General features: G+C 41.2%; 1 protein-coding gene across 1 annotated transcript; it reads left to right on the top strand.

Moving 5' to 3' along the window:
• Positions 1–71,724: 71,724 nt before the first annotated feature.
• Positions 71,725–276,755, top strand: LOC126335512 (serine protease snake-like). Its single transcript, XM_049998867.1, has 8 exons — positions 71,725–71,899; positions 153,704–153,896; positions 157,621–157,763; positions 195,663–195,823; positions 229,265–229,371; positions 231,184–231,443; positions 248,226–248,392; positions 275,375–276,755. The coding sequence occupies exons 1-8, from the start codon at positions 71,749–71,751 to the stop codon at positions 275,546–275,548; spliced, it is 1,356 nt and encodes a 451-aa protein (XP_049854824.1). The 5' UTR covers positions 71,725–71,748; the 3' UTR covers positions 275,549–276,755.
• Positions 276,756–288,358: the final 11,603 nt, after the last annotated feature.

The raw sequence follows: 288,358 nt of genomic DNA, 5'->3' as shown, positions 1-288,358 counted from the left end.
ATGTTTGTAGGCGCTCCTGAGGCCACTGGATTCTTACCAGATCTCTTTTAGTGCCTGGTGTTAGAGTATGTATCTGGAAGGGTGTCACATGGTAGTATTTTTAGTAGTACTCCGTATCTTAAGGTCACTATGGTGTGCTGCAGGGACGTGTCATTGAGATTTCTCTAAGAGGATCATTGGTGACGAAGTTCGGGTGGAAGAGGGTCGTTCAGCCTAAGGCTGTTGGCCAAGCTGGTCCCGCTAGCGTGACGTCATGGCGTTACTTCTCGACGTAAACGCCCTGCAGACATACACATTTTTCACAACGCTGACGCCATGATTCCATGGCAGCGGCGACGGCTTCTTTAGGAGTCTGTTTTGACCACTGGAAAATCGCTGAGGCAATAGCAGCACGGCTGGTGAATGTGCGGCCACGGAGAGTGTCTTTCATTGTTGTAAAAAGCCAAAAGTCACTAGGAGCCAGGTCAGGTGAGTAGGGAGCATGAGGAATCACTTCAAAGTTGTTAGCACGAAGAAACTGTTGCGTAACGTTAGCTCGATGTGCGGGTGCGTTGGCTTGGTGAAACAACACACGCACAGCCCTTCCCGGACGTTTTTGTTGCAGTGCAGTGTCAGACCAGCTTGTGCGAGCCCGAGGTTGTTTCGGTTTGTTGTCACATGATGTTCTGCCTTCATTAAACTGTCGGACCCACGAACGCACTTTCGACACATCCATAACTCCATCACCACATGTCTGCTTCAACTGTCGATGAATTTCAATTGGTTTCACACCACATAAATTCAGAAAACGAATGATTGCACGCTGTAAGGAAAACGTCGCCATTTTAAGTATTTATATATGGTTCAGTATTGCCACACGTGTTCCAACGTTTCTACGGAATCCAAATTTGATCTTCCCCGAGGTCGGCTTCGAGCAGTTTTTCCATTCGTCTGTAAAGAATTCGTGTTAATATTTTGCAGCAGTGGCTTATTAAACTGATAGTTCGGTAATTTCCACATCTGTCAACACCGCTCACCTATACTGTGTATAAGTTAAGTATCTGTACATATCGGTTTTCTAGGCACTCCATGAGTGTCAGCTTTCAGGGCTTCCTGAGGTCTCTGACAATTAACCTGGTTAAATGGGTCCTTAGCCATTCTTATTGCCGTTCCCTTTGCAACTAAGTTCATATTTAGTAAATTAATTTTTCTTGAAAGTATATCAGGACATTTTCTTTAAAGTAGGGGAATTTAACTCAATTCCTTACTGATTTAAAACTGCAGGGTTAGTTATCTTTTATTAAATTCAAACCGAAAATTCCTGTTTTAAATACTTTGTTAATGGACGGCTCATGTCCGTTGCTATTTGAAAGTAAGTTTTGAAATGTGTACTGTACATTATTGGGTTCTGTGTGCTCATGTTATCCAGGAGTATTTGTATGTTGGTAATCCGCCAGTCCTAAGTTATTGCTCCTGTTAAAATTGTTAATCGTTTATATTTCAAATGCTCATTCTGCAGCGCGTTACCCCTCGTCGTTAGATTCATCAACTATTTTTGCTAAACCAAAGATTTGTCAGACGTTGTTTTCTTGCTGTGCTGACAGGGAGAGGAATTTCAAAAAAAGAAAAGAAAACGTATGAACTTTATTACTCTGTCCTGCATGAACTTTATGATGGAGTAGGGGCCTCTCATTTGGGGATCCACGATGATCGTCGTATTTAATCCAAGATGTTGACCCCTAAGCGACAACAAATGGATGGTTTATGAGTTAAGTTCTACCTACACTCTCTTGTTGAAGGTGAACTGACCTCCTTGTTCCACCTGCTACGACATAAAACTCTTCGTCGTCGCTCCTTTATTTCTTCTCTTACGGTGGATGACGGACGCCAAGTCAGTATAAAAAATGAAATCGTTCGTGCTCTCTATCACTATTATGGGACCCCGTATTCTGCAGATTAGTCTGCAAGGACATTTCTGGATGATGTACTTGGTGCCCTTGATGCGAATATTACGTCCGCCCGGAATGGCGACTTTCTCGAAGAAACTCAGGTGGATGATATTTTTCATCATAATCTCCGTCCTGTATATCGCCAGGTCTGGACAGTCTACCCAAAAGAATTTTATCTTCTTTCTTTATCTCATTTGTGTGGTTCTTTCATGCACATTATGAAAGATATTGTGAAGGGGTGGCAGCTCCTGCATATTTTAAGATGGGGACAATTCCAGAACGAAATTTTCACTCTCCATCAGAGTGTGCGCTGATATGAAACTTGCTGGCAGATTAAAACTGTGCCGGATCGAGACTCGAACTCGGGACCTTTGCCTTTCGTGAGGAAGTGCTCTATAGAACGAGCTACCCAAGCACGAGTCTGCAGTACTCGTCTCCTACCTTCCAAACTTCACAGAAGGTTCCTGCGAACCTGGCAAGATAGCACTTCAGGAAGAAAGGATATTGAAACATCCCTTTAGAAAAATTAATGAATTACTGTGCTGATAAACCTCTTACGTTATTTGATTTTCAAACAGCTGAGCAGAGGTGAACGTACTCAGATATTTCTCTCCTTCTTTATTCTGATCAACACTAAATTGATACACAATATATGTGTGTTGTGTCCATCAGAAAGAGTAAATTTGTAATACTGGATATCATTATATATATAAGATGACTTTTGAACATTACTAAGGTAAATACATTGTTTGTTCTGTAGCTAGAATCTTTTATTTCGCTGGCAGTATTGCCGCTCGCTCTATTGCAGTAGTTCGAGTAACGAAGATTTTTGTGAGGTAAGTGATTCATGAAAGGTATAGGTTATTGTAAGTCACGACCATTCTTTTGTAGAGATTATTGAAAGTCAGATTGCGTTGCGCTAAAACTACACTCCTGGAAATTGAAATAAGAACACTGTGAATTCATTGTCCCAGGAAGGGGAAACTTTATTGACACATTCCTGGGGTCAGATACATCACACGATCACACTGACAGAACCACAGGCACATAGACACAGGCAACAGAGCATGCACAATGTCGGCACTAGTACAGTGTATATCCACCTTTCGCAGCAATGCACGCTGCTATTCTCCCATCGAGACGATCGTAGAGATCCTGGATGTAGTCCTGTGGAACGGCTTGCCATGCCATTTCCACCTGGTGCCTCAGTTGGACCAGCGTTCGTGCTGGACGTGCAGACCGCGTGAGACGACGCTTCATCCAGTCCAAAAGATGCTCAATGGGGGACAGATCCGGAGATCTTGCTGGCCAGGGTAGTTGACTTACACCTTCTAGAGCACGTTGGGTGGCACGGGATACATGCGGATGTGCATGTGCTGTTGGAACAGCAAGTTCCCTTGCCGGTCTAAGAATGGTAGAACGATGGGTTAGATGACGGTTTGGATGTACCGTGCACTATTCAGTGTCCTCTCGACGATCACTAGAGGTGTACGGCCAGTGTAGGAGATCGCTCCCCACACCATGATGCCGGGTGTTGGCCCTGTGTGCCTCCGTCGTATGCAGTCCTGATTGTGGCGCACACCTGCACGGCGCCAAACACGCATACGACCATCATTGGCACCAAGGCAGAAGCGGCTCTCATCGCTGAAGACGACACGTCTCCATTCGTCCCTCCATTCACGCCTGTCGCGACACCACTGGACTCGGGCTGCACGATGTTGGGGCGTGAGCGGAAGACGGCGTAACGGTGTGCGGGACCGTAGCCCAGCTTCATGGAGACGGTTGCGAATGGTCCTCGCCGATACCCCAGGAGCAACAGTGTCACTAATTTGCTGGGAAGTGGCGGTGCGGTCCCCTACGGCACTTCGTAGGATCCTACGGTCTTGGCGTGCATCCGTGCGTCGCTGCGGTCCGGTCCCAGGTCGACGGGCACGTGCACCTTCCGCCGACCACTGGCGACAACATCGATGTACTGTGGAGACCTCACGCCCCACGTGTTGAGCAATTTGGCGGTACGTCCACCCGGCCTCCCGCATGCCCACTATACGCCCTCGCTCAAAGTCCGTCAACTGCACATACGGTTCACGTCCACGCTGTCGCGGCGTGCTACCAGTGTTAAAGACTGCGATGGAGCTGCGTATGCCACGGCAAACTGGCTGACACTGACGGTGGCGGTGCACAAATGCTGCGCAGCTAGCGCCATTCGACGGCCAACACCGCGGTTCCTGGTGTGTCCGCTGTACCGTGCGTGTGATCATTGCTTGTACAGCCCTCTCGCATTGTCCGGAGCAAGTATGGTGGGTCTGACACACCGGTGTCAATGTGTTCTTTTTTCCATTTCCAGGAGTGTATTGTGATAATGTGTGTCAGTTTAGCGATGATCAGTATAAGTAAAGGGAGAAATGTCTGAGTACGTTCAGTTTTGCTCAGCTGTTTGAAAATCAAATAACGTAAGGGGTTCACCAGCACAGTAATTCATATGATGTCGAGGATGAGCCACATTGCCCGGAGGATGGCGAGGGCAGAGATGCTCCCTGACCTGGCTGACCAAACATACCGTCTAGCAACGATTAACATCAATAACATATGTGCTTGACATAACCTAGCCATGCTACAAGATCTGCTCAATGCAGGAGACATCGACATTGCGCTGCTTCAAGAGGTGTTATGTCAATGACCTCAAGGAACCCTATGGCTACAAGACTTGGGTCTCGCATGCATCGGCCAATGGCAGTGGTGTGGCGATCCTCCTCCGCGTAGATACACCCGCAGAAGCCGTCGAGAATGTCCCTGACGCCAGACACATGGCTTTTACTATCAAAGGAGTCAAACTTATTAACATCTATGCACCGTTGGGTTCTAGTCGGCACATCCATAACTCCATCACCACATGTCTCCTTCAACTGTTGATGAATTTCAATTGGTTTCACACCACGCTCAGAAAACGAATAATTGCACGCTGTTCAAGTAAGGAAGACGTCGCCATTTTAAGTATTTAAAACAGTTCTCATTCTCGCCGCTGGCGGTAAAATTCCATATGCCCTATGGTGTTGCCATCTCTGGGACGTATTGACAATGAACGCGGCCTCATTTTAAAACAATGCGCATGCTCCTATCTCTTTCCAGTCCGGAGAAAAAAAATCGGATGACTTAGAACTTGAATGCACCATGTACTTTGTCTCAGGCAGGCCGCCAGCCACAGTTCCGCTCACCTGTTGTTGTTGTTGTTGTTGTGGTCTTGAGTCCAGAGACTGGTTTGATGCAGCTCTACATGCTACTCTATCCTGTGCAAGCTTCTTCATCTCCCAGTATCTACTGCAGCCTAAATCCTTCTGAATCTGCTTAGTGTATCCATCTCTTGGTCTCCCTCTACGATTTTTACCCTACACGCTGCCCTCCAGTACTAAACTGGTTATCCCTTGATGCCTCAGAACATATCCTACCAACCGATCCCTTCTGCTCGTTAAGTTGTGCCACAAACTCTTCTTCCCTCAGTTCTATTCAATACCTCCTCATTAGTTATGTGATCTACCCATCTAATCTTCAGCATTTTTTTGTAACTTTTCTTCTACATTAGCTAATTCTTCCTTGAATTAAGCTACATCCACACCGCACTACTACCCACACACTTGATGACGAGGATGGTGATATTGCTGCCATGCAACTGAACAGGACGCCGAATGTGATTGAAAGCAAGCACCCCACTACAAAGTGGCGTGCTGTGTGGCAGGCAGTGGATGCCACGACCCTTGATACTGGCGTGCAATTTGCATGGTACGTAACTGTTTATAGGAAACAGTTGTGCGAATCCCGCCTACATCACATCCACCTCGCCGACTCACCCTTGTGTGCCACATGCCAAGAGATTGACACAGATGAACATCATTTCGAATACGGGCCGGCAAAGGACGTTTGGTATTCGCTGCGTCAGAGATTGGCTTTTCTCACGCACACGTCTCCCGACAGGATAACTACACGATCACTTCTTTTCCCAGATGGGGTGTATTTTCCAAGAGCAAAAATTAAGTCTGTGACGTGGATTAGCGGCCACGCTGTTCACTGCCTATTGCGGCAATGGCGAAAAGACAGTACCCGATTTTTGGTATTACCTTAACGAACGACATTGTGAGATCGTCAGAAACCCTGAATACAGGCAACATTTCTTTAATTTTCTTTGGAGCACATTCCACAACCTGCCTCGCAGCTGGATTATCCATGACATGAGAAGATAACCTTCGAACCTCTTTCCAGTTCCTTTCATTAATGAGACTGAACAAACAACACAGTGATGAGACGACAGTCATCTGAAAATCCGCAGTGGGCTATAGCATGGAGCATCCTCATGTCGTAACGGGATGACTTCTGTGGCGATACCTGTAAGACACCGCTAGCCCACGCCTCTCGCGGTGTGCGTTTAACCCCATTTAAATGACGCGCCAAGCGCGCGCCCAGCGGCTGAACGATTAATTAAATAATCGGCGTGCTAATCACAGTTGAAATCTCTGGTCCAGAGGGACGTGAAGAGGCTGTGGTCCAGAGAGAGAGTAGAGTCAGTCGAGTCTTATTCAGTCTTAAGAGTCAGTCGAGCTAGAAAGTGTCTTGTGAAACGATCATTCTGTGGATAATATTAGTGTGATGATTTCTTTTATATGTGTTGTGTCGTCTTCTTCGATATATATATATATATATATATATATATATATATATATATATATATATATATATATAGGTAAAATAAATTTTTGTGATGTCCACCAATAAGTTCATTCCAGTAAAAATAGAACCACTTCCCTTCACCTTTATTCACCCTTTTTTCTTTCTTTCCTTTCAACAAAACAAAAACAAAAAAATACCAACCTCCCTTTTTTTTTAATTCCGGACATCACACTGACGACCGTTTACAGGACGCCAATCTTCGGGTTTTACTGGAATGAACTTAACAAGGGCAAATTAAAGTAAAATCATACGTGTAGTAATATTTATTGTCTTGTACAATGGCTAAAAAACTGTAATTTTCTCTTTCATGCCCAATATGAAAACGAGAGCTAACGTTGTTTCAAGATTAACAAGATTTCTGCAAGCTTCAACGCAGCGCGGTGAGTAGTGCAAAAGCATTTGTTCTGCTATGCCACTGTCCAGCGTGCGCCTCCCGCCTATGCTAACTTTTATTCCCATTTCCCATACCTTTCCCTAAACAAGAATCATACCCTTTGTCAATGGAATTTCTATTATTGTAACATTGAAATTCAACAGTAAGATATGCAGAAGTCATTGTTATGAGTCAATCCTGTTTGTTACGTCATGTCACCACTTTCAGATTAGCTACGCGAATACGGTTACAACCACAATAATAATTCAGACATTTTTGGAAATTCTATCAAGTAATAGTTATTACCGTCTAACTATTTAAATTTTATTTATCTTTTGTACTTTGCAAGCCATCGCCATTCTGGGTGTACTATTTGTATATTTCACGTTTGTTAATTATTGGCAAAAATGGAACAACAGCAACAGCAAACTGATAACGGTGATGCTACTGTATCATCAGCATCCCCTTTCCTAGGCTTTTCCAGCCCAGAATCTATGGAATTTACTGCAGGTGTATCACATCAAATAATACTAAGTAACGAAAGTAATTCATCAGGTGACACACCCAATAATCCTGACCCTATGGAAAACGATAGTAGACGTGTCCAACTAGGGATTTCCCACTCCGATCCTAATTTGCACAACTCTAGTGAAAGGAACAATGATCCAAACATTGATCCGAATCAGTACGGAATTTTAATACAACTTCTTACGCGAAGTATGGATAGCATCCTTAATGAAAGGTTTGATAAACTAGACACTAGATTTGATAAACAGGAGCAGAGTACAAAAGAATTAAACAGTAAAATCGATCAATTGTCTTCTGAGGTAACATCTACTCTGGAAAAACCGGCTAACCAAATCTCAGAACTTAATTCAAAAACGACACAATTGACCGAAAGTTTCAACGAATTGTCATGTCGTGTAAACACTCACGAAAATTCCTTTGTTAAATATCAAACAGTGACAAATTCCGAAATGCAGTCATGTAAAACCAAGTTGGATCAGGTCACGAATGCTCAGGCTCAGGTCAATGATCTAGTTCAGAATTTCGTGCAAAATCAAACCACCTCACAAAATAAAATTTCGATGGATATCGAAGGTATTACTCAACAAGTTAGCGTAGTATGCTTACAACAATTAGAAATGAAAGAAAAATTTCCCATTTGGAGGAAAAAACAGAATCGCTTTCTTTAGAGTGTAACGCAAACATTGCAGAAAAATTAGTGCACGAATGTGGTATTTGCAACAAGCTCATTGAGCAAAGGGTAGAAACCGCTACAAAAGAGATTTTACACCAGGCCATGTCGCAGGTGCACACCGAGACCAACACTTTAAAAAACCAAATTTCTCAGTTATTAACTCCCGATTCTAACGTAGTTACTGTTCCGCCTACAACCCCACTCACAACGAGTTCACCGCCTAATTTCACTGTGCAGTTTGTTCCAGTCTAACAGCGAATCACTTGCGAGCGAAAAACATCAAACAGAGCCGCTCTCAGTGATTGCACAAAACAGTAATTCTCAACCACCCTTGTGCCATGAAGTTTCACCAGGGAACAATAGTTCAGGCCCTACAGTGCCTGCCGGTATTGTTGACGGTAACATGATTAAACATGCCTATTTTCCAACGTTCAGTTCCGATGATACCCAAGCGGTGCACCCGATTGTTTTTATTAGGTCTTTTGACGGAATGTTTCCGCACAACTGGTCAGATGCGGAAAAGATTTTTTTTGTAAGTAATCTGTTGAGGGGGCGAGCATCCAGATGGGGAGCTGAAATAAAAAGGCAAAATTTAACTTTCAAGCAATTTGAAGAGGCTTTTCTGCAGGAATTCTGGTCAGAACATGAGCAAAAACAACTTCGACGTGAAGTTCACAATCCCGAACCATACAACCCTCGTAAAGAAACTTTGCGTCAATATTTTGAAAGATACCTGGACAAAACACTTTATTGGTCAAAACCGGCCGATCTTGCCGATGTGATTAACACCTTAAAAAGTCATTTACCCCTGCATTACCGGACACAATTAATTGGTGTTCCGGAAACTAACATCAAGAAATTTCTAGATTATTTGAATGAAGTAGACCTTGTGTTTAGAGGAGATTCAGGGAACACTCCACATATTTATAATGCTAATTCCAACTCTCGCCAAAACAATTGCCATAATTTCAATCAAAATAACAACAGCGGTAACATGTGGAATGCAAACCCGCTTCCTCAAAATCAGGGGCAAAAATCACAACAGCCCAACTTCACACAATATTCGCAGCAATCTTGCGATCCCCGATTCCAAAATTCCAACAATTACAACAGTTTTGGTAATGGTCAATTTTACCGAAAAAGTAATAGTAATGGCAACAGACGCAATGGTAGTTTCAACAACAATCAGTACTCCAGAGGCAACAACAACCGTAACCGAAACAACAACAAATAAAACAGACGTCAGGATGCAAGATACAACCCTGGTTATTTTGAGAGAAATTCGCCATATCAGCAGAATAATTCAAATTGTCAAAATTCTAGTCAGTTATCCACCCCCGCAGTGGGGAAACCCGAACTATACACCACACAACTACAATTATATGTTTCCGAATGCACGACACTTTGTACCAACAAACAGTGCTAATAATCAGGACTGCGGTAATCAAACTCCACCGAATACCAAACATGTCCATGAACAAAGGATAAATATTATTGAGGAAAGTGATGACCAAAATGCGTCGCCTAATAACGCGGCGGAAAACATGAGCAGACCGGCGTAAGCGCCCAACCCCCGGTCGAGAACGTGAGCACGGGCGCAAATAATCTTGCAAATTGTTTTTTGAGATTCCAAGACGGACACACTATGGAACATGACCTTCTTGCCGAGAATAATAAGTCTAGTAATAACGACAAAGTAAAGGTAACGGTTCAGGCAACTGCTGTTTTATCGTTAGAGAAATCCATTGTAGAAGTGTTATTCGACACTGGAGCGTCAGCAAGCGTGATTTCTAGTTCCCTGTACTTGGATCTAGATAAAGGTTCTAAACTTCCGACGTTTCCAGTGCAGAACTGCCGAATCATCGGTGCCACTGGAAACAAATCAAAAAATGTCAAATTACAAGCTCTTCTAACTTTTGTTGTTTCCAACGTGCATGTTCGTTATCATTTCCTTGTTGTGGATAATTTAACAGTTCCATGTCTTTTCGGCATCGATTTCTTAAATCAGTATCGAGCAGTGATTGACTTAGGGAATGGTATCTGTCAATTGACGGTTGAAAAGCAAAGAATTTTGATACCTTTATCTAAAACAATTAATAACAACAATTCTTATCGGGACGTACGTCACTTGAAAGTACAATCTGTGCCCATCACTAATTTTTCTATGACAAACAATTGCAATTCTTCTTACAATGCTGATAGTAAAACTCTGTGGGAAAAGTGTGCCGAAGCCTACCATCTAACTGATTTGCAAAAACAGAATCTGTTTCACCTTCTTCAACAATTTTCAGTAGTCTTTCAAGATAAACCTGGTATCATACGTGGGTATGTGTACAAGATGGATGTCAAACCCCACCTAACATTTTGTCGTACACACTACAATATACCGTGGTCTAAAAAACCAGCGGTTATGCAGGAAATTAACAGAATGCTACGTTGGAAAATCATAGAAAATTCGCACTCGCCGTATTGCAACCCTTTGTTGTCAGTTTCGAAACCCGATGGAAGCGTGCGTCTTGTTCTCGATGCACGCGAAATCAACAAAATTATTATACCGGTAAATACTTGCCCTGTAAATCTGGACGAACAACTCCTGAAATTTCACAACGCCAAATTTCTGACTAATATCGACCTACGATCGTCCTACTACCAGGTTCTTCTACATCCTGAATCACGTAAATATACCGCATTTTTGTGCGAAGGACGATCATACCAATTCCGTGTTTTGCCATTCGGGTTACGAATAAGTGCAGGAATCTTTATCGAGGCGCTTGACGACGTCCTCGGGCCAGATTTACTTTCACAAATCACTCCCTATGTGGATGATTTAGTTGTGGCGACTGCCACCTGGGAAGAACATGTCGATCTTCTAAGACAAATTTTGATTAAATTCGCCGATGCAGGCGTGACAATCAATTTGGAAAAATCAAGGTTCGCCCGACAACAGATTAAGTTCCTTGGCCACATCATCACGCCGGAAGTCATCAGGCCGGACTCTAAAAAGACTGAAGCAATTCGCAACTTTCCTGCACCCCGAACCAAAAAACAACTTAAAGCATTTTTGGGTCTTTCGTCATTTTTCAGAAAGTTCGTGACACAGCAAGCTCTTAACAGCCCACATCTTCTAAATCTTCTAAAGAAAAATTCCCTTTGGCGATGGACTACAGAATGTCAAGCCGATTTTGAAAAAATTAAACAATCATTAATCCACGCACCACTCCTCTGTCATCCGGACATGTCAAAAGACTTCTGCCTATCGACCGATGCGTCATCTTATGGACTTGGGGCCTTTTAGTTTCAACTGTCTGTTGAACATGATCGAACAATAGTAAAACCTATCAGTTTTGCCAGTCGCACCTTAACTGAATGCGAGAGATCGTATTCAGTTACGGAACGCGAGACCCTTGCAATTATTTGGTCTATGCGAAAATTTCAATATTTTCTCTGGGGAAAACATACACGCATCTATACAGACCACCAAGCTTTATCATTTTTACTGTCTTGCAAATTACTTCATTCCCGGCTCACTCGTTGGTGTTTGTCGTTACAAGAATACGATTTCGAAATTATTTACATCTCCGGCGAAACCAATATTGTTGCGGACGCTCTTTCTCGTCTTCCGCACGATGCGAAAAATCTTTCAGATTAGCATGAGCAAACTTCCGACTTTCAGGTCATGTTAATGTATGACGAATCCTACAACCGCTACTATCACCGAATCTGCAGGGATTTTGCACAGTTACAAGATGCCGATGCTAGGTGGTCTACAGTAAAAACAAAATTATGTCAGAATTCAAATTCTAATCTTCAAAATTACTACAAGATCAACAATGGTGTACTGTTTCATCGTTCCCATCTCGTGTCAGAGCGTTGGTTGGTATGTTTACCGGAAGCTTATGTTGACGACTTCATTTTGTTCACCCACAAAACCTGGGGACATTATGGCATTAATAAATGTGCCGCCAAGATCCTACGCTTCTGCTATTTTCCTAACATGCGACGTAGAGTCCTGCAGGTCATTCACAAATGTATCATTTGCCAGAAGGCAAAATATTTGAACAAACATGCATCAATTGAATTGCATCCCATTCTTCCAAAGCAACCGCTTGATTTGATTTCCGTAGACATTGGCGGACCCTATCCACAAACCCGCGGTGGTGCTAAATACATTTTGGCTATATTGGACGTTTTTACTAAGTATGTGAAATTGTACGCCTTGCGCACAGCCACTGTTGCGGTTATCATTCGACGCTTTTCGGCCGACTACCTAGCCCGCGTCGGAAAACCTGTCGCTGTCCTAACGGACAATGCATCGTACTTTACGAGTGCAAAGTGGAAATCATTTCTGCAAGATTCCGATATTAAACATGTTCTTACTTCCCGATTTCACCCACAGGGTAACACCGTTGAGCGAATTTTTAAAGAATTTAATCAATTTATGCGCATCCATTCCTCTACAAAACATTCCAAATGGATAGAATACCTCGCTCCGTTCGAGTACATTGTGAACAATTTGCCACATAGTTCAACCGGATTCTCACCTGCCGAGTTATTATCAGACGAACCAGAAAAAAACTCATGGTCAAGTCCCCTGCCTAAGTTGTCTTCGAACGATATTTCTTTGCAGGAAAAGGTAAGGCAAGCTACCATTACCCTGGCACACACTGCGGAGCTCCGGAAGAAAAAATTTGATAAACGGGTCAGACCGACACGTGTGTTCGAAATTGATGATTTGGTATTGCTCACAACCCATCCCAAATCTACGAGGCTAAAACGTTTGCTTAAGAAATGGCAATTACTTTACTCAGGTCCATACCGGATCGTCGATATTCCTCACCCTGGATGTTATTTATTAGCATACCCTACAACACAGAAAGTTAAAGGACTTTACGCCCACCACCACTTAAAGCAGTATGTAAAGTAAGAGAAAGAGAAAGGATGTGCTAGTTACAGCTAAAATGTTAGTGTTAATTGTTAGTCAATGCAAAGAATCATAACGCATTAAACTATAGCAAGTCTACGTTAAACATTACATGCAATCCAAGAACTATTTAATCTACGTTATATTTACTATGCTACGAATAATTTGACTACTAGCCAAGGACAACGAAGTTAGCGACCAAACTTACTCCTTAAACAGGCATTTTCTAGAACAGGAAACTATGTACAAGAAAAAAGATTTTATTATGTTAATAACTGTGATGAATTTGAGAGCCACCAGAATGCTATACTATACGCCAGCATGAGTGAATGATTGTGCTGAAATGAGTGTGAAAGAATGAATGTGAATTTTAGTTTATAAGGTAGTTTTTATGATGATGATGAGGATTTCGTTGTGTGTGAGCCAATGATGCCACCACGTAGTATTATTTGATGATTTGCGATTTATATTGAAGCTGTTCTATGAGAAGAAAGGTGAATATTAATTATATGAAGCTGTATGAATGAAAACGATACGTGTGTATGAATACTGATAGATGTTAATGAGAAATGATTCGCCGTGTAGGCAATAAAAAAGGAGAAAGAAAAACTTATTTGGTATGTGCCCTATTTAAAAAACCCATTATCTCACGCTTGGCATAAAGAGTTTGTGTGCTCTCCATCGTAACAAACGTAAATTTTGTACATAGGTCATTGTGGAGGAAAAATGTTTATCAGCCACAGCGAAATAAATAATCTGCTTACGTAGCGAATAAAAATTGCTGTCGTTATAGAATCTCATTCTTTACACAGGCTAATTGTGTAGTACCATGCATGCAGGCTGCCTTCGTAAGATTCGTATTCTACATTTACGAAGGTCGTGTTTAATGGTTACGAACTTATGAACTCACTAACATTAACACTATTTAAAAAAAATGTTTTTATCCTGTGAAGTAATTTAGGTGAAATCTAGCACTCATTACTTGATACTGTGAGGACATGGACATATGTATTTGTGTAAGTGGGATAGTATATAAGTTATGCAATTTTATGTCGTTCTGTCTGGACCAGAGTTAAGAAAATGCGACTCTCATAAAACAATTGCTAGGATACGAAGTCTCCCGCTCTCTGCTCATGTTCTCGACCAGGAAACAAAAACTACACGACTACCGGTACGACGTACAATTCACGATTACAAGAAAACATACTTTAGTGTATGAGATTTTTCTTTCTCTTTCAGCAAAGTGGATAAGTTTTTGAAGATTTGTGTGTGAAGCAGTACGACGCAGCTGTCTTCGTAGACACAGCGATTTTCTTGTCGTTATGGAAACTAAAGCGCATTCATTTTCCTTTACCTACAGCAAATTCATATATTTATTTTACTACGTGATACTCACTAAAGTACACCTCTTATGGAAGGATCCTATAGTCATTTATTAGTACGTTTACTGACCGAATTTTTTTCAGAAATATAAACTACCGTGTCATTAAGCGCGTATTTACCTAAACATGACTGATTCAACGAGTGAATTAAACCATATACGGTACTCACATTGATTCTTGCAAAAATCTTTGACTGATTTACAGGAAGTGATTGACAATGATCATTGAATTTCTTTTTGCTTAAACAGCAATTCGGATCAACTTTAAAGGATGAAACTGAATACAACATGAATTGGCTTAAAGTCAGTGACACTTGCGCAATGGCAAAGTTTATGATGCATACGTTACGCAAACAGATACACTATTCGTCGCACACATGTGTGAAAACACTACTGTATTGATGAAGATATTGTAAATATGAATATAACCCAATCCTTCTATCTTGATCCTACTCCCACCTCCTTGCCCACTGCTGGACGATGGATAGTGGGGTAGTGAGGTTTTTGCACTATTCTTTTGTATATTTTGTTCATTCATAATTTGCAGCACTTAGGGTCTCTCGTCGAGTTTTGCAGAATTCTTGATGGCAGATGCCACAGATTTCAATATTCTGTAAAAAAAGGAGATAGTACTCCGTTAGTGCACATGCACAGCAAGAAATAGATGGCACAACCTGAATTTCGTCTACATAAATATGTCATGTCATGTCTAATTGTAAAGTTTTGTAAATGTAAACAACTAGCAATCTCAATATAAATCTGAATTTTGTAAAGTTTCACAGGACACGACTAGCAAAACATGCCTAATTGTAAGTTTTTGAAGATGTAAACAACTAGTATTCTCTATATAAATATGAATTTTGGGAGAGTTTCACAGGTCACGACTAGCAAAGTATTTCAATGGCTATGTAGCAACTTAGCTACGAAGAAGTTCATTTGTATTATGTATATTGAATTTCATGTCTATAGTAGGTAATCATTTTATGTATATGTACATGTCCATTTTTTCTATGTAATTTTGAACTTGCCTATTCAAAACTTAAATGTCATCTTGTGAAGGCTGCACACAAAACAGTCTTACTATGTGCACCTAATATAAAAGGAGAAAAGATGCAAAGTGTAATTTTGCTCAAAAGTGAAGTGTCTGTGAAAATGTGTTCTCAGAAGGAACAGGACGTCGAACCTCCCTTCTGAACAGTGTAAAAAAAAATCAAATAGTGTTGATAAAGAGAAATCAACCAGTCAAGAGTAAAAATATGATAGAAAAGTGTTTTCCGTACAAAGTGATAAGTTTAATCTCAAATTCTACGATAAAGTGCAATGATGCGTATCACAGTGATCCCTACCTTGGAAAGTGCTTGGAAGTCTGCGTTGTACGGTCTTCGGATGCGGCTACCAGTACTGTCGCGTCCGTCGTAAGGGGTGGCGCCGCCAGACGTGTCACCGCCTATTATACCTCAACAGCGGACCCGAGCGCGAGGCTGTACGCAGTGCCGCGGTGCGTGGTGGATGGACCACTTTATCAAAATTACTGCACTCGTGCACGCACAGCCACTCTTAAACACCAAGAATACTGACATGAACTTTGTTGTCAACGACAACTTAAAACCAAATTGTATGACCTTTTGTGTTCTTTTGTCGTAAGCAGATTCATTACCTATTGTCCTGATGTGCAAACTGTAAAGTAAACAAAGTTGTGGTGCTGTGACTTTTACTGTGCTTCGCACGACGCACCACACTGAACTGAGGCAAAGCATAGTGCTCACTGGTCGACACAATAAGAACTGTGAATACAGGGTAGCAGCTATTGTTTTAATTGTTTTAATAACAGGACTGCCAACGGTGCAGGCATCTCTCTAAAAAAAAAATGAATCATCCATTGATCAATTTCAAAGTGGCTATTTTGTAATGTGCAACAATTTATGTATATTTACTTAAACTTTGTACTTTAGGCTATAATTCTTTATATATGTATGTACTTGTCATATGTTTGAAAATGTTGTATAATGCTGGTGCAAACACTGCACAACCTTGTTCGTCAACTCAAATCTGGTACTGCCGCGAAGTTTGAAAAACTTACGCACCAGTAGAGCGGGCCGTGTGGCGATACCTGTAAGACACCGCTAGCCCACGCCTCTCGCGGTGTGCGTTTAACCCCATTTAAATGACGCGCCAAGCGCGCGCCCAGCGGCTGAACGATTAATTAAATAATCGGCGTGCTAATCACAGTTGAAATCTCTGGTCCAGAAGGACGTGAAGAGGCTGTGGTCCAGAGAGAGAGTAGAGTCAGTCGAGTCTTGTTCAGTCTTAAGAGTCAGTCGAGCTAGAAAGTGTCTTGTGAAACGATCATTCTGTGGATAATATTAGTGTGATGATTTCTTTTATATGTGTTGTGTCGTCTTCTTCGATAAAAAAAAATTTAGGTAAAATAAATTTTTGTGATGTCCATCAATAAGTTCATTCCAGTAAAAATAGAACCACTTCCCTTCACCTTTATTCACCCTTTTTTCTTTCTTTCCTTTCAACAAAACAAAAACAAAAAATTACCACCCCCCTTTTTTTTTAATTCCGGACATCACACTTCCTATTATTGTTTATGTAGCCGAAGAGGAATGGCCTTCCTTTTATCCATTTGTGCAAAAATAAAAAAATAAGAAAATTTAAAAAGCGGTAAAAAAGCGCTTGTAGGCAAAAAAAAGATGGTAGAACACTTGCCCGTATTTTTTTTTTTAAGTTGGTATAGCACTTGCCCTCGAAAAGCAAAGGCCCAGAGTTCGAGTCTCGGTCCGGTACACAGTCTTCTGTATGTGTTGTTATTTTGTATTTGGAAAGCTGTAATTGCATGGGCATTATTGTCTTTGGAAAAAAAGGAAAAGGGTATGATTCCTGCTCCATGTGCTGGAGGTCCCGGTTTTAAATCCCGGACGAGACCTTGCGTTTTGTGCAGACTGCTTGCAGGTCGGTGGATACCTCCTGCATTTAATTCTCTCCAAGTCATCGTGAGAAATGCACGTTCAATATTGAATAAATCTCATATTTGATATGTGTAATCTAGCTTCTAGTAGGGCGTATGAAGATGATTTCAAAGGTTTCGGGAAGATACCATAGTAAACATATGCAGGTATGTCTTGTTTAGCGTGGTGAAAAAGTGAAGCTTTTGACTGCCTGAATCCCAGCATAACTAAGTGCTCAAAAAGACTTCGGGGTGCTTTAGCGCATGTCTTCCGTAGCATCCCGAATCAGATAGTGCTGTTACAAGCAGTCATTACTGCAAAACATATCAGCAAAAAGAATCAATTCGTTGGCAGTAGACAGTGCGGGCACCGTGATAACAGCACTTCATGGAGGTAGGAATAGCTCCTGAAGGCCACCGATCGCGAGCCACGCCGCTTCCTGACATGGGGGTTGCTTGCAATATTTCCTGTCGCCACAGGATAGTACCACGCGCAGAAGGCGCTTCTCTTATCTTGCCAATTTACGTCACATTCATGGTGCGCCCCTAGAGAATTCCTAGGGAAAGACTGCAGTGGAAAATTTCGTGTTCGTGCTGTCAGAGGACTTGCCGGTCATGGGGAAGTCGGCATTTGGCGGCAGTGATGAGCTGACTTCCAGCGTGTGCTATGCGCAGCGACCTACCACGCTTCAATCGGCAAGTCAAAGCTCCAGTTCCAGTAGTTAGCTGCTTTATTTGAGACTCTTGATGGATTCATATTAGGAGGAGAGATGAATCAGCCTAATAGAAGAGAGGCATGGTAATTTATGTTTAACTAGAACGTTCAGAGACCGAATTTGTTCGAAACTGAGACACGACTAGAAGAAGTTGCGAAAATTTCTTTTGAGAAACAGCATAGTGTATTGTAAGATGGCAAAAACTATGCCCCTTACATGAAGTCATTAAAGATCACCTAACTCACGTTGAGCGAACAGTAGGCCTGAACCAAAATGACTGACAAGGCACAATGCATCTTATGAACGTATTGGAATAATAAATGTCGGATGATGGTTTTAAAGTAACTCACACGACATGGAAAACTTTGTGGAAACAAGTCGATTTACTGGAGGCTAGTTTAACCAAGGGAAATATACAGAGTGACCATGGCAGGCCGGCGGGGGAGCGGCGAAGGGAAGCGACAATAGGCAGTTTAGGGCGGCTCAAGCTCTGAGAAAGTGGTAACGGGGCGTGGCCTCCGGCTGCCTTAAGAAGAGTGACAGTGAGCCGGTGGTTGACCCCATGCTGGTGTACTGGGAAGCAGATGGAGAACTTGTATGCCTGTTGATAAATGTCCGTCACCCTGTTTTCAGTGAAATATGCGAGAAAGCCGCGCAAAGCTACAGTGGAGCGGTCGACAGAGGTCAAAATATGCGTGATCGTGACTATTGCAACTTCACGCTGAATTCACGGTCTGCAGAGCCTGAAGTAAATCAGGTGAAGAGTGACAGAATGAAATACGCCGGCCTCCGATGGGAATATAGGACCAAGGGATTTGAAGTACCCTCCTGGGAGCCAGAATTCAGAAAAAGTGGTGTTTGTGCAGATGCTAACCTTGATGGGTGGCCTGGGAGGAGCCAAATAGAAGTTGAGAGGAAGGGAAATTTTGTGGGAATTTGTTCACTTCCCAGAGCAGGCACTGCTCGGCGCTGGGAAGCGACACATAATTAACGTGACTTGCGCTGCTATTGGCGTAAGTGATTTTGCTGGAGGGGAAACCGAGGTGAAGAGTGGACTGGGAGGAGTGTCCATAGAGGTCTTCCGTTCCCAGCTTGTGTAGAGTGCAGACGTGGCGTTCTTTACTCAGCTTTCCTGAGAAAGAGTTAGCATCTCTGCAGTTTACGACTTAGCAAATGGAACGATTGAGCTTGGAGATAGGAAGTTTTGGTTCAGCCATGTACTGAGGAAGATAGCTAGGAGTGAACAGACAAGTGCAGCCTTGCAGCACCACGAGGTCGGCTGACGTCCGGACAACGACTCCACTCCACCACGCTGAATTCGGTGACATTGCACCCGCTCTGGCCACTGATTAATTTGCTGGATCGCGTCGGCAAAATTTCCATGAGGGTTTCATGGGCAGTGTATTGTAGAATTCTTCTCCCACTTTGCATTACACCTGTGTCAGTCGATAGGAATTACTTTTGATTTATCATGCTGTACTCCATGCAAACACAATTTATTACCACTGCCTCTTAGGAGAGTCATGCAATGTGACGATTGAAAGTTGTGAGTTAAAATAAATCTGTGCTAATCGACTGCATCTGTTTTCAATCAAGTAGTTGAAATCCCAAGTCACTTTCTTAATCAATTTTATGTTCAACATTTGCATCTGGTGTTCAATAGCTGAATATAACATCAATGTGCACCCCTTTTTAATTAAAAGGGATCAATTCTGAACCAATTAATGTCAACACTGCCACCTCAGTTCAATCAGGAGTCACAGGGCTTATTACTTTCTTTACATTATCCGACATTGCGGCAGTTTTGCACTCTCTGTTGATCTGTTAGTCAATTACCTGGGGTGAACACACACCGAAGCCAGATAAGTGACGGGTGGGGTGTTACAGTATGTACAACTTAGAAACAAGGAAATGTGTGACAAAATTGTAGAACCTAGTGTCGGAACATTTAAGTACGAGGGTCGGTCAAAAAGTAATGCCTCCCATTTTTTTTCTACTTAAAAAATTAAGTTAAGTGAAAAATTTGAATTTGGCGCCATTCCTCAAACCTTCTTCTGCAATCCACTGCAGTAGTAACTTTCTGTGTCAACAGGTGGCAGCACAGCAGAAGTTTGTAAGATGGCCGACATCGATGTTCATTTGAGACAGCGTTGTGTGATTGAATTCTTGAATGCAGAAGGTGAAACGCCCATACGCATTCATGAAAGACTGAAGAAGGTGTATGGTGTTGTGACAGTGGATGTCAGCACTGTTAGACGATGGGTTCGTCGTTGTAAGGAAGCTGAAGGGCAAACACCGTTGACTGACGAAAAGCGGAGCGGCAGGCCGGTGAGTGCAGTGACTCCACACAACATTCAGCAAGTTGATGACATCATTCGTGGTGACCGTCGGGTGACTGCAGATGAAGTGTGTCGCATTATTTCTCTTAGTAAAGGCAGTGTGATCACGATTATTAAACAATTGGGGTACTCAAAAGTTTGTGCACGGTGGGTTCCAAGAATGTTAACCGATCAGAATAAAGAGGCAAGGAAAACAATAGCCTCCCAACACTTGCAGCGCTTCCGTTTGGAGGGAGATGAGTTTCTGAAAAAAATTGTGACCGGGGACAAAACATGGGTGCATTTTTTTGAACCCGAATCAAAGAGGCAGACAATGGAGTGGCGTCACACAAGCTCGCCGAGGAAGAAAAAATTCAAAACTGTGCGATCGGCAGGGAAAGTTATGGCAACAGTTTTCTGGGATACAGAGGGTGTGATTCTGGTTGATTTTTTGGAGCAGGGATGCACAATAAATTCTGTTCAATACGTCACAACCCTCAAAAAACTTAAAGCACGTCTTCAGCGAGTTCGCCCAACAAAATCAATGGCAGATGTTCTTCTTTTGCATGACAATGCAAGACCACACACCATTCGTCATACCTCTGACGAGATTGTCAAAATTGGATGGGAAGTTTTGCCTCATCCCCCATACAGCCCTGACCTGGCACCATCAGACTTCCATCTGTTCGGGCCACTAAAAGAAGCTCATCGTGGGACTCATTTTGAAGATGAGGAGGCCGTCAAAACATCCGTGCGTCAATGGCTTAGGAAGCAGAGCTGTGATTTTTACCGTGCTGGGATACATGCCCTTGTTCAAAGATGGACCAAAACTGTAGAGATGGGCGGAGATTACATTGAAAAATGACAAAATGATCCTCAATGTTGTGGTTTTCAACCTATGTAATTGCATTTAAATTTCCTGACAATTAAACGTAGAAAAAAAAAAGGAGGCATTACTTTTTGACTGACCCTCGTACAAACATCACGAAGACAATATTAGTGAAGTTTGTGTTACGCATGCTGGATTTGGAATTAGCACTGGTCATATCTTTGAGCTACTTCTTGAAATCACTGCTGATCAGACCAGTTCAGTGATAAGCTACTTACAGAAGAATAATCTGCAATTTTGTAGAAAATCGGTCTTCTGCTCACAACTTCACCGTCATGAGTGGAATTAGGCAACTGCAAGTAGGTTTACACAAGCACGTACTCTCGTACAAGCACATACCCTCATACTTAAATGTCTACAGTTATCGTGCTATCGTAATACATTATGCGCAGCGAGCAACCTGAGCGTCTTTCGGTGGTACAGGCCATGTCTGCTCGCAATGTATAGAGAACCAAGTAGCCCAGCTGCCGGCAGGTGAAGCTGTGAGACGAGAGATGGGCAAACTCGTTCATCCTTGGGAACTGCTGATCGTTCTTTTTTGAGAACCGTTCATTTTTGCACGTTCACCATTCATTTGTGCTTGGTATATGGTTCTTATGAAAAACTGAAAACTAGTAGTGTAGGTGACTGAAGGATGGAGGGCATCAAGAGGGGGCACTTGCCTCCCCCTGGAGTATAGAGTTTTTATTCAGTACAGAATTCATTACAGAATTACTTTTAGAAGTAATTTCTGTGATTCTACAGAACCTCTCGTTTATCCAACTGTAGCGTTGTGTGACTGATCGCAGGGAAATAATATAGGGTGGCGCACGGAAAACTGGCCACGAGTACAGTCTGCTCGACAATTACGGGCGATGTGTTGCCCGTTACGAGCAGATACAACAAACAAACATGTAATAATTAGGCAGCGAAGAAATAACAAGATAATGCAAGCAACAATGGCAAAACAATCGATGACAATGTGTAGAGAGCTGGAGAAGAGAACATGAAAATCTCACACGACATGCACGGGCTATAGCCCATGTAGTATTGTAAACCTGTTGGTGACTGTTTCCCAACGTAATAGACCACAAGTGTCTTGTATAAAATTCTTTGTTTCTACTTCCACTACATAGCTATGCTACGTTGTAAAAAATAATCGTTTACACCCTATGTATACTTCACGTTGTCTCTCAGTTTCTAGGCGAAGTAGATTTTATGGAAGCATAAAATATAATGTGGTTTTTTTCGTCATACTTGCGTCGCACGCTTATTAAAGTTAATGCAGCAATAATAATAATAATAATAAAGTTCGCAGTAATAAAGTTTTTGGTTTGAAAGCTTCTTCTGAACAAATGTTTTTGAGATAATAAGTAAATACGATTTTATGGCAATCTATATCTTTTCAAATGGAGAGGCACCGCTTTTCCTACTGAGCGAAAGTGACCCACAACCCACTTTTTTTTCATAGTAACCAAACTAGCAGGTAATGCAAATTGGAAACAAGCAAACTTAAAAATGATTAGAGCCTTCCTAAATATAATGTTTTGTATATGAAAGATACACGAAAATCGTTTATATGAATTTTCGTACACTAAAAATAAAGCAAATTATTGAAAGTTAGTTGCTAAATTAAGTCGATGAAACCAAAAAAATATGAATAACAAAAAAAATTCCCTTGTTATAAGTATGTCTTCTGCTGTTCATCGATATAATGAAGTGAGCTCACATGCCCTTTTGTTTCCTGAAAAGACGTACCTATTACATACAACGTAATTTTTATGTAATTTACGTGACTATAAAATACTTTTTGATTACCGGTCATGGACACTGAATAATCAGACTGAAGTGCAGAACAGTTTGGAACACATGTAAAATGGGCGAGCGCAGTGAACGAAATGAACAACTGGATACTGAGCTAACTAGGAGCAGTCGGCAGTGGAACTGAGACAGATGGTCATGCGAAGAACGACGAGTGTGGCCGAGGGAGGCCGAGACTGTGAGGAGCTCGCGACCGTGGCTGGAACGAGAAATGCCGAAGTGACCGCCGCGACCGAAATGAACTAGTGAACTATGGACCGATCGTTCCTCGTTCCCGGGAACTATAAGTAGACCACCGCGACCGAAGTGAACTAGTAAACTGTGGACTGATCGTTCCTCGTTCCCGGGAGCTATAAGTAGACCGCCACAACCGAAGTGAACTATGAACCGATCGTTCCTTGGAATTCGTTCCTCGGACCTCTCGTTCATCTTGGTGAACCATTCCTTTGCATCTGTTCGTTCGCGAACTACCCATCTCTAGTGAGACCCTCGACCATGTCAGCGCTAACTTTATTTCACTTATTCACCAGAAGCCACCAGACAAATCCATATATCTCATACTCCTGAATTTACCCAGCACGACACTGAACTGACAGGAAATTGGTAATGGACGTCAGAGACTCGACAGTGACAGCACAACCGAAGCGCCAAGAACAAGCACCTAATACAACTGCTCAGACAAAAAACAACAACCTAGAACCGACTACAGCACTTCAGAAGAAGCACACTCCAGAAAAACAAAACAAAAAAAAAAAAACAAGGAAACCGGGTCTCCACTTGCCAGCGAACAGGACCGTGTGCAAGAAAAAACTGTGGCAAGGGGAAACGCTGAAACCTCCACAAGAGGCAGTCCTTCGGAAAAGCACAAAAACAGGAGACTCTCAACGGCTTTGTGAGAAAAAGCAGAGCAAATCAGCAACAAATCACATGAAGAACCATCTGTTTTGAGTATGCATGCTTCTGATCCATTGCAAGCGAAATATTGTACACTATGCCACATTCCACTGGACCTTTTGTCACCCGAAAGATTGCAGGTAAACGCCAATTACGATAGAGGGAAGGTTCTCCCCGAGATTAAAAATAAAAATAAATAACGCGTTGAGTATGACGAAATGAAATAAGATGAAGAAATGACTGAAATTGCAGGAGTGGGACAGGTTCCTGCCCAACAAGAAGATCAATCGAACACGATGAATACAACTTCGCCGGACTAAATTACGACGAATGTTGACATAGATAATGACAAAGATAATATGAACGCAGCACAAGCATACAACATCGCCAAGTTGAACGTCAATGGGGTACGATTCTCTCTGCATTTACAACATCTGCAAGACTTCTTATAAGCAGCTGATGTTGATATATTACTGTTACAGGAAGTAACACATTTTAAATTAGTGAAGATACGTGGGCACAACTCCAAATCAACCCTGGCGCCTATGAAGAACTGGGAGCCGCTATTCTCACGGAAGAAGACGTCCATGTCACCCAAACAGAACAGCTTCCAAAACGTAAAGGCACTGCGGCGACCGTTAATAACGACCGCATCAAAACGTTTGCGCACCGCGTGTTAACAATAACAGGCGCGCAATAGCAGAATTTTTTTAAAGTGAAATCATTCCTCTATTCGGTAATCATCAAGATTACGTAATTCTAGCCGGCGACTTTAATTCTGCCCTCAGCCCGAAAGACGAGACACCGAATTTCAACAAATCTATAGAACTGCAACGAATAGTCCACCAATTGCAGTAAACCGACACGTAGGAAAATAACCATGGCGCAGAGCCCGCCTTCACATATTTTACCAGCCACTCAGCAAGCAGGCTGGAAAGTATCGTCCAACTTAAGAAGCATGAACTCCAGTCAGAGGTCAGGCCCGCTATCTTTTCTGACTGCGCTGCGTACATGATCACAAGAAATTTGGAAGAAACAAGAGACTTACCGAGAGAGGGGCATATGGAAACTTAACATTACACACCTGCAAGATGAGAGTGTCACGTGACATTTACTAATATATGGAAAGAATGCGAAGAACGATTCCCGCTATACAATTCCGCTGTAGTTTGGTGGCTGCAGTGTGCTAAGCCTAAAATAAGAAGAATACCGATCGACTACTCACGACAGAAAAGCTTCTAGATTAAAAAGACGACTGAGTTTTATTTTAGCTGCCTTAGAGACTGAACACGCTGAACATGCGAGCAGTAGAGACCTATAAATTGATTCAGAAAATCAAAACAAAACTTTTGGCTCTGAAATAGCGACCATCAGAAAGTTTTAAAATCAGAACAAGGATACGAAACATCGTACACGGGGAAGAAACAGATATGTACCATGTGATACGTGAGAATAAGAGAGGAAACAGAAGCATTTTGACAGAAGTTAACTGATGGAACAAGTCTCGCAAAACAGAATGAAATTAAAGACGCAGTTTACAAACATATCTCAGATATAATGTCCAACAAACCTAGCGACGACGAGGCGTGGCATTATCGTGTTAGGATCGTATCAGGCAGAATCAGCGCACAGAAAGTAGAAAATCTCTCAGCTGAGACAGAGGAGCACGAAGTGAAAGATGCAATGGCACGGAGTTCTAAAAATAAATCTGCGGGAGCTGATAATATCCCCGTGGATTCTAGCTAGTGTTCTGGCCACAAATGAAAAGCGATTTGCTGTACGTGTTCAACGAACTGATGAATGGAAATGTGGACGTTCTTAGAGAATTTCCTAAAGGGATTATAACTTTAATTCCTAAAAATTCAGTTAGCAAAGGAATTGAAAGCTTGCGCCCAATCAAGTCAGTCAACAGTGATTGCAAGATCGTGGCCCACGTATTAGCAAGAAAAATGAAAATGGTAACGCACTCTATAACCTGCTCCCTACCAAAGACGTGTAGGCAAAGACAGAAACATCCATAAGAATATATGCGAATAAGGGTAATACCAACTGCAGATGTCTGCCGAATAAAACGTGCATTTAGTGTCATTATACTTCCAGAAGGCCCTTAGTAGAAGTAAATCATAGCTATCTTCTCGGATTCATGGAAGTAATTTGGTTCCTACCATGATTCGTGATGATTGCTTAACAAATATTAAAAAACAGCACAGCACGAATAATGGTAAACAGTCAATTCAGTAAAGAGACTGAGATGACTGGATCCGTATGACAAGACTGCCCAATATCAATGGCCTTTTTCGCATTAGCAATAGAATCTCTCGTCACGACACTGACGCATCACCTACAAGGATTGTACACAAATGGCAAGAAAATAGTGTACAACGCCTACGCAAATGATGTGTAGGTCCTGCTCACGAATGAATATGAAGTGGTGGGGGTGGTGCGACCTGACCCATCTCGTTGTGTTTTACGGCCTTCCGTGAACCATTCTGCATCCATCCGTTTCACTGTCGAAACATCCCACACGAGCAGCAATTTCCCGGATGGATGCATCACATTCTCTCATGTCAATAAAGTGCCCTCTTTCAGACTCACTGATTTGACGGTACGGTTCGCGCATACGTCTACGAGGCGTACTGCTCTCCTGCTCAAGGCAGACTTATCAGTTACCTCCAGTCTGTATGGACAACGAGGCCACAGGCATAGCTTACCGGTAGGTGGTGTTGTGCAGCGATATCGATGTTGACTTTGAACCTGCTAGCCGACACGGTTCAATAATCATTCTGCAAAACATACTAATGTATATGACCAGAGAATTTGAACGTCATATCTCTAGTCGTTGAAGGGGTTCGGTTTTGTTTCCTGAAGATGAGTGTATGTACAACAGCCAAGCTTAACTACTTTGCACAAGATTTGCCGATACTCTTAGAAACAGCCGAAAGACTTATGTCGGTGATAGGAAGCTTTATGAGCCAAGGCAAAATTTTAAAAGTCAAGTTCGATACACCATCGCTCTCCACAAGGAAAGGAGGACTGAAATTCAATGATGTCAATTATAAGTTACGAGCGTTATACCTGTGTCGAATGTACAAGCAGCAGGAACAGTTAGCAGACGGCTTGACGGCCCACTCGCTAAACACATTGCTTCTGCCAGCCTCCAGCCGCTAATTAATGTGCGCAGTATACCAACTGGTCTTTGTCATCTAAAAAATTTCTCGTTAAATACAGTTACATCTCATCGAATTTCGCAGAACAGCAGGTGACGAAAGTAAAGGAAATTTATTCACATTTTATGGAAACCAAGGAAACTAGTATCATTAGAAAAATATCCTAACAACGATTAGTCTGCAGTTAGGAAAAACATTCAAGACCGGAACTTACCATCCAAAGTGAAAGTAACTTGGTATAATGCACTCAACAGGAAAAACCAACTAATTCAAAACTGCATGCTTAGCATCTCACAAACTCGCCCACGTGCGGGTCATGCAATCTTCTTGATACTCAAGAACACAGATGTATGTCTGACAGGGTAAAAGACATTTGGCTTATAGTCAAGCGAAGTTAGCAATAGTCAACAGAACATCTATCAACATCTACACCGCCGCAAATTTTCTGACTCCAGATGCAGTACCATATCCTAATACGAAACAAAATGTCATTAAGTGGGTAAAAGGACACACGCTGCATTATATTTTGAAGATAGAAAATAAAAGGAAAGGAGATTACTGGATGCACCTACCGACTCAGCAGAAGTTTACTGGATGTACCTAAAGACTGAGCATTATCACTAAAAACTACAAAAAATTATGCATGCTTCCTAAATGGAAAATAGTACAAAATGCTTCGGTGCACTGTAACAGAAAAAGACTGACACGAACTTCATTGTTGTTAGCTTTGTACGATTACATATAAGGGGGCTCAAGAATTTCTTAGTTCCTTTCCCGAGACATTCAAGAAGAGAAAGCAAGTTCCTGGCAAGAAGCGCGAGACTAAATCTTCATGAAGAACTACGAGAAACAAATATATTTTATTTTTACTTTTTGATCACATTCTTTCGTAAGCAGAAGTCTATTCTCTAAAAAAAATTAACCTCAATTCGTAGAAAGAATTTACATTTTTCTTATCAAGCTGAGAGATGACGCGCAGTTCACTTTAACAATTTTCTTCCATTGTTAAGAGAGACCAATTTTCTATGAAAATTGGTTAGTTAAAAGATAAAAAAAACTTAACCAAAAAGTAGATCCGCCCTAAATGAATACCAAACACTATTGAACAAAAATTCTACTTGGCGGAGAATCCAGGTAATGAGAGGAACTTTGACTGCGTGTGGACGGGATAGAAAGGGTATATCATTCCTGCTTAGGGTGCAGGAGGTCCCGAGTTCAAATCCCCGTCGAGCCCTATTGTTTTCTGCAAACTAATCGCACGTCGGTGGTTATCTCCGCATTTGCAGATCCCCAAGTCAGCGCAAAAAGCTGCCCGTTGGTATCGATGAATTTCATATTTGATATGAGGAATTCGAATTATTCTCGTAGGATCTATGAAGATGATTAAGAAGACTTAAGGTAGAGATCGTAGTAAATGAATGTCAGTATGTCTTGTATGGCGTGGAGAAAAAGTGTTTCCACGCTCAATCGAACCATAGATCTTCTAAGTACAAGGCAGACGTGATAATCGCTACACCAAGGAAACTGCTGCTGTGCATGTTACTTCACAGAGAACTTGTAGCGCGGTTGCCATTTTAGGTTAAAACCGAGTAAATGAGATTCTTCACAACGAAGGTAGATGCCGCACATCGTCACATGATGTGGCTCGCTGGAGTAGAATCTGACATAGGCAAAAACATAATGTTCCCGCCCGGGATCAAACCGGGGACCTCCAGCATGTGAAGCAGACGGGATAACCGCTACAGTACGGAAACGACATACCGATAACTCCAACCTTGTGCTCTAGAAGAAGCCTCAGCTTCTCTCCCGTTCGCGCACGCAGCCTTGATAAACAGTACTTCTGGCTGCCTGAAACCCATCACAGGTGAGGGCTCAAAAAGTCTTCGGGGTGTTGGAGCGCGTATCTGCCGTGGCATCCCGAACGAGATAGCGCAGTTTCGCGCAGTCGTTATTGCAAGTTATACTAAAAAAAGCAATCACTTTGTTACCGCAACTGACGAATTTAGAAGGAACCGCAGTGGGAACTGAAGCAGCACATGGAAGAATCACATTCGTTGCTGCATATCTCAGCTCCAATTAACTAGTCAAAGAGGAGGGGATTGGAGCAGCACATGGAAAAATAACCTCTGTTGCTGCATATCTCAGCTCCAATTAGCAACCAGTGGAAGAGGACATGTTTCACATTTTTTATGCATATGACAAAATTCTGTTAGGGGAGAGGGGATCTAAATCCTAAACAATATGCGTGGAGCTCGCGGAGAACCAACCCCAGGGGAACAAAATTACATGAAATGGAAGAATAACGCCAGTGCATCACTGTTAGCCCGGAAGAACCGACTCACTTCACGACAGCACACAACCATAGACTAGATGTCGTTGACATAATTTTGATAAAGAACCTAAGAATAAACCCAAGACTAACCACAATCAACGATTTAATTTCAGAACACGATCCAGTTAAAGGTGTACTGACGAAAGCAGTTGATCCAAAATTCCCGCACCCAGAAACACATAGAGACTGGGACCAACATAACGCGTGCCTCAATAATAACACACAGTCAACACTGGCATTAAATAATGAACAAGAGATAGAAGAAACGATAGCAACACTCACAAATAAAATTCAAACAGTGTACAGACGAGCCATGATAACATGGCCAAGCGAAAACTAGCTCAATGAAAATTTTTCTCCTGTCCTGCAAGACTTGAAGACCTGTAGTGAAGTAGAAGTGGATAGTTCCTGTGAATTCTTATGGGTGGAGGTTACACTCAACAACCGAGCTAGGTTAATAATTGGCTCCTTTTACCGACCTCCTGACTCAGCAGCATTAGTGGCAGAACAACTGAGAGAAAATTTGGAATACATTTCACATAAATTTTCTCAGCATGTTATAGTCTTAGGTAGAGATTTCAGTTTACCAGATATAGACTGGGACACTCAGATGTTTAGGACGGGTGGTAGGGACAGAGCATCGAGTGACATTATACTGAGTGCACATCCGAAAATTACCTCGAGCAATTAAACAGAGAACCGACTCGTGGTGATAACATCTTGGACCTACTGATAACAAACAGACCCGAACTTTTCGCCTCTGTATTTGCAGAACAAAGAATCAGTGATCATAAGGCCGTTGCAGCATCCCTGAATATGGAAGTTAATAGGAATATAAAAAAAAGGAGGAAGGTTTATCTGTTTAGCAAGAGTAATAGAAGGCAGATTTCAGACTACCTAACAGATCAAAACGAAAATTTCTGTTCCGACACTGACAATGTTGAGTATTTATGGGAAAAGTTCAAGGCAATCGTAAAATGCGTTTTAGACACGTACGTGCCGGGTAAAACTGTGAGGGACGGGAAAAACCCACCGTGATACAAAAACAAAGTTAGGAAACTACTGCGAAAGCAAAGAGAGCTTCACTCCAAGTTTAAACGCAGCCAAAACCTCTCAGACAAACAGAAGCTAAACGATGTCAAAGTTAGCGTAAGGAGGGCTATGCGTGAGGCGTTCAGTGAATTGGAAAGTAAAATTCTATGTACCGACTTGACAGAAAATCCTAGGAAGTTCTGGTCTTACGTTAAATCAGTAAGTGACTCGAAACAGCATATCCAGACACTCCGGGATGATGATGGCATTGAAACAGAGGGTGACACGCGTAAAGCTAAATACTAAACACCTTTTTCCAAAGCTGTTTCACAGAGGAAGACCGCACTGCAGTTGCTTCTCTAAATGCTCACACAAACGAAAAAATGGCTGACATCGAAATAAGTGTCCAAGGAATAGAACTGTAATCACTCAGCAGAGGAAAGTCCACTGGACCTGACGGGATACCAATTCGATTCTACACAGAGTACGCCAAAGAACTTACCCCTCTTCTAACAGCCGTGTATCGCAAGACTCTAGAGGAACGGAAGGTTCAAATGATTGGAAAAGAGCACAGGTACTCCCAGTCTTCAAGAAAGGTCATCGAGCAGATGCGCAAAACTATAGACCTATATCTCTGACGTAGATCAGTTGTAGAATTTTAGAACATGTTTTTGCTCGCGTATCATGTCGTTTTTGGAAACCCAGAATCTACTCTGTAGGAATCAACATGGATTCCGGAAACAGCGATCGTGTGAGACCCAACTCGCGTTATTTGTTCATGAGACCCAGAAAATATTAGATACAGGCTCCCAGGTAGATGCTATTTTTCTTGACTTCCGGAAGGCGTTCGATACAGTTCCGCACTGTCACCTGATAAACAAAGTAAGAGCCAGCTGTGTGGCTGGATTGAAGACTTTTTAGCAAACAGAACACAGCATGTTGTTATCAATGGAGAGACGTCTACAGATGTTAAAGTAACCTCTGACGTGCCTCAGGGGAGTGATATGGGACCATTGCTTTTCACAATACACACTCCTGGAAATGGAAAAAAGAACACATTGACACCGGTGTGTCAGACCCACCATACTTGCTCCGGACACTGCGAGAGGGCTGTACAAGCAATGATCACACGCACGGCACAGCGGACACACCAGGAACCGCGGTGTTGGCCGTCGAATGGCGCTAGCTGCGCAGCATTTGTGCACCGCCGCCGTCAGTGTCAGCCAGTTTGCCGTGGCATACGGAGCTCCATCGCAGTCTTTAACACTGGTAGCATGCCGCGACAGCGTGGACATGAACCGTATGTGCAGTTGACGGACTTTGAGCGAGGGCGTATAGTGGGCATGCGGGAGGCCGGGTGGACGTACCGCCGAATTGCTCAACACGTGGGGCGTGAGGTCTCCACAGTACATCGATGTTGTCGCCAGTGGTCGGCGGAAGGTGCACGTGCCCGTCGACCTGGGACCGGACCACAGCGACGCACGGATGCACGCCAAGACCGTAGGATCCTACGCAGTGCCGTAGGGGACCGCACCGCCACTTCCCAGCAAATTAGGGACACTGTTGCTCCTGGGGTATCGGCGAGGACCATTCGCAACCGTCTCCATGAAGCTGGGCTACGGTCCCGCACACCGTTAGGCCGTCTTCCGCTCACGCCCCAACATCGTGCAGCCCGCCTCCAGTGGTGTCGCGACAGGCGTGAATGGAGGGACGAATGGAGATGTGTCGTCTTTAGCGATGAGAGTCGCTTGTGCCTTGGTGCCAATGATGGTCGTATGCGTGTTTGGCGCCGTGCAGGTGAGCGCCACAATCAGGACTGCATACGACCGAGGCACACAGGGCCAACACCCGGCATCATGGTGTGGGGAGCGATCTCCTACACTGGCAGCACACCTCTGGTGATCGTCGAGGGGACACTGAATAGTGCACAGTACATCCAAACTGTCATCGAACCCATCGTTCTACCATTCCTGGACCGGCAAGGGAACTTGCTGTTCCAACAGGACAATGCACATCCGCATGTATCCCGTGCCACCCAACGTGCTCTAGAAGGTGTAAGTCAACTACCCTGGCCAGCAAGATCTCCGGATCTGTCCCCCACTGAGCATGTTTGGGACTGGATGAAGCGTCGTCTCACGCGGTCTGCACGTCCAGCACGAACGCTGGTTAAACTGAGGCGCCAGGTGGAAATGGCATGGCAAGCCGTTCCACAGGACTACATTCAGGATCTCTACGATCGTCTCCATGGGAGAATAGCACCCTGCATTGCTGCGAAAGGTGGATATACACTGTACTAGTGCCGACATTGTGCATGCTCTGTTGTCTGTGTCTATGTGCCTGTGGTTCTGTCAGTGTGATCGTGTGATGTATCTGACCCCAGGAATGTATCAATAAAGTTTCCCCTTCCTGGGACAATGAATTTACGGTGTTCTTATTTCAATTTCCAGGAATGTATATAAATGACCTAGTAGATAGTGTCGGAAGTTCCATGCGGCTTTTCGCGGATGATGCTGTAATATACAGAGAAGTTGCAGCAATAGATAACTGTAGCGAAATGCAGGGAGATCTGCAGCGGATAGGCACTTGGTGCAGGGAGTGGCAACTGACCCTTAACTCTGACAAATGTAATGTATTGCGAATACATAGAAAGAAGGATCCTTTATTGTATGATTATATGATAGCGGAACAAACACTGGTAGCAATTACTTCTGTAAAATATCTGGATAGTATGCGTGCGGAGCGATTTGAAGTGGAATGATCATATAAAATTAATTGTTGGTAAGGTGGGTACAAAGTTGAGAGGTGGCTTACAAAACACTCGTTTCACCTATACTTGAGTATTGCTCATCAGTGTGGGATCCGTACCGGATCGGGTTGACGGAGGAGATAGAGAAGATCCAAAGAAGAGCGGCGCGTTTCGTCACAGGGTTTTTTGGTAACCGTGATAGCGTTACGGAGATGTTTAACAAACTCATGTGGCAGACTCGGCAAAAGAGGCGCTCTGCATCGCGGTGTAGCTTGCTCGCCAGGTTTCGAGAGGGTGCGTTTCTGGATGAGGTATCGAATATATTGCTTCCCCCTACTGCTACCTCCCGAGGAGATCACGAATGTAAAATTAGAGAGATTCGAGCGCGCACGGAGGCTTTCAGACAGTCGTTCTTCCCGCGAACCATACGCGACTGGAACAGGAAAGGGAGGTAATGACAGTGGCACGTAAAGTGCCCTCTACCACACACCGTTGGGTGGCTTGCGGAGTATAAATGTAGATGTAGGAAGAACAGAGATCTATAAAGATGGCACAAATTTCGAAACCTTGACTTCTACAGAGAATTACGACAATTATCCCGAGAACTACATGCCGTGCACTTAAGTGGAGAATCGAAAAGCGGGAAGACAGAATTGACCATTTCCTCCTACAAAGCAGAGAGAACTGGAACACTGTTATATGTTTTCGCTGACAAAAACCACCAAAGACTGTCATCTAGGAAACAGCAGGCTTAGTATTCGATCCGTTATGTAAAGCGTATATATTTGCAGAGACTTACGAAGCGCAAAACGCTATTGATATTCCCGACAACGAAAACCCACAAGCCGAAGATATTAGAACACTAGTCGAACAAGGGCCACTACTGACGACCCCGCTCAGTTCTGAGAAATAACTAGGAATTTGGGCAAAAAATCAACCCGAGGTCCAGAGGGCGTAACAAATGAACAATTTAAACAGCTACCAAGAAAATCGATAGTGCTGCTAAGACGAACTTTCAATGGACGTCTCAGACACGAAGATTTCCCGACGCAACGGAAAACATCTAGAATCTTACCAATACCAAAACATGGTAAAGATTTAAAACTGACTCAGAACCTCCTTCCAGCTAAGGTTGGAACCAAAGTTTTCGAACGAGTAACCCAAAAGGCTAAAACAACCACTGCTTGTGAGTGATTCACTCGTCGAGAGCAGTTTGCATTTCAGACCACAATATCGGCAAAGATGCAACGCTCACGCATATCCGAAAACATTACATATAACATGAATAGGAGCTATTACATGGCAGCAGCTTTCCTAGATGTAGAGAAAGCTTATGACAACCTAGATGTAGAGAACGTTTATAATAAAGTCTGGAAAGATCGCCTTATCGTAGAACTACAAAATCTAAATTGCACCCCAGACCCCTACATAAAAATCATGGATGACTTTCTATAGCACAGGAAATTCTTCGTAAAAAACAGAAATCAGGAATAAATTCATTGTAACAAGGAATCCCTCAAGGGTCGGTATTATCGCCGATACTGTTCATGATTTATGTTAACAACATACCTCTGTCACCCAATGTGGTATTGGCTCAATTTGCAGACATGCAAGTAGTAGTAGAACGACCGCTGCGATCACGAAGATGCAAAGACAGCTAAACACCATAGAAGAATGGGCACGGGGAAACTATGTCAAATTAAACCTAGAAAAGACACAAGCAATAACGTTTACGAGGAAGAGGCAAGAACTACGAGACAAATTACTAATTAATGGAACAAGCATAAATTGGAAAAATGGCTCAAATGGCTCTGAGCACTATGGGACTTAACATCTGAGGTCATCAGTCCCCTAGAACTTAGAACTACTTAAACCTAACTAACCTAAGGGCATCAGACACATTCATGCCCGAGGCAGGATTCGAACCTCCGACCGTAGCGGTCACGCGGTCTCAGACTGAAGCACCTAGAACCGTTCGGCCACATCAGGGCTGGAGAAATCAGGTCAAATATCTTGGAGTACTGTTGGGTAATAAGCTGACCTATAAAACACAGGTTGTATATAAAAAAGAGAAAAGGATCAAACTAGTACATACATTATTCCCACTTTTGGCCAGCACAGAAATGGGAATCCGAACAAAATTAAAACTGTGTAACACAACAGTACTACCAGCTCTATTATACAGTTGTCCAACTTAGGGGACAACTTGCAACACAAACCATCAAATGCTGCAAGTGTCCAAAAGCGATGTTTCAGGATAATGCTCAAAGGCCTTCGGTGGACTGAAATAAACGACTTACATGTTGAACGCAATATGCCAAAAGTCACACAACAAACACAGGAAAACTGGAAAACCGTTGGAAAAAATGGACCGATTAAGAAATACAACCAGATACCTATAATATGCTGGAAGCGTTCGAACTTCGAGAATGGCACAGAGTGAGAGTTCCCAGACCCATCATAAGGAGTTAATAGACTAAATAAAAACTGTAGCAAACACCATATTAGGCTTAAGGGGCGACAACAGCTTCTAACAACCCTACCACAACAAAGGTCAAAATTTTAATAACGATTGTGGTGTTGCTCACGCTGCTAAATACTGCATTTTCGGGCAACAACAGTCATTTTATGTGGCAGGTGTCATTAGAGCACAGTTAATAAAGCCATTTCGTGTAATAATAAAAAAAACTAGGCACTCATCTTTTTGTGTTTCCCACGCTTATCTCGAATTATCATGGGTCAATCGTTGAAAATCTAGGTGATTATGATTCCAAGCTCGGATGCAAAGAGGCCTAGATTTTATTCTGTTATATTCAAAAGTTTTGTAGATGCACTTCCCAAACCATTCTTGGTGATTAAACCTTTCAAAGTTGGCACAATAGTGATGTAAAAAAAATAATCAGCACTCCGAATTTAAGTTACACTTCCTTTTAATTGCTTTTATTGCAAATATCACGTACCACACAAAACATCACTTCACAATACAAAACATACTTGAAAAAATCTTCATCACAGTCACTATTAAAGTTCACATTTTATAAGCTGACTACGTTATGCGTCTTTCCAACATGACGTCCAAGACTTGACTTTTTCAAGGTCCGACTCTCTAACAACTTACTAACAACTAACTAACGACCACTTACGGGCCCAAAAATCAAAGTTACAAGTACGTCAAAGATCATAGTGACAAAAGAAAGATTACACATAAGAATAACATCATTGCAATATAAACATATCGATGTTGTTGTTGTTGTGGTCTTTAGTCCTGAGACTGGTCTGATGCAGCTCTCCATGCTACTCTATTCTGTGCAAGCTTCTTCATCTCCCAGTACTTACTGCAACCTACATCCTTCTGAATCTGCTGGGTGTATTCATCTCTTGGTCTCCCTCTACGATTTTTACCCTCCACGTTGCCTTCCAATGCTAAATTGGTGATCCCTTGATGCCTCAGAACATGTCCTACCAATCGATCCCTTCTTCTAGTCAAGTTGTGCCACAAACTTCTCTTCTCCCCAATTCTATTCAATACCTCCTCATTAGTTACATGATCTACCCACCTAATCTTCAACATTCTTCTGTAGCACCACATTTCGAAAGCTTCTATTCTCTTCTTGTCTAAACTGTTTATCGTCCATGATTCACTTCCATACATGGCTACACTCCATACCAATACTTTCAGAAACGACTTCCTGACACTTAAATCTATACTCGATGTTAATAAGTTCCTCTTCTTCATAAACGCTTTCCGAGCCAGTCTACATTTTATATCCTCTCTACTTCGACCGTCATCAGTTATTTTGCTCCCCAAATAGCAAAACTCCTTTACTACTTTATGTGTCTCATTTCCTAATCTGATACCCTCAGCATCTCCCGACTTAATTCGACTACATTCCATTATCCTCGTTTTGCTTTTGTTGATGTTCATCTTATATCCTCCTTTCAAGACGCTATCCATTCCGTTCAACTGCTCTTCCAAGTCCTTTGCAGTCTCTGATAGAATTACGATGTCATCGGCGAACCTCAAAGTTTTTATTTCCTCTCCATGGATTTTAATACCTACTCCGAATTTTTCTTTTGTTTCCTTCACTTTTTGCTCAATATACATATTGAATAACATTGGGGAGAGGCTACAACCCTGTCTCACTCCCTTCCCAACCACTGCTTCCCTTTCATGCCCCTCAAATCTTATAACTGCCATCTGGTTCCTGTACAAATTGTAAATAGCCTTTCGTTCCCTGTATTTTACCCCTGCCACCTTCAGAATCTGAAAGAGAGTATTCCAGTCAACATTGTCAAAAGCTTTCTCTAAGTCTACAAATGCTAGAAACGTAGGTTTGCCTTTCCGTAGTCTAGCTTCCGAGATAAGTCTTAGGGTCAGTATTGCCTCACGTCTTCCAATATTTCTACGGAATCCCAACTGATCTTCCCCGAGGTCGGCTTTTACTAGTTTTTCCATTCGTCTGTAGAGAATTCGCGATAGTATTTTGCAGCTGTGACTTATTAAACTGATATTTCGGTAGTTTTCATATCTGTCAACACCTGCTTTCTTTGGGATTGGAATTATTATATCCTTCTTGAAGTCTGAGGGTATTTCTCATGTCTCATACATCTTGCTCACCAGATGGTAGGGTTTGCCAGGACTGGCTCTCCCGAGGCCATCAGTAGTTCTGATGGAATGTTGTCTACTCCCGGGGCCTTGTTTCGACTCAGACATTTCAGTGCTCTGTTAAACTCTTCACGTAGTATCGTATCTCCCATTTCATCTTCATCTACATCCTCTTCCATTTCCATAATATTGTCCTCAAATACATCGCCCTTGTATAGACCCTCTATATACTCCTTCCACCTTTCTGCTTTTCATTCTTTGCTTAGAACTGGGTTTCCATCTGAGCTCTTGATATTCATACAAGTGGCTCTCTTTTCTCCAAAGGTCTCTTTAATTTTCCTGTAGGCAGTATCTATCTTACCCCTAGTGAGATGAGCCTCTACATCCTTACATTTGTCCTCTAGCCACCCCTGCTTAGCCATTTTGCACTTCCTGTCGATCTCATTTTTGAGACTTTTGTATTCCTTTTTGCCAGCTTCATTTACTGCATTTTTATATTTTCTCCTTTCATCAATTAAATTCAATATTTCTTCTGTTACCCAAGGATTTCTACTAGCCCTCGTCTTTTTACCTACTTGATCCTCTGCTGCCTTCACTACTACATCCCTCAAAGCTACCCAATCTTCTTCTACTGTATTTTTTTCCCCCATTCGTGTCAATTGTTCCCTTATGCTCTCCCTGAAACTCTGTACAACCTCTGGTTTAGTCAGTTTATCCAGGTCCCATCTCCTTAAATTCCCACCTTTTTGCAATTTCTTCAGTTTTAATCTACAATTCATAACCAATAGATTGTGATCAGAGTCCACATCTGCCCCTGGAAATGTCTTACAATTTAAAACCTGGTTACTAAATCTCTGTCTTACAATTATATAATCTATCTGAAACCTGTCAGTATCTCCCGGCTTCTTCCATGTATACAACTTTCTTTTATGATTCTTGAACCAAGTGTTAGCTATGATTAAGTTGTGCTCTGTGCAAAATTCTACCAGGCGGCATCCTCTTTCATTTCTTACCCCCAATCCATATTCACCTACTACGTTTCCTTCTCTCCCTTTTCCTACTACCGAATTCCAGTCACCCATGACTATTAAATTTTCGTCTTCCTTCACTATCTGAATAATTTCTTTTATTTCATCATACATTTCATCAATTTCTTCATCATCTGCAGAGCTAGTTGGCAAATAAACTTGTACTACTGTAGTAGGCAAGGGCTTCGTGTCTATCTTGGCCACAATAATGTGTTCACTATGCTGTTTGTAGTAGCTTACCTGCATTCTTATTTTTTAATTCATTATTAAACCGACTCCTGCATTACCCATATTTGACTTTGTATTTATAAACCTGTATTGGCCTGACCAAAAGTCTTGTTCCTCCTGCCACCAAACTTCACTAATTCCCACTATGTCTAACTTTAACCTATCCATTTCCCTTTTTAAATTTTCTAGCCTACCTGCCCGATTAAGGGATCTGACATTCCACACTCCGATCCATAGAACGCCAGTTTTTTTTCTCCTGATAACGACGTCCTCTTGAGTAGTCCCCGCTCGGAGATCCGAATGGAGGACTATTTTGCCTCCGGAATATTTTACCCAAGAGGACGCCATCATCATTAACCATACAGTGGAGGTGCATGCCCTCGGGAAAAATTACGGCTGTAGTTTCCCCTTGCTTTCTATCGTTCGCAGTACCAGCACAGCATGGCCATTTTAGTTAGTGTTACAAGGCCAGATCAGTGAATCATCCAGACTGAAAAGGCTGCTGCCCCTTTTCACGAACCACATGTTTGTCTGGTCTCTCAACAGATACCCCTTCATTGTGGTCGCACCTACGGTACGGCTATCTGTATCGCTGAGGCACACAAGCTTCCCCACCAACGTCAAGGTCCATCAGAAATATGTTAAGTAGTTAACAGAAACACAGTAAAATATTACTGGTATCGATAGGTTCTGGTGAGGTACCATAATAGTTACGTAATTCAAGTACCATTACATGCTCAAATGCCCTACTAAAGTGAAATGAAATAAAATTATGTTGAAAACTATAAATGTAGCCCAGCTGCCACAGGTGGAAGCACTTCTAAACAAATGAAAAAAAAAAGAAAAAGATAGCTGTGGGCAGTGCGAGCCTAGAAGCAGTGATGTCAACAATTCAAACACTGGTCAGATGTATGAAGATGATTTCGTAGGTTTCAGTTTGAGATCATGGCAAATGAATGCCACTATGCCTTGCTTAACGCCTTGAAAAAGTGCTTCCACCCACAATCTAATCATGGACCCCCATGTGCTAGGCAGATGCGATAACTGCTACCACCATGGAAATTGCTCTCTGCACTCTGCTCGATGTTGAACTTGTAGCGAGGATGCCATTTTAGCTCAAAAATCCGATAAAGGCGGTACTTGTGCAACGAAGATATTCGCAGCACAACCACAAATGACATTTCTCACTGCAGTAGAATCCCACATAGGCAGGAAAATAGTGCTCCCACGCGGGATTGAACCGGAGACCTTTTCTGCATGTGAAGCAGACATGGTAACAGCTACAATTCGGAAACGACAGACACGATCCCTCCAACCTTGTGCACACGAAGAAGCTTCAGATTCCCTCCTGTTTACGCAAGCAACCCTGATAAACAGTACTTCTGACAGCTTGGAACCCATCACAGGTGAGGGCCCAAGTAGTATTCGGGGCGCTCGAGAGTGTGTCTGCTGTATCATCCCGAATGAGGTAGCTGAGTTTCGCGCAGTCGTTATCGCAAGTCACATCACAAAAAAAATAAAAAATAAAAAAATAAAAAGAAATCACTTTGTTAGCAGCAGGTTGGGCAAGCCCAGTGGCAGTGATGCAAGGAATTCAAACTCTGATCTCGAAGGCGTCGGGTGGAGATCATAGCAAATGAATCTCAAGTCATCTTGTTTAGTGACGGGAAAAAGTGTTTCAGATGCAGTGATGTGAGCTATTCAAATGTTGGTCGGATGCATGATGGTGATCTCGAAGGTTTTGCGAAGAGATCGTAACATACGAATGTCAGCATGTCTTCAGTGTGGGTAAAGTGTTAAAGCCCGGAATCGAACCAGGGACCTTCTGGAAATTAGGCAAATGTCATAAACCGCTACGCCACGATAACTGCTATTCTGCAGTCTGCTTCACAGTCAACTTGTAGTGAGGGTGCCATTTTAGCTTAAAAATCCAATACATGCAGTACCTGCACAACTAAGGTTGTAAGATGGCAAGAACTATGCCCCTTATATGAAGTCATTAAAGATCACTGAATTCACGTTGAGCAAACAGTAGGGCTGAACAAAAATGATTGACAAGGCACAATGCATCTTGTAGAGGGTATAGTATGGACGTACTGGAATAATTAATGTTGGGTGATGGTTTTAAAGTAATTCATGCAACGTGAAAACTTTGTGGAAATGCGTCAATTTACTGGAGGCTAGTTTGTCCCAGGGAAGTATTCAGAGTTGACAGCAGCCGGGTGGTGGCGCACAGCTGGGGAGAGGTGAAGGGAAACGACAATATGCAGCTTAGGGCGACTCAGACTCTGAGAAAGCGGTAACGGGGCGCAGCCCCCAGCTGCCTTACGATAAGTGACAGGAGGGGGTGGTTGACCCCATGCTGGTGTACCGAGAAGCAGACAGAGAACTTGTACGCCTGTTGATAAATGTCCTTCGTCCTGTTTTCAGTTAAACATGCGAGAAAGCCGCGCAAAGCTACGGTGGAGCAGTCAACAGAGGCCGAAATATGTGTGTTCATGACCACAGCAACTTCATGCTGAATTCACAGTCTACAGAGTCTGAAGTAAATCAGGTGAAGAGTGACAGAATTAAAAAATACGCCAGCCTCCGAAGGGAACATATGACCAAGGCATTTGAAGTACTCTTCTGGGAGTCAGAATTTCGGAAAAATTGGTGTTTTATGCAGATGCTAACCTTGATGGGTGGCCTGGGAGGAGCCAAATAGCAGACGTTGAGAGGAAGGGAAATTTTGTGGGAATTTGTTCACTGACCAGAGCAGGCATTGGTCGGCACTGGGAAGCGACGCATAATTAACGTGACTTGCGCTGTAATTGGTGTAAGTTATTTTGCTGGAGGGCAAAACAAGGTGAAGAGTGGACTGGCAGAAGTCTCTGTAGAGGTCTTCTGTTCCCAGCTTGCCTAGAGTGCGGATGTGGCGTTCTTTACTCGGCTTACCTGATAGAGAGTGAGCATCTCTGCAGTTTATGACTTAGCAAATGGAACTATTGATCTAGGAGACAGAAAGTTTTGGTTCAGCTATTTACTGAGCAAGATAGCTAGTAGTGAATAGATGAGCGCAGCCTAGCAGCACCACAAGGCCGGCCAACATCCGCTCAACATCGCCACCACGCCATACTGAATTTGTTGATACTGCGCCCGCCCCAGCTTGAGTTAGGCCACTGATTAATTTGTTGGATCACGCCAGCAAAGTTTCCATGAATGTTTCATGGGCCATGTATTGTAGAAATCTTCTCACACTTCACATTACGTCTGGACCAGTCGATAAGAATTAATTTTGATTTATCACGTTTTACTCCACATAAACGCAATTTTTTCACACTGCCAGTTAGGTGAGTCATGTAATGTGATGATTGAAGGTCGTGAGTTAAAATAAATTTGTGCTAATCGACTGCATGTGTTTTCAATCAAGTGTTACAAGGTATATGCAGCGCATCCACATTTGACGTAGCTTACTGCAATAGAATCAGACAGAAGCAGGAAAGTGGAGTTACCGCCTGGGATCGAAAGGGGATCTTTCGGCGTCAGCAGCAGATGTGGTGACACTACTACACTATGAAACGAACGGATATGATAACTCCAACCTTGTCCAAATTTGCTTCAGTGCACTCCAGCACATGTCTGTCATAGCATCCCGAAAGAGATAGCGCCATTTTGCGAAGTAGTTATTGTAAGTCATATCATCAAAAACAATCACTTTGTTAGCAGCAGGTAGTGCGAACGAAGCGGTAGTGATGTTATGGTACTTGTGCAACGAATCCATATGGAGCAGATCCATACATGATGTGGCTCACTGGAGCAGAAAAAGACATAGGCAGGAAAATCGTGTTCATGTACAGTATCGAAACTGAGACCTTCTGCGCGTGAAGCAGCCTTGATAACCACTACACAGTGGAAATGACGGGCACAATAACTCCAAACTAGTGCACTGGCACAAGCCTCAGCATCTCCCCGTTTGTGCACGCAACCCTTGTAGATAGTACTTTTGACTGCCTGAAACCTGTCCTAGCTGAGAGCTCAAAAGGTCTTTGGGTGGTCGGGCACTTTGTCTGTCATAGCATCCAGAACGAGACAGCGCCATTTCGCGCAGTCGTTATTGAAACTTTTTTTTTTTTTTTAGAACGCATTGCGAGCCCAGCGGCAGTGATGCAAGCAATTCAGATACTGGTCAGATGTATGAGGGTCATTTCGAAGGCTTTGGGCAGAGGGCATAGATCGTGGCAAATGAATGTCACTATACCTTGCTAAGTCTTGAGGAAGTGCTTCCACCCGCAGTCGAACCAGGGAACCCCCGCGTGCCAAAATTCCAAGGACCCCCTACGTGCTAAAAATCCAATAAACGCAGTATTTGCACAATGAAGGTGTACGCAGCAAATCCACAAATGATGTGGTTCACTGCAATATAAGGCACCTATAAACCAAGCTGAACTGTCTGCCATCCTTGCCCCAAAGTATTGTCTACTGCTGAGTGTTTATATATGATTCTCGATACCCAGGGAGTATTTACATTGAATCTAGAGAAGAATACATATTGAAAATGGGTGGCTGCTAAGCTGTGAACTACAGTAACATTGCAAAAATGGTTTTCCCATGTTCAGGTTTCCGAGGGACCCTGACCGAAGAGAAAGATGGGCCACAATTGCTGCTGAGAGAATTGGGAACCAGGACCTGGCGCTCAGTTGTGTATGGGAAGTTTTCGTTAATGAAAGTTGTTATAAACCTGAAAACTATTCTATAAAATTACGTTTTTCCCTCCAGTCGAATACTATGCTGTAGCTGTTGGTCTCAAAATTTTTCGAGGCCTGAGAATTTTCGGAAGTAGCAAAATGGAGAGGAATTCATTATGGTGACTTTTTGTATTTTTCGGCAACACTTGGAAATGGCTATACAGCCTAAACTGCAATGTGTAAAATAAAATACAGTCATTGGAGAAAATGATGTCCTTCAAAAATATTTATTGTTTTGTATTTGTATGTTGTTATCATAAATATGCATACATACACAAACTGAATAATAATACTTAAGCTCATGCCTCATATAGGTACAGAACGACGAGTGACAATTAAGGTATTTTTATAGTGGATTGCTTGTTATGCAAACGTAACATACGGTAATCTTCAATAAAAAGTTTTGACCATAACTCAACAAGTAACAATTATTGCGTGTTTATAACAAAGCTACTTAATAACAGTATGAATTCTATATCATGGCTTTAATCAAAAAATATTGATCATTTATGCCCAAGATTGTCCCACATTTTGATAGCTCGTATCAAATGTTTTTCTATATCCACAAACTCAAAGACAAAAATGCAGTCGGCCCTCTGTAAAGTTTTGCCACAATATTAATATTGCACCTTGATACTCAAAAACGACCTTACTTGCTTTCTGCATGAACATGTGTGAATACTTATTCTTCTGTATGTAATGTGGTGTTAACAGAACCTTTGATAAGAAAATTATCTAAAATACTTGCGAAACTTGTGAAAAAAGGACACCTGAAAAATTATTGAAAAATAATTCTAAGGAAAGCATGAAAAGTCTCTTTAAAAGTAATTATCTTTTAGAATGGTTTTCGTTCAGCATAATTGTCATTTTGGTATCACTAAGGACAGAACAATTTGAGCTATGATGATAGGTGTGATAAACGAAAGATGTATTTATGATATTTTAGCATCTCATCTTCTGTGGTTATTTGCAGTCTGTCAACAATTCTCTCAAGGGAGAAAGGAGGGAGAATCCAAAATGAGTTTAGTATATTGTGTCAAATGGAATAGGAGTGTTTATAATAAACACAAAATCTGCACATGAATTTGAATATGGGAAAAATGCTGAAAACATCTTCACCATCTGGAACATTGCTGTTCCCACCCCACTTTAGTAAGAGGCTGTGTGAACCTATATCTAGACCATATGGTGCATGAAATTGACAAACCCAAAGCAGTAGATTAACCAGACTGCAAAATAAATGTCACTTACAGTATATTTATATAATAATATTAAAATTTCCAAAGGACATAAGTTGTTTCAGAAAATAATTCTTCAGGAACACACCAATACAAAAAATCACACTCAGTCTCTTGGGAAGCTGTAGTGACACTAGAGCTATTAATGAAAACCACTTTTTTGAAAATACAGTCTATTATGTTGCTGAATTATAGGTAAAGACTACTGTTAAGGGTACTTGGAACCACAACCACCTCAATGCAATTTTAACCTTTGTGACTATTTTGGCTAAAATTTTCATCTTTGGTGCTCCTAAAATTATAATTTTTGTTACTTGATTGGTGTGACACTACTAAACATATGTGCTGTTTGGATTAACAAAAAGTGACTATTTGTAATGGATGACACACACACGCGCAATTTAGAATGCCGGTAATCACTTTATTTACACAATAAAAGTAGGCTGTATGTTTCTCCAAATAATATCTTCTCTATCATTTAGTAATACAGTACATGTTTTACACTAATAATACATATTTGTTTCAGGCTCATTTTGAAGAGTCACAGTTTGAGAACAACAGACTTGATAATCTGAAAAAGGTTAAGCCAACAGCTGTGCCAACTATATTTGATGTACCCAATCCTCCAAAGTTACTAACCAGTAAGCGGAAGAAGGGCCAGGGACTCCTTAAGAAAGAAACACTTTTTCACATCTATGCAAAATCAACCCTAGAGGTAATTTTTAACTTTGGTTTTATTTTGAGTCCGTTAAGATACTGGACAATGGCCCTGCCTTACGTGCACAACATGCTGAAATTGTTCCAAAAAATATAGACACTGGTGTAAATTTTGAACAGTTTTATCTTATATTATTTCATTGCATTCTGTAGCTATCCCTTTACAACCTGAAGATTTTTTAAAAAGTGATTTCATTTCCCAATGCTTTTCCATATTTGTTTAGCTTTAAATGTTACAAGAAAACTAAGAAAAAATTCTGTAGTTCAAAATTTTTTGGGGGGGAGGGGGGCGGTACTGTCATGAGGGTCAGGTAAATACTAATACAAAATACTTTAGAGAATGCAACATGTATTGTGCTTGTAAATCTTTACAAAAATGTACAAAACTCTTGTTGTAGCTGTTTTAAATGAATGTTTGTCTTCTTTGTTTCTATTTGGGAGGAACTTGAAAGTCCTTAAAACATGTCTTGTGTTTCGACAGGCACAAGTATACGTTACACTTTTTGCACTGCATTTTGCATGGCTAGTATCTGCAAGTGCATGGTGCTAGCATATCATCAGAAATTGGAAAATGTTCATATCCATCATAGCGCTTGTCACTGCATGGAAGATTTGCAGGTTGATTAAAGACTTTAGACCTTTCGGCTGCAGGAAGTGCATTTCCCTCTTGTTCAGTCTCACTGTCACTTAATACCCTTCTATCCTCAGGTGCAACTGCAAGCAGTCCTTCTGCTACCTAGAAATATATAATAATATCAAATAACATAACTTCAAATATCTATATCAAATAACACAATATCAAATAACATTAATGTAAACATAAAATAATGTGGCATTGAAAATTATCCATTACCTCTAATTTTAAGTGTAGCAAATCTTTCTGTCCTGTTCTTGGAATATTGTTCCCTTTGATGCTTCTCATGCATTGGTTCCATGCGATTTAGCACAGCAAGGTCCACAAACTACAAAATTACTTTCCATGTCCATTTCATACTTCTGAACCAGGCTCTGTAGCATTCCACCTGCTGGTCACAAACGTCAACTCCACCCATGTTTTGATTATATTTGCACACCACAGAAGGACTATCGACTTCAATGTGTTTGTTATCAATTTTGGACCAATGTTGCACAGGCTCAGTCGGTGTGGAGCCACAGCAGTTTGAAGCCATGATTACTTTGTTGCTGTCTTTCCATTCTACAACTACTAAATCACAGTTTTTAGCAATGTGTTCTATAATCTGTCCACGAACCATCTTGCTTCTGTCAGTGAGAGGCAAGCCCTTTAGTCTGTTGGCCATTATTGTTCCACTTCCACAGAGCTTCATTTCAGTCAATTTCTCCAGTAAAGGCAATGATGTAAAATATCTATCAAAGTAGATGAAGCTTTCTTGAGCTAAATTTTGTGTCAATCATAATATCACAGAAGGGCCTAATCCAAGCTCGTTAGTCTGTAGAGTAGTTGAATCATCTTGATATATTTGAAAGTCTAATACAAGACCTGCAGATGTAGTAAGTACAAAGTTCTTTAATCCAATTGGTCGAGGTCTGTTTTCTACAAACTGCCTCAGTGGGCAGCGACCTGTAAATGGTATCATTTGTTCATCAACTGAATAAGTTACATGATCCTGTGGAAGACTCAGGCACACATTTCTTACTGCGTCAAGAACTGGCTGTACTTTCCACAGTTTATTATTATTATCTGGGGCAGAGGAAGCATCAACCACGTGAAAAGCATTTCTGAGTGCCAGCAACCTGTCTCTTGACATGATTCTCGAAACTGGAGTATAGCCATACTCAGTGCTCCAGTATAATCTCAGCCGAGGAAGTTTTATGCAACCTATAATCAGGTTGACAGCTTCTTTTGCATCTGTTTTAATGCTTTTTCCATGCTTCCACACAGTATACAATTCGTATGTTCTTCAGCAATCTTAAAAACTTCATCTGCTAAATATTTGCTAAAATACTGGAGAGGAGTACACGATGGATCTGTAAACTGAAAAGAAAATTTATTTGAAAACAGAAGAAACAGCTTACAGTGGACCAAATTCTCATTTACAGAACAAAATATATTACAGTAACCCAGAGAGAAGGCGTATATTTTACCTGCATTCTAGAAAAGTTCAATGGTCCTGAGTGATGCTTAGCTTTAAATAATTTCTTCTTCCACAGATATTTTCCGCCTGAAAGGTTTATCTTCTTTATAACTTGTGGAGAACTGAGAGTGTCTACTTTCAGCTGATTATTATTCCTTGACGATTCTGATGTAGTTTGAACTGGTATTTCATCTGTATCAAAATTAGAACTCGATGCACCAATATTTTCTGGCACAAACAAATCTTCAGAATCGTGTTCATCACTTACTTCTAAGTCTGATGCATCAAGCAACCTCAAAATATCTTCCTCAGTAAGAAAAATGATCCAATACATTACACCACATACATTGCATTAATCAGCATGCAAGAATGCGAAAAAAAGTAGTAGAGTAAAACTAACGTCAATAAGTGAAAACTGCGGCAACGCCTAACCCTCACGAATGTGATGCTGGAGACACTTTCGAGCAGTACAGCCACAGTAATCACGCAAAATGGATATTTCGATAATACACAAATTATTTGAGATTTCTAGAAACAGATTGAATCCAAACAATTCCTCAAAATCACACGCAAACACAACTGCTATAGACAAGAAAAAGCTGCTACACGTCACACAACGACACCGGAAGACAAAGAAGCCCGCTAAAAGAGCAGAGTGGACGGAGCTGCGATCTAGTGGCGTTCGGCGGTACTGCATGAACCCAAAGTAGCCCTCACGATAGTCCGTTCTCGGCTGCAATTGCATTCTAGCTCCAGGGAACAAAAAGTATGAAGTCGTACCAGACCCTCACGATCGTGGGGGTAGGGGCGTAAAGGGCTATAATAACTCTTCAGTACGCTGGTTAGGATTTTCATATCGCAATACTTCGCAATTTTAATATTTGATTTTTTCAATTTTTATTTATTATGGCTCCCCCATTATTTGAACTCGCTCTTATATTTCACAATAGTTGCACATAACATAATTATTACCTGTTAAAATGACATGAATTAAACAGTTAATGCATGGAATGAATGAATTCCATCCCAGATTTACACTTATTCATTACATTTTAGTATGTGACTTTCAATCTCATACAATATAATAATAAATGCTCCTTTGTTTTCAGGGTCATGTTGATGACACTAGTGTGGCTGCATTAAATGAGGAAATTACAGCTTTAAAAAGAGAGAATGCTTTCTCAAAAACTGAGTTATAAGTACAAAATAAAAGCCTGAAGCTACGTTTAGCTTTAGGTAAGTATGGGTATAACTTCCTAAAATCGAGTGGATATACCATGCCACACTACAGCACATTCAATAGGAGATTGAGGGGCATAGATTTAAATTATTGGATTATTTAGTCCATAATAGCACTACTCAAAACAAAAGTAGAGGTCATGGACTTAAATGACAGGGAATGCTGCATGTCTGTGGATGCAATGGAACTGTGTGCAGGTACGGCATACGATACTGTAAGTACTTCAGTTACTGGACATGTTACCCTGGGATCCAAAGAAAGGATTGGTGGACTTAAAAATTGATGGAAACAAGTTAATGCCCATGAAATTACAGACCCATCTACTACTGGCATAGAGATGAAACATCTCATTACAAATGCAGTTACTGCTGTTCGAGCTGGTCTCAGTCGGGATTGGGTTGTTTGGGGGAAGAGACCAAACAGCGAGGTCATCGTTCTCATTGGATTAGGGAAGGATGGGGAAGGCAATTGGCTGTGCCCTTTCAAAGGAACCATCCCAGCATTTGCCTGGAGCAATTTAGGGAAAACGCGGGATTGAACCGTCGTCCTCCCGAATGCGAGTCCAGTGTGCTACCACTGCGCCCCCTTGCTTGGTGTTGTTGGTCTCAGTGTTAGAGCTTTATTGCCAGATATCGAGAGCAATAACAAGGCATTGTGGAGTTCTCTGGGAGTTCGTCTTAACAGGACCACTAGAAATACTACAATTCAAATATATGGTTCTCAAAATATGTACACTTATGCAGATGTGTCTCATTTATTAAAAAACATATGGTCTGATTTTCTTTCTCGTATTGTCATTTTACCTTGGGAAATATGTGAAGCAGAACGTCTACCAACTAAAGTTGTATCTTCAGGACACATTAAAGAGCTTTGGGCAATGCAAACAGTGTCTGAAGAACGTTTGAGATTACTCTGTCATTTAAGCAGGATGCATTTGTTTCCAACTCATTTTAACACCATGAATGTTGCACCACCTGTTAAACTATTTTCCATTAAAACTGCTGCAGCTTTAGAGAAGGCTGTTAGTTTACAACAAACAAGTGAAGATGCTCTCTCCACTGCTTGGTGGATTAGGTTAGTGCATGAGTGATTTACTATCATGTCTGCTAGATACTTGAAGAAGTCTATTACAGGGAAGAACAGTGAAAAGAAATTTCAATTCTTCACTTCTGTTCTTGAAATTTTCCAAGACACAGAATTTGGGAAAGGATTGAAATCTCTTCAGACAGGAGTTATAATGTCTATTATTAGTGTAATGACGTTGCAAGAGATATTTTTGAACAGGAATTCAGATTTCTGATGTCAGGAAGGTTGATGCAGAATGGTTTGGAAAATGTATTTTCTCAAGCACGAAGAAATGCAGGTGCTAAACCTACTGCATTAGAAGCTAGGAGAGCCATGAAGCTTGTGGTTGTTTCACAGTTTATATCAGATGTATCGAATGCTAATTATACTGCCGATACTGACACACATTTGTTGGATTTCACTAGTGTAAATGAGACTTCCGATGTTACAACACCAGGTCTGTCAGGTGACAATGATTTTGAAAATATGAGCATGCCCATAAATATGACAAATTCCGAAGAAAATGACCTATATTATATTACAGGTGCAACTGTAAATGCCATGGAAAAGAGAAAGATGTGCAGTAAATGTTTAGTTGCCTTAAAGACTGTAAAAGATCTCACTCAGCCCATTATTCTAGAGCATCATACGCACTTGATAGAATATTGTGACATGGGGGGAGGGGTTAAAAAAGCTATTGTCAGGAATCTGCAATGAATCTGAGAAAATGCTACAAATTTTCATATGCCCTCTCCTAGCATGTGAAATAACAGTGGATGATTTTTTAATTGAGAGAATCAGGAAAAAGTGTAATGACATAATGCTGCCAACGTGCTGCAACCTGAAGGATCAAATAATATCACACTATGTAACAGCTCAGTGCAGAGATATCACAAAGCATTTAAGTGATAAAAAGTCTCAGTTAAATTCATTTGGCTCTGATTTATTCCACAAGACACAAAGGAAAGAGTAAATTATGTACTGTCTTCTATGACTCTGTCACACATGTTTGACCTAATTTTTGCAGATCTTTCATTTTTGTGATATTTTTGCTCCAGTCATTATTGTAGATTTTTTAGTGTTTTGGTTATTCCTTTCTTGAGTTGTTATATGTACTCTGTGTATAAATTTTTGTTTCATGTGGAGGATTAAAAAAAACTTTTCTCATTCTGACATCCATAATTTCCCTGGAGACTGGTGTGTTGTTGGATGATTTCCAGGTTCATAGTTTCTTTTGCAGTTTCAGGAAATGAGTGGATGATTTTGAGGTCGAAAATCATATTGGACATCTTAATGTCCTAGTAACACTGCTATGTGCCTTGTGAGGATTTTGTTAATGGTTTCTTCCAGATCTTCTCAAAATGTTTCTGTCATGGGGGGGTTTTCTTGTTGTAATTATTTGCAGATGCTATGTAAATTGATTAATGTATAGGCTTTCTTTCCAGACTGTATTGTAATGAGTTGTTGTTTTTCTGATTTTAAGGTGAAATCGGTTACAGAGTTCAGTATTGGTTTGTGTACTACAAATACTCTTCCAAAGAGAGTGAGATTTTTTCCCAGAATGGTTATGGGTAGTTCGCCCTTGTACATCCCGTACTTTTCAGAGAGACAGTGGTCTGACCTGAAGATCTTGTTTCCTGTATTGCCATAACTTTAATAATTGAATTAATCTATGGTGTTTGCCAGTTGTTTCAATTTACCTAGTTTTGGCAGTGTGTTCAAATTCAGTGTTCCTGTGTAATATATATTTAGGGTTTTGACAAGCACCAGTTCTTCTCTTCATGACATGCCTGATCCCCTGGAATCCAATGATCAGTTCCATTACACAACTGACTGGCGCTCCGGGTAGTGGATTCTTTCCTGCTGTCCTGTCATGATTATTGGTATGTGTTGAGCTTTTACCAGTGGTTATCACACAGGCGTGTCTGGATTTTGGGACTTTCCCTTTAACACCAGACAGGGACCCTCAGCAGGTGTTGCCATTTGGAGCCAGAACCACCCAGGATTTTTTAAAGTTGTTCATTCTCCTCCCTCATTATTTGTGAGATGAGGCCTTAGAGAACAATGGTGGAGTTAAAATAAAGTAATAAAAATAAATAAATCCTTGTGATGTTCCTCATTTGTAAGTCTGTTAAGTAGAAAGTTTTTACATCTGAATGTGTTCCTACAATTACTTTTTAAATGTTGGGAAATTGTATAAATTTCAGTGGATAATTCAATTCAGAATTTTACATTTTTCATAATATAAATGTTTGCAAACCACTTTCAAAGTGTAAATTAAAGATTCTATTTTAAACTTTACAATAAATAAAGAACAATATGTATATGTTCTCTTACTAAATTCATACATTTATTTGGTATTTTTATTTGTGGGCTTAAGTTTGTATATTTGGTGTATTGTTCTCCTTTCTAGGATTTCATGTGTGTAGTTTACAAATGTAAAACTTTGTACTACAACCTACTGTATGTAAATTCTTTGTGCTAATTGTTAATAAAATTGTTTTTAGTATGATTGTGTTTATTACTGAATAAAACAGCTAAACTCATTAATTTCTGTTTTCTAAATACGTAGTCAAAAGCAAACCTCTTCCACACTCCTGAAAAATGACACTGTCCACCATCTTGCCAAAGTGTAACAATAAAACCACCAATTTTACTTGCATATTTCAGTGTTGTGGATCTGGATAAACTATGGCATTTACTGATTAGAAATGTACACAGAAAATGTGTATGTTAAGTAGTGAAATATATGCATGAAAACTTTGGAATACAAATGGAATAGAAATTGTAAATATTGTTCCCAATCTATGCTTGCATTCACATTACATCTGCTACAGTCTTGACAATTTTGTTGGTAGAAATTTGGCTTTGTCCCTATAAGCCCTAGCTTAGCCAAACAAACTTTTATTAAATATATACACTGAGTATCCACTCAAAGCACAGTTTGCATACACAAGCTCTACAGCAAACACGGATATACAAAAAATAGTTTTCTGTATCACAATGTTCCAGGAGATAGTTATGTAAAGGCACTGACTCTACAGGCTATCTGCTCAATAGAACAATAGAATTGCATCTTGAATGCCTAACCAACCAAAATTATAGGCGTTAATTCTGTGGAAACAGAATCTAGGGCAATGCAACACAGTGGCTTCCATGCTTTATGATAGTGTGTTATACCTATATAGAGCCACAGAACTATTTTCTGATATTTTTTGAACACTGTCACTGAATTGTATAGACCTATCATGAAGTACACAATATGAATACTGATTAAATGTTAGAGGAAATTATTAATAAATATTCGTTTCACTGGAACATGATACAATATTATTTCCTCCCCCCATGTACAATATATATACCGCATTTCTTAAAGTACCTACTTACAATCAGAAAAACAATACTGCTTCTGCAAGTGCCTATATACAATTCAAAAATAATAAATAGCCCGAGGTTGTTACTGCATAATGCCCTTATTTGATTTTGAAGAACATTGGGACCGAGTTCTTTACTCATCACATTTAATATTTACGAAATGCCGCACAGGTTCTGAGACTACATTTCATAGCCGTGTAATAATACAATTCAATTCTTGTGTTATGTAAAAATGGCATTCTAAAGATCTCTCTAAACATGAATTACCGTTCGGTGAACTTCATACATGCAATACCTAATCTACTATTAGAAATATTGTAAAAAGTCGCGTAAATAGGTTAACCACCCGCAAGGTAAACATTGCCAAAATGTCAGAGTTGAGGAAAACATGGCGGACGATTCACCCAGGCTTACAGGAGCGGTATTTCAATAGAATCCGACAGAAGCAGAAAAACAGTAGTCCCGTCCGGGAGAGAATGGGGACTTTTAGCGTGCGAAACAGACATGATAACCCCAACTCTACGAAAACGACGGATACGATAATTCAAAAGTTAACCACTCGAAGACGCCTGAGTTTCTCACCCATTTGCTTACTCTACCTTGATAGACAGTACTTTCAACTGCCTGAAACTCATCACAGCTTAGGGCTCAAAATGTCTAAAGAACGTTCGAACGCGTGTCTGCAGTTGCATCCCGAACGAGATAGCGGCATTGAGCGCAGTCGTTATTGCAAGCCATATCACAAAAAACACTCAGCAGCAGGCTGTACGAGTCCAGCGTCAGCCCTACATGCAGATACCAATAGCCCCGGAAGGCCGCCCTCCGCGAGTCACGGCGCCTCCGAAAACAGCGTGCATTACCTTGTCATAGTAGGTATGTATCATTTATTTCAACTATTCTTTATTTGTTAATACGTCACATTGTTTCTTCATTCATTTTGCTACTGTTTTATATTTTATATTGTACGAATATGAATGTTCTGGTTCTATACGCTATGTAAATCTTTGCTTAGGCCTGGTCCACACGCAACGATCTGTCTGCGCAGACATCGGCGCAGATGTCTGTACATGCAAAAGATCGCTGCAAATGTGGTGTGTTCACAGGACACAAACCCCAATATACTACTCGCCCGCCATCTGTCGGTGTAGAAAAGAAATCAGTAGCAAGCGGTTATGCTCCCCGTAAACGTCAAAAATTTTATTCATTTATTTTGAAATATAGAAATGGAGGAAGTTCTGTTGTGGTCTGTGTTCGCAACTTGTGTTGCAAAAAACATTCAGACCAACCGCAGGAAACAGAGAAAGCGGTCAAAATGATGTAGACAGTGGCTGCTAAAGCGAAAGCAGTTTTCTCACGTAAATTTACTGCGAGAGTTGCAGGGCGAACCTAGCGACTGGCGAAATTATTTGCGGATGGATGTCGAAACTTATAATTATCTCTTAAAGCTTGTAACCCCTCATGTTATGAGAAAAAATACTTGTATAGAGAAGGGCAATTTCTCCTCATGAACGGATGGTGGTAACATTAAGATTCCTAGCAACAGGAATGAGCTACAAGGATTTGGAATTTCCAACTGCAATATCGAAGCAAGAGTTGAGTGACATAATACCCACAATTTTTCAATTAGAGCATTGTATGCTGCTTTTTTGTCTCAGTCACTATATTCTTTACTTTACTCTTCCACAAACATGGGTGGTTTCTATATATTTCAATAATTTCACTTACAAACTCTCGAGAACACTGACCAGTATCAGTCATTTTAATGTCCTATGCGCACAAGTACAAACACTAGACTGAGCAAACAGCTGTTTCGCGCCAGATTTGCGGCGATCTCCTGTCTACACGCTCCAACTTGTCTGTGCAGATGTGGTTTGAACCCACAGATTTGAGAGGTTTCGTTCAAACCTCCAACTCCAACTTCCAGGTTTGCACACACCTCAGGTTGGTGCAAATCTTCTGTCCACACGCAACGATCTGTCTGCGCAGTTGTGATGTGCGCGGCCATTTGCGCAGACAGATCGTTGCGTGTGGACGGGCCTTTAGCCTCGGAGAACTATTGTGCCAGATAGAGCGAACAACTATCGATAGAGAGCGTGCGAGTGTGTTGTGGTATGTGGTCGGTTCGCGGGTGTAAAACGTTGCAAATTTCGGCGTGAAAGACTGTGATACGCGGAGGAACAATTAATTACAGTGCGTCCGCTGTGTTAATAGGAGATTGTGCATTATTAAGTGAACAGTAAAACCTGAAAAGTATATTCAATGTTTGCGGTGACGATTTTACAAACAGTGTGAACTTCTGACAAATAGCCATGAACCAGACACCATTGTCGTGTGGAGACACTAACTGTCAGAACTGTGTGAAAGTGGGCCAAACCAAAGTGTTAAGTAAAAGAACAGTGTTGTGATTTGATCAAGAAACATTTATTATATCGTCCAAACTGTCTTAAAGACGATGACGTAATTGAACTGATGTTTAACAGACTGTTATAGTGAAAAACACATGTGACTGTTTTCCTGTGGCAACACGGTGAAAGAACTGTGCGAAGTATTGACATTAACCGGATATATATCTTAAATGCTAAAGACATTGCATAATTCCGACCTACCCGCAGCGCGTGATTAATAAACTTTTAATAATAAAACGTCGCGCGCGTAACGACAACGCACATACTGGAACTATTATTATCGCGTCAGTGCTGCCAGCTGATTCGACTACAACGGAAACGTGGACCACCGTCGTAACGGGCATATTAATGAAACAGGAGGGTCCAACATAATCTTCACGCCACGAACCAAGATTCACTTCACGCATCGTCCGCGCGGACTTCCGCTGACGTTATCGCACTGCCTGCAGCAACGGTTAAGACATTAAAAGAAAATTATTACGATCTCTCTCATTTCAAAATGAAAGACAATTACAGTTAAATTAACTATTTTAAAATTTCTGTCACAACATCTCAATTTTTAGTTCCAATAAATATTCTTTCCATTATTTCGTCTTGTTGACAGTGTTGAAAACCCGCCAAAGTTTAATTAATAATTTTCTTTCAAAATACTTCTCAGACACTTTGCTGCTCATTATAATTTTATTTTAATGTGTGTTTGTAACTCATTTTGGAGGGAGCACATATTTTATTTTTTGTGTAGTAAAATTAGCTACCATAAAATTACATATATTACCAGCTGATGCTGTCCGCCATTACTGCTTGAAAACTGCAACTATTTTCTCATTGGCTGTCAGCTGCAAAAGAAAATTACATATTTCGTGGGCATCTAGCAAATGAACGATGTCTATGTAGGCCCCTAGAATAATATGTATTTACTTTTGCAGGTTTACTGGAATTATATTGACTTAAATTGTTCATTTGGCCCCTGTTAAAGTGATTTTTATTGCATCTATATAATAATGGTACTGAAGTACCTAATATATATATTTTTCTTTTTCGTCCATGACTAACAGGGGTAATCAGATCCCTTGTATAGGCCATGTTTTATTATTTAAAAGGTTTTTTTATGTAGAGAACCAGTTTCTTTACATTGCCAAAAATGCTCCGTGTCGCCACGAACTCTGTGGAAGGGCAACAGCACTTTCCAACGATGCACCGAGTTGCCACACATTCTGTCGAATTGTGCAGCGTCTGCATAAAGCACCCCCCCCCCCCCCCCCCCCCGCCCCAATCCACCCAACTGACACCATATCTACAGTGCACCCCTGGACGATTTCGCAGGATGGTCTGCACTGGAATATTTCGCGTTCGTGATATCACATGGCTCGTAGGTCTACAACTGCGCTTGAGACATGACAGAGATTGGACCTCCCGCTCAAGTTTTGAATATTTAGATTGTGTGGGAGGCGTTTCTTTATCCGCTGGTCTCCTTTGTCTCGTAATTATACTGTTTGTGTTGTGAAACGTTTTGTTTAGCAGCTTTTGCACATACTGTCATGGTTTCCCGATTGTTTCTACGGAAGAGTACGCCCAGTTTTCAGTTTAACAAGTCAACCAGGACCAGATACAGTTAGCATATTTCATACTGACTTTAACTGCCTTTTTGTGAAGTTCTTTATCCCTGTTTTGCTAGGTAACTTTTTGTATAAACATTGTGAGCAGGTATCGTTCCGTCACAGGGCTGGTTCTGTTAGCACAGTTCGGATTGATAGTTTACCCCCAGAAGTAGATTACAATTATCTCAAGGAAGATTTGGTGGCGTGTTGTTCAATTGATTCGTAATGAACGTTGGTCTGCACAACATAAATTGCAATGCTGTAATGGTGTTCGATCAGTTGAGATGCACATTAAAGTAAATACACCCTCCCATCTGGTTATTTGTTACCGTGTTCTTCTTACTTATGAGGGGCACGTTGGTACACGCTAACTGTTCTAAACGGGTAATTGTGCTTAAAATTGGCTGAGTACAGCGCCAAAAATTAATGGTTGCCGACCTTGTTGCAGAGGCTTCTCCCACTGTTTCCCACCAGCCTTCTGCAGTAGATTCTTTACAAGAGCCATCACCTTCCTCTGATGTAGGTCTTCCCCCGTTCCGCCCTCGACTAGATGTAGTAACAGTGCTCCTCTATCGATAACTTCTTTCTTAATTAACAAAGACTGCCGTACCAGGGATGCTGGTAGCACTGACAGCATAGTAGATGTTTCGCAACAGTTTAGGGAATCTGAAAAAATGTTTCTATAATCTCCCCCACATAATCCGGTTTCCGTTACCATAGTGACTCCGGTTATGCCTGATAGCATCAAACTTGCCACCGCGATGACAGCGCACGAGCCGCAACATTTGATCGAGGTGGTGTTGACATCGCCTCAGTTTCTGTGGTCATCACATGTTGACAACACTCTGGCGCAGGCCGATGTTTGCCGGGATTCTGCATCTAGAATTTCAAATATTGCTTCTGTAGTCTCCACACCTATTTCTGCCAATATTGCTGCTTCGAAACTTGTCCCTCCTAATGACTGTCACTAAATTGCAAGCTTAAAATGAGGCAATACCCACAGATCAAAAAGACATAGTCAATGAATTAATGAACTGAGATCCGCCTCGATTGCGAAAAAACACCTAGTGTTTACCTAGGTTTCGGTGTATATAACTACACCTTCTTCAGAACAATAAACTCAAAAGTGTCTATAAAGACCTTTGTCAATAATTAAAAGCTCAGCATAGCTATATATTTATAAAAGAAAAAGATGACACATAAAAGTACATGTGAACAAAGTCAAAAGAATAACTTAACTTAATGGTGTACACTCCACCTCACATCAGCATGTGTTCGATGGGCCGTGTCCCGTCGCAAACTGCGGCAACCAAACGGTAGCTCGCTTACCAGCTAGACACGCTATCTATGCACATGCGCAAGAAATAGGAAGTTACTTAATGCGCATGCGCATAAAAATACGATAAAGCCCGTATATTCCCAAACGTGGATCAACGTATACCAAAATTAAAATGGACAAAACACGAGACGAGCTAAATACAAGATAAAACCTAAAGATCAGCACACAGGGTTACTGTATCTCGGAAGAGTAACATACATGATTGTTGATTATGACAAAATTTTTATTTATTTATTTATTTTTATTTTTTATTTTTAGAAGCTGTATGAAAAGTCAGTAGTTAGTCAAATGAGGGGGGGGGGGGGGGGGGGGGGGGGAGGGGGTTGAGGGGACGTAGTCTAAAGACGTCGTGGAGATAAGGATATAGGGATAAAACGTGAGATGTTCACCGGGCTAAAACCACCTACATCGTAAAAAGAATAAAAAGATAAAAAGTAGATGAACAGCTTGACCAACCGCGCTCGCCATATCATCAAAACTACGAGTGAAAAGAACGAAGTAACGGCGCAAAACCATCAAAAATTTTTTTATTTCTTAGTAGTAGTTGGTCATTGAGGATATTGTCTCTATCATGTTGCAGATGCTTAAAGATCTGCATTTCTTCTAAGATATCTAATTTTAAGTCCTTGACCTCAGCATGAAGTAGCTCAATGTTAACTGGAGGGCTCGGCGCATGAGCCGCTTGCACAAGATGTTCCGCATAAGTAGAGCCTTTAGTACCGTCACCGCTTCGCGTAGGAATATGCTCTTTATATCTGAGACCCAGAGCTCGCCCTGTTTGCCCGATGTAAAATTTTGGACAATCCCCGCATGTAATTTTATATACTCCTGATTTGGAAAGTTTATCGCTCTTACTCTGCAAGGAGTGAATTAAATTCCTATGTAGACTGTTTTTAGTAGAATAGGCGATTCTGAAATTATGGGCTCTGAGTAAACGCCCCAATTTGTAACTTATATTGCCTATGTAAGGGATAGATATTGTTGCCACCTGTTTGTCATCTACCGCATCCCCTAGGGTGGAAGACTTGAGAATATTGCTATAAATAATGGCTATAGACCTCAGTTGGTAAGACAGATGTATAATAAGAAAGTAAGGGGAAAAAAGTATAAACATAAAAAAGGCGGGTATTTTTCTCTGGCTTCAAAATAAAAATATTAAGCACAGTATAAACCACACTCGTGCTGATCTCCTGCACTTCCTTAATTTATACAAGTCAAGTGACAGAACGTACAAACTTGACATCCTTGCACATGAATGGCAAAGGCTAAGGCTATGTGGGAGAAGAAAAAAAACGTTTAAGAAAACATTCACTGAATCGCTTGTGCACGAGGCAATAGGCAATACCCCACCTGTAGAATGGGCACAGTTCTTGGTGCATTCTGAAAAGCTTCAGAAAGAATAATTTTACAGGAAAGTGATGATGAATAGCCTTGAACCTATCATCATAGATTTACAATCAGATTGTTTGGAAACATATTCAAATAGAAGCGATGGTAGCATAGCGATGTAGACTTTTTGGAACAAAGTAATAATATTTCCTAGTTTTAAAGACTTGTGGTTGAAAAATGTGTTTGTCAACGTATCAGTTGCGTACATAATAATGAGAACTTCCGAGCCTTTTTGATTAGGACTTTGTAACCTTTTAATTACACCTACTATAATGCTCAATATTTTTCCCAAGGAGATGTTAAACGTCTCCCGTCACGTTGCACGCTCTAATAACATGCGAGAATGCAGCTTTCATTAAAATTCCAGATGTAAGCCCATGTCATTTTCAAGGCATGAACTGTATAACGCCTTAAAATGACAATAACTGTTACTTGTCGGCATATCGGTGGTTTTCGCTGTTATCGGTCATTCTCTGGAGTTATTCGCAGATGATGATTGTTTTTTTGCTTGTTCAATGCCGTCTCTCACTGTAAAGTCGAGCGAGTTAGTTTACACTCATAATAACCTGTTAATAGCGAAAAATGTGACCATTTTTACAATAGTCTTTTCATTAGTCTTTTCTACCACTAATTCTTTTCAAGAGCAGTGATTACACTTAATTACAGTCAAACACATCAACACACACGTCTTATAAACATTTTTAAAAATTCTATTGAGTAGAAGTAGATGACAAACAACTATAACGATTTCGGTTTGTGCTTTAAGCTAATTTTGTTATGTATTAAATTTTTACTTATAATACAGTTCAAATCACAATAAATGATAATTATTGCAAGCAGTTTCAATGATCTTCTCGTTAGACAATAGTCATTTTCAGGAAAATTGTACTCCACGTTTTCACAAAGCTGTCAGCGGTTTTCGCCTCCTGAGAGTAAATCTGTGGAGCAGGGGACGCGACGTCTTCAAGATGTAAGTTAATATCTCTCTCATGACGACTAATCGAAATTGGTTTTAATATTTACTATTCCCCTCATAGATTTGAACGTATAAAACGACGTACTGTAGGCAAATGAACCTGAATGTTGTCTGCAGCAAAGCTGTTCGGCAATTTGTACTATGTTTGCCCGCTCTGTGCTGCCACACATGCGCAGTTCTCATCCCTTCACTGCTCTGCCTCTACGTGCAGAAACGCTGTCTTACGTGATGCGAGCTATAGCTGTAAATAACATTTGACGTGTTAATTTCTATATATTGTTAAGTAATCTTAGCCTAAAAAGTATTAAGAAACTTTGTAATGACAACTGAAACGAGTAATGGGTTTAGGTTTAAGTTAAAATTTAAAGGGATTCCCCCACAGAATGATGAGTTGGGAGAAACATTGTGACAAAAAGCTCCAGAACAGTTCACTTTGCGAGTCGAAAAGATTGTGAAGTAATGTGTGGTGTAATGCCCACGTACTGTATTGCGTGGTGATTAATAGGGGCATGATCATTGTTAAATGACCTTGGATGGACGGGAAGTAATTGCTACACATAATTCTTCGATATTAAGCTGCTATTTGCGAACCAAGCACAAGTGGCAACGTTATTACGAGAGCCACTGGGAAGTCGTTGTTTGCTGTGAAGGAGGCAAACATTATGTTACTGCATTACCCACTGTACTGGACAATATTAGAATGGGAATTACAACGTGGAAGCCACTGTGTGAAATATGTTAAACCATCCATCACTAGCAAAATCTCGTCGGAGGCTGCAACATGTTGCTCAACACAACAAAAAGACTGAAGTATTTATTTCTATGGTGAAGTTAATTATATTCTATTTTCCATAGTGACTGTCATATTGCAAAAGCCATGATTGGTCATCTTCTTGTACAAGTTAAGTAACACAAGCGTTTAAAAGCAACAAGCTTCATCACAGTGCCGGCCGATGTGGCCGAGTGGCTCTAGGCGCTTCAGTCTGGAACCGCGGGACCACTACGGTCGCAGGTTCGAATCTTGTCTCGGGCATGGATGTGTGTGATGTTCTTAGGTTACTTAGGTTTAAGTAGTTCTAAGTTCTAGGGGACTGATGACTTCAGATGTTAAGTCCCATAGTGCTCAGAGTCATTTTCTTCATCACAGTGTTGTTATTTCAGTAGATGTTTAGTGTGTCTTTTTCATATACTGTGATATTTAATCAGCAACATTTTAAGATCATAAGCTGAATATACTTAGGCATATATAAATCGCTGGCAATTATTATTGCAATAGTAAGCAAAGCATCAGACAGCGTTCAAAGTACCAGCAATTTTATTACATTGAGAAGCATAATAAAGGCAGTTGCAGAAGAAGGCAACAAAAGATATTGTGCATATTTTCATTACTACAAACAGATTATTGCTGTGGTGTTCAGAACATACGGCTTTACTGATTCATGGCATGTGACAAACAAAATTGATGTTTCAACAAAAGTGCAGGAAGATGTTGTTACATTGCACTGATGTACTACCAGTTCAAAAATTCTTCACGCTGAAAATTATCAGAAAACATGAGTGTAAAAAGTCATTTTCAGTCAGTGGTCAATACTGTGTAAAGATAATGTCAAAGGAAGATGTTTATTAGTTACAAGAACTAGAAAAACACCACCACATTAGCTATGGATCTTTAATGCTTAGCAGGATGATTTCACTCTACATTTCAGTGTTGTTTTACATAAAAGCGTCTCAAGCTTAAAACAGATCCATTCTGTACAGATGAAAGTATCTTTTTGTGTGGCAATGAAAGTGATACATGTGCAGGATTCATATTGTCCATAAGCAGTATATGTCTATTTCAAAGTGGTTATTACTTATATTATGTGCTCCCCTACCCATTGCTTGCTTGTCAAGTTACTACATCGCTTCAAAATTAAAGATTGTGTGGTAAGAGATTAGCTTAGCAGCGCCTAGAGCGATTAGTGAAATCAACACTGATTTCTTACTGCATGCGAGTGTCCTTCCATTATAATTATGACTCCAATCGCCGGCCAAGGTCATTTATAAGCGAAAACAGATGTATATAAGGAAAGAACTGGGTGGGGCATCACACGTGGTTTCCTGGTAATAGGACTTTCTTACTTGGACCTTGCGTTGAGAGAACATGTAGGCAAAGATGTTGCGAAAGTTAGGAAACAAAATTTTAAAGAGGATTTAGGTAAGAACAGTGCTAGTAAGTGTGAACAGGAACATTTTAAAAATTAATTGCTTATTTTGGCTATATAATATTAGAAAGTTTTCAGCATGGCGGACAAGCAGTCACTAGAAGAGGATCATAGACTATTAGCACACGTGGACAAAACGAATGCCATAGGCGGGAAAGCAAACATAAACAGTGTACAAGATAGTCCATTAAGTACAAAAGATACAGAATTTATAAGAGTGAAGCAAGTGCCGATAGATATCGACCAGGCAAGTTCAGAAGATTCAATTATGTATCCACTTTTGAATATCAAGCAAGAAAAAATAGATTCAGACCAAAAAGAGGTAGACAAGGCAATTATACATCCTATTGAAGTAGGAACAGTGAAAATGGGAGAAGGTCTGAACACATTGGATAGGGATAATTCAATAATGAGCGTGTTGCAAGCAATGTCCTCACAAATGAAGACACAATTCAGTAAGACAATACAAAAGGAAATTAAAACTATGCACAATGTCGATACAAAATTTAGTCAAACTATGCAAACTGTAGATGCGAAATTTAGTCAACAAATCCAGTAAATACAGGCACTGGATGCTAAACAAGATCAAACCATGCAAAAGGTAAATCAATTACAACAGTCACTGATAACTCATATAAATCAGTTAATACAGGCGTTTGAAACTAAACACTAACAGGCCATACAAACATTAATAGATAAGGTCACACAACTGGGTGGGAAGTTAGACGAAAATGCAGGTTTAATCTGTAAGTCATTAAAAGAGTAACTTGAGGAAGAGGTAATGGATTTTGTAGACCAGAAAGTAATGAAGAAGCAACAAAACAGGTAGTTAATGAAAGGAGACGCAGGTGCGAGGAAAGGATAAGCACTGTAGTAACTACTGTCCAGGAAGTACAAGCTGAAACTGATATTAAAATTCAGAGCTTTGGAAAATCTGTGCCTGAGAGATTAAATGAAAGTGTCACTAAAATAAGTACTGAAGTAGATAATAAAAATAAATCATTAGCAGAAAAAAGTTACTGCATAAGAGAATAAAAGTATGTTAGCACCTCATATTGCATTTGGAGATGCAAGCCAAAATCAGTTAAGGATTGAAATAGAAAATTTCGCCGCAAAAGGTGAAATTCATCCAATGAGTTTTATGATGTCATGTAGGAAGTTGATCCCTAAAGAACTCCAAGAGAAACAGAGAGTAATAACAGCTGAAAATAGACTCAGCGGCGATGTTAGTAACTGGTTCTTTAAAGCTACAGAAGAATGTGAAACTTTGATGGTATTCTCAAGGAAGTTGAATAATATTACTGAATGGGAATGTGACAAAGCTGATAGTTAGAATGAAATAATTCAAAATTTTAATGGAAATATACTGCTTTCTCGTTTGGTAGAAAATGCTACCAGTACTATGTAGTGCCATTTGGATTGAATATATCTGTATCCATATTCATATGAGCATTGGACAGGGTGTTAGGAAAATATCTGTGTAGTAAAATTACAGTCTATGTGTATGATGTTTCATGGCTACCAAGAATGGGGAAGATCATTGTAAGTTAGTAAGGGAAGTGTTCCAAGCTTTGAGAAAACATCGAATGACTTTCAGGATAAAGAAATTTGAATTTGTTGAAACTGAGTTTAAGTTTCTAGGGTACTTGCTATCGAATGAAGGCCTCAGAAAAGACCCAGAAAAAATTATTCCTCTAAAAGAATTTCGAGTTCCAAAGTGTAGGAAACAGCTAAAATCATTTTTAGGATTATGCAGTTTTTATAGAAAGTTTGTGTCTGAGCAAGCTTTTAACAGTCCAGCACTTAATGGCTCGTTAAGAAAGAATGTCAACAGCATTTAAACAACTTAAATCTAAAACTGAGTGAGGGAAGCATTTTGAGTCATCTAGATTTAGGACTACCATTTTGCCTGGAGACAGACAGGATTTCCTATAGCTTAGGAGCACATCTATTTGAAATATGGAACAAAGGTGGGAAAGAGGAAAGGAAATATATAGCATTTTCCAGTAGAACATTAAGTATATGTGTGCACAACTACACTACACCAGAAAGAGGTGTTAGCAATTATATGGGCATTTAAAAAGTTGTACAACATTTTATAAAGTGGTAATATATTCTGATCATCAGGCTTTGACATTTCTGACACAATGTAAACTTCTACACGACAGGTTGACCAGATGGGTACTACATTTACTACAGTTTGGTTTTGAAATACATTATGTAAAGGGTGAATAGAATGTTGTAGCAGATGCATTACCAAGGTTACCAATAGGTATGGAAGACGGTGGGGATGGTTTTAGGAACTGAAGGGCGGAAAAGGATGTATTACATAAAAGGAGTTGAGCCAAAGAAGGAAATCAAAAGTATCTGTAGATACTTGAGAAGGGAACAGAAAAGTGAACCATTTCTGAAATTGGTAAAATCTGAGCTTAGTAAAATGAGGAATGATAAAGTATCACAGTATTAGTGTATATTTAATGGCCTACTGTGCAGAAGTAAAGATGTGATGACTGATGTATGGAAGGTGTCATGGCCAGAAAAACATGTGATCTCTTTAATTGACTGTATCCAAGAGAGTTATGAGCATTGTGGAAGTAAAAAGAGCGTAGAAGAGTTAATGGTATCAGTATATTTTAGTAATGTGGCTAGGAGAGTGCATGAGTGAATAAAGGCCTCTAACTTATGTCAAAAGCTTAGGTGAGCGACCAAAGGAGTAGGGGTCTCATGTAACCTATATTGCCTGATGATGTGTTAGAATTAGTTGCTTTGGATCTCTTTGATCCATTACTAGGAAAAACATGAGTTTTCCGTTAGTTTTAGCAGCAGTGGATGCGTTCTCTAAATTTATCAGACTGCACCCCTTGAGAAATGCCATGAATGATAAGATGATCAAGGACTATCTTATACAAGTAGGCAAACCTAAAGGCATTTTAATGGATAACAGATCTCAGTTTGTGCGCAAGAAATGGAAAAATGTATGAGATCTCAGGGAGTAGAGTTAAAATATATAGCAGCTTACCATGTCACAAGTAATGAAGCCAAGAATTGTATAAGAGAAATAGTCAGGCTGTGCCAGACATTCTGTGCTGATAAAACACAGTACTTGGGGAAAACATGTGCCAGACAGAAGTGTTAAACAATTTACTCATGTGAGTGCAGGGTTTACACCCATTGAAATCATGAAGGAAATAACAGAGCCAAATATTATTGAGGAGAATAATCTATTTCTAACTTGGAAGGACATGGATATGGATGAACAGAAGAATTTGGCTAGAAAGCATTAAGCAAAGTGTTAAAGGTAAGAATAGGCATTATGGACAGACTAGACTGACCAAAATAATATTTTGTGATCAGATTATTGTGAAATCACATCAAAAATCTAAAGAAATTGCTGTTGAGATTACCAATTTTTTCCACATATACACTCCTGTAAATTGAAATAAGAACACCGTGAATTAATTGTCCCAGGAAGGGGAAACTTTATTGACACATTCCTGGGGTCGGATACATCACATGATCACACTGACAGACCCACAGGCACATAGACACAGACAACAGAGCATGCACAATGTCGGCACTAGTACAGTGTATATCCACCTTTCGCAGCAATGCACGCTGCTATTCTCCCATGGAGACGATCGTAGAGATGCTGGATGTAGTCCTGTGGAACGGCTTGCCATGCCATTTCCACCTGGCGCCTCAGTTGGACCAGCGTTCGTGCTGGACGTGCAAACCGCGTGAGACGACGCTTCATCCAGTCCCAAACATGCTCAATGGGGGACAGATCCGAAGATCTTGCTGGCCAGGGTAGTTGACTTACACCTTCTAGAGCACGTTGGGTGGCACGGGATACATGCGGACGTGCATTGTCCTGTTGGAACAGCAAGTTCCCTTGCCGGTTTAGGAATGTAGGAATGGTAGAACGATGGGTTCGATGACGGTTTGGGTGTACCGTGCACTATTCAGTGTCCCCTCGACGATCACCAGAGGTGTACGGCCAGTGTAGAGATCGCTCCCCGCACCATGATGCCGGGTGTTGGCCCTGTGTGCCTCGGTCGTATACAGTCCTGATTGTGGCGCTCGCCTGCACGGCGCCAAACACGCATACGACCATCATTGGCACCAAGGCAGAAGCGACTCTCATCGCTGAAGACGACACGTCTCCATTCGTCCCTCCATTCACGCCTGTCGCGACACCACTGGAGGCGGGCTGCACGATGTTGGGGCATGAGTGGAAGACGGCCTAACGGTGTGCGGGACCGTAGCCCAGCTTCATGTAGACGGTTGCGAATGGTCCTCGCCGATACCCCAGGAGCAACAGTGTCCCTAATTTGCTGGGATGTGGCGGTGCGGTCCCCTACGGCACTGCGTAGGATCCTACGGTCTTGGCGTGCATCCGTGCGTCGCTGCGGTCCGGTCCCAGGTCGACGGGCACGTGCACCTTCCGCCGACCACTGGCGACAACATCGATGTACTGTGGAGAACTCACGCCCCACGTGTTGAGCAATTAGGCGGTACGTCCACCCGGCCTCCCGCTTGCCCACTATACGCCCTCGCTCAAAGTCCGTCAACTGCACATACGGTTCACGTTCACGCTGTCGCGGCATGCTACCAGTGTTAAAGACTGCGATGGAGCTCCGTATGCCACGGCAAACTGGCTGACACTGACGGCAGCGGTGAACAAATGCTGTGCAGCTAGCGCCATTCGACGGCCAACACCGCGGTTCCTGGTGTGTCCGCTGTGCCGTGCGTGTGATCATTGCTTGTACAGCCCTCTCGCGGTGTCCGGAGCAAGTGTGGTGGGTCTGACACACCGGTGTCAATGTGTTCTTTTTTCCATTTCCAGGAGTGTATAAAGGACCCTTTGAGGTGGCGAATATACTACATTCCAATGCATAATATTTGATATTTCCCATATCAAGTGTTAAGTATGGAGTGAGGAATACTGTGGACCTTAACCTGTATAAGTAAAGAGGAAAAGACTAAGTCAAAATTATATATATATATATACTCCTGGAAATTGAAATAAGAACGCCGTGAATTCATTGTCCCAGGAAGGGGAAACTTTATTGACACATTCCTGGGGTCAGATACATCACATGATCACACTGACAGAACCACAGGCACATAGACACAGGCAACAGAGCATGCACAATGTCGGCACTAGACAGTGTATATCCACCTTTCGCAGCAATGCACGCTGCTATTCTCCCATGGAGACGATCGTAGAGATGCTGGATGTAGTCCTGTGGAACGGCTTGCCATGCCATTTCCACCTGGCGCCTCAGTTGGACCAGCGTTCGTGCTGGACGTGAAGACCGCGTGAGACGACGCTTCATCCAGTCCCAAACATGCTCAATGGGGGACAGATCCGGAGATCTTGCTGGCCAGGGTAGTTGACTTACACCTTCTAGAGCACGTTGGGTGGCACGGGATACATGCGGATGTGCATTGTCCTGTTGGAACAGCAAGTTCCCTTGCCGGTCCAGGAATGGTAGAACGATGGGTTCGATGACGGTTTGGATGTACCGTGCACTATTCAGTGTCCCCTCGACGATCACCAGAGGTGTACGGCCAGTGTAGGAGATCGCTCCCCACACCATGATGCCGGGTGTTGGCCCTGTGTGCCTCGGTCGAATGCAGTCCTGATTGTGGCGCTCACCTGCACGGCGCCAAATACGCATACGACCATCATTGGCACCAAGGCAGAAGCGACTCTCATCGCTGAAGACGACACGTCTCCATTCGTCCCTCCACTCAAGCCTGTCGCGACACCACTGGAGGCGGGCTGCACGATGTTGGGGCGTGAGCGGAAGACGGCCTAGCGGTGTCCGGGACCGTAGCCCAGCTTCATGGAGACGGTTGCGAATGGTCCTCGTCGATACCCCAGGAGCAACAGTGTCCCTAATTTGCTGGGAAGTGGCGGTGCGGTCCTCTACGGCACTGAGTAGGATCCTACGGTCTTGGCGTGCATCCGTGCGTCGCTGCGGTCTGGTCCCAGGTCGACGGGCACGTGCACCTTCCGCCGACCACTGGCGACAATATCGATGTACTGTGGAGAACTCACGCCCCACGTGTTGAGCAATTCGGCGGTACGTCCACCCGGCCTCCCGCTTGCCCACTATACGCCCTCGCTCAAAGTCCGTCAACTGCACATACGGTTCACGTTCACGCTGTCGCGGCATGCTACCAGTGTTAAAGACTGCGATGGAGCTCCGTATGCCACGGCAAACTGGCTGACACTGACGGCAGCGGTGAACAAATGCTGCGCAGCTAGCGCCATTCGACGGCCAACACCGCGGTTCCTGGTGTGTCCGCTGTGCCGTGCGTGTGATCATTGCTTGTACAGCCCTCTCGCGGTGTCCGGAGAAAGTGTGGTGGGTCTGACACACCGGTGTCAATGTGTTCTTTTTTCCATTTCCAGGAGTGTATATATATAAACCAAGTATGAGTGAAAGATAGGACTTTCATAAGACAAAATATTTCAAATATTATGGACATTCTAGTAATGAAGAACTGTGAGATAGATGTAAGGTATCAGAATGACGAACACTATCTAAATATTAGTTAAAATAGATTTTAAATTGATTCATTGAACAATAAATTTGGTGTACATTTAAGTACAGAAAGGTCTAGGTAGACAATAAGGTTAGTTTGATGCTTGGTGTATTGATTGTAGTGATAATTATATTAGCAGAAAATATTTTGAGTTACTGAACAATATTGACAAAGACTTGAAATCAAGTCACTACGAAATTTTCTTGGTCTCAGGATCTTAAAATAAGATCTAAAAAAATGTATGGTTTAGGTTATTGTAATTTTATGAAATTTTACTAAGTACCAAGGGAATTATCAGCAGGATGCGTGTACAAAGACACTCAACGAGTGACATGTTTGATAAAAAAAAAAAATACGAGTAAAATACAGCCAAATTATCAACTCTTAAGTTGCCGCCGTGTACATGTATGTCAGCCGAGAGCTGAAGCCTCGCTACAAATTCATTCTCGCTGTGCCTTTAAAAGCGTTAGTGTTTACGTTCCAAATTACAAACTTTGCTCAATGTGGCGACCATTTATAAATTGAAAATTTGTGGTAAAGGCTATGGGACCAAACGGCTGAGGTCATCGATCCCTAGGCTTACGCACTACTTAATCTAACTTAAACTAAGTTACGCTACGGACAACACACGCACCCATGCCTGAGGGAGGACTCGAACCTCCGACGGGGGGAGCCGGGCGAAGCGTGCGTGACAAGACGCCTTAAACCGCACGGAGACCCCTCGCAACAACCATTTGTATCGTCAACAGCCTGGGACCTCACTAGAGGTACAGTTTTACAATTGTTCGCAACATTGTTCGAACGGTGGACCATGTAATGTTCAGCTGTCGTGACACAGCTCGTTCCCTGCTTGAAGATCGCACATTGCGTCCAGCATGCTCATTTATGGCAACAGTAACATCTTCAGCAATCTGAGGCGCAATAGGCCGTCGGCCTCTCCTAGGAGCAATTCCCAGGCCGCCATCTGTGTGTGGCGTGTTTATAATTATGTATTATTTATATTTTAGGACAATTAAAATGTAAATCACGCACCACGTGTCATAAAGAGAGAATGTAAACCGTCTGCGGATGAATCACAACGATTTCAAACCGGTAACGGTAGCCTCTGAATAAAGGAACTGAAAGTAAATTTGTGGCTGGTTGCTGTCCTAACACCATCAACATTTGTCTTAAAATTGGAGAGATTCAAACCCACACGGAGGCTTATCGGGCATCATTCTTCCCGGGAATTATTTGCGACTGGAACAGGAAAAAGAGGGAAGTGACGGTGATACACAAAGAATCCTCGGTCACACACCGCGAAGTAACTTGCTGAGCATAGATGTAGATGCAGATTTACGTACAGATGAAGAGGCAACCTGTGGAAATAACGAACACTGTACCAGGATCGCGAAGATCACGGTGCTAGGTAGGCAGTGTCGCCGGCAGTGAGGCAGAACGGTTTCTGAGGAGCAGCACCCCAACAACAAGGCAGGTAGATCCGGGTGGGAACGGAACGGCTTTCTACACGCGTGCGCGGGGGCTTCCAAACTGTGACGTCAGTCGAGAGCGCAGCCACCAACCGGGTACGGTCTGTGGGGCGCCTCAGTCGGCTGATGACAACCGGGGAGTGGGACGTGCCATGTACGCCTTCGGTTGTTAGTGATATGAGGGTGCGACGTTTCCTCTCCCGCGCGGGGCTCTCGAAGTGGCCGTGTGCTGCAATCGTGCTTCTGCTCGTAGCGGCAACCAGCGCCAGAAGCGGTGGTGAGTCTATAGCTGAATGCATTAATAATTAATGATCTTGTGTGTGCATATGGGCAAACAGGGAGAAAATTGACGCCTGTCACTGTTGCAATACGTGAACATTATTACCACGCTATGATAATGCATGACTATTGTCGCTCGTATGGCTTAATAGCTTTGTTAATTAAGACACTGTAAACAACCATGGTAGGCGCAGTGGTTAGCACACTGGACTCGCATTCGGGAGGACGACGGTTCAATCCCGTCTCCAGCCATCCTGATTTAGGTTTTCCGTGATTTCCCTAAATCGTTTCAGGCAAATGCCGGGATGGTTCCTTTGAAAGGGCACGGCCGATTTCCTTCCCAATCCTTCCCTAACCCGAGCTTGCGCTCCGTCTCTAATGACCTCGTTGTCGACGGGACGTTAAACACTAACCACCACCACCAACCATGGTACTCTAGTCCAGTTTAAACATAAAAACATAGAGCTTGCAATAGCAGAAGCGATCTCGCGTTGCTTTGTGTGGCGGGGGAGAGGGGGGAGGGGATGTGAAGGGGAAAAACATATACAGCTTATCACATATTTCGTGCCACGCCCATTGTTGACGGAAAGTGCCTGTTTGTTTCCCATTATAAACAGAATCAATTTTAGAGAGTAAATTTAAGCGCCCGTTCAGTAGAGCGGTCACAAATTAGTCTACTGCGGTATTTGTTTCATCTACGTACTAACTGCCCTGTTGGAAATGATCGTATGGCATTGTTGGCCGGGAGGCCCCATTCGGGGGAGTTTGGCCGCCGTATTTCAAGTCCTTTTTAGGTGACGCCACATCGACGACTTGCGAGTCAATGATGATGAAGGAGAAACAACACTCGGTCCCCTGCCGGGAATCGAACCCGGGCCCCCTCCGTGGTAGTCGCTAACGCTACGGCTGCGATACGGGGCGGACTACTACCCTGTTGACACATATCGATAAAAACAAATACGCCTCTAGACTAATTTGGGACCACGCTATTGGATGGGAGGGTAAAATTCCGCTTTACAAACTATATTTACAAATCGTTTTGTTTGTAATCGAAAACAAAGCGATGCTTTCTGTTGTCACGGTGCATCGCATGAAAGGCGTAATGACTCCATAATTAGGTTACAAAAACGAAATTACAATTTTCAGTAAATGATTTATACAGAGAATTTGTTATAAATCTGCCGAAACATCACAGAAAATGCGCATTACGATTCTTAGGAGGGACAAAAATGGTTCAAATGGCTCTGAGCACTATGGGACTTAACATCTGAGGTCATCAGTCCCCTAGAACTTAGAACTACTTAAACCTAACTAACCTAAGGACATCACACACATCCATGCCCGAGGCAGGATTCGAACCTGCAACCGTAGCAGTCGCGCGGTTCCGGACTGCGCGCCCAGAACAGCTTTTTTTTTTTTTTTGTAATCTCATTTTGTTCGTTATTGTTCGTTTCAATTGTTCGTGGTGGACGTCACCTGACGCCCATTAAAGTTCGTTACTGATCCATTCACTCAGTTTTTTTATTACAGAGGGCAGCTAACCCTCTGACCGAACACGCTGAGCTACCGTGCCGGCTACCGCTTAGACCACCGCGGCCGGCTAGGAGGGATACTCTGTATATTTTTCTTCGCTTTAGAAACGGTCTAAAATGTTCTTAGGCTGACGTAAATATTTTAACTTCTGCCGCGTTTTATCTAATTACTTTTTGTATTTACCGGGAATCGCAGCGCCAAAGTGTTACATTGTACGTTTTAAAAGTTTAATGTTGAGGACACACCAACACTTCCTACAAGTCATTCAACACTAAATAGTATGCTTTACATGCTTTCTACGTGATCCACGAACAGACGTCTAGCATTGGGCTGAATACTTTCTCACAAACGAAACGTGTATATTTTGACACTATCAATTCACGCTTCAGAGGTAACTACTGGATTGTTTAGGCTTCGTTATGACAAACTTATGGATATTTCCCTCAGTTCACATTTCTTATTTGATTTAAGCACCGCCTAGAACGTCTCGAGTCGCCTCTATCCAAGGAGGATGGTTTGCAGCATTTAGGCAACTGACTTATCCGCTAGTAGCATCCAAGACAATGATTAGTGACTTAACGTATGCCTCGAAAATTTGCGGCATTTGTTATATAAGCAGTTATCTTACCTGATAGCTTGAAGGGCTTAATAACATGGTTCTTCTAGTTCAAACTTCCATCAATATGTTCACCTAAAAATTTGGAGCATTGTGTCCTTCATCAGTTGTTAGTATGATCTCTTCGTTGAACAGTAGTGAATAGAGTATTTTTGTTCAAAATTTAGGGAGAGTCCATTTTCGGAGAAACTCTCAATAATTTTTTGGAAAGCGTCATTTACAGTCCCTTCTGTTGCTCTTCAAAGCTTGTGCTCAACGACGCAAAGACTACAGTTATCTACATTCGCCAGATATCTTGTATTTGGTCTCTGCAGTCGGCCATCGCTGTATTCAGAAAAGATCTGGAGTCAGAGCACCGTCTCTAACGACACCTATACCCACGATACTTTAAATTCCAGCTTTCCTTTTCCAAATAAATTGTAAGACAGCCTAAACACACAGCTCTCATCAAAAAGTCAAAAGTTCAACAGTGCCTTGTGCAAAAATGTGAAAGTGTGTTATAAAAAGAGTGTTTTGTGTGAAGTGCAATTAACTGCTTCTCGACATATTTTTGATGTAAGGTAGGTCTGAAATTCATAAATAAGGACTCTCCTTGGTCATGCGGTGACTGTTCACTAATATTAGCACTAGTGTGAACTCAACAGTCAAATTCTTTAAACTGCTGCAAAACGATTTGGATACGCTTGAAACATAGATTTTAGCAATAAAGAAAAAAATGGGAGACCGTAGTTTCTCCCTAAGTATAAAATATTCAAATAACTTAAGGGAAAGCAGGCGCTTGACGTCAACAACCGCCAATATTTCGACAGGAGCACACACTGCCATTTGCAAGGACACACACACACACACACACACACACACACACACACACACACACACACACACACACACACACTAGCGCAACCACAAACCGCAGATGACGGACGTCAAGAGTTGTCGATAGTGAAATTAATAATCAACAGGTGACATAGAATAAGCTCTGTGTCTCTGTTTTTTTTTTTTTTTTTTTTTTTTTGACAAATGAGACAGCCAGATTTCATGCAGAATTTAAAAAAACACCATCTCTATTTATAAGGTTACTTGCTAATTTAATTTCTACAGTTTCCTTAATAACACTATCCCATTACCTGGAAGTTCATACCAGAATCTCCGTGTTTATTCCAAAGGATTACTGGGGTGCCAAGACAATGCTGCTCGGCTCTTGTAAACGTGTGTGCCGCTTATGCTCCGTACACCGGTCCTTCACAGTTCTGATGGTCTGATCAGTATATGACATGCCACAACTGTTAGGTATACGGTAGACACCCGTCTAATGCAAATCAAGATCATCCATTGCGGAACCTGAAAGGACAGTCATCTTAGATGGTGGTCGGAACATGCACTTCACATCATATTTCCGCAAAGTACGAGTTTGTCAGCTGACTTTGCCCATCCCGAAGTCACCTTTTGTCAGAGTATAGTAGAAGATAGATTAGAAGTGCGTTGCACTATCGATCAACCGTACACCGAGTGAACAATGATAATATCGAGGTGGCGCCAAAGTGTACGGGCTTTTTGCCTTGCGCGGAAAGTATTTCGAACAGGATTGTTCGCACTTCCAGTGATCTACGATAAACTGCTGATAGAAGAGGAGAAAGTTCTTTACCTTGATTTTCGTAGAGTCCTGTAGGTATCTCATCTAGTTCAAAAATGGTTCAAATGGCTCTGAGCACTATGGGACTTAACATCTATGGTCATCAGTCCCCTAGAACTTAGAACTACTGAAACCTAACTAACCTAAAGACGTCACACAACACCCAGCCATCACGAGGCAGAGAAAATCCCTGACCCCGCCGGGAATCGAACCCGGAAACCCGGGCGTGGGAAGCGAGAACGCTACCGCACGACCACGAGATGCGGGATTTCATCTAATTCTGATGCCTTTACATACTAAGTGATTGTATGTAGGTAGCAACTTAAATAGTGGCAACATTGCTGTGGAGACACTCTGCAATAGAATCTACTATTGCCGCTGGTACCACACCTGTTGACATACCTACCTTACCTGCGAGCAAATGGACTCGCCCGTCCGACGTCACCGGCGTGCGCACAATCGAGAGAAAAACATTCACTTGTGAGCGAGCGGTTTAACGTAACGGTGTCAATATGTTTTGGAAACAGGAACAACGGAGTTGGATCAGGATTGAATGTACCAGAGGTCGTACAGCACGGAGATCTCATCAAGGTCTTCAAGAGGCGTGCGGGGAATCGGCATTGCCGAACAGAACAGTGGCACGTTGGGTAAAAGACTTCTACAAGGTCGGCAAACTGTGGCAGACATGTATCGGGCAGGCCGTCCTAGCGTCTCTGAAGAAGAAGTGCACGCTGTTGCCTCGTTGTTGTTGTTGTGGTCTTCAGTCCTGTGACTGGTTTGATGCAGCTCTCCATGCTACTCTATCCTGTGCAAGCTTGTTGCCTCGTTAGTGGACAGTAACCGATGCCATACGATTCGTGAGCTCGCCCATGAAACCGGATTAGCGCATACGACTTTGCTTCGCAGCCTGAAGGAACGCCTGAGCATACGAAAAATTGCATCACGATGGGTTCCGCATGAATTGACGGAAATGCAGGAATGGATGCGTTACGATGCTGTTCAGATGCACTTGGAGCGCTATGATCGGGAAGGAGAGGCTTTCTTACGCAGTAACGTTAGCAGTGGATGAGACATGGGCCACATTATACGAGACAAAAATGAAACGCCATTCCAACGAATGGCGTCATTATGGATCGCCGCGAAAGTCGAAAGTGGGTCAGAACCCCAGTATGTTGAAAGTTATTGTGATTCTCATGTACGACTGTGGTGGTGTTATCCTAACGCATTACGTTCCTCCACGGCAAACAGTCAATGCACAGTATTACTGTTCGTTTTTGGAGCATCACCTGCGATCAGCTTTGCGAAAGAAGCGGCGACACTTTCTGCGCAGGCCACCCATCATTTTGTACGACAATGCGCTGGCGCATACAACGTAAACTGTGGCTGCTCTGTTCGGTCGATAGGACTGGGAAGTACTGTACCATCCACCATCCCCGGACTTAAGTCCTTGTGGCTTTGATTTGATTCCGAAGATGAAGGAACCACTTCGTGGCGTTCGCTTCAGAACTGTTCCAGAGATTCGACAGGCAGTAGACTGCTCCATTCGCACCATCAACAGAACAGGTTCTGCTAACGGTATACCACAACGCTGGTGACTGCTTTGAAGGACAGTAACAGGTGCAAACATGTAACTCTTTTGCATTGGTTGTGAGTGAATAGTTGCCACTATTTAAGTTCCAACCCTTGTAGTTGCTTTTTTGTTCAGCGATCGGTTATTTCAGTATCCACCATGTTGTCACATGATGATTAACAGGAGAGACTGTGTTACGATCTTCAGCGGTCAAACAATTTCGGAGGACAAAAATCAATATTTTATTGCCTTTCCTCTGTTATGTCCCATTCCGGTGCCAGCATAGTCTGTGAGTGAGTGAACAGATGATTTCGATCCGCTTACTGATTTCAATTTTGACCCGTAGTCATCGTTTCCCTCTTTGTGACTGCAGTTGCTTATAGAGAAAGAATACTTTGGTGGTCTCAACGTAAAATTTTACGACCGCCAATCTAACGAGCAGTCCTACTGTCTCACGAAGAAGATTCGTGAAGAATCGCTTAACATGCTAAAGAGATAACTGTAGCGGCGCTTGAGAACATGTCATTATTTTCGAATGTATTAGCTCAAGATCAGCCGTCTAATCTCGAAAAATCATTGGAAAAGAACAATGCGCCCTGCAGCGTTAAAAATGAACGCCAACGGATATACAAACCTCATACGTTCACCAGCTCGATATAATACTCAGACCATAATCTTGATCAATTTGAGCTCCACAGCTGACTACTATTAATGATTAATCAGAACGACTGGTTCGTTCGTTAGAACATCAGGTTGGCGAGTTGTGCCAATATCATGATTTAACCCTAGAAACACCAAGATATTTTAGGTCACACGGAGCACCAACCAAGGGCAAGTTTAGCCCGTGTTACAATAAGTTGTAAATCTTGTAATTTGTTGTAATATGTATTTATTTTGTGTAATTCTGTTTCCATTGAGATATTAGTTTAACAGGAAATAGTGACAATATAATTGCAAGCTTAATTTTTTAACACTCATAGGTTGAATATAACAACCAAGAATGGTCAAATCTTGTTCAATGAAAGTTTGTCTAAACAAGATAAGAAGGTTGGTAATTGAATACAAAGGCTGTCTGAAGTTTCTGTGCACACTTTGATCTATTAACTTAATAATATAGCTTTGTCATTGAGAGAAACTTTCAAAAACAGAAATGAAAACACCTGCTAAAATGCATGTTATTGTACATTGAAAACTCTCGGAAAACACTCTTCGCTTAGAGACAATGTTTTCTCTTACAGATGACATTTACCTCCTGAACACAAAATGGTTGATGCTGAATGAGTCATACACAGATGGCGCCCACAGCATCCACATGTTAACTTGGTTTTTGTGATGTTGTTTCTTGCTCTCTGGTTACTTGCATTCTTGCTTTCCTAGTTGGTTCTTCATTTGCAGCAATTTTGTTTACCTCCAGTTTCTTTCCTAGGATCTCTCCCGTCGCGCAGATAATAGGCAACTGGAGTCCTTTCAAATCCATGGCGCGTTCTTCTACATATGGTTTCAAAAGTTCGTGGCCTAATTCATGGAGATACAGTTTTCTGGCGCTTGGTTTCCCTTCATTCCATTTAGGGGCATTCATCTTGAACAGTGTGTATGAATTAACTGCAGCTATATCAAGTAGGCTGTAGAACAATGACATTGGCCATCTATTCGTACCCCTTTTTGTAGAGTGTGTCCTAACCATTTGATCTACGGCATCCACTCCTCCCTTAATGGAATTGTAGTACAGGATTATGTGTGTTTTCTTTTTTGGTGTATCAACTTCTACTCCTGCATTACGATGTTGTGTAGACAACATCAACAGATTTTACTTTGGTTTTTCCTTTGTGATGTAGGAGACAATTGTTACTGGCGGCTTCTTAGAAGGTAGCTCTGTGAATGCGAATTTGAAGGAATACAGTTCTCTGCCTGCTGTCGTCTTAAGTTCCTGCTGTACATGTTTTCTGTTCGATTTGAGTGTCCCGACCAATGTAAGTTTGTAGTCTTGATAGAGAACGTCCGCAAACTCCACAGAAGTGTAGAAGCGGTCAATTGTGACATTGTAGCCTGTATTCTTTATTGACTCCACCAGTCTCTTCACAATCTCACTGGCGGGTCTACTGTCCTTTCCAGCATACACCTCCATTTTTATTATGTATTGTTCAGTTGCACTACAAAGCATTCTGACTAATATTCCATATTTTCCAGGTTTGTCTTTGAGGAAAACTGTGAAAGGAAAACGATATCTGAAAAGACACAATATTTCATCAATTGTATTGGTCCACATCTGAAGTACCGTGGGAATATTCCATTCAATACTTCAAATACTTCACGCGGCGGCGCAAATTTGTCATGTACACGTCTTTCTGACCTGGTGCCTTTATCAAAGCCAAGAATTTTCAATACCCATAACTCCTCTATAAATCGCTCTTCCCAATAAATTTGACTATAAATCAGATAAAGATATATTGGTGTCCTGGTAAACTCCCATTAGAATTAAAATTCCCAACAATGCATATATTTCAGAATCGGTAACGGGAGATACGTTTTCTCTTTCAGCTTCTACATTTGTATGGTCAAGCATTTACCGTACTAATTCAGGAGTGACAAATTTTTAAAATGATTCACATATGCTTGTTACTTTCCCAGCACTGGTTATTCCTTGACGTTCACGGACTATGTTACCAAAATCCCTTTTACTATGTCTCGGAGTTTCTGCAAGACACTCTGCCAGATCTTGTAACATATTTATTTGGACTGTTACCTGCATGGTTTGTTTCTTCTTCACTGGAATCCTTTTCTACTTCTGTATGATCTAACTCAAAATCACTTAAATCTGATCATTCATCGTCGAGTAACAGTTCTGCAAGAACTTCTACGTCTTTCAAGCCTCTATAACTCATCTTACAAAATCTACTTTACAGTAAAGGCGTCGCTCTACTGTGACAAACTGCTAATAGTAATAATGGCAAGTCTAAAATAAACAATGAAAGTGAAACTCAACGATTAGACGCTCAACAAAACACTGTAAAACTCATGTTCGAGGTTGCCAACTGAATAAAAGAAAGAAAACGTACCGGAAAATTTTGCCCATGCGTGGTGGTTGTAGTGAAGACAATAAGAATTATGATCACGTGGAGTACCAACCCCGGGAAGAATGTGCCATTGGGCGTAAAATTCCTCTTTTTGTACTTGCAATTGTAAAAAATTAACCATAGAAAGGTACAGCATACTGTATTATAAGGTAGACAGACAAATAGAAGAAGACCCAAAAACATAGGATATTTGCCATGACATTTTTAAAAAATAAATATGTACGGGCAATTTTTGGCCGTGCTTAGCCTTTCTAGGGTTAAGAGGTCTAGTTGCCTTATGCAATGTTGGTGCCAAATCGGAAAATGACGATCACATAAACATTCTCCCAACCGCATGGCAGAATCTTGGAGAGCAGCGCTACACTAGGGATCAGAAACGGAACGTGTACTACTCCGATGTTGCCGGTTGTATACATTAGAAACCAAGCCGCAGCTGTTGCGTTAGCGCTATAACGGCTTTCTTCCCTCCCTTCCTCCCCCCCCTCCCCCCCCCCCCCTTCACCGGTAGTTCCGTTAGTCCCCGTAATAGTCTTGTAGCTGGCGCTGGGGTTGCTTCCTACTCGTCGACTCGTTCTCTCTTACTAAAGTCTGCAGCGGCGTACGATTAATAGTGATTTGGTAAGATCGATTGTCGGGATCAGATGGCCGCTGACGAAGCTGATATAAGATTAAATCTACATTAACAGTAAATTGGGAAAACCGTCGGGTCCGCCTGTCTTTGAACACGCTAATATCCAAAACTACGTCCTATACGGATTTCTACGCGGTTATCACTCGTAACTTCAGCGTAGGAAGGAGCACCGTATAAGCTATATGCCACTGAAATCGGATGACGGAAAATATTTATAAATATTATAAAATGTATGTATTTATGCTCCACATCTACTCCAAAACCACTAGACCGAATTCAGCCAACGTTGGTATACTTCTCGTTTACTGTTAAAAGAATCGCTGTGGGGTTAGGCCACCAACCTATCAAAAGGGTGACGGTGGGAATGAAAAATCGTAGGCCACGACGCGTGAAAGCCCAGAATGTATTCATCCAGTGTTTGAGACGAAAGCATTTATTGACATGAAACCAACTTAACATATAATTTCAAACCTTTACGAAACTCTTTCTCGCTGACGACACTCATATAATAATGAAAGAAAAAAGTTTATCGCTTACTGCCTTTCCTGTTGCTCATGCAGTAAAACTGCCGCACGGAGCAAGACGTTTAAATTTATTATTTCTGTACTACTTAGTGTATTCGCGATACATTTTGCAGATAGTGTTGACGCATACCACCGAATGTTCCTCCAAAATTATACATCACTGTACGACACATAGTTCAGGGTATGACTTCACGAAGATTACAAATACCGAGCTGAGTGAAAACGAAACTGCAGTGCGAAATTCGCTACAGATACAGTGAATTATTTGTACAAATATGTTAAATATTTGTGAAACGCATTTGACAAGATCGAAGACGGGCAAGGCTAAGGGTGAACAGCTTCTCCTAAGTCCCTGGGTCTATTTCAAACCAATATGGTATATATACTACTCACTCTCTGGAAAGAAATGCTGTGGGGGTAAGAACCAGCAATTTCCTATGGGGGTGGAGATGATAATGTCGACAGACAGGGGGGGGGGGGGAGGAGGAGATGGACATAGAGACAGGGAAGATGAGGAAATGGACAGAGAGAGGAGTGTAGGAGGAGGTGGACGTGGAGGTGATGGACAGAGAGGGAGAGAGGGCAGAAAGAGATAGACAGAGAGAGGGAAGGAAGGTGAGATGGACTGACAGATGCTTGATACATAACAATCGTTGCGTCCAACGACTGCGTATGTAGCGACAAAGCACCCCCGATCCGCAATTATAATTGCAAATTCGTGTATTCGTCCCCTTTACAGGCTGGCAGAATCCACTTAAACCCGGTATCGAAGCGACGAGTGTTCGGTTAAACGATCACCGGCAGGTCGTCTTAGAGGATACAGAGAGGGAGAGTTTGGAGACGACGGGGAGTCTAAAGTGAGTATTGGAGCTCATTCCTGATCACTATGCGAGACCGCATATCGTGTCGCGCTGTTTGCTCGTGCTCTGGTCTGGAGTCAGTTAAGTGAGGATAAATTAGGGAACTCATACGTTACCGCTGAAAACAACAAAAGCGCCGTAGACAGACCATATACAACACAAAATTGATGATACTCCGCACCATCACACAAACCACATTTCTTCGCATGTAGAGGAAGGAAAAATAAGAACGATATGGGCATTGGTCTGGTAACGATTTATTTTCCTGTTAGAGTTCAGTTCCAACAACGTTTCAACACCTTATCTACCTTGAAATGAAGCCTGATCCGTGAACAGCACATTTACTCTAAAGTGAACGCTGACACATTTTTGAATTAACCTTTCGCAGAAATTAGTTGCTGATAGTGCCTGCACGCGCTGTACCCGGTACGGATACAGCAGGTCTTCATGTGGCACTCTCCAGACAGACATGTGGTCAATATCATTTGTTGCAGATAATTCTCTTACGCAATTGTCAATTTCACGAAGAATTTCCTCTTTTAGTTCAGGTTTCCTCGTTATTCCCGCCCTCTCCCAGTCATGAGTAGTTGTCTTAAACGTCCCTTGCTCCCTAAGACAACGATCAATTGCATCAAAGGGCCTCTTGTCATGGTACTGTCGTTCTGGAAACCTCTTTCGAAACAAATGTTAAACGCCATGGCCATTCCGATATGCTAACCCTACGGCTAATGCGCATCTGCCAACTCCGCGTTTGGAGTGCACTTCCATTGCAGTGTACCGGAAACAAAGTCCGTGTTGAATACTGACGGTGAACCTAAGAATCAAAATATCCTGTACATTCTAACAATCCGTAGCCAAGACGGTATTTTGAAAATTTGATGTAAAGAAACGTTTCATGTAATGCTGATACGTTCCTTTTGGGTGTTTCCCATGATTGATGTGATTATGAAGACTGAAAGCGCCTATGCCCGCATCTCGTGGTCGTGCGGTAGCGTTCTCGCTTCCTGTGCCCGGGTTCCCGGGTTCGATTCCCGGCGGGTTTAGGGATTTACATACTTCCCGTGGTCTAGGGGTAGCGTCTTTGATTCATAATCAAAACGTCTTCGGTCACGGGTTCGATCCCTGCCACTGCCTAAATTTTGATAAATAATCAGCATTGGCGACCGAAGACTTGCGGCATAAGAAGTCAGCCTCATTCTGCCAACGGCCTTTTCAAAGAGGGCGGAGGAGCGGATAGAGGTTCAGGGCATTCTCTTGTCCTAGGGGTGGGAAATTGCCCCTAAAGGCGGAAGAATCAGCAATGATCAGCGACATGAGGATGCAGAAGGCAATGGAAACCACTGCATTAAAGGCACGTAACGTGTATCCACAGGACATGTGGCCTGTAGTTGAAGAAGTGTCATGATGATCTCTCCACTGGCAAAAGATTCCGGAATAGTCCCCCATTCGGATCTCCGGGAGGGGACTGCCAAGGGGGAGGTTACCATGAGGAAAAGATTGAATAATCAACGAAAGGATAATGTTCTACGAGTCCGGGCGTGGAATGTCAGAAGCTTGAACGTGGTAGGGAAACTAGAAAATCTGAAAAGGGAACTGCAAAGGCTCAATCTACATATAGTAGGGGTCAGTGAAGTGAAGTGGAAGGAAGACAAGGATTTCTGGTCAGATGAGTATCGGGTAATATCAACAGCAGCAGAAAATGGTATAACAGGTGTAGGATTCGTTATGAATAGGAAGGTAGGGCAGAGGGTGTGTTACTGTGAACAGTTCAGTGACCGGTTTGTTCTAATCAGAATCGACAGCAGACCAACACCGACAACGATAGTTCAGGTATACATGCCGACGTCGCAAGCTGAAGATGAACAGATAGAGAAAGTGTCTGAGGATATTGAAAGGGTAATGCAGTATGTAAAGGGGGACGAAAATCTAATAGTCATGGGCGACTGGAATGCAGTTGTAGGGGAAGGAGTAGAAGAAAACGTTACAGGAGAATATGGCCTTGGGACAAGGAATGAAAGAGGAGAAAGACTAATCGAGTTCTGTAACAATTTTCAGCTAGTAATAGCGAATACCCTGTTCAAGAATCACAAGAGGAGGAGGTATACTTGGAAAAGGCCGGGAGATACGGGATGATTTCAATTAGATTACATCATGGTCAGACAGAGATTCCAAAATCAGATACTGGATTGTAAGGCGTACCCAGGAGCAGATATAGACTCAGATCACAATATAATAGTGATGAAGAGTAGGCTGAAGTTCAAGAAATTAGTCAGGAAGAATCAATACGCAAAGAAGTGGGATACGGAAGTTCTAAAGAATGACGAGATACGTTTGAAGTTCTCTAACGCTATAGATACAGCAATAAGGAATAGCGCAGTAGGCAGCACAGTTGAAGAGGAATGGACATCTCTAAAAAGGGCCATCACAGAAGTTGGGAAGGAAAACATAGGTACAAAGAAGGTAGCTGCGAAGAAACCATGGGTAACAGAAGAAATACTTCAGATGATTGATGAAAGGAGGAAGTACAAACATGTTCCGGGAAAATCAGGAATACAGAAATACAAGTCGCTGAGGAATGAAATAAATAAGAAGTGCAGGGAAGCTAAGACGAAATGGCTGCAGGAAAAATAAGAAGACATCGAAAAAGATATGACTGTCCGAAGGACAGACTCAGCATACAGGAAAGTCAAAACAACCTTTGGTGACATTAAAAGCAACGGCGGTAACATTGAGAGTGCAACGGGAATTCCACTGTTAAAAGCAGAGGAGAGAGCAGATAGGTGGAAAGGATACATTGAAAGCCTCTATGAGGGTGAAGATTTGTCTGATGTGATAGAAGAAGAAACAGGAGTCGATTTAGAAGAGATAGGGGATCCAGTATTAGAATCGGAATTTAAAAGAGCTTTGGAGGACTTACGGTCAAATAAGGCAGAAGGGATAGATGACATTTCATCAGAATTTCTAAAATCATTAGGGGAAGTGGCAACAAAACGTTTATTCACATTGGTGTGTAGAATATATGAGTCTGGCGACATACCATCTGACTTTCGGAAAAGCATCATCCACACAATTCCGAAGACGGCAAGAGCTGACAAGTGCGAGAATTGTCGCACAATCAGCTTAACAGCTCATGCATCGAAGCTGCTTACAAGAATAATATACAGAAGAATGGAAAAGAAAATTGGTAATGCGCTAGGTGACGATCAGTTTGGCTTTAGGAAAAGTAAAGGCACGAGAGAGGCAATTCTGACGTTACGGCTAATAATGGAAGCAAGACTAAAGAAAAATCAAGACACATTCATAGGATTTGTCGACCTGGAAAAAGCGTTCGACAATACAAAATGGTGCAAGCTGTTCAAGATTCTGAAAAAAGTAGGGGTAAGCTATGGGGAGAGACGGGTCATATACAATATGTACAACAACCAAGAGGGAATAATAAGAGTGGACGATCAAGAACGAAGTGCTCGTATTAAGAAGGGTGTAAGACAAGGCTGTAGCCTTTTGCCCCTACTCTTCAATCCGTACATCGAGGAAGCAATGATGGAAATAAAAGAAAGGTTCAGGAGTGGAATTAAAATACAAGGTGAAAGGATATCAATGATACGATTCGCTGATGACATTGCTACCCTAAGCGAAAGTGAAGAAGAATTAAATGATCTGCTGAACGGAATGAACAGTCTAATGAGTACACAGTATGGTTTGAGAGTAAATCGAAGAAAGACGAAGGTAATGAGAAGTAGTAGAAATGAGAACATCGAGAAACTTATCATCAGGATTGATGGTCACGAAGTCAATGAAGTTAAGGAATTCTGCTACCTAGGCAGTAAAATAACCAATGACGGACAGAGCAAGGAGGACATCAAAAGCAGACTCGCTATGGCAAAAAAGGCATTTCTGGCCAAGAGAAGTCTACTAATATCAAATACCGGCCTTAATTTGAGGAAGAAATTTCTGTGGATGTACGTCTGGAGTACAGCATTGTATGGAAGTGAAACATGGACTGTGGGAAAACCGGAACAGAAGAGAATCGAAGCATTTGAGATGTGGTGCTACAGACGAATGTTGAAAATTAGATGGACTGATAAGGTAAGGAATGAGGAGGTTCTACGCAGAATCGGAGAGGAAAGGAGTATGTGGAAAACACTAATAAGGAGAAGGGACAGGATGATAGGACATCTGCTAAGGCATGAGGGAATGACTTCCATGGTACTAGAGGGAGCTGTAGAGGGCAAAAACTGTAGAGGAAGACAGTGATTGGAATACGTCAAGCAAATAATTGAGGACGCAGGTTGCAAGTGCTACTCTGAGAGGAAGAGGTTAGCACAGGAAAACAGGAAAGGAATTCGTGGCGGGCCGCATCAAACCAGTCAGTAGACTGACGAAAAAAAAAAAAAAAAAAAAAGGAAATGCCGGTAGGTTTCAGAAAAGCAGAGTGAGAGATATTCAACACCTCTTAGCGGTGGCTGAGATATTTCTTCATAATATCTAATTTTAATCTGCAGGGAGTTTCCGATATTACATTGTAATGTGTCATCACCTACTTTTCAACCTTCAGTGAGCAATACATTATCTCCAGTAAAACAGTGCATATAAAAGTTCGAGATGAAACGTCCTGAGACATTAAGTCTGTTTTTCCAGAACTCGAATCCAGACCCTTTACTTCCGCGGCAAATGTTTTTTGTAAAACTCCCACAGCTGTAAATATCACACTTTCCGCAGACCATTGAAAAACTCGGGCCTCTGTTTTTATATATACGAAAAATTAACCTTTAAATTATTTATTACTGCATTGGAATTTTTGTTTGCTATATAAATGAGAATATATGAGACAACGATGTGAGATGTTGATGCTACAAACTGTGAAGTGTTATTAACCTGCTGAAGGTGCTTACAAATATTATAATATTATATTTGACATCGACGTGTTTTACTCATTGACAGAGGTTTATCATATCTGAGAAACAGATACGAGAGTAACCGCCTTACTGCATTTTTGACAGTAGAGAAGCAATGTGAAGCGTTCTTCACAGATACCTTGAGCGCCGAAGACCCTTGAAGCAGTTTCAGCAGAGTGTCGTCAAATGGATCAATATCGAGAACACACGCTTAACCATCAACAACACAGAACTCACTCATCTTGGTATGATTGCGCCAGAACGTACAACACTTGACCTTTATGATCGCGATTTAGTGAGAGAACTGCAGTATAAGCTAATGATTTGCGTGCATTTGTTGAAGCAAATGAACAACTTTTGCTTGCAGAGCAAAATTTGGTCTATGGTACAATTACAAATGCCCTGTCAGATGGCAGAGGTGGTCTGTTCTTCACTGATGCGCCCGGCTGTACTGGAATAACGTTCATCATCAGTTTGCTGGTTGCTCACAACTCAAAATGGAATTGCTTCCGCTCTTGCTTCACCAGGTATTGCGGATGTATTATTAGATGGTGGACGAACAGTGTATTGGGCAGTCAAATTGCCAATTGAGATGCGTTTCTCGGAAGCTACAACATGTAACATTTCAAAAGGATTTCACATGGATAAGGTTAAGCAATTTTGCGCACATTGTCTGAGACGAACGCACCATGACTCAAAAGAAATCACTTGAAGCGCTTGGTCGAACTATCAAATGCACAACCGTTCGGTGGCGCTCTCATTCTATTATCTAGCGGCGACAAACTCTTTTAGTAATGCACCTTCTGCCAGGATAGGAAAGAGGGGGGGGGGGGGGGGTTGGGGTTTGTTAGTAATCGGGAGCTCCAATGTTAGCGGGTCATGGAGCACATCAGGAATATAGCGGCTAAGGCAGGGAAGAAGTCCAACATTCACTCGGGGTCCTTGTCCAGGATGTGAAGAGGCTCTTCCAGCGGCTATCAAGCGTGCGGGGTGCAGCCAGCTGCAGATTGTTGCACATGCTGGCACCAACGATGCCAGTGTCGGGGTTCCGAGGAAATCCTTGGGTCTTTTCGATGGCTGGCTAAATTGTCGAAGGCGGCCTCCATCTCTCGAGGAGTGGAAGCCAATCTGACGATTTGCAGCATCGTACCCAAGTGGACCGGGGTCCTCTGATTTGGAGTCGAGTGGAAAATCTAAACCAGAGGCTACGTCGACTCTGACAAAAATGATTGTAGATTCCTCGAGCTATGCTATGGGGTGCAAGGTTGTAGGACGGCCCTCGATAGATCAGAAGTGCACTACAAACAGGAAGCAGAAGCAGCATGGGTAGCACAGTACTTGTGGCGTGCATATGTTTTGTTTTTTAATTTTAGATTTGGTTCCTCCCCACGATATACAAACCGTTGGCCTGAAACATTACCAATTCATGCCACTGATATGGGTGTGCCAAGTGTAAAAATTGGTAGTTCGCCTAAACAGGTCATTCCAAAGGATATAAATATGCAAAATCTCATGTTAGTAAATTGTCGAAGTGCTTGTAGCAAGATCCCCGAGTTACTGTCAGATATAAACGGTAGTAATGCCAATATTGTATTAGGTTGAAACCAGACATAACTAGCAGTGAAATTTTGTACTCGGATTGGACAATATTTAGGAAGGATATGACTGATGCTATGGGAGGTGGTGTGTTCACTGCAGATAAAAGCTGTTTAAACGCAGTTGAGATCGATACTGGGTCGGACTGTGAAATAGTCTGGATAAAGCTGTCAATCAGACAAGGAGTGACCATTGTATTAGGATGTTTTATAGACCAACAGCATCCGCAACAAACGTTGCAGAACGTTTCAGGGAAAGTCTTGAGTACATAGGAAATAAATATCCCAATTATCCATTAGTTATAGGTGGTGACTTTAATTTGGCGTCCAATGACTGGGAAAATTACACGTTTATCACAGGGGGCAAAAGCAAAGACTCGTGTGAAGTTATTCTACGAGCGCTCTCAACATACAAGCTTGAGCAATTGGTTAGAAAACCAACTCCAGGTGGGAACCTATTAGATTTCTTGCCGACAAACAGACTTGATGTTTTTGAGGAAGTTAATCTAGAACAAGGTATTAGTCGTTGTGGCTTCTATGTCAGTGAAAGTTCAAAAAAAAAAAATAAAAAAATAAAAATAAAACAGCGTAGAGTTTTCTCGTTTGGGAAAGCCAATAAAAGTCTCATTAATGAATATCTTCACAGTCAGCTCCAAGCATTCACCGCGGGACACAAAAAATATTGAGCAGCTTTGGTCGGAATTTAAAGGTATTGTCCACCACGTTCTAGAGAAATGTGTGCCTAGCAAAAATATAGGGAAGGGAAAGGATCCACCTTGGTTCAACAAACATATTAGGAAGTTGCTGAGAAAGCAGACCGCTGGTCCCGGGGGAGGTTCGAGTCCTCCCTCGGGCATGGGTGTCTGTTTGTCCTTAGGATAATTTAGGATAAGTAGTGTGTAAGCTTAGGGACTGATGACCTTAGCAGTTAAGTCTCATAAGATTTCACACGCATTTGAACATTTGAGAAAGCAGAGAATTTTGCACAGTCGTTTTAAACGTAGTCACGCCACGCTGACAAACAGAAATTATGCTAAATGAAAGCAGCTGTCAAAAGGCCAATGAGAGAGTATTTTAATGAATTTGGAAGCAATATTTTATCTGAAGATTCTAAAAATAACACCAAAAAATTTTGGTCGCACATAAAATCAATGAATGGTACAAATAATTCAATACCTTCTCTTTCTGACAGTACGGGTAAATGTAACGGATGATGATAAACAGAAGGCCGAAATTCTAAACCTAGCTTTCAAAAAATCGCTTATGGTAGACGACTGCAGCACCATTCCCCGTTTCAATTATCGAACAAACTCAAGGATGGCTGACATAGTGTTTAGTGTATCTGGGACTGTAAAACGTTAAGGTCCTTAGACGCCATGAAGGCGTCCCGTTCAGGCCGGCCGCGTTGGTCTCGCGGTTCTAGGCGCGCAGTCCGGAACCGTGTGACTGCTACGGTCGCAGGTTCGAATCCTGCCCCGGGCATGGATGTGTGTGATGTCCTTAGGTTTAAGTAGTTCTAAGTTCTAGGGGACTGATGACCACAGCAGTTGAGTCCCATAGTGCTCAGAGCCATTTGAACCATTTGGTATTCCAGTAAGATTTTATGGTGACTATGCTACAAATGCAGCACCATTCTTATTCATCATCTATCAGAGATCAGTGGAACAGCGGAAAGTTCCACGGGACTGGAAGAAGGCCCAGGTCATAGCAATCTATAAATAGGTTAGAAAATGGGATGCACATAATTACCGGCCAATTTCACTGACATCGATTTGTTGTAGACTCATGGAACATATTTTGTGTTCAGACATAACGATCTTTCTAGATTCTGAGAAGCTCATCTGCAGAAACCAGCAGGTTTTAGGAAACAGCTGTCATGCGAGACACAGCTGGCCCTATATGTGCATGATGTACAACAGGCTCTAGATACTGGTTACTGGGTTGATGCCATATTCCTCGACTTTCGAAAGGTGTTCGACTCAGTTCTGCACTGTCGCTTGCACCAAAAAGTGCACGCTTACGGTCTATCCGAATGACATATGCGGTTGGACAGAAAGTTTGGCGGCCAGTGTGGCCGAGCGGTTTTAGGCGCTTCAGTTGACTTCATGATAGTAATTTGCCAAGGACAGTACTTCTACTTATGGCATGTATCGGTTAGAAAAATGCACCCATGACGACTGATATCAGTCAAAATCGATTTGCATCAAGATAAATAAATTATGTTTCCGCGACTGGTTGCTACATTCTTCAGAATTTTATATTCCACGGACGCTGCACAGAAAGGGAACCTTATGGAGCCCAACATTCATATGTATAACAGCCACGATTACTTCAAACAAAAATGATGTGTGCCATATCCAAACTCCCACACAGAATGTAGACTGTCCCGAAAATTCATTTTGTCTATGTATTTTCTAAATCTACATCCACATACATATTATGTGAAACACTGTGATGGGCGTGACAGGGGGAACTTAGCACGGCTCACATGCGTTCCTATCAAGTATAAAAAGCGGGAAGAGTGAGTGCGTACATGCTTCTGTGCATGGGGCACTTGGTCTAATCTTGCCTTCACAGTACGCATGGGAGCAGATCGTAGGGGAATGGAAAATGTCAACTAGATCCTTCACATAATACCAGCTCTTGCAATTCTGTAAACAGTCTTTCAAGGGATAACTGCTGTATAATCTTTAAGTCATCTGAGGATTCAGGTGCTTTAACATTTCCAAGCCCCCTCCCCCCCCCCCCCCCCCCTCCCAAACGAACACGTGAACTACCCGTGCTAAGCTTCTTTGTATACTTCCAATATCTGCAGTTCGTCCTGTTTGGTATCGGTCCCACACAGTTGAGCGATATTCTAAAATGGGACGCACAAACGATTTTTTCAGCAGCCTCCTTTGTTTTCTGATTGCTTTTGCTGAGTGTCATGCCAACGAACTGGAATCTGCCACCTGGTTTACTTACTATTGAGCCTTTGTGATCATTCAGTTTCATATCCCTGCTAAATGTTACACCCTGGTACTTTAATATTGTCTGCCAGTTCTTCATACACGAGAAAAGCATGTGTTCCAAGACATTTCCTTTGGGAGAAGCTGAAGTTACTTCTACTTCTGTCAATGACCCTTTGTCGATAACAATATGCTGCATCTTCCCTATCAAGAAGTCGTCAACCATTCTCCAATTTCGTTTGGCAGCATATCTAATTGTATTTTTGCTGGCATGTGTTTTCTTGTTACCAATTTTACAATAAATTCATGTCTTTCGAGGTGAAATAGGGTTCGTGTGCCAACGCTGACTGGCAGTGCTACAAAAATACGTTTGTCCTGCGGTGCTTGTCTCTCTGCACAGAAAGCCATATTGGATGGTCCGAACAGCGTGACTGTGGCAATGATATTTAAGAAACGACATTACAACCACTCACAGATTTGTCTTAAAAACTTCATTAAATTTTATCGGTTACAGGTTTCGGATATGCCCATCTTCAAAGATGAGCGTTTTTCGTGTGTTCAGATGTGTGTGAAATCTTATGGGACTTAACTGCTAAGGTCATCAGCTTACACACTACTTAACCTAAACTATCCCAAGGACAAATACACACACCCATGCCCGAGGGAGGACTCGAACCTCCGCCGGGACCAGCCGCACGTTTTTTATGCCATCCTAATACGTTTCAAATGTACTGAAACAATCGTACCCATTTGCTTCTTTTTCATCTCCCCTAAGAATGAAGCCCTAGATCTTGACGCCTTTGTGAGGAGCTTGTGGTAGCTCCAAAATACCAAAATTAGTAGTCAGTAAGAATGAAAAGAGTCAAACTACAGAGTATCCACGTAGTCATGATCAGGTAGTCAGTTGTGACGATGAAGGTGAAAGGGCCCTTTGTACTTGAACATCCGTTTTAGAAAGTTACTCTGAAAGGAAAGTGACAGGTCTCCGATTTAAGCAAGCTAGGCGTGGTGGAATATGAGTGGAGCCAAAATGAGTGCGATAAGCAGTCAGTGAAACTCAAAGTAAAATTTTGCCTAACGATCTGACTAAATACCCTAAGAAGCTCTGGTCTTACTTAAAGCCAGGAAGCGGGTCATATATTCTGTCGCTCATTGATCATACGGAAACATAAGATGACAGAGACAAGGCCGAATAACTGAATTCGGTCTTCGGGAAAAGTTGCGCTGCGAAATAACATAATGAATTTCTTCCTTTGTTATCCCTCAGTGGCAGGTACTGAGATCGCGGAATAGAAAATAAACTAAAACACTCAACAGAGGAAAGGCAACAAGTTCGGATGAGAAATCTGTGAGTTTCTAGAGAGATTATCCGTAATAAATTGCACACCGTTTTCTATAGTTTATCGCAGGTCACTAGAGAAACGAAGAACACCTACCGATTGGAATAAGAGCTGGTCATTCCCTTTTTGAAGAAACGCTAATGGATAGGAGAGCTTTAATGTGGACCAGTAGCGCTGATGTCAGTTTGTCACAGATTATGGAACATGTTTTATGCTCACATATAATGACTCTTTTTGAGAACGAAAATCTCCTCTGTAAATCTGAATATGGCTTCCACACACAGAGAGATTGTGGGCCTCACCTTGCTCTGTTCGTCTGAGATCCACTGCCCAGTAGACAACGGCTCCTAGGCTGCTGAAGTGTTCCTCGATATCTGGAAGGCATTCAATACAGCTCCGCACTATCTTTTAACGAAAAACATGCGATGTCACGAAGTATCTGACCAAATTTCGTGGAGATAGAACTCAATACAAAATAAAGATAATTTCGAGAATACCCCAAGGGAGTGTTACAGGTAACTACTATTTATAATTTATATAAATGGTCTAGTGGATAATGTCTGATGCTCTGTGAGGTACTTCACGGATGATGCTGTTATCTATAGGAAGGTTACAATGCCAAAAGACAGCAGCAAAATGCAGAGAGCTGGTGATTGGTACAGGGACTGGTAGCTGACCCTGAACGTAAATAAATGAAACGTAATGTACATTATATTATTGAGAATAAATTACTGAAAACATTAACTGTAGAAAAATGCTTAGAACTAACCATCCAAAGCGATCTAAAGTGGAACTACCACGTAAAACAAATAGAAAGAAAGCAGATTTCAGATTGAGGTTCATTGGAAGAATCTTAAGGAAGTGTAATTTATTCACGAAAGAAGAGGCTTATAAAACACTTCTTGCATACTGTTCGTAAGTCTGTGATGTTTGCAAAGTACGAATAGTAAAAGACATAGACAAGATCACTGTGAAGAGAGATAAACTCTTCAAGTAATCGTTTCAATGGGCGCGAGAGTGTTAAACAGTTGGTAAAAACATGGCAGACACCACAAGAGAGACGTTCTGCACCACGGAAGTAGTAGAGTAAGGGGTGCCAAGGACACTTTTGATATCAAAATGACATGAAAATTAATTAAATTGAACAACCTTCATCACTGGATGATGTCACGTGTTATCCCAGACAGCACGTGAGTTCCCACCCGCTCCCCTTCCCCGCCCCAACCGCTCCCACTCCCCCAAATACCCTATTGCCGGAATTTCGAATTCTGGTGGCGACCTCGAATTTTGGCATTGACTTCGAATTACTACAACCAAAAGTTGCCCTAATACAGAGATGGCATAAAGCATGTAAAAAAATCCCCAGAACAACCAAGGGAGGTATATAAAATCTACTCACTAGAACGGGAGTTAATCAAGAATCTTTACGAAAGACGGTTAGACACAATAATGGGCGCAGTTGCAAAATCAGAGAGTACTGAAAATGAGTGGTAACAGATTAAGAACTGCAGCGAGTGAAGCTTTAGGCAAAACGAAAGACAGGAAGAAGAAAAAAGGCCACATGATTTTGACAAAAGAAATTGAGGAGGTTATTGAAATAAAGAGAAAATTAAATAAAAAAACATCTACAACACCCAAATCAGGAGAATTATAAAGCATACAAGACAGCACAAATGAAAAAAAAAACTAAGCAGGAAACTCCATCAAGATGGTTGGAATAACTTTGTTGCCAGGATCGAAACCGATGTCCATAAGAGACAAACACTTGCATATAAAATGGTAAGACACTTGAATAGCAGCGAAAAGGATGTAGCATATATCTATGTAATAAAGAACAAAGACTGTTTGCATTATTACAAAGAAATATGGACTGATGAAATGAACTCAGAAAATGATGAAGATCTTTAAACAAATTCAGGTCATCTTGAATTCCAAGAATTAGAACATGCTCTCAGATATACAAAGAACCAAAAGGCAGTAGGAAGTAATGGCATTCACAGCGAACTAATAAAATGTTCTTCAGCAGTATTTAAAAAAAAAGTTCCTCAGCTTTTTGAATCTTTGCTGGATAAGAAAGCAAATTCCAAAAGAATGGAAGATCTCACTTATAAAATCAGTATTTAAAAAAGGAGACAGATCAAAATCCGAAAATTATAGAGGCATATCACTATTGAATAGAGCGTATAAATTATGTGCTAGAATAATAACCGAAAGACTAAAACGCATAATGGAGTGCATGCTGTCAGAGGAACAAAATGGATTCAGGAAGGGGAGAAGCAGTACAGACAACATATTTATCCTGGAGAAAATTATTTAAAAACATAAGGAATTCAATAAAGAAACACATATCCTTTTAATCGATTATGTAAAGGCTTTTGATCAAGTAAATAGACAGCTGCTATCGGAACTTTTAATAAGAAGTATACCAATACACATTATACAGGTAGTTCAAAAGACCTATGTTAATACAAGAATCCAAATAATTGAGGATAATGAAGAAACAACGAAGGTTATTAATTTAGGAGTTCTACAAGGTTGCAACCCTTTCTCTCCTTTTTAATACGTACATTGACGATATTTTACGGCAATGGAGAATGAAACTGAAGAACTATACATGTAACTTCAACCAAAAAGATTACGTTATGACTTTGTTACTCGCAGATGACCAAGTGTTAATTTCGGATAATGAAGATGGATAGCAGAGAGCTGCCTACAAACTATACCAAACATGCCAGATATATAATACGTCAATATCAATACAAAAAACAAAAGCCATGGCTTTCTGTGGAAAAAAATCCAGTAAGAGCTAAAATAATTATAGACAACAAGATTATAGAGCAAGTAGATCGATTCAGATTTCTAGGAACTGCTGTCATACAGCGGAGACCTACTTCAAAAAGACAAAATTGAGAAATTTTATCTATTTAAATGGCACATCAGAAGAGCCCTTCAACGTTAAATAAGAACAGAAGCATATCAAAAACTTTATAAAGTTATGTCAGTACCAACATTACTATATGGGAGTGAATCTTGGGTAATGAAAAAGAAAGATAAAATAAGATTACAAGAGAATGAAATGAAATTCCTCAAGTACATAGCAGGATACATCTAGCTAGATTACAAAAGAAATACAGATATCAGGAAGGAATTAAATGTTTTCGATATTAACGGTAAGATTGAGGAATACCGACAAAAATGGATATCCCATCTATTACAAATGGACAAATCGAGATTACCACTACATTTTTGGCGATAAACTCCGCAAGGTAAAAGGTGAATTGGAAGACTTGCAAAGCGATCGAAGGATCAGATGTAGCTGCAACAGCCTGAGGGAAAGCCTAATGCATGACGGAAGAAGATGAAGAAGAATAAGACTTCGAATTTTGGAGGGAACTTCGAATTTTGGCGGGAATTTCTTTGTCCCAGGGCTCTGCTGACATCCCACCCCATCCCACCCCATCCCACAACCTGAATTGGCGGTAAATTCAAAATGGTGGTGCCCTCTCTGGGACTCGAACCACAGTCCTTCAGGGTGGAAAGCTCAAGTGCACCCCCCCCCCCCCGCCCCCCCGGCATATGTCCACTGTCTAGGTGCAGGAGAGAAAGGTCATGGTACAGTCCTTTATTTATTTTGGTTGGGAAACTGAAATAAAGATCGGTCCTAATTATTTATTTATTTATGCATTTATTTTACCTGGCAAGATTAGGGCCTTCAGGCCCTCTCTTACACCTAACCAGGCATACTCAGATTGAACAAGTTACAGTTTCTACATAACATTAAGGACATATAACGTATTATGCAGTATTGATGTTAAAGAAAAAATAGAGATTATAAAAGTAGTACAATGATAATTATAACAATAAAAATAATTATAACAATCAAGACTAATAATGATAATAATAAAATAATAATAGTGACTATGTATATGAAAGTAAACATATTTTTCTTTTGTGAATGTCAGTTCCATTGTTAGTTGGGAATTTTCTCGTTATATTCTTGCAGCTTGTGAATTATTCTCATCGAGCAGACATATAAGACGATAGAATTGGGTGAAAGAGATATATAAGAGGTATATAGGTTAGAGAAAGAGAAATAGAATGGTAAAATTCGAAGCTGTGATGGAGAGGAGAAAGAAAGAGATGGGAGGGGCACAACAATGGTGGCTATACCGTCCCTAATATGTAAGTTTTGAGTTCCCTCTTGAATGTTGAGTAGTTCTGGATAAGACGCAGATCACAGGGGAGTGCGTTCCATAGTCGTATGGCTGAGATGGAGAATGACCCGGAGAAAGATTTTGTGTTATGTTAAGGTACAGCCAAGAAGCTAGACCTATCCGATCTGGTATTGCGATTGTCGAATGATGATAGGTGTTTAATGTGAGAAGATAAGTATTGGGGGCACCAGTGGCTAAGAAATTGTTGAAGTAAGCACATCGTGTGGAGATCGCGTGCCTTATGTGCGCGTATCCAACCTAGCTGGGAGTATGAAGGACTGATATGATCATACAACCGAATATTGCACACGTATCTAACGCAAGCATTCATCACTAGCTCGAGGCATCTAGAATTTTCACTATTTGTGCCGTGTTGAATTACATCGCAGTAGTAAAGATTAGGCAAGACTAGTGTTTGGACTAATTTTTGTTTAACATGGGTTGGAAATATTTTTCTAAATTTTTGAATTGCATGTAGGGAGGAGAGCGATTTCCGGCTAGCTGTGACTGTTTGTTCTTCCCAGTTTAGGTGTTCATCCAAGATTATTCCAAGGTCTTTTACTGTTTTTTGGTATGGTAGTTGGGTACCATTGAGGAGTATTGTAGGGACTGTTTCGCGAAAGTACCGGCTGATTAACTTTGGATGAGATATAAGTATGACCTGGGATTTCTTGGGGTTTAGTTTCAGACCTAGGTTCTGTGCCCATCGAGAAACAGAGCAAAGATCTGCATTCATACTCGCTACTGCATCAGCAATGTTCTTGGGGCTTGCACTTATGTACAGTTGGATGTCGTCGGCATATAGATGGTAGGTGCAGGAGTGAATCACTGAAGAAATATCATTAATGTACAGTGAGAAGAGTAGTGGACCAAGGACGGAGCCTTGGGGAACTCCAGAGCGCACACTTTTCCATGATGACTTTTCCGACCCACCAATGACTTGTTGACTTCTGTTTTTGATGTAGCTGTCGAACCAGTGTAGTGTGCTGTTTGAGAAATTCAGCTGTTTCATTTTAATTAGTAATATATCGAAGTCAACTGTGTCAAAAGCCTTGCTAAAGTCAAGCAGTGTTAGGATAGTAGCTTCACGCCTGTCCATAGCATGTTTAATGTCATCAGTTACTTTGATTAATGCAGTTGCTGTACTATGGTACTTTCGAAAGCCTGACTGATATTTGTCATGGGTGTTATGAGTTTTGAGGTAATCCGTCAGCTGTTCATGGACGATGTATTCTAGGGCTTTAGACATTGCAGATAGTATGCTGATCGGCCTGTAGTCACCTGGCGACTTAGGGTTGTCAGTCTTGGGTATAGGCTGAATTAAACTTTGCTTCCACTCAGTAGGATATGTACTACTGACAAGAGACAGGTTGAAGATGTCTGTGATAACTGGAATAATAGTGTCTACGACGTTCTTAATCATCCCAATGCTCACTCCATCATTTCCTACTGCCTCGGAAGAGATTCTCATAATTGCCTTGTGTACTGTGCCGGTAGTGACATGTTTTAGAAAAAACTTGTCTCTCGAGAGATTGGTACCTTGGGGCTGGTAATTTGTCGCTGCGTGGCAGTTTACTGCTGTTGAGAAGAAATCGTTTAATTCTTCTGCAGATGCTTGATAAACAGCGTCAGATCTTCGCTTCCCTATACCGAAACTGCGCAGCTTTTTCCACAGTGCAGCAGGTTTTGATATGCAGCATACGACAGAGCGGGCATGTCTGATTTTGGCATTCCTCACGCTTAGCTTGGTTCTGTTTCGGAGTTTCCTATAAGCTTCGTATGCCTCGGGAGTTGGGTTACGCTTGAAGGCCCTATGTGCAGAATCACGTTTATTCATTAACTGGCGTAATTCAGTGGTGAGCCACGGAGCGGGAGCTCTCTTTACCTTGACAGTGCGTTGATGAGCATGTTTATCATACAGTGCAATAATTATACGACATAATTGCCGAATTTTTCCTTCTAAAGTCGGTTCATTGCTTATATCATGCCAAGGGATGTCTGAGCAATCCTTTTGAAGAGCGTCATGGTTAACATTTTTTAAGTTTCTGTAGGTTACCAGGTGAGATTTTTCTTTGATAGTATGCATTGAGTAATTTAAGAATATCACGTCATGAGCAGAGAGTCCCGGAGCGGATGTCTGATTGGCGCGGATTATTTTATCTGGTCGCTTTGTTGCTATTATATCTATGAGTGTGTGGCTGTGTGGCGTGTGATGAGTTGGGTCCAGCGGAGTTAAACTCATATCATTGGAGTGGAACAGTCTCCTTAGATTTTCGGCAGAGGGAGATTTTAACTGTAAGTCGATGTTTGTGTCGCCCATAATGATTATGTGTTCATTTTGTGTCACGAGTGAGGGCAGGGCAGACTGAAAGGAGGACATGGCACCGACGTTTGGAGGTTTATAGATTACTCCAGTTAGCAGCTTCTGATTTGATGTATTAAGTAATTAATCATAAAGATAGGTCGTAATTACACAACTACAAGCCTAGCGCTACACAAGGAGCACCTAAAATCGCAATACAATTCAAACATTTATGATTCCATACTCCTGGTGTTATCCTGCTGGGAAAAAAAGTTCACAATGTCACTTGCAGCTAGTGGCAGACATATTCAGATTCTACCCTTGACCTAGAAGCTGGCGGGAAAAAGGCTTGAGTGGAAGGTATTGTCTTTATTTTTTGGTGGGAAATGACTTGTAAGCATACATCTGAGGACTTTATCTGTCCGTGATTGATGTCAGAGTTTACTACAGACACCTTCCTGTGCATTGCTCGACAATCACACAGCAGCTCAGATAATCGAAATTCAGGAAAGCCAATACACACTACCACAACCGATGAAAAATTCTTTACTGTTCTAATCACTAGTGTTTGGACTAATTTTTGTTTAACATGGGTTGGAAATATTTTTCTAAATTTTTGAATTGCATGTAGGGAGGAGAGCGATTTCCGGCTAGCTGTGACTGTTTGTTCTTCCCAGTTTAGGTGTTCATCCAAGATTATTCCAAGGTCTTTTACTGTTTTTTGGTATGGTAGTTGGGTACCATTGAGGAATATTGTAGGGACTGTTTCGCGAAAGTACCGGCTGATTAACTTTGGATGAGATATAAGTATGACCTGGGAAAAAACCAGCACTCATAATCAATGGCTCATGATGCAACACTTGTACTGCGGACTAGGAAAATCATGGTCCCAAAAGATTGCACCAGGAGACTGCAGGATACAAATCTGCATCTCTCTCCCCCCGCCCCCCCCCCTTGCCACCCATTATTTTGTGACACCCAACAAAGTGAAAAAAAACACAGCACTGCCACTGATTACAGATAACCAAACTACAGCTTCAGTTCAGTGGACGAAATTATGTGGCTTGAGAGCATCTCTCATGTTAAAATCAGTGTCTATAAATAAATTGTCATTCACGTGTGTATTACACACATTTCAGACAGGTGAAATAACGTCACAGAATACAGCCTTTCAGGCCATTTGCTCACATGTTGGAAAACACAAACATTTTACTCTTAACAACAAGAAGCTATACTTCAAGAGGAAATTGATGATTTGACAACCATAGCAGGTCCTATTTTGTATTTTACCAATGGAATGCGATATCGCACTGGCGTTAATGAAACAAATCATGAAAGAATGTCTTGTAACAGAACCTCCTAACGTCATCTGGTAGAGAACCCTATAAGATTCCTCAAATATATCTAAAAAAAAAAAAAGTTCAAATGGCTCTGAGCACTATGCGACTTAACTTCTAAGGTCATCAGGCGCCTAGAACTTAGAACTAATTAAACCTAACTAACCTAAGGACATCACACACATCCATGCCCAAGGCAGGATTCGAACCTGGGACCGTAGCGGTCAGGCGGTTCCAGACTGAAGCTCCTAGAACCGCACGGCCACACGGCCGGCTAATACATCTAAGACAATTACCATATGTGTGACGACATCTGACATTCTTTGCTCCATAACTCGGCTATAGCGACTTGTGGGTAAGGTTTCTCTCATCCAGCAGACAATCATTCGCAGCAGCAGCAGATACTTGAGTCCTAATATTGTAAGCAATTTGCTTATAATAGAACAGCCTGTTTCATGCAGTCTACTCTTATGTCGAGAACAACAGTATCATTTCTAGGTTCCACAATGAGCTATACTGAAAGTGGTCCCTACTGTATAATTTGAGGTTGTGAAGAATGAAAAACACAGGACTTCTGGTAACACACATTTTTGAACATGCACTCTTGACGATAGTAATAAAAACAGTCATGATACCATGAGAAAAGATACAGTCGATTTCCAGTAGTTTTTTAAGCAAAATCGTTGCAGTCTGAGAGCCTTTTGCGTGTTCATATTACAAATTGTCTTGTATAAGGGCATTAATATTTGAGAGCACTGCTCGTCATTATTTTCTAACATCCAGAGTAGGAAAGAAACTACAAACTATTTGCATCTAAACTTTAACCAGTCGTAACACTTCTTGTAATAGAACCTCCTACAAGATCTTGCCGTATCTCTCACTTCTGATATATCAAAAAAACAAATACATATGTGTCTTGACATCGAGGATATTACTCCATTGGATAGGTGACCAGTGTCTGAAGTCGCTTTCACAGACTTGTGTAGAGTTTTGTCACTTACACAGGAGGGAGACCATATCCAAGAGACTAATCACAATAGGGGGTTCCTGTGTTGTTCTTTTGCAAGCAGTTCCGTACATTGTTTTTCAGCTGTAATACATTCAAGCAGTGTATGACTATGGCTTTGTACACAGCAAAACACTTTGTTTTTCTACCATAGCATCGAGATTGGTATCAGGTTGTAACGGAACCTATTAAAGGCTTTACTTTACCAAAGTATGTGGTACCCTCCAAATTCAACCAGTTTAACGAGTATTTATGATTTTAGGAAAGTTATTGTGTATGTTAACAATGATTGCATAACATGTCTCCATAAACAGTCAACCCATTAAATTATACTGAATAACTGACCCACACAAAAGTTAATATCACTTGATCACTGATACAGCAAATGTCATCATGTAAAAACAATAAGTTCATCTTAAATAATTAATATGAAGTACGAAAAATAGTGGCCAACTTACGTATTTTGGATCTCCTTAAATAAAAATCACCCAGTGAAACCTATTTGTTCACGAGGACCGTTTTCACTCAGTATTCACGTAAACACTCCTTTTTTAGACGAAAACCAATGTAGTTCTTAATAATTCATGTTATTTACTTATTTATGCAAATTAGAGAAGTCAGTTGACAAACTTCTAAAAAACGGCCTTTTGGTAACAAAGAATTATTCTGTCAAGTCAACAAATCTGTCTGTTATTTTAATAACCTGTTAAATTATGTCACTCGATATAATTAATAACTTTTCTGCACAAATTACGATAACAGATGTACATGTGACTTATAAACTATATATCTTTTTAGTAGTTCTTTAACAAGGTTATAAATGCAAGCAGCAAGAAGGGTCGGGAGCGGAGTCTGAATGTCACGTTGGTAAAGTGTATGTGTGTTGTTCGAGGTGGATAAACATTGCAAAGAACATGTAAAAGAAGTGCTACTTTGTGTTGTGTCATTGTCTTTGATAGACAGTGGAATTAAGATGGCCACCAGAGTAATAAATATTTGAAGTTTAAATATTTATCATCAAAAGCACATAAAAAACACGGGACCTCATCTTTTTACCCCTAGACAACCAGATTTAGAGCCAGCATTAGCATCGAGACACAGCAGCGATCCAGCAAGCAGCAGCGATTACCACAATGCATTTTAATGGCGCCAACCTAAAATCAAGTGCTAACACGCTCCGTAAATTGGAGTGAAATAGTGCGATTATAGCAATAACTACGACTAGGCGACCATTATAAGGTGCTTAACCAACATTAACATCGATTGGCACTCACAGAGAGCTGAACATCACATGGTGTAAACTATGCCGCCCCATAGCACATGGGATTGTAGAATTACAATACAGAGGCGATGTTTCTCATTGATAAAAATGTGGCAAATATCACAACATATGGAAACTCAGAGTTTGCAGTATTGTAGAGTGTTTCCAAACAGCTACCCGAAGGTGATGACCTATACAAATAATGTTTTCTACAATGATGAGATAGCAGATGTCTCTTTGTTCTATTTCGAATAGCATTGTTTCCTCATTTTGTAGTCATGTACATGATTACTGTCCCAGTGTTGCCCATCACTGGATGGTGGTGTTCACATCACATGTAGGGTAGCAGAAACAAAATGGGGTACTGTTATCTTACTCGTGGAAAAAAATATCGAGAGCAACGTAGCATATGGATATAGGACTTATCTGCAGCATTGATGGAAGCTTTCAAGCAACTGTCTGAAGGCGATGACTCCTACGTTTAATCCCATGCTCCACACTGACGAGTAGCAGATGTCCAGTGTTCTGCCAATGCTCTCTCCATCTCAAACAAGTGGAGTCAGTCAACCATTATGTGATAATCAACAGCATACCAGTGGACAGATGAGATGGAAGGACACTGTCGTTATGGGATGATACACTGTTGATAACAAGATCAATTTTAGTAATTTTACCACTTGTTCCATAATTTCATCGCCAGCCGATGACACCGCGCAGTGCTTCCCAATTTCTGTATCATTGCCAAATCACCCTCCACTACTTTGAAACTACCATATACTAGACTGCAAATGCAGATAGACGACTGTGCAGTATGTCCATTCGGTAATACACTCCAAAGTAAACCAGACAGCACCCTATATCGATGCAATTAGGTTATCTACATATTCCTAGTGTAACCTTCCCGTATAAAAATAATAAAAAGGCAATTTTTTTCAAATATCTTAACTCATGAAATCTGATTAATTTTGACGGAAGTTGCGCTAGCCATGGTCCTGTGAAATCAATCTGAATAAACTGTGCAGCCGTCATCGGTATTGCTGAAGATGCTGTCGTTTAGCCACTAGTAAAGTCATCAGATGATCAAAACAAACTGCAAAACGATTTAGAAAAGATATCTGAATGGTGCGAAAAGCGGCAGTTGGCCCTAAATAACGAAAAGTGTGAGGTCATCGACATGAGTGCTAAAAGGAACTCGTTAAACTTCGGTTACACGATAAATCAGTCTAATCTAAAAGCAATAAACTCAACTAAGTACCTAGGTATTACAATTACAAAGAACTTAAATTGGAAGGAACACACAGAAAATGTTGTGGAGAAGGCTAACCAAATACTGCGTCACCTAGAAAATGTAACAGATCTACTAAGGAAACTGCCTACACTACGCTTGTCCGTCCTCTTTTAGAATACTGCTGCGTGGTGTCGGATCCTTACGAGATACGGCTCAAATGGCTCTGAGCACTATGAGACTTAACTTCTGAGGTCATCAGTACCAGAGAACTTAGAACTACTTAAACCTAACTAACCTAAGGACATCACACACATCCACGCCCCAGGCAGGATTCGAACCTGCGACCGTAGCGGTCTCGCGGTTCCAGACTGTGGCGCCTAGAACCGCTCGGCCATGCAGGTCGGCCTTACCAGATAGGACTGACTGAGTACATCGAAAAATTTCAAAGACAGGCAGCACGTTTTGTATTATCGCGAAATATGGGAGAGAGTGTAACAGAAATGATACAGGATTTAGGCTGGAAATCATTCAAAGAAAGGTGTTTCTTGTTGCGACGGAATCTTCTCACGAAAGTCCAGTCACTAATTTTCTCCTCAGAATGCGAAAATATTTCGCTGACATCCACCTACATAGGAAGGAACGATCACCACGATAAAATAAGGGAAATCAGAACTCGTACGGAAAGATATAGGTGTTCATTCTTTCTGCGTGCTATATGAGATTGGAATAACAGAGAATTGTGGAGGTGGTTCGATGAACCCTCTGCCAGGCACTCAGAGTGTCCATCTAGATGTAGAAGAAACTGAAAAATTCTTACCTCATGATGGTGTCACCGGATAACGCTGTCTATATATCTGCTCGTGAATGGCACAGCCTAGTGCAATGCTGGCCTATCTACTATTACTGGACAACATTTGTCTGAGATATAAATCATTAGAAAAACTGACTTCGTTTATTGACACAGCTGCACAGCTGGTCGTCTGATTACTAAAGAGACACATGGCTATGACCTCAGAAAATTTCTGAAATATTTAAATTTAAATAAATGACTGGATCAGGACTGGATTATTCCTTCCTTTTTTTGTAGACTGGTAAAAATTTTATTCTGAAAATCGTTTACATTATACATAAAGGTCTGCAATCCCTTGTATGAAAAGTTGAATATTACAAATCTGAGTCAACTGGTGCTGACAAATCACAAAAAGATTGAAACAAATTCATATTAACGTCTCAGTCGAGTGACTTAACTAAGTGCATGAAAATAAAAATAATAAAATTTACCTTACAATACATGGCTATGAACTGAGCTGTACCAGCGACAGACTGCAACTGCACTGTAGCAGCGAGTAGTGTGGCCAACTCTACAAAACTCGAGTCGCTAGATTCAATAGCAAAAGTCGCTAGAAAGTCGCTAAAACTGATTTTACTAGGGGTATACTGAAAATTTCGTTCTGTGAATGGTGCAATAAGCCAGTGGGGGGGGGGGGGGGGGGGGGGGGGGTAATAAAATATTAATAAAAATTGTCTCATACATAATTGTCTTAATTAAATGATGCTTCGCTTGGTACAACATACATATAAAATACGCTAACGTTTAATTAAACATGTTATCATAATTGATGCAACACATAAATTATTGTTTCAATCACAGTAGTCAAATGTACTAGAAATATACGACTGTATTTGTAACAAAAGAAAGCAAGAACTCAAATTAGATTACAAAATATATACATACCAGTATGTTAGCTATTCATCGTCGTCACTCAGAAGATCGAATAACTCTTCTGTTTCATGCTCTGAAGGAACTGTAGTTGATGTAGAGGGTTGAATGTCGCTAATAAGATGATGCTGCAGTTCGACTGGTTTTGTCACAAAAGAGTAACTTTTGTTCTTTCCAGTAAGCTCCAATACGTCTGACGGTATGTCAAAAGAAGGACAATCTTTATTTTGTTTCTTCAGCTGGTCTCTCAATATGATCAAAGCATTAATTGTCTTTAACGATAATCTGTTACATTGTTTAGTTTTTATAATCTTCATAGAACTGAATATTCTTTCCGCTTTTGCATTTGAATGCGGTAGGCATCGAAAAGTCATTGCTAGCTGTGAAATCAAAGAAAAAGGTTTCTCCCCTGCGGCATTTTTATACTGCAAATTCCACCTAATGAAGTTGATATTATGCCATTCTTGCGGCATATCGTCTACGAAATCGCCACTAAAACCCAATTCTTTGGCTACATCCGCTACAGCATTATTTTTATTCACTTTTAGTGTTTCTTCAACATTCAGCATTGAAATTTTTTTCAGGATCGTAACGTTACTTGGCAGTCTTCGTTGAATTTCTTTTATGGGTTTCAGACTAAATTGAATGGATCTCTTCTTCAAATAAACTTTATTTTCTTCAGACAAACTTGACTCAGACAATTTCTGTTCAAACATACAGCCAAGGTTCGGATTTACGTACATACATTCACTTGGAACTGGTGTTGTCAACAAATCAACAGTTGGAAAAACTATGTTTTTTCCGAGTGACTGCATGAGAAATACAAGTGTATCTAGTAATTTAGTGGGGTCATTGTCCTCTCCTTCAAAAGCTTTTATTGCTATTTGTACGTCTTTTAAAGCAAGTTTAAGGTAAAACATGTAAAGATGATTAGAGTCGTCACAAAACATCTTCTACAAAAGATCGGCAGTGTAACAATTGTCTTGAACCATGGCAAGTGAAAAATGTAGCTTTAGTTCTTCCCACTGCTCCAGAATTCTTCATATTGCTGGTTCAATTGTTGCACATACCTTCAAAATTTTTAGTGGTTGTTTTCCACAACTTATTGTCTCATAAGCCTTTTTATATTGCTCTTGTCTTTTGGGTGAAATGGAGATCCAATTGTACGTTTTCCGTACAAGAAACTCTGTTTATAGGTATGGTATTCACTGAGGCGTGCGAAACTGCAAGCTGAAGAGAGTGACAAATGCAACGGATCAATACCAAATGCTTCAAACCATATTTTCTCTTGAGTTGTTCGAAAAGCCCATTGTTTATTCCAACCATTGCAGAAGCATTATCTGTGCCAATTCCTACCATATTAGCGATTGGAAGTTTGCGAGCTTTCAAAGAATTCACAAGAACAGCAGCCAGATTTCTTGCATCAGCAGTTTCTACTACAGCGAGTTTGAGAAATGCTGATCTAATAGTTTGGTTGTTTACGCTATAGTACCATATAACGATACCTAGCATTTTAGATATTGATACGTCTGTGAATTTATCTATTAGTAAACTGTATCGTTGGTTACCTATATCTTCAACCAATGATTGTGTAAAATATGGAGCCAATACTTCAGTTATAATGTTAGTGCACTTTGCACGATGTAATTGCATGTTTTTAGCGCCCTCATCTCCTGAAAACACCTTCTTGCTTAGTGTTCCTAAATGATCTACAGCCAAAATAGATCAATGTTCAGCAGTAAATAAAGAAAGGCGCCTTCCGCTCTGCTTGCTATTCTAACTGTAGTTTTCGGAACAATTTCCACAAGTAAGGTGGTTTGTGTTTTTTTTAAATCAATTTTTTGTTTATGTTTAATAGTTTTCAAATGCTTTCTACTATCACACAATTTAGCATAAAACTCTGTTGCACATACTTGACACCTTGCCTTGGATAAGTCTCCAACGACTGGTTTCAGCCACCCATTGAATTCAGGTTCTGCTTCCCACGCATCCCGATATTTTTGAGCGTACTGCTTCTTCTTCTGCGGTAAATCCATTATCTAAACCACCACAACATAAGTTTCACCAATTTATAATCACTGAAAATACATTAAAACTCAGGTGAACTAGAGGTCATGAAACAATCTATTAATTTGGTAACTCGATATCAGTCCTATTGTTCATTGTTTAAAACGTAATAATGTCTGAGATACCCCCACCGAATTGTTCTTGCGTTACCACTGTGCATGTGGTAATAATTTGACTGTGAGTAAACTACAGAATCAAGCCTTAATTATAATTAGTACCCATGAAAAATTACTATCCCTCCTTTCACATATTTTCTCTTACTAATATGATAACTATAATTAGTACCCATGAGAAGTTACTATTCCTCCTTTCACATATTTTTCTTTGCATCCATAGCAACAACAGTAATTCACCATCGCTATTACACTATCAACAAACGGTGAAACACAACAAAAACTCTTGATATTACAAAATTCAAACGCAGCAGAAAGCATACATCTACATCTTCATCTACATGACTACTCTGCAATTCACATTTAAGTGCTTGGCAGAGGGTTCATCGAACCACAATCATACTATCTCTCTACTATTCCACTCCCGAACAGCGAGCGGGAAAAGCGAACACCTAAACCTTTCTGTTCGAGCTCTGATTTCTCTTATTTTATTTTGATGATCATTCCTACCTATGTAGGTTGGGCTCAACAAAATATTTTCGCATTCGGAAGAGAAAGTTGGTGACTGAAATTTCGTAAAAAGGTCTCGCCGCGACGAAAAACGTCTATGCTGTAATGACTTCCATCCCAACTCGTGTATCATATCTGCCACACTCTCTCCCCTATAACGTGATAATACAAAACGAGCTGCCCTTTTTTGCACCCTTTCGATGTCCTCCGTCAATCCCACCTGGTAAGGATCCCACACCGCGCAGCAATATTCTAACAGAGGACGAACGAGTGTAGTGTAAGCTGTCTCTTTAGTGGACTTGTTGCATCTTCTAAGTGTCCTGCCAATGAAACGCAACCTTTGGCTCGCCTTCCCGACAATATTATCTATGTGGTCCTTCCAACTGAAGTTGTTCGTAATTTTAACACCCAGGTACTTAGTTGAATTGACACCCTTGAGAATTGTACTATTTATCGAGTAATCGAATTCCAACGGATTTCTTTTGAAACTCATGTAGATCATCTCACACTTTTCGTTATTTAGCGTCAACTGCCACTTGACACACCATACAGCAATCTTTTCTAAATCGCTTTGCAGCTGATACTGGTCTTCGGATGACCTTACTAGACGGTAAATTACAGCATCATCTGCGAACAGTCTAAGATAACTGCTCAGATTGTCACCCAGGTCATTTATATAGATCAGGAACAGTAGAGGTCCCAGGACGCTTCCCTGGGGAACACCTGATATCACTTCAGTTTTACTCGATGATTTGCCGTCTATTACTACGAACTGCGACCTTCCTGACAGGAAATCACGAATCCAGTCGCACAACTGAGACGATACCCCATAGCTCCGCAGCTTGATTAGAAGTCGCTTGTGAGGAACGGTGTCAAAAGCTTTCCGGAAATCTAGAAATACGGAATCAACTTGAGATCCCCTGTCGATAGCGGCCATTACTTCGTGCGAATATAGAGCTAGCTGCGTTGCACAAGAGCGATGTTTTCTGAAGCCATGCTGATTACGTGTCAATAGATCGTTCCCTTCGAGGTGATTCATAATGTTTGAATACAGTATATGCTCCAAAACCCTACTGCAAACCGACGTCAATGATATAGGTCTGTAGTTAAATGGATTACTCCTACTACCCTTCTTGAACACTGGTGCGACCTGCGCAATTTTCCAATCTGTAGGTACAGATCTATCGGTGAGCGAGAGGTTGTATATGAGTGCTAAGTAGGGAGCTATAGTATCAGCGTAATCTGAAAGGAACCTAATCGGTATACAATCTGGACCTGAAGACTTGCCCGTATCAAGCGATTTGAGTTGCTTCGCAACCCCTAAGGTATCTACTTCTAAGAAACTCATGCTAGCAGATGTTCGTGTTTCAAATTCTGGAATATTCCATTCGTCTTCCCTGGTGAAGGAATTTCGGAAAACTGCGTTCAATAACGCCGCTTTAGCGGCACAGTCGTCGATAACAGTACCATCGGCACTGCGCGGCGAAGGTATTGACTGCGTCTTGCCGCTTGTGTACTTTACATACGACCAGAATTTCTTCGGATTTTCTACCAAATACACGCACAACGAAGTCCCGGAAACACCTCACAATCCTGGTTTAATGTTGACAACATGCACAGAACGCAATGCTCACTCCAGAGATATTTACTCTATGGCTCTGACCTGCGATTCTATTACAGAAAAGATATTTTCTGTCGCAGGCAGCGCGTGAGCAATACATCGAAATTACATTTACTCCTGTAGGGTGGTGAACCCTTTGCACTAGCACATCGATTATAGTGCAGTATTTATGATTACGACTGGCTATCTTTCCCTGTGTGGATGGGAGTCACAGAGTGTTCTGACCAGTCTTACCCATGGCACCCACCCAAGTACACAAGACGTCTCCAGATCCGTGCTTGGTGAGGACGGCAGCACCTCTTATCAGTGTATAGTAAGCATGAGGTGGAGGATAATTAATTTATCAATTTAACTAATTTGGATTTCAATTTGACATCATGAGTGTCGTCAGAGCCCCTGTACCCTACTACTCACAGACAGGTTTCATTTCGGAATTTCGATACCTTACTTTACCTGAAGCGTCAAGCAACATTGTACTTTCTCCCACAGACGTCTTGCAAAACGATCATGCGAAAGTTGAAGATGATGTTATATGGAGCTTATCCGACAATCTTTATTCAACGCACCATTTGCAAATGGTGCAGGAAATTGGGGGAAATGATAGTTGCACAGAAGTACCCTCCATCAAAAACTGTTAGACTGCTTGTGGAATGTAGATGTACTTGAGTTGGTTTCATTTTCTTTGCTGAATATGTATAGTAGCATATAAAACTGTATAATGTACAGAGTAATTCCTCAGTTAAATAATAAGCTAGAAGGACAGACTATGTTTGCGTAGCCGCGCGACCGCTACGGTCGCAGGTTCGAATATTGCCTCGGGTATGGATGTGTGTGATGTCCTTAGGTTAGTTAGGTTTAAGTAGTTTTGCGTTCTAGGGGACTGATGACCTCAGAAGTTAAGTCCCATAGTGCTCAGAGCCATTCAACCAATTTGTTTGCGTACCGATAGTACACTCCTGGAAATGGAAAAAAGAACACATTGACACTGGTGTTTCAGACCCACCATACTTGCTCCGGACACTGCAAGAGGGCTGTACAAGCAATGATCACACGCACGGCACAGCGGACACACCAGGAACCGCGGTGTTGGCCGTCGAATGGCGCTAGCTGCGCAGCATTTGTGCACCGCCGCCGTCAGTGTCAGCCAGTTTGCCGTGGCATACGGAGCTCCATCGCAGTCTTTAACACTGGTAGCATGCCGCGACAGCGTGGACGTGAACCGTATGTGCAGTTGACGGACTTTAAGCGAGGGCGTATAGTGGGCATGCGGGAGGCCGGGTGGACGTACCGTCGAATTGCTCAACACGTGGGGCTTGAGGTCTCCACAATACATCGATGTTGTCGCCAGTGGTCGGCGGAAGGTGCACGTGCCCGTCGACCTGGGACCGGACCGCAGCGACGCACGGATGCACGCCAAGACCGTAGGATCCTACGCAGAGCCGTAGGGGACCGCACCTCCACTTCCCAGCAAATTAGGGACACTGTTGCTCCTGGGGTATCGGCGAGGACCATTCGCAACCGTCTCCATGAAGCTGGGCTACGGTCCCGCACACCGTTAGGCCGTCTTCCGTTCACGCCACAACATCGTGCAGCCCGCCTCCAGTGGTGTCGCGACAGGCGTGAATGGAGGGACGAATGGAGACGTGTCGTCTTCAGCGATGAGAGTCGCTTCTACCTTGGTGCCAATGATGGTCGTATGCGTGTTTGGCGCCGTGCAGGTGAGCGCCACAATCAGGACTGCATACGACCGAGGCACACAGGGCCAACACCCGGCATCATGGTGTGGGGAGCGATCTCCTACACTGGCCGTACACCTCTGGTGATCGTCGAGGGGACACTGAATAGTGCACGGTACATCCAAACCGTCATCGAACCCATCGTTCTACCATTCCTAGACCGGCAAGGGAACTTGCTGTTCCAACAGGACAATGCACGTCCGCATGTATCCCGTGCCACCCAACGTGCTCTAGAAGGTGTAAGTCAACTATCCTGGCCAGCAAGATCTCCGGATCTGTCCCCAATGAGCATGTTTGGGACTGGATGAAGCGTCGTCTCACGCGGTCTGCACGTCCAGCACGAACGCTGGTCCAACTGAGGCGCCAGGTGGAAATGGCATGGCAAGCCGTTCCACAGGACTACATCCAGCATCTCTACGATTGTCTCCATGGGAGAATAGCAGCCTGCATTGCTGCGAAAGGTGGATATACACTGTACTAGTGCCGACATTGTGCATGCTCTGTTGCCTGTGTCTATGTGCCTGTTGTTCTGTCAGTGAGATCTTGTGATGTATCTGACCCCAGGAATGTGTCAATAAAGTTTCTCCTTCCTGGGACAATGAATTCACGGTGTTCTTATTTCAATTTCCAGGAGTGTATTTGCTGTTTGACTCTTAAGTTGGCAAGGCACTAGGAGTGTGCGCACACAGTGTCTAATCCAGTCGCACTGAGCTGCATGCAGCACAAACTGCCAATCTGCGAAGTGCTTCTGAGAGAATCCAAGGACTGTTCAAGCTGCTCCTCACTTCACTGTCCCAAGACACTTGCACTTGCACACCACAGGCATGTGCAGACGACACAGATAGCCAATGCGCTAGCAGGGCTGTACTGCCTACTGCTTCCCAATATATTTAAAACTTAATGAAATATGTTATTAAAATTATTTCTTTTTTGAGTCATCAGTCTTCTGACTGATTTGATGCGACATGCCACAGATTCATCAGTGAAAACCATTTCATCTGAGAATAGCATATGGGATCAATGTCCTCAGTTATTTGCTGTTTGTATTCCAGTATCTCTCTGTCTCCGCAGTCTTTACCCTCTACAGCTCCCTCTAGTACCAAGGAAGTTATTCACTGATGTCGTAACAGACGGTCTACCATCCCATCCCTCCTTCTTGACAGTGTCTTCCATAATTTCCTTTCCTCACCTATTCTGTAGAGAACCTACTAATTCCTAACCCTATCAGTACACCGAATTTCCCACATCCTTCTGTAGCAACACATCCCAAATGCTTCGATTGCTCTCCGTTCCAGATGTCTCACAGTCCATGAATAGTATAGTAGTGGGCTTTTGGGTGTAGATAGCGATCTTATCACATTCAGTTTCGTATTACATAACTGGTGTCAGGTCACTCACTTGGGCTCCTTGATGACCCCAGTCCCACTCTCCAGCAGAACCATTGGGAATTGATCAAGGTCACCCAAGGGAATTTGTGTGCTTATATTCGAGGTAATAACATAATTCTGTAATTGTCATGTGGCATAAAAATGGTGGAAAACATCTTTCAGTCAGTGTGAGCAGAATAAAATGGAGGGATACCCCTCCTCTCTCTCTGGACCAATGAGGATCAAGCACATCTCCTCCCTGTCCCCATCACCTTCTTTCATAACTGGGACACTTTAGTGGACGCAGATAACCCAGGAGCTGGACAGCATAGGAAGAATATCAGGCTGTGTGTATGTGTTAATAATAATAATGTAATATTTCCTCATCTGACACACCAGCGGACACCACAATCAGACAGATATGTAAGCATGCTCATTTATTTACACTTTTCCACTTTTAAGCATTTTACCTTGTTAAGTGACTTGTGTGTCAATGTCACATCAAAGTTGCAAAGTCGATGTCAGGATGCTTTCAGCCAATTGAAGTGCAGCATGGGTCCCGATTTATTTATCATTATTAAACCACCACAGTATTACTACTGTGTGTGTGTGTGTGTGTGTGTGTGTGTGTGTGTGTGTGTGCGCACGTGTTTGCAGGCGTGCACGTGTGCATGCATGTGACGTCTTAGTGTATGTGTTAGAAGCTAAAAAATTTATGTAGAAAAAATGACTTACTGTATAAATGATGACATAGCAACTTCTTTAATCATTACCAATTCCTAACGAAAGATATTGTATGGATAAGAAATACCACACTTCAATAGACAATACATTACCATACTACTTGATTGTGTGACATCGTACTAAAATTTTGATGCTTTGAAGAAAAAATGGTGTATGTATGGCGCAGCGCTACTACATATGCCTCTAGAGTGGTGAGTAGTACTGCAGCAACCCCAAAGAATAACATATCGCCTACAGGATAGCTCATTCCTCAGACTTGGGTAGCAGGGTGTAGCTGTGAACACTGTAACCGCACCCCCCCCCCCCCCCACCCTCCCCCATCAAAACATGAATGGCTGAGAAGGTTGCAGGTCAATCCTCTACAGCCTGGTGGCTGACAAGATTTCGGTGAAAATATCAAAGACTGATGCAAATACACGCCTAGATTCCGACGAACTCTCCCCACCATTCACAGCTCGAATGAGCCACATGTGATGCTGGTAAGGTGTAGAAATCATATACAGGGTGGCACACGAAATGCGTTACCAATTGTTACTTTCATAATTTATGACGCACATTAGATATGCTTATGGGATCTCTACAGAAGTACCAGCAGAGCTTGAAAAAACAAATGAGCTACGAAATGAAGTGTAATTCACGATACTGCCGCTAGGAGACTAGTAAGCAACAATGGCTGACAAAGGAAGACTGACGACACAGCAAACGATCGGCATTTGTGTTACTTTTTCATGAAACGAAAAGCCTTGTTGTGACGCAGAGGCGTTGTCGACAACAGTTTAACACACGATGGGTCCCTTGCAAGAAGACAATCCATATGTTGTACCATAAATTTGTACAGGAAGAAACAGTAATTGAAGCGAAGCGACCTCGGCCTAAGCCTGTTTGTTCGCCAGAGAGTATTGAAGCCGTACGAGTTGATGTACAGAGAAGTCCCTGGAAATCGTCTAGAAAGGCAGCAGTGCAAATGGGAATATCCAGACGCTCCGTTCAACGATTTCTTAAAAGTGACCTCCATATGTATCCATACAAGATGACCTGTGCACAAAAGCTCACTGAAGAACACAAGGAGCAGAGACTACTGTTTGTTCAGTGGGCGGACGATAGTGAAGAAACTCTCAACAACGTTTGGTTTTCAGATGAGGCGCATTTTTATTTAGACGACGTGGTTAACAAACAAAATGTACGTCTTTGGGCCACTGAAAACCCACAAGTGCTTCATGAACGACAACATTATGCTGCGAGGATTACAGCGTGGTCAGCAGTTTGCAATCACGCACTTATTGGACCCTTTTTCTTTGAAGAAACTGTGAACAGCGAGCGTTATTTGAGCATGCTTCGAAATAGCTTCATTCCACAGCGTCTTGCTACTGCCTTGCCCTTCAAGACGCAGTGGTTCATGCAAGATGGAGCAAGGTCACATACTGCAAACACTGTGTTGGAGTTTTTACACGAGCATTTAGACATGCAGATCATTTCACTCAGGTTTCCAGGTCGCTTCAATGATGGACAAAATTGGCTCCCCCAATAGTCCAGACCTCAGTCTATGTGACTTTTTTTCTTTGGGGGTACCTAAAGGAAAATTTTTTCGCGAAACGTCCACGTATTTAATGGAGCTCAGAAGACTTATTCTTCAAGCTTGCAGTGAAATTACGGAAGACATGTGCCATAGGGTAATCACTAACTTCAGTGTTCGTTTCAAGGAAGTTAGGAAACGAAACGGTGGACATATTGAGCATGTGCTGAGTTAGATCAAATTTCCATGGACGGCTCTTCATTGTAGTATATGTTCCTTTCAGGTGGTATTGACAATAAAGTTTATATTCAAAAACAAAGTGGTAAAACATTTCGTGCGCCACCCTGTAGCAGCCGCCCATTGCCATCGAACCCATGACTGCAAATGAGAGAACTCCACATGTCAACACAATACTAGCCAGATCTTCTTCCCAGGAATGGTAGAGAAATTTGCATTATTTAATCTATAAGTATGTGTAATCATCTCTGATCTGGTGTCTGGCACAAAAGCCATTCAGTCATTCAGTGGAGGGACATCTCACCAGAGAAAATCTGTCTTAACTAGCTTGCTCCTTCGCACATAAATGATGCTAACAGTTTTAACGCCCAACACTTGCATCACCTCCCCATTCCTCTCTAGAACAATCAGAAACAATGTTGCCCTCCTCCCACCAACCACCATGATTTTAAAACTTGCTTGTGCTACTCTATTTTTCGGCCAGGCAGCACTCCCAGGTGGAAAAAGACTCGTAATTATAATTGAGAGGTCTAAGTGAAGCCACTTTATAAAAAGGGAGACAGGGCTAATGTTGACAATTTTAGACCTATTTCTATGCCATTGGTGTTTGCTAAAATTATCGAGAAAGTTGTATATACATGGTTACTGGGGCATTTAAATTCACATAATTTGCTGTCAAATGTACAGTTTGGTTTTAGAAATGGTTTAACAACTGAAAATGCTATATTCTCTTTTCTCTGTGAGGTTTTGGACGGATTAAATGAAAGGTTGCGAACGCTAAGTGTTTTCTTTGATTTAACGAAGGCTTTTGACTGTGTTGACCACAAAATATTACTGCAGAAGTTGGACCTTTATGGAGTAAGGGGAGTAGCTTACAATTGGTTCGCCTCTTACTTTAAGAACAGAAAGCAGAAGGTAATTCTCCGCAATATTGAGAGTGGTAGTGATGTTCAGTCCCAATGGGGCACTGTTCTGTGGGGTGTTCCCCAAGAGTCGGTGCTGGGGCCACTGCTGTTTTTTATTTATATAAATGATATGCCTTCTAGTATTACAGGTGATTCAAAAATATTTCTGTTTGCTGATGACACCAGCTTGATAGTGAAGGATCTTGTGTGTAATATTGAAACAGTATCAAATATTGTAGTTCATGAAATAAGTTTGTGGCTTGTGGAAAATAATTTGATGCTAAATCACAGTAAGACTCAGTTTTTATAGTTTCTAACTCACAATTCAACAAGAACCGATATTTTGATCAGACAGAATGGGCATATTATAAGCGAGACGGAACAGTTCCAGTTCCTAGGCGTTTGGATAGATATTAAGCTGTTGTGGAAAGCCCATGTTCAGGATCTTGTTCAGAAACTAAATGCTGCTTTATTTACCATTAGTACAGAATCTGAAATAAGTGACAGTTCAACACGAAAAGTAGTCTACTTCGCATATTTTCATACGTTTATGTCGTGTGATATTATTTTTTGGGGTAATTATTCTGATTCAAAAAGGGTATTTTTTTGCTCAAAAACGAGCTCTTCTAGCTATATGTGGTGTAAGTTCGAGAACCTCTTGTCGACCCCTATTCAACAGTCTGGGAATTCTGACACTGCCCTCACAGTATATATTTTCTTTAATGTCGTTTGTTGTTAGCGATATTAGCTTGTTAGCAGCTTTCACTCAGTTAATACTAGGGGTGGGGGAGGGGGGGCAGTTGCCCCTAGTGAGAATTCATTCGTTATAAAAAATACCTGTAACTTTAGGGCTCAGTTGTGTATGATTTAATATACCTGTAAAATTACCACTAAATAACCGGGAAATATCTATAAAATGACGTAATAATGATATAAAACATATGAAAACAGAATCACAGGATGAACTAGAGCAATGAAAAACTTAGAAGGTGAATCGAACTAAAATTAAAAAATGATGATAAATTTAAAAATTGTGCGTTTTTCTTCAAGAAATCTCGTTCGATGAAGATGTGCAAAATTGTTATATATCCGTCTTACAGATATTGCGTACGAAGTATCTTTATTTTTATTGCTACACCCAGCAAGTGAGGCAACAATGGGAATAATCACATGAAACAGCAGTTTATTGTCAACTTTTACAAATGCATTCTTGAGCAACATTTAAGCGTTTTTCATGAAGCCACGCCCATTGTTCGTGCTTTACATATTAAAAGAATCACTTGTGTCATAAAGGGACGTTAAACACAAACGTAAAAAAGACCAATAGTAATTCAGTAAACATATTAGAATGCGTAGGCCTATTCCAAAATAGACTTGTATCACATGAAATAATCGTTCTTAGTACACTACGCAGCTGTAGAACACTATTGTTAAGTGCGTAAAAGAAGCTTTCACAGTAATGTAAGTGAATTTGACCAGATTTACACAGTTGAGTGTAGTGATCCCTTTTTTCCGATATACGGTGAAAATTTTTTGCCCCTACTGAGACAAAAACCTGCGAACGCCCCTGCCGTGACTCTTGCGGAAGCGAGACCCGGGTTATAAGCCGATGGGGACGTCCCATCGCCCCTCCAGCTAGTCTCAGAGAACAGCCATCTCATTGGCTCCAAGTACTCGGGGAAAACGGCCTACATCAATCTGATAAAAAAGGGGAGGAAACACCGGCCTGTGAGTCCGTCGAGTTAATGGACAGAAAATTCCTTCCCCTGCGCCGACGATTAGAGCGCTCAGAAGACTGTGGCCACAATGCAGCCGTTACGAAGTGATTTGTGAGCAGTCTCCACACGGTAGCGCCAGCGGCTATAACCGCCAGAGGCCGTTTTGGTAAGGCTACCAGCGTGGCATATCTCGAAACACGAAGCAGCCGATTGGAACCGGCGTGAATAAAACATTCAAATATTATTTTATTACACTATTGTGATCTGCTTGATTTATCCATACAGACTTACTAACAAAATTTCATTATTTGGTAGGTAGTTGTTACAGTAATATCATCAGGCGTATAGTACCGCGCGCTGATATTTTACCATGAATCCACCTCCCTCCACATTCCCAAATATCATTAGACCTCCGACAACAGCCCTTATACGACACAGTTATCGATGACGAATCGCCAATCGGGTAATGTGGGAATCAAGTTGAGTGCCAAAAGAGAAGGCTGTCGAAAGGATACTGCTAAATCTTTTTATCGTTATCTTCTAAGATAGTAAAAGCAACATTTCATCTGAAAAAATGGCCGTAATCCTTGTATGTCATGTGTTCATCTTATAGGACTCTGCTGAATAATTTGTTTAGGTATCATACATTTAAAATAGGGTGCGTAATGAGTATATTCCACACCTATTAAGTCAACTTAGTATGGATCTCACCGTGACGAGCAAATTCTATAATGTGATTTTATAAACTTGCTGACCACACTTCATAGTAGGGTATCTTTTGTCACCGTAACACACAACTTACAGGGGCAATTATTGAACTACAAGATATACAACTTTGCTTCCGCCGTTTTTTCCCCAACATTTGAGGCTTTAATGAAACATATTGGTTACACATGTATCATTCGAAGTATTTCCCACCGCTGGCCACTACTTTCTCCCATCTCTCGGGCAGTGTATGAATCCCGAGTCGAAGAAATTGTTCATCTTTTGAAGCGATCCACAAATCGAACCAATTTGTGACTTCCTCGTGAGATCGTAAGTGTTGGTTAGCCAGGCCATGCGCCTTTGATTTAAAGAGGTGATAGTCAGAGGGAGCAATGTCTGGAGAATATGGCGGGTGGGGTAGGATTTCCTATTTTGACGTTTCCAAGTACGTTTTGACCTGTTTTGCAACGTGGGGTCGAGCGATGTCGTGCTGCAAAATTACTTTATCGTGCATCTTGCTATATTGTGGCCGTTTGTCTTTTAATTCTCTGCTCAAATGCATTAATTGCGTTCGATAACGAGCACCTGTGATTGTTTCACTTGGTTTTAACACCTCATAGTGCACGACACCGAGCTGGCCCCATCAAATGCAGAGCATGATCTTGGAACCATGAAGATTTGGTCGACGTGGAAGCATGACCGGGATATCCCCATGATATTTTGCCTTTAGGGTTATCGTAACGAGTCCATTTTCGTCCCCGGTCACAATGCGATGCAGAAATCACTTCCGTTTTTGCCTCTGAAGCAACTTTTCACAAACACACAAACGCCGCTCAACGTCTCTTGTTTCCATTTCACACGGGACCCAAGTTCCTTCTTTCTGAATCACGCCCATAGCCTTGAGACGTTTTGAAATGGCTTGCTGTGTCAATCCCACTAATCGTGCCAATTCTTCTTGAGTTTGACGCGAGTCTTCGCTCAGCAATGTCCCAATTCTGCGTCTTCGAAAACATTCTCTCTTCCACCACTATGCCCGTCTACGACGTTAACATCACCGTTTTTGAAGCGTTGAAACCACTCATGATACGTTCCTTCACTAATAGCGTCCTTACCATACGCACCTGAGAGCATTCGATGAGACACAGCAGCTGTTTTCTTCATATTGAAACAAAACAGTAACACCTACCGCAAATGACGAGAATTAGGCTCGTAAACTGACATTTTCAATCAAGAACAATTGCAGACACAAATCGATTAATGTTACGTTGACCGAAGTCCAAGCTAACTGCCCGACGTCTGCGATCTGTTTCTTTCGACCGCTACTTACCGTTGTCCCCACCTGTCGGCAAACAGCGGAAGCAAAGTTGTACACCTTTCATATGGAAAAAAAAACACCCCTTAATTCAACATGTAAACATAACTACAGATATTAGGATTTAGGTTATCACATGTTCGATATGCCGGCCATCATTGACAATGATGTGGCGGAGACGGATAGCGAAATTCTGCATGACCTACTGAAGTATCGGAACGTCGATGCTGTCGATGACCTCCTGAATGTCTGTTTTCAGCTCAGAAATGCTTTTGGGGTTATTGCTGTTCACCTTGGCCTAACACAGCCCCACAAAAAATAGTCGCACGTGTTCAGATCCGGAGATTATGGCGGCCAATCGAAGCTCATGCCAGTGGTATGTGGGTGCCCCAGAACCAGAATACAATCCCCAAAGTGCTCGTCCAGGACATCAGACGTTCTCCTGCTTCGATGAGATCGAGCTCATTCTCGCATGAACCACATCTTCTCGAAATCAGGGTCAGTTTGGATAATAAGGATGAAATCATCTTCCAAAACCTTCACATGCTGTTCGGCAGTCACTATGCCATCAAGGAATATTGCATTGATTATTCCGTGACAGGACATTACACACCACGCAGTCACTCGTTGAGGGTGGAGAGACTTCTCACCGCTAAGTGAGAATTCTAAGTCCCCCAAATGCGCCAATTTTGCTTACTGACTAACCCATCCAAATTAAAATCGGCTTCGTCGCTAAATCAAACCACGCATGCGCATACTAATTCTCATCAAGCACACCAGCCAACCGTGCAGCTTGAACGTCCTAACGCAAACCGTTCAGGAGTTATGACGATTTTATGTCATATACACTCCTGGAAATGAAAAAAAGAACACATTGACACCGGTGTGTCAGACCCACCATACTTGCTCCGGACACTGCGAGATGGCTGTACAAGCAATGATCACACGCACGGCACGGCGGACACACCAGGAACCGCGGTGTTGGCCGTCGAATGACGCTAGCTGCGCAGCATTTGTGCACCGCCGCCGTCAGTGTCAGCCAGTTTGCCGTGGCATACGGAGCTCCGTCGCAGTCTTTTTTAACACTGGTAGCATGCCGCGACAGCGTGGACGTGAACCGTATGTGCAGTTGACGGACTTTGAGCGAGGGCGTATAGTGGGCATGTGGGAGGCCGGGTGGACGTACCGCCGAATTGCTCAACACGTGGGGCGTGAGGTCTACACAGTACATCGATGTTGTCGCCAGTGGTCGGCGGAAAGTGCACGCGCCCGTCGACCTGGGACCGGACCGCAGCGACGCACGGATGCACGCCAAGACCGTAGGATCCTACGCAGTGCCGTAGGGGACCGCACCGCCACTTCCCAGCAAATTAGGGACACTGTTGCTCCTGGGGTATCGGCGAGGACCATTCGCAACTGTCTCCATGAAGCTGGGCTACGGTCCCGCACACCGTTAGGCCGTCTTCCGCTCACGCAGCAACATCGTGCAGCCAGCCTCCAGTGGTGTCGCGACAGGCGTGAATGGAGGGACGAATGGAGACGTGTCGTCTTCAGCAATGAGAGTCGCTTCTGCCTTGGTGCCAATGATGGTCGCATGCGTGTTTGGCGCCGTGCAGGTGAGCGCCACAAGCAGGACTGCATACGACCGAGGCACACAGGGCCAACACCCGGCATCATGGTGTGGGGAGCGATCTCCTACACTGGCCGTACACCTCTGGTGATCGTCGAGGGGACACTGAATAGTGCACGGTACATCCAAACCGTCATCGAACCCATCGTTCTACCATTCCTAGACCGGCAAGGGAACTTGCTGTTCCAACAGGACAATGCACGTTTGCATGTATCCCGTGCCACCCAACGTGCTCTAGAAGGTGTAAGTCAACTATCCTGGCCAGCAAGATCTCCGGATCTTGCATGTTTGGGACTGGATGAAGCGTCGTCTCACGCGGTGTGCACGTCCAGCACGAATGCTGGTCCAACTGAGGTGCCAGGTGGAAATGGCATGGCAAGCCGTTCCACAGGACTACATCCAGCATCTCTACGATCGTCTCCATGGGAAAACAGCAGCCTGCATTGCTGCGAAAGGTGGATATACACTGTACTAGTGCCGACATTGTGCATGCTCTGTTGCCTGTGTCTATGTGCCTGTGGTTCTGTCAGTGTGATCATGTGATGTATCTGACCCCAGGAATGTGTCAATAAAGTTTCCCCTTCCTGGGACAATGAATTCACGGTGTTCTTATTTCAATTTCCAGGAGTATAGTTCAATAATTGTCGCCCTGTAACAGAAGTCGAACACTTTTCCTAAATAACCAATGATGTAATGTTGGGCTTGGTACCACTAGCTTCCATCAACTAGCTGGTTTCGCGTAAACTCAAGTCGAACTATGCGCTTTTTGCGAAGAAACACTATTGAGAAGCGATGTTTGTTGCCAATGTACATTTCGCATAAGGCAAGAGAAACTAGGGATCGAGAGATATGAGATATGTTTCTCTCTAGGTTTTATTTTGTGAATGATAAAAGGTAGCTAGTAGTCAGTGTGTGTGTGGGGGAGGGGGGGGGGCGCGGGGGGGGGGGGGGGGGAGCGTGGATAGGGGAGGGGAGGAAAGGTTGACATGAGACATCATGGTCGCATGACCCGATATTAAACGTATGTAAGCACTGGTCTGCCTGCAAAATAAGCCTACATGGGAGTGGTTCTTGCGATAATGAGTTGAACATCCTAACCCATACAAAAATAAAAGCTGCTTCGTTTGGTGCAAGGAGGAGGCAGCGCCAACCGCTAGTTCCAGAGAAATCCAGCAAATGGAGCTGCCTGTACTAAGAGTACAGCTCTGGAAGCTGCCTCGTTCTTCCCCCAAACGATAGCAGGGAGGAGTTTATATTACGTAGTGTTCATCGGTCCGGTGTAAATATTGCACGTTCTCTGTAAGGGATGTTTTTGAGCGGGTTTACGATCTTTTTTGTGGTTTCATCGTCTTTTGATTTCATGGTTCCGTCAAGGTGAGTGAATCAGAAGAGGAAGGACTGTTTAATTGTGACCCTTCAGAAGACTACGAGCCAGGTGAAGATGAGATGTCTACAGATTAGAAGAAGATTCAAGAAGCAGAGACGCATTTGTTGGGAGGAACAATGGAAACGGAACATAAGAAAACAGCGGATGGTTGACAGAAAGCAGTAAAAGAGCACGAGTGGAAGAACATGCCTCGCTGGACTATAGGTAATGGTTGCAGTTGCAAATACAAGTTGTTTACTGAATTTGACCTTGAAGCAAGACATCGTATTGTTAATGCTTTTAATGGCCTAACGAATAAGCATGCCCAAGATGTGTATTTGGCTGGTTGCATTAAAGGTTTGCCTGTAAAAAGAAATAGGCCATAAAGAGGAACAGCAAAGCCTAGGGCGTTTTCAAACTTTTATACTGTTAGATTCGGTGACAGTAATGCAAGAGTCTGTTAAAAAAAGTAGTTTGCTTCACTACATGGTGTGCCCAGAAAGCGAGTGGAAAACAGCGGAAAGCAACTTTATTTTGACGGAGCTATCACACCAAAACCAGATGGTAGGAGAAAGCATAATACAAGAAGCAACAAAATTTCGGATGAAACTGTGCAAAACGTTCATTGTTACACTGACAGTTTTCCTAGGCGAGAATCGCATTGCAGTCAACGAGACAATGGCAATAGGCAAAACTTGCCTGCCGACCTCACTATTAAAGCAATGCATCGTTTGTACATGGAGAAGCACCCTGAATCGCCAGTAGAATACGATTTTTACTTTCGGTACTTCAAGACACACTTAAACATCACATTCGGGCACCCAAGATTTGACACGTGTCAAAAGTGTGACAACATTCAAAAGGAACTCAGTGCCTCTTCTGTCTCAGATGAGAGACTTAAGGAGCTCCAGGATGCCAAGTTACTTCATCAGAGTCGGGCGGAATCATTTTATGAAGATACTATAGACAAGACGACACTTGCACAATGTAATAATGGCACCGAGATGTTGTGCTTCGACTACCAACAAAATATGCCCCTCCCCAGAGTTGCTTCTGGGGACGCATTTTTAAAACGCCAGCTGTGAGTCTGTAAAATTGCGATTTCGTCTGGTAAGACTGGAAAACATCATTTTTATCTCTACGATGAAACCATCGGAAAAAGACGCCCAGTGAGCCAGTAAGTTTTATACATCACTACATCAACCACGTCCTAACAGATGATATATGAAAATACGTTGCCTATTTTCCGATAACTGTGTCTCTCAAAATAAGGCATTCGTTAACGCAGCATCTGTTTTACCTTGTGCAAAGTGGCCGCTTTACGAAGATCGTTCAGCATTCGGTAATACAGAAAAGTGTTTCAGGAAGCTGGACTATGCTCGCATTATTAAAAGAACCAGCCCCAAATTTCATGTCACTGGTTTGTTTACGTATCATTGTCCAACTGTTAAAGAGGACAATATTTAATCACTAAGTACAAAATATTTCTCTATGAACAGCCATACGTCGGTAAAGGGATTATTCAATGAAGTGCGACCGTAGGGATGACTATCTTCGATAAAGCGCAAATTGGCAACCAAGGACCTGCGAGTCTCGTAACAATGGACCACCTTCATCAAGCTTATGATTGTCTCCTCCCGCTTAAAGACCAGAAGTTTAAAGAAGTCAAAGAGCTGGCCAGAAAGTATTTTCTGCAAAACGAAATGTGATTACAATGAAATGAATACCCTTAGCTGCATACAGGCTTTGATATAAGTCAACGGGGACAGTTGAAAATGTGTGCCCCCACCAGGACTCGAACCCGGGATCTCCTGCTTACATGGCAGACGCTCTATCCATCTTACCCATCGAGGGCACAGAGGATAGTGTGACTGCAGGGCCTTATCTCTGGCACGCCTCGTGTGAGACCCACATTCTCAACTTACTGTCCCGCACTGTATTCATACTGCCCCTGCCCATCATACTGATTACTCGCGGCCTTACTGCCGATTCCCGTAAGAGTTCGGGCACTGTTAGTGCATCCGCACCGAAGAAGATGGTCAAATAGCCGGTGAGCCGTATATATATATATATCCGAAAGAACAGATACCATCTTCATATATAAACGAAATGTGGTTTTACGACTAGTTGACTTGGCCAGAAAATATGTTGTGCAAAACGAAAAGTGGCTTTACGACCAGTTAACTTTAGATGCTTCAAACGATCCTGGGGAGACCGAGGGGAAGTTAGAAGACTGAAGAAGAACGGTACATATTTATTTATTATGCCAATAATGTTTTACTTCCTGTATTAATGTTTTTTAAACGGAGATACGGTTAATTATGGAGAAAATGGTCCTACAAAGAGTTTTTCATTCACTTTGGAGCAGAACGGAAGGCAGCTACAAAATTCAAAACTCCATTGCACGTACTTGGGTGCATGCATTTGTGAGTGTTCTGGTCAGTAGTATTAGACACCCCATAAGGCTGACTATTTTTTGGTTTCGGTGAAAACTGAATTTTTAAAACTTTTTTTTTTTGTTTACCGCACAAGTGGATACAGTGGGGCTGCCTCCTCCTTGCACCAAACTCTTCATTATTATAGCCCACATCCATTGAACCAACTTAGTAGGTTTCTCAGACTATCGCTAAAATCTCGTCTTTTGTTGTAACACAACACCAAAATCTTCAGTATGTTATGTATGTAATTAATAATTATTGATTGAAAGTCCTTCATAGGCATTTATTTATAACAACATACTGACATTAGCACTGGGTAGTGGAACCGTGACGTATATGGAAAAGCAATGTCACTGTAGCCATAGCTGTGAGCGCATAATAAAGCTAGTTTCCCTGTCTTGGTTCTGTAGGAAATTACGTGGGCACACGGGATGTTTTCAATCATCAGGCACATTAACTCTGGATTCCACCATCACATTCGTTACTAAACAGCTGCAAGTATCACTGTTTTTGTGTAATTGATTTTCATGTTAAAACTGAAGGCGCACAGTTTTATAAACCAACATAGGTCCTCATTGTCTCCTTTTTTAAGTAGTATATCTAGGTATTACATCCTGCCACTACCGAATAAGCCATTAAAACTACACTCGTACGTAGGTTTATAGCCGCGAGGAGTGGCCATGCGGTTGGAGACGCCACGTCACGAAACACGCTGTCCCTCCGGCCAGAGGTTCGAGTCCTCCCTTGGGCATGTATGTGTGTGTGTGTGTGTGTGTGTGTGTGTGTGTGTGTGTGTGTGTGTATGTATTTGTGTGTGTGTGTTGTCCTTAGCGTAAGTTAGTTTAAGTAGTGTGTAAGTCTAGAGACCGATGACCTCAGCACTTTGGTCCCTTAGGAATTCACACATTTGAACATTTTTGATCAGGTTTAACGACCAGCTAGAAATGTAATACTTAGCTGTCCGAATTTTATGAGTCACAAACAGAAAAGACGTCATGATCAACAGCATCTGAGCTAGGACTACTTCTCCAGTAGACAAAGTGCAGGACGATCTTAGGGTATTTCACAAAAATTTTAACAGATTGGCTCAACCACACTGGCTCCTGTATGTATCAGGAAGGTATAATTTGTTCTGTATTACCGCAACCACATAGTCAGACTTACTGGCTCTGGCTCTGAGCACTATGGGACTTAACATCTATGGTCATCAGTCCCCTAGAACTTAGAACTACTTAAACCTAACTAACCTAAGGACAGCACACAACACCCAGCCATCACGAGGCAGAGAAAATCCCTGCCCCCGCCGGGAGTCGAACCCGGGAACCCGGGCGTGGGAAGCGAGAACGCTACCGCACGACCACGAGATGCGGGCTCAGACTTACTAAAGATGTGTAGTTGTTCTGTGCATTCTCATATTTACACTCACTGGCATTTTCCATATTCTTAGCACTGTCAGAAAACTATTGGGAAGGTTTACTTACAGGTACGACGAATAGGCAGCCATACAACCTACATACCTGTACAGTCGACAGTATAACAGTTAGCATTGCTGGTTCGTGGATCATGTAATTGATTTCCAGGTTACATAATTAAAACAATGGAGCATAGCATTATAACTAATTACCGCTTATGATTATGTGGAATGTATGCACCGCCTCAGATTTCAGCTGTATTTACTTTAATTCTCTGAAAGATGTCGGTTTAGACTTCGTCAGTAAGGCTTGGTTATCATGGAAGTGTAAGGCAAACCCTTGGATTACGTCATACCGTGGCAATTTTGCCATCAACAGCAAGTGCATTTTTTTATTTTTTTTTGCTAGTGATGAATATTCATTGCAACAGCAAAATGCCATTGAATGTGATTAAATTCGCACTGTATTTTTTTATGCTCCATAACATGAATACCCAAAGAACATATAGCGGGAAGGGACGTGGGGTCCAACAAAGACGATTAACATATGTAGTGCTATTCTCCATAACAAAAACGCATAATTAGCGGTGTATACGTTCAATTTATTTAACTGTCAGCCCCCATGTCTATGAAAAAACTCAAGATGGAGCTCCAAAACCTGACAGCTACATGGATGAGCGTGATAACGGAACCTTACCATAGAGAATCGTCATAATAAATGAATGACTTTGTCGTTTTAAGTAGAACTATGACATGTATTTTGATAAACCAATACGCATAATTTAGACTTAGGTCTTCAGTCCAGCGCTTAACCGCGCGCTGTAGTATATAAACAGCACAGAAAACATTATTTCTATGGGCTCACACAAACAGCATAAGTTTACGTAATCGAGTTCCAAGTCAAACAGAAGTACAGACATAATATTCCGCACAGTTCAATCACAGTTAGTCGATTATCCGTACTAATAACAGGAAAATACGAGTGAAAACTCAAGTTGAGAACACTTTCGGCCATAACCTCTAAGAGTGATTGTAATTACGCTCTGACGTGAACACCACGAGGCCAGGGGTACAATGAACGCGTTGTTATTTTCTGTACGAATGACTATGGATGTAAGCGATACATCGATATTTTGAAAACATCGAGGTTTCGTCCATAAATATTGAGGTTAGCAGCGTTATTTTGTTATTGTGGTAATTCGCCAATGTATCGAGATCATTCAAGAATGGATCATTCACTCCGTTCGTGGATGCTCAGCCTGCACAGAAATGACAATAAGGTCCCAGACATTGTTAAATATATTGAAGGGAGCGTAAATGCAAGTGAAGAGATACGGAACAGAGAGATAGAGATGGTAATGAAAGAAGACCAAATTAAAAAAAAAATACTTATCTACACACGATGGAATGCCGGCTTTTGTATGTCGGAACAATTCCTGGAGTTAGTGTCCGATGTGGTAGCGATACTTTTAACTAGACCTGATGCTTACCCAATGGCTTCTAGCAGCGAGTTAGACTGTATCAAAGAAATGGCGGTAATGGTACGACCAATTGAATAATTGACAAAAGGAATCTCAGGGAGCATTTATTTTACAGTAAGAAAAATGATCCAGTTAGCCACTTGCGTTCGGCATGCAGTCGAAAATATAATACCTATAAACGAAATTTAAAATCTAAAATAAACAACTGGCAAGGAAGTTAGACAAGTTGGAGCATTCCGCCATTATAGTAATTCCAAAGACTCCTGATCCAAGATTAAAGTTCATGCATTCAAAGATGCCGTCGCTAAGTCAAAGTCAATTAGTTACTTAAATAAATATGTACGGGAATTTAAATTACGTGCAATCAAGAACGACTCATCTGATGTGTCGGATAAAGAAGATTCAGAGTCAGACATCTGGAAATACTACAAGTAGTTGGGACACAGAACTGTGACAAGTAAGTGATCAACATCTTCTGGAAACATTAGTGAAAATGAGGTTCAGATGCACCTACCGTCTCTTTGGAACACCAAAAAGGAAGATTGTATCGAAATATGGGTGGGATGAAGTCACTTCTCCCAAATATTGCAAAAAATTGCAGAGGTATATCTTCCTGTCGTCACCACATCCATGGCGATGAGTGCAGTGCGATGTACGCAAGTACTGTAGAAGGCGGTCTTATTAGTCCAGCTGAGTTGGAACTGCCCATTCTGCTGTGGTGCTGGCTCATATCATTTCTCTGATGGCGCAGCCGATGCGACTTCCTGGTACGGCAGTCACTGGGCTACACGTCCTCCCTGGAGTCGGCAACTCCGATGCTGCCACCTTGTGCGCACTGTTCATATGATACTACAGGCACATTATGAAACCGTCTATTGATCGATTCTAGGTGCAATGTGGTAATTAGACTTGGTCAGTCTTTCTATGTTTCGACACAGTGTATCGACGCGTGGAACTGCTTCAGTGTTTCGAAACGGCTATGTTTCACTGTTTCGAAACAGCTATGTTTCACTGTTTCGAAACAGTGGTGTTTCATGCCGCATAACGGGACCAGATTCGATCTCGAGCCAGACACGGAAACTGTATCGTTCTTTCAAAATAACGCTGTTTCAGTCCACTTGTGCTTGGAACGGACTAATTGTATCGAAACGGTGATGTTTCATTTCGCTTTGTCTCGGACGAGAGTCAGGCACGGCACAGATACTGAAACACGTTTAACATAACACCTTCATAAAACATTTTCAAGAGTGTCGAAATCTTTGTGACACACAACTGCATGAAGCTTAAGATTTCCGAAAATAAAGCTTCATTTCTAATTGACTGCCTTATTCCGAAATGGCGTAATATATGCTTTATAAACACTAACAAACAATGAAATAACGCACACTATTCGAATTCAAAATAATGAAAGTGTGAAAACCATTCAGTTAAACTACGCATCTCTTATAACATACGCACCTCTGTTCATGTACAGTAATCATATCAAAAACGCAAGTAAACCTAGAACATTTTGAATTAAAAAAAGCCGAAGAGTGGCAGTTTTTAGACATATACATAAATTGGATGTACTTTCAAGCAATCTGATTGACGGATCATTGATGGTGTAGTGGTGAACGGGAAGGGTTGTGAAGCATTGTGGATTTATAATAATGGTTCGAAACACCTTGGGGAACAGAATTTTTTTCTCTTATATTTTGTTATTTATTCGAATTATGTGGTTTTATTTGTGAGTCTACGGTCAATGTGCCTATTCCCCACAATGACTCCTTCTGTGTGCACGGAAATTATCAGGACGGGTGTACTTCCATACTAACGAAATGTGGGAATCCCCGTAGCATATCCGTTGTTTCTGCAGTTTGCTCCCGCCTACAGTTCCTTTCATGTTGGTTCCTCTGTCTTCAGCTGTAGCGTTATGAAGCCCGATGTGGGATTATTTTATGAAGATAAGCTCTGAGAAAATTAAATATAACTTGTGCTCGGCAGTGTTGTTTTAAAGTAGTTCAACTTCTTGCTTAAACAGACACTTGCGACATAAGCATCCAACAGTTAATTTAAGTGAAACTCCTTCGAAACCAGTTTTCATGAATCTGAGCAGTGACGAAGCCAGTTCAGTTTCCACAGCAACTGTTCAGGAATCTCTTATTTCAGTGCCTGTGCCTCAAGATGAACAATGTGTGCAATAAATGCCCAGCACTTCCACCGGTTCAGTTCTGGGTAGGTGTGTTAGACAAACAAATATTATTGGATTTGCATCAAGACCAGTGCCTTCACCCAAACGGGCCAAAACAGACGAACAGATTTTAAGACTTGTCGTTAAAGAATATCTTCCATTTAATGTAGTTGAGAGTGTAGAATTTAGAAAAATGACTTACTTATTAAATGGAAACGATGTACCTCCCAGTGGGAAAACACTCTCCCACAGTTTGCTCTCCAAGTGTTCGACAGCACACAAGTGCGAGTAAGAACTGCAGAGCAAGCTGCGTCCTACATCTGCATTACGACTGATGGATGGACATCTGTGAAAAATGATAATTACATTGCAGTGACTGCTCGCATCTACATCTACGTCCATACTCCGCAAGCCACCTGACGATGTGTGCCGGAGGGTACCCTGAGTACCTCAATCGGTTCTCCCTTCTATTCCAGTCTCGTATTGTTCGTGGAAAGAAGGATTGTCGGTATGCTTCTGTGTGGGCTCTAATCTCTCTGATTTTATCCTCATGGTCTCTTCGCGAGATATACGTATGAGGGAGCGGTATGCTGCTTGACTCTTCGGTGAAGGTATGTTCTCGAAACTTTAACAAAAGCCCGTACCGAGCTACTGAGCGTCTCTATTGCAGAGTCTTCCACTGGAGTTTATCTATCATCTCCGTAACGCTTTCGCGATTACTAAATGGTCCTGTAACGAAGCGCGCTGCTCTCCGTTGGATATCTGGTACGGATCCCACACCGCTGAGCAGTATTCAAGCAGTGGGCGAACAATTGTACTGTAACCTACTTCCTTTGTTTTCGGATTGCATTTCCTTAGGATTCTTCCAATGAATCTCAGTCTGGCATCTGCTTTACCGACGATCAACTTTATATGATCATTCCATTTTAAATCACTCCTAATGCGTACTCCCAGATAATTTATGGAATAAACTGCTTCCAGTTGCTGACCTGCTATTTTGTAACTAAATGATAAAGGATCTATCTTTCTATGTATTCGCAGCACATTACACTTGTCTACATTGAGATTCAGTTGCCATTCCCTGCACCATGCGTCAATTCGCTGCAGATCCTCCTGCATTTCAGTACAATTTTCCATTGTTACAACCTTTCGATACACCACAGCATCATCTGCAAAAAGCCTCAGTGAAGTTCCTATGTCATCCACAAGGTCATTTATGTATATTGTGAATAGCAACGGTCCTATGACACTCCCCTGCGGCACACCTGAAATCATTCTTACTTCGGAAAACTTCTCTCCATTGAGAATGACATGCTGCGTTCTGTTATCTAGGAACTCTTCAATCCAATCAGACAATTGGTCTAATAGTCCATATGCTCTTACTTTGTTCATTAAACGACTGTGGGGAACTGTATCGAACGCCTTGCGAAAGTCAAGAAACACGACATCTACCTGTGAACCCGTGTCTGTGGCCCTCTGAGTCTCGTGGACGAATAGCGAGAGCTGGGTTTCACACGACCGTCTTTTTCGAAACTCATGCTGATTCCTACAGAGTAGATTTCTAGTCTCCAGAAAAGTCATTATAGTAGAACATAATACGTGTTCCAAAATTCTACAACTAATCGACGTTAAGAAATATAGCTCTATAGTTCTGCACATCTGTTCGACGTCCCTTCTTGAAAACGGGGATGACCTGTGCCCTTTTCCAATCCTTTGGAATGCTACGCTCTTCTAGAGACCTACGGCACACCGTTGCAAGAAGGGGGGCAAGTTCCTTCGCGTACTCTGTGTAAAATCAAACTGGTATCCCATCAGGTCCAGCGGCCTTTCCTCTTTTGAGCGATTTTAATTGTTTCTCTATCCTTCTGTCGTCTATTTCTATATCCACCATTTTGTCATGTGTGCGACAATCTAGAGAAGGAACAACAGTGCAATCTTCCTCTGTGAAACAGCTTTGGAAAAAGACATTTAGTATTTCGGTCTTTAGTCTGTCATCCTCTGTTTCAACACCTATTTGGTCACAGAGTGTCTGGACATTTTGTTTTGATCCACCTGCCGCTTTGACATAAGACCAAAATTTCTTAGGATTTTCTGCCAAGTCAGTACATAGAACTTTACTTTGGAATTCATTGAACGCCTCTCACATAGCCCGCCTCAGTTTTCTAACTCGGTTGTTGTACCACGGTGGCTCTTTTCCATCTCTTACGATCTTGCTTGGCACGTACTCATCTAAAGCATATTGTACGATGGTTTTGAACTTTGTCCGCGGATCCTCAACACTATCTGTACTTGAGACAAAACTTTTGTGTTGAGCCGTCAGGTACTCTGTAATCTGCTTTTTTTCACTTTTGCTAAGAAGAAAAATCTTCCTACTTTTTTTAATATTTCTATTTACGGCTGAAATCATAGATGCAGTAACCGCTTTATGATCGATGATTCCCTGTTCTGCGTTAACTGTTTCAAATATTTCGGGTCTGTCACCAGAAGATCTAATATGTTATCTCCACGAGTCGGTTCTCTGTTTAATTGCTCAAGGTAGTTTTCAGATAAAGCACTTTGATGAAAACAGAAATCTTAAGTCACATTTGTTATGTGACTTTAAATTCCATGACAAGTATACAGCAGAAAACATTTCCAGTGAATTACAAAATGTGATTTCAGGTTGGGGTTTTACCAATAATAATGTAGGTTGTATTATAGATGTACCTAATACGGTGAAGGTAGTGATGATGTGTAAATGGTGGCATGTATCTTGTTTTGCACATACACTGTATTTAATTGTGCATTCAAGCCTTGAACCAATTACAGACACAAGCGCAAAAGTGAAGTCAATAGTGGAATTTTTCAAAAGGAGTACTCAAGCACTTGAGAAATTACACAATATTCAAAAGCAAATGGGCTTCCCTATTTTAACACCGAACAAGATTGCTCTACAAGTTGGAATGCCACTTGTGAAATGTTTTACAGGCTTTTGAAAATCAGAGAGCCTTTCCAAAGCACCCTCGCCATCCTCAGTGTGGATTCACAAACAAAACTGTGCAGTGAAGACTGGTCAGTTATTGAAAAATCTTGTGAGATAGTATCTCCTTTTGAACAAGTCACAACTGAAATTAGCAGCGAAAGAAATGTAACCTTGTCAAACGTTGCCTTTTAAGCAAAGGTTTACAAAGTCATTGTCTGAGACTGAAAAACTCATATCACAGCAATGGAGCCACTAATACAGTAACTGCTAAACTTGAGAATGGAATCTTTGCCCTCCTCGTTCTAGAGTTTGCAGATAAAGCAATTGCTTGTGAAGCAACGTTATTGGTTCCTTGCTTCAGGGAGCATGGATTTCCAAAAACTAGCCATCGATTAAAAGAAACAAATGATGTCATAATCAACAAGTGCTGTGCAATACGATAGAAACCCACTCGGTTGTTCTACAGACAATCCATCACCAGCCAAACCAGTTGTGGTGAGCACATTCAACTCTAGCAGTGGCAACATTTGGAAAGATTTTGACCAAGCTGTAGGTATCTTGATCCAAAGTGTAGACAAACCACGTGCTGCAAGTATAGTCGAGCTTGATAAATATATAAAGATTCCACTGATACACAGATCGCAAGATCCATTGCTGTAGTGGAAAGAAAGTCATGTGTTGTTTCCTACCCTGTTTAAAATAATGAAATGACGACTTTGTATTATGGCCACCTCTGTTCCACGTGAGCACATATTTTCAAAGCAGGGGCAAACACTAACAGACAGACGATTCCGTCTTTCAAGCGAAAAAGTATCAAAAATGATGTTTCTAAACTACAACTTAGAACAGGTACAGCAGATCTACTCAGAAATGAAACAGTAAAATTTTAATAGGTTTTGTTCTTCTATGGACAGTGTGCGCTGAATTTGTATTTCACTGTATTTTGTTTAGTCCACTAAATCCTACATGTACCTATCTTGCAAGAATATTTTTCTGAAATTTGTTGCACACGGAAGACACGTTTTTGCTCACCGTTCAGTGAGTTTAATTTCTTTTGAGTATGCTATTTATTTATGTATTTGATAATAATTATCTGATTTATGAAAGTATATGTTTGTGTGTTTATTTTTGTAAATGCGCTATGTTTGATTATTACACTACAGGCATCTTGATACTTGTGTATCATAAATGATTTTCAGGAAAATCAACACTGGTACTTTGATACATCTGTTTTTGGCGTTCAGATACTGTGATAAAACTGCATTTCAACAGGAACTTCATCTCTGATTTCCTGGAGAAGTTTATAACAAAATGATAAAACATCTGCTTACTGTGAGTACTTGAGGGAACTCCATGTAGCTGTACCTCAAACAATCTTCTTTAGCAAGAACTGTTGTTGGTGTAGAGCCAGATCTGCCATGATATAGGTATCACAAAGACATTCCCCTATGAGAATTGTTTTAACTTTTAGTCTGGATTTTATACTTCAAGGAAACATACCGATCTCTGCATTTCAGTTACCTTGAAATGTTTTAACATGTTTTACAGCTCTATCAAGTGTATATATTATGAGATTATCCAGATAACTTGTGAATGTTTGATGAAAAACTGCCGTACTTGACCACTGTGCTATATACTGCAGTCTGATACAGTAATTTTTTTATCTGTGTGCATCAGTCATTGCATCCTGCTCTGTGTGACATACAGCGGAAAATTTAACTGTGAGTAAGAAAAGTGTGAATGGCACACTCATAAACGTTAATTCCATATCTCTCTTCCTAGAATGTTTTCTCAATAAATTATATCTAATGATATGTCTTTTTAAGAGCACATACAGATTATCACTCATAAAACCTATCAAAATTAGGGAAACGAGTTTGGCAAAATCTGTTATGTCAAAGATATGAAGTCTGTCCGTTGCCAGTAGGAAAGTATGAAAGTCACATCACACGAAAGCAGCGCATTTGCTACAGGAAATGGGGAATTGCAAAGACTCCTAAGTGAAAGTTTCATACTTTCTGCAATATGATAGGCCCTCTCGCACCTCATCTGTGTTTTTACGACAGTATTTTTACAGCAGACACTCAAGGTAATATAATGTGTTATTACAAAACTCAAGATGTTTCACACTTATACTGCTTCGTTATGTGTTTGTTTGTCCACCTCTAGTGGCAATACTAGTTTCATAACAACGCAGGTGGGTAGGAGGATATAGTTATATGGATGAAGCTGACGATTCAGCTGCAATATGATTGTGATCTACCATACAGCAAGGAGGAGACACGAAGTGGTAATTGAGCCGACAGCATCTCAGGAATACCCTCTCCCTCCTCCAAAGTATCCCGTTGTGTAGGTATTGAAAGCAGTAAATTTCCCACAGCTGATACCATGGTATGATAAATGGGTTTAAAAATTAGACATACGCAGAGCAATAATATTACAAGCTAATATAAATTACGTAGATTAAAAATTATGCTATCCATGTTGTCCACATAGCCCCTTGTCATCATCTGTCAGCAAACTTCTCATTATTTCATCTATAGTAACATCAATATGCAGTAATTTGTGTCGATTCTTTCGCTTCTGAAATTGTACCATTTTGACTTACATCCAAATATTTCTCTATGATGTCAAATACATTTCACTTGCGACTAAAATGTATTGCGTGTCCTTAGGTTAGTTAGGTTTAAGTAGTTCTAAGGTCTAGGGGACTGATGACCATAGCTGTTAAATGCCATAGTGCTCAGAGCCATTTGTATTGCGTGGAAAATGTCACAACATTCAGAATAAAACAGCACTACTATTTCCTCGCAGAGACACAGAGCTAAACTGAAGCGCCAAAGAAACTGGTATAGACATGCGTATTCAAATACAGTGATATATAAACAGGCTGAATACTGTGCTGCGATAGGCAAACGACTATATAAGACAATAAGTGTCTGGCGCAGTTGTTAGATCGATTACTGATGCTACCAAGATGTAAGCGAGTTTGAAAGCGGTGTTATAGTCGGTGCACGAGCGATGGGTCACAGCAAATCTGAGGTAGCGATGAAGTGGGGATTTTCCAGTACGACCATTTCGCGAGTGTACCGTGAATAGCAGGAATCCGTTAAGACATCAAATCTCCGACGTCGCTGCGGCCGGAAAACGATCCTGCAAGAACTGGACCAACGTCGACTGAAGAGAATCTTGGCAGAAGTGCACCCCTTCCGCAATTTTCTGCAGATTTCAATGGTGCGAATCATTCAACGAAACATGATCGATATGGGCTTTTGGAGCCAAAGGCCCACTCGTGTACCCTTGGTGACTGCATGATACAAAGCTTTACGCCTTCATCCATGGTTCGCAAGATATCATGTGAAAAAAGGGCGAGTTGCGTTTCGCAGGAGCGATGCTTTCTGAAGCCGTGCTGATGCATGGACAGCAACTTCTCTGTCTCAAGGAAATTCATTATATTCGAACTGAGAATATGTTCGAGAATTCTGCAATAAACCGATGTTAAGGATGTTGGTTTGTAGTTTTGAGGATCCGTCCTTCTACCCTTTTTTTCCAGTCGCTCGGGACTTTACGTTGGGCAAGGGATTCGCGATAAATGCAAGCCAAGTAAGGAGCCAATGCAGCAGAGTACTCTCTGTAAAACTGAATTGGAATCCCATCACGACCTGGCGATTTGTTCATTTTCAACCCATTCAGCTGTTTCACAACCCCAGGGATGTCTAACACTAAGTCCTCCATACGGGAATCTGTAGAGACTCAAACGGCGATATGTTTGTACGATCCTCCTGCGTGAAAGATTTCTCAAATGCTAAGTTTAAAATTTCAGCTTTCGTTTTGCTGTCTTCGGTTGCCAAGCGGTATGTTTGTACGATCCTCCTGCGTGAAAGATTTCTCAAATGCTAAGTTTAAAATTTCAGCTTTCGTTTTGCTGTCTTCCGTTGCCAGGCCAGACTGATCAGTGAGTGACTAGATGGAAGCCCTCGACCCAAATACCTATTTTACGCAAGACCATAATTTCCTTGGGTTTTCAGCAAGATCTTTTGCTAAGGTGTGACGGTGGTAGTAGCCTGAGGCACACAAGGCATCAGAACTCGGGAAAATGACAAGAAGTCAGGACAACAAACCAACGAAGCCCACAGCACAAACCAGTGACACATCACCATACACTATCAATACCATGTAGCAACTTTGTTAAAAAATATCGCCCTCTGTACCTGTATTGGAATTACGTAATGTGTGTATGAGTACAGGTTGTGACGCAGGAACGAAGACGTATGGAAGCTATAGTCTACCAAGATTCATGCATAGACAGCCAGACGGTTAAGGTGACCGCTCGGATAAAGAGGGAAGTCCACGTTCAAGTCCAACACGTGCAAACTGCAAAAAGCAACGTCCTGCCTCCTTCAGACGTTGCATTGCTTTCCAAATTGCCCTCAGAATTTACAAGGCACAAGCACAAACTATTTTAAGCAGAACAACCCAAGTAACGCCAGCATCAAGATCTATGAATACGCAAAACCCACGTGAATTTCCCGTACTGCCAAGAAGATATGCAGAGCTTCCACAACAACAAAACATACGCCCCCAGCACCAAAATGTATGGACACGAAGACATCCACAAACCCAAGCCCAGAGCCAAGCATCAACTGCAACAGTTGACTTAGCAAAAATTCTAAACACCCTCACTGGGGTCTCCAACTTCATGGCAAACAACCAACATTGGAACACATTTGAACACATTGGAACTTATCACGGAAACTTTTACAAAATTGATTAATGCGCCAGACGTAACATAAATTATGGCCATACTAGAGAGAATGTTAAAATTTCTCACACCTCGGAGTGGCTAATAGGTATGTCACGCTCCTATTTTTGTATACGGAATGCAAACGGAGTTACAAACCAAAAAATGAAACTTGAAGATTTTATAACAAGACACAAGATCAATATACTGCGTGTGACTGAAACACATCTGAGGCCAACACAAATATTCCCATTAAAGAACTTGACAGCTTATAGAGCAGATAGAGCAAAAAGGCGAGGAGGGGGCACTGCTGCGTTCTTACGAGGTACACTTACACACTGCAGAGAAGCCCTATCGCAATTACCTAACTTAAAAGCAACAGCAGTGGGGGTTGAAACAGCACATGAAAGAATAACATTTGTTGCTGCATATCTCAGCCCCAATCGACAACTAATCAAAAAGGACTTATTTCACATTTTTGATGCTCATGACAAAATTCTATTAGGGTGCGGGGACCTAAATGCTAAACATTATGTCTGGAACCAGCGAAGAACGAACACCATGGGAACAAAATCACGTGCAATTGAAGAACAACTCCCATGCACTACCCTTGGCCCGGAAAAAAATTAACTCACTTCTCGAAAGCACACAACCATAGACCAAATGTCCTTGAGATAATTATGATAAAGAACCTTCGCAAAAACCCAAGACTAACCACGTTCAACGGCGTAACATCAGACCACGATCCAGTTAAAGGTCTACCGACGAAAAAGATTGAACCCCAATTCCAGCACCGAAAAACACGTTTGAAATGGGCAAAATATAAATCGTACCTCAACAATAATACTGGCATATAACAACAGACAAGAGATAGACGAATCTCTAACCACACTCACAGATAAAACTCAAAGAGTGTACAGACAGGCCACGATAACATAGACATGCGAAAACCAGCATGACAACTTTTCCCCTCTCCTTCAAGACATAAAGACCTTAAAGAATAGAGTGCGAAAGAGATGGAACAAATTTGGAAACGAATTTTCAATGTACACTCCTGGAAATTGAAATAAGGACACCGTGAATTCATTGTCCCAGGAAGGGGAAACTTTATTGACACATTCCTGGGGTCAGATACATCACATGATCACACTGACAGAACCACAGGCACATAGACACAGGCAACAGAGCATACACAATGTCGGCACTAGTACAGTGTATATTCACCTTTCGCAGCAATGCAGGCTGCTATTCTCCCATGGAGACGATCGTGGAGATGCTGGATGTAGTCCTGTGGAACGGCTTGCCATGCCATTTCCACCTGGCACCTTAGTTGGACCAGCGTTCGTGCTGGACGTGCAGACCGCGTGAGACGACGCTTCATCCAGTCCCAAACATGCTCAATGGGGGACAGATCCGGAGATCTTGCTGGCCAGGGTAGTTGACTTACACCTTGTAGAGCACGTTGGGTGGCACGGGATACATGCGGACGTGCATTGTCCTGTTGGAACAGCAAGTTCCCTTGCCGGTCTAGGAATGGTAGAACGATGGGTTCGATGACGGTTTGGATGTACCGTGCACTATTCAGTGTCCCCTCGACGATCACCAGAGGTGTACGGCCAGTGTAGGAGATCGCTCCCCACACCATGGTGCCGGGTGTTGGCCCTGTGTGCCTCGGTCGTATGCAGTCCTGATTGTGGCGCTCACCTGCACGGCGCCAAACACGCATACGACCATCATTGGCACCAAGGCAAAAGCGACTCTCATCGCTGAAGACGACACGTCTCCATTCGTCCCTCCATTCACGCCTGTCGCGACACCACTGGAGGCGGGCTGCACGATGTTGGGGCGTGAGCGGAAGACGGCCTAACGGTGTGCGGGACCGTAGCCCAGCTTCATGGAGACGGTTGCGAATGGTCCTCGCCGATACCCCAGGAGCAACAGTGTCCCTAATTTGCTGGGAAGTGGCGGTGCAGTCCCCTACGCCACTGCGTAGGAACCTACGGTCTTGGCGTGCATCCGTGCGTCGCTGCGGTCCGGTCCCAGGTCGACGGGCACGTGCATCTTCCGCCGACCACTGGCGACAACATCGATGTACTGTGGAGACCTCACGCCCCACGTGTTGAGCAATTCGGCGGTACGTCCACCTGGCCTCCCGCATGCCCATTATACGCCCTCACTCAAAGTCCATCAACTGCACATACGGTTCACGTCCACGCTGTCGCGGCATGCTACCAGTGTTAAAGACTGCGATGGAGCTCCGTATGCTACGGCAAACTGGCTGACACTAACGGCGGCGGTGCACAAATGCTGCGCAGCTAGCGCCATTCGACGGCCAACACCGCGGTTCCTGGTGTGTCCGCTGTGCCGTGCGTGTGATCATTGCTTGTACAGCCCTCTCGCAGTGTCCGGAGAAAGTATGGTGGGTCTGACACACCGGTGTCAATGTGTTCTTTTTTTCATTTCCAGGAGTGTATATCTCAGATACTAATATTTCCCAAAGCAATGGAAAACATCTAGATTTATACCAAAACTGGATGAAGATTTAAAACTGTCCAGAGCTCTCGAATTATTAGCCTCCTTCCAGCGTTTCAAAAGTTTTCGAACGAGTAATCCTACATAGGCTAAAACAACCATTGCTTGAGAATGAGATCATTCGACCAGAAAAATGGTTCAAATGGTTCTGAGCACTATGGGATTTAACATCTGAGGTCATCAGTCCCCTGCATCTTAGAACTACTTAAACCTAACTAATCTAAGGACATCACACGCATCCATGCCCGAGGCAGGATTCGAACCTGCGACCGTAGCAGTTGCGCTAATCAGTACTGAAGCGCCTAGAACCGTTCGGTCACCGCGGCCGGCTTTCGACCAGAACAGTTTGCATATCAGACCACAGTATCGGCAGAGATGCAACTTCACACTTATCCGAAAACCTCGCATATAACATGAATAGGGGCTATTACGCTGCAGCTGCTTTCCTAGATGTAGAGAAAGCTTATGATAAAGGCTGGAAGATCGCCTTATCGTAAAACTACAAAATCTAAATTGTATTCCAAACTTCTACATAAAAATCATACTTTCTCTCACACAGAAAATTCTTTGTAAAAATTGATAAACAACAATCAGGCATAAAATCACTGGAACAAGGAATCCCTAAACGTCGGTATTGTCGCCGACGCTGTTCATAATTTATGTTAAGGACGTACCTCTTTTACCCAACGTAGGGGAGCCTCTGCTAACGGTGTACTTCACCTGCCAACTGGTTCTATACAACGCTGGTGACTACTTTGGACAGTAACTGGGTCAAAAATGTAACTCTTTTGTACCGTTTGTGAATATATAGTTGCCACTATTTAAGTTCCAACCCTCGTAAATTTTCAGACATTACCTCTCACCACAGCCAACACAGTGGCTGATGGAATTCACTTAACGACCGAGATCAGCGGCGTTTGCGTCGTTGTCAGTGCTAACAGACAAGCAACACGGAGTGAAATAACCGTAGAAATCAATGCAGAACATACGACGGACGTATCCGTTACAACAGGGCGGCGTCATTTAGCGTCAGGCAGCAGGCGACCCTTGCGAATGCCTTTGCTAACTGCGTGACATCAGCTGCAGTGGCTCTCCTCACCTCGTGTCCATATCGGTTGCGCTCTAAACGGTTGGAAGAATGTGGCCTGGTCAGATGAGTTCCGATTTCAGTTGGTAAGACCTGATAGTATGGTTGCCGTGTGGCTCACAGCCCACGAAGCCATGGAACCAAGTTGTCAACAATGCACTGTGCGAGCTTGTGGTGGCTATGTGCTGTGGTTGTGTTTACATGGAATGTTCTGGATGCTCTGGTCCAGCTGAACCGATTATTGCCTCGAAATGGTTATTTTAGGCTACCTGGAGCCAACTGCTACCATTCATGGACTTACATGTTCCCAAACAGCGATGGAATTTTTATGGATGACAATGCACCATGTCACTGGAGCGCACTTGCTTGCGACCAGTTTGGAGAACTCTATGGACAATTCGAGCAAGTGATATGGCCACCCAGATCGCCCAACATGAATGCCATCGAACATTTATGGGACATATTTGAGAGATCAGTCAGTGCAGTATCCTTTACAGGTCGACCACACTTTCCAAAATTCTCCCAATAAACCAAAGTCGACCTTTCACCTTCCCTACCACAAGCTTCACACGCTCGATCCATTTCATTTTCCTTTGCAAACTTTCGCCCTGATATTCACACGACATGACTGTCAAGCTGGACACTACTAAACTGTATCCGAGTATTACCGGTTTCTTTTTCCTGCTCATCGACATTAACTTACATTTTTTCCGTTTAGAGCCGGCTGCCACTCATAACACCAAATTAAAAACTTCGTCTAAGTCGTCTTGTGTCATCCTATTCTTCCAGACTCTTTCCAGAAAGTTGTTGTTGTTGTGGTCTTCAGTCCTCAGACTGGTTTGATGGAGCTCTCCATGCTACTCTATCCTGTGCAAGCTCCTTCATCTCCCAGTACCTACTGCAACCTCCATCCTTCTGAATCTGTTTAGTGTATGCATCTCTTGGTCTCCCTCTACGATTTTTACTCTCCACACTGCCCTCCAGTACTAAATTGGTGATCCCTTGATGGCTCAGAATATGTCCTACCAACCGATCCCTTCATCTAGTCAAATTGTGCCACAAACTCCTCTTCTCCCCAATTCTATTCAATACCTCCTCATTAGCTATGTGATTCTACGGAATCCAAACTGATCTTCCCCGAGGTCGGCTTCTACCAGTTTTTCCATTCGCCTGTAAAGAATTCGCGTTAGTATTTTGCAACTGTGACTTATTAAACTGATAGTTCGGTTATTTTCACATCTGTCGACACCTGCTTTCTTTAGGATTGGAATTATTATATTCTTCTTGAAGTCTGAGGGTATTTCGCCTATCTCATACATCTTGCTCACCAGATGGTAGAGTTTTGTCAGGACTGGCTCTCCCAAGGCTGTCAGTAGCTCTAATGGAAAGTTGTCTAATCCCGAGGCCTTGTTTCGACTTAGTGCTCTATCTAAATTTCAGTAGTAAGCCTCTCGGTGGTGCAGCGGACGGTGGAGTTTGTTGAGAAAGTCGGTTAACTCCTTCGCTCTAACTAAATGATCCTGTCACAACACGCGCCGCACTTTTCGTTGTATTTTCTCCCTCTGCCTCCGCCCCCTCCCCGGCCCCCCGCCACCCAACCAGTCCTACCTGGTAAGGATCCCATACTGATGAACAGTGCTCAAGAATCGGTCGAACAAGCGTCATATAAGCCACTTCCGTAGTGTATTAGAGATACGTTTCCTTAAGGTTTTTCCTATGAATCTGTCTGGCATCTGCTTTTCGTTCTGTTTCTTTCAGGCGGTGATTCTACTTAAGGTCGCTCTGGATAGTTACTCTTAGATACTTTATGGTAAATATTGGTTCCAGCCGTTTCTTATCAATAATGTAGTTGCACAGAAGTGGCTTGCTTTTCCTGTGTACGCACAATATGTTATGTTTATATATGGTCAGTGTCAGCTCCATAGTCGGCACCATTCATCAATCTTCTGCAGGTCACTCTGCAAATCATTACTGTTTTCTGGCGCTGGTACTTCTTCATATACAGGGTGCTACAAAAAGGTACGGCCAAACTTTCAGGAAACATTCCTCACACACAAAGAAAGAAAATATGCTATGTGGACATGTGTCCGAGAACGCTTACTTTCCATGTTAGAGCTTATTTTATTTCTTCTCTTCAAATCACATTAATCATGGAATGCAAACACACAGCAACAAAACGTACCAGCGTGACTTCAGACACTTTGTTACAGGAAATGTTCAAAATGTCCGCCGTTAGCGAGGATACATGCATCCACCCTCCGTCGCATGGAATCCCTGATGCGCTGATGCAGCCCTGGAGAATGGCATATTGTATCACAACCGTCCACAATACGAGCACGAAGAGTCTCTACATTTGGTACCGGGGTTGCGTAGACAAGAGCTTTCAAATGGCCCCATAAATGAAAGTCAAGAGGGTTAAGGTCAGGAGAGCGTGGAGGGCATGGAATTGGTCCGCCTCTACCAATCCATCGGTCACCGAATCTGTTGTTGAGAAGCGTACGAACACTTCGACTGAAATGTGCAGGAGCTCCATCGTGCAGGAACCACATGTTGTGTCGTACTTGTAAAGGCACGTTGATTGTGAAAATTTACAATTTGATCACGTTGGAATGAAGCCTCATCCGTAAAGAGAAGATTTGCACTGAAATTAGGATTGACACATTGTCGGATGAACCATTCGCAGAAGTGTACCCGTGGAGGCCAGTCGCCTGCTGATAGTGCCTGCACACGCTGTACATGGCACGGGAACAACTGGTTGTCATGTAGCACTCTCCATACAGTGACGTGGTCGACGTTACCTTGTACAGCAGCAACTTCTCTGACGCTGACATTAGGGTTATCGTCAACTGCACGAAGAATTGCCTCGTCCATTGCAGGTGTCCTCGTCGTTCTAGGTCTTCCCCAGTCGCGAGTCATAGGCTGGAATGTTCCGTGCTCCCTAAGACGCCGATCAATTGCTTCGAACGTCTTCCTGTCGGGACACCTTCGTTCTGGAAATCTGTCTCGATACAAACGTACCGCGCCACGGCTATTGCGCCGTGCTAATCCATACATCAAATGGGCACCTGCCAACTCCACTTTTGTAAACATTGCACTGACTGCAAAACCACGTTCGTGATGAACACTAACCTGTTGATGCTATGTACTGATGTGCTTGATGCTAGTACTGTAGAGCAATGAGTCGCTTGTCAACACAAGCACCGAAGTCAACATTACCTTCCTTCTATAGGGCCAACTGGCGGTGAATCGAGGAAGTACAGTACATACTGACGAAACTGAAATGAGCTTCAACATGGAAATTTAGCGTTTTCGGACACATGTCCACATAACATCATTTCTTTATTTGTGTGTGAGGAATGTTTCCTGAAAGTTTGGCCGTACCTTTCTGCAACACCCTGTATAACTAGCTGGAAGCACACGAGCGCGCGCCCTTGTGTGTGTGTGTATGTGTGTGTGTTAGGGTTGCCAACTACCCCGTATTCCTCGGGAAATCCCGTATTTTGGTTTCTTTTTTCCCAGATCCCGTGTCCCGCATTATTTAGAATTTATCCCGTATTTTTCCGTCTTTTGCAGTAGTAGTTCGAATAATGTATCTCGCCTGACACACTACAATTGGTACTAACTGTGCGCAGTAAAAGTTGCCGCAGTTTGCACCGAAGCAGTACTAAAACAAATAGTGATCTAAAATTTCCTGGCAGATTAAAACTGTGTGCCGGACCGAGACTCGAACTCGGACCTTTGCCTTTCTTCATTTCTCCTTTTAATCCACCTATTTTCCTTGTTTTTCTCAGGACCTTAATATTTTTCTCTCTCTTTTTCCTAGTTCTCTTAATTTGTCTTTCTTATTCAATGTTAGGCACTCAGATCAATACGTTGCTTGTGTCCTAATAACTGAATTATAATGTTTAATCTTTGCTTGTATGGATATTGATTTCTTATTGTAGTAGTTTTGTGTTAATTTATAAGCAAATTCTAACTTTTTTATTCTTTCTTTATTTATTGTGTTATCCAGTCCTTTGGCTTGGATCCACTCCTCCAGGTATCTGAATCTATCAACTCTTTTAATTTTTCCATACTTTATTTTCATAAACTTTTCTGTATTATGTTTGTGTTTTATATACTCGGTTTTTTCATCGGATATTTTTAGCCCACTCTTTTCAGCAATCTCTTGTAACAGATCAAGTATAGCTCTTGCGTCTGTTCGGTTTTCAGTTATCAATGCCATATCATCCGCAAAGGCTAAACATTTCACTTCAAATTTGTTCTTTCCTGGGCCCATGCTTATACCCTTTGTGCCTCTGTTTTTTAATGTATTATTCCATGTTTTTACTATTTTATCTAAAACCAAGTTAAAGAGAATTGGGGACAGTCCGTCTCCTTGTCGAACTCCAGTTTTGATTTTGAATGGTTCAGAAATTTCGCCTTGAAACTTAATTCTTGATGTTGTATCTGTGGGCGTTTGTTCAACAAGTTTTCTGGTGTTTTCATCTATCCCTGATTCATGAAGTATCTGGAACAGTGTTCGTCTGTCAACTGAGTCGTAGGCCTTCTTGAAGTCTACGAAAGTAACTACAGTATTTTTATTTTGTATAGCTCTCATATTCAAAATTGTTTTTACATTAAGAATCTGTTCTGCACATGATCTACCTTTTCTAAATCCTGTTTGATAATCTCCTATATTAGGTCCTGCTTGTTCCTCTATTCTATTTAAAAGTGCTTTAGAAAGTATTTTGTATGTCACTGGTAACAAGCATATGCCCCTGTAGTTGTTAGTGTCTGTTTTGTCTCCTATTTTATGGAGAGGGTGGATCAATGCTTGTTTCCAGACACTGGGTATGATTTTTTTGTCCAAATGTCTTTAGTTACTTTGTGAATTTTCGGACATGCGGATAAGCCCCCTAGTTTCCACATTTCTGCCACTATCCCATCCTCACCTGGAGCTCTGTTATTCTTCAATGCTTTGATAATCTTTTCTATTTCTTCTACTGTAGGTGGTTCCAATGGTGGATTTTCATGTTGTGGTTTTTTGAAATTGTAACCTGTCATTAGGCTCCTCGCAATTTAATAGATTTTCAAAGTGTTCAGCTAAAATTTGGCTGTTCTCTTTGTTGCTTAAAACCATTTTTCCATTTTTATCTTTAAAATGTAAACTTGGTGACTGGAATCCTGTTATAACTTCTCTGAAAGTCTTATAGAAGTCTCTAGTGTTGTTCCTTTTGAAGTCAGAATCCATTTCTTCTAATCTGTCTTCGTCATATTTTCTTTTCACTGATGATTTTTGCTGTCTTTTTCCTTTCTTCTTTAAACTGTTCCCAGTATTCGTGTTTCTTATTACTGTTCCATTTTTCCCATTCCTTTAGTCGATTGTCAATCGCTTCATCACACAGCTCGTTCCACCATCTGTGTTTTGGTATTCTTCGTGGCTATCCCATTTCTTTAACCGACTCTAACATTGTTTCTCTACTTTCTTCCCAATTATCCATTTTTCTTGTGTTTAGTATATGACAGAATTTGTCCTGATTTTGCAGGAGAAATTTAGTGCTTGCTCTTGGAAATCTTCTTGGTTTTGGTTTAGGTTTGTTTGGTTGGAACTTGGTCTTTATTTCTGTCAGATAATGGTCTGAGTCTATGTTTAGGCCCTTCCTCACTCTGAAATCCAAGATTTCCTTGTAGTTGCGAGTCGTTATTGCCACATGGTCCAACTGATATTCACCTTGCTTTGGATTAGGTGATACCCACTTTTTTTTCTTTCTTGCAAGTTTCCTGAAACATGTCGACATTAATTTTGATTAAACTGTCTACAAAAATCTATAAGTCTTTCCCCATTTCTGTTGGTTCTTGCATGTGCTGGATAATCTCCAACTACTGATTTAAATTTTATTTCTTTGCCAGCTTGTGCATTAAAGTCTCCTGCTAAAATTTTTATATGTTCTTTTGGTAATATGGATGTTTCATGTTCTAGCATTTCCCAAAAATCTTCCACTTTGTCAACACTTGTTCTGTTATGTTGGTTAGTAGGTGCATGTGCATTTATAATGGTGTAACGTTCATTGCCTGACTTGAACGTCAGAAATGAAATTCGTTCTCATGGGGAGCTAAAATTAGTTATTGATTCCGTAAGTTGCTGTTTGGCCATATATATATATATATATATATATATATATATATATATATATATATATATATATATATATATTGGATATGTTCCTATTACAAGATAGCAAGACTCATCTAGAACGTTCCGGAAATGAAGGTAACTCACGCCACACCCTGCTATATCACGTTCTTAGACAGTAGTTCCAATGACGAGTATTGCCTACTTCTACCGACAAGTAGCGATATTAGTGGCCACACAGTACCCTCGAACACTTCTTCAGCAAACGAAAAAGGAACATAATACAATAAGCTAATTTAAATTAGTGTCTGACAGTTGTTAACCATTAGTTGAAATTTGAAAGAATAAAATTTTGTCGAGTGTGTTTTGTTGTGCGACTGTATTGTGTTGCCAGTTGAGGTTTAAGAAGTGGTGGGAACAGAGAGGGTGACATTTTAGTACCCTATAAGTCAACATTTTCGAGATGGAACTCTCGCCATGGGTACCATTCTTAATGGGACCACGTACACATGTAGTAGTTTGTCGATCGGCAGATTGGCTTTGTTTTATTGTAGCTTATTAGTAATGCCCAGAGATTGCTAACATGTAAACGGTCTTTCCTTATCAGATATGCATTGTTTACAGTTACTAAAATCTCGAATATTACGGCTATAGATATCTATCTTTAATTTTGTATTTTTCGTCATATAGATACTGTACTGTAGATTATTTTTCAAGGAAGATATCATTTTTTACGTTTGTGTTTAACGTCCCTTTATGACACAACTGATTCTTTTTATATGTAAAGAACGAACAATGGGCGTGCCTTCAGGAAAAACGCTTAAATGTTGCTCAAGAATGCATTTGTAAAAGTTAACAATAAACTGTTGGTTCATATGATTATTCCCATTGTTGCCTCACTTGCTGTTGTTAATTTCTACCACGTGTGTGGGTGTAGAAATAAAAATAAATATACTTTGTAGGCAATAGCTGTAAGACGGATATAGAACAATTTTGCACATCTTCAACGAAAGAGGTTTCTTAAAGGAAAACACACAATTTTTAAATTTATCATCATTTTTTAATTTTAGTTCGATTCACCTTCTAAGTTTTTCATTGATCTAGTTCATCCTGTGATTCTGTTTTCATATGTTTTATATCATTTTTACGTCATTTTATAGATATTTTCCGTTCTTTTTTGTGGTGATTTTACAGGTATTTTAAATCATACATAACTGAGCCCTAAAATTACAGGTATTTTTTATATTCGTAAATTGAATGAATTCTCACTAGGGGCAACTGCCCCTCCCCCCCCCCCCCCCCCCCCCCCTGCGGGAGCCCCTGATTAGTGGCATGACTTGCCGTACAAACGCGCATGAAAGAAACGCTCATGTGGCCGCAGCCGAGGGGATGCGGAAATTTAACTTGGTACGCGGGCTACTTAGTTTCTGATCGGTAGCTGTCGGAGGATTTCGTCTCGTAGCGATTTACAGATGTTCTTTGCCAATGCCAACTGTGCAGCTTACTATTTGCCGGTGTTGGCTGCATTGCTGTCTGCATTGTCGTCAGCTTTGCCATTTACATCTACTCCTCATTTCGCGTTTATTTTGATAACCGATACGTACCTTTCGAAAGCTTTTTTCCTTACTTACTAATAATGATATCAATTTCAGTGGCACCAAGGCACCGATTATGTAACTGGTTACTTTAGTTGGGCGCATAGCTGCTTACGTGGAAGCTCAAAACACATTATTGTAGATGACGTTATTGTGGTTAGATTCAGAGTTTGTGATTTCTTGGTTTAAGATTAGTAGTGAAGACGACAGGGTGAAATCACCCACAAGGAAGAGAACTAAAACATATGTTTTCCGTTCATGTTGGGCGGCAATACCGACTTTTCTTTGTGTGGTGCAATTTAACATTACGTAAATATGAATTTAATGTAGTAATAAATATCTTTAATATCATTAGGCCAAACAAACAAGGAGAAAGACGTGAAGGAGTCTTCCAAGATTTCCACCTTCTTTCCTGCTAGTGGTAGCACCAAAAGTGGATTACACGGAGCTACTGAAGGGGAAGTGACATTTGTGTGTCACACAGTGAAACATAATCTCAGTTATAATAGCTTGGACAGCAATGTTAAAATGGCGGATGATGTATTCAGTGCTTCTAGTGTTACAGAAAAATAAGTATTGCGGGCACACTGAAGCAGAAGCAAAGTTTTGGCTACAAATAGTGTTTCAGATTTTGTTACGGTTTTAAATAATCTCAATCAGTCAAGTAAATTTTTCTCTACAGCAACTGATACTTTAGACCGTTAAAATAGGAAGGTGTTTCCGATTGTTTTGTGATGTTTTGAACCCTGGAATTCAAAATAAATTTCAGAATTTTGTAGAGGAGAACAGTGTAACAGCAATGTCTGCTCACAATTTGTCGAAACGTTCCTTAGAGTCCCAAAAACTTCATAGAGACAGCTGTAGTGCTTTTTGTGCTGATAATACCGACGTTAATTTCGGAAAGCATAAGTCAGTAATTTGGCTGTTAAATGATGATAACAAACAAATATCAAGGCAAACTGTTCGAATCATATTTTGCATAATGCGATGAAACATGCTTGTGATACCTTAGATGTTAATATTGAAAATATGGCACTAAAATTATATGGTAACTTGTCTATTTTTTCAAATCAAAGGGAAGTTATAAAACACTATTTTGAGGATGTAGATGTAGAATGGAGTGAAATTCTTCGACATGTACCTACTAGATGGATTTCTGTAACACAAGCAGTTGATACAATCATTACAAATTGGGAACCTATTAAAAGTACTGATAAAAATGTAAATCTCGTGTGACTATGCAATTCTATCGATTTGACGCCACTTCGGCGACTTGCGCGTAAAGGGGATGAAATGTCAGATTAGGACAACAGAACACCCACTCCCTGCGCGAAGAAAATCACCGACCCATCTGCTGGGAATCGAATCCGGGCTATCTGGATTGACAGTGTGTCGCGCTGGTCACTTTTTTTAAAATCTCATTTTGCTCTATATTGGTCGTTGAATTTGTTCGTGGCAGACGTCCGATGACAGCCGTTCAGGTTCTTTGCTGATTTGTTCACTCAGTTTTCTGTTACAGAGGGTAGCTCACCCTCTGACCGAGCACGCTGAGCAACCGTGGCGGCGACACTCAGCTATTTTTAAATAATTCTGTCGACACTGAAAAAGAGTTAAATTTTATTTAACTTTTTTTCCCATGTTGTTTAAGTTGTTTTAGATTGTTCTAAGTTTTCAGAACGCTGTCATGTTACTGTAATAGAAACTTTTGAGGCAATCAAGACTTTAATCAGTAAAATTGAGCACAGAATGAGTGACAGATATTTTGGTAGTGTCACATATAAAGTTGCATAACCAGAAAACGGTTTGAAGATAATCTTATGGAATTTTATGTGTCGTTGAAAACATATTTGGTCAAGAATTTCAGATTTGAAGATCAACTGCCAATGTCAGTTGAGTCTTTGATACCTCTTTGTCTCAGTTCTCAGCTAAAATTGTAGCATCTTAAAGGAATAATGGAGTCGGTGCAGACAAGTGATGTAGATGAAGATTGTTTGTGAAAGGAATTTTGCAAAGTAAAGAATAGTTTGAAACAAAGCATATCTATGGAAGACAATGCAAACATAAGGTGAGTTAATGTTTTCTGTACCTTGGGAAAGGAAAATGTTCAGGTCCCCAGTTTGCTGAAGTGTTGGCTTTGCATTAAGCATTCCTGGTTCAAATGCAGAGGCAGAAAGAAATTTTTCTTTAATGAACCATGAATGGACAGAGGTGTGCAACAAATGTACCTCTGAGCTTATAAAAGCAGAACTGCAAACAGCAGTGAATTTTAACTGTAGAGAATTCCTCAAGTATGTAAAATTCAACAAATCTTTGCAAAACGAAGAAAAGTCTGTAAATAAATACAAGCAATAATATAAAGTAAAACATGTATGCACATTTAAGATGTATTTCTTTGTAGACAACACTATTTGAATTAATATATAAGAAACTATCAGCCTTGGTTGTGGTGTCTGCAATAGAGGCTGATAGTTTCTTATGTATTATATTATCATGATTGGTTGACAGTGCTGCAATGTTGAAAGTACAAAAACTATTTGAATTGTTTATATTACAGGTTTCCTCCTCGATCCTTTATTTTCTGTGTAAAAAGTTGGCAATCCTAGTGTGTGTGTGTGTGTGTGTGTGTGTGTGTGTGTGTGTGTGTGTGCATGACAGAGAGAGAGAGAGAGAGAGAGAGAGAGAGAGAAGAATGGTACAAAGCACCAGTTGCGACTCATCTTACAGTTCAGGCAACTTTCCAATGCAATAGGCAAGAGCCCACCTATATTGCACAACATACAAATTTAGTTTCCTACTGTTATACAAGTACTAAACTATCTCTATATGCCAGCAGATGTGACAGTTATACGGTTTGTGGCAAAGTAACTGACACATTGAGCGTTAAAATACACACATGTACTGACCATGCATTGTGTATTCTAACTTGCCGCTGATTTCCAGAATCTGACAGAGAGAGCTGTGTGGTCATTATCAAATTTCAAATCAGTGGAGTTAAAAATATGTCAAAAGGCTTCCAAAATTATTATGAAATTTGTGCCATGCTGTAGTTACCAGTGATAGCTTATGTCAATTATATTACTAGCAGTTTCTACCTTACACTCATGTACGTACTGCAAGAAAATGTCATTTGATGATCTCCACAGCTGCATTGAATTATTTAAATGATTTAATGTTAGGTGATGCTGTGATATTCTTCTTTATTTGTGAGTCAGTTGCACAATTTTGATGTTAGTCCATTATCAAATGTCTTTACAAAAAAATTGTTGACCACCATAGTGTTTGAGTATAGGTATCATAGTAGTTGTAAAATTGGTGTCACAAGCACCATTAGTATAGGTGTAACTGTACAGCGAATAAAGAAAAAAATACAATTGCAGGTGGCTTTAGGTCTTTTAAAGGAGACTTATTACTTCATTTACACATATTCTTATTGTTACAGAGGGTGAACTGTGCCATTTAAAAAATGGAGGCTCTGGGAAGTGCCTTCATATCAGCTTATGTCCATCAGCCATCCGCAGCGTGTATAAAGGTATCGAGCTGGACATATGTGGTTTCCAAGGCAGTGCAGCCATAGTGTGTTGTGAAGATCCTGCTGTCGCCAGTCAAGTAATTGCAGGAGATCAACCAGCTAGGTACAAAACATTACCTGATAACTTTCTTTTCATGTTGCACTTCAGTATTGTTAAAACAGTAGATACTAGTAAATAGTAGTACAACTCAGTGACAGCTGACAGCTTTAAGTATATTATGTGCCACACTCTCATTGGATAGGATGACAAATAATATCTTGCATTAAAATTACGTCAAAGCTGTTGGTAGATACAATTGTACTTAACGTCACTCAACAGTGTTGACTAAGGGATAGTTGTAAGTAGTACTGTAAACATGATTCACACACAAGGCATCTCTGACAAAATATTGCTGTTTTGTTGGCACAACATGATCGTTGTTTATCTCTTGTAACTTAATGTTCACATTACAGCATATGTACTGTCTGTTGTGATGTGTAAACTCTTTCTCAGAGTACAAAATTACGTTATGTGGAAATGTGTAGCAAACTTCAGCCAAGATCAGGAAGCCTAGGAATGTGCAAATTGTTGGGAAAAAGAAAGTGGTCCTGCTAGGCAGCAGTCATGGCTGGGTGTAGGCCTTCAGTTACAGGACAGCTTAAGGGCAGTGTACAAGGCCACCAACATTTTCAAATTATATGGAGCAGGTGGGCACATCTGCTCCAGTTTTGTAGAGCTTTGGTGTGTTCATAGCTGGCCTGTGGCTACGTGGTGTATGGATCAGCAAGAGCATCAATCATTGAGCCTATCCTCCTTGAGGGGGTTCAGCTGGCCCCGGGTGCTTATAAGACCAGCCCCATACCCTGCCTCTGTGATGATCTCAGGGAACTGCCACTTACCATCTGGCGGCAGCTCCTTATGGTGCATCAGGCATGTGAGATCCTTGCAGCTCTGACTCCACCCACACACCATACTGTTGCTCATCTGCCTCTGGAACACCTTTTCTTCAACTGTCCACAAGCCACACAGCCATTTGGGATCCGTGTGTAGTGTGTGCTGGAGTGACTCAGTGTGGAGCAAGTACAACCCCAAATCCAGGGTTTTAACCACCTGCTGCCTGGTTACTACAGAGGTCCAGCATCATTTTAGATTTAGTGCAGTACAGGAGAGATTGTATTCCTGCTTCTGTTTTTAGTTCAATGTTTACAGACATTTTATATGTACACTGCAACTATGTAGCTGTCTTTATGGATGGGTCTAAGCAGGGAGACTCTGTTGGTTACTCTGTCATTTTCCCAGATCATGCCCTCAAGGTCGCACTGCCTCAGGAATTTACTATCTTTGAGACAGCTTTGCGATCTTGCAGGCAGTGGAGCAGATGTGACATTCTTTCAGTGCTAAATTTCTTGTCTGTTCAAATTCTCTGAGCACCCTTTACTTTCTTCAAGTTTGTCCCAGTAGATAAAGTCATTCAGGATGCCATACTCCAACTACAATGACTGGGGAAGTGGTTTCTTCCTGTTGGGTCCCTGGGCGCATGGGAATTGTGGGGAATGAAATTGCAGATCAAGCAGCCAAGAAGGCATGTCATGATCTGTGGGTACTTCAGTGTGCCATCTCCCTGCATGCTGTCACCTTGCTGTTGAGGTACAAGGTCATGTGTCAAGGGGAAGACAAGTGGCTGGAAGTGACTTACAAGAAGCTCCGTGTAGTAAAGCCCACAACTTGGCCGTGACGTACTTCATTTCAGCCATGTCGATGGGATAAGGTTTTTCTCACTTGTGTTCAGATAAGCCACAGCCCCGTGACATATGAATTCTTACTCCAGTGAGAGGACCTTCCAATGTGTGGTGCTCGTGGTGTGCAGATCACTGTGCACCACATTTTATTGCACTGCATTTTATTTGCGGACTAGCAGACTGTGGCGGGTTTTGCTGACAGGTCTGCCTTAAAAGCAATGTTCCAAAGAATGTGTTTAAAGTTTTGTAAATTGTCCAACATTTTAACAAGATTCTAGGGAGATGTGTTTAGTGTGTCAACATTGTGACTGGCTCACCCAAGGTTTTTTGTAAGGGTCAGCCAGTCACATTTCTCTGTATTTTCTCTTAGCTCTTCTGTGTTTTGATTTATCTGCTTTAATTTCATGTATAGTTACTTTCCCTCCTAATTTGTTTTGGAGCATGTGAGATAGTGTGACTGTATGGTCATTTCAAGTGCATGAGTGTACAACAATTTTAGTTTATCTCCACATTCTTTTCTTTTGATAAGTGTAAGGGCACTGATTGCCTCGCTGTTGGACACCAACAAACACACACACACACACACACACACACACCCACACACACACACACACACACACACACACACACACACACACACACCATTTGATGAAAAAGATACAATTCTCCAAATCATGTAGTGAGAATAGCAATAAGTGTTGAAAGAGAAGTGTTGTTCAGCGAGGAAAATAACTGTGGTCCTATTTGTAACAAGCTAGAAATAGATCAGCAGCAACTACATAGTGTAATTAAGGAAGCTACAACCTTTTTCAAAGCATAAGTTTCTTGTTAATTTTACTGTGTTAAATTTAGCTCAAGTAACCATAAATAGTTGATAGCAGTTAGTAATTCAGTTCCTAATTGCTGCTTCACTATGTTTGCTTATACCTTGGTTTGTGCCAAATTCCAGTACAATCTCTTGGATTATGTGATTGTCAGATCATAATTAAGGAATGAATGAGTGAGTGAATAGTACAGTTGCTGTAACAATAATGCATAGAAATATATGAAATAGAAGAAGGCAATATAGCATTTGGAAATCAGTGATGGAATACAAATAATGGAATGAGTAAAGACAATTACTCACCTGATTTAGGCTTTCTGTGGTTTTCCTAAATCATTTCGGGCAAAATAAGTAATCTACGGTGCATTGAGTAGTGGTCTCCTCTCATACTATCATTAAAAGTGGAGAATACACTACATAACTGATAAGCAATTTAGTTATAATAAAACACAATGAACATTTGAACAGAAATGTTAAAATAGAACATACACAATACTGGCTTGGTACACACACTCTGCAGGACTTCAGGGAAGATTATTGATGTGTCAAACCAAAGCCCTGAAGTTGATTTTCAAATGAAATACTTTGCTATGGACAGGACTCAATTAGTTCTATTTATTATTGAAGAGTCCTTGTGAATAAACAATCCAAAATTATTTACCGATCTGTTTTCGAATGTGGTGTTAAAGGGAAACATCGTACAAATTTTTCTAAAGGGCTGTTTATCTTATACTGGCATCTGAATATAAAACACATATAACCAATATAACAATATTATGAAGAGGAAAGATGCTACTCACCATATAGTGGAGATGCTGAGTCACAGATAGACACAAATAAATAAAGCTTTCCAAGTGTGTGTGTGTGTGTGTGTGTGTGTGTGTGTGTGTGTGAGAGAGAGAGAGAGAGAGAGAGAGAGAGAGAGAGAGAGAGAGAGAGAGAGAGAGCTATGTGTGTTGTGTATGTCTACATCTATGTCTGTTGTTGACAAAGGCCTTTATTTATTTGTGACAGTCTTTTGGTTGTGCATATCTGTGACTCAGCACCTCCGCTACATGGTGAGTAGCAACTTTCCATTTCATAATATTGTTACATTCCATCCTGGATTTTCCATTGTTTGGAAACTAAAATGAAGTGTATTCTGTTGTAATTATCATTGTTGAAAAGTCATAAATTTACAAAATCTACATATTTCTGTATATTATCATAAGATATATGCTTTTTCAATAACTCTTACTGCTGTGTCGCATTGTTCGTAGCTAAGGTGGATTTTTCATTCCTACAGAAAACCAGAAACATCACCAAATGGACTACCTGAATCAACAACCAATCAACCGAACAGCAGGTTTGGCTCTGAGTTCCAGCCTCCCACTACACAATCTGGTAACACTTCCAGTCAGCAAATTAGGAGGAGTATTAGTGAAGAGAGTAAGCTGCAATTTTTCTTAGGGGTTTTGAATTTTCAGATGTTATGTTTGCTTGATTGATTGCCTTATTAATATGTGAAAGAATTTACGTTGTATGGATTTTGTCATGTAAAGCATTGAACTCTTTATGGCTTAAAGCTAATTTCTTATGCAAGAATTGGAAATAGTTTTAAAAAAATCTAATTACATTTGTTTTTTATGGTTTCATTTATTTATTTATTTATGCATTTATTTTACCTGGCAAAATTAGGGATTTCAGGCCCTCTCTTACACCTATCCAGGCATACTCAGATTGAACAAATTACAGTTTCTACAGAACATTAAGGACTTATAACGTGTTATACAGTATTAATGTTAAAGAAAAAAATAGAGATTATAACAGTAGTACAATGATAATTATAACAATCAAAAAGTAAATATAACAATCAAGAAAAATAATAATTATTATTATTATAATAATGACTATGTATATGGAAGTAAACAAATTTTTCTTTTATGAATGTCAGTCCTATTGCTAGTTGGGAATTTTCTCGTTATGTTCTTGCAGCTTGTGAGTTATTCTCATCGAGCAGAGACGTAAGACGATAGAATGAGGTGGAAGAGATATAGAAGAGGTAGACAGGTTAGAGGAAGAGGAATGTTGTTGTTGTGGTCTTCAGTCCAGAGACTGGTTTGATGCAGCTCTCCATGCTACTCTATCCTGTGCAAGCTTCTTCATCTCCCAGTACCTACTGCAACCTACATCCTTCTGAATCTGCTTAGTGTATTCATCTGTCGGTCTCCCTCTACGATTTTTACCCTCCACGCTGCCCTCCAATGCTAAATTTGTGATCCTTTGATGCCTCAAAACATGTCCTACCAACCGATCCCTTCTTCTAGTCAAGTTGTGCCACAAACTTCTCTTCTCCCCAATCCTATTCAATACCTCCTCATTAGTTACGTGATCTATCCACCTTATCTTCAGTATTCTTCTGTAGCACCACATTTCGAAAGCTTCTATTCTCTTCTTGTCCAAACTAGTAATCGTCCATGTTTCACTTCCATACATGGCTACACTCCAAACAAATACTTTCAGAAACGACTTCCTGATACATAAATCTATATTCGATGTTAACAAATTTCTCTTCTTCAGAAACGCTTTCCTTGCCATTGCCAGTCTACATTTTATATCCTCTCTACTTCGACCATCATCAGTTATTTTGCTCCCCAAATAGCAAAACTCCTTTACTACTTTAAGTGTCTCACTTCCTAATCTAATTCACCCGACTTAATTCGACTACATTCCATTATCCTCGTTTTTCTTTTGTTGCCTTTCATGTTATATCCTCCTTTCAAGACACTGTCCATTCCATTCAACTGCTCTTCCAAGTCCTTTGCTGTCTCTGACAGAATTACAATGTCATTGGCGAACCTCAAAGTTTTTATTTCTTCTCCATGGATTCTAATACCTACTCCGAATTTTTCTTTTGTTTCCTTTACCGCTTGCTCAATATACAGATTGAATAACATCGGCGAGAGGCTACAACCCTGTCTCACTCCCTTCCCAACCACTGCTTCCCTTTCATGTCCCTCGACTCTTATAACTGCCATCTGCTTTCTGTACAAATTGTAAATAGCTTTTCGCTCCCTGTATTTTACCCCTGCCACCTTTAGAATTTGAAAGAGAGTATTCCAGTCAACATTGTCAAAAGCTTTCTCTAAGCCTACAAATGCTTGGAACGTAGGTTTGCCTTCCCTTAATCTTTCCTCTATGATAAGTCGTAAGGTCAGTATTGCCTCATGTGTTCCAGTATTTCTACGGAATCCAAACTGATCTTCCCCGAGGTCGGCTTCTACCAGTTTTTCCATTCGTCTGTAAAGAATTCGTGTTAGTATTTTGCAGCTGTGAATTATTAATCTGATAGTTCGGTAATTTTCACATCTGTCAACACCTGCTTTCTTTGGGATTGGAATTATTATATTCTTCTTGAAGTCTGAGGGTATTTCGCCTGTCTCATACATCTTTCTCACCAGATGGTAGAGTTTTGTCAGGACTGGCTCTCCTAAGGCTGTCAGTAGTTCTAATAGAATGTTGTCTACTTCCGGGGCCTTGTTTCAACTTAGGTCTTTCAGTGCTCTGTCAAACTCTTCACGCAATATCGTATCTCCAATTTCATCTTCATCTACATCCTCTGCCATTTCCATAATATTGTCCTCAAGTACATCACCCTTGTATAGACCCTCTATATTCTCCTTCTACCTTTCTGCCTTCACTTCTTTGCTTAGAACTGGGTTTCCATCTGAGCTCTTGATGTTCATACAAGTGGTTCTCTTTATCTCCAAAGGTCTCTTTAATTTTCCTCTAGGCAGTATCTATCTTACCCCTAGTGACATAAGCCTCTACATCCTTACATTTGTCCTCTAGCCATCCCTGCTTAGCCATTTTGCACTTCCTGTCGATCTCATTTTTGAGACGTCTGTATTCCTTTTTGCCTGCTTCATTTACTGCATTTTTATATTTTCTCCTTTCATCAATTAAATTCAATATTTCTTCTGTTAACCAAGGATTTCTACTAGCCCTCATCTTTTTACCTACTTGATCCTCTGCTGCCTTCACTACTTCATCCCTCAGAGCTACCCATTCTTCTTTTACTGTGTTTTTTTCCTCATTCCTGTCAGTTGTTCCCTTATGCTCTCCCTGAAACTCTGTACAACCTCTGGTTCTTTCAGTTTATCCAGGTCCCATCTCCTTAATTTCTCACATTTTTGCAGTTTCTTCAGTTTTAATCTACAGGTCATAACCAATAGATTGTGGTCAGAGTCCACATCTGCCCCTGGAAATGTCTTACAATTTAAAACCTGGTTCCTAAATCTCTGTCTTACCATTATATAATATATCTGATACCTTTTAGTATCTCCAGGGTTCTTCCATGTATACAACCTTCTTTCATGGTTCTTAAACCAAGTGTTAGCTATGACTTAAGTTGTGCTCTGTGCTAAATTCTACGAGGCGGCTTCCTCTTTCATTTCATAGCTTCAATCCATATTCACCTACTACGTTTCCATCTCTCCCTTTTCCTACACTCGAATTGCAATCGCCCATGACTATTAAATTTTCGTCTCCCTTCACTATCTGAATAATTTCTTTTATTTCATCATAAATTTCTTCAATTTCTTCGTCATCTGCAGAGCTAGTTGGCATATAAACTTGTACTACTGTAATAGGTGTGGGGTTCGTATCCAACTTGGCCATAATAATGTTTTCACTATGCTGTTTGTAGTAGCTTACCCGCATTCCTATTTTCCTATTCATTATTAAACCTACTCCTGCATTACCCCTATTTGATTTTGTGTTTATAACCCTGTGTTCACCTGACCAAAAGTCTTGTTCCTCCTGCCACCAAACTTCACTAATTTCCACTATATCTAACTTTAACCTATCCATTTCCCTCTTTAAATTTTCTAACGTACCTGCCTGATTAAGGGATCTGACATTCCACGCTCTGATCCGTAGAAAACCAGTTTTCTTTCTCCTGATAACGACATATTCTTGAGTAGTCCCCGCCCAGAGATCCGAATGGGGGACTATTTTACCTCCGGAATATTTTACCCAAGTGGACGCCATCATCATTTAATCATACAGTAAAGCTGCATGCCCTTGGGAAAAATTACGGCTGTAATTTCCCCTTGCTTTCAGCCGTTCGCAGTATCAACACAGCAAGGCCGTTTTGGTTATTGTTACAAGGCCAGATCAGTCAATCATCCAGACTGTTGCCCTTCCAACTACTGAAAAGACTGCTGCCTCTCTTCAGGAAGAAAAACAGAATGGTAAAATTCGAAGCTATGATGGAGAGGAGAAAGAAGGAGATGAGAGGGGCACAACAATGGTGGCTATACCGTCCCTAATATGTAAGTTTTGAGTCCCTCTTAAATGTTGAGTGGTTCTGGATAAGACGCAGATCACAGGGGAGCGTGTTTCATAGTCGTATGGCTGAGATGGAGAATGACACGGAGAAAGATTTTGTGTTAGGTAAAGGTACAGCCAAGATGCTAGATGTGTCCAATCTGGTATTGTGGTTGTGGAATGATGATAGGTGTTCAGAAGATAAGTATTGGGGGCATCAGTGGCTAAGAAATAGATTAAGTAAGCACATTGTATGGAGATCGCGTGCCTTATGAGGGCGTATCCAACCTAGCTGGGAGTATGAAGGACTGAAATGATCATACAACCGTATATTGCACACGTATCTAACGCAAGCATTCATCACTAGCTCGAGGCATCTCGAATTTTCACTGTTTGTGCCGTGTTGAACTACATCACAGTAGTCAAGATTAGGCAGAACTAGTGTTTGGACTAATTTTTGTTTAACATGGGTTGGAAATATTTTTCTAAATTTTTGAATTGCATGTAGGGAGGAGAGCGATTTCCGGCTAGCTGTGACTGTTTGTTCTTCCCAGTTTAGGTGTTCATTCAAGATTATTCCAAGATCTTTTACTGTTTTTTGGTATGTTAGTTGGGTGCCATTGAGGAGTATTTGAGGGACTGTTTCGCGAAAGTACTGGCTGATTAATTTTGGATGAGATATATGCATGACCTGGGATTTCTTGGGGTTTAGTTTCAGACCTAGGTTCTGTTCCCATCGAGAAACAGAACAAAGATCTGCATTCATACTCGCTACTGCGTCAGCAATGTTCTTGGAGCTTGCACTTATGTACAGTTGGATGTCGTCGGCATATAGATGGTAGTTGCAGGAGTGAATCACTGAAGAAATATCATTAATGTACAGTGAGAAGAGTAATGGACCAAGGACGGAGCCTTGGGGAACTTCAGAGCGCACGTTTTTCCATGATGACTTTCTGACCCACAAATGATTGTTGACTTCTGTTTTTGAGGTAGCTGTCGAACCAGTGTATTGCGCTGTTTGACAAATTCAGCTGTTTCATTTTAATTAGTAATATATCAAAGTCAACTGTATTAAAAGCCTTGCTTAAGTCAAGCGGTGTTAGGATGGTAGCTTCACGCCTGTCCATAGCATGTTTAATGTCATCGGTTACTTTGATTAATGCAGTTGCTGTACTATGGCGCTTTCGAAAGCCTGACTGATATTTGTCATGGATGTTATGAGTTTTGAGGTAATCCATCAGCTGTTCATGGACGATGTTTTCTAGGGTTTTAGATATTGCAGGTAGTTTGCTGATCGGCCTGTAGTCACCTCGCGACTTAGGGTTGTCAGTCTTGGGTATAGGTTGAATTAAACTTTGCTTCCACTCAGTAGGATATGTATTACTCACAAGAGACAGGTTGAAGATGTCTGTGATAACTGGAATAATAGTGTCTACGTCGTTATCAGGAGAAAGAAAACTGGCGTTCTACGGATCGGAGCGTGGAATGTCAGATCCCTTAATCGGGCAGGTAGGTTAGAAAATTTAAAAAGGGAAATGGATAGGTTAAAGTTAGATATAGTGGGAATTAGTGAAGTTCGGTGGCAGGAGGAAGAAGACTTCTGGTCAGGTGACTACAGGGTTATAAACACAAAATCAAATAGGAGTAATGCAGGAGTAGGTTTAATAATGAATAGGAAAACAGGAATGCGGGTAAGCTACTACAAACAGCATAGTGAACGCATTATTGTGGCCAAGATAGATACGAAGCCCACACCTACTACAGTAGTACAAGTTTATATGCCAACTAGCTCTGCAGATGATGAAGAAATTGAAGAAATGTACGATGAAATAAAAGAAATTATTCAGGTAGTGAAGGGAGACGAAAATTTAATAGTCATGGGTGACTGGAATTCGAGTGTAGGAAAAGGGAGAGAAGGAAACATAGTAGGTGAATATGGATTGGGGCTAAGAAATGAAAGAGGAAGCTGCCTGGTAGAATTTTGCACAGAGCACAACTTAATCATAGCTAACACTTGGTTTAAGAATCATGAAAGAAGGTTGTATACGTGGAAGAACCCTGGAGATACTAAAAGGTATCAGATAGATTATATAATGGCAAGACAGAGATTTAGGAACCAGGTTTTAAGTTGTAAGACATTTCCAGGGGCAGATGTGGACTCTGACCACAATCTATTGGTTATGACCTGTAGATTAAAACTGAAGAAACTGCAAAAATGTGAGAAATTAAGGAGATGGGACCTGGATAAACTGAAAGAACCAGAGGTTGTACAGAGTTTCAGAGAGAGCATAAGGGAACAATTGACAGGAATAGGGGAAAGAAATACAGTAGAAGAAGAATGGGTAGCTCTGAGGGATGTAGTAGTGAAGGCAGCAGAGGATAAAGTAGGTACAAAGACGAGGGCTGCTAGAAATCCTTGGGTAACAGAAGAAATATTGAATTTAATTGATGAAAGGAGAAAATATAAAAATGCAGTAAATGAAGCAGGCAAAAAGGAATACAAACGTCTCAAAAATGAGATCGACAGGAAGTGCAAAATGGCTCAACAGGGATGGCTAGAGGACAAATGTAAGGATGTAGAAGCTTATCTCACTAGGGGTAAGATAGATACGGCCTACAGGAAAATGAAAGAGACCTTTGGAGAGAAGAGAACCACGTGTATGAATATCAAGAGCTCAGATGGCAGCCCAGTTCTAAGCAAAGAAGGGAAGGCAGAAAGGTGGAAGGAGTATATAGAAGGTTTATACAAGGGCGATGTACTTGAGGACAATATTATGGAAATAGAAGAGGATGTAGATGAAGACGAAATGGGAGATACGATACTGCGTGAAGAGTTTGACAGAGCACTGAAAGACCTGAGTCGAAACAAGGCCCCCGGAGTAGACAACATTCTATTAGAACTACTGACGGCCTTGGGAGAGCCAGTCATGACAAAACTCTACCAGCTGGTGAGCAAGATGTATGAGACAGGCGAAATACCCTCAGACTTCAAGAAGAATATAATAATTCCAATCCCAAAGAAAGCAGGTGCTGACAGATGTGAAAATTACCGAACTATCAGTTTAATAAGCCACGGCTGCAAAATACTAACGCGAATTCTTTACAGACGAATGGAAAAACTGGTAGATGCAGACCTCGGGGAGGATCAGTTTGGATTCCGTCGAAATGTTGGAACATGTGAGGCAATACTGACCTTACGACTTATCTTAGAAGAAAGATTAAGAAAAGGCAAACCTACGTTTCTAGCATTTGTAGACTTAGAGAAAGCTTTTGACAATGTTGACTGGAATACTCTTTTTCAAATTCTAAAGGTGACAGGGGTAAAATACAGGGAGCGAAAGGCTATTTATAATTTGTACAGAAACCAGATGGCAGTAATAAGAGTCGAGGGGCATGAAAGGGAAGCAGTGGTTGGGAAAGGAGTGAGACAGGGTTGTAGTCTCTCCCCGATGTTATTCAATCTGTATATTGAGCAAGCAGTAAAGGAAACAAAAGAAAAGTTTGGAGTAGGTATTAAAATTCATGGAGACGAAGTAAAAACTTTGAGGTTCGCCGATGACATTGTAATTCTGTCAGAGACGGCAAAGGACTTGGAAGAGCAGTTGAACGGAATGGACAGTGTCTTGAAAGGAGGATATAAGATGAACATTAACAAAAGCAAAACGAGGATAATGGAATGTAGTCAAATTAAATCGGGTGATGCTGAGGGAATTAGATTAGGAAATGAGACACTTAAAGTAGTAAAGGAGTTTTGCTATTTAGGAAGTAAAATAACTGATGATGGTCGAAGTAGAGAGGATATAAAATGTAGACTGGCAATGGCAAGGAAAGCGTTTCTGAAGAAGAGAAATTTGTTAACATCGAATATAGATTTATGTATCAGGAAGTCGTTTCTGAAAGTATTTGTTTGGAGTGTAGCCATGTATGGAAGTGAAACATGGACGATTACTAGTTTGGACAAGAAGAGAATAGAAGCTTTCGAAATGTGGTGCTACAGAAGAATACTGAAGATAAGGTGGATAGATCACGTAACTAATGAGGAGGTATTGAATAGGATTGGGGAGAAGAGAAGTTCGTGGCACAACTTGACTAGAAGAAGGGATCGGTTGGTAGGACATGTTTTGAGGCATCAAAGGATCACAAATTTAGCATTGGAGGGCAGCGTGGAGGGTAAAAATCGTAGAGGGAGACCGAGAGATGAGTACACTAAGCACATTCAGAAGGATGTAGGTTGCAGTAGGTACTGGGAGATGAAGCAGCTTGCACAGAATAGAGTAGCATGGAGAGCTGCATCAAACCAGTCTCAGGACTGAAAACAACAACAACAACAACAACGACGTTCTTAATCATGCCAATGCTCACTCCATCATTTCCTACTGCCTCGGAAGAGATTCTCATAATTGCCTTGTGTACTGTGCCGGTAGTGACATGTTTTAGGAAAAACGTGTCTCTCGAGAGATTGATATCTTGGGGCTGGTAATTTGTCGCTGCGTGGCAGTTTACAGCTGTTGAGAAGAAATTGTTTAATTCTTCTGCAGACGCTTGATAAGCACCATCAGATCTTCCCTTCCCTATACCGAAATTGCGCAGCTTTTTCCACAGTGCAGCAGGTTTTGATATGCCGTACACGAGAGGGCGGGCATGTCTGATTTCCTCACACTTTGCTTGGTTCTGTTTCGGAGTTTCGTATAAGCTTCCTGCGCCTCGGGAGTTGGGTTACACTTGAAGGCCCTATGTGCAGTATCATGTTTATTCATTAACTGTAATGCAGTGGTGAACCACAGAGCGGGAGCTCTCTTTACCTTGACATTGCATTGAGGAGCATGTTTATCATACAGTGCAATCATTTTACGACATAATTCCCTAATTTTTCCGTCTAAAGTCGGTTCATTGCTTATATCATGCCAAGGGATATCTGAGCAATCCTTTTGAAGAACTTCATGGTTAAAATTTTTTAGTTTTCTGTAGGTTACCAGGTGAGATTTTTCTTTGGTAGTATGCATTGAGTAATTTAAGAATATCACGTCATGATTAGAGAGTCCTGAAGCGAATGTCTGATTGGCGCGAATTATTTTATCTGGTCGCTTTGTTGCTATTATATCTATGAGTGTATGGCTGTGTGGCATGTGATGAGTTGGGTCCAGTGGTGTTAAACTCATATCATTGGAGTGGAACAGTCGCCTTAGTTTTTCTGCAGAGGGAGATTTTAACTGTAAGTCGATGTTTGTGTCGCCCATAATGATTTTGTGTTCATACTGTGTCATGAGCGAGGGAGGAGCAGACTGAAAGGACATGGCACCGACGTTTGGAGGTTTATAGATTACTCCTATTAGCAGTTTCTGATTTGATGTATTTATTTTGAAAAGCAAGAACGCTGCTTCTCCTTCGCCCTTTGCATCCAAAGTGCATAGTATAGTAGGTGTCAGATCAGAGCGAACATAGGCACCCACACCACCCCCGTGTCGTGTTTCACGATCTGCCCTTAGGAGAGAGTATCCAGTGATTCGGATAGCGTCGGAAGAAATATTTGGTTTCAACCAAGTTTCAGAGTCGAGGATAATGTGGAACAGCGATTGGCAGAACAGGTCACAGAACTCGTCGAAGTGAGCCGTTAGCGACTGCGCGTTCGCGTGGGCCACAAAGAGCCCGCCGCCGGAACCGGTCCGTCCCATTGTGGCCGCCTGTAGGACCGAGCGCGCTCCGTTTACCTGCTGGTCGGAAGAGGGACAAAAGCTGGATTTCGCTGGGGAAGACATATTTACGGCTGTGTCCAAGGTCGTGGCTGACTCAAGCGTCTGTCGGTTAAAGGTGAAAGACAGGCTGGAGGTATAAGAGAAGGGAGCGAAAAGAAAGATGGAAAGTGGCAGTACTGGTTACGAAAAAGATAATAGTAGTAGTGGTGGTAGTGACGAAGATGAAAATAACAGATATAGAAAGGCGGTTTTAAGGAGATTCCTGTTAATGGAGAATGTTAATTCCCGTTTGACTGACAATATGAATATACATGAGCACTTACGATAGACAAATAAAGAAGCAATATTTATGTGAAACAATTGACTGACTTTAAATAGAGTACTTATGGTACTTATAGAAATAACAAAGCAATATTTATGTTAAAAATGAAAAGAAAGAATAAAAATTAACTTATATTAGACAGAGTACAATACGAGACTCTGTGTCTCGCGAGATTTCGCTCAGTCTTTCAGTTCGAACATGTTCGTCACTGTTTTCCTCCCTCCTTCCATCTTGACTACGATCCTGCCATCCTGGGTCCATACATTTTAAAGGCCGAACTGTGTGAACGCAGCGTTCAAGACTTTTAGTCTTTGGCGCGTCAGATCTTTTCTCAGGGTAACCCCACTCTTGGCGAGTTTTCTTTTCTGAGCAAACACTTCAGCTCTTTTCCGGTATGACACAAATTTAATTATTATTTAATTAATAATTCTGTCTATATCTATATCTGCATCTACATCTACACCTACATGTATGTAGATACTCCGCAAGCCACCGTACGGTGCATGACTCACTAAAAGTCCACTCACAAATATAGTGAGGGGGAAAATGACTGTCTGTATTCCTCCATATGAGCCCCAGTTTCATAAATCTTATGTCTGTGGCCCTTAGGTGCAGTGTATGATGGCAGCAGTAAAATCTTTGGACAGTCAGCTTCAGATGTTGGTTCTCTAAATTTTCTCAACCATATTTCTTGAAAAGAAGTCACCTTCCCTTCAGGGTTTCCCATTTGAGTTCTTGAAACATCTTCATAACACCTGTGTGTTGTTCAAACCTACTGGTAACAAATCAATCAGCCTGCCTCTGAAAAGCTTTGATGTCTTCCTTCGATTTGACCTGGTACGTATCACAAACACTTGAGCAGTACTCAAGAATAGGTCGCACCAGTGTCCTTTATGTGGTCTCCTTCACGGGTGAACCACTTTTTCCTAAAATGCTCCCAATAAACCAAAGTTGACCATTCACCTTCCCTACCACAGTTCTCACATGCTCGTTTCATTTCATGTTACTCTGCAACGTTACACCCAGATATTTAAACCACTTGACTGTGCCAAGCAGGACACTAGTAATACTGAATCCAAACAATACAGGTTTGTTCTTCATAGTGATCTACATTAACTTTCATTTTTTCACATTTAGAACTAGCTGCTATTCATCACATGAACTAGAAGTATTGTATACATCATCTTATATCCTTTTACAGTCACTCCACTTCAACGCCTTACTGTACATGATAGCGTCATCTGCAAACAACTGCAGATGACCATCCACTCTGTCCACCAAATCATTTACGTTTATGGATAACAATAGTGGTCCTATCACACTTCCTGGGGCAGTCCCGATGATACCCTTGTCACTGAAGGACACTCACTGTCGAGGCCAACATACTGGGCTTTACAACTTCAGAAGCCTTCGAGCCACTCTCATATCTGTGAACTTAACCAATATGATCATACCTTCATTAGCAGCCTGCAGTGGGGCACCATGTCAAATGCTTTCCAGAAATTTAGAAACATGGAATCAGCCAGTTGCTCTTCGTCCATTGTTCGCAGTATAATGGGTGGTCCATTGATCGTGACCAGGCCAAATATCTCATGAAATAAGGGCCAAATAAAAAAACTACAAAGAACAAAACTTGTCTAGCTGGAAGGGGGAAACCAGATGGCGCTATGGTTGGCCCGCTAGGTTGCACTGCCATAGGTCAAACGGATATCAACTGCATTTTTTAAAAATAGGAACCTTCATTTTTTATTACATATTCATGTAGTATGTAAAGAAATATGAATGTTTTAGTTGCACCACTTTTTTGGCTTTGTGATAGATGGCGCTGTATAGTCACAAACATATGGCTCACAATTTTAGACGAACTGTGGGTAACAGGTAGGCTTTTTAAATTAAAATAGTGAACATAGGTACATTTGATCATATTATTTGGGTTGTTCCAATGTGATACATGTACCTTTGTGAACTTATCATTTCTGAGAACACATGCTGTTACAGCGTGATTATCTGTAAATACCACATTAATGCAATAAATGCTCAAAATGATGTCCGTCAACCGCAATGCATTTGGCAATACGTGTAACGACATTCTTCTCAACAGCGAGTAGTTCACCTTCCATAATGTTCGCACGTGCATTGACAATGCACTGACGCATGTTGTCAGGCATTGTCGGTGGATCACAATAGCAAATATCCTTCAACTTTCTCCACAGAAAGAAATCCGGGGATGTCAGATTCGGTGAATGTGTGGGCCATGGTATGGTGCTTCGATGACCAATCCACCTGTCATAAAATATGGTATTCAATACCGCTTCAACCGCATGCGAGCTAAAACACCTACTTGGGCATCATTTGTTTCAGGTTGTGGTTGATGTTTCACATGTGGCTGAACACTTCCTGTTTCCTTAAATAACTTAACTATCCAGAGAACGGTATGGACACTTGGATGCTGTCGTCAAAGATACCGAGCACCATACATAGCACACGCCTTTTGGGCCTTTTGATCACAATAGCCATACATAAACACATTATCAACCTTTTCCGCAATTAGTAAACTGTCCATTTTAACACGGGTAATGTATCACAAAGCAAATACCGTCCACATTGGCGGAATGTTACGTGATACCTTGTACATATACGTTTGTGACTATTACAGCGCCATCTATCACAAAGCAAAAAAAAGTGGTCCAACTAAAACATTCATATTTCTTTACTTACTACACGAAAATGTAATAAAAATGGGAGTCCACATTTAAAAAAAAAATGCAGTTGATATCCATTTGATCTATAACAGTGCCATCTAGCGGGTCAACCATAGTGCCATCTTGTTTCCCCCTTCAAGCTAGACGAGTTTCGTTTTTTGTAGTTTTTTCGTTTGATGCTATCAATGGACCATGCTGTATATGTGAGAAAAGGGGAAGCAGAGTTTCATATAAGCGATGATTTCTGAAACAATGCTGATGTGTGGACATAAGCTTATCAGTCTCAAGAAAGTTTATTATATTCAAACTGAGCATATGTTTAAGGATTCTACAGAAAACTGTAGGTAGCAAGATTAGACTGTAATTTTGTGGATCCATTCTTTTAACCTTCATAAATACTGGAGTCACCTGCACTTTTTTCCAGTCACTTGGGACTTTATGCTGGATGAGAGATTCAAGATAAATGCAATCTAGGTAAGGAGCTAATGCCATAGAGTACTCTTTGTAAAACTAAATTGGGTCTCCATCTGGACCTGGTGATTTTTTTGCTTTCAAATCTTTTAGTTGTTTCTCTATGCCAGGGATGCTCATTACTAAGTCATCCTTATGGGAGTTTGTTCGATGATCAAATGACAGTATGTTTATTTGATTCTCCTGTGTGAATGATATCTGAAACTGAATTTTAAAACTTTAGCTTTTGTTTTGCTATCCTCAGCTGCCACGCCAGACTAGTCAACAAGGGACTAAATGCAAGCCTTCTTAGCAATCTTACATAGGGTTCTCTTTCAGATTTTTGCTAAGGTGTTACGGTGGTAGTCGTATGCTTTGCACATAGATCTTTTCATAGATGCATGAATATCCACCAACCTTTGCTTGTTGTCGTTTGTGCACTCTCTTTTAAACCAATAGTGCAACAGTCTTTGCTTCATCAGCATCTTCCAAATTTTGTCATTAAACTATGGTGGGTCTTTCACATCTTTATCCACTTACTAGGTACGTAACTCTCAAGACTACGATATACAATTTTCTTAAACTTTGGCCATAGTTCCTCTACATCTATGTTACTGGAACTGAGAGATGTCAGTTCACTGTTTACATGAGATGCTAACAATGTTTACATGAGATGCTAACAACTACTTATCTGCCCTATTTAGTAGAAACACTCTCTTAGTTTCTTGACTAATTCATTAACTTTCATAACCGTGGTTGCCATAATGATGTGACTGCTAATCTTTGTATTAACACTGTCAACAAGGTCTGCCTTTTTGTAGCTACAGTGTCTAAGATACAAGGTTTGACCCAATTTTTTTTAAACATATTAATATACATAGATAAGCATCCTTGTTGGTGCTTCACATTTGATGTTTTTTCTGTGCACTGGTGAAGTTTCAAATCATTCTGGCAGATGGAAAGCCATAGTGCAGCATCAAAATGGCTTCTACATATGACTCATGTTATAAGCAGTGTGTTGTTATGGTCGACAGTCCACAGACTGGTTTGATGCAGCTCTCCCTGCTACTCTACCCTGCGCAAGCTTCTTCATCTCCAAGTAACTACTGTAACCTACATCCTTCTGAATCTGTTTAGTGTACTCACCTCTTGGTCTCCCTCTGTGGTATTTACCCTCCACAACCCCCCAGGGGGCTCACCACTCTTTGGTGGGTTCGTGCTTGGCTACCACGGGGCCCCAGCCTTTGCAGCACTTTTTCCTTCCATGCTGTATGTCTATCCTGTTGCTATTCTTTTTCCCCTCCCTTGGGGAAAATGTCTGGGGTGTTACTGGATACGTTATGTATTGTGTGTTGCTGACGGAAGAACAGTCTCACCATTGTTTTTTGCTCACTTTTCCTTTCTTTGTTTGCCTTCTTCTCTCGTTCCTCCAGTTCGGCGTTTGAGGATCCTCTTTCTTTCTTTCCTCTCTGTGTGCTGATGCATAACAGGTGACTGGGTAACGTGTAATTCCCAGCCCCCGGTCAACAGGTAGGGTTCGCACAAACCCCTCAAATCACCAAAATAAATAACTTCCATAATAAAATCTTTAAAAACAAAGCATTCTAGTGGCTACGATGAAATATCAACAAAGTTAATTAAGGCATGTTCTTGTGAGTTTAGTACAATTCTAAGTTACTTGTGTAACCAGTCAATTATAACTGGGACATTTCCTGACTGGCTGAAATATGCAGATGTTAAGCCTCTATTCAAGAAAGGGGATAAAGAGATGCCATCAAACTTCAGACCGATTTCACTTTTGCCAGCATTCTCAAAAATTTTAGAAAAAGTAATCTACAGGCAGCTTCTCAACCATCTGACCACAAATAACATATTATCAAGAACACAGTTTGGATTTCGGAAGGGTTCTGATATCGAAAAGGCTATTTACACATACAGTGAAAATGTACTTAATTCATTAAATAACAAGTTACAAGCATCAGATATTTTCTGTGATTTGTCAAAGGCATTCGATTATGTAAACCACAACATCCTTTTAAATAAATTAGAATTCTATGGTGTCACAGGCAGTGCTGCAAAATGGTTCAAGTCATACCTCGCTAACAGGAAACAAAGGGTGGCTGTGCAAGGGACTAGTGAATTAAGTCATCAGCCATCATCAGAATGGGAAGAAATTACATGTGGTGTCCCACAAGGATCCATCTTAGGGCTATTGCTTTTTCTTGTGTACATTAATGATCTGTCATCAGTTACACTGCCAGAAGCAGAGTTCGTTTTGTTTGCAGATGACAAAAGTATTGCAATAAATATTATGTCGAGTGTAGTTCTAGAAAGATCTGCTAATGATATTTTCATGGATGTTAATAAATGGTTTAAATTCAACTCACTGACATTAAACTTCGAAAAGTCTCACTATATGCAATTCAGAACCAGTAAGAGGTTTCCACCCAGCATATGCATAAATTACGAAGAAGAGGAGATAGAAGAGGTTGACAGTCTTAAATTCCTGGGATTACAACTTGATAATAAATTCAGTTGGGAGGAGCACACTACAGAACTGCAGAAACGCCTTAACAAATCTGTATTTCCAATTCGAGTGTTAGCAGACATAGGCGACATAAAAGTGAAAAAGCTTGCATACTTTGCCTACTTTCATTCCATAATGTCATATGGCATAATATTTTGGGGTAACTCTTCAAGTCAAACAAAAGTTTTCAGAGTCCAAAAGCGTGTAATACGTATTATTTGTGGAGTAAACTCACGGACGTCTTGTAGAAACCTCTTCAAAGAACTGGGTATACTAACTACTGCCTCTCAGTATATTTACTCCTTGATGGCTCTGAGCACTATGGGACTCAACTGCTGTGGTCATCAGTCCCCTAGAACTTAGAACTACTTAAACCTAACTAACCTAAGGACATCACACACGTCCATGCCCGAGGCAGGATTAGAACCTGCGACCGTAGCAGTCGCACGGTTCCGGACTGCGCGCCTAGAACCGCGAGACCACCGCGGCCGGCTACTCCTTGATGAAATTTGTCCTAAATAATATATCTCTTTCTCCAACAAACAGCTCAGTTCATACATACAATACCAGGAGCAAAAATGATTTGCACAAGGACTTAAAAGCACTTGCTTTAGTTCAAAAAGGGGTCCCTACTCAGGAACACTCATCCTCAATAATTTGCCAGCAAACATAAAAAATTTAGTTACAAGTAGAGACCAGTTTAAAAGGAGCCTGAAAGACTTACTAGTGGCCAACTCCTTCTACTCCATTGACGAATTTTTTTAATAGAAACAAATGATGTGTTGTATAAATTTATACTATTAGTATTGTTATTTCAGCTTAAAAAAATAAAATAAAAAAGGTGACTTGTTCCACATCCACGAGGATCTCCTCAACATGGATCTATGGAACGAAAACTAATCTAATCTAAATCTAATCCTGGTACAGGCCAGGTGCAGGGAGGGGTGATTGCCTGAGATGTAACCTTCCCAAATTGCTGACTGGTCCCTCTGTCAAGTATTCAGGAGGTGTGACCTGAGGTGTGAACAATCACCTAAGGTGGGTAGAACCCCTTCTGAAGGGGGCCCCCAGTCAGAAGGAGCGTGCCTTCGAAGATGCTGGCAATCATGGGGGATTTCCTCACAATGAGTCAATCATCTTCCACATCAACGTCGACGAAATGTAAACGTAATGAGGCTGCTGATTCGAAGACCCTTCCCACTGCACTACAATTCCTTGTATTATCACTTACTGAAGATGGTCAGTCCTTTGCCACGAATATTCTATTTATTATTCAGAAAGATGTTGATGCCATTTGCTGGCCCTGTGAAATTCTGCTCTCATTTACTGAATGGAACTTTGCTTTTGGAGATGGCTTCTGATTCTCAAGCACAACAACTGCTTGCTGCCTCACTTCTCCAGGACTATCCTGTTTGTGTCGAGGCTGCTTGATGGTCTATCGAGGCCGAAATACAATATTACCTCTTTTATCAGGGTGTCATTGCTGTCCATCATGTAATGAAAAAGGTCAGTTCCTCCTTGGTGCCCACCCGCACTGAAACCATCAGAGTCCAGCCATACATTCTGAATCTGATGCCACCCAGCCAAATGCAAAACCTGTGGCAGGGATGCACATGAGTGCCAATGTCTGCCTCCTTCTCCCCGCTGTATCTAGATGAGCAGGCTGTTCAAGAAATTTGGGTAAAGGCAAAAGTGCCTTACCCAGTAGCTCACAAATTACTGGCTAGCCAAAAATCCTGTGTTCTCCCATCTGGCACCTATAGTTGTGTTCTTGTTACACCTTGCTCCATAAAGGACATGGCCACACAGACATGCAACCTCAAATTTGGCCCTGAGGTTGTGAAGTTACCCAGTGTCAAAGTAGCATCGCCCGTTGCCCCATCCCGCTGTGTAACAAGCCGTCAAACTCTGGCCTAAAGGGGCGAAGCTACCCATTACACAGCCATCTGGCAGGAAAGGACAGAAGGAGTACTCCTGAGAAGACTTCCTTCATCCCTCCAGCCAAACATCCAAGTCTTCCTCTAACCAGAAGGGCTCAAAGAAGTCTGCTAAAGACAAATGGCCTTCTCCTTCACCAACTCGAAGATCGGCTTGATGGTGTTGCCACGTGGTCACTTAGCCCGCCGACCTCTGTCTCGCCAGTGCACATCACAAACCGTTTTTCAACGTTGGACTCCACAAACTGACCGCACGAGCACACTGATGCTTCTGTGGATCCCATGGAGCAGGGTCCTCCTGCCTCTATGCCCTATAGTAGCGACTCTACACCAACTGTACCTTAGCAGCTGCCGAGTTGAGACCACTAAATCTCTTCCGCCTCATTACTGTCCTCCAATGGAATGTTCACAGCCTTCAGTCTCACAAAGAGGATTTACAGCTGCTTCTAGCATTGCAGCATCCCCTTGTACTCTGCCTTAAGGAAATGAAATTACGCCCTGAGCCCTCAAGACCACTTTGAGCTTTCCCATTACTTACCAATTCATTTTGACCTTCCCCCTGAGGTCGGCATCCCATCTCATGGGGTCATCATGCTGCTTATACAGGATGATCTTCATAGTCAACCCATCTCCCTGCCTACCCACCTTCAAGCTGTTGCCATTTGCCTTTTCCTTCCCCATCTGACTTTCTCCCTTTATACCATTTACATACCTCCATCCTTAAATGTCACCCTAGCAGACTTCTTTCAGCTTATTGGGCAGCTCTCTCCCCCTATTTTACTACTCAGTGACTTTAATGCACATCATCCCCTTTGAGGATTCTCCTGGGTCATGCCAGAGAGGTGCGCTCTTGGCTGACCTTCTTAACCAACTCAACCTCTTCTGCTTTTACACTGGAGCTCCCACTTTCCTTTCTGACTCCTTGCACACTTTCCATTTGGACCTATCCTTTTGCAATGCCCAGCTTCCCCATCGTCTTGAGTTGTCCGTTCTTTCTGACGCCTATTTGAGGGACCATTTCCCATGGGCTCTCCATCTGCTGAATCCTAACCCATCCACATGCACGCCCAAATGGCAGCTTACTAAAGCTGACTGGCTGCTTTACTCCTCTCTGGCGACCTTCGCAGAACAAGATTTCCCCAGTTGTGATGACCAGGTGGACTATCACACCAACGTTATCCTTACTGCTGCAGAATGTTCTGTTCCTCACAATTCCTCTTTACCACATCATGTCCCAGTCCCGTGGTGGACTGAGGCATGCCACGGTGCAATTTGGGCACGGAGATGTGCTCTCTGCATTTTCAACTGCAACCCTATGCTGGAAAACTGCATTCATTATAAACAGATGTGTGCTAAGTGTCATTGAGTTCTTCAGGATAGCAAAAGAGCTAGGTGGATTTCCTACACTAGTTCTTTTAACAGTTCCACACCTTCCTCTGTCGTTTGGGCCAACCTCCGATGACTCTCTGGAACCACATCCGGCCTGACAGTAGGTGCCGATGTCATCATGGGTCCTTTTGCTATCTCCAACACCTTGGGCTGCCATTTTGTGGAAGTTTTGAGCTCTTCCCACTATCACCCTGCCTTCATCCATCGGAAACGAGTGGAGGAGACTTGGGCAATACCCTTCTCCTCTCCGAATTGTGAGTGCTACACTGCCGCCTTCACTATGAGGGAGCTAGATCATGCTCTCAGTTCATCCCAGTCCTCCACCCCAGGACCAGACGCCATCCACATTCAGATGTTCCAGCACCTCTCTCTTGCAGGCAAGCACTTTCTCATTCACACGTACAATCACATCTGGGCTGAGGGCACATTTCCTGGCTGCTGGCGTGAAGCCACCGTCACACCCATACCTAAACCTGATAAGGACAAATACCTTCCTTTTAGCTACCATCCCATCACTCTTACCAGCTGCGTTTGTAAGATGATGGAATATATGGTTCATGCCCGACTGGTGTGGTGGCTTGAGTCTTGCCATTTATTCATGAATGCTTAGTGTGGATTTAGAGTGCGGCATTCTGCAGTTGACAATCTCATTATTTTGTCCACGCTTGCTATGAATGGTTTTCCGTGGAAATCCCAGACTGTGGCTGTTTTTTTTCGATTTGGAGGCCTATGATACCTGCTGGAGAACTGGTATCCTCCGTATTCTTTACAAGTGGGGCTTGTGTGGGCTGTTTTCTTTGGGCATTTTTATGAGACCAAGTTTTCAGGGTACATGTGGGTCCTGCCTTGTTGGACACCTTTATTCAGGAAAATGGTGTGCCTCAGAATTCTGTCCTACTGCAGTTCTTCAAGGACCTGTCTCTCTGAGTGTCGCCTTCAGTTCAGCACTGTCTTTATCATCTCCACTCCTGAAGTATTGCCAATATCTTTCACTTTTCCACTCACAAAACCGTCTCCCACCATCTCTACATCTTGGGCATATTGCCCTTCCATTTGCTGACACTACAAAATTTCTGGGGCTCATGCTCGATAGAAAACTCTCTTGGTCCTCCAATGTCTCTTACCTCGCAGCCTGCTGTTCATTGTTGCTCAATGTCCTACGTGTTCTTAATAGTATTCCTTGGGGTGCCGATCAAACCACCCTCCTCCATTTGCACCAGTTTCTTGTCAGTTTGAAACTCGACTACGGGTGCTTTGATGTGCATCTGCATGCCCATCCCTTTTACGCCATCTCAACACTGTCCATCGTCATGGCATCTGTTTGGCCACGGGTGTCTTTTTCACCAGCCTGGTTGAGAGTCTGTATGCTGAAGCTGCTGAACTACCACTGTCCTACCGCAGTGGTTTTCTCCTCAGCAGGTATGCATGCCGTTTGTCTGCCATGCATGGCCACCCCACCTATGCCTCCTTCTTTGATGTTTGCTTTGATCGTCAGTATGGGACTTGCCCCTCTTCTCTGTTACCTCCTGGAGTTCGCTTTTGCCACTCGCTAATGCGGCTTAATTTCACGCTACCTGCAACCTTCCCACTGGGTGTGAACCCTTCACTACCTTGGCTTCTTGAAGCGGCCCATATTAACCTTGGCCTTCATTCACTTCCTAAGGACACTAGCTTAGCCTTGGTCTATCGCCTTCAGTTTCATGACCTTCGCATGGAACTTAGCGATTGTGTCTTTGTATACACTGGTGGCTCTTGGACTGACTTTGGGGTTGGGTGTGCCTTTGTCATTGGCACCCATGTCTTTCAACATTGGCTTCAGGCACAGTCCTCAGTATTTACAGCCGAGCTTTTCACCTTGTATCAGGCCATGAAGTACATCTGGTGACAAAGCCTTTCCAATTGTGTCCTCTGCCCAGAATCACTCAGCCCTCAAAAGTCTCTCTGTGCTGTACACTGCAGCAGGTCCAGGAAAACTGTTACTTGCTCATTCTTGGTGGAGCCAATGTCATGTTTCTGTGGGTACCTGGTCATGTCGGTCTGCCAGGAAACGAGGCTGCTGACGCTGCTGCCAAGGCTGCAGTCCTTACCTCAGCCTTTGAGTACCTATATTCCCTCCGATGATCTCTGCATTGTCGTCTGTCAGGAGGTGGTGTCGCTTTGGCGTCGCCAATGGTCCTCCCTTTATGGGAATAAGCTTCGGCTTATTAAGCTCTCTCGGCACCTTGGACGACTGCTCTAGGCTCTTCCGCCGGGAGGAGATTATTTTAACTTGGCCGCATATTGGGCACTGCCTTTTTAGCCATTGTTATTCACCAAAGCAATATGGCGAAGGCCATTTAATTTTTAGTTTTCAATCTCCATTTTTATGTGTTTTTTAGCCCTCTTTCCATGTGCCTATTTTAGCTGTCTCCTGTTCTGTGTATTGGATCTGAATTATAGTTGTTTTTCTCGTCTCTGTGTTGGTGTTCTATCGTTTTGACTTGGGCGTGTATGACCCCAGTTGTTTTTTGCGCCCTAAAATAAAACAAACAAACCTTCCACACTATCCTCCAATACTAAATTGGTGATCCCTTGATGCCTCAGAACGTGCCCTACCAATAGATCCATTCTTCTAATGATGTTGTGCCACAAATGCCTCTTCTCCCCAATTCTATTCAGTACCTCCTCATTAGTTATGTAACCTACTCATCTAATCTTCAGCATTCTTCTGTAGAAACACATTTTGAAAGCTGTTGTCTTCTTGTCTAAATTAGTTATCATCCACGTTTCACTTCCATACATGGCTACACTCCATACAAATACTTTTAGAAATGACTTTCTTACACTTAAATCTGTACTCGATGTTAACAAATTTCGCTTCTTCAGAAATGCTTTCCATGCCATTGCCAGTCTACATTTTATATCCTCTCTACTTCAACCATCATCAGTTATCTTCCTCCCCAAATAGCAAAACTCATTTACTACTTTGAGTGTCTCATTTCCTAATCTAATTCCCTCAGCATCACCTGATTTAATTTGACTACATTCCATTATCCTCGTTTGATTTTGTTGATGTTCATCTTTTATCCCTCTTTCAAGACACTGTCCATTCCGTTCAACTGATCTTCCAAGTCCTTTGCTGTCTCTGACAGAACTACAATGTCATACGCCCCCCAGGGGGTCCACAACTCCTCTGTGGATACGTGCATGGCGAACATGGGACCCCGAACTAGTGTTGCTCTCTTTCCTTTCCAGGCTGCATACCTTCCTTTTCCACATCCCTCCCTGTCAACCCATCCTTCCCCGCCACCTCCCCCCCCTTCCACCCCCCCCCCCCCGCCGCCTCATCTCTTCCCCTTCTCCCTCTATTTGGGAGCGTGTTTCGTGCCTACGTCTGGAAATGGATGTTTGTAACCGTAAGACATAGTTTCTCTTCTTTGTTCTCTCTACTGGAAAGTCTCTGTCCTCTCTTTGTCCTTCTCTTTTCCTTGCTTTTTCTCTTCACCCTTGTCTTCACTGTGGCATTTGAGACCCCTCTTCTTTCCTTTTCTTTGTTTCCCCCTTTCTCTTTCTTTCCTCCTTGTGCCTGTCTGAAGGCCAACCCACGTGTTGCCACACATAGCCGGTGAGGGGTAATTCATAATTCCCCGCCACCCTGGTAAAGGCCATGCCCAGAGAGGGGTGATTACCCACGGTGGTTCCTTTCGAATGTGCCGATTGGTCCCTCCGTCTGTTTCTTGAGAGGTGTGAGCTGAGGTGTGGACAGTCAACTAAGGCGGGAGTGCTCTCAGAGAGGGGCCCCATGAGGAAGGAGTGCACCACTGAAGACGCTGGTAACCATTGGGGATATTTTTGCAATGGTTTCCTCTACTCATACAACTTCTGCCTACAAGAGAATGCTAGATGAGTCTCAGCCAAGGACAATTCTTCCATCAGTGCCAAAGTTCCTAGTTGTTTCTTAGTCTGACGAAGGTCAAGACTTCTCTGCAGTTAACTCTTTCATTATTCAGAAAGGAGTTGACGCAATTGCAGGTCCTGTAAAGTCTTACTCCCAATTACCAAATGGCACATTGTTAAAGAAAAAGTCAGTGCCCCCCAGGCACAAAAATTACTGCAAACTACACTGCTACACACCTTCCCTGTCTGGGTGGAGGTACTCCGTACTTTAAATTCATCACGCGGGGTGGTTTATACTTGCTCACTCAATGGATTATCCAATGAGGACATTTAACACTACCAGTCTGACAAGGGCATAATGGCCATACATCGAGTCATGAAAAGGGTTGACTAGGACTTGGTACCAAGTCTCTTCTTAACATTTGACGGAGTTCAACTTCCATCGAACATTAAAGTGGAATATGACATCATTTCAGTTCGCCCTTACATCCACAATCACTCTCAAGCTCACCCTTCATTGGCTCTTGCTAAATCATGGGCCCCAAAATCAGATGCCCGGACTTTTTTACGTACCCCAACCTCTCAACCATCGATTGCTCTCTCCTCTCACTGTCCTGCTTCCAAGAAGGCTCAAAAGAAATGAAGTTCCTCTCCTTCTCTGCCAAGGAGTGTCTCATCTACAGCGCCAGTCAGTGGTAGCCGTTCTCGACCATCTTCCGTGTCGCTGAGATGTGGCGCTGGTGGCGGATCCACCAGCCGATCACTGGTGGCAGGAGCTGCCTCTGAGCAACCTATGGATCAGGATCTTCTGCCTTTGGCTGAATGCCATTCCACACCATCGGCTGCCAGCTCTCAGTGATCATTGAGTTGACGGCAACAGAGCTGAGATTTTCCCCTTTCTGTCTGCCCTGTGTCAATTATCTATTGGAATATCTGTGGAATTTTCTGCATTTGGGATGAATTGTCGATCCTCTTATGATCCTACTCCCCGGTCAACTTCTGTCTTAAGGAAACAAAGCTACATCTCCATGACTGTTTTGTCTTCCCTCATTTCCAATTGGTCTCGTTTGATCTCCGCTCTGTTGATGGCACTCCGGCACACAGGGGACTTACGATTCTTCACCATGATACTGTCCATTATCACTCAATCCCCTTAAACAGTTCCTTCCAAGCTGCCACTCTACGTCTTTCCCTTTCTGGATACATCTTCTCCCTTTGTACCATACACATTCCATCGTCCACACCAATGGCAACAGCCAATCTCCTTCATCTCCTTGGTCAGCTCCTGCCCCTCTGTTTGCTGGTTGGGGACTTCACTGCCCATCACCTGCTTTGGGGCTCTCCGCATCCTTGTCTGCAAGGCTCCCTATTGATTGACCTCTACCACCAAGTGGATCTTGTTTGCCTCAACAGTGGGGAACCTACATTTTTGTCTGCCTCCACGTCAAACTTCTCTCATTTGGACCTTTCAGTCAGTACTGTTCAGCTAGCTTGGCGCTATGAATGGTTCACTCTTGCTGGTACACACTTGAGTGACCAATTTCCATGTGTCCTTCGATTACAGCCTCAACTGCCATCTATGTGCCCAAGATGCTGGAAGTTTTTCCAAGCCAATTGGACACTTTCCTCCTCTCTAGCGACATTCGATGACCATCACTTTGCTAGCATTGACGATCAGGTCACTCATGTTACAGAAATTATTCTTACAGCTGCGATATGTTCAATACCTTGTACCTCCTCTTTGCCTCTGCCCCGCCCCCCTTCCCAGTTCCTTGGTGTAACGAGATGTACTGTGACACAGTACGCAAGCGGAGACGTGCGCTTCACATTTCCTGCCACCATCCTACATTGGCCAGTTGTATCTGCTACAAGCAATTATGTGTGCAATGCTGTGGCATCATCCACGATAGCAAGAACGCAAGATAGGACTTCTTTATCAGCTCCTTTAATTCTTCACTTCCTCATCTGTAGTTTGGATTCAAATTCGATTGTTATTTGGCATGTCTAGTTTCTCCCCGATCTCTGGGCTCAGTGTCGCACCTGATACCTTAGTGATCCCAGTCGCAATTTCTAACTCACTGGGTCAACACTTTGCTGAGATTTCGAGCTCTTCAAAGTACCTGCCAGCCTTTTTCCCAAAGGAATGGGCAGCAGAAATGAGACTTCTTGCTTTCTCTTCTCAAAATCGCGAAAGCTATAATATTGTTTTCTCTATGCAGGAACACTCTTGCTCTTACTCCCCAGGACCACATGGCATCCACGTCCAGATGTTGATGCTTTTATCATACCGTAGTCTGTGTTATCTCCTTCGCCTTTATAATAGACAGTACCTTTCCCAGAAGATGGTTGGAAGCTATCGTCATTCCTGTTCCGAAACCTGGAAAAGACAAACATCTCCCCTCTAGCTATTGCCCCATATATTTTACGGGTGGTGTATGCGAGGTTTCGGGGTGTATGGTGAATTGCCTTTCAGGTTGGTGGCTGGAGTCCCAAAACCTCTTAACACCTGCCCAATATGGTTTCCGAAAGCATCATTCTGCAGTTGACCATCTTGTTGCTCTCTCCATTTATATCATGAACAATTTTCTTTGGAAATGCCAAACAATAGCAATATTTTTTGATATGGAGAGAGCATATAATATCTGTTGGAGAACAGGCATACTCCGCACACTGTTCTCTCGGGGCTTTTGAGGTCAGCTACCTCTTTTTGTTTGTGAATTTATGGCAGAGCGCACCTTTCAGCTGTGGGTGCACACCACTCTCTCCTGTACTTTCTCCCAAGAAAATGGGGTGCCCCAGGGCTCCTTTCAGAGTGTTGTACTGTTTGCCATCGCCATAAATTCATCTATGGATTGTCTCCTTTCTGATGTCTCCGGTTCCCTCTTTGTTGACGATTTTACAGTCTACTAGAGCTCTCAACGTACCAGCCTTCTTGAACGACATCTTCAAGGATGTCTCGATCGCCTCCACTCATGGAGGACTGACACTGGCTTCTGCTTTTCTCCCAGTAAGACTGTCTGTGAAAAATTTTGGCATTGTACACCATCTCTACACCTAGGTCCTGTCGACCTTCTGTTCACCAACATTGCCAAATTCTTGGGGCTTATGTTTGACAGAAAACTGTACTGGTCTTCCCATGTTACATATCTTTCGGCTCGTTGTATGCAATCCCTCAACACCCTACGTGTTCTGAGTGGTACTTCCTGGGGAGCAGACTGTGTGGTCCTCCTACGCCTCTATCATGCCTTAGTGCACTCGAAATTGGTCTACGGAAGTGTAGTTTACTCCTCTGCACGTCCATGTATTCTTTAGTGTCCTGACTCTGTCCACCACCATGGATTGAGTTTAGCATCTGTGAAGAGCCTTTACGCTGAGACTGTTGAACCTCCGCTGTCCAATCGGTTAGTTGTCCTCCTGAGTCATTACACTAGTCATCTATCTCCCATGCCTGCCCATCTGACCCATGCCCTTTTTTTTCGATGCCTCCTTGAATTTAGGGTTGCAGGCCACCCTTCCTCTCTACTACCACCGGGAGTCCACTTCTGTCAACTGTTACATTCTCTTTCCTTCCACTTTCCTAAAACTTTCTTGGCAAATGGGGGTACAGTACCACCTTGGCTTCATCCCCGGACCTGCCTTCTCTGTGCCCTTTGTCAGCTTCCCAGGGATGGTACCCCCCCCCCCCCCTCCCTCTATAGTTTGTCGTTGGTCATTTACTGCTCTATGCGCACAAATGGAGGATGTCACATTTATTTACACTGACGGCTCAAAGACCACATTTGGTGTTAGGAGTGCCTATATTGTTGGCAATGCCCCTAATAGATTTCGGCTTCCTGACCAGCGTTTGGTTTTTACTGCGGAGCTATAAGCTGTTCTCCAGGCTGTCCAATATATCCATCGCTATAAGTGGCTAGAGTATCTTATATGCTTGGATTCGCTCAGCTCTCTTCTCAGGCTCCAAGCTCTTTATCCTGTCCACCCTCTGGTCCACTGGATCCAGGACAGCCTCCACTTGCTCTACTTGGGGGGAGTCTCTGTGGCATTCCTCTGGGTCCCTGGGCATGTTGGTATCCGCAGAAATGAAGCAGCTGATATAGCGGCCAAAGCTGCAGTTTTTTTTCCTCGGCCTGCTGTTCACATGTTTCCTTTGCTGATCATCTGAGCATTTTTATGTCGTCGTGTTACTCGGTTACGGCACACACATTGGGCTACACTTCCCGATTATAAATTATGAGACATAAAACCTCTTCCCTGTGCTTGGACCTGTTCCTGCTGGCCTTGTCATTGAGGGGAGGTAATTTTAACTAGACACCAGATAGGGCACTGTCTTTTTAGCCATTGACATCTTTTAATTGGTGATCCTCCCTCATTTTGTCCTGACTACTCTCAACCATGGACAGTGAGACACCTTTCACTTCAGTGCACCCATTTTAATCTGCAACACGCCTGTTTACAGTTGTTGCCTGATATACCTTCCATTTTAGTAGATGACATGTGCTCAGCTGATTGTGTCCTGGCATTTATCAGTGTTAGTGAGATGACATAGGCCATTTGAAGCTCCTTTTTGGGGAATAAAACCCCCCTTCCATAGCAGTTCTCTAATATTTCCTTCCATTTTTAGTTTCTCTCCTTCTTGAGTTTCGCTCCCATTGCTGCCGATTTCACATTCAGTTTTTTACCCTTCTCCAAGCCACAGAATGGGCACTTACGACCGTAGCAGTTTTATGCTCTAAAACCATAAAAAAAAGAAGTTATCGGCAAACCTCATAGTTTTTATTTCTTCTACATGAATTTTAATTCTTACTCAAACTTTTCCTTTACTGCTCACTCAATATACGGATTGAATAACATCAAGGATAGCCTATAACCCTGTGTCTCTCCTTTCCCAACCACTGCTTCCCTTTCATGCCCCTTGACTTGTAAAGGCCACCTGGTTTCTTTACAAATTGTAAATAGCCTTTCTCTTCCCGTATTTTACCCTGCTGCCTTTAGAATTTGAAAGAGAGTATCTGAGTCAGCATTGTCAAAAGCCTTCTCTAAGTCTACAAATACTACAAATGTAGGTTTGCCTTTCCTTAATCTATCTTCTAAGATAAGTTGCGCGTTGCCGCATGTGTTGCAACATTTCTATGGAATCCAAACTGATGCTCCTCAAGGGTGGCTTCTACCAGTTTTTCCATTCGTCTGTAAGGAATTCGCGTTAGTATTTTGCAGCTGTGACTTATTAAACTGATAGTTCGGTAATTTTCGCACCTGTCAGCTCCTGCTTTCTTTGGGATTGGATTTATTAAATTATTCTTGAAGCCTGAGGGTATTTCAACTGTTTCATACATCTTGTTCATCAGATGGTAGAGTTTTGTCAGGGCTGGCTCTGCCAAGGCTATCAATATTTCTAATGGAATGCTGTCCACTCCCAGAGCCTTGTTTCAACTTATGTCTTTCAGTGCTCTGTGAAATTCTTTACAAAGTATCATATATCCCATTTCATCTTCATCTACATCCTCTTCCTATTCCATAACATCACCCCCAAATGCATTGCGCTTGTATATACCCTCTTTATGTATATATATCCCAGTTTGTGGTCCCAGGACAGTCAGTCCACGGCCGAGTTTCAGACAAGAAACCTTTGTTGATTAGAACAACAACAATGTATCAACTTAACTGAAATAAGTGTAACACAATTAGGTCATGTTAAAACAATGACACTGTTCAATACGTACCAAATTATGTGGCAAGAACTGTGTGGTAAGTTTTTTACTGTTCATAGATGTTCAACAGTAAAATATTGTAGCAGTATGTTGACGTTTGCTTGCAACCTAGTTGTAACTGCCGTCTGCGTCACGTTGCTGTGCAGCGAGCTACATTAATTTAGGTATTAACTGTAATTTTCTTACTTGTCACTTCTTCTTCCATGTGATTTTGCTTTTAGGAAGGTTTAATTGTCGAGTGCTAGTAATAGTGTTCCATAGATTTCGTGTTTGTTTTGAATACAATCAGAGGGAGTCCCTTTAATCAGCCACAGTGCCAGTAGTGTCAGTGTTTGATTTGAATACAGTCCAGAGACAGGTAGTGCTATTTTCATTGTTTTCTACAAGAAGTGTGTAGTATCCTCAGTTTAGTCAACTATCAGCTGCCTTTAGTGAATTAGCAGTCTAGTTATAAGTTGATTAACTCTCTACAATAAATTCATTTCTTAGGACAGAGAGGATGTGTGACTGCTGTGTACGGACGCAGGAGGAACTGGCCACTGTTCGCGAACAGCTGAACGTGTTGATGGCCGCGGTCAGCCGTCTTCAGGCTGCTGCCTCGGAGTGTAGTGGCAGTGGGGAGTCTGGTGCGTCGCATGGTACACCCCAGGTGTTACATGCTTCACCCACTGTCCCTGCTGTCAAGACATCTTCGAGGGTACCGGGCATGGTTGGGCCACCCTCTCCCCAAGGGGAGTGGTGGGTTCAGTGGCATTCGTGGCGCACGAGGCAGAGGGTCAATGTGGAGGCTGGCCGTGTGGCATCACCCGCTCTGACTGTGACTGGACATGTGGCCGATCCTTCAGCAAGGTCCGAGCAGGCACATGGGGGGAGGGGTTTATTAGTGATTGGGAGCTCCAATCTTAGGCGGGTGATGGAGCCCCTTAGGGAAATAGCGGAAAGGTCGGGGAAGAAGGCCAGTGTTCACTCTGTCTGCTTGCTGGGGGGTCTCATCCAAGATGTGGAGGAGGCCCTGCCGGCGACAATAGAGAGCACTGAGTGCACCCGACTGCAAATTGTTGCTCATGTCGGCACCCATGACTCCTGCCGTCTCGGTTCAGAGATCATCCTCAATTCATACAGGTGGTTGGCGGAATTGGTGAAGGCGGAAAGCCTCGCTCACGGGGTGGAATCTGAGCTAACTATTTGTAGTATCGTTTCCAGAACCGATCGCGTTCCTCTGGTTTGGAGCCGAGTGGAAGGCTTAAACCAGAGGCTCAGACGATTCTGCGGAGATCTGGGGTGCAAATTTCTCAACCTCCGCTATCGAGTGGAGAAATGTAGGGTCCCTCTGAATAGGTCAGGCATGCACTACACGCAGGAAGCGGCTACAAGGGTAGCGGAGTACGTGTGGAGTGCACATGTGGGTTTTTTAGGTTGGAGAATTCCATCCCTAGGCCCGACAAAACGCCTCCTGAGATGCGGCAAGGTAAGAGTAGGCAAAATGCAACAGGGAATAACAATATTAATCTGCTAATAGTAAATTGCAGGAGTGCAGGAGTGTCTATAGAAAGGTCCCAGAACTGCTCTCATTAATAAACGGTCACAATACCCACATAGTACTAGGGACAGAAAGTTGGCTGAAACCGGATGTTAACAGTAACGATATTCTAAACTCAGATTGGAATGTTTACCGCAGAGACAGGTTGAACAGTGAAGGGGGAGGCGTGTTTATAGTGATAAGAAGTGCAATAGTGCCGAAGGAAATTGACGGAGATCCGAAATGTGAAATAATTTGGATGAAGGTCACGGTTAAAGCAGGCTCAGACATGGTAATTGGATGTCTTTATAGGCCCCCTGGCTCAGCAGCTGCTGTGGCTGAGCACCTGAAGTATAATTTGGAAAATATTTCGAGTAGATTTCCCCACCATGTTATAGTTCTGGGTGGAGATTTTAATTTGCCGGATATAGACTGGGAGACTCAAACGTTCATAACGGGTGGCAGGGACAAAGAATCCAGTGAAATTTTTTTAAGTGCTTTATCTGAAAACAACCTTGAGCAATTAAACAGAGAACCGACTCGTGGCGATATTAGACCTTCTGGTGACAAACAGACCCGAACTACTTGAAACAGTTAATGCAGAACAGGAAATCAGCGATCATAAAGCAGTTATTGCATCGATGATTTCAGCCGTAAATAGAAATATTAAATAAGGTAGGAAGATTTTTCTGTTTAGCGAAAGTAACAAAAATCAGATTTCAGAGTACCTGCAAGATCGTAAGAGATGGAAAAGAGCCACCATGGTACAACAACTGAGTTAGAAAACTGCTGCGGAAGCAAAGGGAACTTCACAGCAAACATAAACATAGCCAAATCCTTGCAGACAAACAAAATTTACGCGAAGCGAAATGTAGTGTGAGGAGGGCTATGCGAGAGGCATTCAATGAATTTTAAAGTAATGTTCTATGTACTAACTTCGCAGAAAATCCTAAGAAAGTTTGGTCTTATGTCAAAGCGTTAGGTGGATCAAAACAAAATGTCCAGACACTCTGTGACCAAAATGGTACTGAAACAGAGGATGGCAGACTAAAGGCCGAAATGCTAAATGCCTTTTTTTAAAAGCTGTTTCACAGAGGAAGACTGCACTGCACAGATGACAAAATGGTAGATATCTAAACATTGACTGATGGATAGAGAAACAATTAAAATCTCTCAAAAGAGGAAAGGCCGCTGGACCTGATGGGATACCAGTTCGATTTTACACAGAGTACACGAAGAAACTTGCCCCCCTTCTTGCAGCGGTGTACCGTAGGTCTCTAGAAGAGCGTAGTGTTTCTAAAGATTGGAAAAGGGCACAGGTCATCCCCGTTTTCAAGAAGGGACGTCAAACATATGTGCAGAACTATAGACCTATATCTCTTAACGTTGATTAGTTGTAGAATTTTGGAACACGTATTATGTTTGACTGTAATGACTTTTCTGGAAACTAGAAATCTACTCTGTAGGAATCAGCATGGGTTTCGAAAAAGACGATCATGTGAAACCCAGCTAGTGCTATTCGTCCACAAGACTCAGGGGGCCATAGACACAGGTTCCCAGGTAGATGCCGTGTTTCTTGATTTCCGCAAGGCGTTCAATACAGTTCCCAACAGTCGTTTAATGAACAAAGTAAGAGCATATGGACTGTCAGACCAATTGTGTGATTGGATTGAAGAGTTCCTGGATAACAGAACGCAACACGTCATTCTCAATAGAGAGAAGTCTTCCAAAGTAAGAGTGATTTCAGGTATGCCACAGGTGAGTGTCGTAGGACGATTGCTATTCACAATATACATAAATGACCTCGTTGATGACATCGGAAGTTCACTGAGGTTTTTTGCGGATGATGCTGTGGTATATCGAGAGGTTGTAACAATGGAAAATTGTACTGAAATACAGGAGGATCTGCAACGAATTGACGCATGGTGCAGGGAATGGCAATTGAGTCTCAATGTGGACAAGTGTAATGTGCTGCGAATACATAGAAAAAAAGATCCCTTATCATTTAGCTACAATATAGCAGGTCAGCAACTGGAAGCCGGTAATTCCATAAATTATCTGGGAGTATGTGCATTAGGAGTGATTTAAAATGGAATGATAATATAAAGTTGATCGTCAGTAAAGCAGATGCGAGACTGAGATTCATTGGAAGAATCCTAAGGAAATTTAAACTGAAAACAAAGGAAGTAGGTTACAGTACGCTTGTTCGCCCACTGCTTGAATACTGCTCAGCAGTATGGGATCCGTACCAGATAGGGTTGATAGAAGAGATAGAGAAGATCCAACGGAGAGCAGCGCGCTTTGTTACTGGATCATTTAGTAATGGCGAAAGCGTTACGGAGATGATAGATGAACTCCAGTGGAAGACTCTGGAGGAGATACGCTCAGAAGCTCAGTATGGGCTTTTGTTGAAGTTTCGAGAACATACCTTCAGCGAGGAGTCAAGCAGTATATTGCTCCCTCCTATGTATATCTCGCGAAGAGACCATGAGGATAAAATGAGAGAGATTAGAGCCCACACAGAGGTATACCGATAATCTTTCTTTCCATTAACAATACAAGACTGGAATAGAAGGGAGAACCACTAGAGGTACTCAAGATACCCTCTGCCACACACCATCAGATGGCTTCGGAGTATGGATGTAGATGTAGATGTAATGAGACTTACCGAAAGTCAAACAATAGTGCACTGTGTATTATTGGGGGGCTCAGAACAGGGAATGTATTGAACTGTGAATCGCAAATGTGCACCTGTCAGCTACATCATTTAAAGTAGTCAGTGTTGAACTTCCACCCCCTGTTTTTCAGCCAGTGTAGCAATGCAGTTCGTTGACACCAAGGACAATCAGTGAAGAAATAAGCAGTCGAACGTCACAATTTCTCTTTTCTGTTTTTCTATTTTCCCTATCACGTTCAAATTTCTGACATTTTATGCATTAATTCATAGAATGTTATGATTTTATTGGTTATTCAGTCTTTTCCTCATAGTCATCTAAGCATTGGCAATCCCTTCCTGGAGCTCCAAATGGTGGCCTAGTCTAGAATCTCACGCCACCACAGAGATCAACGTTACACTTTTCCAATAACACTCCACATGTCCTGTGGATACACATTATTTGTCTTTAATGTAGTGGTTTCCATTGCCTTCTGCATCCTCATATTGTTCATTATTGTTGATTCTTCCACCTTTTAGGTTGTTTCCCACCTCAAGGACAAGAGAGTGCTCTGAACCCCTGTCTGCAACTCCACCTTGTTCGACAATGCTGCCAGCAAAATGAGGGTGACTTCTTATGCCACAAGTCTTTGGCTACAACTGATGATGATTTTTATTCAAAATTTAAGAAGTGTCTAAGTTTGAACCCAGTACCCAGGATGTTGTGACTACTAGTCAAAGACTCTATACCTGCACCATTGGTACACTCAGTAACAATCTCTCCTTTTCATAATGTTGATGTAGAAGCATAGGTAAGTAGGGAAAAGACAGATACTGCCTATAGAAAAGTTAGACATTGGGAAAGAAAAGCAACTGCATGAATGTAAAAAGCTCTGATGGACAACCAGTACTGTAAGCAATGAAGGAAGAGATGAAGGGTGGAAGGATTGTGTAGAGGAACTGCACAAGGGAAATGAATTTGAAGGCAAGGAAAGAGGATGTAGATGATCAGGTAGAAGATATGATGCTGCAAGAATAATTTGGCAGACCACTGAAAGATGTAAGTCCCTAAAGTAGACAACATTCCCTCAGAAATACTGATATCCTTGGGAAAGCCAGCCATAGGAAAACTATTCCACTTGGAGTGCATGATGAATGAGACAGGCAAGATACCCTGAGACTTTAAGAAGGATGTAATAATTCAAACTGCAAAGAAAGCAAGTGCTGACTTGTGAATATTGGAGAACTATCAGTTTAGTAAGTAATGGTTGCAAAGTACTAACATCAATTATTTACAGAAGAATAGAAAAAGTGGTAGAAGCTGATCTTGGACAAGATCAGTTCAGATTCTGGAGAAATGTATGAACTTGTGAGGCAACACTGGCACTACAACTTATCTTAGAAGATAGGCTGACAACAGTCAAATCTACATTTAAAGCTTTTTTAAAGTTGGAGAAAGCTTTTGACAGTTTCGACTGGAGTACACTTTTTGAAAATCCGGAGGAATCAGCAATAAAATGTAGGGGGTCAAAGCCTATTTATAACTTGTACAGACACATGATGACAGCTATAAGAGTCAATGGGGCACGAAAGGGAAGCTGTGACTGGAAGAAAGGGAGCTACGGTTATAACTTATCCACAATGTTATTCCATCTGTACATTTAGCAAGCAGTAAAGGAAATCAAAGAAAAAAATGGAACAGAAATTAAAGTTCAGAAGAAGAAATGAACACTTGGAGTTTTGCTTGTCACATTCTGATTGTCAGAGATAAAAAGGGCATGGAAAAGCAGTTGAACAGAATAGGTGGTGTCTTGAACAGAGATGATAGGATGAACATTAACGAAAGCAAAGCATGGGGAATTGAATTTTGTCAAATTAAAGCATGCAATACTGGAGGAATTAGATTATGAAACAAGTCAATGAAACTAGTTTTCCTATTTGGGCAGCAAAATAACTGATGTTGGCCAAATTAGAGAGCATATAAATTGTAGTCCAGTAATGCAAAAAAGTGTTTCTGAAGAAGAGAAATTTAACACTGAATATAGATCTAAGTGTCCAGAAGTCTGTTATGTGGTATTTGTCTGGAGTGAGTCTTGAATAGAAGTGAAACATGGACAATAAACAGTTCAGACCAGAATCAAATAGAGGCTTTTGAAATGTGGTGCTACAAAAGAATCATGATGGTTAGGTAGATAGATCATGTAACCAATGAGGAGGTACTGAATAGAATTGGCAAGAAGGGATTGGTTCATGGGGCATATTCTGATACATTAATGGATGACCAGTTTAGTACTGGAGAGAAATCGAAATGTGTGTGTGGAAGAGAGGGGATGGGGCTAAAAATCTTAAAGGGAATCCAAGAGATGAATACAGAATGCTGATTCAGATGGATATAAGTTGCAGTAGCTATTCTAGAATGAAGAGTCTTGCACAAGGTTGGGTAGTGTGAAGAGCCTCATCAAACCAGTCTTCAGACTGAAAAAAACAACAACAATGACTTAATGAATGGATTTGTGTGTTCACTAGACCCACTGAAAATTGCATCACGCAACATAGATTGAGTACTAGTCAGTTAGGCCCAGTTTCATAACATATTGGCTACATGTTGTTCTCACAATGAGTAAGAACTAACAATTGACTGTGTCTTTGTATATCAAGCCTGTTAATAGCTGTGTGAAAGATTAAAAATCATTTTCTAATTACATTTTGAATATTGACATAAAAAATTGGAAAATCAGAGGACAAACATAGATATATCAGGCAAAGAAGCAAATGTATTTAACAAAAAGCTGCATAACTAGAAAATAGTATACATTCTAAGGAAGGTAAAAAACTATGCACCACAAAGTGATTATCTGAATGGTATGGAAATCAATAAATTTGATGTCCGTGTAGAGACAAACAAGTGATTAAAATATCAGGATAACTATATGATGTAAGGAGCAACAGTTTCACAAATTGAGCAAGTCAATAACATGTTGGTCCACCTATAGAACATATGCAAGTAGTTACTTAGCTCGGCATTGATTAATAGTTGTTGGATGTCCTCCTGAGAGATGTTGCACCAAGTTCTGCCCAATTGGTATGTTAGGTCACTAAAATCCTGAGTCAGTTGGAGGACTCTGCTCATAATGCTCTCAATGTTCTCAGTTCAGGAGAGATCTGGCGACCTTGTTTTCCAAGGTAGGCTTTGAAAAGCATGATGAAAAGCAGTAGAAATTCTTGCTGTGTGTGGGCAGACATTATCTTACTTAAATCTAAGCCCAGATGGCTTGTCATGAGGGACAATTAATTGGTGCATAGAATATCATTGATGTACCATTGTGTTGTAAAGTTACCGTGGGTGATAACCAAGGGGACCTGCTACAAAAAGAAATGGCACCCCAGACTATTATACCTGGTTGTCAGGACATATGTCGGTTGAGTCAGGTTTCTATCCTACCATTTCTGGGGCATCTCCACACATATTTGCTGTTCATTGGGACTTCATTCAAAGCATGACTAATCACTGATGACAGTTCTACTCCAGTCAGTGAGATTCCAGGGCAAAGATGTGTCTGGAGATGTCATGAAGAGTGGTGGGATAATAAACGGCCTGTTACATGCTTGACAGCCTGACAACCATGAGTAATGGTCTGGGGTGCCATTTCTTGTCGTAGCAGCATCCCTTTGCCATCTACAGCACCCTTGAAGCACAGTGGTATTTCACTGACATTCTATGAACTATTTTGTTGACCTTCATGGTTGCCAGATCTCTCTATCCAGCTGAGAATGTTTGGAGTATTATGGACTGGGCCATCCAACAGTCTTGGAATTTTGATGATCTAATGCACCAATTGGACAAAATTAGGCATGATGTCCTTCAGAAAGACATCCAACAACTCTGTCAATCAATGATGATGATGATGATGATGATGAGTCCCATACTCCGTTTACCGAGCGTAGGGGAGCGACGCGGGAGACCCGCGCCGCCATACTAGGCAAGGTCCTAGTGGAGGTGGTTTGCCATTGCCTTCCTCCGACCGTAATGGGGATGATTGATGATGATGATGAAGACGACACAAACACCCAGTCATCACGAGGCAGGTGAAAAATCCCTGACCCCGCCGGGAATCGAACCCGGGACCCCGTGCTCGGGAAGCGAGAACGCTACCGCGAGACCACGAGCTGCGGACTGTGCCAAGCTGAATTACTGCCTGCGTAAGGGCCAGAGGTGGACTAATGCACTGTTGAGTTGCTCAATTTGTGAAGCTCTTTCACTTAAATAAGTCATTCAATATCTCATTCCAATTTTCCAATTGAGTAATAAAACAACTAACAAGTTATTCTAGTAGAATTAGGAATATTTGGAATCAGAAAAACAGGCCTATAAAACTGGGGTACTTAAGTTTAGAAATTATCATTGTTTTAGGTTGGAACATTGCAGACTGCAGGAGTTTTGAAATTTTTCTCTCTGTGTGATGTGCATGTATAGTAAATCATTCAAAGACAGTATTTTTACAATAGTGAATGTGTTACTATTATCAGTAGTCTGAAAACACTCCAGTGAATACTTATGTCAATTATATAGACAGATTAATCTGCCAGGAAGTTTCATATCAGTGCATACTCCGCTGCAGAGTTGAAATCTCATTCTGGAAACATCCCCAAGGCTGTGGCTAAGCCTTGTCTCTGCAGTATCCTTTCTTTCAGGAGTGCTAGTTCAGCAAGGTTCACAGGCGAGCTTCTGTAAAGTTTGGAAGGTAGGAGACAAGGTACTGGCACAAGTAAAGCTGTGAGGACGGGGCGTGAGTCTTTCTTGGGTCGCTCAGTTGGTAGAGCACTTGCCTGAGAAAGGCAAATGTCTCGAGTTCAAGTCTCGGTCCAGCACACGGTTTTAATCTGCTAGGAAGTTTTGTATTGTATATTTATTCTAACAAAAGAATACCCAGTAAAGAAGAAACATGTATTGATGTCAAGAGTGCTGTAAGAACAAGTGGGAGACTCCAACATAGCTCTGTTAAGCAGCAAGGTACTAGGCAGTTGATACCTTGTCACTTCATGTGCACTGTTACCTTGCATGCTGAAGATGTCAGCATTATATTTTGGTACACTTCTTTATAACCCAAGGTAAATCAAAATATAATTTTAATTTGATGTGCTGTCCTACATGGATTGTAGTCAAGTTGTCTACCACCCAAATTTATCACATTTTCATGGAGATTATGTATGCAAAAAACTTTTCTAAATTCTTCTTTTCAGAATGTGATGAGTATACAAGGTCAGTGCAAGATATATTTGAAGCTCTACCACTCCTTCCAGATGCTGATCCACTAATTATAAAAGTGGACAAATGTGATTTTGAGAATCTGCCATTAATTGTTGGAGGGGAGGACACTGATGTAGGAGAGTTTCCTCATATGGTAAATATGCAAGTAGTTAATTCTTGCTCTGTATTTTAAATTAACTTTTCGTGTAAAATTGCAAAGACATAGATTGTCTGGCCAGTACTTAATTTCACAAGGCAGAATTCCTATACATTCAGAAGGGAAAACACTAATCTAAACTTGTAGAACATTTAGTTACTTTCACAGGTGGAAAAAATGGGATAGGCTGGAGAGCAAACTAAGGTAAGTGTTTTCACTTTCAAGTGTATCTGTTGGCAGTAATTAAATTGTTCTGCTTTGTGCAGGTGTCAGCTGGCCATTGTATCTTTTTGTAATTTTATAGCTTTCTCAAGTAAACTTTACCTTTGATTGAATTAACTTTTGTGTTATATTTATGCAGGAAAAATGAAAATAAAGAAGTAGCACCTTCACGGTGAGTAACTGTAATAAAGAATATCTTCCAGATCAGCAATTAACTGTACTATTCAACAAAGTAAGAAGTGAAAATCATAAATTGTTACTATACAGAGTCATTATCAGAATTTATAAGTAAATGATTTTAATAAAATGTTTACAATATAAGAATCTCTTACATCAAATACAAATAATGGAACATGCTACCAGAATTTCTCATTCTTTCATATGTGAACTAAGGCATTTTACATTAACACTGAACTGGTTGTTTTAAAAGCTCAGCATACAGTCATTAGGGTGAACATCATATTTAATCCCCCTACGCCAACATCCCCCACATTCATGGTCTATCTACTGCTGAACCCTCCTGCAGGTCTGGGGGTAAGAATAGGCCCGAGTATTCCTTCCCTGTTGTAAGAGGTCACTAAAAGGAGTTTCACAAGTTTTGTCTTTTATGTGATGGTCCCCTGTAGGGTTTGACCTCCATTCTTCAAAATTTTCCGGAAGAGCGAGCCAATTGGGGAAGGGCGCCTTACATGGTGCATTGTGGCCATACATTGAGGGTTTGGCCCACTTTCTCATCATCACATTGCAGTCCTGCCCAATCTCTATCTCTTGGGCAAGAAACCTTTCTGGGTGCATTTTTCACCAAACACTATGCAGTGTTGCTTTCTGTGTCAACGATGACTATGGACTTTTTTGCACCTGATACCCAGCACGGTAGCCAGTCTGTTGTGGTGAGGCTGCCATGTACCCTGTTGGTTGTAGACCCCTGACCACACAGGGAATGCTCTGCTGATGCCTGTGCCATTAACTCTCACGTATGCCAAGGGGTAGACACACATTCCCCTGGGGCATCGGGACTCTCGGCAATGGCCATCCTGCCAGGTCGCCTTTGCTGTGGCTGGGTGGCACCCGTGAGGAGGTCCCCTAATCAGAGTGGGTGACATCAGGGTGGATAACACTTGATGAAACATAGTCCATCATCTCTTGCTGGTGGTAAAACACCAGCAGACTCTAAATGTTCATGAGCTCAATTCAGCGCACAGAAATATGACCCGAAATTGTTCCCCTCCCTGGCCACACCATGGGTGGAACGTCAGGCTAAAGATGGCAACGGATCTTATTTGCCATGGTACCTTGTTTGTTCAAGAGCTGATAGGGAATCTTACATGCTGATGAAGCCTCAGTTTTTTGTTGAGCATTTAGAGGACAAGTTTGGGGATGTGGGGGACTGGTCCTAAATGAGATCTGTGTCAGTCTTGATCGAAACAGCATCTTCTGCCCAGCCAAGGGAATCTGGGGGATGTTTCTGTAACCATCACACCCCATAAGAGCTTAAATATGGTCCAGGGTATCATATTTCAAAGGGACCTTCTTTTGCAGTCTGACGATGAGCTGTGCGCCAATTTAGAGCGGCGAGGTGTACATTGCATCTGGCGTGTCCTCTGGGATCTGATGAATAATCAGGTTGCCACCGGTGCTGTCATCTTAGCCTTCGAGGCTGATACATTGCCCGAGAAGGTTAAGATGATGAGCTGCTGTGATGTAAAGCCCTATAATCCACTCCTGATGAGGTGCTTTAAGTGCTGGAAGTTTGGCCATATGTCTTCCCGCTGTACTTCCAGCATCACATGTCAAGATTGTGGACGCCCATCACATCCCATTCTCCATGTCCCCCCTCCCATCTCTGTCAACTGCGGAGAGCACCATTCACCTTGCTTGGCAGACTGCAGGATTCTTCAAAAGGAAGGAAAATCATGGAGTACAAGACCCTGTACCGACTGACCTACACTGAGGCTAAGAGAAAATTCGAGTGCCTGATCCTGTGTGTATGACATCGTCTTATGCCACTGCTACAACAGTTCTGGCACCATCAGCTCCACCTACCCCAGTCACATCTTAGAGCTGGAAGACTACACCTGCCCCCTTGATGGTGGGGGGCATTTCTCTCCCTGTTGCTCCTGTACCACCTACTTTGGGAGCAGAACACCCCCCCCTCCCCCCCCCCCCCCCCACACACACACACAATCAGGGATGTCCATCCCCACTTCTATGCTGGAGAAGCATAAGTCTTCTTCAGCTTCTCTCACTAGGAAGGTATCCCTTGGGTCACTCCCTTCCCAGGCTTCTGCTAGTGGGAAAGATGACACCCGCCAGTGGCTGAAAAGCCCAAAAGCAGCTGGTCGTAGGGCTTTACACTCATCCTCAGTCCCGGAGACTGAATCAGTGAAGTCCCCCCAGCTAGGGAAACTCAAGCAGCAGCAAGAGAAATCCAAAAGGAAAACCCCTACGACCAAGGAAGTTGCGAGGGCATCCACACCAGTGTTACCCACAAGCTCTGTGTCAGAGGGTGGGGTGGAGATTTTGGCGTCCGCTGAGGACCTAGATCTCGCCATACCCTCAGGCACAATGGATATAGACTGCTCAGGCCATACGTTGCTGGCAGCAGGTGACTCTGAGGCATAAACAACCTCATTGAATGTTCCATGCCTTCCCAGTCTCACGATGACTTCATCCTCCAGTAGAATTGCGGTGGTTTTTTCCACCACCTGGCTGAGCTAAGGCAACTTTTAAGCTTTACACCTGCTATCTGCATTGCACTCCAGGAAACCTGGTTCCTGGCAATGCGGACCCCTGCCCTGTGTGGCTACAAGGGATATTACAGGAACCATAGCGACTATAATCGAGTGTCAGGTGGAGTTTGCATTTATGTCTTAAACTCAGTCTGTAGTGAAACTGTGCCCCTTCAAACCCCTCTTGAAGCTGTGGCTGTCAGAATAAGGATGACGCAGGAAATAACTGTCTGCAGTATGTATCTTCCTGCAGATGGTGCAGTACCCTTGAATGCACTGCACTGATTGATCAACTCCCTAAACCCTTCCAACTTTTGGGAGATTTTAACGCCCATAACCCCATGTGGGGTGGCACAGTTCATACTGGCTGAGGCAGAGATGCAGAAAATTTACTGTCACAACTCGACCTGTGCCTCTTAAATACTTGGGCCGCCACACATTTCATTGTGGCTCATGGTAGTTACTCGGCCATTGATTTATCAATTTGCAGCGCAGGACTTTTCCCATCTCTCCACTGAAGAGCAAATGATGGCCTGTGTGGTAGTGACCACTTTCCCATCTTCCTGTCACTGGCTCAACGTCAGGTCCATGGAAGTCTGCCCAGATTGGCTGTGAACAAGGTGGACTGGGAAACTTTCACCTCTTCTGTCACCGTTGAATCTCCCGCACATGTTAACACCAATGTGATGGTTGAGCAGGTGACTACAATTGTTTCTGCGGCAGAAAATGTGATCCCTCGCTATTTAGGGTGCCCCTGGCATAAGGCTGACCCTTGGTGGTCGCCAGCAGTCGTTGAACCAATTAAGGAGCATCAGTGGGCTCTACAGCAGCATAAGTGGCACCCTTCCCTGGAGCACCTTATAGCCTTTAAATGTCTCCCTCATTAGGTCTTCGACGTCCATGACATCTGGCGGGGATTCAAATTCTGGTCATCTGGTAGGGATTATAAATTCTGATGCACGCAGTACCAGATCCCTCCCCCCTGAAACTTGTGCATAGGGGTGGGAATGCCCCGAATGGTGCCGAGGTGGGCAGCAGTGGGGAGAGGACCTGGGCTCATCAACTGATATTGGGGGGAGGAAGGTATGCCCGAGGTATCCATGAGAGCCGATCCATGAGCTGCGATGACCATGGCGGGTGTCCAACCCGCCTCGCACATGTACTTGCGGACCCACACAGCCATATCAGGGGCATGCCGCTGCAAGGTCTTGGAGTGGGGGCAGGAGGGGATGGTGTCAGCAAATGGAGCAGGGTCCGCAGCTGTCACCCATGAAGGAGCTCTGCCGGACCGAGTCTGTCAATTGGTGTAGTGCAATAGGCACTCAAAAACAGGATGAGGCCGACGTGGTTGGAGACATGTTGACCACCACTGGTGTTTAAAAGTGTGGACAAGCCTCTCTGTCGTGCCATTGGATGAAAGGGGGCTATGGATATGTTTGATACCGTTGGCCTGACAGAAGGTGTGGAAGGAGGATGCTGTGAATTGGGGACCATTATCAGAGACCAACATGTGTGGTAGGCCCTCAATGATGAGACCTTGGACCAGGGCTGTGAGTGTAGCCTCCGTGGTTGTGGATGCCATGCGGACAACATATGGTTATTTCGGGTAGGCATCAACAATGAGTAACTACATGGACCCCAAAAACAGGTGCGCAAAATCGATATGGATGTGATCCCATGGCCGGCGAGGCACAGGCCAGGGTGCAAACGACTGGGGGGGCTTGCCTGGTGATGCGCACAGACAGTGCACCAATGGACCAGGCGCTCAATATCGCCATCAATGCTGGGCCAATACACATGCCGGTGTGCCAAAACTTTCATATTGGACATACCCCGGCACCCGCAGTGTAACAAACTGAACACATGAAGCTGCAATTCCAGAGGGATGACCACCCTATGGGTATCCGACTCCGTGGACAACAGAAGGACATCATCGACCACAGAGAGCCTGTGGGACAGTTGGCGCTGGGGGCTGAAATCGGACTGCATCTGATGAGTAACATAGGAGGGCCACCTGTGGACCATGTAGTTGAGAACCTGTCACAAGACAGGATCATAGCAGGTAGCCACAGCAATGTGAGCAGCCAAGTGATTGAGGGGTTGAGCAATGGAGACAGCCTGTGGCAAGAACTTGAAGTAATAATTGCCCTAAAACACCTGGAGTTCAGACAAGTCGTTGGGATGAGGAAGGGCCTCAATGGCCGCGAAATTATCACCTGAAAGGCGAATGCCATCTTTGCGAAGCCAGTGGCCTAAGTATTCCACTTCCAGTTGAAAAACCAACACTTGTACAGCCAACAGCGTAAACCAGCAGACTGCAGAGCGAGAAATAAGGCTCTGAGGTTTTGCAAATGTTCCTGGCGGGAATGCCCGGTGACTTAGATGTCATCCAGATAATTCACACAGATGGGGATAGGATGTGTAAACTGCTCCAAGAATTGCTGGAAAATGGCTGGTGCCGAAGAGACACCAAAGGGAAGGCGCTTATACTTATACAATCTGAAAAGTGTGTTGGTAACCATGATGTTCTGAGATTCGGCATCCAAGGGCAACCGGTGGTATGCCTCAGCCAGGTCAATCTTTGAAAAATACTCTCCCCTGGCAAGCTTGGCGAGGACTTCCTGTCAGGGAATGGGGTAAGTGTCAATGAGGGAATGAGCATTGACTGTAGTACTGCAGTGCCGAAGTCCTCACACAGCCCAAGGGTCCCATTGGAAGGGGCCGGGCCTGGAAAAAGCAAGGCTGTGCATCCGGCCTTAGGGTGATGTGCACCTGAATGCTGGAAGCACATCCAAGACCCGTTGCAAACATCGATGCAGAAGTGGAGCACAGATCGTCCAAGTCCTGAAAAGGAGCAGGCGTGGAAACGACCTTAACTTTGTCAGAAATTGAAAAGCCAAACAGTTGAAACGCATCCAGGCCAAAAATATTCAAAGCTGATAGATGGTTGACAACAAAGAGGGTAAAGAGCTGGGGAACTCACTTTTACGTTGCCTGGACGACAAACTGCCCACATAGGCGAATGGAACCATCTCCATAGGTGACCAAACAGCGAGAGGGAGGTGACAGCTCAGGAGAGCCCAGCCAGGTATGTGTCGCCATATTAATCAGGGAGACGGTGGCCCCAGTGTCGACCTGAAAACTGACATCCTCAGTGAAAATGCGAAATGTGAGGTGAAGCTTCCACACTGATGGGTCGTCGTGTGGGATGACCGATTGTAGAGCATGGACTGTATCTTGAGATCCTGGAGGGGCAGGACTGGAGTGAGTCGAGCAACTATGACAAACCAATCAGATGTGGCCCTCCTTGTTACACAGCGTGCACGTTTTTCAGAGGTGGGGACAATCATCCCGTGAATGTGCAGTAAGGCACTGTGGGCAAGATGGAAATGGGCCGTGCGACCAGCGACGAGGGGCAACGGAATGTGCCGCTGCCATTGAGAAGTCAGACAATGAGGAGTCCCAACAGCTGGCCTCTGTCAGCTAGGCCACATAGACGTCACGAGGGCAGAACCTGCCGTTATTGCCGCCACCTGTGCTCGCGCCATAAGAAGCTCGTTGGCCGCTTGAGCAATTTCAAAGGAGTGTGGGCAATGCTGAAAATCTCTTCCAAGGAGGAGTTGTCGGGTTTTAATGCTGCAATATGGACCTCAGGATCAGGAGCCAGCTGAACTACCACATCCCGGATCAGGGAGTCTGCATACGAAGCCTTACTTTGCTGATTGGTGCACGTAAAACTGCATCGAGGGCTGAGACCCAGCAAGTCTGTTACCCAGGGATGATATGATTGACCAGGCTGTTTATGGTACTGGTGAAACTCCAGCCAAGAGGCGACCACATGGTAGCTTTGGGAATAACAGTTTGTCAGTAAAAGGCATATCTCCTGGAAAGAGAGAGCCACAGTATCGGACAACAGTGCCAACTTGCAGAGTAGAAAGAACGTGTTTGGGTAGGCCAAAGAGAAAAACAATGACCTCTGCAAGGAGTTGTCTGTGACTTGAAAAGCCGTGAAATGTTGTTTCAGTTGATGTAAGGAGGTTTTCCAGTTCTCTTTAGCATCATTGAAGGGTGGAAATGACGGCAGACGTGGGAAAGCATCAGACACCCGAGGACTCGGAAGCTGTTGTGGTAATGCGCCCCTGGCATCAACTTTTGTAAGATGTCTAACTGGAGCTGCTGCTGCTGCAAGAGCTGCTGCTGTTGGTCCAGAAGACAGACCAACTTTGCCCCCATGCTAGCAACTACCACTGTTTACCTCGTCGCCAAAGATGTTGTAACCTGTTGCGACCATAACCGGAATGGTCACAGGGTGGGCAAGAAAGCACGGCGGGACCAAACGGAGAGGGGCCCGTGAACAAACAAACAAATGGAAAGGATGGACACGAAACAACAACGGATGATGGAGAGAGACCTTACGATGACAACATGCAAGAAGCAACGGTGTGACAGAGACAACCAAACAAATCAAAGACGTCCACTAATAATGAAAACAAAGAATGATAAACATGCTGTCTGTTGTTGAGGTGATGTGTCGAGACTCACACAATGATTAGACTCGGTGGCTGAGCATGCTAAATGCAGGCCAGGACGCGTGTGCCACCACAGCTTACGGTGTGATGGTGCAGAGACCTCTAGGGGTATTAGACATCCATGATGTCTGGTGGGGATTCAAATTCCGTGGCGCATGGTACCAGACTAACTATTTATGAAATAATGAAATTAATGAATAGTATGCCAGATTCAAGGAGAGTAGAGTAAATTTCTAATTACATTATGTGATTGTATAAAGTAAAATTAAAATTGTGATGTTTTCTGACTTAAGTTAGGCCAAAGCAGTACTACTTTCATATTTTATGTGCACTTCAACCAACTACAACTTATGATCTACTATAAGTATTAGCTATGCATTGTCACAGTATCAGATGTGTATTTCCATGGTGTTTTTTTAATATACTGGCTGACATTAATATTTTTCTTAAGACGTGTTGTACACACAATTTCATTCATAGAAATTTTATTTTCTTGTGTCATTAAGGTGTAATCTGGAATAACACTATGCGCACTACATCAAGGGAAAAAAAAATTCTTTTTTCAACACATATTTATTCAGAATAATCTGGAACAGACAGCTAATACACACAGATGCACATTTATGCAATTGCAGTGGGCACTGTGTTGCTGCCATTATTTGAGTCTCATACATAAATACCATCCACAATTCAAAATTAAGGAATGACTACAAAAAAATCTGATCATCTGGTATCTAACTCTGAGGAGAAAAAATGAACTCATTAATCATTATATGACATAAGGTGGCCATATTTGTCATGTTAAATGCCTTAGAAATGAAATACTTTTGAGTGGAGTCCCAAACTGTTGTGTTCCTGCTAAGTGTGATCTTAGATGACAATCAGGCAGCATCAGTGATTCTGGATGTGCAGATGACTCTGGAAGGCCAGGTGACCCTGCAGGTGAAAGAAACTCAGTTGCAGTTTTTGTTAGCTTAATGCCATGAAGTTAATTTCATGTAACACCTATTTTTCCTGTGGTATGGGTGTATTTGGTTGATTTTCACCACTTCCTCAAATGTAACTGACATATATTGTATTGATACGTTGTATTAGATTAGATTAGATTAGATTAATACTTGTTCCATAGATCATGAATACGACACTTCGTAATGATGTGGAATGTGTCAGGTTAATAAAAGATGTCTGTACAAGAAATTACATTACACAAAATATTGCATGACACAAATGATTAAGTTTTTTTTTTTTTTACTTAGTTTATATCTAAAAATTCAGCCAATGAGTAGAAGGAGTTGTCATCTAGAAATTCTTTTAATTTATTTTTAAATGTTAGTTGGCTATCTGTCAGGCTTTTGATGCTGTTTGGTAGGTGCCCAAAGACTTTTGTGGCAGCATAATTTACCCCTTTCTGTGCCAAAGTCAGATTTAACCCTGCATAGTGAAGATCATCCTTTCTCCTGGTGTTATAGGTATGCACACTGCTATTACTTTTGAATTGGGTTGGATTATTATCAACAAATTTCATAAGGGAATATATATACTGTGAGGTTACTGTGAGGATCCCTAGATCCTTAAATAGATGTCTGCAGGATGACCGTGGGTGGGCTCCAGCAATTATTCTGATTACACGTTTTTGTGCAATGAATACTTTTCTACTCAACGATGAATTACCCCAGAATATGATGCCATACGAAAGCAGTGAATGAAAGTAGGCATAGTAAGCTAATTTACTGAGATTCTTATCACCAAAATTTGCAATAACCCTAATAGCATACGTAGCTGAACTCAGACGTTTCAGCAGACCATCAATGTGTTGCTTCCAGTTTAACCTCTCATCAATGGACACACCTAAAAATTTTGAAAATTCTACCTTAGCTACAGACTTCTGTTCAAATTCTATATTTATAACTGGAGTTGTGCCATTTACTGTACAGAACTGTATATACTGTGTTTTATCAAAATTTAAAGAGAGTCCGTTTGCTGAGAACCACTTAATAATTTTGTGAAAAACATCATTTACAATTACATCACTTAGTTCTTGGTTTTTGGATGTTATTACTATACTTGTATGAACCCAACTCTGATCCTGCCACTGATCTATTTATCTATACATGCACTATTAAGCACTAAATAGTATTTAAGTTATTTGGCACTCTTTTGGGAGGGTAACAGTTTACATCTCATTCATCTGTGCAGTCAGACTTAGTTTTTCTGAGGTGACACAAATCACTTGAGGCAAATGCCAGGTTGCTTCCTTGAAAAATACCTTGTTTCATTCATTTCTCCATTCCACCCTAATCTGAGCTTCTGATCTCTGCTAATGACTGTCTCATCAACACGATATTAAACCCTGCCAATCATTCCTTCATTTTTTCAATCATCATCATCATCATCATCATCATCATCATCATATGCATAACAGATGGACTGTTCTGTATTGCATCCAAGGAACCACTGTGGTAGTGATTGTGTCATTCTAGTATTAAGGACATTATACAATGTTCAGAAAATTATTTAAATTGATTTATAATGATCTTGGCATCCAGATACTGCTAGAAGAGTATTTTCAATGACCTGTATGAAAGGCTCCACTTGACCATTTGTTGCTGGATGTAATAGAGCTGTGGATTTGTGAAATTCTATTCAGTTTGAATTTAAAAATGTCTTCAATTCTACATTTATAAACTGTCTTCCTTATCTGCAGCAACTTTGACAGGGATTTCATATGATGTGAAGATACTGTTCAGAATTTTAATAGTTGAAGTGACTGCCCTTACATTCAAAATTTGCTGTAGGCATTAGCATTTAGAAATAAAATATTTTCTGCAACAGAGCTGCAGCCACTCCTGTGGCCCTTTATGACACTCCCAACAACATTCTGAAAATTTTGGACGATGATGTTTTTGTATCACACACTCAATACGAGATTTGGTTCTTATTTTCTAGAGCAAAGAAGATGAATTTTTCACCCCATTACACAATTTCAGCACAGTAAACAAAGATATTGACAATGTATTTTATTTTAACAAACCCATCACAAAATGATGCAGGTAATACGCAGCCTGTAGTGCAGCACACCACAATGCTGTTAATGTGTATTTAAATCTGTGCTGAGTCCTTATCTATGTCTAGAAGTTGGACAGTTTCTCTAAATGTGTGTTTTTCATGCCACCTGAGATGCTTTCTTCTCTTCTTTTTTTATTGCCACATTTGACCAATTGTCTGCTTTTCCACTGAAATTCTAGTATCTGGTTTGAAGTGAGAAATAAAACCAACATAATTTCCCCATGTGATTAATGATTTCTTTGGATATGGTTTGTGTTAGATGCTTATGGCTGCTTATTGCTTGTTGATCATTAAAACTGAACAAAGGTCCTGGGCCTGATGAAATCACTCTCAAATACTATACTGAATTTGAAGCTGAGTTAATCTTTCTTCTAACTATAATCTGTTGTATGTCCCTCAATGAAAGATTGTGCCCAATTTTTGGAAAAAGGCACAGAGCATAGCCATCTACAACATGGGGAGTAGAGGTGATCCACAAAACTACCATCCAATATCCTTGATATTAATTTGTTGTAAAATCTTAGAACATATTATGAGCTCAAACATAATGAGGTGTCTTGAACAGAAATGACCTCCTCAATGCTAACCAGTATGAATTTCCAAAACATTGATCATGTGAAACACAACTCTCACTTTTCTCACAAGACATGTTGAAAGTCTTTGACCAAGGCAACCAGATATATGAAGTGCTTTTTGATTTATGAAAAGCACTTGATTCCATGCTTACTGTCAAAAGCATGATCATATGGGGTGTTAAGTGAAATTTTTGACTGGATTTAGGACTTTTTGGTAGGGAGGACACGGCATGTTATCTTAGATGGAGAGTCATTATCAGATGTAGAAGTAACTTTGGGTGGGCCCCGGGGGAAGTGTGTTGGGACCCTTGCTGTTCATGTTGTATATTAATAATGAAGTACTAACTGTGAGAAGCTGTATAAATATTCAGTCATGTCTTGATAAGATTTCAATGTGGTGCAGAGATCAGCAACTTGCCTTAAATGTTCAGAAATATAAACTTTCACAATTCACAAAATGAGAAAATGTTGTATCATCTGACTATAATATCAATGACTCACTGTTGGAATTGGCCAGTTCATACAACTACCTGAATGTAACACTTTGTATGCGTGTTAAATGGAATATCACATACATTCAGTCATGTGGAAAGCATGTGGTAGATGTTGGTTTATTGGTAAACTACTGGGGAAGTGCAATCAGTCTACAAAAGACATTGCTTACAAATCATTCATGCACCCTATTCTAGAATATCGTTAGTGTGTAGGACCCATACCAGGTACATCTAACAGGGGATGCATTCGGTGAGTTGGCCGATTTTGGAATAATTGTGCTGGAAGGCAGCCCAACAGTTAACACAAAGAGTATGAATCGGCATGAAATTCAAGTAATGAGAGTTAATTAGTACTTGCAGTACTGGAATTAAAGCATGAATTCTGGTTGAAACTAAATTTGTGCCATGAACAGTCTTCATCGCAATATAAGAAGAATACAGTGCAACATACCAATAATGAAGTCATACAAACCATATTTTGCAGCAAACTTGGTGCTTAACAAAAAGTCAATTTTTTGATTATTACACTTACAACAAAAGTTGTTAAAAAATTGAATATTCTGCGGACATTATTCTCTTGTTATAAAGATAATTTTAAATGCCTATCTTTGCTGTCTTCTGTGGCCATTTACAAATTGTAATCTGAACGTTAATCCAAACATGAAAAATATTAGTCTAAGTCTGGAAAACTGTGTGGTAAACTGCTGTACATACCAATTATTATAATTTACACGGTACAATAAATATGTATTAGAAAAATTGACAAGAAAACATTAGGTTTAAACAATGCATAACGATGAAAGAAAGCTGTCAAACTTTCTAAAACATAGTGGACATTTTGTCCCTACTTTTTTAGATGACAAAAACACAGTCATTGTTTTTTTTGCGTAATAAAAACAGTCTGTTATATTACGCATAGTTGTGTGATTGTATCATAAACATCAAATCAGCAGATGTAGAAGTGGACTGTTGCTCCAAATAACGTAGTGTGAGGTCAAGGGCTTTTGCTGTTTCACTGTGTGGCACCAGCTCTGATTTGTCGCCTTCAGGCTCATTGCCACTTCTGTCACAGCAGTACACTTCTTCCTGGTCTTGAGTCACAGCAGCAACTAAATTAGTGTCAATAAGGTTCTCCACACATGCCCCATCTGCTGCCACCCACTCATCTATGCTCCTTCACTAGCTTCTTCACATCCAGTGATTGTATGTATCATTTGTAGTAGATTTTCCTCTTCAATTTCAACTAGGTTGCTCTGAAATTCAAGAGATGTCCACTTTTCTCCTGATGTTCTCAGAGTATTTTCTGAAATATTCTGCCATGCCTCAGTGGCCCAATAAACATCATCCTTCACATTGGTCTTTTTTATTTTGTCCACTAAAGGAATGCTATCATCTTGGATCAGCATTCTTAAAAATTGTTTCTGTAAATAAGTTTTAATGTTTGCAGTAAGCTGTAGAAGTGGTGTAACATTTGCTGGCAAAAACTTCTCCACAATTTCTCCATCACATAAATCCTCAGTGCTGGGGTGAGATGGTGTGTTATCCATCAAAAGGATTGCATGTGGAGACAAATGATTTTCCTTAGAAAACCATCAAACAGAGGGAACAAACTGGCCATGAAACCATTCTTTGATCAGCTTACCATCCATCCATGCCTTTTCTGGTTGTGATAATATACGGACAGGGACTTCATGTTGCAGTTTTTAAAATCTCTGGGCCTAGCAGCTTTGCCGATCGGCATTAAAGGCAGCTTGTGATTACCAGCAGCATTGCTGCATGCTAATTAAGTCACATGATCTTTGCACAACTCAAAACCAGGAGCATGGTCTTCTGCTTTTCATGCCAGGCTTTTCACTGGCAATGCCCTAAAATTAAGGCCAGTCTTGTCAGCGTTATAAATTTGGTGGGGAGAATACTTTCCCTCTCTTATCATTTTTTCAAGCTCACCCAAGTATTCCTTCACTGCATCACAGTCAGAAGAAAGCTTCTCTCCAGTAATTGTTAGCTGACATATTCCTTGATTGTTTTTTAATCCATCCAACCAACCCATACTCGCACTAGAAGACTCATCAACATTCATTAACTTATTCAGGTAAACAGCCTTCTCCTGAACCAGTACTCCACTCAGAGGAGTTCCCCTTTCTCTTTCCCGTGTAAACCAAAGGAAAAGAGCTTCACCCACTTTATCGTACTGGGACTGTTTCAAAGTCTGCCAAATTTCAAGTGTGTTTTCCAAAGACGTTACAAAGGACTGTTCAAGCTTCACTTGGTTCTTTTTCCAATCACAAATGGTTGCTTTATCAATACCCAGTTCCATCACCAGTTTAGATACATTCTCACCATTGTCTGTCCACTTCAAAGCATTCAGTTTTTCTTTGAGGGTTAACGTTGTATGTTTCCGTTTACTCATGATGAAAATACGTACATCACTACACCTGAACGAATACAATACAACTGTTACATGTGCTATTGATTGATAACTAACATAACCAGGCGCTTTGCAAGGCAACTGGTAGTGCACTGACCTCAGACACTACAAAGGTCTCAACAGTGCACAACAACAAGGGCAGGAAGTGAGAGTGAGCAATTATTCCCACACATGTTCCAATTTGTTACCGTGGTGTATCTACTTATCTGCTTGGTGTACTTCATTCTAGAAACTCGGCACCATAATTCCAGCTAATCCAAACAAATCAGTAATCTGAACAAGGTCTGGTTCTAATTAGTTCGGATTTACTGGACTCTACTGTACCAATGAGTAAACGAAAACATTCATAGAAATTAATAATGAGAAAAAAACAAGAAGGTATGATATTACGAGAAAAAATAAGAAAGGTATTACACGATTGCTACCCGCTGTACACTGACATTTTATGGAGGTGTACAGTGTTAGACAGTATCATATGATTAATTGGTTGCTACCTATTACCGATGTTGGGAAATCAAATCCTTTATCTCTCAGTCTTTTAGACAGATTTATGTCATATTAAATAGAGATGTCAGCTTTGCCTTACTATATCTATATATATGTGAAACAATTACTAACAAAGAGATAGAGGGGCTGGCCAGTACTTACCTCAGCTCAGTACAGCCGATAGAAACACAAAAAACAACCGAAAATTTAAGTTCCTAGCTTTCGGAATAAATGTTCCTTCATCAGGGAGAAGAGAGGGGAAAGAAAGGGAAGAAGGGAAAGTGGATTTAGTTACTCACAACCCAGGTTATGAAGCAACAGGGAAAGGAAAACAGGGAAGGTAGCAAGGATGGAGGCATGGTTGTCAAAGGGAAGCCAAAGATATTCTACTGTAGGTACTGTGCCAGCTTCAAACCAAAGAGGATGCATACAGAAGTAATGAGGTGTATAGTATAAAGATGTAGGATGAAAAGATGCATGAATGGATAAAGAGGAAAGGGAAAGAGGAGAAGACTGAAAAGTAAATGGGAGTGAGGTTGTTTAACGTAGGTTCAGTCCAGGGGGATGGCGGGATGAAAGGATGTGTTGGAGTACAAGTTCCCATCTCCGCAGTTCAGAGGGACTGGTGTTGGGTGGGAGAAGCCAAATGGCACATACAGTGTAGCAGGTTCCTAGGTCGCTTGAATTATGCTGGAGGGCATGCTCCGTTACTGGGTATTGGACATCTCCTAGGCGGACAGTTCGTCTGTGTCCGTTCATGCGCTCAGCCAGTTTAGTTGTTGTCATACCAATGTAAAAGGCTGTGCAGTGCAGGCATGTCAGCTGATAAATGACATGTGTAGTCTCACACGTGGCCCTGCCTTGAATTGTGTATGTTTTACCATTAGCAGGGCTGGAGTAGGTGGTTGTGGGGGGATGCATGGGGCAGGTTTTGCAGCGGGGTCGGTTACAGGGGTAGGAACCGCTGGGTAGAGAAGGTAGTCAGGGAATATTGCAGGGTTTAACAAGGATATTACGGAGGTTAGGGGGACGACAAAAGGCAACTCTGGGTGTTGTGGGGAGAATTTTGTCAAGGGATGATCTCATTTCAGGGGTTGACTTGAGAAAGTCATATCCCTGGCGGAGTAATTTAAGGATGTATTCGAGGCCAGGATAATATTGGGTGACAAGGGGGATGCTTCTGTGTGGTCTGAGGGTAGGAATATTGTTGTTGGACGGGGAGGAATGTATTGCTCGGGAGATCTGTTTGTGGACAAGGTCTGCAGGATAGTTGCAGGAGAGGAAAGCACTGGTCAGGTTATTGGTGTAATTGTTGAGGGATTCGTCACTGGAGCAGATACGTTTGCCACGAATACCTAGGCTGTAGGGAAGGGAGCGTTTGATGTGGAATGGATGGCAGCTATCAAAGTGAAGGTACTGTTGTTTGTTGGTGGGTTTGATATGGACAGAGGTGTGGATGTGAGATTCAACAAGATGAAGGTCAACATCCAGGAAGGTGGTTTGGGTTTTGGAGAAGGACCAGGTGAAATTCAGATTCGAAAAGGAGTTGAGGTTATGGAGGAAATTAAGGAGTGTTTCTTCACCATGAGTCCAGACCACAAAGATGTCATCTATAAACCTATACCAGGCCAGGGGAAGCAGCTGTTGGGTCTTCAGGAAAGCCTCCTCCATGCGGCCCATGAAGAGGTTGGCATAGGGCGGAGCCATCCTCGTTCCCATGGCAGTTCCCCTGATTTGTTTGTAGGTCTGGCCTTCAAAAGTGAAGTAATTATGGGTGAGGATGAAGTTGGTAAGTGTGATAAGGAACGAGGTTTTTGGAAGATCTTCGGGTGGGCGCTGGGTGAGGTAGTATTCAAGGGCAGAGAGACCATGGGTGTGTGGGATGTTTGTGTAAAGGGATGTAGCATCTATGGTGACGAGAAAGGTTTCAGGTGGGAGAGGAGTGGGAATGGATTTGAGGCGTTCTAGGAAGTGGTTTGTGTCCTTGATGTAGGATGGGAGTCTGCAGGTGATAGGTTGGAGGTGTTGGTCTACCAGAGCTGAGATACGTTCTGTTTGGCTTTGAAGCCTGCTGGAATGGGACGCCCAGACATTTCAGGAATTCCTCACATCCAGTGTTGCCTCCCAGTCCTCCTTGAAGAACATCCCGACAACCCCCAACATCACCCCAGCTGAATCCTGTGCCATTAAGCAGCTGAAAACAGACCGTTCTATTGTAATCCTTCTGGCAGATAAATGCTCCACAACTGTGGTACTTGACCATGTGGAGTATGTGGCAGAAGGACTGCGTCAACTCTCCGACACCTCAACCTACAAAGCTGTTACCCAGGATCCCATTCCCTCCATCCAGACTGAGCTGCAGAAAATCCTAAAAATCCGAGGTCCCTCACAAGGCCTCACAATGGCTTCCATAGACTTACTCACTCCATCTGAGCCACGTACCCCTATCTTCTACCTATTACCCATAATCCACAAAGAGAACCATCGTGGCCATCCCATTGTAGCAGGCTTCAAAGCCCCAACAGAATGTATCTCAGCTCTGGTAGACCAACACCTCCAACCTATCACCTGCAGACTCCCATCCTACGTCAAGGACACAAACCACTTCCTAGAACGCCTCAAATCCATTCCCACTCCTCTCCCACCTGAAACCTTTCTTGTCACCATAGATGCTACATCCCTTTACACAAACATCCCACACACCCATGGTCTCTCTGCCCTTGAGCACTATCTCACCCAGCGCCCACCCGAAGATCTTCCAAAAACCTCGTTCCTTGTCACACTTACCAACTTCATCCTCACCCATAATTACTTCACTTTTGAAGGCCAGACCTACAAACAAATCAGGGGAACTGCCATGAGAACCAGGATGGCTCCGTCCTATGCCAACCTCTTCATGGGCCGCATGGAGGAGGCTTTCCTGAAGACCCAACAGCTGCTTCCCCTGGCCTGGTATAGGTTTATAGATGACATCTTTGTGGTCTGGACTCATGGTGAAGAAACACTCCTTAATTTCCTCCATAACCTCAACTCCTTTTCGAATCTGAATTTCACCTGGTCCTTCTCCAAAACCCAAACCACCTTCCTGGATGTTGACCTTCATCTTGTTGAATCTCACATCCACACCTCTGTCCATATCAAACCCACCAACAAACAACAGTACCTTCACTTTGATAGCTGCCATCCATTCCACATCAAACGCTCCCTTCCCTACAGCCCAGGTACTCATGGCAAACGTATCTGCTCCAGTGACGAATCCCTCAACAATTACACCAATAACCTGACCAGTGCTTTCCTCTCCTGCAACTATCCTGCAGACCTTGTCCACAAACAGATCTCCCGAGCAATACATTCCTCCCCGTCCAACAACAATATTCCTACCCTCAGACCACACAGAAGCATCCCCCTTGTCACCAAATATTATCCTGGCCTCGAATACATCCTTAAATTACTCCGCCAGGGATATGACTTTCTCAAGTCAACCCCTGAAATGAGATCATCCCTTGACAAAATTCTCCCCACACCACCCAGAGTTGCCTTTTGTCGTCCCCCTAATCTCCGTAATATCCTTGTTAAACCCTGCAATAATCCCTGACTACCTTCTCTACCCAGCGGTTCCTACCCCTGTAACCGACCCTGCTGCAAAACCTGCCCCATGCATCCCCCCACAACCACCTACTCCAGCCCCGCTACTGGTAAAACATACACAATTCAAGGCAGGGCCACGTGTGAGACTACACATGTCATTTATCAGCTGACATGCCTGCACTGCACAGCCTTTTACATTGGTATGACAACAACTAAACTGGCTGAGCGCATGAACGGACACAGACGAACTGTCCGCCTAGGAGATGTCCAATACCCAGTAACGGAGCATGCCCTCCAGCATAATTCAAGCGACCTAGGAACCTGCTACACTGTATGTGCCATTTGGCTTCTCCCACCCAACACCAGTCCCTCTGAACTGCGGAGATGGGAACTTGCACTCCAGCACATCCTTTCATCCCGCCATCCCCCTGGACTGAACCTACGTTAAACAACCTCACTCCCATTTACTTTTCAGTCTTCTCCTCTTTCCCTTTCCTCTTTAGCCATTCATGCATCTTTTCATCCTACATCTTTATACTATACACCTCTTTACTTCTGTATGCATCCTCTTTGGTTTGAAGCTGGCACAGTACCTACAGTAGAATATCTTTGGCTTCCCTCTGACAACCATGCCTCCATCCTTGCTACCTTCCCTGTTTTCCTTTCCCTGTTGCTTCATAACCTGGGTTGTGAGTAACTAAATCCACTTTCCCTTCTTCCCTTTCTTTCCCCTCTCTTCTCCCTGATGAAGGAACATTTATTCCGAAAGCTAGGAATTAAATTTTCGCTTGTTTTTTGTGTTTTTATCGGCTGTACTGAGCTGAGGTAAGTACTGGCCAGCCCCTCTATCTCTTTGTTAGTAATTGTTTCACATCTTTATATGAGATTTTCCATTAATTAGTTATATCTATATATACTAATACAAATAATTAATAGGAAACAAGTTGTTAAAAGAAAGGGGTACAAGAATCAAATACTGTGCATTTCAGCAATGTGTAGTCCAGTTAAGTCTCATTAATAATTGTGTCCACATGCATGGCAAGTAGGTGCCTGGCACTGGGACTTTAACAGTTGTGTCCTCAGTGAATACTTTGAACTTGTGCATGTCCATTTCAAGTGGAGTGAAACTATGAAGTCATCGTTGTTGCACCATGGATTCCTCCACAAATATCTGTTCATTTCTTGTAAATGGTGTTTACGCTTGTGGTAGTTTCGATGCTGTGACAGGAGACCTCCAATTTTATGGCCCGGACCCATTGTTTACCCTTGTAACCTGCTTATTCAGTGGAGAGGAAATCCTTTGATCAGCACCCAATGATAAGGCAAGCTCCTTATAAAACACTTCTCCATTTATTCAGAGTTGAAGGTAGTTATTTTTGTAGGTTCGCTGCACATACTAAGTGTCAACACACTTAATTTTTTGAAGAAGAAAAAAAAAATCACTTTTACACAGATTCCTTGAGGTTCCTTGCCGAATTGCCATCTAACTCTATAAATCAGTTATTTTACATAAGGTGTCTGCTTTTGTATGCTGTTACTCTTCAAGAAAACTGTTATTTACATAGTTACAATTTTAATACATTCATATAATACATATTATTGCTGACATTCCACTCAGACTTAACTTCATATTTAATTTTGTTATGAAGAATTTCCTTTTAATCATATCACTTTACTTTGTAAATAATAATTCATTTATATTCTTATTATAGAATAAATATGTATAACTTCGGCTATATCAATCATCTTTACATACGTGTATATATATCCGTATGTTTAGGTATCACAAATCTTTACATCAGAAACATTATACATAATTCTCTTCACATTATTCGTGGGAGCTTGTTATTTATTTATGGAGAAGTTGGGAAAGCATCAGCATCTACTTCAAATACCCTATGTGCTGCTTGTCTAACTACACTCAGCATCACCTCTAAGAATGAAGGTAGGAATCAATTTGACTACAGGCCCATCGGATTGCTAAGGAAAGTACATATAACTCATATATTGTGTTACAAGAAGATTCTCAATCAGCATTGTTCATGGTAGATTCTTGTTATGTTCCTGCTACATGAAACAGACATTGTTTACTTCAGACGACGTGTAACTGAAGTACTCATCACATGCATTTAATTGCTATAAATGTTGTCATTCAACGTGTATAAATAATAATCCTGTTTATAATGATCAAGTACATATATGAATATACATATTATAAAGAGAGAAAAATGGGTGTTAGGAGTTTCTGAAGCTGTGACTCTACCCTTTGTGTAGGTCAGCCCCTTACTTGTTGAGTAGCATCAAATCTTTACTGCATATACTTTGAATCATTCATTCATATCCCTTTTACAATGAAATTTTATTCACTTGAGGTGTGGCCCTTTACACGTGTTCAGTACCATGCCACTCTTGAAAGCTTATTGTCTCTTCTTTCATGCCATGTTGATGAACTGATTGCTGTAAACAAAATAACTTAAAACTAAATGTGTTGTAGCTCAGTGGCCACTAATTCAGTCATTCTTTTACTCAGTATACAGACATTTTCTCTGCCTGTTCTGCCCTGAACATCACCAGTTTCACTTACCTTTACCCTGTAAAGATAAGTATCTATAAAAAGATTCAACAAAGCGTGACGTACTTGTCTTCCTGTCACTGTATTCTGCTTTCATCTTAGCTGTCATCATTCATATCCTTAAAAGTTAGACGTCCTGTAGTTTACTTTCAGCAAACACCTACACATATCTGTATATAGTAGTTTAACATTATCATTTTATGTAGATCTTACTCATAGTCTCTTGTACATTTCCTCAGTTCAACAGTGAATATATATTTATCAGATGTGATCCACATTAAGTTTATAGTTGTAATATAGTTATTCCCTTTTTCTTCCTGTATAGATATGAAGCCCACACCTACTACAGTAGTACAAGTTTATATGCAAACTAGCTCTGCAGATGACGAAGAAATTGAAGAAATGTATGATCAAATAAAAGAAATTATTCAGATAGTGAAGGGAGATGAAAATTAAATAGTCATGGGTGACTGGAATTCGGTAGTAGGGAAAGGGAGAGAAGGAAACGTAGTAGGTGAATATGGACTGGGGCAAAGAAATGAAAGAGAACGCCGCCTGGTAGAATTTTGCACAGATCACAACTTAATCATAGGTAACACTTGGTTCAAGAATCATAAAAGAAGGCTGTATACATGGAAGAACCCTGGAGATACTAAAAGGTATCAGATAGATTATATAATGGTAAGACAGAGATTTAGGAACCAGGTTTTAAATTGTAAGACATTTCCAGGGGCAGATGTGGACTCTGACCACAATCTATTGGTTATGACCTGTAGATTAAAACTGAAGAAACTGCAAAAAGGTGGGAATTTAAGGAGATGGGACCTGGATAAACTGAAAGTACCAGAGGTTGTACAGAGTTTCAGGGAGAGCATAAGGGAGCAATTGACAGGAATGGGGGAAAGAAATACAGTAGAAGAAGAATGGGTAGCTTTGAGGGATGAAGTAGTGAAGGCAGCAGAGGATCAAGTAGGTAAAAAGACGAGGGCTAGTAGAAATCCTTGGGTGACAGAAGAAATATTGAATTTAATTGATGAAAGGAGAAAATATAAAAATGCAGTAAATGAAGCGGGCAAAAAGGAATACAGACGTCTCAAAAATGAGATCGACAGGAAGTGCAAAATGGCTAAGCAGGGATGGCTAGAGGACAAATGTAAGGATGTAGAGGCTTATCTCACTAGGGGTAAGATAGATACTGCCTACAGGAAAATTAAAGAGACCTTTGGAGATAAAGAGAACCACTTGTATGAAAATCAAGAGCTCAGATGGAAACCCAGTTCTAAGCAAAGAAGATAAAGCAGAAAGGTGGAAGGAGTATATAGAGGGTCTATACAAGGGCGATGTACTTGAGGACAATATTATGGAATTGGAAGAGGATGTAGATGAAGATGAAATGGGAGATACGATACTGCGTGTAGAGTTTGACAGAGCACTGAAAGACCTGAGTCAAAACAAGGCCCCCGGAGTAGACAACATTCCATTGGAACTACTGATGGCCTTGGGAGAGCCAGTGCTGACAAAACTCTACCATCTGGTGAGCAAGATGTATGAGACAGGCGAAATACCCTCAATCCCAAAGAAAGCAGGTGTTGACAGATGTGAAAATTACCGAACTATCAGTTTAATAAGTCACAGCTGCAAAATACTAACACGAATTCTTTACAGACGAATGGAAAAACTAGTAGAAGCCAACCTCGGGGAAGATCAGTTTGGCTTCCATAGAAATGTTGGAACACGTGAGGCAATACTGACCCTACGACTTATCTTAGAAGAAAGATTAAGGAAAGGCAAACTTACGTTTCTAGCATTTGTAGACTAAGAGAAAGCTTTTGACAATGTTGACTGGAATACTCTCCTTCAAATTCTGAAGGTGGCACGGGTAAAATACAGGGAACGAAAGGCTATTTACAATTTGTACAGGAACGAGATGGCAGTTATAAGATTTGAGGGGCATGAAAGGGAAGCAGTGGTTGGGAAGGGAGTGAGACAGGGTTGTAGCGTCTCCCTAATGTTATTCAATATGTATATTGAGCAAAAAGAGAAGGAAACAAAAGAAAAATTCGGAGTAGGTATTAAAATCCATGGAGAAGAAATAAAAATTTTGAGGTTCGCCAATGACATTGTAATTCTGTCGGAGACTGCAAAGGACTTGGAAGAGCAGTTGAACGGAATGGATAGTGTCTTGAAAGGAGGATATAAAATGAACATCAACAAAAGCAAAACGAGGATAATGGAATGTAGTCGAATTAAGTCGGGTGATGCTGAAGGAATTAGATTAGGAAATGAGACACTTAAAGTAGTAAAGGAGTTTTGCTATTTGGGGAGAAAAATAACTGATGACGGTCGAAGTAGAGAGGATATAAAATGTAGACTGGCAATGGCAAGGAAAGCGTTTCTGAAAAAGAGAAATTTGTTAACATCGAGTATAGATTTAAGTGTCAGGAAGTCATTTCTGAAAGTATTTGCATGGAGTGTAGCCATGTATGGAAGTGAAACATGGACAATAAATAGTTTGGACAAGAAGAGAATAGAAGCTTTTGAAATGTGGTGGTACAGAAGAATGATGAAGATTAAATGGGTAGATCACATAAATAATGAGGAAGTATTGAATGGGATTGGGGAGAAGAGAAGTTTGTGGCACAACTTGACCAGAAGAAGGAATCGGTTGGTAGGACATGTTCTGAGGCATCAAGGGATCACCAATTTAGTATTGGAGGGCACCGTGGAGGGTAAAAATCGTACTGGAAGATGAAGAAGCTTGCACAGGATAGAGTAGCTTGGAGAGCTGCATCAAACCAGTCTCAGGACTGAAAACCACAACAACAACATGTATATAATTCTTACAAATATGTGTGTTGGTAACTTCCATTTAATTGCATTAGCTGGCAGTCATTTATCATGTCAACTGCCTAATAATTAAATCTCCTATGGCCGTGTTTACATGTCCATGCTTGTAAGTTGCTTTCGCCTCATCTGCTGATGTAGCTCACCATTGCAATTACACCACAGTGTGCGTCACAAGTTCTGCTCTGCTTCACTGCTCTTCGTGTCAAGATAAGTGCTGCATTGTTTAATATCCCTCTCAGTTTCTTACCTGCTACTTTATATATCAAAATACAAGTAAAATCTCTTATTTCTGAACATGTTTCCTTAACACTAGTATTCAAAAGAAAACAGAAATAAAATTACTGTTATGTGCACTGTGTATTGTCATTTTCTCTCTTCTGGAATAGACATGCCCCCAGACCCTGTGAGGAAGTGTGTGTGCATAGACAGAAGTCCTTCTCAGTATTGGGGCGACTGGTATATTTGCATTCACTAATGCCTCTTAATATTATTGAACTCCGCTTGGCACTTGGCATCCCACAGCCATGGTTTGTTTCTGCATAATAAATTATGCTGGGCGTCACTGTTCATCAGTTGTTTGGGATACGAACTTATGGAAGAATGATGCTAATCCTAAATACGTTTTGAGTTGTTTCTTGTACTTAGGTGCAGGACAATTGTGTACGGCATCAAGTTTCTTAGGCTCAGGGAGGATACATTGTTTGGAGATAATGTGAGAAAGATTTTTTACCTTCTCCCTGCCAAAATCAGACTTTTTTAAGTTTGCTGCCACACTGTATTCTGAAAAACACTGTAAAACCTTCTCACTCAACTGAATGTGTTCGGATCATGGTGGGGGGGGGGGGGGGGTGGCAATTGACAAGTCGTAGACAAAGGATGTAGCCTTGCTAAGTATCTCTGGTCCTAATACTTTATCTAATGCTGCGGTGAATACGCCTGCACTTATATTCAGGCCAAATGGCAGGATGCAGAATTCGGAGCTTTATCACCACATACAAAATCTGTGTAGTTTCTACTTTTTGGATAGAGTTCTATTTGCCAGTAGGACCTTCGGAGGTCCAATATGGTAAACTGCAGAGTATTATGGAACTTCAACGGTTGTTCATCCAGGTTGTGAGATCTGATTCAAATTGGTACTAGGATCTTATTAATACCTCGAGCATTCAGAACCAATCTTACCGATCCATCTGGTTTACTTAAAGGCAATATGGGGCTACAGTAACGTGAAAAGGAAGGTTAATGATCCCCCATTTAATAATTTGATTAATTTCTTCTTGTACTGCCTCTCTTTTCACACAAGGAATGGGCTATGATGATGCACAAAAACGTTTCATGTGGGTAAACATCCATTTTGTACTGATAATCCTTGGTAACTCTAGGTTATTTTCCAGATACATGTGCACATGTAAATAACAGATCTGTAAGTTCCTCTTGCTCCAGTTCATTTAAGGTGCTGGACTCACTTACCTTTTGCTCTGCCATTTCATAGTTTACATCTAATTCCAGCACTTTTTCATTATAGTGAGTGTTTACAAATAATACAGTAGGAAATACAAATTGAACAGTCACATCAGACTCCTCCTTCTGCTTGACCTTCTTGTCTGACGTTTTTATTAAATCAACAGAAAATACCTGTTAATTTACACTGAAGTAGCATTTACCACTTCCTCACTCAATTTGCTTCTCATATGTTCTAAAGATGTCCATCCCAGTCAAATAATTTACAGCTAATCTGTCAATGATGAGGAAATTACATTTGACAGTAAAGTGTCCTATTTTAAATGGAATAAGTGCTTGTAACTTCACTACTTTTGATTTGTTTCCAGTAGCCATCTGTATTGTACAATTCTGCACTTGGAACATGGGAATTTTACCTCTTTTTCTTTAACTCTTTGAAAAAAACAGTTGACGTTAGGTTAGTCATTGCACCTGTGTCTAGAACTAAGTGTACTTCATGTCAAATATTGTTTTCTTCATAACTGCCTGTACCTGCTCTTCATACAAGACCTTCCTCCTCATGTCGGTATAAGTCATCATTCATGTCACAAACTTGTGTTTATAAGTGTATTGCTCCCCACCACCTACCTGGTCAGCAGTGTGGGGTCTCACTGTGACTGGTTGGAGTTTTCTGCCAGTGCAGGAACATTGACCTCAATGGCCAGAGTAATTTCAGCGAGCAGTACAGTGTGTGTTGCATTATGCCAGTTCGTGTCATTGGCTGCATGTTATCCATCTTTGCATGAGTTGCAAAATTATATTTTGTGCGATTTTGTTGTCCTGAGGTTGGCCGTGGCACAGTGTGCAGCATTTCATTGTTGCCGACCCCTTGCCACTACAATGGCTGGCTGTTACCACTTATGAGCACTTACGAGCAGTGGATAGTCTTGTACTGGTGGACTGTGGTTTGCTTGTCCGTTGTACTTGTTCCTATTGTTCTGATAACATCTTGCATTTTCCCCATTTCCATTAACATACTCATTCCCTTTTAGTATGTACTGAGTCAGATATCGTTGCCATGCTTGTTGTGTCGTAATATTATTGTTTACAGGTTGGTTTCCAAAGATGGGTTGAGGTGTTTATTTATCTGCTACTTTATGTCGCCATGGTGCTTCTACATAAATCAGGTCAATGGAACCCAAAACTGAAAAGAGTACTCAGTGTCATGTGCTGGTGTGGTTACTCAATTTTCCCTTACGTGTGGCAGAAGTCAGCTCTCCAATATATCCACCTGTGACATAATATTGGTCCAATATCTGGTCTTATTTAAATAATTTTCAAAATAACCCCACAAACTTCCATGCTTGCTATTAAATGGAGCTGGGCTAAAGACTTCACTTATTTATCTTTCTTAAATGGCTTTCAACTAGTACTTGTCTAAGAAAGCACATTCAAATTGTTTGTAACTGTGACAATGTTCTGCCATTTCAGTGGACTACAAAAGAACATCACTTTGGGTGCATTTTGACAACATATGATGGACACCGATTATCGGTAATCTGTATATTAACGTGCAAAGCACAGCTAATGGCAATGATAATAGCATTGCTGTTTCATGTTCCTCTGTTTTGTTTAGCAGCGATATATATTGCTTTGGGAGATACGTAAAATAGTCTCTTTGGAAGGCATCATGATGTCATCATAGTTTGTCTGTGTAGCTGTGCTGTCATTTGTGAAATTTGTGATACCTATCTCTGTTTTATGTCAGCTTTCTGCTAGTTGGCACCTCATTTTCATTTATCTGTTTGTGCAAATCACCACTATCTTGGCTGATAAGCACCTTCTGTGTTACAATCAACAATGGGTAATTTTTGGTCAGCCATTTTGATCCTGCTAGCAGTCTGGTCCCTTTAATCCCACAAACCAACCAACCAACCAAAATTTGGTATGATTTTTTAGTACTTTCAATTAATAAATTTTCTGCTAGTGAAACATTGAGGAAAAAGGAATGAAAGCTAAATATGACAAGAGAGGCAATACTATGCGTAATCGTGCTAGCTATTGCACAAAATTCCTATCATCTCTTTATAGTCAAGCAGCTCACTTATGTTTCCCGTTGGTAGATAAATTGGTCCTTTTAATTCACTGCTCCTTGTTTCCATATAAAAAGGCTTTTGTTGCACACATATTCTTGCAATAAAAAAGTAGACAGAAATAAGTTTTTCTTTTACACAATAATGACAAAATGTTTGCATATGTTTGTTTAACATTTGCTAGAAAAAGTCTGTTCATGTGTAGCTGTGACTTTCTCCTGGAAAATCGGTCACCAATAGTGTTAGATCTGTTGGTCGATTTTGGAATAAATGTGTTGGGAGGGAGCCTAACAGCTAACGCAAAGAGTATGAATCGACATGAAATTCACATAATGAGAGTTAATTAGTACTTGCAGTACTGGAATTAAGGTGTGAATTCTGGTTGAAACTAAATTGGTGCCATGAATAGTCTTCCTTGCAACATAAGAAAAATATAATGCAACATACCAATACTGATTATCACACAAGCCATATTTTGCAGCAAGAAGTCATGCTTGTTAATGAATATTTGCGTAATAAATAAAAATATTCCAGAATGAAATTTTCACTCTGCAGTAGAGTGTACGCTGATATGAAACTTCCTGGCAGATTAAAACTACATTCCGCTAGGTATGCAGCTATGTAGGAGAGCTACTGTGAAGTTCGGAAGGTAGGAGATGAGGTACTGGTGGAATTGAAGCGGTGAGGACGGGGCGTGGGTTGTGCCTGGATAGCTCATTTGGTAGAGCACTTGCCCATGAAAGGCAAAGGTCCCGAGTTTGAGTCGTGGCCTGGCTCACAGTTTTAATCTGCCAGGAAGTTTCAATAAAAATATTATTGCGTCTATGATAACTCTTATTATATGTATTTTCTTGCATTTTTTTTATCACACACATCATTTACTGAACATATCGTTGATGCACAAGTAAAAGTTACACATCCTTTTTGTGTGAGATCTAAAACATAAGTACTCTCAAACAAAATTGTAATTAAAGTTGTTTAAAAAAATTGAATATTGTCCGGACACTGTTCTTTTGCTACAAAGATAATTTTAAGAGCCTGTCTTTGCCGTCTTCTGTGGCAATGTACAAATTTTGTATTACTAATGAGGAAAAAAAAAAAAACCGTTCATAGAAATTAATAATGAGAAAAAAATAAAAAGGTGTGATGTTGCGAAAAAAAAAATAAAAATAAAAAAGGTGTTACTAAGGAATATTAAACGTATACAGTGGAGGACAGCATGAATGGTCACAGGTTTTTTTTTAATCCATGGGAGTGTGTTACAGAAATACTGAAAGAACTGAACTAGCAGACTCTTGACAACAAACATAAAGTATCCTGAGAAAGTCTATCAACAACATTTCAAGAACTGGCTTTAAATGATTACTCTAAGAATATATTGCAACCCCCAGTGTATCCCCCACATAGGAATCATAAGGGTAAGAATAGAATAGTTATTGCATACACAGAGGTATTCAGACAATCATTTTTCCCACTCTCCGTACGTGAATGGAACAGGAAGAAACACTAATAACAATTACAATGGAACATACCCTCTGCCATGCATCTAATGGTGATTTTCAGAGTATAGATGTGGTATACAGTGTAATGGGATGGATAAAATATCTGCTCATCAAGTGGCAGCAGAAAATATATAAAGGCATTTAAGCCAGTGGCTCCTCCTTCTGGAAGAAGCATTGAAGGGGAAGGAAGAGGGCATAAGGAAAGAGGCTGATGAGGTTTAGGAAAAGGAGAGAGTTCATAAAAGACACCCAAAACCCTGGGTCAGAGAAGACTTACCAGACGGCGTGTATATCATATGATTTCTCTTTAAATAAAACATTTTTAATACAACAAACTATATTGTTACTTTCAGGGTTTCTTCAAACCAAAACTTTCTAAATTCATTTTGTATAAGTTTGAATATTATTCATTTCATATTTAATAGATCATATAATAGAAAACTACAGTATTAAATATATAGGTAGGTTTTCCTTTGTGTCTCTATGTACCTCCTCTGTCTCAAAATAATTCATGAGATGAAAAACTTGACAATAACCCAAAGGGATGAGACCCAATACATACCATCTGTACTGTGTGTCATACATAAGCAAGTTTGTATAATCAAATGTACCAGAGATTTGGATCAACTACTTCAGTAAGGGAATTTACATACCCCCATACACATTTTAAATGCCAGGACAATGCAGCCATATTCTTTTATTTTTCTATGTCTGTGTTTATGTAGGGAGGAGGGTTTCCATGTGTACTAGCTCTGAGGGGTCCTAGTTTGAAAACTTAGTCAAAATTCCAATTATGTCTATCTGCATGTCAACTGCTCAACTATCTCATGAATAATTACCATTCCTCTTCCCATTATTTCATTATTTATATTCCATCCAGTATTTTCCAGTATCATATTCATATTAGCAACAGCAAAATTTTATCTTACAAACAAAAATAAAAATTGAAATATTCCTGACTGATTAAAATTGTGTGCCTCCCTGGGACCTTGTCTCTTGCATGCTGTGCCCATACTGCTGAGTATTTAGATGTGTCTCATGATGGCTTGAGGCTGTGAGTGTCTAGTTATGACTATCAGTGTAAAATTTGTGCAGTTTGATAAGTAGGAGAGTTGTAGTGGAAGAAATAAATCTTTGAAGCTGATTGTGAGTCATAGCTGTGTCACTTAGTTGGTAAGAGCAAAGAATGCAAATGGCAAGCTTCTAGGTTTGAGTTATGGTCTGGCAAACAGTTTTCCTTAGTAATTGAGGTTTTTAAATAAGATACACTTCACTGCAGATAGAAAGGTTCATTCTGGGAAGAATCAAAATTACACTCTCCTTTCACAATGCATTCCTAAATATACTGCATACCACCATTTTCAACAAATATTGTTCTCTTATTTTCCATTATACATCAACAGAAATATATAATTCAGAGATGTGATCAGTGGCAAGACGCAATCAATACATTGACTGCGTGATAGCAGTGATGTTACCAGTATTAGTGCCAATAAAGCTGAGTTCCTAAATATGGTTTCCTAAAACTCCTTTGGCAAAGAAGACAAAGTAAGTTTTCCAGAAGTAGTCAAGAACAGCTGCAAACATGAGTAACTTAGAAGTCTATGTCATCAGTGAGCTAAGCAACTTAAATCTGTAAATAAAGGTGAGGCTTCTAATCCAGATTGTTCATCATCTAGATTTCTTTCAGAGTGCACTGTCACAATAGTGCCATAGCTATTATATATAACTGTTTGCTCTCTGAAAGATGTGTACTCAGGAAAAGTTGCACAGGTCACACCAATATTTAAGAAAGGAAAAGAAACTAGTCTGCTGAATTACAGACCCCTGTCACTAACATCGATTGGCAGTAGGATTCACAAAATGATCTATTGTTACATAGCACAGATACAGAAAATATTCGTGTGAAACACAACTCTCCCTTTGTTCACATGAATGAATGATCTTAAGTCCATATGTCTAGATTTCCAGAAGTCTTTTGACACAGATCCTTACAAGTGGATTCTAATAAAACTGTGTGCCTACAGTGTGTTGATATAGTTGCACAACTAGATCTATGATTTCTTGCTAGAAAGCTCACAGTTTGTAGTAACTGATGGAAAGTCGGTGAGCAAAATGTACATGATATCTGGTGTTCCACAAGGAACTGTAACAGGCCGTCCTACTGTCCCTAATTTATATAAACAATTTAGGAGACACTCTGAGTTACCCTCTTAGATTATTTGTTGAAGATGCTATCATTTATGACCAAATAAAGTCATCTGAAGATCAAAACCTATTGAAAAATGCTTCATGTGTGATACCTGTAAGGTGCAAAAACTGGCAACAAAAAGTGAGAGATCATTCTGGTGAGTACTAAAGGGAATCCATTAAATTTTGGTTACATGATAAATCACACAAATTTGAAAACTGTGAATTCAACTAAATACCTGGGGGTTACAATTATGAACAGCCTAATTTGCAATGATCACACAGAAAATGTAGTTTGGAATGCAAACCAAAATGTGTGATATATTAGCAGAAAATTTAGATGATGCAAAGAGACTGCTTACATTGTGCTCACCCATCCTTTCCTGCAGTTTTGCTGCACAATATGGGATCCTTACAGAGTAAAGATTGAAGGTGGACACTGAGAAAGTTTGAAGAAAGATATTACTGCAAAAAAGGAAGATGGTATTACACAAGTTGGATACCAATAATTAAAATTGTATCTTGTTTCAGTGAGAGCTTTTCACAAAACTTCAGTCACCAACTTTCTCCTTCAAACGTGAAAATATTTTGTTGGCTCCCACATATATAGGGAGAAATGACCATTTGAATAAAATAAGTAAATTTTAGCTCCCACAGAATGATTTAAGTGTTCATTTTTCATATTTTTTTTATATTCTAAGTGATGTTTTTAGTTGAGATGAAGTTTTCTTCAGTTACTTTATGTGAACTACGTTTTTTGTTGTTACTACATAATTTTAATTCTAGGATGAAAACAAGCAGAACATAAGGAAAGGAAACCACTCACCTACAGTTGAATGATGTGTGGTGCAGACCAGAAAATCTCAATCTGTTATGAGTAAATTTCCACGTTAACCCCCATTTTCTCAGAATTCAGAACATTTTTCACCAGTTGGCACTGTCAAACACTTTTCCTGAGTCAACAAATCCTATGATAGTTTCCAGATTTTTGTTCAATCTTGCTTCCATTATTAACTGAAACATCAGAGCTGCTTCTCTGGTCCCTTTACCTTTTATAAATCCAGGCTAATAATCATCTAACAGAGTTTAAGTTTTGTTTTCTGTTCTTCCATGTATTATTCTTGTAGCAACTGAGATGCATGAGCTGTTATGCTTTCACTATCTTCAAAACTGTGTGAATAACATTTTCCCATAACTCTAATGAGATATTGCCAACCTTATGCATCCTACTCCCCAATATGAATAGTGGTTTTGTTGCCACTTCACCCAATGATTTTAGAAGTTCTGATGGAATGTGACCTCTATCCCTTCTACCTTATCTTTGATCTTCCAAAGCTCTTTTCAGTACGATTCTAATATTCTAATACTGGATCCCACAGCACTTCCTTGGCTATTCCTGTTTCCTCTTCTGTCACATCATCAGACAAAGTCTTTCCCCCTCTAGAGGCCTTTAATATACTCTTTCCACCAATCTCGGATTCCCATTGCATTCTTGATGTTGCTACCCCTGCTCTCAATTTCACCAAAGTTATTTTTTGTGCGTAGAGTCAGTCTGTCCAACAATTATTTCGTGTTCAGTTTCTTCACATTTTTCATGCAACCATTTTGCCTTAGGTCTATGCACTTTCTGTTTCTTTCATTCCTAAGTAACTTTTATTTCCGTATCAATGAATTTTGCTGAAAATATTTGTACTTCAATCTTTCATTGATCAACTGAAGTATTTCTTCTGTTACCCGTGGTTTCTTCGCAGTTACCTACCCTGTACCAAGGTTTTTACGTCTGTCTTCAGTGATTGCCCTTTTTATAGATGCCCATTCCTCTTCAACTGACCTTCCAACTGAGTTATTCATCATCACATTGTCTACAGCCTCAGAGGATTTCAAGTGTATCTTTTCATTCCTTAGTACTGCTGTATCCCACTTCTTTGTGCACTGATTTTTCCTTACCAGTTTCTTAAAGTTAGTCTACTCTTCGTCATTACTGCAGTGTGATCTGAGTCTATATTTGCTCTCGGGTATGGCTTACAATTCAGTATCTCAGTTTAGAATCTCTGCCTGTCCATGATGTAATCTTTCTGAAATCTTCCCATAGCTCTTGGCCTTTTCAAAGTGTACCTTCTCCTCTTGTGATTTTTCAAGACAGCATTTGCTGTTACAAGCTAAAACATATGTCAGAACTGAGTCTTTGTCCTTTCATTAATACTGCCAAGCCCATACTCTTCCATGAGCCACTTTTCTTCTCCTCCCTCTACAAATGCATTCCAATGCCCCATGACTATTAGATTTTCTTCTCCCTTTACATACTGAATTACCTGTTCAGTATCCACATATACATTTTCTCTTTCTACATTTTCTGCTTGCAGCATCAGTATTCATACCTGAACTATTGTTGTTGGTGTTCATTTATGTCAATTATGATAACAACCCTATCACTGTAATGGTGACAGTAACTCACTCTCTGCCCTACCTTCCTGTTCATGAATCCCGTTCTCATTACACCACTTTCTACTGTTGTTGATGTTACCCTATACTCATCTGGCCAGATATCCTTACCTTATTTCCATTTCACTCCAATGGTTTTCAGATTTTCTATCTTCCCTATCATGTTAAAACTTTACTACTACTACTACTACTACTACTACTTAGCTACATATGTGTTATAAACAATATATGTTAACAGGCTGCTATTGGTTATCAAGTTGATGGTAACCTGGTATGGAGCTGTGGGGGATCGTTAATCAGTGAATATTATGTCCTTACTGCTGCACACTGCACACGTATTGGAAAGTGAGTACAGACCTCAGCACAACTAGGATTGTATTCTGCTAACCATTATTCCTGTTTTACATGTTAGTTAAAGACACAATGTAACAAAACAAAAGTGTTCTCATGAATATTGTCTATTAGTGTTAGTTGTAAATTTAATAAAATTAAACAAAATGTCATCAAATATAGTTACTGATCACATTTACACTAAACAAAAAATTAGAAAGGTAATGATTTACCTGTGTCTAAATGATAAGTCGCACACAGATTGCACTAAATTGTGAATTAAGTTCAAAATTAGTCACCATCTGCTGTATTACTTTGCATTTGTTGCTGAATGTGCCTGCATTAACACTTCAGTGGAATTCAACTTAGGATCACCATCACCCCTCACATCCCCTTGTACCTCTTCCATACATGCACTACACACATGATGTTGGTTGAGATCGCATTTTGAAAAGAGATGCACAAAATAATTACAGTAGATCTCAAGATACTCTGGAGAACTTAACATTGATTTCATTAATGTGGTGTGGAAAGTCCTGGTAGAATGTAAATTATTTGAGACTAAAGGTAACATCACACCAAACAGTAGAATCCAACAATCCATGATGCCCCACTATACTGGTTACTGTGCTCCCACTAAAAGATATTATGCTCCTGTCAATGAACACCACTAACCAGTTGCTCATGTTAAAGATGTGAACCACATCCTTCACTGACACTCAAAAATTCCCACTCCATTATCATCTGGGTGCACACTCATCACTGTTGATGCCTTCTCCATAGACACAAACATCCCTCAAGTCCACAGCCTTGTGCTATCAAACACTACCACTCCAACATCCGTCCAACTCCCCCTTCTCTCCATTTCACTTCCCAGCATCCTCCTCAGCTCAATGTGCCACATTCCTGGACACTGAATTCCACCATTCTGATGGCTCCATCCATACTTCTGTCAAGCCCACTAACCAACAACAGTACCTGCATTTTGAAAGCTGTTATCCATTCCTGACCAAAAAATCACTTCCCTATGTTATGGCCACCTGTGGACACTGTATCTTGAGTGGCCAGAATTTCGTTCCCGGTGTACTGAAGTGTTGCTAAGATCTTCACACTGGCACTGTCCCCCAAATCTAGCTCATAAACAATTTTCAATTGCCACATCCTTAAACATACCCAATCCTTCCATAAAACTCAAGAGTCAGCTGCAAAAGAACGGACCCCTCATAACACAATACCATTGCAGACTGGAGCAATAGAACTATGCCCTTCATTAACACTTTAACTATCCTTAGCTATCTATTAACATGCCAAGAATCCAGGAACATCCTATTCACAATAATTCTCACACTCCTAAAGTGGTTATCAGCAGCCCATCCAATGTACACAATAACCTAGTCTGCCCCTATCACAGTGCCACTTCCATGCCCAACCTCTTACCGCATGAACGATATCCCTATGGAGCACTCAGGTGCAATACCTGCAAGATTCACTCACCCGATGCGTTCTACTCCTTTCGTGTTACAGGCCTGTGTTTCCCTATCAGAGGTGGGGCTGACAGTGAAAGCAGTCAGGTTATATACCAGCTCTTCTGCAGTTTCTGCACAACATTTTATATGAATATGATCGACAGGCAACTATCTATGATCACTGCCAAACTATTACATCTGAGCTGCTAAAATGAAACTCTGTATTTCCAGTGTTTCATATACAAACTGGGAACCATACTGATGTCAGTTATAGAAAATGTTACTAACTTGTCTTTAAATACATACTATAAAAATTATTTTTACTTATTTCTTAACAAAAAGGCGGTTTAACAAATTACAGGTATCCTGCAGTGATAGTTCGTCTTGGTGAGATGAATCTGAAACGTGATGATGATGGAGCACAACCTGTTGATTATCACATTGCAGATTTAGTGCGCCATCCTGAATACAAAGGACCAAGCAAATACAATGATATTGCTCTGTTACGTCTTAGTGAGCGTGTAGATTTCAACAAGTTTATACGACCTGCTTGTCTCTACACACATGATAAATTCTCTGTCAGCAAGACAGTTGCTACTGGTTGGGGTAAAATTGAATATGGTGAGTATAAAAAGTGAAATGCATTAAATTTTAAAAAATACACACCATTGCAAAATGTAAGAACAAAAAATTACTTACCTGGAAATTTATATGTCATGCAACTTTACACTGTAATGAAGTGCTCTGCATAATACTTCCAAAGTAACCAGTTATTATCCAATTCACAAGTACATGTTCTAAAACCACATACAAAATGTGTTGTAGAAGGTACCTGTAAGAACAAAGTGAGGATAGTAGCAATGTCCAGGAAGCTCAACTAATGTTGCTACAGAGCATCAGAAACATAGGCACCAATGGGCATCTGCAGATTTCCAAACCCCTTCAACTACCTTCTGTGTGGATATTCAGTGAATATCATTTCTGACAGCTTAATGTAACGAGATAAGAATTTAGGTGACAACATATATACATGTTATTTGTAAAGGTCTGTCTTGATTACATAAGTTTACAATCATCAGTTTCAGCTATTGCAATTTTCAGATCTGTTATGAACAGAAAGCAATGGTATGATAAACCCATCAAGTTAATCTACAAAACATCTAGAAATACATGAGTGACAAATACAAAAACAATAACATGACTAACAACCATGCATTCCAGTCATGCAAGACAAGCATTGTATCATTGTAAGAGGTACAGAGGCAAAAGAGAGAGAGCCGCCACGTCATCATAACATGCCTGTGCTCAACATACAAAGGACTACACAATAATCATCAGTGTATGCTTCTGTATATTAATGTTGACATTCTTAGGTCTCAGAAGTTCAAATGAATAAGTTTTGCAAAAAAAAAAAAAAAAAAAAAAAAAAAAAAAAAAAAAAAAAAAAAAAATGTTGCGCTAAATTAAAAAAACTAGGAAACTGAAAATTGGTCATAATATGCAAAAACATGTCTCCATTAAAACTTACAAGTCTCATCCTCATCAGGGCTATAATTTTGGTCTAATTTTTTTTGTATACGTATATACCAAAAACTGAAGGTGCCAAATGTTAGAAGACACAGAAAGATGAAAATTCATATGTTAGCCTCAGTTTTACAGAAAAACAGTAATTATGTGACACCTAGTTTCCAAGTTATTTACTAAAAACTAGTTTTGGAATGAAAATGTCTGTATTCATGATAGATAAAGCATAATTAGTGTTTGTAATAGAATTGATTACAATAATGCAATAATAGAGCTGCACCAAGTTTCAAAAATGTGTTGTAAATAGCTATGAATACAAGAAATGTTAAAAACAATTCAGAGACCATGTTCTACTGTTAGTTACATTCTAAAAATTATAATCACGAAGTTTAAATGCCGTTGGGCTAAAAAATTTTCAGTAACTAAAGCAAACTTAATTATGTTTATGTAAAAATTAAGAAGACTGCAAATCATTAAACAACAGAACTATTAATTAATACATGTCTGAGAAAGCGGCCATTTAGATGCTGCTGCCTGTGTGTTGGGCAGTTGATAGCAAATGTTCCGTTTGGTGGTCCGTATGTCCATATATAAATACATGATGATGTAAATAAAATAGAAAGAAACTTCCACATGGGAAAAATATATTAAAAACAAAGATTCCAAGACTTACCAAGTGGGAAAGCACCGGCAGACAGGTACATGAACAAAACACACAAACACACACACAGAATTACAAGCTTTCGCAACTGGCAGTTGCTTCGTCAGGAAAGAGGGAAGGAGAGGGAAAAATGAAAGGATGTGGGTTTTAAGGGAGAGGGTAAGGAGTCATTCCAATCCCGGGAGCGGAAAGACTTCCCTTAGGGGAAAAAAAGGACAGGTGTACACTCGCGCGCACACACACACACACACACATATCCATCCGCACATGTGTGTGTGTGTGTGTGTGTGCGAGTGTACACCTGTCCTTTTTTTCCCCTAAGGGAAGTCTTTCCGCTCCCGGGATTGGAATGACTCCTTACCCTCTTCCTTAAAACCCACATCCTTTCATTTTTCCCTCTCCTTCCCTCTTTCCTGACGAAGCAACTGCCAGTTGCGAAAGCTCGTAATTCTGTGTGTGTGTTTGTGTGTTTTGTTCATGTATAAATACAGGTAGACAGGCAGTGGGATGAGACACTTCACGCCAAGATAGCAATCTGTTCATGTTAGTCAAAGGTCTGCATGAGCCTGGCTTTGGATGACATAGGGGATGGGCAGACTTGAATCCATTTTCCACTTTTAAGACAAGCAATTAACTTTTAGTGGTTAGAAGTCAGGGCAATAGACTATTCAACAGTGAATTGTGAATTGTGTTGTGAATTGTGTTTTATTCATCTCATGACGTACATTTGCAATCCATTTGGTTTGCGTACAGGAGACATGTCAAAAATTTATAAAACAATTACAATGATTTTTACATTAATTAATGATAGCACTATAATAAATAACAACACTATAAGGATATTTCTTGGAACATGTAACACATTGTACCCAGCTCAAATTTCCAGATTGTCCTGCATGAATTCATCCACTGAGTAATAACACTTCATTGTCAGTACCTCATATAGCTTTCTTTTAAGTGAACCTAAATTCATCTGCATCAACTTGTTCCCTTTTAATTTATTAAAAATTTTCATTCCCATGTATTGAGGTCCCTGGGCAAACAGTCTGAGGCGGTGGGTGGGGAGCATAAAATTTTCTTTGTTTCTGGTATCATGTGAATGGACAAAATGGTTTCCCTCAAATAAGTCGCGTCTGGAGTACAAAAATATAATAATCTCATATATGTATAAGGATGGCAGAGTTAATATTTTGAGTTTCCTAAATAATGGTCGACATGGTTCTTTGTGATTGGCAGTGCACATATTTCGTATGATTTTTTTCTGTATTTTTAGTATCCGCACTATGTTTGTCGAGTTACCCCAAAAAACAATACCATACCTAATAATGGATTCAAAGTAGCTTGTATATGCTACTTTCCGCGTGTCAATGTCCGTTGCAGTTGATAATATTTGCATTGCAAATGCAAAGCTGCTCAATTTGTTTGCAAGGTATTCAATGTGTGCCTGCCACCTCAAATTTTCATCTACTTTTAGACCTAAGAATTTGACTGAGTCAACTTCTTCTATAACTTGGTTGTTGTGTACAATCTTAATTTGCTCACATTTTGACTGTTTGGTTTTGAACTGCATCACGTGAGTCTTAGATATGTTTAGATTCAGCCCATTTAGCTGAAACCAAGTTTCTAAGGTACTGAGGGTACTGATCACAGATTTGAGAATTTTTTCTGAATCCTGATCTTCAACTAAGACAGAAGTATCATCTGCGAACAGAACTGATGGGGAGCTGATATTTAATGGTAAGTCATTAACATAAAAGAGAAATAGGACTGGGCCTAATATGGAGCCTTGTGGAACACCCTCAGTAATTTTTTTCCAGTCAGAAAAATAATATGCGCCATTTGAAGAAATGCTAACTCTTTGCTTTCTGTTGGATAAGTAGGATTTAAGCCATTGTAGGGCACTGCCGCCAATGCCATACTTTTCAAGTTTGTAAACAAGCAATGCGTGGTTTACGGAATCGAATGCCTTTGTGAGGTCGCAGAAAATTCCTGCCACCTTATTTCTCTTGTCTAATGACGTACTTATTTTCTCAATGAAACTGTTAACTGCATCTACGGTGTTTTTCCCTTGCTGAAAACCAAATTGATTGTTTAGAATAACAGAATATTTTGCAATGAAGTTTTGGATTTGAGCAACAGCAAGTTTTTCAAATATTTTAGATAGGACTGGGAGAATTGAGATAGGACGATAATTTCCCATGATCTCTCTTGATCCCTTCTTGAAGAGTGGTTTGACTTCAGCATATTTCAGTACCTCTGGGAAACAGCCCTCTTCAAAACATTGATTTATTATCTGAGCTAGTGGGTTTGCAATTCTATTGTGTACCACTTTAATAACTTTGGTGGGTATTCTATCCCAACCTGCAGATTTTTTGTTTCTTAATGTTAAAATAGCATTTTCTACATCCTCAAAAGAAACTTTTGAGAATTTTGTAAAGTTTTCAGAGTTTTTGCCTAGGCCAAAGGGATTTACTTTGTTGTGATAATCTGCTACATCTACATCAGATTTTGCTACATTTATAAAGAATTCATTAAAGTACTCTGGTATTTGAGTTGGATTTACAACAGTTTTTCCTTCAATGTCAATTTTTGGAATTTCTTGGTTACAGGCTTTAACACCTAACTCAGATTTAATGACTGACCACACAGCCTTTGTCTTATTTTTATGATTTAAAATTAACCTGTTGTTTGCCAGTTGTTTTGCTGCCTTGACAACTCTTTTAAATATGGTTTTATAGAGTCTAACATATTTAATGAAATTTATATCTTTATTATATTTTAGTTCTCTGTGCAGTTGCCTTTTCCTTACACTGGAAATTTTTATGCCCTGGGTAATCCACTTTACTGTAATTGTTATCTTATTGCTGCAGAGTCTAGGTGGAAATGTTTCATTAAAGTCTGCAAGAAAACTATTTAGGAATTTCTCAAAGTTTTTATCACTTGAGTTACCATAATCAAAAGGCCATGTTTTATCTCTTAGCTTCTCACTAAATGTTAGCAAGTTTTCTTTGCTAAAGTTCCTGCTCATATGGGTTCTTGTATGTGAAATGTTTGTGTCTGTCTGTGGCAGCTCAATAAACAATACATAATGATCTGAAATACCTAGATCTACACAAAATTTATACACATCTTCATATACATAATTAGTTAGAACATTGTCAATGCATGTTGCTGATTGCCCATTGTCCCTGGTAGATTCAAAGAAATTCAATTTGAAACCATATTTCTTAACTAAGTCAGTGAACCTTGAAGCTTGGCTACTATTACATGTGATATCAATATTAAAATCAGCAGCTATTACAACTTTTTTCTTTGTTTCTCTACAAAGGTCTTCTAGCATAATTTGAAGCTTAGATAAGAATAGTTCTGTTGTTGATGTCCCTGGAATTCTGTATATTGAGATTATTATAACATTTGCTAGCGAGTCCACTATTTCTACACAACAGCTCTCGAACACACATTCTTCATTTAAATAATTAAAACAGTTTCTGGTCTCATAATTTATGTCATTGTGTAGAAGTATACATGAGCCTCCACGTAACTTGTTTCTTCTACAAAAGCTACTTGCTAATCTGAAGTTCCCTATTTTGTTCAGAATTTTAATTGTCCCCTCAGTCAACCAGTGTTCATTTAAACAAACAACTTTAATATTTGCATATTCTGACAGAATGATTTCCAATTCATCTATTTTGGAGCTTTTATTATTAGAAGCATCAGTGTTTAAGCCATTTATATTCCAGTGGATAACATACCTACTTTGACTATTTCTTACAGGCTTTAGCATATTTCTTGCCAGATAATGGTTTGGTTTTTTCTTTCTTAATGCTACACACGTTTTTTCACCCCCATCACTACTTATAAGTTTCCCTTATTTTTTATGATCTGGCAAGTATCTAAGAACATCTTACTGAATATTTTTGAGCCCAACCTGTTCAGATGTAGACCATCTTTGGCAAGACACTTTGCACTTAGAAATTTGTTGGGATCAATAAAAACGACTCCTAGCTTATTGCACTGTTCTTTAATATCGCCGTTTATTCGCTGCACATAGCTGTCACTCACCGATCTCCTGTACACAATGCCACTTATTATTATTCTGGAATTCGGGTACAGTCTTCTGGCCGTTCGGATGAGGTTCCTTGTGTGGTTTACAATTTCTTCCTCACTGTTGGTTCGAAGCGAATTTGTTCCCACATGGATAAAAACACCTTTTGGATTTCTGCTATGCTTATTTCCTGCGTTCTCTCTTGAGTTTAAGACGTTGTTTAGGTGTGTATGCAATTGATGCGTCCTGATTCCAGGCCGAACGTCAATTTCGGAGTTTGGTACGATTATGTTTTTCAATAATGAGTCACCTATAATAAAAAATTCACTTTCTGTCTTATTATAATGCTTCTTTCTGTCTTTTTTGTACGTTACGCTGGTCCACTTATATTTATTTGGTACGTCAGTATCTTTAGTTTCTTTTTCTTTCGTAATGGCGGCTGAATTTTTTCGTTCTTTGTCAGTTGTATCACTCCGCGTATTTGCCGAAGTAGGTCCATCCAATACTTGAGTTTTTTCACATGCACAACACTTTTCACGTTTCAATGCTATATTTTCTTGCTTTAGTAACGTCAGTTCTGCTTTCAGAGCATCAATGTCACTTTGAAGAAGACGGATAATTTCGTCCTTAGAGCTTAGTGCGGATGTTAGTCGCGCATGTTCGTCACTAGTACAGTCGAGGCACGTCCACTGAATATCGTCATTTATAAATTTCAGACACACGTTTGCGCACTTCTCATGTAACCAAAAGCTGCACTTAATGCACCGAATTCCTTTGACTACACGTTTTTTACACTTTCTACATGAAGAACTATTTAATTTCAACTGATTTTGGAGCATCATATCACCACACAATCCTAACGGCGCCATCTTTTGCTCCAATAGGGGTATTATTGTATTTTGTGCAGGTGGACTTCTATAGAATATATCAGACAGTTAAAATTCATAAACTTTTATTTATAGTCATAGTTGCTGATCATGCTGAGTAAATAAAAAGTAAGAACATTATCTTCCATTGAACACAAAGAGAAATGCAGACTTGCAAAGTGAAAATTATGGTCCGTGTGTTTCCCAGCACTTTCTGGCTGACAGCAAAAACTAATTTTCAGGCTCCTGTAAATGGCAAAGGCAGAGTGCCTATTATAATGACATAACGAAGTAACTATCATTTACAATATTTTTGCTACCACACCAATATATATAAATGTATATCAACAATATCTAAACACCTAGGTACATAGTAATTGCTAATGATGTCCTGAGGGCATTATATAGAGGCAGTACATAGCACTGAACTAGTGAACGTAAGTGAAAAGTATGGCAAATTCAGAGGTAAAAAACTCAGTATGTGTAGTCATTAATTAGTAATACTTCATATGGCAAAATGAGAATCTAACAATAAAACATAAATTGACATACAAAATGTGGAAACAAAATCCTTACTTAAAACCAATTAAAATGTGTACAGAGTTACATTAGAAAGCCACTACCCTGACAAAGTAAGTATCATATCATTTCAAAAAGTAATAATAAAAGATGAGGAAGTAACTTCAAATGTGTTAATAGAAACATTCTAGCTTGACAAATCAGTTTAACATAACCATAGGTGGAATATCATTAACAAAACAATGACTATTTAATTAGACTCTTGATAATTAATAACGTGTTTGTAGTGGAATCTAGCTTGCATGTATAGTGGCCTCTGTGCAAGAAGTTCTTGTTTTCGTGTAGCAGAGCTTGCAGGAGGAGTCCTAGTCTCCTTGCTGCTGGTGGACTGCGCACATGCTGCAAGCCAGTCTGCTGCAGTGTGTGAAGCAGCTCTCAGTAGATCAAAAATAAGCATTAAGGTTAATTTCACTCTGTTTGTTCAGCACTTACCCTGGTTGCCATTTTCTATACACATCAATTCCCATTTCCTCCAGGAGATTCAACATTTGTCATTTTGGTAACTTATCAATAAATCCCTCTTTTCTTGTAGATTTCCTCCCACATGCTTTTCTTTATCAAAATGTGTACCAAATGTACTCTTTTTGTGGTTATACACATTCCCTATATTGATTTATGAAATGTGTCCTTATTTGACTGATATAAAACTTTCCACAGTCCTTGTAGTTGATCTTGTAGAGGCAGGATTCCAAATATTTGTCACTGTTGTTAAATTTGTGGCATAGCCTAGAACCAACTGTACCTTTTGTTTTAAATACCGTTTTTACTTTTTCAAAATGCCTGTGCAACTCATTTGGAAAGTGCAGTGTTGCATGACATAATAATAGATCTCTTTTTATGTGAACCTATTGTCTCATTCTTGTCATGTACATTGATGTACAATGTTCATTAGGTCATGTTCCTTATACCCATTTGACTTGGGTACCTGTTCACCTTAGATACATGATTCAAACATCAGTTTTTGGGCAAAGTAGTCGATCTTATGAATCTAAAAATGGCATAATGAAGTGGGTCTTCTAAATAAGGATCTACTTTTGAATGTTACTCTTTACCCAAGGCCAGGCACAATGAAAAACACTATTTCAGAAAGAAACATTGGCTGTGATGTAGGCAAACTCAATAAATTCATACAAATGGACTGAGTAGTAAAAGCTAACAAATGTTTATCGAAAGCAGGTCATGATCTACCAGTGTATTGTTTCAACCACTCTCAAATGTCCTGTCAAGACTCGGCTAAATGTGTAACCTGTGGCAGGGATGTGCACAAGGGTAACTGCCCACCTCTCTGTTGTATCAACTGCAATGGTGACAATGCCGCCTCCTCTAGAGATCGCCCTGTGTATCTTGATGAGAAGTCTGTCCAGGATATCTAAGGAAAAAGTACCTTACCTGGTCCCTCGCAAGTTGTTGGCTAGTCATAAACTCTGTGTTCTACCATCTGTCACCTACAGTACTGTTCTTTCTACATCCCACTCCATGTAGGATATGGCCACACAGACGTGCACAACAAATGCAGTACTGTGGTTGTGAAATCACACAGTGTCATGGTAGCATCACCATATTCTCATCCAGCCATGCAACAGGCTACCTAACATTCACCTCCTGGCGCGAAAGTCACCTGTTGTCAAACCAACAGGCTGGAAGTACAGAAGTAATAATCCCATGAAGACTTCCTATGACCCTCTAGCCAATAAACATCTGAGTCTTCCTCTGCCAACGGGAAAAGCTCCAAGAAGTCAAAAAAGGCAAAAGCTCCAAGAAGTCAAAAAAGGCAAAAGCTCTTCTCCTTCACAGACTTGGAGATCTTCTTCAATAGTGTTGCCTTGTGATACCCTCATCTGGTCGACCTCCATGTCGCTGGTGCACACTGCCAACCGTCCCTGGACGGAACGTCGCTGGTGCCCACTTGGCTGACCTTCTCAATCAACTTAACCTCATCTCCCTTAACACAGGAGCACTCACATTCCTTTCAGACCTATTCTTCTGTACTGCCCAGCTTGCCCATCACCTCAAGTGCTCTGTTCTCTCTGACACATACTTGAGTGACCATTTCCCTTTTGCTATCCATTTGATGACTCCTAGCCCACCTATGTGCTCACCCAAATGGCAGTTTACTAAGGCCAGCTGTAGGCTTAACTCCTCCCTGATGACATTTGATGAACAACATTTCCCTAGTTGTGATGATCAGGTAGAATATCTTACAAACGTTACTCTTACTGTTGCACAACATTCCTTTCCTCACATTCCCTCTTTTCCACACCATGTCCCGGTCGCTTGGTGGACTGAGGCATGCCGCAATGCACTTTGCATGTGGAGATGAGCTCCTTTCATTTATGCCATTGTCAGGTCTCTCTACAAACAGGGGGAAACCACAGATGTCAATAATTACTGGCCAGTATCCTTGCTTACAGCATTTTCAAAAATCTTTGAGAATGTACTCAAAAGTGGTTAGCCATCTCAACAGTAATGGGATACTTAGTAAATCACAGTTTGGATTTCAGAAATGCTGTTCCACGGAGACAGCAATATACAATTTCACTGTCCACATAATAGTCTTTAAATAGTAAAATGTCACCAGTAGGAATATTCTGTGACTTATTCAAAGCATTTGATTGTGTGAACCATGACATTATGTTAGAAAAATTACAATTCTGTGGTATAAATGGAACAGCAGATGAGTGGTTTAAGTCATATCTACAGAACAGGAAGCAAAAAGTCTCATTATATGCTTCAAGTGATTCAAAGGAGTTTGCCACTTCATCTAACTGGGGTGAAATTACATTAGGTGTTCCATAAGGTTCGATCATGGGTCCCCTCCTGCTCTTGATATATGTGAATGACCTCCCTTCTTATGTGAAACAAGATGCTGAACTGACACTTGTTTGCCGGAGATACAAGCATAATTATTAATCCAGTAAAAGAAACTCTGATAGAAAATGATACAAATAAGGTCTTTGGAAAAGTTATTAATTGATTTTCTGTGAATGGGCTTGCTCTGAACTTCGAAAAAACACAGTACATCCAATTTTCTGCCACAAAAAGTATAATTCCTTCAATAAATATAACACATCAAAAGAAGTCAGTAGCGAGGGTAGAGCATACTAAGTTTTTGGGTGTACATATAGATGAGAATCTCAATTGGAAAATTCATATTTTGGGTCTCCAAAAGTGACTAGGTTCAGCAACTTTTGCAATCAGAATAACTGCCAATTTTGAGTACGTAGAAATTAGTAATCTAACATACTTTGCATACTTCCACTCTTCGATGTCATCAAAGGAAAAGTAATTGTGAGTTTGGATAAAATTGCTGAGGTGTATTATGAACAAGGTATGGGTTTAGAGTGTGAACGATGTTTGGAAAGATAGTGGTCAGTAGCTGTAAGACCATGGGTAGGAAGGATGTTGGTATATAGGGAAATGGTATCAGCAGTAACAAGCAGGGATCTATGAGATAAAGGGGTGGGGATGACAAAGAGTGAGTGAAGGAAGTGGTTGGTATCTTTGATACAGGAGACTGCATTATGGGCATTTGGTTGGAGATGTTGGTCAGTGAGAGCCAAAATTCTTTCATAGCTACAAGGGATGTCCTGGACTGTTGGGTTTGTGGATTTTGGGGAGCATATAAAAGGTGTGTGTGTGGTGTACATAAGGATGAGGAGGGGAATGGACTCACAGGAAAGGTTCTGGGAAGAGCCTAAATCTTTAAGCAGGGACTGGAAGTTACACTGGCCTTCTGAGGTGGGATCACTCTGGCAGAGTTTATAGGTGGAGTAGTCAGATAATTGGAGGAGGCCTCCCACAAGTTAGTCACTGTGCTTCTGTGCTTAATAACAATGGTGGTTGAACCTTTGTCTGAAGAAAGTAATATATATATATATATATATATATATATATATATATATATATATATAAAGAAACTTCCACATGGGAAGAATATATTAAAAACAAAGATTCCAAGACTTACCAAGCGGGAAAGCGCCGGCAGACAGGCACATGAACAAAACACACAAACACACACACAGAATTACGAGCTTTCGCAACTGGCAGTTGCTTCGTCAGGAAAGAGGGAAGGAGAGGGAAAAATGAAAGGATGTGTGTTTTAAGGGAGAGGGTAAGGAGTCATTCCAATCCCGGGAGCGGAAAGACTTCCCGTAGGGGAAAAAAAGGACAAGTGCGAGTGTACACCTGTCCTTTTTTTCCCCTAAGGGAATTCTTTCCGCTCCCGGGATTGGAATGACTCCTTACCCTCTCCCTTAAAACACACATCCTTTCATTTTTCCCTCTCCTTCCCTCTTTTCTTCTGCTTAAAGTTTGGGGTTCTGAGGATGGAACCTGGGGAAGGAGGCCAAGTTTAAGGTAAGGAATTCCTGGAACGTGGCTAACCAATTGCCTGTAAGCTAGCCTCCCATGTCAAAGATACCACTCACTCCATCACCAACTCTCCACCATCCTCACACCTTCAACTCATGGATCCCTTTTTGTCACTGTTGATACCACTTTCCGATACACCAACATCCCTCATGCCTATGGTCTTAAGGCTACTACACTCTACCTTTCCAAACATCCTTTGCACTCAAAACCCTCCTTTCAAACTTCATCTGAATTCACAGGTATGTTTCCTTTGAAGGGAATTTGTACAAACAAATCTGTGGTACAGTCGTGGGCACCTGCATAGCACCCTCCTATGTGCACCTGTTTCTGTGTTATACAGAGCAGATGTTCCTCATCTTCCAAAATGCCTAATGCCTGGTTTGTATCTGTAGCTTGTGGTCTAGTGGCAACCATTGCCACCTCTGCATCACGGGGTCCTGGGTTTGATTCCTGGCCAGGTCAGGGATTTTCTCCACCTGGGGACTGGGTGTTTGTGTTGTCTTCATCTCACCATCATTTGGGAAGTGGTGAGATTGGAACTGGAAAGATTGATGCCAACACTTATGAGCAATTGTAGAGATTGGACTACCAATCCCAGTCATAAGAAGCCCACCAAATTACTTGATGGAACCTGAGGAAAGCTGACTGGATTAAATATCAGTCCTCCACTGAGAACACGATAAATGGATACTGGAAAAACTTCATCTGCAAAGGATCCACAAAACAGGAACACAAAGCAGCCCCAAAAGCAGTTCCTCATGGGGGTAGGAAGGAATACACCTGATGATGAGGCCACAAAACATGTGGCCAGTATTACGAATGAGGAGCATGGAAGCAGATAGAAGAAAGCAATGGAAAGTCTAGATTTTACCCATTTCAGCGGAAAGCACTGGAGCCTGCTGCAGAAATTAGGTGGTGCCATGATGCCTCAAGAGTCATCTCTTGGCTATAGTCCATCTGAGATTATGACTGAGCTGAAACAGACTTCAAAAACCCAACTGAAAACAGCTGAAAAGAAAGATATCTTCAGAAACCTGAAAAATATAATACTTAATAATCCAGTCAAAATAGACATTTTGAAAGAAGTGGAAACAGTAGGAATTACCCAGGCCTTGAATATAATGATGACAGGCAAAACAGTTGAAGATGATGAGATCCTACCACAATTCTTTAAGGAAACAGGTATTTTGGGAAGAAGGTGACTGGCCAAACTCCACAGAACAGGTGAACTTGAGATCCTGGAAGAACCAAAGTCATCATGGTGCTGAAACCTGGCAAGTCTGGAGATAATCCAGAGAACTTCAGACCAATATCCCTGCTACATACCAACAACAAACTGTTAAAGGGAATATTGCTGACTAGATTAAATCCATACATTGAAGTCAAGAGGAATAAGATATAAAAAAGAATAACTTTTTACATCTTCTTTTTCTCTTCTTGTGTTGGCACCAAGTTTTATGTTTAGGGGTACATTCTTGAAGCTGAAATTTTAATTTTACATTGTGGGTTCTTGATGACTGAATAACTGAAGAAGATTTGTGTGTCTATTTATTTAATTTCATTCCATTATTCTATATTACACTTACTTCACAAGCTCCACTTTCATAAATCCTTCAATTACATTGTTATTGAGAAGATTAGCAAAATGCTTGTGTTTTCATGAGAGGCATGGCCACTACTCATAACATTTTGTGGTATTCACAATATTCCAAAGAGTTTACAAAGCAAAAGAGCTTACAAACTTTCTTAACAAAAGAAGAATCTTCACTAAAATATATCATTATTTTGTAAATGAATCCAGAAATAAATTTAATAATTGTTGTTAGATTGTGCAATTAATAATATGAATTTTAAGTATGCCAGAATTACGAATTTCAAATATTTCTATAACAAGAATAATTTTTAACTGTTAGTACACATTGATTGTAACAAATTAATTTATTTTTATACATTTTAGCCCGAAATATAATACACCACATACAAAACCATATGAAGTTCATTCAGTTAATCAGGTTTTATAATGTTCACCTATACAAGATTCGATAATATACATAGTATCGGTTATTTCTATTTAAAAAAAAAAAAGGTAATGTTGGAGGAGGGTGTCCCATTACAAGCTCCACTGTCAAATGACTCCTCCGTGGGTTTTTAACAAAACATCAGTCATTTGCCGTAACAAAGAACAACACTCGAGTACAAATACCTGAAACGTAGATTTGTTACCAGTACCAACCAACATAACTAAAACATTAGGGATGGTATTTATTCACGTGTTACATGCAGTAGTTATTGATTAGAATGTTAACAAAACACAACAAACTTGAGGTCACAGCACTGTTCAAATGTTGACATGTGGTTAAACATAATTCGGCTTTCAAATGTAACCAGGGAATGGGAACACTATAAATATCAGGATGCACTACAGCTGACTGCCCAAGCACCTGTCATTGCCATCTGCATCAGTTGCAATATCTTATGGAGAACCACTCAGTGCTTCTGTCAAACAGAATCCCACAGCAACCCATACAAGTACATATAGCCTTGTGCTCACTGCACAAGAAATCCTCTGACGGAAAAATTTTGGGAGAACAATTGAATTGTCCATGAAGTTAGAAGGTGTAGCAAAACCATCATTAAAGAATTTGGTAATACCAAGCCAGATGGCTCCCAGATCTTGATAAGAGTTCAAAGTAGAGTAAAAATGTTCATTTAGCTTTAAATGTTCAAAAATGTAAAATGGTGCACCTCAAAAAATGAAAGTATGGAGTATCCTATGCAAACAAGTCAGTGGGTCACAATGAGAACCAGTTTAGTCATACAAATAATTGGTTCCAACAACTGGTAGGCATATGAAATGGATAATTTGCATAGACTGTCATAAGTAAACCATGTGCCAGACTTTGGTTCATTGGTAGAATACTAAAGAAATACATTGAGTCCACGAAGATGATAGCTTATAATACATACATGTGCCCTACTTTATAACATTTCCCAACTGTGTGTAACCCACACCAAATAGAACTAACAAGAGATATTGAACATATGCTAATAAGGACTGTATGAATGGTCACTGTTGTTTTATTTTCTTTTCCATTTTTCTGTTTAGTCATGGAAATGCTGAAAGAAATGAGCTAGCAAATACTCTAAGACAGACATAAACTATCCCACAAAAGGCTACTTATAATTTTCAGGAACCTAATGTACAACTGCCTGTGTGTAATATAAGGGAAAGGCAACCACTTACCTATAGAGAACTGGTGTGAGCTGCACAGAAACAGGTAATAGAAAACAGATGCTCTCTTTTTCTAGTCCATGCTCTTTTTCTAGTAAAAGTACACACACAAATGTACATGCTCATGGTAGTGGTGAGACTGATAATTGAATATCAATTACTGAAAGCATTTTTCTGGGTAGATGGAGGAGAGAAGGGGCAGGGTAGGACATGTGAGGCAAGGAGGTTGTGGCAGGGTTGTATGGGGAAGGACTTTCATCAAATGACTCAGGACTTTCATCAAATGACTCAGTGACTGTAGAATAAGATGAAAGGGGATCAGAGTCTAGATCATATAAGGGATAGAGAGAAAAAATGGGGAGAGAGGAGGGACAGGAAGGTGAGGAATGGGAAGTAAGGGGGTGATGAAATGGGAAGGAGAGGTGTAGACAGGTGAGAGAAGGGAAAAGTTAAGGTGAGACAGTGGGAAACAGGTTAGTGGAGTTTTAGGAGAGGGGCATTGCAAGAATGCAGGATATGCTAGACACACAGTTCCCAAATATATAGTTCAGAGGAACCGGTGCTGGAAGGAATATCCAAATAGCACATATAATGTAGTTGCTAATCATTTGTGTTGTGGTTTGCAGCATGTTCAGCAACTGGATAGTCAATGCTAGACACACAGTTCCCAAATATGTATTTCAGAGAAACCTGTGCTGGAAAGAATATCCAAATGGCACATACAAGGAAGTAGTTGTTAGTCATTTGTGTTGTGGTTTGCAGCATGTTCAGCAACTGGATAATAACATTTGCATTTGGCTGCAATTTGTCAGTGGCAACTCATGCAAGTACACGGTTAATTATGACATATCTGGTACATCACATGGCAGCTCTCATGCATCACCCTGTCTTTTACAGTGTTAGAAATGCTTCTGACTTAACTGCAATGATTGGAAGTAGTGGGATACTTTCCATCTTGTTGTGCAGGTACTGAATCATTAGTCTTACCTGTATCTGAGGGTACACAAACTGCTCCAACAAGTTCACATACAATGACCCATTCAGTGTTTGTTTCTCAAAGAAGAATGGTCCAACAATTCTGTCATGCATTGGCCCACACCAGACATTTAGTTTAGGGCAATCGCGAACATGCTCAATGACAATGTGCAGATTTTGCGAACTCCAAATCTAAACATTATGCCTATTAACCCTTCCTAATAGATGAAAGGTTTCCTCATCTGAGAATAAACATTTTTTCAAGAAGCTGGCATCCATATCAATACGCTGCAGCATATCCACAGCAAATTGTTGTCAGCGTGGTTTGTCGTTCAGTGTCAGATGTTGCAGAATTCCCACTTTGTAAGCACAGATAAGAAGACACTGGTGAAATACATGATGCAATATTGTCTGAGGTACATTAAGTTGTCTAGATGCTTGACGAATTGACTTATGTGGGCTTCTGAGAAATGTTTGTCGGATGTCCTCCACCGTCTCTTCTGGAACTCCGTAATGTGCACCGCCAGAAACTTCCTATACCATTCCTTAATTGTTTTCACATCAGGTGGATCACATTCATACAAATGGCAATAATTTTACTGCACAGTGATCAGCGATTTTGTTTCTGCTTGCACACACTGCTCAGGAGTTGCCCTTTTCAATTCATGTGACCATGCTGCACGCTGGCAATGATACTTGGCACTTCTGACATGGAAATATAAATTCTTTGAGATGCTCTACAACATGGTGCATTTTTCACTGTTATATCCACTGTGGTTTTTCTGTACTAGGTCCTTGAAGTCAGGGAGGTTTGAGTGGGACACCCTGTATTTTGTCAACTGTTGCGTGTGTTCTCTTGCCACTGTTTGGTGAGAAGATTTTTTTGTCTGTCCATTTATATTTTCATAAACTGATTACTTTTATTAATATTTTTAGTCTGTATTACACTGTTATTCCACACACATACCTAGCTATAACTATCTAGTCTGAATACTGACATTTCCTTTACACTTAAATGATGTTTAATTATGAAACAAACATTTTGATCTCTCCCGTTGACCAATGTAAGTAATATGTTAAAAGCCACACCTAAAAGTAAAGTATTACTGTCTGATATTGTTTTCATTTCTGTTGGTGTTCTATGTTGCAGCTGGAAAATCAAGTGACACTTTGCGGAAAGTTGTTCTTGATATAATAGATAACAAAATGTGCAATAACTTATGGAAAAGTCTAGGCAAGCTCACAACTCTGCCTCGTGGAATTGCACCATCAATGATGTGTGCTGGGGTCCTTACAGGTGGCAAAGACACTTGTCAGGTATGCTATTGTAATGTACTTTACTACTGCAGGTAATCTATTTTATCTGCACTATTTAATAGATCTGTTAACATAGTTAGCACTTCCATGAATAAAAAAATGAATTCAGGGTGACAGATTTCTGTGTATGGGTCTCGTGTGCATGTTTAGTATTGGTTCAATGGGTGAACAACTGTCACTGATTATACATGAAAACGTCTTGCAGATGACTAAAGGAAACAACAAGTATCTACTAAACAGACATTGTACAGGTTCCACTTCAGCAGTTGTTTATATGTATTTATTTAATTATGCATGATTACATTGCTGTGGTACCTCATATCAAGAAAATTATTAATTAGAGCAGGACAACTGGGAAAAAGCTGGGAATTTTTTAGTGTTCTAGTTTTTGGTTAACTTTTTTAAATTTTGGCTGGTAAGAACTATACTGTAACCTCTACCAACAGCAAAATGTGTTAAAGGCTTTACGAAAAAAACTGTACAATACTTCATAACAACACTGCTTAACAATGAGCATAACATCACAATTGTTAGCATTAGGTTCATTTGAGCACTTTCCAGCAGGCTCATGAACATGCTTAGTTGAGTTGCGTATGAGCAGTTTTCTGCTTCTGGTTATTTGAAGTGTGGCTGTTAGTGATTTTGCTATTTTATCTTCATTTCAAGCTCGCACGTCAAATGAAAACAATATGGATTTCTTTTGGCTGAGGCTATCAAGTGAATTAAAATACATCCACATAATTATGGAAGGCTAAAATTGTTATTAGCTTGTTTTCTGATTTGACTTTATCACCACGTTTTCATCTACCAGCACATATAGCATTAACATTCTGAGAGGCGCACCATCTCGTCAGACAAGGATGGTTGCGCCTATCTTGCAGATACCACTTGTTGATCATCTTTTTAAACATTAATTTTTTATCATAAAAGTAATATTAGGTATTATTCATAGTTTATACAAACAGAAGCAAGGTAAAAAATTTATTTAAAAATAAAGTTATGTTTCAAAACACATTTTATTCAGACAGCTTCTCGGGATACTGATAGTTACTTTCTATGTACGAATGTAAAATTTATACAGGATTATGCTTGAAATTTTGGTTTCTCAATATTCTAAAGTTATTTACAAGTTGAAATACAATCAATGCAAACATTTCTTGAATGTTGTAAACAAACCATCCACATATTTAACATCTGAAACAGGTGATTCTCGTTTTCTTACTGACTAAACACGGCCTACATCTTTTCTTCAGAGGCTCCAGAGGTTTATATTCCTCTCCTCTTCTTTGTTACTGTTGGTGCTCATCTTCTGTGTGCGACAAATTTAAAACTTTTCTGTGGAGGTCTCTAGTTAGTTTAGCACTTCTCCTTTTTACATGTTCCTGCAAAAGTTCATTTGGAAGATATCTGAGATATTTTCTTCTCTTGAGATTATTGCTGCTGTTTCCTCTCCAGATCATAGATGAATTCATGACAGCAACGTTCATCATCGAAAGAAACACCACCAGAGGCCATCACTTTGTGTTTCTCACAGCGTTGAAAGACCCACAAAGTTTGTTGATGGTGTCAATGCCTCCTTTTGTGTGATTATAAAAAGTTATAATTTCTGGTTTCTTGATATCACCTGTTCCTTCATCGATTTTTCCATCGTTGTGAATGCTGGATACCAACAAAACATTCTTGCACTTTTTTGGCACATATGAAACAAGTGTTGTCTCTTTGCAGAAACCAAACACACTTGAGTGGGGCTCTTGCTTTGTGGTTGCAGTGAATTCTGGAGGAATTTGTGGCTAATTTTTTCATAACTTGCCAACGTATGAATTTTTTTTAATGCCAATTCCTGTACCAAATCGTAATCCGTAAACCAACTGTCGACCATCATGTTTCTCCCACTGTAGACAATGGACGCTGCTAACCTTTTCACAACATCAGAAGGTTTATTGCTTAGACTAAATGGACCTTCTGGTTGCATTCCAGTGTATATTATATGTATAAAATAGCCAAGAGTTGACTAAAGCATAAATTTTTATGCCATATTTGCTTGGTTTTTGGCATATATTGTATGTAACCGCGTCTGCCTCAGAAAGCCTTGAGTTTATCATCAACTATGACATTTTTACCAAGTGAATAGCATTTTTGGCAGTTCACAACGAATTCTTCTAAAATACTTCTTATAGGAGCTAGGCGGTCAGTTTTTCTTGGTTTGTCTCTTGTTTCCACAGCATCAAAACGAATAGATCTCATTAAGAACTGAAATCTTTTTATACTCATGACGGTTAGGAAGTCATCCATCCACCATAAGTAATTGAGATTCAGACGATTCATGCAGTACAACCCAGCAAGATAAAGCAGCCTGAATAAGGCTTTCACTTCCATTGGGTCTGTCTGTTGATCATCCCTTGAATGAGAATAGTTATCTTGTATTGTAATAACCATTTCTGTTATATTTTCTACAATACGTTGAATCATTATGTCAGATAGGAGGCATTTCCACGAATCTAGAATATTTGTCACATTTTTCGCAGGTCTGATTACTCCGGGCAGATGAAGTAAAATATTTTGTTTTCCTTGCCTTCGTCTGTTCCTTTTTTTGCCATGATCAAACCTCGATTTTTTTTTCCCTTTGAACAGCTTTAAATGTCGATTTGGTGCTCTCACCTTCATTGCCTTCTGAGCTGAACTGAGCATTCATTTCCATATCAGGATCATTATCTCATTCTGATGTGTGCTTGCCTTCATCAGTGCATTGTCCTCTATAAATCTGTTGTCCTGATCATATTAATTGTCGGTATCATGCAGAATTGCATTTAGACAGCTTCAACATCCAATTGTTTAAATTATACATCTGTCTTTCCCCCATAGTACCTAAGAAATAAGTATGAAATGAAACTGAATAAATTACATGATGGAACCATTGAAGGTCATGCGTTTCTGACACCTACGATTTAGTTTAATTTCATTGTCGATTTGAGACACACATAAATTCACGCTGTACACTACTGTAAATTACTAATAAGCATTAAACATTTAACAATAAATAATGGAAAATGAAAAGTTAAAAACTTACATGGAGGGTCGCGTGTATTCCTCAGATACGAAGTAACAGGCTGCAGGAAAATATTACGAATGGTGGTTTGAGAAGCATTAGTTTCAAAGTAAATTTCCTTTTATGCAAGATGGGTTATGTTATGTCTGAGAATGTTGGGTGAATTACTTAATTCTTAGAGCATTTGACTCTAATTTAAAACATCACTTTGAGAACCAGCTGCTTAGAAGAATTTCTGAGCCCAGAGGCCCACCAGACATGTATTAATCATCTAAAATTTTTGGGATAAATTTGTGTGATGTGTCTTAAAGTGTAACACACACAAAAAATGACCAATATTATATGTGCACCATGTGTATTACCATAAACGTTTCCTATTTGTGTTTGCACTACTTAACAGTAATGTTATATTGACTGACATCATGTCGCCTGAGCTCTGAATATTGACAGACTGTGGAATGTCTGCTGTCATCGGCTGGTGAGATCACATGACATGAGCTATGATTGGCCTAAAATAGCACATCATAATCTTGATTTCAATGCTTTGGAAACAAATGTGCTGTGTTTGGTGGAATTCGAATTTACACTTTTGTAACACAAAAATATGCAGCATTTTTTTCGATGTTCTGTTTTCTAAAGTATCAGAATGTTCTACACTGGTGTATAAAACCTTAACCATTCATAGGATTGATAAATTTTACAGCCCCAAAGGAAAGTATACTGTCACTTTATATGGAAAAAGTGTATTTTCACTGGGAAAAAAGTGTATTTTTAACCAGGAAATCTGGGATTTTTTTCCTTGTCCACATACACACCCTGTAGAGGAAAATAAGGACCATTCTTGCCAGGCACAAACAGAAGGTAGTGCAAATATTATCTTCTGGTACCAGAAGTTCCTCTTTCCAATGCGAAAGTAAGTAATTGGTGGGAATAAAAATGCTCATAGGTCTGGAGGGAAATTTCCTGGAACACCTAAAATTCATTATTGATGATTAAAATTGATATCATGAAAACAGAATGAAAAAAGTAAAGTGTACTTCATTCTTGGATATACAGGTTATTAGCATTTTAGTCCACCATAAAAAATTGGGAGGAGTAATGCAATCTGTATTTTGCATGTGAGGAAAGATTACACAGCAGGTTTCTCATTTTGACACGGCATTTAAATGTTGATTGTTTCTGAAAAGATTGTGTTATGTCTTGCTCAAGAAGAAGAAAAATACAGCATGTGATGGAATTCAAATTCAACAGTATCAGGATTGTGGTTTATCAAGACTACGGTTTGTTGATTGACTACAATGCTTCTTGCACTGGTAAGGATCCTGTGACTGTCATGCAAATATGAAATCATGGTTTCATGAGGGGCCAAACTCAACACCCTGTACAACTAGCATCTGAGAGAACAGATGTATTGTTCACTCAGGGATGCAAAAGCCTCTATTGATGTCACATACCTTGATTCAGGATATGGGCTTATTCATAGCAAGATATATATCAACACAGACAGATTAATGATGACTGATGCAGAACAGACTGTCAACATGGTGACGATTGTTACAGCTTTTCTTGATACAACAGCAGAGGGGCAGACTGATAATGATGTTGCCTACAACAAACCATGCCACGGGTGTGGTATCACATTTCTGTGCGTAGCATCACAAAGAATGTATCCATGCATGGAGGCTCTAAGAAGAATGATATTACCAGATAGCATTTGCCATTGTCATATACACTGATCAGCTACAACATTATGACCACCTACCTAATAACCGGTATGTTCACATTTGCCACAGATAACAGTGGTGACGTATCCTGATATGGAAGTGATGTGGGCTTGGTAGGTCACTAGATGCCACGTTCAATGATGTATTCGCTTGGGTTCAGACCTGGTGAGCTGGGAAGCCAGTGTGTCAATTAGAACTTGCCACTGTGTTCATCAGGCCATTCCATCACGCTCTGGGCCTTGTGGTGTGGTGCATTATCTTGTTGAAAAGTGCCACTGCCATTGGGAAACATGATCTACCTGAAGGGGTGAATGTGGTCTGCAATCAGTGTATGATACTTCTTGGCAGTCATGGTGCCTTACAAGAGATCCACTGGACCTGCAGATGCCCACATTAATATTCCCCAGAGTGTAATGAAACTGTTGCCAGCTTGTCTCTGTCCCAGAGTATAGTTGCCAAGGATAACAGATTCGTGCCCTTCCATCAGCATGATGGAGAAGACATCAGGATTCAACTACCACTACCACCATTCAGTGCTGATGGTCACATGCCCATTTCAGTTGTAGCTGCCATTGTAGTGATGTTTGTAGTGGCACAAGTGTAGGTCTTAGGCTGTGGAGGCCCATTTTGTAGGAGAGTTTGGTACACTGTGTGTTCAGACGCACTTGTACTCTGTCCAGCATTAAAGTCTGCCATTAGATGTTCCACTGTTCACCACCTGTCCTGTTTTACCAGTCTGCCCAGCCTATGATATCTAACGTCTTTAATAAGGGATGGCCACCCAACCCCATGAAGTCTGGACATGGTTTCATCTTGGTTTTGCCATGTGTTGAAGACACTCACTACAGCACTCCTCAAACACCAGACAAGTCATGCAGTTTCTGAAATGCTCATGCCAAGCCTCCAGGCTATCACAACCTGCCCTTAGTAAAATGCTGATAGATTGCATGCCTTCCCCATCCTACACAAAGTGTGTGAAATTGCTCACGCTTGGCAGATGTCATCTGAAAGATTGGTGCCGCGATTTCTGATGCTGGATTTCTAATTCTTCAGTTAAAATGTGGACATAACGGAACAATGTTTGGCCCATTTTAGGAGAAAGATGATTTTTTGTGCCGGTTTGTGACCACAGATGAAACTTGGGTGCACTGCTATATCCCAGAGACAAAAGAACAGTCAAAGCAGTGGGAAACATTCTGATTCTCTGCCGCCAAAGAAAGCAAAGACAGTTCCTTCAGCGGGGAGGGTCATGGCATCAGTGTTCTGGGATGTGAAGGGGATTCTGTTTGTAGATTATCTCCCCACTGGGTAATCAATTTCTAGAGAATATTATACTAACCTCCTGGGCAAATTGCAACAAAAGGTGCACCAAACAAGGCCAGATTTAGCAAGGAAGAAAGTCATCTTCCATCAAGACAATGCATGCCCACACATGTGCCGCCACCATGACAAAATTACATGAAATAAGGTATAAATTGTGGCCACACCCACCTTATTCACCTGTTATGGCTCCGCCAGACCATCTCTTTCTAAGACTGAAAATTTTTCTTGGTGGACGAAGATTCACTTCAAACGAAGAATTGGTAGCTAGAGTTGACAACTATTTTGGAGGCCTGGAGGAAACTCATTTTAAAGATTGGATCAAGGCACTGGAACATCATTGCACCAAGTGCATTAATCTACAAGGAGACTACATTGAAAAATAAAAAATAAAAAAATCAGTGATGTAAGTACTGTTTTTCTATTCCATTCCAAGAACTTTTCAAACCACCCTCATAATACGTGACCTAGTATGAGTAGATATTGTTCGAAGTTCGATGAGGTTTTTCACAGATGATGTTGTGGTATACAGAGAAGTCTGACCTCGAAAAATTGTAGCAAAATGCAGGAAGACATGCATAGAGTTAACATTTGGTGGAGGGAGTGGAAATTGACCCTCAGCATAAACAATATCATGCATTGCAACTACATATACACGTGATTACAGAACTGCAGAATAGTCACTGGAAGCACTTACTTCCATAAAATACCTAGGAGTATGCATATGGGGCAATTTAAAATGGAAATACCACATAAAATTAATCACAGGTAAGGTAGATGCCAGACTGAGATTCATTTGAAGACTCAGCAAGAAATGTAGTCCATCAACAGAGGGAGTAGCTTACAAAACACTTGTTCGGCCAGTACTTGAATAATATTCATAAGTATGGGATCCATACCAGATGGGACCAGTGTACGAATCAGAGAAGATCCAAAGAAGAACAGCACATTCTGTTACAGGATAATTTAGTAAGTGAGAAAATGTCATGCACATGCTCAGCCAATGCCAGTGGCAGATACTGTAAGAGAGGTGTTCTACAACAGGCTGTTGTCTACCATTAAAGTTTCAAGTACATATGTTCCTAGAAGATTTCACCATTGTATGGCTTCTTCCTATGTGGAGCATATCTCACAAAAACACAATCAAGATTGTTAATGGAACACCACCTTGCATTACTACTACAGATACAGCATACACTGTTTGTCTGTGAATTTTTTTCATGAGCTTCAAACTGGAGCGACTTATTTTCACTTACCTGTGTGGTTACTAGTTCAGTTTTTTTGATTTATTGTGTGTGTGTGTGCTTACTAGGCACGGTCGAGTGTTCCAATAATTGTGCAGGGCAGAGTTTTGCTGTCTTTAGAATGGATAGGTACTGTGATTTTTGTGTTCATGTGCAAGTTGGGTTGGTGACCATTTGCTCACATCTCCAGGTGGTGTTGGCTTTGGTTGCACAGCTACTGCCAATGGGCATCACTGTGGGGGACTGGGTGTAGTGATCTGAGGCATGTCCACCATGGCCCATGGGTCCCCTGATGGGTCTATTACAGTGGCTGCCTGGGGTACTACCCACACTGAGGATGACACCTCACTCATGGTCTAGTGGCAGGTCACTGCAAAGTATCGCAGGCAGTGAGAGACTTTCTGGGCGGCCAAAAACAGGGCCTTCCTGATGAACAGGTTGTCAGCACTGTCTCTTGCTGAGGAAGTGATAAGCCAGATGCTCTCACTCACCTTGTTCAAGAGCAAGTAAAGTTTGGCATTTACAGAGGATGGGAATACTGACAGTTGGGAGCTCCACCATAAAGCATGTGATGGGGTTCATTAGGGATATGGCTGCCAAGGAGGGGAAGGAATCCAGTGTGCTCTCAGTGTGCAGACAAGGAGAAGTCATTCCAGATGGGGATAGGTTGCTTTTGGATGCTTTAAAGAGCACAGGACGCAGCCAACTGCCAGTGGTAGCTCATGTCAGTGCTAATAATGTGCATCACTTTGGATTGGAAGAGATCCTCTCTGGTTTCAGGCAAGTAGCTGAAATGGCAAAGATTGTAAGTTTTGCTTGTGAGGTGAAGGTGGAGGTCACCATCTGTAGCACTATCAACACAACTGACTGCGATTCTTTGGTACAAAGACCAGAACCAGGGGCTCAGAAGGTACTACAACTAATAATGCTCAGATGGGATGGATTAAATACAGTTGGTGGTTGTAGTTTACCTTCTAGTGGAATTGAAATAGATGGTTCCCATGAGCTAATATGAATAGGGGTGATTGCAGTTGTGATGTATATTGGTATTGTAAATTACCTTTAGTACAGGTATGTACTTGTAATATAAAGTGCATCATTTTGCTTACATCTTGACAGTATACATATAATAGGCTACACAGTAAAAATATACAACAGCTTGCACAGTATGGACATAAAGCTAAATGATTTACATCAGAGTTAAAAATACATTTTTGTGCATTGTATATTGTACATGAGTGCTTTTAAGTAGTTTAGTTCCTTACGTACAGTGTAATTCTAGTTTCTCTTAAACTGTGAGGATGTGGTGCAAAAAGGGCTGTTTTCATTTATATTTTTTAAGTATCTATTGGCACATTTAAACAAAAGATAGGAATTAAATTTATGAACTATTTATTAATTAAAGGATTTTCATAGAAATACCATGAAGCATACAAATTCTTTATTTCTTAATTTTTTCATAAAGTCTACAAAATAATAATTTTAACAGCTTTTTCAGAAAGGTGTTTCAACAGATAGTGCTATACACGCTTTCACTGATCAAATTTTAAATGCTCTGGATAGTAGAACATCACCAATTGGGATTTTCTGTGATCTCTCTAAGGCTTTTGATTGTGTGGATCATGAAATCCTCTTAGATAAGCTGAAGTACTATGGAATGAATGGTTCAGTACACAGATGGTTCACTTCATATTTAACTGGTAGAATGCAGAATGTTGAAACAGTAAACCCACATAGTACACAAAGGGCAGCAGATTATTCAGACTGGGGATGTATCAAGAATGGGGTACCACAGGGTTCTGTCTTGGGGCCTTTATTGTTTTTAATACACTCCTGGAAATGGAAAAAATAACACATTGACACCAGTGTGTCAGACCCACCATACTTGCTCCGGACACTGCGAGAGGGCTCTACAAGCAATGATCACACGCACGGCACAGTGGACACACCAGGAACCGCGGTGTTGGCCGTCAAATGGTGCTAGCTGCGCAGCATTTGTGCACCGCTGCCGTCACTATCAGCCAGTTTGCCGTGGCATACGGAGCTCCATCGCAGTCTTTAACATTGGTAGCATGCTGTGACAGCATGGACGTGAACCGTATGTGCAGTTGACGGACTTTGAGCGAGGGCGTATAGTGGGCATGCGGGAGGCCGGGTGGACGTACCGCCGAATTGCTCAACATGTGGGGCGTGAGGTCTCCACAGTACATCAATGTTGTCACCAGTGGTCGGCGGAAGGTGCACGTGCCCGGCGACCTGGGACCGGACCGCAGCGACGCACGGATGCATGCCAAGACCGTAGGATCCTACGCAGTGCCGTAGGGGACCGCACCGCCACTTCCCAGCAAATTAGGGACACTGTTGCTCCTGGGGTATCGGCGAGGACCATTCGCAACCGTCTCCATGAAGCTGGGCTACGGTCCCGCACACTGTTAGGCCGTCTTCCGCTCACGCCCCAACATCGTGCAGCCCGCCTCCAGTGGTGTCGCGACACGCGTGAATGGAGGGACGAATGGAGACGTGTTGCCTTCAGCGATGAGAGTCGCTTCTGCCTTGGTGCCAATGATGGTCGTATGCGTGTTTGGCGCCGTGCAGGTGAGCTCCACAATCAGGACTGCATACGACCGAGGCACACAGGGCCAACACCCAGCATCATGGTGTGGGGAGCGATCTCCTACACTGGCCGTACACCTCTGGTGATCGTCGAGGGGACACCGAATAGTGCACGGTACATCCAAACCGTCATCGAACCCATCGTTCTACAATTCCTAGACCGACAAGGGAACTTGCTGTTCCAACAGGACAATGCACGTCCGCATGTATCCCGTGCCACCCAACGTGCTCTAGAAGGTGTAAGTCAACTACCCTGGCCAGCAAGATCTCCAGATCTGTCCCCCATTGAGCATATTTGGGACTGGATGAAGCGTCGTCTCACGCGGTCTGCACGTCCAGCATGAACACTGGTCCAACTGAGGCGCCAGGTGGAAATGGCATGCCAAGCCGTTCCACAGGACTACAGCCAGCATCTCTACGATCATCTCCATGGGAGAATATCAGCCTGCATTGCTGCGAAAGGTGGATATACACTGTACTAGTGCCGACATTGTGCATGCTCTGTTGCCTGTGTCTATGTGCCTGTGGTTCTGTCAGTGTGATCATGTGATGTATCTGACCCCAGGAATGTGTCAATAAAGTTTCCCCTTCCTGGGACAATGAATTCACAGTGTTCTTATTTCAATTTCCAGGAGTGTATATGTTAATGACTTGCCTAATTATATTCATGAAGATGCAAACTTGGTTCTCTTTGCAGATGACACAAGTATTGTAATCAAGCCTAAAAAGCAAGAATCAGCTGAGGAAAATGCAAATAATGTTTTTCAAATAGTTATTAGGTGGTTTTCCGCAAATGGACTTTCATTGAACTTTGAAAAAACACTGTACATACAGTTCAGTACAGGGAAAGGCATAACACCAGAAATAAATATAGAGTGTTGGGAAAATCTTTAGCTAAAGCAGATTGTTCAAAATTTCTGGGTGTTTGTATTGATCAGAATTTAAACTGGAAGACACACATTGACAACCTACTGAAACGATTGAGCTCAGCTACCTATGCTATTAGTGTCATTGCAAATTTTGGAGACAAGCACATCAGTAAGTTAGCTTACCATGCATATTTTCATTCGTTGCTTTCTTACAGAATCATCTTTTGGGGCAATTCATCACTAAGAAAGAAGGTATTTATTGCACAAAAGCGTGTTATCAGAATAATGTCTGGGGCTCATCCAAGATCATCTTGTAGACAATTATTTAAAGAATTAGGGATATTGCCAGTAGCTTCACAATATATATAGAGCCTAATGAAATTTGTTGTTAGTAACACAGATCACTTCAGAATTAATAGCACAGTCCACAGCTACAATACTAGGAGACAGGGTGACCTTCACTACCGTTCATTGAATTTGACATTGGCACAAAAGGGGGTGAATTATACTGCCACAAAGATTTTTGGTCAATTGCCAAACAATATCAAAAGTCTGACAGATAACCAATCGGCATTCAAAGGTAAGTTAAGGGAATTCCTGAATGACAACTCCTTCTACTCCATAGATGAATTTTTAGACATAGGCCAAAGAAATACAGTAAGCATTAACAATTGTACCTTATATAAGACTAACAATGATTATTTGGGATAAATGAATCTTGTGTACTTTGACACGTTCCACATCATTACGACAGAATCGTGTTCATGATCCATGGAACAAGTAATATAACTAACTAACTAACTAAAATCTTAAGGTTACATATTTTTTAAAATCTACAAAACCGTACATTCTCATCAGTAATTTGGATTTTTTTGCTAAGTATTTATGTGATAAATCTTCTTTGAACACAAAATGAACAATACACTTTTGCATAAGCTGTTAATCATCTCTTTCCATAGCACATTGTTAGCCGAATGGAACTATGTTCTTGACAAATGAACTTATGACAACCTTCACAAATATGAGGTGTCTTATGATGTCTAGCATAGAGAGTTTCTTGGTATCTTTTTTGTACACCTTGGATTCCAGCAGTCAATTCTTGTGAAGGTTCTCCACTAAATTCTCTGATTCTCTTATGCCAACTGCTTGGCAGTTGAGGTGTTTCTTGTCAGGCACTCAAGTGTTCACTTACGAGCACCTGGCCTAGTGTTTTTATGGAACTGCGATACTTTCGGTTTTTATTTTTATTTGATCACTGAACTACAGCAGCATTTATGCTGGCCATATTCAGTATTGTGCAGAAGAGGCCATTTTTTTTGAGTTGCAGCTTATGTCATAAGTCACAGCTCATCTGCAATGTCAACTCCAACTTTTGTAAAATTATAAAACATGTTTATCTCCTGTCAATTGATACATTTCAGCATTGTGGTGAAAACTGGACATGAGAAAAACAGCTTTGTTTTTCACCAAACTTAGGTGAATGGATTTCTCTGCCATGAGTTTTGCAAAATTCAGGAGGGATTTGCCTCTTGTTCTTATTCAGATGTGACAGTACTTTATAGCTTGTAAATCAGTTATCAAAAGCCACATTACAGCTTGTTTTTTTAAAAATATGTTGCACCAGCTGATTCACCACATCAAATGGTTTATTCATTACTCAGTGAAAATGGTCCCTCTGGCTGCTTTGCAGCATATACTTTGAGGCTGAAGATGTAAAAATTCTTTGCGTCAGTCAAGGCAAATATTTTTATGCCATGGTTGGCCAGTGTTGGTGGAGTATAATAGTCTAAATTTGCATCTGCCTCTGAATGCAAGCAGGATTTCATCTGTGGCTGTATATTCTCCTATTACATAGGCCTTCTTGCCATTTTCAATGAATATTTCATGTATCTAATGTATTTGTGCTAAGCTGTGTAACTTCTCTCTTTCTTCATGTGTGGATTTATTGTCAAAATGAAGACAGCATTAAATAAAATGAAAACATTGCCATGTAATATCGGCCGAAACATTTCAGTGCCTGTTCCGTACAAAGCCCAAAGGTCAATGGTGTTCTGCCTCCAAGATCTGTAAAATCCAGCAAAGTACAACAAGCCTATATAAGCCTTCAGCTCACTCATGGTCATTTCCATTTGCAACTACTTCACAAGCTGCTTTCCTTTCTGAAATTTGCAAGTTTGTATACTTCAAGGTAATAGTAAGCATATTTTCATCGCAAAACAAACTCCAGCGTTCAAGCTCTGTCTTTGTTAATCTTGCCACTAAACTCTTGCCCGGTACCTGCCTGATGACATTTTCAGAATGTTTCCAAACTTGTTGTTGAGGTGGATTTTGGCACTACTTGGATCCATCTTTACCAAAATAAAATGAACTGTGTACCTGATTTTCCAGCTGATATTGACTAATTCTGGTAATGCAGCATTGTGGGCAGTATTTTGTAGATAATGTAGTGGTATATCAGCTTCTTTGTCACTGCTTTCACTTGCGCCTTACTCAGTACCACTACTGCCATTGTGCTTACTTACACAATCTTCATTTTTACTCCTATCTGTCATAAAGTCATTTCCACTGACCGATAATTCCACCAGCCAAAGACGTATAAGCTCAGCCTCCCTCTCTTCATTCTCCATTTTGACTAAAAACACCAAAAAATATGAAGCATTCATGAAAAAACATAAATTGAAAAATGGCACAGAAATACTACTTCGTGGTTGTGGAAGAATCAAAAATACCCTCTTACCGTTTGCACTTATTTATCTCCTTTCATGGATGGCAGCCGACTGAGTGTGTGCACCCATAAGGGAGAGGAGTCCAGTAATTTCAGCTACTGTTAACTTCAACAATGTGCAACTGCACAACAGAGAACTGCCAACAAAACAAAATGAGCCGGCTCAAATTGACCCTACCACATCCTTGCTGGGTTAATATTGCACATAAAATTTATCGTTCACAGTATGAACTTTTTTTCACTTTCTGCTCACATACCCAGACACACTGTAGAATTCTTCTTCTATTCAGATCTTTTTTAGAGATGCAGGGAATGTCGAGGTTTTGTGACTCCCTTGACAAAGCTTGTGCCTGTGTGAAATGCGACGCAATTTTTTTCTGTTCCTTGTGTTATCAGGATGAACAGTCATGCTGATCTTCCGTTTTATGGGATCTCACAGTGCAGACACAATCATCTTGAATATATACAGTGATGGAAATGTCAAAATATTAAGTTCTTTTTGCTTCTTTTTTCAATATAATTCAAATGGCTTTCTACTCTAGGGTGAACTCTCTTTTCATTCCTGTAATTATTGAGTTTCCCAATACTTTTATTTCATATTGCATGTATGGTGCAAAAAGTCCATGAAGGCAGTGCACAGGAGGTCTTCATTTGCATACTGATCCAGTTGTTTTATTACAAATATCACTGAGCTTAGCTTGTCAGATACAGTATTTATCTGCTGCTTCCAGTTTAGCTCACAGTCTACTGTTATGGCTGATAACTTAATTGAAATTACTTCTTCCAGTTCTTTTTCACCTGTAGAAACATCTATATGTTCTGCATATTGTGTACTGTTGAAAACCATGTACAAAGTTTTTTTTTTTTTTTTTCAAATTAATAATTAACTCGTTGTCCAAGAGCCATTGTATTGTATTGTGAATTGTTTTCCTTGAGTGCTTCAAAATTGTTGGAAAGATTTAATACAGTGATATCAACTGCATACTGTATCTTATTTTCATTTTCATACATTTTATACATTATTTACAAATAAATTAAAGAGTATAGGCCGCATGACAGATCCTTGAGGTATACCATACTTAATCCTTCTAACTTCTGATCCGTATAAGCTGTTAATGATACATATTGCCTCCTGTTACTGAGATATGATGTTATCCTACCTGCTGCTTGTCTATGAATACCAGTATTCTCTAGTTTCTTTACTAGGATTGCATGATTGTGTCAAATGCTTTGGATAATTGAAGAAAGATGCCAGACACTACTCTCTGATTGTCCAAGGGCTGTAGAATAAATTCTGTTAATGGTTCAATTGCTGTTTCCATTAATTTCCCTTTCTGGTATATGTGCTGTGCTAGAGTGAGTATATTATGGTTTCCTGTTAATCTGTTGAGCATGAGCATTTCTAATATTTTGGAGAATCCTGGGACTAAGTATACTGGCCTGTAATTATTACTGTTATCATCCTTTCTCTTTTTGTATGCAGGTACCATAAGGGACATTAAAAAAGAAATGAGCCTCAATCATAATTACAGAAACCAGTACCTGTATGTTAGAAGTGTTGACCCTGGCTGTTGAGACACTTGTTCCACTGTGACACAAGGTAGTGAATCGCTGTCTCATAAAATTCTTGGGTCTGTGATGTAACTCAGTTCCACACGTATAGCTGGATGTCATTACCTGAGGTGAATCATTATGCTGATGTTCTTCTTTGACCAAGATGGCCCCCTTCTGATTCACTTCCTGCAGCACAGGACAACAGTGAATGCCCAGTGTTACTCACAAACCTTGACCACCCTGCATCAAGTGATAACATAAAAAAATGACCAGGCAGTCTCACCCATGGGGTCATTCTGCTCCAAGACAATGCAAAGCCCCATACGACCAACACAGTCGCAACACTCCTGCAGAAATTCAAATGGGAGGTTCTCGGCCACCCACCATACAGTCTGGACCCCTCTCCCTGTGATTACTCCATTTCTGGTCCTCTTAAAAAGATAATGAGGGGCAAATGATTAACCTCGGATGATGACGCCCAGCTGTACGAGCGGAACTGGTTAACATCGCAGCCCCAGGAACTTTATGAGACAGCCACACAGTGGGACAAGCGATCCACTTCTCTGCCAGGCTCATGAGATTCTGGTCCTGGCTGAATAGGGTGAAGTAATACAACAGTTCTCCAGCCAGGGTCAATACTTGTAACATACAGGTTGTGGTTTCTGTAACTATGCCTCCAACTCATTCCGTTTTGTACACCCCTTATACCTTAATTAATTTAAATTGATCAGGACATGCTCCTTCCTGGAATGAGCAGTTGATATTGTGCAACAGTGGTGTAATTGTTTCTGCTGCCACCTGCTTGATTAGGTTGTTTTGACACTTAATGTGCAGCAGACATTTTTCCATTAAGCTTTATTTGTAACCTTTGTCACGTCCTCTTTAGATACTGGTTTCAGGAACATTGACTGGCTTGGCTTATCTTTAAACATGGTCTGAAGAGTTCCTTGACAATTGCATATGTGCTTTAGGTTTGCTATTGTATGTATGTAGTTATTACTCAGGAAGTTTGCAATTTCTGTTTTGTTTGTAATGATTTTGTTACTCAATTTCATAGTTTCTATTTCATTTATTTTTTGTTGCCCCTCTCAGAGTTGAATATGTCCCAGGCTGTTTTCATCTTACTGTTGATTTTGAAATACTCTCATTGATTTGGCTTTTTTTGTCTTATCAACTGTCTGTACTTCTTCTGGTGCTATTTGTAGGTTTCATCTGTTTCTCCATAATCCCGTGGTTGTTTTGTAAGATTTTTCTTTTCCTTTTGGTTTTTGAAAAAGCTGTATTGAAGTAATGTATTAAGTAACTTGAAAAGCATTGTATTTGTGGTGTGTTACCTGAGCTTGAAGAATCTCTGCTCAATGTTCTTTTCTCAATATTTCTTTACATATGTTGATGTTTTGTTGGTTGAAATGTGTAATACCTCTTTCTACATTTTTATCTTCTGTCCATGAGTTCAGATTTCCATATACTTCACATAGCTGTCCTAAATGATCAGAGTGTCCTGTTTGTAGAACTTTTGAGGTATATACATTTTTACCTATATTAGTGATAATATTATCAATAATTGATTCAGTTTCCAAAGTTAATCTTCTAGGTTTCATTACAGTTGCCTTCATGTTGTAATGTATTAGTATCTCCACAAATTTTTGGTTTCTTTGTGTATCTTTTCCAATATCAGTATTAAAATCACCACATCCTACACAATCTTTCATTTCCTTCCCCCCCCCCCCCCCCCCCCCCTTTTCAGTAGTTGCAGGGGCAACAGTCTGGATGATTCACTGATCTGGCATGGTAACACTAACCAAAATGGCCTTGCTGGCTGGTATTGCAAATGGGTGAAAGCAAGGGGAAACTACAGCTGTAATTTTTCCCGAGGGCATGCAGCTTTACTGTATGCTGTATGGTTAAATGATGATGGCGTCCTCTTGGGAAAAATATTCCGGAGGTAAAATAGTTCCCCATTCAGATCTCCGGGCGAGGACTACACAGAAGGATGTTGTTATCAGGAGCAAGAAAACTGGTGTTCTATGGATTGGAGTGTGGAATGTCAGATTCCTTAATCGGGCAGGTAGGTTAGAAAATTTAAAAAGGGAAATGGATAGGTTAAAGTTAGATATAGTGGGAATTAGTGAAGTTCGGTGGCAGGAGGAACAAGGTGAATACAGAGTTATAAATACAAAATCAAATAGGGGTAATGCAGGAGTAGGTTTAATAATGAATAAAAAAGTAGGAGTGTGGGTAAGCTACTACAAACAGCATAGTGAACGTGCTATTGTGGCCAAGATAGACATGAAGTCCACACCTACTACAGTAGTAAAAGTTTATATGCCAACTAGCTCTGCAGATGATGAAGAAATTGATGAAATGTATGATGAGATAAAAGAAATTATTCAGGTAGTGAAGGGAGACGAAAATTTAATAGTCATGGGTGACTGGAATTCGAGAGTAGGAAGAGGAAGAGATGGAAACATAGTAGGTGAATATGGATTGGGGCTATGAAAAGAAAGAGGAAGCCGTCTGGTAGAATTTTGTACAGAGTCTAACTTAAGCATAGCTAACTCTTGGTTCAAGAATCATAAAAGAAGGTTGTACACATGGAAGAATCCTGGAGATACTGGAGTGTATCAGATAGATTATATAATGGTAAGACAGAGATTTAGGGACCAGGTTTTAAATTGTAAGACATTTCCAGGGGCAGATGTGGACTCTGACCACAATCTGTTGGTTATGAAGTGCAGATTAAAACTGAAGAAACTGCAAAAAGGTGGGAATTTAAGGAGATGGGACCTGGATAAACTGACTAAATTAGAGGTTGTACAGAGTTTCAGGGAGAGCATAAAGGAACAATTGACAGGAATGGGGGAAAGAAATACAGTAGAAGAAGAATGGGTAGCTTTGAGGGGTGAAATAGTGAAGGCAGTAGAGGAACAAGTAGTTAAAAAGACGAGGGCTAATAGAAATCCTTGGGTAACAGAAGAGATATTGAATTTAATTGATGAAAGGGGAAAATGTGAAAATGCAGTAAAAGCAGGCAAGAAGGAATACAAACGTCTCAAAAATGAGATCAACAGGAACTGCAAAATGGCTAAGCAGGGATGGCTAGAGGACAAATGTAAGGATGTAGAGGCTTATCTCACTAGGGGTAAGACAGATACTGCCTACAGGAAAATTAAAGAGACCTTTGGAGAAAAGAGAGCCACTTGTATGAATATTAACTCAGATGGAATCCCAGTTCTAAGCAAAAAAGAGAAAGCAGAAAGGTGGAAGGAGTATATACAGGGTCTATACAAGGACGATGTGCTTGTGGATAATATTATGGAAACAAAATAGGATGCAGATGAAGATGAAATGGGAGATATGATACTGCGTAAAGAGTTTGACAGAGCACTGAAAGACCTGAGTTGAAACAAGGCCCCAGAAGTAGATAACATTCCATTAGAACTACTGACGGCCTTGGGAGAGCCAGTCCTGACAAAACTCTACCATCTGGTGAGCAAGATGTATAGGACAGGCGAAATACCCTCTGACTTCAAGAAGAATGTAATTGTTCCAATCCCGAAGAAAGCAGGTGTTGACAAATGTGAAAATTACTGAACTATCAGTTTAATAAGTCACAGCTGCAAAATACTAATGCGGATTCTTTACAGACGAATGGGAAAACTAGTAGAAGCTGACCTCGAGGAAGATCAGTTTGCATTCCGTAGAAATGTTGGGACACTTGAGGCAATACTGACCCTACGACTTATCTTAGAAGAAAGATTACAGAAAGGCAAACCTACATTAGAGAAAGCTTTTGACAATGTTGACTGGAATATTCTCTTTCAAATTCAAAAGGTGGCAGTGGTAAAATACAGGGAGCGAAAGGCTATTTACAATTTGTACAGAAACCAGATGGCAGTTATAAGAGTCGAGGAGCAGCAGAGGGAAGCAGTGGTTGGGAAGGGAGTGAGACAGGGTTGTAGCCTCTCCTCAATATTCAATCTATATATTGATCAAGCAGTAAAGGAAACAAAAGAAACATTCGGAGTAGGTATTAAAATCGATGGAGAAGATATAAAAACTTTGAGGTTCACCGATGACATTGTAATTCTGTCAGAGACAGCAAAGAATGTGGAAGAGCAGCTGAATGTAATGGACAGTGTCTTGAAAGGAGGATATAAGATGAACATCAACAAAAGCAAAACGAGTATAATGGAATGTAGTTGGTTGATGCTGAGGGTGAAACATGGACAATAAATAGTTTGGACAAGAAGAGAATAGAAGCTTTCAAAATGTGGTGCAACAGAAGAATGCTGAAAAGTAGATGGGTAGATTAGATAACTAATGAGGAGGTATTGAATAGAATTGTAGAGGCAGACTAAGAGATGAATACACTAAGCAGATTCAGAAGGACGTAGTTTGCAGTCAGTATTGGGAGATGAAGAACCTTGCACAGGATAGAGAAGCATGGAGAGCTGCATCAAACCAGTCTCAGGACTGAAGACCACAACAACAACATGCTTTACTTGGACTCTCAAAATCTTTCTTCTTACTTCTCGATAAACTTTTGAATGTATCATTCAAATTGTTATCATAATTCTCAGCCGTTTTAATATGAGTAAATATTGCTACCTCTTCACCTTTTTATCCTGACTGCAGAACTAGTTTGCAAGAACATTCTTTTATAAGAAAACTGCATATTTCATTCTCTTTTAATCCATGTTCACATACACATATTATGTCTGGGCATTTTTCATTTGTAAGTATTTCTGCTTCAAATTTTTTTATTGCTAATGTATTGTATATTTTGATGCAGAATTCTGAGCATTATTTCTTTTCCCTTAATGAGTAAGTTCTTAGTCTCTATTTGATTGTCATGTTCAAATTTATTGCCACTGATATTTATATTACAGCTTTTTTCTTTCCTTGTTGTACCATACAAAATCACTGACCAAATGTTGAGATGCCATTCTTTTTCTTACTGAAGCCCTTGTGGGCACTAGTCACTTAGGTTTTATTTTTTCCTTTGTGTAACTGTTGCTTGCTGATATTCATCAGCTTTGTTGGTTTTGTATTTTGCACTTAGTTTCAGTGACATATGCTCCTCTTCCACAGAGGATTTTATGTTTTTAATCACTGTCTGCATTTCTATTGAGGATAACTTACAGTTCAGTTCAGTCTCATTAGGCCTAGCTACTTGTTGCCATTCTTCATCACTATATTTGTCTACTGGTGTAATTTGCAGTGATATTGTTTCTGCTTGGTGGCAGATTTTGGATTTTGGTTTAGTTATTTCTATTATGGAGATCTCATAGGTCAGATCATTATTGTCAGATAAATGTTGGATAGACATTTTGGCTTTCATAGTTATATTTGTTGCTCTCAACAATGAATTTTTCTCTATCTCACTTATTCATTCTATCACACAAAGCTGTTTTTTGACACCATTTGCAGCCATGCTTTGTATAATCATTTCTACTTAGGAAGGTGTTAATGTCAGTTACTGTAACATAATCATGCTTAGTTGCTGCTTTAACTATTTGGCTGTTTAATTTGTAAATAGGGTGGTTTTTGCTTGGGATTTCATATCTTTATTGGGTTGTACACAATATCAATTTTGTCAGACTTTGGTTTGTATTATTTCATTAACAGCTTTTCAGAACAGGTATGGTTCCTCTTCGTTGTAACTATCATTTGTTCTAGCAACCACTATTACATTGTTAGTTATACTGTAAAATTCGCTCTTTTCATTAACATTTTCTGTAACTTCACAACCGGAATATATTAGTAATAGGTTCCTTTTACCACCTTGCTGACTCAGATGATACTGTTGCTGAACAATTCAAGGAAAACTGTAGTGTTATATCAAATTTCAGTCTCTCCTCAATGACCAAAATACATGTTTAAAACTGGTGTAGGCATAAATCATCATCCAAAATTGTACTGAATGCTTTTCCGAAAATTATGTTGAACAATTAGTGTACATTGAAGCACCAAAGAAGTTGGGTTGGTAGAGGCATGCATATTCAAATACAGATATGTAAACAGTAAGAACACCACTCAGTGGTCGGAAACGCCTGTATAGTACAACAAGTGTCTGGTGCAGTTGTTAGATTGATTTACTGCTGCTACAATGGCAGGTTACCAAGGTATAAGTGAGTTTGAATGTCATGATATAGTCAGTGTATGAGAAATTGGACACAGCATTTCTGAGGCAGCAATGAAGCAGGGAGATTTTCCTGTACGACCATTTCACGAGTGTACCATGAATAGCAGGAATCCATGGACCCTGCATTCCAGGATACATCTAGATATTACTCTGACAGGTGACATGCACGTAAGCACTCTGTCTCATCACCTGCAGCCATTCATGTCCACTGTGCATTCTGACTGACTTGGGCAGTTCGAGCAGGACACTGTGACACCCCACACATCGTAATTGCTATACAGTGGCTACAGGAACTCTCTTTTGAGGTCAAACACTTCTGCTAGCCACCAAACTCCCCAGACAAGAAAATATCTGGGATGCCTTGCAATGTGCTCTTGAGAAGAGATGTCCACCCCATCCTTATCTTATGGATTAATGTACAGCCTTCCAGGATTAATGGTGTCAGTTCCCTCCAGTACTACTTGACACATTAGTCAAGTCCATGCCATGTTGTTTTGGGGCTCTTCTGTATGCTCTGGGGGGCCCTAGATGATATTAGACAGGTGTACCAGTTTCTTGGGCTCTTCTGTGTAGGTGCCCACGTGGACAGCAAATTGTTCTGATAACATACTTGCCCTTTTTCAACGAATAATCCTGAACAAATAGGGAGTATTATCATGGATGTAGGGATTAGTGACCACAAGGTTGTTCTAGTGAGACTGAGTACATAACACTCAAACTCACCAAAAATAAATAAAAAGTACTACAGATAAAAATTTACTTGATGACTTGCTAAGACACAATCTCAACTGCTTCCAATCTGACCACATAAGCATAGACCAGATGTGACTTAAATTCAGAAAAATAGTATCAATAGCAATTGAGAGATATATACAAAATAAATTAATAAGAGATGGTACTGATTCACAGCTCGCAACACTATTGCAATAGCAGTGGGAAAAACATGCCAAATTTATAAGAATGTAAAACTGTCAAGATTTGTGAAGTTGTACAGAAGCTCCAAATGCAAGATGCTTTTAACGGTTTCCATAATATGACTCCATTTCGAAATCTAGCAGGAACCCCAAAGAGATTCTGGTCGTATTTATACCATCAGCAAGGCGCAATCAATACCTTCACTACACACAATGACTGATTACAGCGCCACTAAAGCAGAGTTACTAAACAGTTTTCTGAAATTCCTTCACCAAGGAAGATGAAGTAAGTATTACAGAATTTGAATCAAAAACAACTGCCAGCATGAGTAACTTGGAAGTTGGTAACCTAGGTGTAGAGAAGCAGCTTAAATCATTTAATGAAGGCAAGGCCTCTGGTCCCAATTGTATACCTGTCAGGTACCTTTAGAATATGCTGATACAATAGCTCCATACTTGACACTCATATACAATGGCTCACTAGTTGAAAGATCTGTTCCTAAAAACTGGGAAGTTGCACAAGTCACACCAATACACAATTTTGGAACATATTCTGTGTTCAAACATTATGAATTACCTTGAAGAAAATTATTTATTAACAAATAGCCAACACAGATTCAGAAAATATTGTTCCTGTGGAACATAACTAGCCTTTTATTCTAATGAAGCAATGAGTAATATCAAAATGGGATGTCAAGTGGGTTCCATATTTTTAGATTTCCAGAAGGCGTTTGACAGCATTCCTCACAAATGATTTCTAATCAGATTGCTTGCCTGTGGAATGTCATCTCAGCTGTGAGACAGGATTCAGGATTTCCTGTTAGATAGGTCATAATATGCAGTAATTGATGGAAAATCAAGTAAAACAGAAGTAATGTCTTATGTTTCGCAAGGAAGTGTTACAGACCCTCTGCTCCTCTTGATATATATAAATGATTAAGAAGACAATCTGAGCTGCCTTCTTAGATTGTTTGTATAAAATGCTGTCATTTACCATCTCTTATGGTCATCAGATGATCAAAACCAATTGCAAAATGTTACAGATAAGCTGTGTGTAGAGTGCAAAAAGTGGCAATTGACTCGAAATAATGAAGATTTATTCACATGAGTACTAGAAAGATTCCACTACACTTCAGTTAAATAATAAATCACACAAATCTAAATACTTTAGGATAACATTTATGAATAACTTAAACTGAAAACATCACACAAATAATGTTGTGTGGAAATCAAACCAAAGACTGTGATTTATTGGCAGACTAGTTAGAAAATGCAACAGGTCTACTGCAGAGTTTAATTACTTTACAATTGTCTGCCACCTTCTGTAGTACTGTTGTGCATTGTGGATCCCCATCAGATTGGACTGATGGAGGACATTGAAAAAGTCCAAAGAAGAGGAGCCGATTTTGTAGTACCACAAAATAACGGAGAGTGTGCCACGGATGTGATATACAAAGTGGAGCAATTATGAAGACAAAAGTGTCTTTTGTTGCAGCAGGATCTTCTAGTGAAATTTCAGTCACCAAGTTTCTCCTTAGAATGTGAAATTACTTTGCCGTCACTCACCTGCATAAGGAGAAATGATCATCATAATTAAATAAGAGAAATCAAAGCTCACATGGAAAGATGTGTTGATTTTTCCCATGTGCTGTTTGAGAGTAGAATGATAATGAAATAGCTTGAAGGTGGTTCAATAACCTCTCTGGTAGGCATGTAATTGTGAATTTCAGAATAATCAAGTAGATATAGATGTAGATGTTTAAGATAAAATTAGACAGATTCAAGCCCACGTGGAAGCTTACCAGCAACTAATTGTTCTTCCTGTGAACCATATGTAATTGGAACAGGGAAAGGGGGAGCTGACACCATGTTTCCTACCATTCCTGGTGTTGCAATTTTAGTGGCCAGCAGTGTACATACACTATGTGATCAAAAGTATCTGGTCACCCCCCAAAACAAACGTTTTTCATATTAGGTGCATTGTGTTGCCACCTACTGCCAGGTACCCCATATCAGCAACCTCAGTAGTCATTAGACATGGTGAAAGAACAGTATGGGGCACTCCATGGAACTTGTGGACTTAGAATGTGGTCATGTTGTTGGGTGTCGTACGTCTGTACAAGAGATTTCCACACTCCTAGACATCTCTAGGTCCACTCTTTCTGATGTGATAGTGATGTGGAAATATGAAGGGACATGTACAGCACAAAAACATACAGGCTGACCTCATCTGTTGACTGATAGAGACCACCGACAGTTGTGTACTAGGCAGACATCCATCCAAACCACCACACAGGAATTCCAAACTGAATCAGGATCCACTGCAAGTACTATGACAGTTAGGCGGGAGGTGAAAAAACTTTAATTTCATGGTCAAGCAGCTGCTCATAATTCACACGTCATGCTGGTAAATGCCAAATGATAGCTCACTTGGTGTAAGGAATGTAAACAATGGACAATAGAATAGTGGAAAACCGTTGTGTGGAGTGACAAATCACAATACACAATGTGGCGATCCAGTGGCAGGGTGTGGGTATGGTGAATGCTCGGTGAATGTCATCTGCCAGTGTGTGTAGTGCCAACGAGTAGAATTCGGAGGTGGTAGTGTTATGGTGTGGTTGAGTTTTTCATGGAAAGGGCTTGCACTCCTTGGTGCTTTGCATGGCACTATCACAGCACAGGCCTACATTGATGTTTTAAGCACCTTCTTGGTTCCCACTGTTGAAGAGCAATTTGGGGATGGTGGTTGCATCTTTCAACATGATTGAGCACCTGTTCATAACGCACGGCCTGTAACAGCAGGCACATGACAATAACGTGCCTGTAATGGCCTGGCCTGCACAGAATCCTGTCCTGAATCCTATATAACACCTTTGGGACGTTTTGGCACACTGATCTGCATCGATATTGCTATTCAGTGTAGCAGTCCATGAAGAATGGGCTGTCATTCCCCAAGAAACCTTGCAGCACCTGATTGAACATATGTCTTCAAGAGTGGAAGCTGTCATCGAGGCTAAGGGTGGACCAACACCATATTGAATTCCAGAATTACCGATGGAGTGCGCCACGAACTTGTAAGTCATTTTGAGCCATGTGTCCAGATGCTTCTTATCACATAGTGTAAGTGTTTTCTTGAAGTTCTACAATTGTAATACAATTCAGGTATTTTTTGACAATAATAAACCATGTTCCATATGATTTGCTTTTTCTGCTGGGGTTGTTGCTAAATGATAAATGATTGCTGTGGCCAATTCTTGAGGTGTCTCCAAAGATGTTAATGCTTTGCTCTTATATACTGCTTAGTATTCTGCCTTATATATGTTGTGCTTACTACTTATTAAAGGGGTTTTTCATTAGATAGAGTGCCAGCTTTGAATGGTATCATGAAGATACTGACCAACCTTGACAGTTACTCCAGACATTGACATGGGTTTCAGGAATTTCTTAGTACTTGTGATACACTTTGTCTTCCACAACGAGATTTGTAGCTCCGTTTTCAAAGCTATCACCTCGAAGATATTAACTTACAATGAACAACCGAGCATGTTTTGATAATTATGCATGATTACCAATGAATAATAATCAACTGACAGGAGCACTCTCCTACCTGCAACCTGTAATGTTGCCTGTAATTCCTTATTCTTCAAGTGTTTTTTCATGAGTCTTTGATGGCTTTAACAAAGAAACTGTTCAAAAGGAATGGAGGTAGACCACACTCTCATTTTAAGGTTATTTTCATTTTAAGTGATCCCAAAATCTCACGCGTGAATTTAACTCTTGCAATGATCCTTTTGACAACACATTTTATTATTAGCAGTGCCTTATTACTCATTTATGTATCTACATGTATTTCATAAAGTTCACACCTATTACAAAGACCACAAGCTTTCATAATGTAAAAAAAAAACAAAAAAAAAAAACAACTATGTATTTCTTATTTCTGTCGTTCAGTAATGCTTTCAGATTCATCATTTGTTTCACATTAGCTCATCCATTTTGAAAAAGAGCCTGACAGTTATTAATTTTGTGTTCTAATTGTCCATTTAATAACACTACTGCCAAGGGAGGGAGCTCGTGTGTATCTGGTGGAAGTGAGGTACCTTAGTAATTAATAGTAACAGAGCAGTTCCCCCCCTCCCCCCTTTTTATGTAGTGAATGTATCAGTAAGCATTTCTATTAGTCTGACAGGAAATTCCTGAACGAAAAACAATAATATTGAAGGAATAGACTGCTACTGACCAGACAGAGGTGTTGAGTAGCAAACAGGCACAATGAAGTAGACTGTTAAACTAAAAAGCTTTCTGAAAAGTCCTCCTACTGGAACAAAAAGTACACTCATTCACACAAAAACAACTTGCAAACATGTGGCCATTGGGGTACTAGCTTCAATATTTAAGCAGTCTTTTTCATTGTGCCTTTCGATCAGTATGCTGATTCTGACATTTCGTGATAGTGATAGCAAAGTTCTGTTGTATGCATTATGCAGCAAGTTTGCTTTATGTTTCAAAGTTGATCAGTAACTGTTCAAAGTATTCAACTGAAAGTTAATAGTCTCTATTGTGTAGAGTGAGAGTTGCTCTGTACAGAATTCACTGCCATCTTTGTTCATCAAGTTCAGCTGTATTTTTCCTGAAATAGAAAAGATGGTTTCACCATATTAGATCCTATGTTTTGCATCATAAGATTTCCAAGTAAGTTAGCAAACCTTGTTTCAATAATACCAGAACCAAATCAATTACATAACATTAAATGCATTCCAAAATTTTTCTCTTGAATCACTATGCCCTCACTGCGATAAATTTATTAACAGTTTTTATTTTACAGGGTGACTCTGGTGGACCAATTCAGATATCTACCAAAGGAAATCAATGTGTATATCATGTTATTGGAGTGACATCATTTGGGAATTACTGTGCTGGAGAAGATTCACCAGGAATATATACGCGTGTCTCTTCTTTTATTCCATGGATTGAGAGCATTGTGTGGCCAGATGGTTAGCTTAAAGAACGGATCACTGACTTGAGAAAAGTTTTTAAAAGTCACCCGGGACATATATTTTAAATTTCAAACTGAAATCAGGAACATCTCATGTGGTTACGTGACTGTTTCATTAGTGTATGTTGTGGTTACAGATCTGACACTCAGATATTCAGCCAAAAAGTTGTTAAAATCAATTCACTACATATGCTATCAAACATTTTCCATTGTGTATAAAATGACCTTACTTTACACAAAACATTGACATTTTAATTTTGATATAAATATGGATTCTTCTATCTGTGGCATTTAACTTCGACTAAGAACTTCAGTCACAAATCTCATAACTTGAAGAATAATAACATCACAGTTTTCTTCTCTTCATAAGAGCACCATAAGCAAAATCACTTACTTAAATGCCCCCCTTTTTTACTAACACTAAAATTTTACAGGCACCTAGTGAAAATACTATAATTTGTAATCAAATGATAGAAACTCCAGATAGGAATATCAGCAATGCAGGAAAAGACAGATTCCCACTTACTGTAAAGAAGACATGTCAAGTTACAGACAGGTACAATTAAAAGACACTTCTTACATATAGCTTTCAGCTACAGGCTTCATCAGTAAAAGAGAGACATGCATCACTCTCCCCCCCCCCTCCCCCGCTCTCTCTCTCTCTCTCTCTCTTCTCTCTCTCTCTCTCTCTCTCTCTCTCTCTCTCTCTCTCTCTCTCTCACACACACACACACACACACACACACACACACACACACACACACAAACACACACAAAAGCAAGCAAACCTCATGCACACCACCTGCTCCAGCATCTCGGGCTGAGATGTGTGTGTCTCCCTTTTACTGAAGAATGCTGTGGCAGAATGCTGTATGTAAGTGGCTTTTAATTTTACCCGTCTGCAACTTGACATGTCTTCTTTACATTAATTGGCAATCTGCCTTTTTCTACATAGATAAAATTTGTAATGAGCTTCTTTGTGAATAAAGTTAGACTTAAGTTGTGTCAAATCTGTATCAATGTGTGTGCAGTGATCATAAATTACCACTATGTATTCACATTTGAAAGTTGTTGTCTATAAGTTTTATGATGAAAACCAGCAAAATTTATGTATGTGACACATACACTGATAATGCACTTCATTGTACTTATATAATATATAGGCCTACATGGCGTATAATATCAAGAAAATATCAGGCAAAGTGACTTACTTTTTTTTTCTCCAAACAATCAACCCTATATTCTAGCTACCAGTATCTAGTGTGAGTTCATATATATAGAGAAAAAATGAGATGATAATGATGTCATCAACACTAACTATCTTATTTCAGTAATTATGGTATATTGATAACTTGATGAATGATGAAATGGTACAGCACCAATAGGATGAAAGGTAAGTTCCCTGCACAGTTGACTAGGTGTGAACACCATGTAGAAAAATTCAACTGACAACCATAATCATACAACAGAAAAGGAAATAAAACAGTAAAGCAATACCACAGCTCATGTCATACTATGACTCTTGGCAATAGTAAAGACTAAAACTCGTAGGTTTCACTCTTGTTGGTAAAATAATATTACAGTATAGTACAGTCTAGTACAATAATAACATGAAATTCTTATCTATCACAGCTGGTCAACCTTTTGGTCATAAACTGAAGAAACATTGGTGATAACAGTAAAAATTAATGGACTGATTGAAACATAAAGACTCTCGCACATTGTGGATGTGGAATACTATGACTTTCATGAATAATGGTTTTCAAGAAAACTGCAAGCAGTCACCTTTGTTGTACTTTTGCCCCCTTTGAATGACTCATTAATGCCCTACACTTCCTCACTTTATGTGGCCCTTAAATCTATGAGAGCATTCTACTTGTCTTTATTTAAAATACCTTTAAGGCTGTGAACAGGCCTTCTTCTAAACAAACACACACACACACACACACACACACACACACACACACACACACACACACACACACACACCACACACACACACACACACACACACACACATGAATGAAATGGGGACTTTGTAAGTGATCTCTTGTGCATGAATTATCCTTAAGATTCTTTACTGAGTGAGGTGGCACAGTGGTTAGTACATTGGACTCAGATTCAGGAGGATGATGGTTCAGACCTGCATCCGATCATCCTGATTTAGGTTTTCTGTGATTTCTCTAAATTGCTTCAGACAAATGACAGGATGGTCCCTTTGAAAGGGCACAGCTGATTTACTTATTAGTCCTTCTCTAATCCAAACTTGCGCTTTGTCTCTAATGACCTCATTGTCAACTGGACACTTAACACTAATTTCCTCCTCCTAATGATTCATTCAGTAAATGATAGTGGCACCTTCCTTCCCCATTGATAGATTTATATGGGGAATTCCACCTTAAATTATTGATGATAGGTACTTCTAAATACTTCAAACTTGTGATAAGCTCCAGTCACTGATCACTGAACACTTAGTTCAGTGCTATAGGATGTTTCTGTCTAGTTAAATGAACTGTTTTACATTTAGTTATAATAAGAATTAGCTGCCAACCTTTGCATAAAATGTTGGTCACCTGTAAGTCGTGTTACATTTTGTTACATGTTTCCAATGACACAATATTTAGTATGCATGTATTTTATTTACTGGACATTGGTACAGAACTGCATTAAAGACCTTCTGAAAGTCAATAAACATATGATATGAACCTGACTTTTACTGTTTACAAACTTCTGTATTTCATAATTAAACAGAGCAAACTGAGTTTCACATGAAACTTCCTGGAAGATTAAAACTGTGTGCTGGACTGAGACCTGAACTCAGGACCTTTGCCTTTTGCAGGCAAGTGCTCTACCGACTGAGCTACCCGACCACGACTCACACCCCATCCTCACAGCTTCAATTCCTCGTGAGATGGGTGATAGAATGATTCACAAAACTACCATTTAATATCCTTGACAGTGACTCATTGTATAATCTTAGAACATATTCTGAGTTCAAACATAATAAGGTATCTCAAACAGAATGACCACCTACACGCCAAACAGCATGGATTCCAGAAACATTGGTTATGTGAAAAGCAACTTGCACTTTTCTCACAGGATTTACTGACAGCTTTGGTTCAAGGCAGCCGTGTAACTGCAGCAAAGCATTTAACACAGTACCATACTTACACTTGTTGTTAGAAGTATGATAGTATTGGAGATCAAGCAAAACTTGTCATTGTATAGAGGATTTTTTGGTAAGGAACAGCATGTTATCTGGGAAGAAGAGTCATGAACAGGTGTAGAAGTGCACCAAAAGGAAGTGAGTTTGGACTCTTGTTGTTCATGTTATATGTTGATGATGTTGTGCACAATATGAATAGTAGCAGACTTTTGCAGATAATGCGGTCATCTGTAATGAAGTACTGTCTGAAAGAAGGTTCATAAATATTCAGTCAGATCTTGAAAAGATTTCAAAATGGTGCAGATATTGCCAGCTTGCTTTAAATGTTCATGAATGTGAAACTGTGCACACATGAAATATATATGACACAAAAACACACACACACACACACACACACACACACACACACACACACACACACACACACACACAATATCAGTTTGACATGGTTAGAAACAATCAACTCATAAAAATACCCATGATATAACACTTTGTAAGGATATCAAATTGGGTGATAAAATAGGCTCAGCCATGGGTAAACAAGTGGTAGACTTCAGTTCAGTGGTAGAATACCGGGAAGAGTAGTCATTCTACAAAGAAGATTGCTCACAAATCACTCATGTGACCCATCTTAGAATATCACTCAGGTGTGTGTTAACCATACCAAATAGGATAATGAACACACAGAGAGAAGGGCCGTGTGAAGCCTCACAAGTTTGTTTTATTCATGGGAGAATGGTGTGGGGATACTAAATAAACTGAACTGGCAGAATCTTAAAGATTAACATAAAACATTATGACAAAGCATTCTCATAAATTTTCAAGTACCAGCTTTGAATAATGATTGTAGCAGTACACAACGATCCCCTGCATATTGCTCTCATAGGGATCATAAGGACAAGTTTAGATTAACTGCTGCATACATGGAAGCATTTAAACAATCATTCTTCCTGAAGTCCATACATGAAATGGATTGGGAAAAAAAAGCCTGATAACTGGTACAGTGGGATGTTTCCTCTAGCATGCACACCACATTGATTTGCAAATTATAGAAAAGGAGGAATAGGTACAGGCAAGGATATTGTGTAGGTTGGGTTGGTAGGAGGACACAACTGTGGGAGGTAAAATGAAATGATTGTGTGCTACTGATGGCTGGCAAGCTCTAGTCATGGAAGTTCAGCCCCCAATGTGTAAGTTTTTTTTCAATCGATGTCACATTGGGTGACTTAGATGCCAGTGGTGCTGATGAAATGACGATAAGGACTACACTGTACCCAGTCCACGAGTGGAGAAAATCTACTGCCTGGCTGGGAATCAGACCTGGGCCTGCTGTGTGGTAGGCAAACACATTACCACTCAGCTATGCAGGTGGACACTGTGTCAGGTGTAGGTAGGATATCTCATGTCAAGGTATGATGGAAGGTAATCAAAACCCTGACAGAGAAAATAATTCACTTACTCCAGTCCTGGGTGGTCCTGAGTCATGATAGGGGTCCTCATTTGTCACTGAACAAAAGAAATGATTGAGGAGGATAGGGCACAGGAGATTTCTACATTTTACATGGACAGGACCACCAACAACCTGGCTGTCTGCATGAATGCCTAAAGGTGAACAATGCTCAAGAGACAGCTGTGCCATCCAGTTGCTGACTATGCAGCCAAACACTATGTGCTTGACTTCAGTGACTACTTTGCACCCAGTGTTGCCAGATTTTTTATCACAAAACACTATTTATTCTGAATTAAGCAAGTGAGAGCTGTCTCAGCAACATATCCTTTGTTCCTGTAATCTACCTGTCCTTAGGTTTCAATACGAGAGAAAGAAACTTGCTACTCACCATATAAGGGAGACGCTGAGTCGCGATAGGCACAATAAAAAGATTCACATAATCATAGCTTTCGGCCATTAAGGCCTTTGTCAGCAGTAGACACACACACACACACACACACACACACACACACACACACACACACACACACAAGTGCAACTTGCGCACACGTCTGCTGTCTCAGAGAGCTGAAACTAGAATGCGAGCAGCAGCACCAGTGCATGATGGGAGTGGTGACTGGGTGGGGGTAAGGAGGAGGCTGGGGCGGGGAGGGGGAGGGATAGTAAGGTTGGGAGTGGCAGACAGTGAAGTGTTGCAGTTTAGATGGAGGGTAGGAGAGAAGGTGCAGAGGGGGAAGGGAGTAAGTAGCAGAAAGGAGATAAATTAAAAGACTGGGTGTGGCAGTGAAATGACGGCTGTGTAGTGCTGGAATGGGAACAGGGAGGGGTCTTGATGGGGGAGGACAGTGACTAACAAAGGTTGAGGCCAGGAGGGTTACAGGAATGTAGGATGTATTGCAGGAAAAATTCCCACCTGCACAATTCAGAAAAGCTGGTGTTGGTGGGAAGGATCCATATGGCACAGGCTGTGAAGGAGTCATTGAGATGAGGGGTATCACGTTTGGCAGCATGTTCAGCTACAGGGTGGTCCACTTGTTTTTTGGCCACAGTTTGTTGGTGGCTGCTCATGTGGACAGACAGCTTGTTGGTTGTCATGCCTACGTAGAATGCAGCACAGTGGTGGCAGCTTAGCTTGTAAATCTCATGACTGGTTTTTCTGGTAGCCCTGCCTTTGATGGGATAGGTAATGTTAGTGACTGGACTGGAGTAGGTGGTGGCAGGAGGATGTATGGAACAGGTCTTGCATCTACACTCCTGGAAATGGAAAAAAGAACACATTGACACCGGTGTGTCAGACCCACCATACTTGCTCCGGACAATGCGAGAGGGCTGTACAAGCAATGATCACACGCACGGCACAGCGGACACACCAGGAACCGCGGTGTTGGCCGTCGAATGGCGCTAGGTGCGCAGCATTTGTGCACCGCCACCGTCAGTGTCAGCCAGTTTGCCGTGGCATACGCAGCTCCATCGCAGTCTGTAACACTGGTAGCATGCCGCGACAGCGTGGACGTGAACCGTATGTGCAGTTGACGGACTTTGAGCGAGGGCATATAGTGGGCATGCGGGAGGCCGGGTGGACGTACCGCCAAATTGCTCAACACGTGGGGCGTGAGGTCTCCACAGTACATCGATGTTGTCGCCAGTGGTCGGCAGAAGGTGCACGTGCCCGTCGACCTGGGACCGGACCGCAGCGACGCACGGATGCACGCCAAGACCGTAGGATCCTATGAAGTGCCGTAGGGGACCGCACCGCCACTTCCCAGCAAATTAGTGACACTGTTGCTCCTGGGGTATCGGCGAGGACCATTCGCAACCGTCTCCATGAAGCTGGGCTACGGTCCCGCACACCGTTACGCCGTCTTCCGCTCACGCCCCAACATCGTGCAGCCCGCCTCCAGTGGTGTCGCGACAGGCGTGAATGGAGGGACGAATGGAGACGTGTCGTCTTCAGCGATGAGAGCCGCTTCTGCCTTGGTGCCAATGATGGTCGTATGCGTGTTTGGCGCCGTGCAGGTGAGCGCCACAATCAGGACTGCATACGACCGAGGCACACAGGGCCAACACCCGGCATCATGGTGTGGGGAGCGATCTCCTACACTGGCCGTACACCTCTAGTGATCGTTGAGAGGACACTGAATAGTGCACGGTACATCCAAACCGTCATCTAACCCATCGTTCTACCATTCCTAGACCGGCAAGGGAACTTGCTGTTCCAACAGAACAATGCACATCCGCATGTATCCCGTGCCACCCAACGTGCTCTAGAAGGTGTAAGTCAACTACCCTGGCCAGCAAGATCTCCGGATCTGTCCCCCATTGAGCATCTTTTGGACTGAATGAAGCGTCGTCTCACGCGGTCTGCACGTCCAGCACGAATGCTGGTCCAACTGAGGCACCAGGTGGAAATGGCATGGCAAGCCGTTCCACAGGACTACATCCAGCATCTCTACGATCGTCTCCATGGGAGAATAGCAGCCTGCATTGCTGCGAAAGGTGGATATACACTGTACTAGTGCCGACATTGTGCATGCTCTGTTGCCTGTGTCTATGTGCCTGTGGTTCTGTCAGTGTGATCGTGTGATGTATCTGACCCCAGGAATGTGTCAATAAAGTTTCCCCTTCCTGGGACAATGAATTCACAGTGTTCTTATTTCAATTTCCAGGAGTGTAGGTCTATTACAGGGGTATGAGCCATGAGGTAATGGATTGGTTGCAGGGGTTGCGTAAGGATGGACAAGTGTATTGTGTAAGTTTGGTGGAAGGCAGAATACCACTGTAGGAGGGGTGGGAAGAATAGTGGGTAGGACATTTCTCATTTCAGGGCCTGGCGAGAGGTAACCAGAACCCTGGCGGGGAATGTAATTTAATTGCTCCAGTCCTGGATGGTACTGAGTTATGAGGGGAATGCTCCTCTGTGGCCAGACTGTGGGACTTTGGGAGGTGGTGGGAGACTGGAAAGATAAGACATGGCAGATTTGTTTTAGTACAAGGATGGGAGGATAATTACAGTCAGTGAAGGCTTCAGTGAGACCCTCAGTATATTTAGAGAGGGACTGATCATCACTGCAGATGCGACGACCACGGGTGGTTAGGCTGTACGGAAGGGACTTCTTGGTATGAAACGGATGGCAGCTGTTGAAGTGGAGGTATTGCTGGTGGTTAGTAGGTTTGATATGAACGGAGGTACTGATGTAGCCATCTCTGAGGTGGAGGTCAACATTTAGGAAGGTGGCTTGTTGGGTTGAGTAGGACCAGGTGAAGCAAATGGGGGAGAAGTTGTTGAGGCTCTGAAGAAATGTGAATAAGGTGTCCTCACCTTCAGTCCAGATAGCAGAGATGTCATCAATGAATCTGAACCAGGTGAGGGGTTTCGGATTCTGGGTTTTTAGGAAGGATACCTCTAGATGGCCCATGGATAGCTTACCACAGAATGGTGTCATGTGGGTGCCCATAGCAATATTGCAGATTTGTTTGTAGGTAATGCCTTCAAAGGAGAAGTAATTGTGGGTGAGGATATAGTTGGTCATGAAGACTAGGAAGAAGGTTGTTGGTTTAGAATCCATAGGGCATCTGGAAAGGTAGTGTTCGATAGCAGTAAGGCCATGGACATTAGGAATATTAGTGTACAGGGAGGTGGCATCGATTGTGGCAAGCAGGGCACTGTGTGGTAAAGGGAAAGGAACTGTGGAGAATCAGTCGAGGGAATGGTTGGTATCTTTTGTATACGAGGATAGGTTCCGGGTAATAGGTTGAAGGTGTTGGTCTACGAGAACAGAGATTCTCTCAGTGGGGATACAGTAACCGGTCACAATGGGGCATCCTGGGTGGTTGGGTTAATGGACTTAAGGAAACATGTAGAAGGTGGGAGTGCAGAGAGTGGTAGGGGTAAGTAGAGAGATGGACTCTGGGGAGAGGTTCTGGGATGGGCGTAAGGATTTGAGTAGTGACTGGAGATCCTGTTGGATTGCTGGAATGGGATCACTGTGGCATGGTTTGTAGGTAGAAGTATGTGATAGCTGACGGAGTCATACTGCCATGTAATCCTTGAGGTTCATAACTACGGTGGTGGAGCCTTTGTCTGCAGGTAGGATTATAAGGTCGGGATCAGTTTTTAGATGGTAGACTGCAGTTCTTTCTGCGGATGTATGGTTAGTATGCATGTTGAGGGTTTTGGGGAATGATGGTGAGGCAAGGTTCCAGGATAAGAAATTCTGGAAAGTTAACAGGGGGTGGTTTGGAGGTAGTGGGAGTGGATCACGGTTGGATGGAGGAGTGAACTGAGTTAGGCAATGTTCAATATTGCTCTTTGGCTGAGTCTGATTGGTTGGGTTGGTGACTAAAAAGTGTTTTCACTGTAGGGACCGGGATAAGGAGAGAAGGTCTTTAACTGGTCCTGCATGGTTGAATTTTGGAGTGGGGCAAAAGGTGAGGCCTTTGGAAAGGACTGATATTCCTGTGGGACTAAGGCTTTTGGAGGAAAGGTTCATGACTGTGTTGCGGGTCTGTTTAGGTTTTGAGTTCTGTATGGTGGTGGGAGGGAGTTTTGGAGGATGGGGTAAGTGCAGTAGGTCTGCGAGACAAGGTTTATCAGTTATGAGGGAGCGTAGGGGAGGTTTGGAGGTTGTTGTAGAAGCGGTGGACAGTGGTACTCCGAGGCGGGAGTAGGAAGTGAGCAGGATGGAGAGCTTTTTGAGGTGGCGTTGTGCATGTTGCTCAAGTTCCAGCAGGGCAAGTGTTTCAATGTGTGTCATGGGTTCCAGGAATTTGGGATTACATAGCAGGAGAATTTTGCGGATGGAGAGAAGGTACTGCAAGGAGGATTGGGCTTGGTTAATATGGTTTTGCAGAACTATGTCGGCGAGGGCTAAGGATTGGCGGAGTCTGAACAGGTAGAGGTCATTGTGGAAGGAGGGGTGGCAACCAGAGATGGATAATTTGATAGTAAGGCCATTAGGGCGATCTCATGAGCCAAGCAACAACGCAGGAACAGTATGTGGGACTGGAATCTGACTAGGGATAAGGAAACTTTTCTGCAATGACGCAGATGGAAGGAGCAAGGATCCATGGTGGCGAAAAAATACGTAAGAAAGTATAATTACGTCCGAAAAATTACGCAAAAATACACCCAAATACTTGTGAAAAATACGAAATGGATGCATAGGGTGAAAAAGAGATGAAATCTAAGGAAGACGACGATCGTGGAAGGCGAAAAATCACCAAAATTGGCGAAGAGTCACAAAGGTCAAAGTATAGAATAACTAATCATTAATAAATATATGTATATTACTGTGGGTAGCAGGTTTGAGGGCGGATAAGCGTAGAGAAGGGGGACGGCAGATGTGACTGGATGAGGTGGATTCAGTGGGTGCGAACAGGCATAGAATGGAGAAAGTGTGGGGGTGGGGAGGGGTTCGTAGTTAGAGATGTAACTCCCTGCAATGCTCGATGGTCCCTGTCCATCAGTACGAGAGATCTATCTGGTCATGGTTTAGCTACAGTTTTTCCTTCATGTTTCCACTTCCAACCACATCAGCAACAGTCAACTGCTGCAGCTGTAGAAGAGATGAAGTGTCCCTAATGGACATCATTACTCAAGTGATATCCAATGGCTGGTTCATGATCAAAGTAGTTTAGCTGTCCCTATCGACCCATTCTGCTGCCACCACATTTCTACAGTCAACACAATACTCCCTCCTTTCATACTGGTGGGTCTGCATCTTGTGACATCTAGTGGTCAGTTCTGAATTCCAGCTGGATATTCAAATACTTTTGATTAGAGAGCGTATTTTCTTTAATATGGTGAAGAATGATAATCTGTCCTATTGCTAGTGAATATAGTTGACACATCCAAACAAACTGAATTTCAGATTATTGTGTTTACCAAGTTTTATACTGCATGAATATGTGATTGTAAACTTTCCCATCATATACTACTGATGAAAAGCTCTGCGGGTTTGAAGATAAGTGTATGACACTTGTCAAAATGTCATGGTATTTCACTACTACCAGCTGGCTGTAAACCAATAGCTTTTCATCACAATCTGAGTGTGTGGAAAGACGCACAGTGGATGTTTTATTTGAATGAGGAATTCAACAAAATAAGGGGGATAATATCACTCTACAACAACTGGGATATTTACCTTTATTTTTTACACTTCTGCCTTCATTAACACCGTAAATAAAAATCTCATTGCATTAGATTTGAAGACCTTTATGGTCAGAGATTCTTAAGACCACTCCAACAACTAGCACAGTTTGATGTTCCTCGTGAGTATATTTCAAACTAGAGTCTCCACTTGGCAAAGCTGAATGGGGTTCCACAACTGTAAAATTTCTACACAGTATGTCTCAAGAAATAGTAGCGGCCGCTTGGGGCCCAAGTGCAAAATTTGTTCAATATGTGTATCACAGTAAATTGTGAAAACTGACTCAGGTAAAAGGGTACAAGGAAGAGGAGGGTAGCACAGGTGGGGGGGTACCAAATGATACTGTAAGTCGTTTAAGTGGAAAAACTCCCTCGAACTGGCCCTGATTGAAATATTGTTTGAAAAAACCTTGTATGCATTTGACATGCAGCACACATAACATCTTCACACATGAAACAATACGTACTGCAAAAGCTGAATTTGGTTACCATTTCTGATGTGCTTCTGTTGGTACTGTTTACCGATGAAACCACATACACTGAATGGAACCAATAACACCCGTGATCAACAGGTTATCAGGGCAACCCACAATATACAGTGAAAACAAATTTTCAGTTTTATTTTTCCAACACTACATGATGCGGATGATTGGTCATGCCATGTCAGTAAGTTATGTTACTTTGACAGAATAAATTGCAAGACGCAATACATACCGTACTCTTTTTCTCGAGCTGAAACAGTCAAAATACTTTCAAAACTTGTTTATTGCCTCACAACAAGGATAAAACTGACACAGATTTTCTTCCCGATAATTGACGTGCAACGATTATTGGACTTATCTAGGGACAGTAAATCTTGGTGCCGATTGGCTGCGCTCGGCTGTCGTCGGTTTTGCAGCTCTTAGCGCTTTTTAGAGGCAGACAGGGAAAGTTTACAGTAGACACTTGCGAACGGTTCTCGTGTTTTGGGTATAGTGGTTTTGTTTATGTTAATAAAACTTTCGTTGGGAAAATGGAAAAATATAGTTACAATTAATGCACTGCAACATAGGAGGTAATAAAAGTTTAATATCGCCAATTTGCCCAAGATACGGGCATGATAGCCAAAATTTTCATATAAATTAACAATACTTAATTTTTTCATTACTTTGGGAGGGAAAAATAATTTGAGAAGGTGAGAAACTCAGGTTTCTCTTCAACATGGTTGGCCTTACTACAGATTAAATTTTAAGTTCATTCTCCCTGACCTCCAATCTTGAAAGCCTCAAAGTTTAATATCCCTCCTAGAGAATAATGGAAACAATTGTTGCCACAAGATTATTTTTCACACATGCTAAATACTAGGCTTTTCATGTGTGTAATTTATACAATATTTCATCAAAATCGAAACTGATAAAATAAAAACAATATATATTTATTTGAACAATCTGGTTCAGGATGTTTCATTTGCCTTACATGCAATTTAAACACCTCATTTCTGACACTTTAAGTTTGCAGAACGTTTCAAAGAAACATAGTCACATATTTTACCATGGTTCTCGCAATAATAAATGTGATTTTCAGTTTGTTTTATTCTTTCATTCATTGTCAATCACAGTGACAGTTTTTATTTAAAGACAAAACGCTAATGGCAGTCAGACAGCATAGGCAGTTTTTATTTTAAACTCATACTGTTGTACTAAAGTAGTCTTAAAATCAATACTCTTGAATTCATGCAACACACTGTATCTTACAGGTTATTTCTTCAAGCGAAACATCTTTATCAAGAAAATTTTCTACGTCACTTCTACTGCGAATATGGAAGCATGTCGCCCTCTTGAGGACGTATCTTCCGTGGCATTCTATGCAACATAGCGCCATTTCACGCAGTCGTTACTGCAATTCATATCGGCAAAAACAAAAAATAATCATTTCTTTTAGCAACAGGTACTGTGGGCTCAGCAGAAGCACTACATGAAGATAGTACGAATACCGCAGAAAAGCCACAGACCACGAGCCACGACGCTTTCTGACAACAGGGCTTGATTCACTGCCTACCGAAAGCGCTTC

Source organism: Schistocerca gregaria, chromosome 2, assembly GCF_023897955.1.
Source record: "Schistocerca gregaria isolate iqSchGreg1 chromosome 2, iqSchGreg1.2, whole genome shotgun sequence".
NCBI classification, from domain to species: Eukaryota; Metazoa; Arthropoda; class Insecta; order Orthoptera; family Acrididae; genus Schistocerca; species Schistocerca gregaria.
Note: the sequence above shows the minus strand (reverse complement) of the source record. Positions and strands in the feature narration are given on the sequence as shown.

What these genes read in the sequence shown, in the direction of transcription:
- LOC126335512 (XM_049998867.1), top strand. Translation starts at nt 71,749, where the DNA reads ATGACAACCGGGGAGTGGGACGTGCCATGTACGCCTTCGGTTGTTAGT. An exon ending in GCAGGAGATCAACCAGCTAG is followed by an intron (nt 153,897 to 157,620) that starts GTACAAAACATT and finishes TCATTCCTACAG; the next exon opens with AAAACCAGAAACATCACCAA. An exon ending in GTGGCAAAGACACTTGTCAG is followed by an intron (nt 248,393 to 275,374) that starts GTATGCTATTGT and finishes TTTATTTTACAG; the next exon opens with GGTGACTCTGGTGGACCAAT.